Below are 256,881 nucleotides of genomic sequence, written 5' to 3' on the forward strand. Positions count from 1 at the left end.
GCCATGAAGATGATGAAAATGCTGCTGGGTGTCAGGATGGTTTTCTCTTCCAACATTGATCCTGAATAAACAAGACAGGTGTTGAAGCAGGTTTAAGTATTTCTTGTCAAAACATTAAACAAAATCTGAATAACAAAATGCAAAATTTATTATAAGTTAAATCTGATTAAACATAGCATACCAATAATAGAAATTGTCACTGTCAACATAAGGAATGCATAACAGAGACTCAAGATTGCTGCAATGGTAATTTGAGTGTCTGACTTGAGCTTGAAACAAAGACCCAGGTAGATGGCTGGAGGTATCACAGATATGACAAGAGCAGCAGCAGAATTGATGTCCAAAACGAAGGTTAAACTACCTGCAAGATATTTGTCATGTTTTAAAGTTGTATCCATTTTTACCTCAAATAATATTTCAGTGGACACAAATTCACATGTGCACAGGTGATTTTGTAAAACACAAAGGTGATATTTACCTGCAACCATAAGACAGATGGTGGACGGTCCCAGGATGGATGAAATCATACCAAACAGCTGGTAAAACATGAATGGTTTGGAAATGGATTTATTCCTCTTGGCAATAATTTCGGTGGAACCCAGCAGATCCACCACATTGGCCATTGTTGAAGGCCCCCATCGCCGGCGCTGAAAATAGTTATGTTAGGGCTTATTTGCTAATAGCACAAGCAATGTATGGATAGGTGAATAAATTCTATTAAACTTGGAGTAAAAAAGGAGACTGAGGCGTTATCTTTTTTTTATAACAACACAACACCAAATGCAGTATCATTAGAAAGGTTTTCACCTGGTTGTAGAGTTCCTTGAAGTCCATCGGTGCATTGGTGTAGGCATCAGATGCTGCATTGTACTCCACTCTCCATCCCTGCTTTAGTAGCAGAGTACATAACCAGCGGTCTTCACCTGTGGTTACAAAATATATATGAATATATGTGTGTGTGTGTGTGTGTGTGTGTGTGTGTGTGTGTGTGTGTGTGTGTAAATAAAGGGCCACTGGAACAAGAAGGCATCGGTGGGCAATAGACGAAAATAGGGCGCTGTTGGAATGCTACTATGCAAGTAACCCCGGCGGAAGGGGTTACATGAATGGGATGAGGGACCTATGGAATCTTTGAGCTACTAGTTTGTTTGCCGTCAATGTGGATGTTGGCAGTGTTGGGAAGGTTACTTTTAAAATGTATTCCGTTACAGAATACAGAATACATGCCCCAAAATGTATTCTGTAACGTATTCCGTTACGTTACTCAATGAGAGTAACGTATTCTGAATACTTTGGATTACTTAATATATTATCATGCTGTTTACAACTACATGAATGTACTATTGCTGTGATTTATTACTGTTACTGAAGGTCCGCAGCTCCAAACCGTAGTAAAGGGACCTCTGGCTAATACGGTGGGTTCTGTGTCGGCTCGTAGCTGAAAACTAGCTTTACTTTGTTGTCTGGGTCAACTTTGCTAGCGAGAGACAGAGAGAGGCGTTGAAAGGCTGCTCCAACAGAACTTATTGTTTTTGGAGGAAAACACGAACACGGTGTACAGTCGAGTCTTAATAGCTTACTTACAACTGGGCTCGTCAGGCTCTCTTCTTGGCTGCAGTGGTTATTAATATATTTACATGCTTCCAGCTCCCGTTTTTGCTCGATGACAGCTCGTACTTTTCCTTTTTCTCCCTCCCTCGCTCACAGACACATCACGTGTATGGCAGTCCATTCTCCCTGCAGCACGGACTACACTGCCTATGATGCTACATTCTTTAGAGCTATACCTGTAGCATTCTGCCTATTAGCTTAGCACAACAACAACAACAAGGCCTCTCTCACCCAGGAAACACGCAGAGAGAGAGCGTCACCCTGTAACCATGGCAACCGCAACGCTGCCACCTGGAACAACAGAACGTAGCTGTCAAACAAAACCCAAACAGGCCTGACCCGCCACAATATGAAACAGGAAAGTACCACCGTGTAATCCATTTATTTCAACAAAGTAACTGTATTCTAAATACCACCTTTTTAAACGGTAACTGTAATGGAATACAGTTACTCATATTTTGTATTTTAAATACGTAACGGCGGTACATGTATTCCGTTACTCCCCAACACTGGGTGTTGGGTATCAGTGTTCCAACATTCTGAAGAAGAGACTGCTCTCACAGCTATTGACGAGGTACAACACACATACTATGGCAAGGGGGAGCCAGGATGACAGGTCAGGGGGGAGATATCATCACTCTCACCCGAGATGGGTACCAAGACCCAAGTGCGATAGAAGAAGGATCGCGAGATCTGAGGAACTGATCTCAAAGACAGAATCAGAAGTGTTCCTTCTTCCTGATGTTGCCAACATTCGATATCACTACGTCTATCACTACAGGTGTCTTTTCTGCTTATCTACCACCCCTATGTCCAGTTGGTTAACCACCACCATTTTGTCGGTCTGTATCTGGAAGTCCCACAGGATCTTAGCTTGGTCATAGGGCTCTCATCCTATTAATGTACCCTTTCCTCTTACTTGCGTAGTAGCATTCCAACAGTGCCCTGTTTTCGTCTCTTGCACACCGATGCAGTCTTATTCTAATAGCCCACTTCTCATCAAGGTGCCAAACTTGAAGGCCAGACTGCCAGTGGCGACAGTGGAATAAAAAATATATACAAAAATATTAGAGTGGTCTTTAAACTGTTTGATTATTTACCTTGGTCATACTGGATGTAGTGACTGGCCTCTGTGGACTTGGTAGAATATGTCTTCATCACATTGTCATCCATTAGGGCCTCTGCTCTGAATAGACTGAAGCAGCCAGGGCTGCACAGCACACAGCCAATCACGTGCTCAGCTGTCTTCTGCAGCCAGTGACTAACAGCATACTCAAACTTTTGGAACCAAACAACAGGACCTGCAAAGGAAATACAAAGTTACTTTTAACTCTCTACAATGTCTACTGCTTTCAGCTGGGTATTTTTGTTCTTCTAGTTCTGTGTGCCTGCTGATTGAGTCCATTGTTTTGGGATTTTTTGGGCTCTAAAATACTCTGAAAATAAACCTGTAAAGTGGAGTTGAAAGCATGCAGTAAATTAAATTGATGTTTTAAAGGGAAAATGTGGAGGGAAAATCAAAAGTAGTTAAAAATGGCCAATTATACCCTGGACCCCAGAGGGTTAAACGTTTTTTCAAAGCAACGCAATAGTTACTTTTCAAGTAATTAATTACTTCTAGAATATTGTAACTCTGTTACTAACTCAGTTACTTTTTTGAAGAAGTAACTATTAACTATAATTAATTACTTTTTCAAAGTAACTTGTCCAACACTGATCATTAGTAACTGCTGTGAGATTAGTATTCCTCTGCAATAATGAGTGTGACCATTAGGCGGTGTTGTGATCCATCCTTTTAGTTGCGTTGAACATGAGCTGTGGTGTGTGTACAGACATAACTAAACTGATGAGACAAGAATTTTCGTCATTGTCACTACTGAATGTAATTCCATGGAAACATGGTGTTGTATGCTCAGTATTAAGTACTGCAGATTAAAGCATCAATGTGCATTTTGCATCCAAGAATTCTCTATGCTAAGAAACTATCTTGGGGCCCAGACGACAGAAGCTTGTTGTATGCATGATATTGTGCACAATTACATTTTATCTCCACCTCTTTGCTTTTTTATAAAAACAAGATGTACCTCATCTAACTGCTGGCCCAAACGGGTGATTTTGCATTCATGTTCTCAATGAACATGTCACTTAAGATATCGATAATTATTAGTTGTTGGAATGATGGCAGCCATTCAGAAATTATTAACATGTCTTCCAATCCAAATCTTTATAAAGTCCCAATGACATCTTACTCATATGTTTTTTTATTGTATTTTGTTACTATGTGCAAACCTGATCCAGTGGGGTGAATCCTGCCACATGCTGCACCAACGCGAGGGTACATTCTGAGACGGTCGATGAGCAACACCACAGAAGCAGGCTGGAAGTCAGTGTCCCCATCCAAAGCCAGGATGTAGGTGTTGTGCTTCTTTTTCTGGAGAAACATATACAATTTGCTTTGTTTGACCCTGAAGCTTTGGTTGTTTTTTATGCACCATGACAGTTGTTAGCAAGCATGTTTGAGCAAATCAGAAACTTTCTCTTTCATCTTACCTGAGCTTGTTTTTCTAGCTCGTGCTCATCCTCTCCCCCCTTCCAACGAATGTAATATTTTCTCATGAGTTTCCAGCCCAGGAGATAGTACAAATACATGATCTACAAAAAAAAACATAAATAATAATTAAAAATCCAATCTTTTTTACAACTCAAGACTTCAGATGATCTACATTACATGTTGCAGTTAATCATTTTCCCACCTGAGACCATCTCTTTTTGTGACGGATGCGTTCTTTATCCTTGAAGTGAACCACAATGTTGTTCCCTTGAGGCATGATGATAAAAAGACGACCTCCATATGGCGTCTGTATGATTTTCTGATCCGGGACTTGTTGCTGCTTTCTGAAGAACTTTTGATCAACGTTCTTGAAGATGCTGATGATAGTCAGTAAGAAAAAATGTCTCTAAATTAATAGAGATTATAGTCCAGGATGGTAAAATTAATCCTGGACCTAAATGCATTAATAGCAGACTGCATGTAAACATACCCATAAACCTCTTTAATAACTTCTACAAGGTTCTTGGCATATTCATTCAGATGGCGACTCCCCTCAACATGTTCAAATGCGTCATCAAAGTAGATATGAGCTTTAAAAGTGAAATCATTGAACTTCGGGTCCTCCTTTGGTCTGTATTTGTCCAGTCTGTAAGGAAAAGCATGAACAGGAAGTGTGGGGAAATCCACAGCAAGAAAGTAAATTGTTATGATTTTAATACAGTAAACTGGCGCGGCCAAAGATACATATTTTTCACATTATTTTTGAGTGTAACATTGGTACTTTTCACTAATGCTGGTTTTTCTTTAACTAAATTAAACCCTAATTAAATTTCAGATGTTCCTAATGATAAACCTTTAGTTTTTTTCACATTTTATTTGCGGTGCTTTAAGGAATAACTGAATTTTCCATGTGGAGAGGGGAAGTCCAGAACATAGTAGTAACTCATTAAAGATTGAAGTTAGAGGAATAGCAAGATTTTTTTTTTTCACAGAATCAGTGAGACTCACCTGAATATTGATATTATAATGTTCATCATCTCCTCGTAGGTCTCGTGCCACATGGTCGCACACAGATACACCCTCACTGGTTCAAAATACCTACGTCTTCACATAAAATATTTATATATGTATATTTAAAATGCATTGCATATTTGTAGTTTGAAGAATTGACAGTATCATAAAATATTGCCTATACCTAGTCACAACTAATAAAAACACCATGTCCAAACACACCTAAATGAACCACAGAAGCACAATGAAAGAACAATGGTACACACACTTACTTTTTCATCCTTTCTTTGGTCTGGATGTCAAATCGGATGTTGAGGAGGAGCGACTGCTCGATAAAGGCTCCCTCATACAACCTCCTCATGAACAGGTCTTGAGTCCTCTCTATTCGGTGCACATTGAGCTTCCAGAGATGTAGGGTTACCAACACAAAGCCAATCCACCAGCACACTGCTGAACCTGAAGGAAGATAAGGAAAATATTATTCATTGAACACTTTTTTTTATCAATAAATATGCTGATAATTTATAACGGCTCTATTTTATTACCTGTGAGTATGCCAATGTCAGCTATCTTGGACATGTCAAGGAAGCACAGAGTGTATGTAACATCCAGCACCAGATTGTGAAACACACTGTCATTCAGGCTTTGATTCCTTCCATCCACAGCCACCTTACAGTAGTCTGTGAAGTTGATGTTTGTAGTCCCATTCAGGCTTGTTCTGTAGTCCTGATAGTAAACAATAACTGGAATGACCAGCAGAGCCAAAACAGCTAGAGAGGCCAGGTATAGAGGAAGGATGAAGCATTGCCGCAAAGCATGCATCTTGCAGGCTACCAAGGCAAACCAGTGGCAGAGTGCTGAGGAGACCAGCTGGACCCCAATGATGATGGCTATAATTCTTGTCTCATGGCTTGGGATGGAGGTCAGAATGCTCCAGTCCATTTTGGCTAGAGGGACGTAGGCCCCAACTACACACGCAGTCACAACGATCCTCATGAGGCTGGAGAGAATGTGCAGTATGTTCTGGCACTCTTTTATGTCATTGCAAAGGTTCTCGAGGAAGGTGGGGCTGCTGTTCGCTGAAATTGTTTTTTTCAAGTAGTTTTCCCACCAGTTGAAAGACACCAAAATAGACCCTCCAACAGCTAACCCCACCCAGATGATCATGTTGTTATCAGAAGGATTCTTTGTAATATATAACAGAAGAAACAGGACATAACCAATCAAAATAAAGATGAAACCAAAGATGCAAGGCAGCACGAAGTGTTTCGCTTGTTTGGCAGAACACTGAGCAACCAGCTGTAGGACTGCAGAGATGACAGCTACTCCGTTGAATATCGTCACATTGGTCACAATGTCCAAGTGTGGCATCGCCACGATGGTGAGAATTGATGCACCTGTCGAAACCAGAAACTCAAAAAACAGAACCTAAAGAAGAAGCAGAAGATGATTACATTTTAAAGCATGATGAGAAAAAAAGTTAAAATCTGCAGACTTTCTGTTTTTAGCATCAAAGTTTTCTTACTAGGGCTGCAGTTGTTTTTCTGGGCACCTTTGATGTTTTATAACATGATTTCCAGATGCTTTTGAGGAATAGAAATACACTGGAGGCGATGAGAGAGCAGCCGATACACAGCAGTGCAACGGGTTTCTGTTCAGGAGGGAGAGTCTTTGTGCCTTCATTGGACAACGTGATTAGGAGGAGAAAAGACGTCTGTAAGAGAGGAACAGAAATCTCTGAATATGTCAGTTATTAGTGACACTATTTTTTGGCAAGGGAAAATCAACAACTGCTCTGTGTGATTGATTCCTTAGAATAAGTATAAATATTAATATCTCTCTTTTTAGCTGCAGCAGAATAAATATCACATATGTTAAAAAATGTCCAAAAAACAACAAACCTTGCTACATAATGCCGATCCAAACACAATAACAGTTACAGCAAACAGAAAAATGATCTTCAGGAATTTGATCATTTTCCATGGTGTCTGTTCATCTTCAATGATTGGGACTTCTTGACAGGTGTCCCACGGCCTCCTGAATGAAGAGACAAAAAGTCAAAGTCTGACGTAGAAAGGCATGTAAAGAGCACAGTTAAGTGTAAATTATTGAGCCTGATAAAATGTATTAAACTTGTTAAATAATGTCAAATAATAAAATTAAAATGTCCTAAATGGCACACATATTTCTTACTATTTCTGTGTTATGGCTAATGGGTTTTACTAGTTTTTCCAGTAAAACATGGAAATTAAAATATAAAAATTACATTTCTTTACAGATCACACTTACTTTGGTAAATCTCTTTGCTCCCCCATGATTAATACAGCAAATGAATGTCTCTTTTTTGGAAACACTATATAGCGGTTTAGGTATGAGTCATCATGTAGCCACTCCCACATGTAAGGGAAATACCTGATTGCAGCAGGTGAAGAGAAATATGAACAAACAGGATCCAGAAAAACTGAAACTAACTGCATATTTTCATGTTTAGTGCATAATATTTAGTAGGATATTAAGAGTCTTTAACTATCTGTACATAATGTATGGGACATGCAGGAAACACCTGTAGGTTTTTTCTTCTGTTCTTAGGACTTCTGTCCCACAAAAACAAAGGTTCCATCCTCTAAGAAATATATGCTGATTAAATTTTCTGCCAGTCTCCAAATATTTAACTTATGAATTCTTTTTTTAATTCTTTATTTTATTTATGCGTTAGAGCAGGGGTTGGGGGAACTCCAGATCTCAAGGGCCAGTGTCCTGCAGGTTTTAGATATCACCCTGGCTCAACATACAAATGGGTCAAACGTCAAATGATTAGTTCATTACCAGGCCTCTGGAGAACTTCAAGACATGTTGAGGGCTGAGGAGCTAATTTAGCCATTTAAATCAGCTGTGTTGGATCAAGGACATCTAAAACCTGCAGGACACCGGCTCTTGAGGCCTGGAGTTCCCCAGCTTAATCTTTGTAGCTTTAAGTGTTGCTGTGCATTTACTGTACATGCAGAGTTACATTTATGTGGATAGTCGATGTGGATAAGTACATATCTTAGTAAGTTTAACAAGCCATTTCATCTTGGATTAAACTAAATAATAAGTAAAAACAGTAACAGCATCCTGTTGTTGATACTTTGTGCTAAACAACAGCTCAAGAAGAGCACATCATAATGTTTCTTACTTTTTGTTTTGTGAACAATTGCCTCAGTATTTTTGCTCCACTGTATAGCACAAAAAGCACAAGTGTCCATTATTATTATTATTATTATTATTATTTTTTTTTTTTTTTTTTTTTTTTTTTTTAAATGTATCTTCATGGTGTTATACATTTTTTCTCCCTTATCTGTATTTATGAGTCATTGATGTCGGACCGAAACTCCACAGAATAATGCGTCACTGCATTTATGTAGAAATAGTTTTTCATCTGTGTGGAACTCTTGACAAATGTAACTACCTATGGTACATGCTCAAACTATGAGTGCTGAAATGCACACCCATTACAAAGAACAATATCTTTTCAGAATGTAGGTGTGAGCGGTTTTACAAGGAAAGATAAAGATCAACACGGAAATTTGAAAATACACTTGAAAGAACACTAGTTGTCCCGTAAGTATCATTCAAAGTAGGATGTCTATGTGCTATTCAGATAGTGTTAAACTCGCCATAAACTAAGCTCATAAAGTATTGCGGACTGAAAGAGAAAATTAACTATATTATAAATAACTGAGATCATATTTTTGAAAGAGCTTTATTGCTGACAGAGCAAACTGTGATTTGTGTATACGTGTGTTTGCCTACCATAGCAGGAACCACAAAAGGGATTTAAAGGGTTTTGCTGGGTGTAGCTGTGACGTAGGCTAGAATCATGGCGGTGGTCAACGACGGTCCAGGCGTGGGATTTCTCTCGTGGAAATTCCTTCTGTTGGTAGATGGCACACTGCACTTGTGGCAAATAAGCAAACTAGAAGACTGGCAATCTTGCTGGGTATCCAGTTATGGAAGCAACACATTAACAAGAGAATTCTGAGTAAAACCAAAGTTACTTTCCCTAGTAACTAGTTACTTTGAAAGTAATGAGTAACTTGAAGTAACTGAGTTACTTTTGATAGAAGTAACTAGTAATTACTAATTTAAAGTAACACTGCTCATAACACATACATACAGGGCCCTGGGGGTGGGCACGTTATACAGCGTCCAGAGGATGGTCTGTGTATTCAAACCCCCCTCTGGTGCTGGTGCCCTACCCTCAATTTTAAATGCATATAGACACTCCTGGGTCCAGGTATGGTTTGCCCCTCTGGGGGCAGGGGTACCCGAACCTGGGATATAGAGTATGTTTGGGGAGTGTGAATGTGTGTACAGTGTCTATTTGTGTCTGTCTCCACATCGGGTGAGTGCCAAGTATTTGTTTGTGTATATGGGGGTGGGAAAGCACGTTTGTGTCTGCGTGCGCCTGTTCGTCTGTGTCTATATGTCAGCTTCAGGGTCTCAGGAATCACGGTCTTAGACTCCACCTCTCTGGGAACATCTCAGGCTCTCCGGGGTATGGAGGCTTATCTCCCCTCACCACACTCCCTGCCAGTGGCTGATACCCTCAGACGTTGGTGTGTTGGTGGTCCTTGGGGTGTGGGGTTGGGCGCTCATGCATGTACAAACTGAATCCTGGTGGCCGATTGGCGGGGCCTGGCGCCTGTGGCCCGGCTGGGCCCCTTCCGGGGGGTGGGGTTGCATCAGGCCTCTGGCCTCTGGGCCTGAGGCCCATCCTCTCTGGCACAGCTGGCTGCCGGCAGAGCCCGCGGGCACGTCACTGCAACCCCCTCTGGCCTCTGCTCCGTGGCTGTTGGGTGACCTCTCGTCGATCTTGCTTACTGCACAATAACATGTAATATTTAGTATCTACTGTTAGCTAGTTTATTGTGTTGGTGTTGTATTTATTATGTTGCTCTTTTTTTGTTTGTTTTCTCTTCTGTATTTTATCTCCATACAGGTGATCCAGGTGTTTTGTTTGATTTTTTTTCTTCCCCCCTTTCTCACCATCTCTTCTCCCCTCTATTTTTCTTTCTCTCCCTCTCTTTCTTTCAGTCTTTCTCCCTGTCCTATCCCCCAGTCATGTCTGTCCCGTCTGTAATAACCGAAAATCAATAACATAAATACATAATTATAATAAAGGCCAATCAAATGGACCAATATGGCAAGCCCATGATGAGCCAATTGGTAAAGTAAAGCCACTTGGCATTTTTCTTTATGGGTACATTAATGGTATGTCAGTCTTTTGCTTGCATGATGATTAGTGTAAATAACATCTGCAGAATGTAGGTTAGATATTTTCAAGAGAAACACATTTATGCCACTCCTTTGATAAATCAGTCAGTGAACAGTCAGTGAATGTATTTCTAATCTAAAACTGCAATTGGAGATAATGGATTTCGATAGTGGTTATCAGTGTCGACTGTTTAGCCCGGCTATCTGCTTCGGGCTCACATGTCTCTTGACACCAAGGCATATGCACAAACGGATCCCTGTGAGTGCCTCCCACACCAATCTGAGATGTTATTCAATGATAAAATGGTCATAAACATCTTACACATAAAAATCTATAAGAACATAAAATTCAACACACTCTGTGTCTCTGTTTATTTACAGTGTGATGCCAACAGATTAGAATTCTCAAACTGGAATTATTTATACATTAAATTGCTGTCCTGCAGCCTAACAAAGGAATCACTTTATTAGGCTCAAAATCACTTCAGAGCAAAGTGATTTTAATTTTACTGATTGAACAGGTATTCTCTGTGTCTTCTGTGTTCTACTAGCTTGCAATACCAGCATCGTAAAAGAGACTTGGCACCAGATTACATAAAATATATAAAAAATAAATAGACATTTTCTGCATCACCAAATTAATACATACAAATTCTAGCAATGCAGGCACAGTTTGCATTGCTATAAAATTGCAGCTGGGCTTCATTCTTTATGTTAGTAACTTACATCTTAACAAGGTGCACAAATAAAACATATAGCCTCAGCAGATAATCTAAATTTATATCACACTTATTATATGCCGTAAATTAAAAAAACTTCTAGTTGAGCCAAAACTCAGAACATAACCTTATTCTGACCAAGTTATGTGTTCAGCATGAGTTACCATCGTGATTTATCCAGGTAGAAATAAAATAATTTTTGTAACACAGAAAATTCTTGACTTTAAGATCAACACCTTGGTTTGTAGCAGAGCCCTCACACCCAAAGACAGCCTGTGTAGAGCAGGATGACTGAATTAATCAGCACAGAGCTAAATGTCATGTCACATTGTGACAGTGTTACCTTACTGTTGTTTAAAGCTACCAGTTGTATAAAGATCAATAATTTTTTCACAGATTTCGTAGGTTTGCGTGCATCAACAGGCCCAGTTTGTTTTTGTTTCAAGCTTTTCCTCGTTTTAAAACTGCATTTTACGAAATGTTGTTTGAAGGTCGTGGAGCAGGAAACACCAGATTAGATCAGCAAAGTAGGTCAGGTGGGAGTGACCTGTTTGATTGGTAGGGTTTGGCTACACAACAAATTGATCAAATCTAGTGGCAAACCGCAGAGCAGCCATTATTTATTTTATTTTGGCAAAATAATAATTATTAATTATTAATTAATTAATTAATTAATTAAATAATTATTTATTTATAAGTAAATAAATAAAAACATTTATTTTGGCAAAATAAATGTTTATTTTGCCAAACAACTTGCCTTCTGAGTCTATAGTGAATTCTAAAATAACGAAATAAATAATTGCGATTAGCCATTTTGCCTAAACATGGTTAAATCTGGAGATTATGGTCTAAGGAGCTTGGAAAGAAAGTGACTGAACTCTCATCCAGGATTATTATCACTCCTGGTGGCCGATTGGCGGGGCCTGGCGCCTGTGGCCCAGCTGGGCCCCTTCCGGGGGGTGGGGTTCCCTCAGACCTCTGGCCTCTGGGCCTGAGGCCCGTCCTCTCTGGCACAGCTGGCTGCCGGCAGAGCCCGCGGGCACGTCACTGCAACCCCCTCTGGCCTCTGCTCCGTGGCTGCTGAGTGACCTCTCGTTTGGGGCTCTCCTCAGCTATTCCCTGGAGGGTGGCATGGTTACCCCCCGATGGTCCTCCTTGGGTCCTCGAATTTTGGGGCCTCTGGATATCTGGGGCCTGGATCTCCTCCATACCTGCTTCATGCCCTGGGAGACTGAGCTATGACTCCCCACACTCCCTAGCAGATCGTTACATGGAGAAACCGTTTGAATACAGCGTGCTGATCCACACAGGTGTACACACAGGTGTACACATAGGTGTTCACAGAAACAAACTACATCTTTTTTGGCTGCTACCTCAAAGCACATTGTGCGCTGTCGATCTTGCTTACTGCACAATAACATGTAATATTTAGTATCTACTGTTAGCTAGTTTATTGTGTTGGTGTTGTATTTATTATGTTGCTCTTTTTTGTTTGTTTTCTCTTCTGTATTTTAACTCCATACAGGTGATCCAGGTGTTTTGTTTTATTTATTTTTTTCTTCCCCCCTTTCTCACCATCTCTTCTCCCCTCTATTTTTCTTTCTCTCCCTCTCTTTCTTTCATTCTTTCACCCTGTCCTGTCCCCCAGTCATGTCTGTCCCGTCTGTAACAACCGAAAATCAAATAACATAAATACAGAATTATAATAAAGGCCAATCAAATGGACCAATATGGCAAGCCCATGATGATCCAATTGGTAAAGTAAAGCCACTTGGCATTTTTCTTTATGGGTACGTTAATGGTATGTCAGTCTTTTGCTTGCATGATGATTAGTGTAAATAACATCTGCAGAATGTAGGTTAGATATTTTCAAGAGAAACACATTTATGCCACTCCTTTGATAAATCAGTCAGTGAACAGTCAGTGAATGTATTTCTAATCTAAAACTGCAATTGGAGATAATGGATTTCGATAGTGGTTATCAGTGTGGACTGTTTAGCCCGGCTATCTGCTTCGGGCTCACATGTCTCTTGACACCAAGGCATATGCACAAACGGATCCCTGTGAGTGCCTCCCACACCAATCTGAGATGTTATTCAATGATAAAATGGTCATAAACATCTTACACATAAAAATCTATAAGAACATAAAATTCAACACACTCTGTGTCTCTGTTTATTTACAGTGTGATGCCAACAGATTAGAATTCTCAAACTGGAATTATTTATACATTAAATTGCTGTCCTGCAGCCTAACAAAGGAATCACTTTATTAGGCTCAAAATCACTTCAGAGCAAAGTGATTTTAATTTTACTGATTGAACAGGTATTCTCTGTGTCTTCTGTGTTCTACTAGCTTGCAATACCAGCATTGTAAAAGAGACTTGGCACCAGATTACATAAAATATATAAAAAATAAATAGACATTTTCTGCATCACCAAATTAATACATACAAATTCTAGCAATGCAGGCACAGTTTGCATCAGGGGCGATTCTAGGATCAGGGCTTTGGGGGTGCTGAGCACCCAGAGAGCTGCCCAGCCAGGCAAGATAAACCTGTTTCTGTCAGTCCCTGCATCCTTAAATGTTGTCCCGAGTTCTCTCTGACTGTCACTTTGGTGCATTTAAACCCCTGTTCCTCCCTGTCCTCATCGTCTGTTGTCTTCGTCTCCATTATCACTCATCATAATTTTACCATCTCTGTGCAAGTTTGCAAATTTCTTTATTAAATCATAAGATTCTTAAATTCATCAAGTCTCTCTGTGCCTGGGTCCTTGTCACAAAACATGACATCACTGTTTTGTACATTTTAATACAATTTAATCCCCACATTTGTGAAAGAAAAGCAAAACACTTTTTTAAAGTATGTAACAAAACCATCAAATCTGATCAAGGTTATTTAAATGTTGCAAAAGAAGAATGGATTGGAATAGAAAAAATACATATCCTAACCTTAATTACTGGGGAGAATAATGAATGATGCTCACAGTGAGTAAAAAGTAAACTGAGTGCATTTTTTGGACAGAGATTCACTTTTAATGTGTATGTATAATATAATACAGATACATAAAAACACTCCCAAAACAGAATAAATTATTACAAATAAATTATTACAAAATATTTAAAAACAAATATATAAAAATGGAGGCAACTTTGCCTGTGGTAGAATGTATACAATGTATGAAAAAATCTTTACTGCAGATACTAATTTTACTAATTTAATACTAATTTTGTGTTGTAAGATTTATGAGTTTCATGCTTTCATAGTGGTACTTAGGAGAGCTTGAAATTTTTATCAGGTGGTACACACTGTAAAAAGTTTGAGAAACACTGAGAAGTTAAGTGTATGTGTGCTTTTGGAAAACATTTAAAGCTGCTGTACAGAATCTTTGAAACAAGCTTAAAACATTTTTAGAATATAAACAGAGCATCTGCTTCTCTTTACAGCTCCTCACTCCACCAGGGCTGTTTGGCTCTTTCTGATAGTGTGCAAATGTGATGTACGTACTGCAGCAGTCATACAGACAACTGGATAGTCCAAAAGCTGGCCTACCTATTACTGGCTGAGGTTTTAGTAAAGTTGTGGCTGAACCACATAAAAATATATTATTAATTTTAATCTCCCCGATCAATTATAATGTTATGTTGGAATGTTGTTAAAGAGGGTCAAAAATGTTTCAACCCAGTTTGTTTTGCAGATTCTGTATAGCAGCTTTAATATAGGGAGGACACAACTTCCTGATTGTGTGAGTAAAATCAGGTTTTTTCTCTTTGTCAGTTTAACAGTTTGTGTTGTGCCTGTCACTGTTCCCTGTCTGTTTTCTTACCTGGTTTTTCCTGACCTTGTACTTTCTCCTCACATTCCCCTCTTTTCCTCTTTGGAATGACAATCATACACAAATAGATTGCATTCATTTAGATGAAAAATTACATTAATATGAAAACAATTCTATTAAGATCACTAACAAAAAGTCCTCTTTCAGTCTACTTTTAACCAAAAGGCAAATAACCAAACCACATGAACATCTAATAAAAGATATAAATATTGAAACACTGATCCAACATTATTCTTGATTGACGGATTTGATTTTACACTTTTACCTGAATGTGGCTCCTTTTTTTGAAAAAAACTTCCTCATATCCATTATGAACCTGGCTGTCTCTCTGTACGCACACACGCACACACACAACAGGAGTTATAAGGTTGATGGGCATCCAGTCAGTTAGCTAGTTATTATCCAATTCAAACAGGACAGTAGTAACCAAAAGTAGGCTGGGGACGATTTAAAGTTTTAGATTTTAAATAGGCTGTATAAATTTCAATGGGAGCAACAGGACGGTCAAATGTCGCTGATTTTACTACAGAGCAGGAGGGATTGTAGGGTAGCAAACATCATCAAAAACATGTTTTCAACACTGCAGGTTACCTGGGTGTAATGTTTTTCAGCTAAAAAGAAACATGGTCTGACTCCTACCTAATTATATGAAGAGTAACTGAAGGTTAAATGCAGCTAACATGTCCTGTTTTAAGGCAAGCACTTACACCTCTGCTCCGCTGCGTCTCAGCCACCATCGCTTTGGCAGCAAGCGCTAGAGCCAGAGCAGGAGAGAGGCAAGCTGGAACAAACCATTTTGGGAGGGGGGGTTATCTATACTTTTGTTGTTAAAATTTTACGTCTCAAACAAGTACAGTACTGTATGCTTTTTATATTTTTAGTAGTGTGTCACACAAACAGCAAATATTGTCAAAAAAAAAGTAAGAAATCTTTGGGGGTGCTTTGATTCATTTTGGGGGTGCTTAAGCACCCCCAAAAATGGGCTAAAATTGCCCCTGGTTTGCATTGCTATAAAATTGCAGCTGGGCTTCATTCTTTATGTTAGTAACTTACATCTTAACAAGGTGCACAAATAAAACATATAGCCTCAGCAGATAATCCAAATTTATATCACACTTATTATATGCCATAAATTAAAAAAACTTCTAGTTGAGCCAAAACTCAGAACATAACCTTATTCTGACCAAGTTATGTGTTCAGCATGAGTTACCATCGTGATTTATCCAGGTAGAAATAAATGAATTTTTGTAACACAGAAAATTCTTGACTTTAAGATCAACACCTTGGTTTGTAGCAGAGCCCTCACACCCAAAGACAGCCTGTGTAGAGTAGGATGACTGAATTAATCAGCACAGAGCTAAATGTCATGTCACATTGTGACAGTGTTACCTTACTGTTGTTTAAAGCTACCAGTTGTATAAAGATCAATAATTTTTTCACAGATTTCGTAGGTTTGCGTGCATCAACAGGCCCAGTTTGTTTTTGTTTCAAGCTTTTCCTCGTTTTAAAACTGCATTTTACGAAATGTTGTTTGAAGGTCGTAGAGCAGAAACACCAGATTAGATCAGCTAAGTAGGTCAGGTGGGAGTTTGATTGGTAGGGTTTGGTTACACAACAAATTGATCAAATCTAGTGGCAAACCGCAGAGCAGCCATTATTTATTTTATTTTGGCAAAATAATAATTATTAATTAATTGATTAATTAATTATTTATTTATAAATAAATAAATAAAAACATTTATTTTGGCAAAAGAAATGTTTATTTTGCCAAACAACTTGCCTTCTGAGTCTATAGTGAATTCTAAAATAACGAAATAAATAATTGCGATTAGCCATTTTGCCTAAACATGGTTAAATCTGGAGATTATGGTCTAAGGAGCTTGGAAAGAAAGTGACTGAACTCTCATCCAGGATTATTTTCTTATAAAACCAAATGGCCTATTGGCCGTGCACCTCACCACATACACCAAGGTGTGGAAAAAGGTGTGGGTCATTCTCAGCAGAGGTTTTGGTTGAAACCATTGTGAAACCTTGTAGGTTCTCAGTCATCTAGGTCAGATTGTTCTGCCACTATCTACAACTCTTGTGAAATAAAAAAAATAAACCCACAAACACACAAGTGTGTTGCTTCACAAGTCTAGCAAATGTCCTTTAAGGTGCTTTTAACATGATTTGAGGACCTGAGATCTGTCAAGCACAACAAATGCTGCGCGAGACATCTCTTACTCCCTCTTGTGGTCTTTTCTAAAAATAGTCACAAAAAACATCTTGATGCATGCTCAATCATCCAGGTAAGTAAATCTCCAAAAGTTGGTTCTGTTCATCTGAACGTTTTCTCCCACTGAAAACGCTCCGTCCAGATGAACAGAATCAACTTTTGGAGAGTCACAAAAAACATTTCTGTGTTTGGTAACATCACTTCTAACAACTTAAAACCATTTCCTTATAATCTTGTTACGGTCAATTACAGAATATACAGAAAAATCATCAACACTTTGAAAATAATTACCCTTTATTGAGGATTTCACAACAGCTGCAAGTGTTTTATTTATTCTTTGTCATCAGCTGAAAAAAAGAGTTTGGTTAGGAATGTGAAAACTGCTTCTACTTTAACAAACAACCAGGTGAGAGTTTAATAATTTCAGAGTAATTATGTTGCCATTTGTAGCACATGCGTAAAAGCCACATTCACTTTTATTGTGTGGAATGTAAAAATATTGAGATTTGGTACATTCAAACTAAACAGATATTAATCAAGTAGAACAGAGAGAGCCACACCAGCACTGTCTCCACTCTTTCACTCACCAAACCCTGAAATGAACAGAAGACCTGTTACATCTTAAACTGATATGGATTCAGATGGAAAATGTTTCTGACTTAGAGGGAAGTTACTTGTCAGCTCAGCATGTAGTTAGATGGCGGCCGGATGGTCGATGTAGTGAAGATGTTAAGTTGATACTGAGCCGTTGTACAGAAAGAGTCCACATCCACGTCCTTCCCTTTCTCAAAAATCCTTCCAGCCGTCAGTTTCTTTAGTGGAGCAGTGTTAACAATCGAGAAGTTACCACTACTCCTCTCAAAAACCACAAAGTAGTTATACAAATCAGGGATGTGCGCATGAACTGCTAAGAAAAACAGACACTACACAACAAAAACATCAGTTTTTCCACTTTCCATCAAGTAGTGGCGTTTGTGCCAAAATACAACTCAATTTAAAAAAAAGAAAAGAAACAAACAAGGAAACACAGCTTTGACAAAAATAATCCACATGATCTCTACGTGAAAAGGCTTTTTTAACCGTTTGACCTCTTCTCTCTGTCTCTCCATCCCCTGTGCTGTAAGAAGTCTGTGCGCTCTGCAGCGCCTCACTCGTACTCCGCGATCAGCACCATCATGCCAACTCCGAACAGCAGGGCAAGAATTTCCATTAGAGACTGGCCGAAACTGGAGCGGCCCGCCAGCAGCTCTGGGAGCACCGTCACTGTGGCGATGTAAACGAACCCGCCAGCCGTGAAGGGCAGGATCCAGGCGGTGGCAGCGGCACCCACACCTTCAGCCAACAGCGAGCAAGCTGTCCCAGCCAGAGCTCCCAGAGCGGTCAGCAGCTGTAGACACATGGCCTGCAGGCAAGGACGGAGAAGACAATGCTTCATTAATTTTCTATAGTTTTATATATATTTTTAAAAATCTTTTAAAGAGAACCAGAATATTTTGGTCCCCATTCTTAATCCAGTATATAAATGTCTATTTTTTGCACCACATACTAGGTAATCTGCACTAAAAATAAAAATATATATATATTTAATTACTATTGAAAAAATATTTTTTCTATTTTAAAGCTAAAACCAGAGATAGGAGTTTATTCAAATCTTACAATTAGCTTTAAATATGTTGCATATATTCCAAGAGTACAGCTGTCATACTGTGCATATATCAAGGGCTTTTATTGTGAAAGAAAAGTGCAAGAGGAAGCTTGTTTTGCATGTGTGGACCAAAGCAGCTTCCCTGTACATATCAGCAAAGATCACAGCAGCATCACACAGTCAGGGTGAATTTGTACCAAAAATATTTGTTTGGCTTGTTTACTACTTTTTGTCCTTATCTTTACTATAATTTTAATACCTGTACAGTACTCTGCTTTGGTAACTATTGTCCATGATCAAAGGAGCTTGCAAAGAAAAGCGTCTGGACTTCTTTAAGTTACTTGAAGACGTTTCACCTCTCATCCGGGAAGCTTCTTCAGTTCTAAGGTCAAATGGTGAAGAGTCCCAGATATAAACCCAGTGGGAGTTTCCCCCCACAGAGGGACAAAAGGACCCCCTGATGATCTTCTAATCGCCTGAGCCAAGGTGTGAAACTGGGTGTGGGTCCCAATCAGCCAGAGTTTCGGGTGAGTTTATTGTGAAACCTGGCCCCACCTTATCATGCGAATTCCTGAGGTCAGATGGCCCAGGATGTGAGTGGGCGTGAAGGCGTCTGGGGAGGGATCTCAAAACTGGATTATAGATGGCAGAGAGTTGGTGTCGTAAACCACCGCCTCTGTTCATAGATGGTCGCTCACAGTGGACATAGATGCTTCTTTCACTCCTCTTTCAAACCATCTGTCCTCTCTGTCCAAAATGTGAACATTGGCATCCTCGAAAGAGTGACCTTTATCCTTAAGATGCAGATGGACAGCTGAGTCTTGTCCTGTGGAGGTGGCTCTTCTGTGTTGTGCCATGCGCTTGTGAAGTGGCTGTTTGGTCTCTCCAATGTAGAGGTCTGGGCATTCCTCGCTGCACTGTACGGCATACACCATCATCAGGGGGTCCTTTTGTCCCTCTGTGGGGGGAAACTCCCACTAGGTTTAAATCTGGGACTCTCCACCATTTGACCTTAGAACTGAAGAAGCTTCTCGGATGAGAGGTGAAACGTCTTCAAGTAACTTAAAGAAGTCCAGACGCTTTTCTTTGCAAGCTCCTTTGACTACAATGACCTGGATGACTGAGAACCTTCACAGACATATTGTCCATGATGTAAATATGTAAAAATTGTGTGTGTTTCTGTTCCGTGTCTTGTTCTGTTTGTGTATGTGGTTGGGTTTTTTTGCTGCTAATACAACCAAATTTACCCTTGTGTGACAATTGAAGGATTAGTCTATTCTCTCCAATTTCAGCACCACTATGGCCTCTATACCAAAATTCAAGAGTTTCATGGTTCAAAAGCACAGTTGCCAGCCAGACCACAGCAGGTTTTCCACTGTGTTTTATGGGGAAGGTGGAGCAGTGGCTTCACATATTTAATGACTGTGGATGCTGTTTGGGTTGTCATTTAGAGACTAAACTGACCACGAGACAAGATGTGTCAGTATGTGGGTGGATAACCATTTCCTGATGAACACACTTTACAGTGTAAATTAGAAAACTGCATGTAGACAGGCTGTCTTTGTTTGAATAGTTCTTATTAATTCCTCCTTGTATATAGTAGGGCTGGGCGATATATCGAGTTTTTAAAAAATATCGATATATTTTCATACGAGATATAAGATGTGACAATATCCTTTATATCGATATAGTCCATGTTACGTTATAATTATACTTGTGGAGCCACAAGTTTGCCTCTCTTTCGTCCACTTTTGTCTCTGCGCAACGTTACTCGGCCTCGCCTCTCCTTCACTGAACACAACTCCCCCTCCTCCCCCATAGCTTCACCTGCAGGCAGCGACAAGATGGACACGGCAAATCTCCGTTAGCGAGTTGTGGAGCTGGACGGCGTCAACGTGTTAGCGAGCTAACCGCGCTAACGAGCTAACCACGCTAACGACATGCAGCCCACAGGGGCTGCACGGCCTAAAATCCTTTCATTTTCACAAAAGTTGACAGCGCGCCTTATGTATAAATTCTGGTTGTGCTTATTGACCGCGAACCGATTTTAGGTGGCACACGGCGCTTAGCAATCTGTCAAAAAATGTTTTAGTACGACTTTGGTAAGCTACGGAGCTGCAGCGCTTGATGGATTGTCGGAGCATTACGGCTACCGTAGTCTGGAGCCTCGCGGAGTGATACGTACTGTGCTTCAACGTAATATTACCGTATTGTGTGTGTATAAGGGTCATAAAGAGGATTTCAAACTCAAGGCTGTTAGCAGTGTTGCCAACTTAGCGACTTCGTCGCTATATTTAGCGAGTTTTCAGACCCCCTAGCGACTTTTTTTCTAAAAAAAGTCTTTTTTTCTAAAAAAAGTCGCTAAAAAAAGACGTGAAAGCGCATATCGCTTTTACTCTCAACAAGCAGCGGGTGCTGTAACGCAGTCAGTTCTTCTTTTACTCTTATGCTGTTTTGTGGATCACAAGGTTTAAAACTACTTATAAACACACACACACAAAGTAACTCCACCAGAGTGCCTATTTCGGGTCACTTTTGCCGGTCCAAGCCCGGGTAAAGGAGCAGGGTTGGAATTGTGACATTAAAAAAAAACAATAATTGCTAAAATAAATTTAATTTGTAGTTCTAAATAAACTCTAAATGCATTTAGGACGTTTTTTACTCACTTTATGTCTCTTCCACGATGTTATTTCTCTCTCCAACAACATAGATTACAATTACATTAGCATGACCAATTATGCAAATTAGGTGATGACGTCATTTAGCGACTTCTAGCGACTTTTAGGACAGCCAATAGCGATTTTCCTTACTGAGGAGTTGGCAACACTGGCTGTTAGTCACGCAGTAGAAGTTTGGAACAGAGCAGCTGGGAAATCTGTCTTTGTTATTATGCTCAGCGTCTGTTAGTTTACATTTTGACTGCACAATTATGAGCTTTTTGTTATGCACAAAAACAACATTGTTTTCTTTTATTTATGGAGCATGATTATTTAATAAATGCTGATAATTTATTTTTGAGTAATTTCTTCATGTAAATTATGCTGTATGTAAATAAAAATGCCTGTGTGACATCTGGGACACAGTGTGACTAAGAACTCTCTTTTTGTTCTTAACTTACGGCTTTAAAACAATATCGAGATATATATCTTATATCGCCACCCAGCTAAAAAATATCGAGATATGAATTTTAGGTCATATCGCCCAGCCCTAGTATGTAGTTGTTGTTTTCTGCTTCTTTATACTTTGTTAAGTATACTGACAAGTGTGTGCACACTGTGTCAATGACTTTGAGACTTTTTGCAGCTTTTTCATATTTGGTGGTTACCTTCCTCTTGGTGCAGCCAGACTGGACGAGGATGGCAAAGTCTCCGATCTCATGTGGGACCTCATGGAGCAGGATGGTGATGGTGGTGACGGTGCCCACAGCTGGACCAACCAGGAATGAAGCTCCAATTGCCAAACCATCAGTGAAATTATGTGTGAAGTCAGCTGCCAGGTTTAGGTAACCAGACACCTTGATATCTGCATTAGTGGAAGGAACAGTGAAGACCCGAAAAATATGTAAAGTGTTTACTGGCTCATGGATTGATGCAAACAATGAGCTTTTTATGTTTCAAGATTCCCACAAAAAAACATAAACCCAATAAAAATGTGAACATTCTTTCCTCTGACACACACATTAAAAACTTGATTCCAAACAGATTTTGAAAGACCAAGAAAACATGTTTGCAGCTTGGTTCTGTTTTGTGTTACACACAGCTGATCTCTGAAGCTAAGCAGGGTCGGGCCTGGTTAGTACTTGAATGGCAGACTGCCTGGTACCAGTCTGTTCACCATCTCACATGTGAACATGTTCTGTTTTATCCGCAACTTCACATTTTTGCAGATTCCAGACAATCAAGAATCCAACCTCCGTGCCACGTTAATTCTGTCCCAGTTCCATCTAAAGTGGGAATTTGGAAATTCAGAGTTCGCCAAAGGAGATTTTCCCCCTTAAAAAGTCAGAGCAGCCATACCACAACCCAACTTTACAATCCAAGATGGCAGCAATGTGAATAAACAGTAGAAAATGTCATTTTTACTACCACTATTGTGTAGTTATGACTCGTAAAAATAAGCCACACACAGGCTGACGCACACAGTGACCAGGCTCTATCAGTGAACGCCCTGCAGCAGCATTTTTAAGAAGCTCAAAGAAGTGTGGGTGTGTGCAGGTTCAAATTCTGTTTGAAATCAGTTGCTTCAGCACAGAAACTACACTTCAGTGCTTCACCTGTACTCTTTTTCTCCTCTTTCTTTGATGGTTTCTGATCTTTGCTTTCTTTCTTCTCCTTCTTCTTTTCTTTTTCCTCCTCTCCATCACTGTCCTTCTCTTTGGCAGCAACTGAAAAAGCCACACAGAACAAAGTTCAAAACACTTACAGAGAATAAAACTGGGGAATCTAGTGAACATGCAGTTTTACAAAAGACAGACTCCTGAACTGAAAACAGCAACAAAATAACATTTACTACAAGCAGAAATCTGGTTTTGCACGAAACTGATCTTTTAGGGCAATTTAAAAGAGTTTGATCAAAAGAAGAGTTTCCTCCAGCGTACCGTGAGAGTGTCCATGGGAGTGTCCGTGGCCATGTCCTCCCTTCAGCAGACGCACAAATTTTTCCACCACTAGGAAAGCGATGATCCCACCGAGAACCCAAAGACCCACAGACATCATATGACCATGGGCCGCTCCTATACAGGTAGGGAATAGAGAGCACTGCTTCATGAGCTCTGCTTGGCTTTAGAAACTCTGTTTGTTTGTTTTTTAAATCACCCACAAATAACCAGACAACATTAAAAAAAGGAAATCCCATTAATGCATACCGTGAGAATGGCCGTGGTCATGTGACTCTTCAGTTGCATGCGAGTGTCCATGATCCCCATCTCCGTGATGTGAGTGGGGCTCTGTGCAAAACAAATATGACACGAGGAGACGTCAGAAAGACAAAGTGAGGATCGTGCTGCTCTGTTTTTCTCTCTCAGCTGTTTAACAAATCTAAAAGTTAAAACCAACAGAGACACCGAGCTGCTCATTTTACCATCACGGGCAATTATGGCTTTGACAGGAGTGCCAAAGCTGTAAAGGCACCAGTATACCCTCCGCACGGGTCGCGTAGCACGCCGCCGCAACATCATCACGCAGTCACTTCTATTTAGCCGCTGCAGTATTCTCCTGAACGACAGGTGTCGCCACTTGGACAATAACACCACATAAGTGCTGATACAGGAAGAGAAGAAGTCAAAACCAGACGCAAAGACTTTGTCCAACTACAACCTTACTTTTTTCCATAAAGTGTCATATTTTCTAACTGTTGCAACATCTCTCGCTGTATATATGTGTTTACTTTTTCAGTGCCCGACGTGCAAAATCACTGGACTGAATATCACTGTAATCAATTAAAAACTATTGTCTCTGTCATACGATCTTTGTGATTAATGTGAGCATATTTGTGTGCTACATTGTAGCCAGTGCGCCCCAGGGTGGCTGTGGCTACAATGTAGCTGCCATCATCAGTGTGTGAATGTGTGTGAATGGGTGGATGACTGGATATGTAAAGCGCTTTGGGGTCCTTAGGGACTAGTAAAGCGCTATATAAATACAGGCCATTTACCATATTTGAAACACTTTATAAATACTTAAAACCTTCACTTACATAAACCTACAGTAAAGAAAAGAAAAAGGAAATGAGAATGGAGCTCGTACTCACCCAGAGCATGTGGTATGAGGTGGAGGAAGGCGTCACCCAGCAATCCACCAGACGCGAAGCTCAGCAGCACTTTGAGCAGATTCTGGTGCTGGTCGCTGTTGGACTGAACTGGGATCAGAAACAGGATGAGGAAGGGAGCTGCACTAATGAGCAGGGTGGCTCCGACAGCCTGCAGACAAAGATGAAGGAGGGAGTTTAAATTTCAAATGCTTTGTATTCATGTGAAAGATAATCCTTAACTCACTAAAGAAGAAACATGAAGGAAAATATATAAACTAGGAGAGGAAAAAAAAAAGGAAAGGATACAAATATAATATAAAATATAAGGATAAAATATAATATTCTGAGGTTTTTGTATCTGTCAGCACAGAGCTGATGACTGGAAAACAAAACTAAAGAGCTTCTGGCTCAGACAGATTTTGCCATTTGGATGCCGACTGTAACTCCAACTTTGTTCTTCAGTAGTAACAATGCACCACTGCAAGGCTGTGAGTCATTCAGGGAACAGACGGCGCATTCAAGTTCCTCAAAATAAGAAAAAAATGAGAGCCAGGGAAACTCTTTAGAGAAGATACAGATAAAGGCACACAATAAGTTGCATACAGATATCACCCGGTTGTGCAAAACTCCACAATTCAATTCGTTATGAGATCATAACGAGTCTGATTTTGTCTCAAGAATCCTGCTGCTTTGCTGCACAACTATAATTTGAAAAGAATGTAAACCATGATCAGCAGCTCGCAATAACAGACCTCACACTACAAACTAAGGCTTTAAAAAGCAATTTCATTTATGAAGCCTTTGCTGCTTGGTTGGGATCGACACTTGGCTTGAGCATCATACTGTGTATCTCACTACCAGCTTTGTGATAGTATCATAAAAGTCTATAACAAAGGTTAGCATGTTGTTTTGAAGAGCTTCGATGTTGTGCTGGGAGCGGTGGATTGCCATTTGTGGAAAGATTGCAGTTTGCTTTTTATTATCACATTCTTGTCTGTTCATGCAACACATCTGAAGTAATGCCAATAAAGGTGTAGCGCGCTCTGACAGACCTACCTGCAGTCTAGGAACAGTTGCACAGTTTTGTGTAAAATGGCAAACGTTTTTCTTTTCAAGCATCAAGGAGATAATCAGAGAAAATAATTCATGACATATTTTGTTTGATTTGTAAACATATTGTGATGACTGAATTTACAGTGCAGTAAAAGGTTGATGTTTCTTCTTTACACACAAAATGTAATCTGATTAAATACATGTGATTACTGGTGATGATAAATGGTAAAATGAACATTTGTTAATTATCTAAATAATCTGTGTATTTTCATATTGTTTTCTAAACTGTTTTTTTAAAACTAAAAATAAAGTGTATTTAACAAAAGTACTTATAAGAGTATAATAATATAGTTTTTCTTAGGCTGTGGCTATGACCCATTTATTGTTATTATTCACAGAAAATTTTGAATCTGACATTTGAAAGCTGTGGTTTACTGGAGGCTTATGAGACAGACGTTTCTTGTCTTCATGCTTTATAGAGTTTTACTGAGATGTGAACATTGTATCAACATACTGAAATCATCAGCAGGAAAAACAGTTTTATGCCACTATGATTAATTTGTCTTCAAACCCAACTGCTGAACCTAAACAAGCAGTCACTCACCTGTGTCCAGAGCTCCACCATGTTCCTCTTCTCTTTGCCCGCCTCCCTCTTCGTCTTCTCCCCTCCGTGTGAGTGCTCGTGTCCACCTCCCTCCTTGTGCACTCGAACAACATTCTCATGATGAGCATGCTCATGTCCGTGATCGTGAGAGTGCCCATGTCCGTGATCGTGTCCATGATCATGAGAGTGGCCGTGGCCATGATCGTGGCCGTGTCCGTGATCATGAGAGTGGCCGTGGCCGTGTCCGTGATCGTGGCCGTGTCCGTGATCGTGGACGTGTCCGTGATCGTGGCCGTGATCATGAGCGTGGCCGTGGCCGTGATCGTGCCCGTGATCGTGCTCCTCTTCCTGCAAGTTGGCCTCAGCGCTCCACTTGCTTGCTCCATGGAACATCTTCACCTGAGAGCCATGGGAGTGCCCATGGTGGTCATCCTCGCCGTGTGAGTGGCCGTGGTGGTGGCCGTGGGTATGTCCATGGTCACCATGGGAATGGCTGTGAGCAGTGGCTAAATGGGATGCTAACAACAGTACTGCAGATGTTGCCAATGTCAATGCCAGCAGACGTAAACAGCCCATATTAAAACCCTGGGATGTAGAGAAAAGAGAAGAAGACATCTAATAAATAAAAACTCAGCAGCATCAAAACTGAAGCCAAAGTGAGGGTGAAGAAACAGAATCTAAGTTTAAACTGTCCAACCAAATGACATTAAGGAAATCTTTAAAGGTTTGATGCAAAATTAACTATGAAATTCCCCTCTGTGGACAGTTTCCACATCGTTAAAAACAGAAGGTCAATCTGTTTGTAACACTGCAGTTTAATTTTCTTCAGGCTTAAGATTAAGGCTGCTGACAGACAGGGAAATGCAGCTGATCACGGTCGGGTGGACCACACTCTGAGTCACTGAACTGGACCTCATGACTCCGTTTGTGTTGTTATTGCCTTATAAAACTAACATGGCAGAAGTCAAATACAGAACACTGAAACTTTAACAAGAAGAATCCAAGACCAATGAGTGATGCAATAATGGTTATGTTCCTCATTTATATACAGTTATGGCTGTAACTCAGAGGGCATGTTTACATCTACACTCAAAGCTTCTCAGTTAGTCTCAGGCCATCTTTGTAGAGCCTACGACGTAACCTGTGTAAGTTGCTGAACTCGACTGGCATTTATGCTTGTGCCTGGTGCATTATGTGTTAATTTCTTTGTGGTCATGTCCTGATGTTTTATATATGGTGGTTTGTTAGAACCAGATACAATGTTGGGACTTCTTTCCCTCCTGGGTGCCCACCCTTTGTTTTGATCGTTTCTTGCAAACATATTTGTGTTAAGCTTTTTTTCACTTCTTTATACATTCCCTTTTGTTTCACCAGTCTCTCCCCAGGAATTTGCTGACATTTGTGAGTCTTTATATTGATGCTATGATTAATACTATTCCTTATAGTGAGATGATGATTGTTATTCTCTTACTGACAAATTCTAAAACTGAGGCGAAAAATTAGATGAAGGAATTGACTGTACTCAACAGAACAGTTAAAACAGTTGTGCGCTGCGTAGAGCCGATGTGTAGTTAGGTACATGTTTGGTTATGTTGTAGGTTATAGCATAGGGTTCTGAGGGGTTTGTGGTTATGACGTAGGTTTCCTGTTGAAGCACAAATCCCCAGTCACTCTTTGTTGCACTGTCTACGCATGCACAGACAGTGCAACAAGTTATTGAGCATAGTCCTCGATGTTATCTTTATTTAATCAGTAAACATCTAGTCATATTTTAGGATCACGTTCTGTTCATGGTGGGTTTAAAAATCACAAGAAGAACAGAGTATGAGTCAGAATCAATCTTTGGCCCTAACAGTTTATGTGATATCCAAGGTATTTCAAGAGGAAATTAGAAACTACGCATGTACAGACCGTGCAACAAGTTACTGCAGAAACGAGCACTTTCTTTAAATGCAGGATCCGAGCTATTCTCCAAGATCTGAGACGTCAAAAACTAAGCCTAACCTTGCATTAATATATCACTACGCATGTCATTCCGTGCGTCTTAGGACGCAATTCCAGTAAGAAATGGGATCCACACCAAATGTGGCGATTGATTAGTGAACTGATCAAGATAACAGCGAATTATCCTTAATTCGTCAGAGTTTGCATGAAGCCGTTGCAACTGTCCACTGCTGTGACTCCAGACTGAAGCTCTTCAGATCAAAAATCAAACTTTGTAGCTTGTGTTTTTTGTGCTTTTAGCTGGTTTGCTTTGATATAATACTGTAATACATCGCTGCATGTGTATGTATGTGCACCAGCATCTGCTGATGTGTGCTTGCAGCCGTATCATTTTAGCTGTGACGATACAATGAAGTGAAGGTTTGACTTTGATTGAGCTAGCTTTGTCTTCTCTTGTGATTGTTTATTTGCTCGCTGTTTGGTGGGTGAAAGTGGATAATCCCTGTGGAGAGCATCAACTTTAATCTCAAAGTAACCAGCAAAAGCCGCTCAAAGAGGACCACTGACCGCAGGTTTCAATTAGCTGTTAGGAAAGTCTGCTAGCTGGCTAGCTAGCTAGTTACTAAACTTGCTAGCATGTTGCTGCAGCAGAAGCAACATGTCTGAATGCAACATGATAACAGAAAAAAACAAAGATTAAAATCTTACCAGATCGTGCCAGATATGTCGGCCACTTGATAACCGTCTGTCCTGGGCTCAGAACTACCAATATTTCTGCCTACGTTGATGATGCTGGTGGCTGAGAATAAGACGTGGCATTTACTCAACTAAACTAAACGAAACCTCGCGGGAACGCGCGCGTTCCATTCAGAGTCTACCTCCTCCTTTTGTGGTGCTTTTGAGACACCTTTTTACTCACTACTTAGATTCAATTATATTTTTATTGCTTTTTAAACATTATAGTGGCATATTAAAACGTTTAACTCAAAATAAAAAGAGTACCATTTCTTATAATTTAAAGGAGATAACAAATTATCGCGAGATATGTGATACCGACAGCACCAACCCGGAGACAAGGAGGATATAAACATCGTGACTCGACTAATTGAAGGTTTGTTTATTTATGTAAAGGAAGGAGACTTTTTTATGATAGAGAGGGAGTCTATCATGACACAAATAAACAACAACAATAATAATACAGATTATACACATTTATATTTTATTAATTGTTAGATAACTTTTATTTAAAAGCGGAACATAAAAAGAAGTTGCTTTAAATCCATTGACAATAATCGTTTGATGAAGCAGTCACTGCATTATAAATCGCATTTTTAAAAAAGTAATTAATTGAAAATAAATTTTAAAAAATCTACATTTTTAATCAGGAGGACAATGCTTTTGTCTTTTAGGTCCTAAAAGTTACTTACAGTAAGACACATCCCTGACATATGCTGACCTATTTTAATGAGTTTTTGAAATAAAAGGCAGATGTGGTAAAATTGGCAGAAAAGCTCAACTGCTTAATCCTAAAAAAAGAAAAGAAAAGAAAAGAAAAACAGAAAAAAGGCAGCTTATTATGCAGTGCTTCACTTTCGCACTCAGCACGATATGTTATGACAGGTCGGCCGGTGTGTTTTGCCAGCATCTAAATGTGACGTTATTGGTCAGAGACGCTTTCACTTTCTCTCTTCACATTTCTTATCAGCGGCCTATTTTAGCTCTATAGGACCCATCTTATTTATACAAACAGGATGAACAGCCTGTGTCTTTTTCTCCTCTCCTGTCACGTTTCATCTGCAGGTAAAATTATCCCTTTTTATTTCTGTAAAGCACGTCTGTGCTGCAACAGCTGTTATTGTCCTTTCTTCCTGTATAACGGTACTCTGATGCTGCGTTTTTAGTTTTACTTTCGTCTTTAATTTTATCATCTCCTAAATTACAATTATTTACACTAAGTAGGAAGTTAGGAATAGCTCATAAATGCACTCCTGAAACATCTCCTCCTAATTTAGTTAATATTATTGTTATTTAATCCGCAGTTATCACGAGGAAGAACTGCTGACATTGTCAACCCGTTGATATCGTCACACGCAGTTCTCATTAATGTAACTAAATTAGTTGTATATCAGAAACAAATAGTACTACTACTCCTTCTGGTGCTACGGCTGCTACTACTATTGAGTTTAAATGAGAATATTAGTACATAATTTGTTATTATACCATATTTAAACACTGGGGGGCAGTGTAGCCAACAAAGCGACAATCTGCTATTTTAACCTGAGTCCTATATAAAAGGAGATAGACGTATATAATACAGATATGATAGATTTGACTTAAGATGAAATTAGCTTAAAATTCACGAGAAGGAATTTTTTAAGAGCAATAAATACTGAATTATTAGTAAAATTCCATTATAAATAAATTCACTCTTCCATTTGTGCTCTAATGGCTGACATGTTTTCCTCAACAGTGAAACACTCCCTGAAATATTTCATCACTGCTTCCTCTGGGATCTCAGACTTCCCAGAATTTGTTGGTGCGGCTTTAGTTGATGGGGTTTTAGTGGGCTACTGCGACAGCAGCATCGGGAGAGCTGAACCCAAACTGGACTGGATGAAGGAGTTAATAAAAAAAGATCCTCAGCACTTGGAGTGGTACACGCAGAAGTGCTCTGGGAATCAGCAGGTCTTCAGAGCCAATATTAATAGTTTGAAGAAGCGCTTAAACCAAACTGAAGGTACACTAATATCACCCTTTACCTAAAATGTTGCTCTTTTCATTCACACACACAGCGAGACTTACATCCTCCCATCATAATTTATTTCATTTTATTTGGAGGTTTTCATTTACACACCTGAAACACTCAGTCTACCACATAAGTAAAATTACAAGTGAGATATTTACCAGAATAAATTACTGACCTAGTTTAATTTGCTCTGTTAGAGGGATGGCAAGAAAAATCCCTGCTATATACAAGGTCACTGTCACTGTGTACATCAACAGTAGCTGAAGTAAATGGTTACTTCCAAGGACAAGAATAATAAAGATGAGAATTTCTTTTCCTCTTATGATGTTGTTTTGATGGTAAATATTGACGACTTGCAGCAGGATTTACCTTTCTGATCATCTTTAACCATCCACAACTTTACTGGCTCTGCATTCTCTCTCTCTCTCTGTCAGGTGTTCACATTTTTCAGAGGATGAATGGCTGTGAATGGGACGATGAGACTGATAAAATCACAGGCTTTAATCAGTATGGTTATGATGGGGAAGACTTCATAGCGTTGGACCTGCAGACACTAACATGGATCGCTCCTAAGCCGCAGGCTGTCGTCACGAAATTGCAGTGGGATACTGAAAAACCCCGATTAGAGCACAACAAGAACTACTACATCAACAGGTGCCCCGACTGGCTGAAGAAGTATGTGAAATATGGGAGGAGCTTTCTGCAGAGATCAGGTAGAATTACATATGCTATTATATTTCGTTGCAAAAGCTTCCCTTTCTGTTTCTATTCTACAGCACCATTTCAAGGAAAATGAACCAGTGCATAGACAAACACTTCATCAATGATTATCAGCTGTCCCAGATAAAGCCTCTCTCCCTATTTTGTTTTTATCTTTTCCCAGTTCTTCCCTCAGTTTCTCTCCTGCAGAGGACTCCCTCCTCTCTAATCAGCTGCCATGCTACAGGTTTCTACCCAGAGAGAGCCATGATGTTCTGGCGGAGAGGCGAAGAGGAAATTCATGAGGGTGTGGAGCATGGAGAGATCCTCCCCAACCATGACGGGAGCTTCCAGATGAGCGTTGAGCTGAATGTTTTATCAATCAAGCCAGAGGACTGGAGGAGGTACGACTGTGTGTTTCAGCTCTCTGATGTTAAGGAAGACATCATCACCAAACTGGACAAAACAGCGATCCGGACAAACTGGGGTGAGACAGGCTCAGGAATTAAGTTCTGTATATCAAAGTTTACAACACCATCATATTTAAAAAACAAACAAGATAAGATAAGATAAGATAAGATAAGACTTTATTGATCCCACAACGGGGAAATTTTTGCGTCACCTCAGCTCAGGTACAGATATCAGAAGGAAATACAAAAATACAAATAAGTATAATCAATGAAAAAAAGTAAGATAATACACTATATACAATGGTAGCATACACAGTATGTGATTATGGATATAGTTGGAAATATGGAAGACATAAACTATATAGCTTGATATAGCTATTGTACCACTACTATTCCTATTTATAGACACACACACATGTACACACTAAATATACATATGTATACATATACAGACATATATACCTGCACATGTCCGTACACATGGAAGGTCCATTATGCATGAAGTGGTGACCGTGGATGTTCACAGTGTCCAGTGACTTATGACATCATGATTGAGGAGTTATAGAGTCTAACTGCTGTTGGGATGAATGATCTGCGAAAGCGCTCCTTTCTGCAGCGAGGGTGTTTCAGTCTCTGACTAAAGGAGCTGCTCAACCCACTCCCCCAAAAGCCCCAAAAACAAACAAACTCTGAAACAAATGTCTGCATGAAATTCTTGAGTCAACAGAAATTCATTAGTGATGTCATTTTAATGTCAAGAAATTACAACTATATGTAATGTAAAATATTTTGCACAGTGTCAGAGGAAACAATGGAGACATTAATTAGGATGAAAGGGAGTTTAATCTGCTAAAGTCTCTCAAATGTGCCAAATCTGATCGTAGGCATGAACCAATATAATAAACACCAAATATTGTACAACCTCATCCTATAACCATGTATAGAAGAATGGTGCTAACATTTACACTAAGGAGAAGTTTGATAACAAAAAAGCCAAAAATGCATAATTAAATTGTCCATAGTCTTATTACATCCCGTATTGATTACTGTAATTCCCTCCTATTTGGTCTCCCTAAAAAGTCCCTTCATAAACTTCAACTTCTTCAAAATTCTGCATCATAACCCGTACTCCGTTAAGTGCTCATATTACCCCAATTCTTCAGCAGCTTCACTGGTTGCCCATAGAAGCCAGGATAAACTTTAAAATCTTACTTCTCACGTTCAAATGTATCCATAAATCTGCTCCTTCATATTTGTGTGACCTGCTCCATATCACCACTGTTTCCCGCCCTCTCATCATCTGCTATTCATCTTACTGTTCCGTCCTCACACCTCATCACTATGGGGAACAGAGCTTTCAGTCGCTCTGCTCCCCGGCTCTGGACCTCTCTTCCTCCTGCACTAAGAAATATTGACTCCCTTTCCGTATTTAAGTCACAGCTCAAAACACACCTGTTTAGACTGGCTTATTCGCTTTAATGCTGATTTTATCTGTTGTCACGCTCTGTTTTGTAATTTTAACTTATTTTATGTATTTTATGACTATTGTTCCTTTTATTAATTGTGTTTTTTGTAAGGTGACCTTGGGTTTCTGAAAGGCGCCCTCAAATAAAATGTATTATTATTATTATTATTATTAAATCAGGCTGAAGCAGTATTTACAGTGTCTGCTTTTACATTGTAAACCATCCTAAACACAAACACTTTTTCTTCTTTATGATCCAAACAAACTGAGATCTGGCCACTACAGATCTCATGAACCACACCATGTTCTTCTTAACCACATACACTGTTCAGAAGTGATGCATTAACACTGGAAACAGCAGCTTGGTTTGGCAGCAGTGTGAATGATCTTACATTTTGGACCTTTTCAGTTTCTCCCTCAGTGTTTCCTGTTGGTCCTGTTGTTGGAGGTGTTGGAGGACCTTTACTCCTCCTGGCAGTCTTTGGTTTCTTCATCTGGAGAAGAAACAACAATGGTGAGATTACAGCAGATTTTACTCCAATAATGAATTTGGAATTTATGCACGTTGTATTATATGTACTTACATGATATTTTTGGTGATTTTTTTAGTGAGTTATTTGATAATTTGGCTCTGCTAAACTCTGTCATGTTAATCATTTTGTTTTTCATTATTCTGTCTGTATTTCAGGGTTCCAGCTTACAAACAGTGAGTAATATTAATAAAATGCAGCAACTTGTTTTTACTTTGTTAGTAACTGATACTCTGTTTACTGTAACAGGAGACATTTCATTTTCTGTTCTCTGTTTGTCTTAGCAGGGGAGCAGTGACGGTGAGAAGAAGCTGAGTGAACACAGAGTTTCATCACATTTTCCCAGAAAGGGAAATATTTTCATTTGGAGAGTGCTGATGACCCACCAGCTTTCATTAGCTGAACATACAGTGTATGCATAGAAAGATGCAGCTTTCAGGTTTGAAGAACAATGCAAATGCAAAGCGTTAAACCAGTGCAAAGTGGGAGAGTTATCTGACTGTATGGAGGACAGCCAAACAGCTGCTTTACATTTTGATCTCAGTAAACAGTTTCCTGATGAGTTTATAATCTCAGTCATTTCAAGTGTTACAACATGATGCTCGTTCAGAAACTAGGGTATGCTTTAGGATGGGCCTAAATTGTGTAGTTAGCCTCATTTCTCTGTCCACTCCTCAATCAGCAATGGCCAAAATGCTCCATTTGAAGCTGCAAGGATGTGACTTAAATAACATCTGGGTGATGATATTGATAATGATATTTAAAAAAAATTATTTAATAAGCATATTAAGTGTGTGAGAAGAGTTAAAATCCATTTTTGTTTTCTGTGTTTTTTGGTACATGTTCAGAGTTTTTACAAGGTCTGTTTCCTTCTAACCAGCTATTTATTCAATATGATGTAAACATATACGGTACTGTGCCCTGCATAGAGAGTTGCACATGATTGTTTAAATATTTTTCAACCTTTATTTTGATAAGAACTTAATTATTATACACAGAGATAACATGCACAACAAAATAAAAGAAGCAGACTTTTATCCTTTGCTCTGTTGCTGACTGTGTTTGTTTCTGTTCTAAACCTCTGTTGTGTGAGTTTAGGCTCATTTGAAAACAACACACATCAATCCTGAAAATAAATTCTGTCTAAATTGAGGGTAATCCAAGACATTAAATACAAAAATTGAATTATAAAACAAAAATTAAATTATGTGGATGCATAAATATCTGATTAAATCTTCATAATTGCTCTGTCTCGCCCATACACCGTGTATCAGAAAGTATACATTATATGTATATACACTACAATGCTGATAGCTGAAACGGTTTTGACTGAATCGTCTTTTGTTTCAACAGTTTGTGATTAGATATTTCTATTTAAATGCGTGGAAACTTTGGCTGTGATAGTTGATGTAGTGGTAGCTTCCTCATGAGGACAGTGAGACTTCAGTCTGACACGCCCACATTCCACAGGTTGAGGACGAAGCATGTTTCAAATCTGCTGACAAAGGTTTGAGCTCCAGGATTTCCAGAATAAAATGAAGTTGCTTGCACTGCTCCTCTTCTGTAACACTGTGTCTTCAGGCAAGATCACATCCTAACTCTTACTGTTACTTTCTGCAGGGATTGTTGGAAGGGTTGTTTGATTTGATTGCATTGTCTGTATTTGGTTACTATCCTGTGTAGCAACAAGCTGTGGAAGTTTTACTTTCACTTTTAAAGCGAGCGTTTTAAAGTTACTTTGCTTTAAAAATGTTGTATAAATTTAAAAAAAATCTTTCCCCCCTTTTTTTTAGCCTGTCTTGTGTGCTGCTTTTGCAGAATTATCATCTAAATGCACTGTTGTGCCAAACATAGCTTTATAGACTTCTCTTGTTTGTGTGTGTTCATTTGTTTATTTATTTCTATTATTTATTTATGAAATACTATCTTTATATTTATATCTGTTACCTATTATTTTCAATGTACACGTGAAATATGGCAATGACAGAGCTGAAATTCGAAATTAATCTCATAAAACAGAAATTATACAAGATTAACCAAATTACAAGACAAGATTATCAATAAATCAACTGACCAGTCACTCCTTGTTGTTCCCATGTTGAGACTGAAACGCCAGGGGGACCGAGCTTTTGCTGTTGTGCCTTGCAAATGATGGAATAAGTTGCCCCTCCATATTAGGGAGGCCCCAACACTTGAAATTTTTAAATCACTTTTAAAAACAAACTCTTTTGCCAAGGCGTTCTAGGAGTAGTACCAGAGTTAGCTTGTAGTCTTAGTCAGTTTTTGGTTACTTTTAATCTTCTTTACTTTGTTAATTTTATTTATTTTATATTTGAATATCTATTTATTGTATTGTTATTTAATTTTCTTTGTGTGTTTAATGTATGTTTTTTTTTAACTTTTATCACTGTTTTTCACTGGAAAGTACTTCAGTCAGCCATGTTGTTTTTAAAGTGGTCTAAAAATAATGTTGGATTGGAGTAAATAAGAAGAAGAACTGAAAAGAAATAAAGGGTGAAATGAACATACAGGTCCTCACTGAGAGAGTGAAATGGGTAGTTTCAGCACTCGTGGAAAAATACTGTAACTGTGCATAAGTATGGTATGCAACTAATGAACAATTTTTGCTGTCTGATAAAACATAGTCTAAGTGGAAAATGGCGTAAATAACAAATACTATTTTTCCCTTTCATTTGATTCTGTTTGTTAATGTACAATCTTTATTTTACATGAGTAAAAATGACAAAAATATTATGTTTATAACATGTTCTTTAGTAACCCACTGTGATAAAACAGCTTTAAAAACACTTCTAAAATGTGTCTCGAAACGTAAAAATTTCTCTCCTCACAGTGAAATACTCCCTGAAATATTTCCTCACTGCCACGTCTGGACTCCCAGACTTCCCGGAGTTTGTGGCTTCTGCTTCGGTTAATGGAGTTCAGGTGGGTTACTGTGACAGCAACATCAGGACAGCCGAGCCCACACAGGACTGGATGAAAAAACTAGTAAAAGACGACCCTCAGCACCTGGACTGGTATTCTGAGAAGTGTTTCGGAAATCAGCAGGTCTTCAGAGCCAACATTGATAGCTTGAAGCAACGCTTAAACCAGACTAGAGGTAAAAAGATAATGACATATATATTCTATATGTACATCCATGTTTAACTTTATCTTGCTGAGATCATTTTATGACTTAGCAGATATGTTTCTCTCAGGTGTTTTGTCACTTTGGTGTAGTACAATGTAGTAGTCAGTGTAACCACATGCAAACACATGCATGCATTCATTAATGCATTTTTTAAGAAAAATAAAATAAATCACAGGAGACATTTGACTTTTTTTGTTATGTTTTGTTTATCTCAAATCTACGGAGCCCCGCAGGGGACATGGGAGAAAAAAAAATTAAAACGGACTTTTGCGAGATCTCGCAAAAGTTTTGCGAGATCTCGCAAAACAAACTCGGGATCTTGCAAAACAAACTCGGGATCTTGCAAAACAAACTCGGGATCTCGCAAAACAAACTCGGGATCTTGCAAAACTTTTGCGAGATCTCGCAAACGTTTTAGCCGCATTCTTCGGACGCTGGCTCGAAGCCGACCGGGAGGTCGAGGCACGATGTGCCGGGAAAGCGGTGTTCCTCCCGGCTGTAGTAGGTCTTGACCTCCCGTTAGCTTCAAGCTAATGGGAAGAATGCGGCTAAAACTTTTGCGAGATCTCGCAAAAGTTTTGCGAGATCCCGAGTTTGTTTTGCGAGATCTCGCAAAAGTTTTGCGAGATCCCGAGTTAGTTTTGCGAGATCTCGCAAAAGTCCGTCTTAATTTTTTTTTCTCCCATGTCCCCTGCGGGGCTCCGTACAAATCTGTCCAAGTCCAAATAACAAAACGTATTTTTTGTTTAGATATTCATGGAGAAGTTCTGGTAGTTTTATTAGATTATTTACTGCTGTATGGATTTACATTATGCAATGCCATTCTTGCCCAAGAGTGGCTCTGATTATGTTTATGCCCATTAACTAAAATCTCCATCTAAGTGTCCGTGACAACCTCACAGTGTCCCATGTAGTCTAGGACTGCACAGCATTTTCTTTATTGTTCTCCTGCCCGATATATATATATATTGTAATGATTATATTAGTCAAAAACTAATTTAATCCACCTCTGATAATCAACTTATGACATTTGGTTCTGCTTCAATCACTCCTTACAGGTCCTTACATCTTACAGAGGATGAATGGCTGTGAATGGGATGATGAGACTGAAGAAATTAAAGGTTTTAATCAGTACGGTTACAATGGTGAGGACTTCATAGCGTTGGACCTGCAAACGCTAACATGGATCGCTCCCAAACCACAGGCTGTCATTACAAAACTGAAATGGGATGCTGAAAAAGCTCGATTAGAGCACAACAAGAACTACTACATCAACAGGTGCCCCGGCTGGCTGAAGAAGTATGTGAAATATGGGAGAAGCTTTCTGCAGAGATCAGGTAGGATTATATTTCTTAGTCTGTGCAGACATATGTTATGTACCCATTGTATCTCTAATCCACAATAACATTCCAGTGAAAATGAAAAAATGATCCCATGACATCTGTTCGAAACATCTGTCTCAGTTAAGACTCATTTGCTTTACAGTTCTTCCCTCAGTTTCTCTCCTCCAGAGGAGTCCATCTGTAGTCAGCTGCCACGCTACAGGTTTCTATCCTCACAGAGCCAGAATGTTCTGGAGGAAAGATGAAGAGGAGTTTCATGATGGTGTGGACAAAGGACAGATCCTCCCCAACCATGACGGCAGCTTCCAGATGAGTGTTCAGCTGAATGTTTCATCAATCAAGCCAGAGGACTGGAGCAGGCACGACTGTGTGTTCCAGCTCGCCGGTGCAGAGATAGACATCATAACCAAACTGGACAAAAAAGTGATCCAAACCAACAGTGGTAAGACAGGCTCACAAGTCATGTTATTGCTGTTAAAATACTGTAGCTGTGGTGTCTTTGTCTTCTCTATATGTCACGTAGCCAGATATGTCAAAGTTGAGCTCTTGTACTTATTTCCAGATGGATTTTGTTTTATTCTGCAAACCTGCTAGAGTAGCTTTACACGATTCATAGTTCAAGACAACTCCTATTTAATTTATGTATCCTACAAATACTGATGGATTATCACAGATGAATGTTACAACAATAAAATGATGTCTGGGTTAGGCTTTAGGGAGAAAGAGGAACAGGAGTGTGGAGCTGTGTGGCTGTTTACAAAGTATGATTATTTTTCTTTTACCCCCTGAGTTGTCAAAGTATATTTTTAGTCTTGTTCTTTCCTAGATTCACATTACACCATCTCATTTGCACCCTGTGAATAACAAACCAATCAACTAACAGAAGAAAAAAAGTGACAGTATCTTGTCCAGTAGAATAGGGGCGATCGTGGCTCAAGAGTTGGGAGTTCGTCTTGTAATCGGAAGGTTGCCGGTTTGAGCCCCGGCTCCAACAGTCTCGGTCGTTGTGTCCTTGGGCAAGACACTTCACCCGTTGCCTACTGGTGGTGGTCAGAGGGCCCGGTGGCGCCAGTGTCCGGCAGCCTCGCCGCTGTCAGTGCTCCCCAGGGTGGCTGTGGCTACAATGTAGCTGCCATCACCAGAGTGTGACTGTGTGTGTGAATGGGTGGATGATTGTGTATAGTGTAAAGCGCTTTGGGGTCCTTAGGACCAAGTAAAGTGCTATACAAATACAGACCATTTGTCCAATAAGAACTCTCAGAATTGAGGCATTGAGATTGGAAGCTCCTTTGTTAATTGTGTGAATGAAGCCACATTGTGGGACTTTTCAGTTTCTCTCTCAGAGTTTCCTGTGGGTCCTGTTGTTGGAGCTGCTGTTGGAGTTTTACTCCTCCTGGCAGTCTTTGGATTCTTTATCTGGAAAAGAAACAGTCATGGTGAGATACAGCTGATTTTTCCACTTAACCTCATGATGTATGTACGTATGTACTCGTATAACATGAGAGTCCTAGAAAATATTTTTATTTTCATTATTCTGAATCTCTCATCTATATTTCAGGGTTCCAGCTTGCTGACAGTGAGGAAACAACAAATTGATCTTGTTTTTTCATTTTGGGAACCACACAGTGACGACATTTATCTCAACAGGTGAACAGTGACGGGCTCAGTTTAGAACAGCAATGTGCACACATATATGTGTGTGTGTGTGTGTGTGTGTTTACATTTGTGTTGTAATGATGCACTAAGCTTGAATAGATCCTCTTAGTTATCTACAGGTCTTTCTGAAGCATTGGTATTGCTGTATTGCTGTGCAGTCCATATTCTTGCATGTATTTGTACCTTCTGTTGTTATGGATATATTTCTCTTGTTTGTATATATTTCTCCTGTATGTTATTTTGTAAGACAGGAGATTAAAGACCGTATTGTGATAAACTTTAAGCTAAATGTAATCATAAACATACAGTGATATGTTCACTAAGCACTGAATAAACTGAAATTTTGAACTTAAGAAGAGGTTAGTATGGAAAGGTGACGATCAAGATGCCATTTTTTAAGAAATGGAAAGGAGGACAAAAAGCTGAAGTACAACGTCTTGTACAATTTCTTTTTTTTTTTTTTTACATTTTTTCCTTTATATTTTTTATTTTAGGTGCTCTTGTTTGTTTTCTTGTAGTTTTCTTAACTGTTTTGATTTTATTTGATCAATGGTATTTTATGTTTTAGTGTTGTGAAAACTTTTTGTTAAGGTTTTACTTGCGTTTCCCTTCATCTCCTCGTCTTGCATCCGTCCTGTGCTTATATGTTTTTTGTCCTTGTTACAGTGTGGTTGTTATTTATTTCCTGTCATACTTAGTCATGTATAGCTCAGGGCTTTTTTCCCCCTCGCGCTGTTCATGGAGTTTCGTTTGTTCTTTTTATTTTTATATTTATTTCACTGTTATATTGTCAGAGCTACAGTAAATCTTATCACTTTGTTTAAGCAGTCTGTTTACACCATCTGGCTCATCTTTCTCACTCACAGCACTCTGCAAATGTGACACCTGTTACTTACTCAAGTGTAAGTAAAAGGAAACTAGAAATTTAGTCCATACAAAGTAGGCCAGTTAAATTAGTTATTCTGAAAAACTAATTTAACTACAGTTAAATTTTATGGTCAAGGGGGGAAAAGTTATTATAGTTAGCATAGTTATTTTCTGATCTTCTTTCTCTTTAGGATCACTACAGCAGCTCATCTGTTTCCATCTCACCTTATTGCTAGCATCCTCTAATGTTACATTAAGCTTCTTTCACTTTACTTCATCCATGAACCTTCTCTCTGGTCTTCCTTTTTTCCTCCTACATATGCAACATCCTTATTCCTATATATCCACCATATATCCATTCAAAACAATCTCATCCCCGCCTCTCTAACTTTGCCTCCAAACAGCACAACCTGATCTCCAGAGACTGAAGGCAAACTTAGAGGGCAGCTTTATTACTGCAACACACAGGAAAACAAAGAATACAATCACAAGCTAAGCTGAACTGGAGCCAGGAATACAAATACTAAACTAGACGAAGGAAAAACACGACACAAGAGAGAAGATGAGAGTTGAGAGACGGCATAATAACAGGATGCAGTGACAATGTACAGGATAATGAGAGGAGAGGCAAGAGGTGGGACACATGACTGGAAACTACTGATGAGACTGGGAAAATAAACAATGCATGTCACAGTAAGCCCCAGTTATCACAATAAAACAGGAGGACACAACTGAATGTAGGAAACAAGAGTTAACTTTCTTGGAGTCATTTTTGACCAGGATATGTCCTTCAACGCACATATTAAACAAATATGTAAGACTGCGTTCTTCCATTTGCGCAACATCTCTAAAATTAGAAATATCCTGTCTCAGAGTGACGCTGAAAAACTAGTTCATGCATTTATTACTTCCAGGCTGGACTACTGCAATTCATTATTATCAGGATGTCCAAAAAACTCACTGAAAAGCCTTCAGCTAATCCAAAATGCTGCAGCAAGAGTCCTGACAGGGACTAGAAAGAGAGAGCATATTTCTCCTGTTTTGGCTTCCCTTCATTGGCTTCCTGTTAAATCCAGAATTGAATTCAAAATCCTGCTCCTCACATACAAGGTCTTAAATAATCAGGCCCCATCTTATCTTAATGACCTTGTAGTACCATATCACCCTATTAGAGCACTTCGCTCTCGCTCTGCAGGCCTACTTGTTGTTCCTAGAGTATTTAAAAGTAGAATGGGAGGCAGAGCCTTCAGTTTTCAGGCCCCTCTTCTGTGGAACCAGCTTCCAGTTTGGATTCGGGAGACAGACACTATCTCTACTTTTAAGATTAGGCTTCAAACTTTCCTTTTTGCTAAAGCATATAGTTAGGGCTGGACCAGGTGACCCTGAATCCTCCCTTAGTTATGCTGCAATAGATGTAGGCTGCCGGGGGATTCCCATGATGCATTGAGTTTTTCCTTTCCAGTCACCTTTCTCACTCACTATGTATTAACAGACCTCTCTGTATTGAATCATATCTGTTATTAACCTCTGTCTCTCTTCCACAGCATGTCTTTTATCCTGTCTTCCTTCTCTCACCCCAACCGGTCGCAGCAGATGGCCGCCCCTCCCTGAGCCTGGTTCTGCCGGAGGTTTCTTCCTGTTAAAAGGGAGTTTTTCCTTCCCACTGTCGCCAAAGTGCTTGCTCATAGGGGGTCATATGATTGTTGGGTTTTTCTCTGTATCTATGAAGCGCCTTGAGGCGACATTTGTTGTGATTTGGCGCTATATAAATAAAATTGAATTGAATTGAATTGAACTTAACATGGGGAGCATGGGAAGACAAAGGACTAATGTAGGTGAGACTGGGGCTCCAAGAAACACAAAGAGAACAAACCCAGGATGATGAGATGAAGTTTTAAACTAAATATGAAAACACAAAGGACAATTTTTTTTTCACTTTTCTTCCTAAATATTACCCTAGTTTGCACATTAGGGACCAACAGAATGAATGACACATTGCAGTCTCCATAATTTACAGATGTTGTTGCCGCTTCTTGAGAAGTTTGAGAAAATAAATCATCTATAATTGTAAGAATGGCACACTCTTCCCTCTGTTGGACTTTACTTATTTCGATGTTATTTTGACATCAATAATTATAATACGTAAGATAGATCCTTTTTATGTAGCTGAGAAAATCAATTCCAAAAAATCTAAATAAAATAATAGATTCTTTGTTTCTTTTTTTCCATGAAACACAAACAAACATTCAAACAAACAAACAAAATGTCCATAAAGTTAAACAGACTGAAGCTTAAACGGATAACTTTAATATGACAAAACATATTTAATAACAAAACTTAAATCAAATATAATAATAACAGAGGGCAATATATGAAACTACACAAACTTTTTGTGGATTTTTTTCACTGACTGCACTCAAACATAGAGAGCAGCTTTAACAGTTTTGATAAATCAAAATGTTCTAAGAAACATATCACTGATATCACATGACACAATCTCTCAGTGCATAAACGAGCTCACCTTGCTCTTTAGTGCAATAAGATTTAAAACACAACAATCAATAGAAAACGAAGCGGAGGTTCTAAAGCATAGGTGTCACATTCTGGCCCGCGGGCCAAATTTGGCCCGCAGCCTAATTACATTTGGCCTGCGAAGCCATACAAAATTAATATTAGAGCTGGCCTGCCAGTATTATACAGTGCATGTACTGCTAATACTACAATTCCCAGAATGCTCTGTTGGTGTTTTGCCACGTCAGTCATGACAGGACCCATTAGCACCCTCTCCTCTGTTGATCATAGTCATAGCAACCATGCAAATACTGCCATGCTACCTATCCCAAAATGGCAAAAAGAAAGGCAGAAAACAGGAGCTTTCTGGACAGGTGAGAGAATATGATGAAAATTTGATAAATGATAAAATGATAAAAATTTAATTCAGAAGGCTGCAAATGCATTTTTTATTTAAGAAATGAATTCCACTGATGTGTTATTTAATTGGAATTTTGATTTTGCATGTGTGCAATATTAAGTTATATATACGTTTATATAAGTTATATATATTGTTTAGTATTAAGCTTGTTCCATATTCAGTTTTTCAGCTAAACTTGTTTGAGTCCATAAGAAAAGATTCCTTGTTATATTTGGAGGAAGATTTTTTTTTCCAATGAATATTAATGTTAGCCTGCGACTTTGATCCAGTTTTGAATTTTGGCCCACTGTATATTTGAGTTTGACACCCCTGTTCTAAAGAAACAGAAATAGAAAGACAGCACCACTCAACAAATTTGTTATCCCTACAAAAGTTTAGAATAGAACAAAACAGTTTTAACTGTAATGATACAGAGACTCATAGACAAAAATGAAAATGCCTAAATGTATTATAAACATTTGAACATTCTTTTTTTTATAAAACAATTAAAAAGTAAACAAAAAGTCAAGTTCCATCCATCCATTCACTTCCGCTTCTCCTTTTCAGGGTCGCGGGGGGCGCTGGAGCCTATCCCAGCTGTCATAGGGCGAGAGGCGGGGTACACCCTGGACAGGTCGCCAGTCTGTCGCAGGGCCAACACACAGGGACAGACAACCATTCGCACTCACATTGACTCGCACATTCATGCCTAATGGCAATTTGGGTTATTCAGTTAACCTATCCCCGTTCCTCTGTTCATCATTGTTGTCAGGAGCTGTTAAAGCCAAAGAAAAAATATATCGGTTACACAAATAATGTTTTAAATCCAAACTGTCAGACCAAAGCGGGAAATACGAATAAAAAACAATAAAGTTGTACTTACATGATGTAGGTCGCCTCTCTGAAACTTAAAAAAAACAATCCCACTTGAAATGCCTGACAATCCCACTCTTTTACATAAATTCAGGATAACCATGTTTAATATAGACAGTAATACAGAAATAATGTAACTGAGCTTCGCACTGTTGCTTCTGAATATCTCACCTTTCTTCTTTTTGTAAACAGCAAATCCGGCAGCAGCAACGATGATGATGAGAACAAAAACAACTACTGCAGGAATGATGGGAAGTGTCATATCAGAGGGTTTCTCTGCTCATAAAACACAAAAAAAATCAAATAAACAGGATAAAATGAAAAAAGATGTTAGAATAGAAGTGCATCCACCCATCCTGCGGTATTCATCTGGTTAATCTATAATTCACAGGCTTAATTGTTGAAGGGAAGTGAATGAAAACTAATCTCCAGGTGAGACTGAACATTTTTTAATCAGAGCATCAAGTCAGTTGAACTTCTGAGATGTAAATTGGTAAATGGCCTGTATTTGTATAGCACTTTACTCAGTCCCTAAGGACTCCAAAGCGCTTTACACTACATTCAGTCACACACATTCACGCACACATTCACACACTGGTGATGGCAGTTACATTTTAGCCACAGCCACCCTGGGGCGCACTGACAGAAGCGAGGCTGCTGGACACTGGCGCCACCGTGCCCTCTGACCCTCTGATGTGGTCATTTAAGCAGCGGAGGCGGGTGTTATTCAGTTTCAGCTGCTTTGATGGTAATGAAATGAACAACAGGTGCCATAGAGGGGCAAACAGGAGTGTTTCCTCCTTATCCAAGTTTTTGCATTCAGCTAGGGTCAGCCTCACTGCTGGCAGAATGAGGCAACACCTGGATGCTACCAGAGTTATTCGTTTTGTATTTTCTAATTAGTTTCCATTTTTGTTTATTTATTAACTCTGTTCAGTTTCATTAAGTTTGCAGAGTTTATTTTCATATTTCAGTTTACTTTTTATTGTTTGAAAAATGCTGTGTTTCAGTTTTAGTATTTTTAATAATGAATGTAAGGAGGGCAGGTCAGAGGCAGAACTTTCAAGTTAATCCCAAAATGCATCGTTTTTACTGCACTGCAAACTCCTTGATGTGCGTTTAAAAAGAAGAAAACAAAACACAGTATATTACTATTCCCCTCAAAGTACACACTGCCTTTGAGCTTGCTTCAGGAAAGGCATCTGAGTCAAAACTCAAAACATTGGATAAACTAACCCATGACCATGATACCTTAATTCTATCATTAATGATGAAGAGTATATAAAAATAAAAGATCATAACTTCATGAGATTAGATAAAGATATACAGTGGGGCAAAAAAGTATTTAGTCAGCCACCGATTGTGCAAGTTCCCCCACTTAAAATGATGACAGAGGTCAGTAATTTGCACCAGAGGTACACTTCAACTGTGAGAGACAGAATGTGAAAAAAAAATCCATGAATTCACATGGTAGGATTTGTAAAGAATTTATTCGTAAATCAGGGTGGAAAATAAGTATTTGGTCACCTCAAACAAGGAAAATCCCTGGCTCTCACAGACCTGTAACGTCTTCTGTAAGAAGCTTTTCTGTCCCCCACTCGTTACCTGTATGAATGGCACCTGTTTGACCTCATCATCTGTATAAAAGACACCTGTCCACAGCCTCAACCAGTCAGACTCCAAACTCCGCCATGGCCAAGACCAAAGAGCTTTTGAAGGACACCAGGAAAAGAATTGTAGACCTGCACCAGACTGGGAAGAGTGAATCTACAATAGGCAAGCAGCTTGGTGTGAAAAAATCAACTGTGGGAGCAATCATCAGAAAATGGAAGACATACAAGACCACTGATAATCTCCCTCGATCTGGGGCTCCACGCAAGATCTCATCCCGTGGGGTCAAAATGATCATGAGAACGGTGAGCAAAGATCCCAGAACCACACGGGGGGACCTGGTGAATGACCTGCAGAGAGCTGGGACCAAAGTAACAAAGGTCACCATCAGTAACCCACTACAACGGCAGGGAATCAAATCCCGCAGTGCCAGACGTGTTCCGCTGCTGAAGCCAGTGCATGTCCAGGCCCGTCTGAAGTTTGCCAGAGAGCACATGGATGATACAGCAGAGGATTGGGAGAATGTCATGTGGTCAGATGAAACCAAAGTAGAACTTTTTGGTATAAACTCAACTCGTCGTGTTTGGAGGAAGAAGAATACTGAGTTGCATCCCAAGAACACCATACCTACTGTGAAGCATGGGGGTGGAAACATCATGCTATGGGGCTGTTTTTCTGCCAAGGGGACAGGACGACTGATCCGTGTTAAGGACAGAATGAATGGGGCCAAGTATCGTGAGATTTTGAGCCAAAACCTCCTTCCATCAGTGAGAACTTTGAAGATGAAACGAGGCTGGGTCTTCCAACATGACAATGATCCAAAACACACCGCCCGGGCAACAAAGGAGTGGCTCCGTAAGAAGCATTTGAAAGTCCTGGAGTGGCCTAGCCAGTCTCCAGACCTCAACCCCATAGAAAATCTGTGGCGGGAGTTGAAAGTCCGTGTTGCTCGGCGACAGCCCCAAAACATCACTGCTCTTGAGAAGATCTGCATGGAGGGATGGGCCAAAATACCAGCTACTGTGTGTGCAAACCTGGTAAAGACCTATAGTAAACGTTTGACCTCTGTTATTGCCAACAAAGGTTATGTTACAAAGTATTGAGTTGTATTTTTGTTATTGACCAAATACTTATTTTCCACCCTGATTTACGAATAAATTCTTTACAAATCCTACCATGTGAATTCATGGATTTTTTTTTTTTCACATTCTGTCTCTCACAGTTGAAGTGTACCTCTGGTGCAAATTACTGACCTCTGTCATCATTTTAAGTGGGGGAACTTGCACAATCGGTGGCTGACTAAATACTTTTTTGCCCCACTGTATATTCATTATACATGGATTTATGATTTTGAGCACATTAAACCATCAAACTGTGGTGACCAAAACCTTTACAAAACTACAGGAAACTGTCTCAAGATGTTAACAAAACGTGATATAAAACAAGGTATGTTCAGGAAAGTGTTATGCCAAGAACTGAAAATTATTAGTCTTACCAGTGGAAACAAAAACAGCAGCTCTTCAAAAGAAAAGATCCGAGATAATGAGCACAAAGGCTTTTTCTGCTGTTCAGAGATGTAAAGCTGCAGCAGTCAAAGGAGAAATAAATATGGCACTTGAAGGAATGTTTAGCTTATTTTAGAGTTTAGAAATGTGTTAACATAGAATGTAGAATTATTGTAGAGATGCTGACACTGCCCTCAATGTAATAAAGGCCTGACTGTGTCATGAACTTAGTAGTCGATTAGGAGACCCCTCCCCCAGTTGAACTGTGAAAAGTAAGACAAAGAGGAGTGGAAATTCCCCAGAGGATATTTGTGTGGGGGTCTCAACATTTGTAACTGGATAACTGTGGTCTGGAAGGGAGATGGGTTTTTATGACCTCTAGGGAGTCACCTACACCCACAGTGTTTTAACTGTCACGCACACTCACTCACATGCACACACATACACACAGGTATGCGTACACAGTCACTCACGAGCACTCACATAGACACGCGGAAACGCGCACATGTAGGCACTCACGTGCTCATAGACGTGCACATAGACACAGACACAGAGTTTGCAGCACACCGTGGGGGGGTTTTTTATGATGGGGTCGCCTCTATAAAGCTGGCTGTAACTAACAAAGCGGTGAAGATTTTGCAGAGGGACACCGGCCTCGTCTTCCCTTCTAGAAGTGCATGCTTAAATGAAGATGAATAAAGATGAATAAAGGTTTTGTGAAATGACTACTGAGTTCCGGTGCCGTCTCTGGAAGTTTCGACGAATAAAAGAACCGGGGTGAAACGGATTTCGCAACACCCCCTACATCTTGGCCCCAGATTATGTGAATAAAAATGGATGGACATTCACAAACACATTATAGACAATCCACAAACAAACAAAGAAACAAAAGGAATTAAATTATTTGCTCACACCTTGATCATTATTGAGTTTGTTTTTACCTCTGTTGGTTCTGATCACAGCTTTATCCAGTTTGGTGCTAGTGTTGTTCTCAACATCGGAGAACTGAAACACACAGTCGTATCTTCTCCAGTCTTCAGATTTGACTGATGAAACATTCAGATCAACACTTATCTGGAAGGTCCCATCATGGTTGGGGAGGATCTCTCCAGGATCCACACCTTCATGGATCTCCTCTCCATCTTTCCTCCAGAACATCATGGCTGTGTCAGGATAGAAACCTGTAGCGTGGCAGCTGACTGGAGAGGAGGAAGTCTTTTGGAGGAGAGACACTGAAGGAGGAACTGGAGAGAGGGAAAGTGGGAAAGAGAGGGATGGAGACAATGGAGGCAGAGGGAAGGAAGAGGTAATGATTAGAAAAGAAATCAATTGAGGATATAAAGAAGAATACATTCAGTAGGATGAAATGTACAACATACATGTCAGATGAAAAACATCATAGTAGCAGCAGAAAATAATTGTGACTGAATGTTTGTGTAGGTTATCAGTCTTCCAGGTCATGGTAGCCTATGAAGCTTGGAAAGAAAGCAACTGGACTTCTTGTCTTACGTTTCATCTGAAAAGCTTCCTTAGTCCTAAGATCAAATGGTGGAGAGTCCCGGGCATTTCAAACACTAGTGGGGCTTATCCCTTAAGAGAGTCGTTGAGCCACTATTAACCATGGTAATAGTGGGTCAACTCCTACTAGGGTTTAAATACCTAGCACACTCCACCATTTGGTTTTAGAGCTAAAGGGGATTCTCGGATGAGAGGTGAAATGTCTTCAACAAACTTAAAGATGTCGCTTTTCTTTCCAAGCTCCATAGTCAATTGTGACTGAAACTCAAGCAAAGGTGTGAAAATCCAAACGAAAATCAATTTGCATTTTAAAACAGAGCAAGCTATTCAACCCAAAGAGTTACCAGCTTTCTAGCAGTTGAGCGAGGATATATGATTGTACTCTTTAAGTTAAAAGTAACCCTTAAGAAATGTAGATATGGTCACTATTTTTGTTTTTACATCTTGAACTAATGAATACAATAAATCCCCAATAAATCTGGAAATGATAAAATGTGTGTTTCGCCTGTGGCTTTACTTCCCATCTTTGTCTCCATTTGTGTCTGGTTTGCCTGCTCTGAGATTGTCTGTTCCAACCTTTCTGGTTTCTCTTCTGTCCAGTCAGCTGTGTGTGTGCATACAGTTGTTAGTTTGTCTATTTTCCTTTCAGGTTGACCCAATAGTGCTCCACATATGCTTTGTGCTTCGCTAGATTCTGGTTGTTCTAATCAGCTTTCATCAAAGTTTACTGCTGTTTATTTTTTGGCTAGCATGAGAGCCATTGAATTGTGGGTAAACTCATGACCCCCAAAGTGAGTTTTTTGTTATGCATGTATATATGGTATGAAATTTGGTTCTGATAATAAACAGTTAACCTTTAATAGTAATTGTATTCAGTTCTGGTCAGTGACAACTTGAACTTTGCGACTCTCCTGTTTCTCCCTGCCTCACACTCACACATAACCACGCTTTCTCTCCCTGCTGCACGGACTACACTGCCCATGAGGCTACATTCTTTAGGGCTATGCCTGTAACACTTTGCTCAAATTGCGTTCATTTTAAATAATTTTTGAAATAATAATTAAAAATATATATTTCTTGGTAAATGGCCTGTATTTGTATAGCGCTTTACTAGTCCCTAAGTAGCCACAGCCACCCTGGGGCGCACTGACAGAGGCGAGGCTGCCGGACACTGGCGCCACCGGGCCCTCTGACCACCACCAGTAGGCAACGGGTGAAGTGTCTTGCCCAAGGACACAACGACCGAGACTGTCCAAGCCGGGGCTCGAACCGGCAACCTTCCGATTACAAGACGAACTCCCAACTCTTGAGCCACGATTGCCCCGCCTTTGTTTCTTCACGTCATTATGCCGCAAGCAGAGGTGACATGGGCCCCAAGATTGAGACACAGGCATTAGAGGCTCTCAGTGCGTGTTTTGTTTGGGTTTCCACTGGCGTGGAATTACCAAAAATAGAAAGGGGACAGCCTAACATATGAAACAGGAAAATCCAACACTGTCTAGGGAACAGCAGGGTAGACATTCACATTAAGTTAGTTAGTTGCTGGGCAAATCCCCGCCACCATCATCTTAAATTAGGATCTTTGAATGGAAAGCCGGTCCAGGATTTCTGTACAGAGATGACTGGGATATGAAGACACATCACAGTACATTTTTACATTAGCTGTACCTCTTGTTCTTACTAAACTTGGGAAAATACTTTAAATGGCCTATGAATGGAATGAGCAACAAAAAAATACGAAACTGATTTCATTACAATATTTTAAGATGTTATATTATCTACAACTACCCTTGCACATGGTTTTCTTAATTATTGTATAATGTGTCCTTGCATTAGCTATGTGTTTTTTCCAAACAACCCTCTCTTAGTTGAAGACCTCCTCATCTCAATAAATACTTAATATTTTTTTCTACCAGCACTATCACTATTAATTTTGGGTTTTTTTCTTTGTGGCTGAAAATCTTATTGACAAAAAAAATTAAACTGAAATGATCAATAACAGATTGACGTGTGTGGACCTAGCATCTTTCAGAGTTACCTTCTAAAAAATGACTACAATAAATACAAAATAAGCCAACATTTTTTGCCATAAAACTGTTTTTTGGAAGACTATTCAACACAAAATAAACACTACTGCATCCATGAAACCATATGAGGTTGTGTGACTCTACCTGTTCTCTGCATCATGCTTTTCCCATAGGACAAAAACTTCTTTATCCACTCTGGATAAATGTTAGTGAGGAGATTTTCGTTGACCTTTGTTCTAACACTGTCAGCATCCCATTTCTGTTTAGTAATGGCAGCTTCTCGTTTCAGTGCGATCCATGTCAGTGTCTTCAGATCAAAGTCAAGAAAGCCGTCTCCGTTATAATCGTACTGCAAAAATCCAGTCACCTTTCCAGTTTTTTCATTCCATTCACAGCCTTCTCTCATCTGTAAAATGTGAACACCTGAAGAGAGAAACAAAGAAAAAAACCATTCTGCAATTTATTATTTTAATATTGCATGTTGTCATGGATGTATGGATTTTATGGATGGCAGGTAGGATGTGGACCCAAAAGCAGGACTTAGAATATGAACTCAAATGCAGTTCAAATACACTCATAGGATAATGAGGGGAGAGTGCAGGTAGGACACATGGCTGAAAAGTAGAAATTATGAGGCAGAGGATCTAAATATAAGACAAGACATTGAGAACAACAGCTACCAAAATAAAATAGGAATCCAATTGAATGGGAAATAGGTTAAATTGACATAGGGCTCAAGAGTTGGGAGTTCGCCTTTTAACCGGAAGGTTGCCGGTTTGAGCCCCGGCTCCAACAGTCTCGGTCGTTGTGTCCTTGGGCAAGACACTTCACCCATTGCTTACTGGTGGTGGTCAGAGGGCCCAGTGGCGCCAGTGTCCGGCAGCCTCGCCTCTGTCAGTGCGCCCCAGGGCAGCTGTGGTTACAATGTAGCTGCCATCACCAGTGTGTGAATGTGTGTGTGAATGGGTGGATGACTGGTTGTGTAAAGCGCTTTGGGGTCCTTAGGGACTAGTAAAAGCGCTATACAAATACAGGCCATTTACCATTTACATAGAGGACAGAAGGGCTAGAGAGGTGAACATGGAAGGAGAAATGCAGATGAGGCTGAGACACAAAAGTGAACTAAGTAGAAGCAACTTGAACATAACTAACAATAATTGAAACTCAGATTAATATAATAAACCCACAAAGAACCACATGTAAAAGACAAGAGTTCTAAATGTCCACTAAATTAAAGCAACCACTCAACAAACTAAATATTAACTACAACAGTGATGAATAGTGAGACACAAATCGAACTAAATATACACAAAGCCACATTGGAGATAAAACGAATAACTTATACAATCAATTTGTGTCATGTCCCTGTGTCTCTCTGGCAAGCTCACTCAGGGTCATGTGTTATTTATCATTATTTCTCTGTCTATCTTCTCTCTGCCAGGGCAGAACTCATTACGGGTTCCCGCCCTTGACCCACACACTTCTCTGGATTGCTGAGCATAAGTTTAGAACTTTGTATATGTTGTACCAGTATGGCATGGAGAGGAGTGCAGCGTGTCTTTCCCTCCTCCCTAAGGATTCATTTTGTAAATATCACTTGGTGTTTATTGTAAATATTTCTGAAGTCAGAGTCTGCACTTGAATCCGTTCAGTCACTGACAATTTTACAGTCGGGGCGACCGTGGCTCAGGGGGTTGGGAAGCGTATCTGTAACCGGAAGGTCGCCGGTTCGATCCCCGGGCTCTCTGTCCTGGTCGTTGTGTCCTTGGGCAAGACACTTCACCTACCGCCTACTGGTGTTGGCCAGAGGGGCCGATGGCGCGATATGGCAGCCTCGCTTCTGTCAGTCTGCCCCAGGGCAGACTGACAGAACTGTAGCTGCCTCCACCAGTGTGTGAATGTGAGAGTGAATGAATAGTGGTATTGTAAAGCGCTTTGGGTGCCTTGAAAAGCACTATATAAATCCAATCCATTATTACAAAACAAAACTGATAGTTAATGCACCATTAACATTTTAATGGTTTATGATGTGCTCATGATCTGAATCTGACTCTCTGCCAACCTTCTGTTAATATGAGGTGATGGAATTATGCAATGTGTAAATGTAGGCCTGATGTCATTATTCTAGGTTAAAAACAAGAGAAACTGATTCAACCCAGGAATTATCTGAAAGTAATCTAGGCTCAGTTGACAGCCCTATTTGAATACTGTTGGTGACTACCTCATGTAGCTCATTGAGTGAATGCCAAGAGTGTGCAAAGTAGTGGAGAATCAGTTTACTGACTTGTGAATCATGATTCACAGGCCCAACTGACTCACTGACTCATCCCTGTTGCTGTTAGCAAACTAATTTCATTATAAGAAATATATCTAGCTTATAATAAAATTGTGGAAAAAAACACAACATCCAGTATCTTAACAAAAACATTTCTGCTCTGAACTGGAAGAAAAAACCCTGAGTAGAAGCGAAACCCGGTTCTTGTTGAGAACCGGTTCCCACTGTTTTCAATTCCTTGGAATTGTTTGCCATTTTTGCAAACAATTCGATTCCAGTCGCCCGAATGACGTCACCACGTTGCAGCGTCATTTACCTGGGAGGAAACACGGTGCCTAAGCGGCTCAAACACTAAAAAGTTTGATTATACTTTACGAGAATGGATGACAACAGGGCAACTTGCAATACTTGCAAAGTAGATGTCAAAGGAGCTTGCAAAGAAAAGCGTCTGGACTTCTTTAAGTTACTTGAAGACGTTTCACCTCTCATCCGAGAAGCTTCTTCAGTTCTAAGGTCAAATGGTGGAGAGTCCCAGATATAAACCTAGTGGGAGTGTCCCCCCACAGAGGGACAAAAGGACCCCCTGATGATCCTCTAATCGCCTGAGCTAAGGTGTGGAACTGGGTGTGGGTCCCAATCAGCCAGAGTTTCGGGTGAGCTCATTGTGAAACCTGGCCCCACCTTATCATGCGAATTCCTGAGGTCAGATGGCCCAGGATGTGAGTGGGCGTTAAGGCGTCTGGGAAGGGATCTCAAAACTGGATTATAGATGGCAGAGAGTTGGTGTCGTAAACCACCGCCTCTGTTCAAAGATGGTCGCTCACAGTGGACATAGATGCTTCTTTCACTCCTCTTTCGAACCATCTGTCCTCTCTGTCCAAAATGTGAACATTGGCATCCTCAAAAGAGTGACCTTTATCCTTAAGATGCAGATGGACAGCTGAGTCTTGTCCTGTGGAGGTGGCTCTTCTGTGTTGTGCCATGCGCTTGTGAAGTGGCTGTTTGGTCTCTCCAATGTAGAGGTCTGGGCATTCCTCGCTGCACTGTACAGCATACACCACATTGTTAAGTCTGTGTTTTGGCGTTTTGTCTTTTGGGTGAACCAGTTTTTGTCTGAGTGTGTTGCTGGGTCTGAAGTACACCGGGATGTCATGCTTGGAGAAAACCCTCCTGAGTTTCTCTGATACACCGGCTACATAGGGGATGACAATGTTGTTGCGTCTGTCCTTCTTATCCTCCCTCACTGGTGTCTGATCTTCTTTTCTGTAGCCAATAAAGGGAAGCCAGAACAGGAGAAATCTGCTCTCTCTTTCTAGTCCCTGTCAGGACTCTTGCTGCAGCATTTTGGATTAGCTGAAGGCTTTTCAGTGAGTTTTTTGGACATCCTGATAATAATGACATAGGTCCAACTTTTACAAAAAAAGGAATTCAATTCATTTGCCACTTCAATTTTGTCATCAACTACTTAATTATTCTTAATAAAATAAATAGGCAGATCTGAGGGTGTGTTCTTTTGTTACCCAATACTTCTTTAAAAATATTCCAAATGCCCTTAATATTGTTTTTGTTTTTCATTCCTATATAATTAATTTTTCTTTTTACACGCATTTGCAAGACGCTTAGTTATCCAAGGTTTCAAATTCTTATTCTTATACATAAATGGTACCAATGGACAATGTTTATCATACGAGGCCAAATAAGTATTTAAAAATGCTCCATATGCAATGTTGGCCTCGTTCACATAAACCTCCTTCCAGTCCACTTCCATGAGATCTTGTCTAAACTTGTTAATTGCCTCGTTATTTCTTACCCTTCTATGACTCTCAAAACCAACTTCCTCCTTTCTTTCCATATTAAAATCAAAAGTAAAAAAGACTGGTAAGTGATTACTTATATCGTTTATGATGAGGCCACTCATGTTACTCTCCAAGCTATTGGAAAAAAATATGATCAATTAGTGTGTCTGATTTATCCATTATTCTACTCGGCTTTATGATTAAAGAATAAAATCCTTTTCCAAATAATAATTCAAAAAAATCTGACGCGGCCTTATCATTTGCCTCTTTGCGAAGATCAATATTGTAATCACTGCACAAACATAAAGTCTTTTTTCACTTAACCTTACTTAGTAAGTCTTCTACTACCTCTGTAAATAACTCAGTCTGTGACCCCAGTTTCCTATATATACACACGTAACAATTATATTAATTCTTCTTTCTATGTCAAATTCCACTGTCACAGACTCCATTAAGTCAACAATAACCACAGACATATATTCAACTTGTTTATATTTCAAATCACAGTTAACAAAAAGTGCCACCCCTCCTGCCTTCTTCTTAGTTCTATTTACAAAGTATAAATTGTACCCATCGATATAGAAATGACAACCCCTATTCTCATCTAACAATGTTTCAGATAAAGCAATTATTTGGAACTTGCCTCTCAAACTATACAAAAAAATCTTTAATCAAAGCAAAACTTCTATTAAGACTTCTGCAATTAAAATTAATTAGTGAAAATGTAGCAGCTATTTCACCATTATCCCTGAATCGCTCCTCTGTATAATATTCACATTCCTTTCAGGGTCAATACCAGCTTCAATCATATGGTTTATGGTCTGAGTCGTCGAGCATTATGCATAATTATTCTTGGAATATCTATTGGTCTCAAAAAAGAAAGAAAAATGATCCTTAACAGTCGCACATTTATTTATCAACATATTTTAAAGTCCGTTGATCTTATCTTCTTCCATGTCCAATTTACAACTTCCTCTTGTCCTTTTCCACCCGAAGTAGCATCTCTTCTTGAAAAGGATGGACTAATTATTTGTAAACTCATAGCTATAACTGGTCGTAACCATCTGCCTCTTTTGGTAATGTTATCTCGTATAAAATGTCCAATTCCTCCAGATCCTTAATCGTTATAACCTTGGCTTCTTCTGGTGTTCCATTAAGTTTAATCATCATTTTACAGTTCCTGGTCCAGGTTGCTTGAATATTTTTCTCCTTTGGTAATATGAGAGCTTGTCTAGCAATATCTGCATTTCTTTTTTTAAGATGTTCATTCAAATATACACCACTTCCTCTCAATAGGCTGGACCGCCTCAGCAAGTCAACTTTGTGTGTTTGGTTTACAAATTTCACTACATTTGCTGGAGGAGCCTTAGTGTGTCTTCTGGGAAGGGTATAGCATGCAGATATAATATTACTATGCAAGGGAAGTTTTTTATTTGAAAGGAATTCCACAACTTGCCGTTCCAACGACTGTAGCTCCTCCGTTGGGGGCTCGTCTTCACCTCTTTTTGCGCTGGTCCCAGACTTAATGACTTTCGCATAACTCCTGTGCTTGGTTTCCAGACCCATAATAGTCACATCCTCATGTCTGCTGTTCTAGATTGTCCACCCTCCATTCCAAAAACTGGATTGTCTTGTCTTTCTCCTTAATCAGGTTTTTAAATTCTTTGATTTGGTCTATCATCGACATTAGTATTCCTTGTTGCTTATTTACCTTTTCAATTTCAGTTGTCAGTGAGTTAGGTGAATGCTTAATCTCCTTCAAATCTTCTTCCACTTTCTTCATCTTTGCCATTTTTGTCTCTTGTAAAAGTCAATCTTTGTTTATTTGTTTGCCCAAGCAAGATCTAATTATTTAGAGTTTAACACCAAACATCTCAGCACCACCATGATGAAGCCAATCTGGCTGTGATTACGCCATCATATGCTAGAAGTGGCCTTTGCTCAGGTGGTAGAGCAGGTCACCTACCCACTGGAAGGTTGGTGGTTAGATCCCTGTCTGCTCCTGGCTACATTCCAACTATCCTTGAGCAAGATGCTAACCCCATGTTTCTCTCCGATGCATCCATTAGAGTATGAATACATGTGAATGTTAGATGGAAAGCACTTAGAAACAACAAAACAAGAAAAAAGTGCTTGTGTGAATGGGGAAAGTTGTGTAAAGCACTTTGGGTGTTCACATTGAGTAGAAAAGCCCTATATATGAACTAGTCCATTTGTCATCCTTTTTAAAGGGATGCTCACACTAGTAAGGTTTATGACTCATGATCTCAGTTGAAAAACACAAATTCATTTTGAAAATCTTAGTAATTAAACTAATTTTATACCTTTTTTCTGGCTTAATTGATTTGGTATATCCTATAACTTATCATCTGACATTGTGTGTCAAGCTGTGTGTGTATACTGGACCTTCACTCTGGAACTGCTCCTTCAGACTTGAAATACGTTTTCCAAATGTTTTGGGCAGAACCACAAAGCACTGAGTGTGCATCCCCAACAGCCTAGTGTCATTTGCTAACATTTTCTTCACCCAGTCCTGCCTTAGCTCCAGTATCTTGTTGTTGCTCTCACAGTAACCCATTTGGATGCCGTCAAGCATCATAGCACCCGTAAACTCTGGGATGTTTGGGACTCCAGAGGCTGCAGTGACGAGAAGCTCCAGTGAGTGTTTCACTGTGGAATAAACAATAATTAAGTTTTGAACAAAAGTAAAAATAGCTTCAAATACAGTCATGACAATAAAAGAATATGACTTTAAGGACTTAACAACATTACTTCAGTTACAGTACACCAACATCTCTTATACATTAGCACTAAGGGAACATTGAATGACCTGGTGGTTTTTGTCCATAAAACTACTCATCTAAGATTACCACAAAGTAAAAGATCTCTTAGCAAAATTATGCAACATTTTAGGCACTATTGCCCCTATCAAGTCAGTGAGCTGGGATTTTTTTATTCTAAACATGACAGGGCTCGCAAATTCGCTAGCCCGACGTCCCGGGGCTAGCAATTTTGCCAGTCGGGCTACCAAACTCTATCTCTGCCCTGCCCGTTGGGCTATCATAGGAAGGAAAAATATATGTCAATGCTTTTGCATTCTTTCGGAAATGTAGCTGGGTAATTATGTCATTGGCATCAGTGAGCCACTGTCAATATGTGACATATTGAAATCGCGTTTGAATTTGTGCTTGTTTTTTGCTTTCACTTTGCAATCGCGTGAACTGTGTATAGAGAGCGACAGCACTGATTGGTGAGTGACGATAATTTGCGCACCAATTCCTCTGACATCGTCTTATCAATCGTTAGCTTACTATGCAAACATGACAAGTGAAATCTCCCGCAGCAAGCTTAAACATGTGAGAGGTTGATCGCAGAGAATCGCTGAGTGTTATGTGAGTGCGTGTGTAAAAGCAGCAGGATATATATTTTAGTTCTGCTGAGCCAAATAAGACAGGTCAGGGTGAAGACGTGACAGCCAAAGAAAAGCTTACCACAAAACGGAAAAGTTATGACAAATCAGACTATAAGGCAAAAAGAAAGTGCAGCTTTATGGTTTCATGGACAAAAGAATTTCTGTGGCTGCAATATGACGAGCTAAATAACCAGGGCTGCACATAAGTGGTCCGCAGGTGCGCATTCGCTGTCAAAATAAAAGACGCGCACCAGATAAGAAGTTGCAACGCGTGCTTGCGTACATAGGATTTTGTGGAGGAGGACAGACATTTGTTTAGAACTCTTAAAGATGTCGAAGAAGCTCCTTTAAGCAATTACTGTGATGTTCCCCCACCTCCAAAGAAATGTCAGAAGGAGTCCGAACCACAAAAGAAGCCCGTATTCTCGGAAAAGTGGTTGCAGGAGGTGAGCTGGCTTCAAACAAATGATGAACGCACAGAGATGTGGTGCAGAATGTGCCGTGAAAATCCCACTCTAGCGGACAAAAACAGCCTTTTATATGTACGCAAACGCGCGTTGCAACTTCTTATCTGGTGCGCGTCTTTTATTTTGACAGCGAATGCGCACATGCGGACCACTTATGTGCACCCGTGTAAATAACATAATGTTCTGCCGGGTGTGTTGTTGGTTTTCCCTCGATTTCTGAGTCGACAAGCGCCTTTGTTACTGGGACCAGTCATTTTAAGAAAGGCCCCCATTAGAACCCATGAGAAATGCAAGAAATACATTATTGCTCAGTCTGCAATATATTTCCCAGAACAAACACCAATTGCAAATAACATACTAAAAATAAACCTGAAAATCAGTTTAGAACAGCGTACTATGTTGCAAAGAGTGAACTACCACTGGCACAATGTAGCAGTCTTTGCAAACTTCAAAAAGCAAATGGCCTCGATCTTGGTTCCACTTGCCTCTTACCCGTGACTTCAGTGGAAATTTCAAATTCAGGATCTGACACAGACTGATTCATGTCCTACACAGTTCTTACAAGTTCATAGAAATTTCTGTTCAATTAGAACCAAGTATTTGAGTTGATGATTGGATTTTTTATACAATGTTGTAATTTGTGTTTCAACTATTTTTTGATTAATGTTTTGTTTCCGTTACAATATTATACTTTAATGTATAATATTGTAATGGAAACAAAACATCAATCAAAAAATTGCTCTCTTTTTTATTCGGGCTACTTAAATTTATTTTGGGCTACAAAAAACTGAAGAGTGTCTGCCCGAAGGGCTTCCAGGGATTTTGAAATTTTGCGAGCCCTGCATGAACTACTGTTACAGCAACAGACATGGACTACTGGTGTCCCACACAACAACTCAATGTCCACTATGTGAAGGAGCCAAACACATGCCCTCTCCTCTTATTAACTGAGATAAACTGCTGGCATATTTGTTTTACATCTATACTGTCCAGTCTCTCCTGGTGGACATGGTAACACGTTATTCATGGTTACATACAATTTTAGACTGATGTGGGCCAAAGCCTAAAACGATGTGCTGGGAGTTTGCTGTTCTCCCCGGTTCAGATATTGGAAGTTTACACAGCTACATTCTCGCCTAAAAAATTTTTTAAAAGTTTATTTTGCAACCCAGAAAGAGTAATAAGAGGGGCATGTATTGCCTTGCATAGCCTGTAACGTTATTATGATGGACAGGTTTTATGAGTGAACTTGACTTTAAGTAACTTACAGGTTTCTTTGAAAAATACTTTCTTATATCCAGGTTCTTTTTGCTGCCATCCTCCTCCTTGCAGGTCCTCGCAGCGCAGGATTGCTGCTGCTAAAACTAAACAGAGCTCCCTGAAAGGCACAGCCAATCACATTGGCCATATTTGTCACATGATATAGGACTCCAGTAGAGAACGTAATTTAACTCTTTCTGCACCGCTGGGTGAATGAGACGTTGACAGATCGCTTTTTAAAATTTCTATCGGTTTTGTTTTGTTTTTGTTTTGTCTCCACCAAAAATTATTGGTGGGGACAATTCAATAATCGCTGGATATTGGTGGGGACATGTCCCTTCCGTCCATGCCAAATCTACGCCCTTGAAAGAGCTGTAACTTAAAACGAAAGTTAACGCCTTGCTCTTGGCGACGCGAGGCAAGATAAGTCTGTATCATAATGTCGCGAGGCAGCTGTTAGAGCTCAAAGATTCAAAAGGATTTCTTACCTGATGACACAGAATGACACAGAACAAAAAAGAAGCAATAAAAATACAGCCATCTTATCCTCATCCTGTAATTACGTTTAGAATAGTTTTTGATGTTGTTTCTTCTCGCTGACCGCACTCATTTTACTCTATGCGTAAAAACAGCCTCTTCCTGTTCTTTCGGTCTCGGTCACTGGCATATACAGTACGTGACTGCTGTAGATACAATTGTGTAGTACGGAAGTGTGGCAAGTTAAAAATAATATTTTATCATTTTGTAATGGTCCCCCAGTCCTCTTGGGTGTTCTCCCCCTTCTCCCTCTCGCAACACTGCGGTGACCACACCTTTTGTTTAAGAGGCCGGGTGTTGTGCCAAGTGATTGTCTGCCAAAAACTGATTTCCGGTATTTGCCAAAAACCGATTGCTTGTATGCTATAAATAACTTGTTGGTCTATAATATGTGAAACATATGTCAAATGTATCCGCAGTAGCGGTTTTTGATACGGGCGACACGAGCGGTTGCCAGCATCGTGGTGAGGGGCGGCATCACAGGCATCGGCAAAAAACAAACAAACATTTGTTTGTTTGAATTTTGAGAAAACATAGGTGCAAATTATAAGTCTGTATCATAATATCTGGTGTTTTCGTGTTTGTTGGTTTGTTTTTATTTTGCGAGTTGGTTATCAGATGCTGCTCCAGCCAGCCAGAGAATCCCTCGCCGCCCCGCCCTCTCCTCCCTGTGCCTCAAGCAGCAGGCTCACCTCACAAACGGAGGGCGCCCTTACTCCCAGCAAATGGGCGATAGAAAACCGATGCCATTCCCGCTATGCGCTGGCATGACGTCGGGGCAGCATGAGTACGAGCTTGAAAACTTGCTCATCTTGAGCAACAAACAACATTCCTGTAACAAGGTAGAAGCCGCAATTAACTGATTGGCGGCGACTTTTATGTATCCTTTATTTATGCAGTTAAAAAAATTATTGTTAACTTTAGACATTTCTCTTTTAAGAGTAATCTGGCCAAAAGGACAGCTGAAATTGCAACAAATGCAAAAATAGTTCTGTAAACATGGACAAAATGGACAAAAGGAAGCTGATTGATTATAATGTAAGTACAATAACACAGTTACAAAGATACTTGAGAAACAGGTAATTCTTTAATTTTATATACAACTCCTTTGTAATACCTGTTCACCAAAGTCTATTTAGCAACATATGTAACGATATTACAGATAAAAAAAAACACACAGAAACACTGGAAATAGAGGCAGGCTGTCAGGGTTCCTGGGTCGGTGACCCAGTGCTTTCCGTTTTGTTCACGTTCAGTTTATTTCGTCACTTCCTGTTTGTTCCTGTGTTAGCTCGTCTCGTGCCGTTAGCCAGATTATGTTCAGCTGTGTACTCACCGGTCTCTCATTATCATCCTCATCAGTCTGTGTATTTAAGTCTTCTGTTTCTATTCGTTCTTTGTCGTGTCATTGATGATGTTCGTGTGATGTTGTCCTCCCCGTGTTCTCTCAGTCAGTCAGCCATTCAGTGTTCCAGCCAGTCAGTGTCCGAGCCAGTCAGTGTCCGTTCACCCTCTGTTCCTCCACTCCTTATAATAAACATCCACCAGTCTTCACCTACCTGTGAGTCCTGCGTTTGGGTTCCTTCTTCCTCGCCACCACACAACGCCTGACAGAATGACACGACCCGTGCCACGAAGACACGATTGGGACCCAGCGGACTCGGACCTCAACGAGCGGCAGGTGGCAGCGCTTTACCGTTGGGCAGAGTTGGTCAGGGGAAAACAGCGGCTCTTCGCGGAGAGAGAGCACGTCTTCGAGGGGACTCGCCTGGCTCTGGGCGGGCCTCGGAGACGCCGCGTTCCCCCACCTGCTGCCTCACCTGCCCCGGAGCATTTGCCGCGGAGAGCGGACGTTTCAGGCCGCGTTTCGGCCGCTCCCTCTCTCGCCGCTCCGCTCCTCGTTCACACACCCGCCGCCTCATTCGCCGGACCTCCACCTTCGCCACGACACCGCGGCTACGCCTCCCACCTCGGCTCAATGGAGGCTACCGCGCCAGATGCTCAGCTGTTCACCCCGCCCGCTTCCTCTTCCCGGAGAAAGCGGCGCACACGCCGCCATAACACGGACTATTGTCAACAACTCCCGGTGGTGAGTTCCGGTAATTGTTTTCCACCCTCCTCATTTGACACTTCACCCAGATTAACTAAGGGACTCATCTCCGATTCATGGGGAGATTCCCTCCTGGATGATGTAGACTGGGAAGAGTTTTTCTGCTGTGCTCCCGCAAAGACTGTAAATCGTGGTGGCAGAAGAAACAGACCGAACTCTGATAAACCTGCCAGTAGCACACACCCGGTCACCATTTCCACACCCGTCACTCAGCCATTCCCCACCAGCACGGCAGCCCAGATTTGGCCGCCTTCTTCAGCCATTTCACCCCCTCAGATGTCTAGGGCCCGGCCTACACCCACACCGGTGCCAGCTCCCAGGAGGAAGGCAGCTGCGACGCAGTCTACCTCCACATCCACTCTTGTTTCCCGGGTGGGGGTGACTGGTGTCCAGCCACCTCCCGTGCCTGTCCCAGCGCCCAGGCTGAGGGCAGCCTCAACCCAGCCTGACCTCCCTGGAGGCTTGGAAGAGCTCACCGGCCCACCTACTGCTTCACCTCTTCATCCACCTCCTGATCCTACCTTTCACGCCCTCGCACTGTCCCTGGTTAGGCTAGCTGAAGTGTCCCCTGCTCAGGCACCAGCCTTATTAGCCCAGGCCGCAATCTTATCCCCCTCGGTAACTCTGTCATTAGCTCAGCCATTAGCATCGCCAACCTCTGTTCATCCCTTAGCTTCCCCACTCCAGTCAGTTCACTCACCTGCTCTTCAGCCTTCCCTCCAGTCCCCTGTAGTCCAGTCTCCTCCCGTCCTCCAGTCCCCTGTAGTCCAGTCTCCTCCCGTCCTCCAGTCCCCTGTAGTCCAGTCTCCTCCCGTCCTCCAGTCCCCTGTAGTCCAGTCTGTAGTCCAGTCGCCTCCCGTCCTCCAGTCTGTCCAGTCTGTAGTCCAGTCTGTCCAGTCTGTAGTCCAGTCAGTCCCGTCGCCTCCCGTCCAGTCAGTCCCGTCGCCTCCAGTCAGTCCCGTCGCCTCCCGTCGCCTCCCGTCCAGTCAGTCCAGTCGCCTCCCGTCCAGTCAGTCCAGTCGCCTCCCGTCCAGTCAGTCCAGTCGCCTCCCGTCCAGTCAGTTCAGTTCCCGGACCTGCAGCCACAGCACCCAGAGCCAGCTGTGAGCCCTCCTGCTTGCCAGCCAGGGGCCTCCGCGCCCGCTGGCCCGGCCGCTCTCCAGCCAGGGGCCTCCGCGCCCGCTGGCCCGGCCGCTCTCCAGCCAGGGGCCTCCGCGCCCGCTGGCCCTGCCTGTCTCCAGCCAGGGGCCTCCGCGCCCGCTGGCCCTGCCTGTCTCCAGCCAGGGGCCTCCGCGCCCGCTGGCCCTAAAGCTGTGGCTCCGTCACCCCCGGCTCCCGTGCCGTCACCTGGTCCAGACTCAGCTTCAGCGTCTGCTTCGCCTGGGCCAGCCTCCGACTCAGCTTCAGCGTCTGCTTCGCCTGGTCCAGCCTCCGACTCAGCTTCAGCGTCTGCTTCGCCTGGTCCAGCCTCAGACTCAGCTTCAGCTTCTGCTTCTGCTTCGCCTGGTCCAGCCTCAGACTCAGCTTCAGCTTCTGCTTCGCCTGGTCCGGACTCAGCTTCAGCTTCAGCTTCTGCTTCGCCTGGTCCGGACTCAGCCTCAGCGTCAGCTTCTGCTTCGCCTGGTCCGGCCTCAGCCTCAGCGTCAGCTTCTGCTTCGCCTGGTCCGGCCTCAGCCTCGTCGCCAGCTGCAGCTTCGTCTGGTCCTGCGGCTGCCGCGTCGCCAGCCTCTGCTTCGCCTGGTCCTGCGGCTGCCGCACCGTCGCCCCAGCCACGTTCTGGACGTCATCGCTGGCGCGGCCGCCCACCGGACCAGCTCAGCGGCCGTCGCCGCCTTCCTCACGGCCGCCCACCGGTCCTGCTCAGCGGCCGCCGCCGCCGCCTTCCTCGCGGCCCCCGCCGTCTTCCTCGCGGCCGCCCACCGGACCAGCTCAGCGGCCGCCCACCGGACCAGCTCAGCGGCCGCCCACCGGACCAGCTCAGCGGCGGCCGCCGTCTTCCTCGCGGCCGCCCACCGGACCAGCTCAGCGGCCGCCCACCGGACCAGCTCAGCGGCGGCCGCCGTCTTCCTCGCGGCCGCCCACCGGACCAGCTCAGCGGCCGCCGCCGTCTTCCTCGCGGCCGCCCACCTGAACTGTCTCGTCTCGGCCGCCGGCCTCGCGGCCGCCCACCTGAACTGTCTCGTCTCGGCCGCCGGCCTCGCGGCCGCCCACCTGAACTGTTTCGTCTCGGCCGCCGGCCACGCGGCCGCCCACCTGAACTGTCTCGTCTCGGCCGCCGGCCACGCGGCCGCCCACCTGAACTGTTTCTGTTTTGGACTCCGTCCCTCCGTCCTGGGCCCCCTCCGCCCGCCCTGTTCTGGTTTTTCTTTCTTTTGGCCGTCGGGTGCCGGCCTTTGGAGGGGGGGGTACTGTCAGGGTTCCTGGGTCGGTGACCCAGTGCTTTCCGTTTTGTTCACGTTCAGTTTATTTCGTCACTTCCTGTTTGTTCCTGTGTTAGCTCGTCTCGTGCCGTTAGCCAGATTATGTTCAGCTGTGTACTCACCGGTCTCTCATTATCATCCTCATCAGTCTGTGTATTTAAGTCTTCTGTTTCTATTCGTTCTTTGTCGTGTCATTGATGATGTTCGTGTGATGTTGTCCTCCCCGTGTTCTCTCAGTCAGTCAGCCATTCAGTGTTCCAGCCAGTCAGTGTCCGTTCACCCTCTGTTCCTCCACTCCTTATAATAAACATCCACCAGTCTTCACCTACCTGTGAGTCCTGCGTTTGGGTTCCTTCTTCCTCGCCTCCACACAACGCCTGACACAGGCAATCACTTGTTGGCACAACACCGGTCTTCCTCCAAATCAGCCCAGTTGCCGAAAGGTGGGAACCTTTCTCACAGTTTTTTTTGTGTCCTTATGGTTCCAAGCGCTGTCATCAATCTTTGCATTTTGTTATTATCTCATGACACTTGTTTAATCAGCTACCATCTCTCCTTTTTAATGTCTACAGTCTCAGATCAACACAGCCCTGCCCTTCTCATATTAGATTCTTGATGAATGTGTGTTGTTGTTATTCAGCCTGGTTCAATGTGCCCCTTTTTAACTTTGAGCACCTGCCCCTTTAAACCTCTCTGCACGGCCCTGTGATGGATAAAAGCAAGGCTTCGTGAAACACTGAAAATTTTAAAGCATTTGTGAAGGAAACTCATCTTCCCAGTGACACCTGCCTGAGACGCCACTTTGGTTATCGTCTCAGCTTGATGACATGATGACGCAGACAAACCCTACACAATTCCAAACAAAGCTACTTATTATGCCAGACTGTTGATAATTGTGATCAACTCACGTTTTAAGAAATCCCCGTACCACTAGGTAATACGACTACGACTACTACTACTACTAATAATAATAATAATAAAAATAATGAGACTGTCAAAGACAGCAAGATCTGTGTGTAAAGATTGATGTATTCACATTTTGATGATCTAGAAACACAGCCCATTGTTCATTCAGAGGGCATGTTTCAGTTTCTGTGCAAATGTACTGTTTATAACCTGCAGTCAGCTGAGACTGAAGAAATCACTTGGATGAGTGACAAATCATTTCTCCCACTGAAAACGCTACGTCCAGATGAACAGAATCAAGCTTTGGGAATTATTTTAATGGTTTATTTGAAAATAAATTTTAAAAATCATTTTTAAAACAGTCTTAAATACTAAAGGCAATATGTAGTTTTGAATATCGTAATAGCAATTTTAAATAATTACACTGTAAACTGATGAAACTCTAAAATAAACAAATATACATATACCACTGTCCTGGTTCTGTAATTTTTTTTCAATACCTTTAACATTCATATTTTAAAAAGTCACATTTTAAAGAAATGTCTTGTAGTCCAGTAACATCTATCTGTCTCCTTCTGCTTATCCAGGGCTGGGTCATGGAGGCAGCAGCCTAAGAAGAGAAGCCCAGACTTATCTCCTTAGCCACCTCCTCTGGCTTGTCAGGGGGAACTCCATGGTGTTAAGACATATACGTCCCCCATTAGTACCTACTCGGATCAGCACGACTCGACTCGGATCGATCGATTTTCTATTGCAAATTAATATGTCCTGATGTGCATGATTGTTCTCATAGCAATGTGTCCGGGCATCCCGGGAGAATATACTTAGACGCAGCCCGCGGGGAACGCAGCGTTGTTTTTTGTAGCCATTTCCCTCATTGCCAGGTTCAAAAAAATGTTTGATTTTTGTGAACAAGACACTCTCAAGACTCATCGAGCGATGCTAGCGACCACCCAGTGGCATGCAGTCTGATGACGTCACACAAGATCAAATGGCTCGTAGCAATGGGTGAGACACTCCATACTTCTGAATCACTTCCCACAGAATACTTAGGGACATGATTGACATGACCACATTTTTCCTCCTTCATCTGAGGTTCCACTAACAGATGGACTCGCCTTTTCAGCACCCCGGCATAGACTTTCTCAGGGAGGCTGAGGAGTGTGAACCCCTTACAGTTAGATCACATCGTCCTGCCCCCCTTGTTGAAGATGGGAACCATCACCCTGGTCTGCCAATCCACCGCCCCAGGTTGGAACTCTAAGTACACCTTCATTGGAGAAAAGAAAATGAGTGTAGTACAGCAACATCACCTTTTCAATTCAAATTTAATTGACCTATGATAAAGCAACAGCTATGGCTCTTCTCGCTCACCAGGTGCCGACATCCCCTGTTACAAGTAGGAGTTACATATATATGTATGCTGCCTAAACCTAAATCGGCTACACTTTTATTGGCTGGTGTTACTCATGTTTTGTAGAAATCCCCTGCGGATTAATTCCCTGACGCCTTCCATCAATTGCTGGTATGTTTTTATTTTGTGCCGTACAATATTGTTTTACTTGGTAGTAAACCAGTGTGTTTATAGGTTGTAGCTTTAGAAGTCTCCTGTTGGCCCCTTTGTTTGCAAATTGGGCAACACTGTTTGATCGGTATGGAATTTTGATTTGTTATAAATGTCTTTTTGCTGTAAATGTCATCGCAGGAAGTCTGGGCCTGAGTGGGCAGCTGAAAGTTTTATAGCGGGGCTGCTACTGGTTCTCTGGGAAGTGCTGCATGCTTTGCGTTTTTGGATTTGCATTTTGTGTGTGTCCATTGCACCATGGTTTCTTGCATCCTTTTTGTTTTGTTTTGCTGTCTCACTGGAAGTTGGACAATTTAGAAAAGTGGTTGAGCCGTACGTGCAATATATGGAAGCCTGTTAATGTACTGAATTACTCAATTAGAGCAGTCGTATAAGAACTCAGAATAGTACTGTGAAGTTATCTGCTCTAAATTGAAGATTTCTCTAGCTGCAGATCACCAGTGTAGGGCTAACCACAGAGAGTGTATTTGGTTTTAGTGTTGGATAAACAACTTGTATTTCTTTTATTCAGAGGCCTAAGGCCTAAAGTGGAGGCGATTGGGTACCTTGGTGATGGGACCTTCTGTCTGCTATGCTTATTTATGCACCCTTGGTCTGAGCTAAGTGTGAGAGTGAGAAGGTGAGCTGCATGTATGAGTTGGGGATTTTTCTGGGCCTCTCCTCATCTGGCATTCCATTTACCTGCTGGTAAGCCACAGCTCTGAATTTTAAAGTACATGTACAACAAATTCATCGACTCTTTAATGTGGTATTTTAAATAGTTGTTAATACATTGTTTTTGTTGTTTGTTTTTTACATTGAACCAGGTCTCTGGCCTAAGTATAACACATAAGCACCTTCTTTACAATTTGCATAGTCTCAACTTAGTATTCTCTGGCTGAAATCCCCAGGGTGGCGTGGTCGGGTTTTCATTAAATTGTAAAAGCTTTGAGCTTCTGATTGCCACACCGCCATTTTAGTGTGTGTGTGGCATCATTGGTTCTTTGCTGTGCTGCCACAGTATCTTAAGGTAAACATGAAACGATACATAAATATCCAATTCAATTTTATGCGTACAGCGCCAAATCACATCAAAATCAAGGCACTTTACATTGAAAGGTAGACACTACGAAAAACAGTTGAATAATTTATAAATTCATTCTGAAATGTAAAGTATAAAATAGCATATTTTCAATTCTTTGTTTATAATCACTTCTCTTAACTTAGTATAAAAAAACAAATTGCACAAAAAAAAACCCCATACAATATTTGTCATTTTTGAAATGACGAAAAACATTATCAAGGCAGTTGGGAACGATGAACTGAAGAGAGAAATAACTGTGCATCTCCTGTGTATCATTGGTGAGATATAGAGTGGTGTGAAAAAGTGTTTGCCTGTTTCATGATTCCTTATTTTTGTATGTTTGTCACACTTGAATGTTTCAGATCAGACCAATTTTTTTTTAAACTTTTTATTTTGTACTTTTTCCAATTTTATAGTACATGCAAACAAAAATCTGAAAAAGGAACACAAAAGAAACAAACTAAAAGGAATAAAGGACACCTAATCTGTGGAAGAAGAAAAAAAAAAACGAGGAGAGGTCCCTGCCTTATGGGGCTGAGTGAGTCTTATAGGCTATCCATTTTGTCCACTGTTTTCGGTGTTTGTCAGATTTCAGTTTCAAAGTGTAGGTCATTTTCTCCATTATATATATGTCCTCGATTACGTCAGTCCATTCTTCCAATTTTAAAGGGTCACTTTTCAGCCAGTTTTTTGTTATTACCTTTTTGCTTGACAACAACATACTTTTAAACAAGTGATGGTCCTCCTTTGTTTCCCATATTCCAAAATACATTACTCGTGCCTCACACGGCACGTCATACCCCAGCACTTTCTTCATTGTTACTGCAATGCTTTCCCAGTAAGGTTTGATATTTTTACACTTCCAAAACACATGAAAATGATTGGCGTCCCGGTCTCCACATAGTCTCCAGCATCGTTGGGGTGTTTTCAGCTGCTTGCTTTTGATATAAGGAGTAATAAAGAACCTAATCACATTTTTCCAGCCATATTCTCTCCATCGTCTAGAGCTGGTGGAATTATGCTGTGTGAGACATACGGATCGCCAGTCATCCTCTGACAACTCAAGATGTAATTCCGATTCCCACTTTTCTTTGATATATAATGTTTCATTCCTATTCAAATTTTGCAGGCCATTATATAATTTCGATAAAATTCTTGATGGAGGATTTTTATATGCACCTGTTATTATTTCTATTATATGGCTTCCTTCTCTCAAGAGCTTCTTTCTAATTTCTGTATTGTAAAAATGTCTTAATTGAAAATACCTAAATAAATCTGATTTATCCAGTCCAAATTGTCTCTGTAGATTCTCGAAGGATTTGATTGTTTTCCCGTCTATTAATGTGCACATTGCTGTAATTCCTTTATTGACCCATCTTAAAAATGTACTATCCCATTGTCCACTTTGGAATTTTCGAGAATATGCAGGCCAAATCAGCAATTTACAGTCTTCTATAATTCTATATTTCTTCACTATAATCCACCAGAGTTTAATAGTGAATTCAGTAATGAGATTTATGTTCGTAGACTGTATAATTTCTTCTCTCAGTCTTGCTTGTGGATGACATGATGAGAGATAATTTATCTCCATATGCTTCCATTTTGAGGTGTAATCCGGTGAACACCAGTAAACAATATATCTCAGCTGGGCTGCATAGAAATATTCCTTGAAATTCGGGAGGGCAAGTCCTCCTTTTTCTTTTCTTAATTGGAGCATTTTAAATCTTATTCTTGGCTTTGTCCCTTTCCAAATAAATCTACTAACTAATTTATCCCATCTACCAAATTGTGCATCTGGTATATGGACTGGCAATGAAGTGAATAGATAAAATAGTCGAGGAAGCACATTCACTTTTATTACCTCTCTTCTTGAGCTGAGGTCCATGACAAGTGGAGCCCATTTAATCAAATTATTTTGGATTGTATTACTAATCTTTACATAATTTGCCTCGTATAGTGTACTTATTTCGCTAGTTAGATAGACACCTAAATATTTGATCTTATTTGAGTCCCATTTTAATTTATATTCGTTTTGAATTGAATCTTTGGGGAAATAATTCCGACAAAGTACTTGAGTCTTTACGATATTTAGTTGATACCCTGAATTTTTGCCAAAATATTTTAATGCTTTAATCAACCGAGGAAAGGTCATGTCAGGATCCTGTAGGTATATAATTATATCATCAGCAAAGAGACCTATTCGTTGTTCAATTTTAGAAACTAAAACCCCTTTTAAGTCTGCACTTTGCCGTTTGTACTGAGCCAAAGGCCCAAAAAGGGCTGGACTCAGGCAGCAACCCTGCCTGGTTCCTCTGAAGAGCTCAAAACTGTCTGTCAGGTCCCCGTTTATTTTAACTCTAGCTAATGGCTTGTGGTACAAGGATTGTCAACACGTTCTCACTCCCAACTCATCAAATGTGTGACGCATGGTCAGGCTCCTTCTGCTTCACCTATCGACGCGCATTGTACCCCCCTCGCGTCGAGAATTGACGTGCAGGGTCCTCTCATTGAATACTATGCTGCTCCCTAATCGTTGTTTATTGACGACAAGAGATTTCCGCGGAAGAGCCTTTTGTTTGTATATTTATACATTTCCGAAATCACATTGTAGTGACGTGCACTGAACACAATATATTATATAATGTAAACAACAACAATCCACATTTCAATGTAATAAACGAATGCACCTACTTTTGTATATAAATAAAGGCCAGAGCGGCAACAGAGCGCACTTCACAGGGCCCCCACTCTGATGTGAGCGCTCTGTGATCGCCCTTGCAAGTAAAAACTGCAGTGAGTGTGTGTCTCCACTCTCTGACTCTCAGCTGAAGAAGTGTCTTTTAGAATAAATGTCTTGACAACAGTGTTTTAGGAGGGTTTGTGGTTACAGTGTTATATGTTTAACTTATGTGGTTAGCACATCTCAGATCACTTTCACTTGAATATCTTCTGATCTGCCTGCACTTCTCTGCCTGTGGGGGCATGTCAGTAAGAAATAACAGAATAAAAGAATGTTAACAATTTGGGGCATTTCAGAAAATCTAAATACCTGAAATACAATGAAGTGGAAAGGTAAGAGACACCACTTTATTAAGGTCAGAGTGCTTCTCCGCTCACAAGCAAACAAATAAATAAATAAATAAAATCTACAGATGAAGGAGCTTGAATATGTACACAATTCTTCCATTTATCACACTAAGTAAATATTGTCTAATCCACTTATACGCACTGATGCGCATATGAGCAATGGTAATTACAATACTTGAATAATAAAGCATACTTTAGTAAAACAGCTCCAGCTCAGTTATATGGTTTCCTGGACACACAATTTATGCTATTATTAGAAGGTTTTATGCAAAGTAACTATGGATTAATTTAAAAGACTCTGCAACTAATTCATCCACCACAAGTAGGCGCCAAACTCCTATTTACCCTGATAGTGCTGAAGCGTTAGCAAGGAGCTGTGCATCATTAAGGAGGAGTCATTACTGAATTAATGATTTTGATACTACTGCTTCTATTTATTACAAATGGCCAAACCCAAATGTAGGCTGTGAAAGAAAATAATACCTGATCTCTCATTATTATTAACTTAAATGAGATCCAACATTTCAATAAATATTGGCTTTTCTTCTAGATGAGAGAGAGAGAATGAGATAAAGAAAGAGACTGCTCTGTGAGCTCGATTGACTCCAGTGATCTCATTTGACTGCAGTGACTTTCAAAGAGTAAATGAAACAGGCAGAAAATTTTAGCTCCAACTCCCATCGGTTCTCTATCATTTCTACTTTCAACAGAAAATGTATTTGCTCTATCATGTGACTTCATCCTCAGCATCCTTACAAATTCCTGAATTATAGGTGACATATTTATTAACAATTCTGATGACAAAAAAAAAATTTCCTTCTTTTTTATTTTTATAGACACTTCTGGTGTAAATATGTCATAAACAACAGGAGAAAGGCTTGTAGGTTCACATGGCTAAAACTCCAGACTTTGAGTCAAACATCACGCTCATATCACAACATATGACATCCACTGCAGTAGTTTCACATGAAGTTGAGGAAAGTTTTTTTCATTCTCTGAAGCATTATGTGTTTGTTATTGGTCAATGTGAAACAGACTTATGATAACTTTATATCATAACTGTATAACTTTACCTCTCATGTGAAAAGCTTCTTTAGTCCTAAGACCAAATGGTGGAGAGTCCGAGGCTTTTAAAAACACTAGCAGGGCTTGTCCCTTAGGAGGGTCGTGGATGCACTATTAACCATGGTTAATAGTGGGTCAACTCCCACTAGGGTTTAAATACCTCCAGTGCTCCAGGCATTTTCATTCCGGTAGGTTCTATATATGTTCATATCACTCTTTATGGCTTAATAATATTATCGTTGGTGGTCTCGGAGGTTATAGAAATTGCGAACAAACATCGAATGGAGTGACTTTGCAGACATACGTGCTATGTAACAATTCGCTAATTCTTTCACACAACTGTAGGGAAGCCTGTCTATGAAATGGATGTAATATCTTGCCCGATTATCAATGTGAGAGTTTGCATAAACTTTACAATTATGGACACATAATATGGCAACGAGATTTTAGCAGTTCATTGAAAAATGTACAACATTAATTGTGGAAGGGGGTGAACCATGGCTATTACACGCGATGCATTCCAGCTGATTTCATGTATCCGATATTACTAAACAATGACATCAGGCTTGGATTGCATGTCCAGAAAGGCAGGAAAAGCTCTGTAACTTACTTTAAAACTAAATATGTTCTAAATACTTTAAAACTAAATATGTTCCCTAAAACGGTGACAGAGCTACAGACCCATGACAGCCTTACACAGGTAGCCAGCAGCTATGACCAGCACTACTTGTGCGGTTAATAAAAGGACAGGTAATGTTTGTCGCGCTGTTGCACACACAGCACGCTCGTTTGTTTCAGTTCGTCAGTTGCAACAAGACAACTTACCAACGTGTACATAATGAGCTGATGCTCCTGTGTGCTTTAGACTACAGTGTACGCTGTACACCTACTTACTGGTTTTGTCGCATCAGTCTGTGTCTCTGAGTTAACTTGTGTTTCTCCTACAGCTCCGGACGGCAAAAAATGCGCGTGCTCTTTGTGAGCTCGTTCCCGGCTCGTAACCAGCGCGTTCTGCCGTCAAGGGCGATCATTGGTTAAATGTGATCATGTGACTGATGCAAGCCAAATCCTTTTATTTAGCAAAACTGTGATTAATAGTTAAATATTATTGTTGAGGGGCACAGACAGGACTCCGCACGCACACACACATTAAAAAGAATAAATAATTTTTATTTAAAAAGTTGCCTCAACAAAAGGGCACTTTGGGCACCCATCAGGAAAGGGGCGGGTGCTCAAGCCCCTCTAGCCCCCCCCCCCCCCCCCCCCCTCTGCACATGCCTGCTCAAAGGGGTCTTGGATCAGTGTGTACAAAGTGTCATTTTCCGGTTGAGCTTTAATCAATGCCTCCGCTGTTAGAAAGCTCAGCAGTGACGCCTTCTGGGAAAGAGCTTAACTACATGCATATGATCGGCTGCCTCGTTCACCTACAGCAGTCCTGAGGACATTTAACCATGCATGTGACATTTTGTGTGCGTTTATAAAGAAATCATCACATATGCACTTACTGCATAAAAACCCCACACAATGTCCAAATATTTGTTTTGTTCTAAAAGAGAAAAAAGCTCTTTTAAAAAAAAAATCTAAAGTTCACACAACACAAAACACGTTTGTTGATCAGTGTCTGATATGTGGATTTAAGGCCTAACAACAACATTTAACCTGTTCTACAAAATTATTTTTACTTGAGACATTTTTTTTTCTTAAAAATATATTAAGGGCGTTCATTTCTCTACGATGATAAACATCTTTCTGTCTTTTTTTCTTTTTTAGAAAATTGAACAAAAATTAATAAGGTTGTGTATTTGCAGTTTATCCCTTAATGCTTCTACAAACATTTTAATAGAGCTTTAAAAAAAAAAAAGTCAATAAAGAAAACAAATACAGTAGTTAAGAGATTTATCATTTTTATTTATTTGTATTTGAATGAAACATGACTGAACGCCATTTTTATGTGAGCAACAAAACACAGGACAGCATTCCCCCCCAAAAATCCCTGATTTCCATCACATTTTTCTGGCTGATGATTATCACTAAATTTTGAAAACGATTGCAAGGCTGTCATATTTGACATTAAGTTGAATAAAATAATTATCAAGGCAGCCAGAAGGGGCATAATTGCATCTCATCTGCATATCATTATTGAGATACACACTCGTGACACAGATATACACTCATAACATTTTGGTAAATATTGGGGGGAAAAAAATCATAAATTCATTTTATTGGAAAATAAAACAACTTTAAGCAAAGAGTTGCATGACACTGCCAAAAACCTTTGGCCAGCTGATCCAGCTGAAAGCAGTGGGTCAGGCTGTGGTTTGACACTTAAGAACATAATAAATGTAGAGCGACCTTTTAATACCCACAAAGGAGAACAGGCAGTGTTGGAGACACACGGGACAGTTTGATGTTTCTGAGCTCTGAAACTCAAACTGAAAACTACTAAACGTTGTTAATATGGATGAAATAGATTAATTTGACTGCAATGGATATTACAGATTCTGACTTGTCTTTTTCAGTAACAACTGAATGATTATATGATGGTATTAAAAATTACTAGAAATTTAAAAACTGTTATGTAGAAAAATCACTAATAAAATAACCACGAATCTTCGGTTCCCTAAACTTGTCTAACTGGAGGGGTGTATCATCGATTGTAGGGTGCTGTGTTTGTCTACGTGATGTTGATTCAGTCACACAGAGAGTTCAGTGACACTGACAGGAGCTGGAGGGTTAAAAAAATAAAACAATTTCAGTTAGTCCACTGATCGTGGAATGGCTTTTGTATGAAACATTAGTGAAACTTTTTTTAATTTACAGACTAAAAAAATATGTTTTTTTTCTTAATCTTAAGAATATTAACAGCATTAACAGCCTTGAAGAATGTACATATTTTCCAGCCCAGCTTGGATATCCATCAGTTATTCCCAAAATAATAATAATAATGAAAAAAGAAGCCAGGAAGAAAGATTCAAGCCTCACATTTAACAATCCACAGTATCAACAAACTAAATTACTCAAATATGTTTTTCTCACCTTTCCAGTTGGTCCTGATAATGCTTTCATTCAGATTTGTGGTGATGTTCTCACCACCAGAGAGCTGAAAGACACAGTCGTACCTTCCCCAGTCTTCAGGTGTGACTGATAATACGCTCAGGTCAGCACTCATCTGGAAGGTCTCATCATTGTTGGGGAGGATTTCTCCAAGATAAACATCTTCATGAATCTCCTCCCCATCTTTCCTCCAGAACATCACGGCTCTGCCAGGATAGAAACCTGTAGCGTGGCAGCTGATTGGAGAGGAGGGAGTCTTCTGGAGGAGAGACACTGATGGAAGAACTGGAGAGGAGGAAGATAGAAGTTGTGTAGAGTGAGTGAACGTGGATGAAAGTAGTATTGAAAGTTGAGAAAGAAAAACAGTTAAGGAAAGAAAATGCGAACAGTTAAGGGGAAACGCAATTTGCAGTATTTCCACACGTCATATTTAACTGACATTACTTTAACTTGAGGCTATGAAACAGAAATGTGTTATTTTGTTAAACACCTGCTGGCTCCACAGCTCCACTTGGACCTCTGGTGGGAGGTACCAAAACAAAAGAAATGGGTTTAAGGTTGTCCAATGTTGGAAATCGGCCTCTTGCTTCATCGTCTCACATCCTCAGTAGGCAGCACTACCTTCCCCTCCACTGTTCAAGCATTTTGGTTTGACACCAGCCCCACATTTTCCATTCATGATCTCCACATCCTGAAGACCTTCTCTTGCCTCCACGTGCTTTGGCAAGGTGCCGAAACTCAACCACTTTATAGGTCTTGAGACATTTCCTCACATTTATACTTTATAAACACTAAATACAGTTTTTATGTTGCATCTTTAACATTAAGCTCCACCTACATGTTTCTCTGATCCTCTCATCATTCTTTTTGTACTCCACAGTTACGCAAGCTTAGACGATTTCTGCTGTGTTAACACTAAAGGGGACTCCTGTTATCATCTCCTTACTCCCACTCACTCTCTGCACTCCAGCTTTCACACTTCTTTATACTTTGACTTTTCCTACACTCGCAAGCTTTGTCGCCTTTTCCACCTGTTTTTCTCCATTACCCTGGAAGCTCAACACAAGATGAAGGGATTCCAGCTGTGGCTTCTTCACCACATCCTCCCAACTCTTACTGTCTCTACCTTCCAGCCTAGCCTCCTTCTCCTTGTTTCTCTTTCTGTCATTGGCCCTCCAGTATCCACCTCCTCTCACCACTTCCTGCTGCTCATTTACCTCTGTATTACTCCCATATACCTCCTCATCGCTCAACTCCATAACTGCTGTTATAGCTATCCACCTCCTTCCCTATCACGTTAGTCTGCCCAACCCTCCCACACTGACTCCACTTTCCAGCTTCCAAGTCCAAAGTCTGCAATCCAAAATAAGCGTCAATTAATCTGTTCAGATTGATATAAACCAGCGTAACAGTCCTCAGCAAAAAATTCCAAACACTCGGGCAAATTTCTCTCAGTCTGGATGTCGCCCCCACCTGTGCATCACTCCTCTCCAGTATGATCATTTTTCACACTGCCATTTTAACCATGCATGTGACATTTTGTGTGCGTTTATAAAGAAATCATCACATATGCACTTACTGCATAAAAACCCCACACAATGTCCAAATATTTGTTTTGTTCTAAAAGAGAAAAAAGCTCTTTTAAAAAAAAAATCTAAAGTTCACACAACTTTCCAGTGTAAACACTGTGTAAACACTGTGTAAACACTGTTTACACAGTGTTTACACAGTGTTTACACTGTGTAAACACTGTGTAAACACTGTGTAAACAGTGTTTACACAGTGTTTACACATGACCCCTTTACCTCTCCATATCTCTTTGGGAGGCAAAGTGAGCCAGCAAATGTTGTAAATGTTGAATTAAATGTTTGTGTAGGCAGTATGATCAGAATCTAGAAACTAAAGGGAATGAGAAGCTCTTTGTGTTGAAATCCTTTTTCTCCTGCTTTTTGGTTGTTAGTATAGGTTTGAGAACTGTTGTTTAAACTTTGTTCAGGAATCTTGGGATTGGAAAGAATGGAAAATTACAAACCTGTTAAGTCTAGGCTGAGGATGTAATAGTCAACCTACACATTTTTTTTCAGAGATAACTATTTTTTATAAATATATTTCAACATAAACTACTGCATATAATATAAAAATAATGCATCCATGAAAATGCTTTGGGTCATGCAATTCGACCTTTTCTCTGCAGGGAACTTCTTGCAGTGTTCCAAACTGTCTTCAGCCAAGTTGGACAAACCACAGTGAGAAAGCTTTGAGCGCCTCTCAGTTCAGCTCTCTCAGCATCCCATCTTATTTTGGTATTGACAGCCTCTGGTTTCAGTGTGATCCATGTCAGTGTCTTTAGATCAAGCTCGATAAAGTCCTCTCCATCATACCCATAACGCGTCAATCCGGTCACCTTGCCAGTGGTTTCATCCCATTCACAGCCCTCTATCCTCTGTAAAAAGTGGACACCTGGAGAAAGAGAAAGAAAACACTCACTAAAATGAACTTGTTAATATTACTCATTTGGTGAATCACTGCTATTCTTCAAGGTTTGAGCTATGCTCAGATCTGAGCTGATCTGTCAACTTTTTATTAGCATGACTAATAGAAGCTAGCTGAAATGCTGTAACATGTACAAATTAACTTGATGTGATAACTCAAAAATAAAAGATGAAGGACAAGAGACAGAAACTAATTTAGTCCAGGAGTAGACATCTAGATGACAAATTATAAGAATCAGAACAACTGTTAAGATACAATTGTTAAGGGCAGGACAAACAACAGTGATTATAACTGATTGTTTTATCACAGTTTTAAGTATGTTCACATCTACAAGGTTTGATGATTCCTGGATTCAGTGGAGAAGTACGGAGCCCCGCAGGGGACATGGGAGAAAAAAAAATTAAGACGGACTTTTGCGAGATCTCGCAAAACTTTTGCGAGATCTCGCAAAACAAACTCGGGATCTCGCACAAGTTTTGCGAGATCTCGCAAAACAAACTCGGGATCTCGCAAAAGTTTTGCAAGATCTCGCAAAACAAACTCGGGATCTCGCAAAACTTTTGCGAGATCTCGCAAAACAAACTCGGGATCTCGCAAAACTTTTGCGAGATCTCGCAAACGTTTTAGCCGCATTCTTCGGATGCTGGCTCGAAGCCGACTGGGAGGTCGAGGCACGATGTGCCGGGAAAGCGGTGTTCCTCCCGGCTGTAGTAGGTCTCGACCTCCCGATAGCTCGAAGCTAACGGGAGGTCTCGACCTCTCGTTAGCTTCAAGCTAATGGGAAGAATGCGGCTAAAACTTTTGCGAGATCTCGCAAAAGTTTTGCGAGATCCCGAGTTTGTTTTGCGAGATCTCGTAAAACTTTTGCGAGATCTCGCAAAAGTCCGTCTCAATTTTTTTTTCTCCCATGTCCCCTGCGGGGCTCCGTAGAGAAGTAAATATTTAAGACTTTAGATCTTTAATTACAAAATGTAAAAAAAAAATAATAATTTACTTAAATCACTTTTGTGTTGGTGTTTGTATAATTTGTCCTGACTGGTGTAAGGAATAACATAAAATATCACACCTCCAGTTTGGTTGAAATCCTGCTTCACAGTGGACATTGTATCTGTAAAGAAGGGTGGCAGATTCTCAAAGCACACATAAGTGTAATGCTGGAACTGCCGAGGGTCTTTGTCTAGTATTTTCTTCGCCCAGTCCTGTTTTATTTCCAATATCCTGTTTCTGAGGTCACAGTAACCCACCTCAATGCCATCAACCATCCCAACACCCATAAACTCTGAGATGTTTGGGTTTCCAGAAGATGCAGTGATGAAATACTTCAGTGAGTGTCTCTCTGTGGGGCGAACAATGTTTATATTGTTAGTAAATAAGTCAATAAAACATACGAATATAATAAACATGATGCATTCAGTATGATTTGGTGAACACATTCTTGTATGAGAATCAGTAAAAGTGATGTGTGTGTGTGTGTGTGTGTGTGTGAAGAAAATCTTAACCTTATTTATATTTTGACAAAGATGTGGATGAAGTTATTAGTTAACTGGAGTATTAAATTGGCTTTTTTCAAAATAAGACATAAGTGCAAATATACAAACAATTTATTTACATTTCACAATCAAATATCACAGACTACTGGGATCAGAGGGCACGTCAATGTGATTGGCTGCTGAGTGAAACCACCTCTACGGCATATTTGGTTCCAATGGACTCTGACTAACTGATAGGTAAATAATAAACCAGTGTGAGTAAAGAAAATAAAAGTTTTCCCTTTTCTGAACTACAAAAATATTGATAATAATCAGCCTAAATCTTTAAAAACTACTTTAATGAGATAAATCTGATTTGAACCTTTTATATAAGAAAACCTGACTTCTTTCACACTTTTTACATCAAACCTTTTCATCTGTATCATTTATGATAGTAATGAAAAAGAGTTGTGACACCAGTAAAATTCATACACATGATAAAATATATATTTGTCCTGTTTTATATTCTCATAAAATGATTAAATGAGCATTAATACTGAGTCTATGAACTACCTACAAAAGCAAAACATATATGCTGCTGTTTACAGATTTGATTAAATGGGTTTTTTTTACCTGCAAATACAGCCGGGCAGAAGAGAAGCAACATAAATAACTTCATCCTTTCTGTATGGTTAAAGCTCCAGGATTTTCAGACCTTAAAAATATGATGGACTTGACTTGGAACTGTGCTAGATTCAAACCGTCACCCACCAGATCAACTCTCTGATGAAATAAGTCCTCCAAACTAAACAATTATATTTGCTCTTACGCTCAGATACGGCCCACAGTTTCCAAAATGAGCCCGCCTACAGCTGGCAGAAGAAACGCAAAAGGGAGTTCCCACAGACTTTTCACTGTTAAGAGATGGCATGTCATTTTACAACCAGCTTTGTATCAATGCTCTATGCTGAAATAAAAAGCCCCAAGCAGGCATGGGTAAGGACAAATCTCTGAGCAAGTGACAGAAAGATGTCAGAAAGCTTGTTGGGACTAAAAGAACTGAAAGGCTCTGAACAGCAGTGGAGTCAAATGATGGATACTCGGCTCCCCTCAGATGCAGAAAGTAACAGAAGGTATGGAGTTTGCAGGAGTTTAGCTGCTGGTGTTATATGAAGAATATAAGTCCAGGCAGGATTAATAATTTTAAAAAAACGGAATAATTGAAAATTACACATTATTCCTGTGTCCAATCACCTGAATTCAAAGTACATATGGCATAAATTTACTGATACACTTATACAGGTCTTTCTGTAATCTTCTATTATGCAGCTCACACTGAGACCATTCTTTCTTCCTCTTTCAATAAGTGTGATGTGTTTTTAGTGAAGCTTTAGTCCTCATAGGATTATAGTATGGTATGTGTCATGCAGTGTTGGTCAAGTTACTTGAAAAAAGTAATCAGTAACTAATTACCGATTACTTCCCCAAAAAAGTAATCCCGTTACTTTACTAATTACTTATTTTCAAAAGTAATTAATTACTTAGTTACTTAGTTACTTTTTTAAAACACGCTTTTTACACCCTGAATAGGTGATAAAGCGATAGATCTTTCAGCCCAATTCTACTTTTTCTGCATAATCCATCATACAAAATGTAATCAAATGGAAAAGTCTCTTTTTAAAACTTGTTTTATTAGTTTTAATCTTTTAACTTTATGCATCAAGCAAAAATTTAATTATATGCAACATTCTCTGACTGGAAGAAATTTGTTTAACATTTAAACTTATTTTCTGCACATTCCAGCACATAAAATAAAATATTTTTTTTATGCTACACTCAGTCTTTCAAATAGATGCAAGTAAAACACAGCAGAAAATAAGTCAAAGACTAGCGGTCCTGTTGCTCTATTTTCACCTGTAAAGCAGGAGTTGGGCAGGCGGAGGTTTACCCTGGTGCAGGTGTGCCGCAGCGGTCAGTGGAAGGATATGGCAGCTTCTCTGTGAATTTCCCATTACGTCGTAGCTACTCGGTGCTTGCTCGGAAGTTTAGGGTTTTTTTCGCTTTAAAAATAAGTTTTCTTCCCACGCACAACGGACACTAATGTTTTTGTCACTTTTTATGGAATCAAACTCAAAGTAAGGTCAGTACTTCCACGCTTTAAACGCTGCACGCTCATACTCTCTCTGCACTCGATATATGATCCATTGTTGATCTGCACACAGCTGTTGTCACGAACGTCGCACTCGCTTACGTCACTGTCATGAGACATTCTCGCAAAAAATCACGGTTTTAGTAACGCAGTAACGCAGCGTTCCTACAGTAAAGTAACGGTAATCTAATTACCGTTTTTGCAATGGTAATCCCTTACTTTACTCGTTACATGAAAAAAGTAATCAGATTACAGTAACGCGTTACTGCCCATCTCTGGTGTCATGTTTATAGTATACTGTCGTCTTACATTTTTACAGATGTAGTGATTATCGACAGATGTAAAAATTTTAATGCTGTGGCAAAAACCTGCCCATACTGCAGCACAGGGCGAGCATACAAGGCTCATGCAACTGAACTGAAAACCTTAAGGTCCTTGAAGGGCTCACAGACGTAAGCCATTAAATGAAAGATAAACTTTTTCTTTCCATTTGTGAAATGAAAGTCATCTACCAAGATGTATATTTCAATTTTCTCATTTGACCCTGTTTGACCTTTTTTTTTTTTCTTAAAAATAACTAAACAATTCACTTTCAACTCTTTAAGATGGAAAAAAATCATGTGCCACAATAATAGAAATTATTTATCATTGTTTTATCATTTGGTTGTGTCGTGGAACGGCTGTGTGTTGCAGGAAAAGGACCCAAAGATAATAAATAAATAAATCAACAATAATAATAACAAACAAAACACCCCGACAGGTTGTCTTATATTCATTCTGGCTAAACTCTCACTCATGCATGCTTCCTTATATTCATATGACTATGACAGGATAGTGTATTTAAAAAAGACTGTTGTAGTATGATGTGTTGCAGTTGAAAACCCAAACGGGGAGCAACTGTCAATTTGTTTTGATTTATACAAAATGCCCTTCCCGACACAACCCCAAAAGGATTTAAGTCTCTTCTGAGAACTGAACGGGGGACCTTTTGCTTATTAGGTGAAGATGTAAACCACTATACTATGGAGCACTTTAGTACTTTAGTTGTCCCCCCCCCCCTTCTTTCTTAGTCTTCCTTAAACAACAAGCAGTCTGAGGAGTGTCCAGAAAATTGTGTCGGCTTTGTAAATAATTGCACAACTTTCTGTTGAAAACCTGTGATTAGGTGAAATGGTATCCATTCAACATTTGATGGACCAGCTCTCATTTCTAGAAATCTTTTAACACACACACCCCTCCGCCCCCCAAAAAATATGACTGTACAGAGTTGGGACAAGGAAGCCAGACTGCAGTCTTATATGTGTCTCTGCAGCTTACAACAGCCCTGTTCAAGTATTGACCAAAACATTCATACATATGGTGCTTTTATCACAAAAGTACTGCACGGTGATTTTCTTTTCACATTACTGAATTATTCACAGGAGCTGTGTTACTTGCATGTTGTATTTTTTGTGCAATCCCTTCATATTTTTGTAATATAATGTACTCTTTCTGTGTAAAATCAACCACTCAGCTGCCAGCACACGAATCATGCCATGGCTATGCTGTGTGGCAGGCAGCATGTAGGACCAAAATGCAGGACTGAAACACAGGAAGTTAACAGAAAATGGTAGCTTTTTTGCTGGACATAATAATACATCTATACAGGGAATAAAATCAAAAACAAGGAATTCGAAATAAGAAACTTAACCAAAAAGAAAAACAAAACAAAACAAGAAACTCAATTCAGAGATGGTCTTTCCATTTTCATGTAAATGGCCTCCTTGACTCCACGCTCAAACCAGCGTTCCTCCCTGTCCAGGATGTGCACATCCTTATCCTTGAAAGAGTGTCCATTGGCCTGTAGGTGTAAATAGACTGCAGAGTCCTGGCCCTAGTTTCAGGATACATGATACCTGCCGGCATCCAAATCTGCTTACGTGCATCTTTTGCCCGTTTCTCTTCTTTTCTCTTCTTTTCTAAACTGAGGACCTGATGGCTTTGAACTTTTCTTGTCCATCTTCCATCAGTAATTTTGCACACCAGTATCAACACCCAACCCCACAACATGAACTAACAGACTAATAGACCTACACCTTGTATATTGATTTTTTTTTTTCTAGGATTTTACACAACCGAGGAGAAACAATGAATATATCATGGGCTTGGATTAACAACATTATGAATGAAATGTGCACGATTCGGAAACAGCATGCCCCCTCCCCTTTCGACAGGTTGTGTTGTAAGACTTCAGCACAGCAGCGAGCAGGCACAGCAACGGCCCTCACGCTCACTTTTCTCGTATATGTGTGTGAAAGAATTTAGAAAACACATCGGTCCAAAATTATTAGAAGTCTATATCATAATGTCTTCAGTTTTTGTGTTTGTTGTAGGTTGTCAATGTTAACGCGTTAACACCGTCATCATGATTAACGCGGCTAAATATTTCTTAACACAATCAACCTATTTGGAGCACAGAATGGACAAACAACAAATGCGTTGACAGACATCTGCGCTCCAGATGGATTAATTGCATTAAAATTTTTAATTGCGTTAATTGTGATGACTGCGTTAACGTTGACGGCCCTAGTTTGTTGGTTTGTTTTTATTTTGTTTTTGTAAAGGCGCGTTTACTCCCCGCAAATGGGCAATAGAAAACAGATCTGTCATGGGCTGGGTCTGTGACCCGGTGTTTGAGTTTTTATATATTTTGGTATTCATTTGTGCCCTAGTTTAGTTCATCTAGTTAGTTCGAGGTTGCTGTTTAGTCCTTTGTTTCTTAGGTGTTTATGTCATCTCCTCCTGTATTCAGTCTCCCTTGTCCGTGCACCTACCTGTCATGCGTCATGTCTATGTGGTTATGTTCAGTTCAGGTCACGTCTAATCCCCATGTTTCCTGTTTTACTTTGAAAGTCTGTGTCTAATGTAGTTTCACTTTCCCTGTCCTGTCATTAGGTTCCTGTGTATCAGCTGTTCCCCCTCATGTGTTTCCACTTCCCCTGATCATCCCTTATGTGTATTTAGTCTCTGTGTTTCATTCAGTCTGTGTCGCGTCGTCTGTGTTCCACGCCTTATGTCATGTCAGGTTTCAAGTCTCTGTGCAGGTCATGGCTCATGATGCTTATTATATTTCACAGTTCCCTCATGTTCTGGCACAATATTGTTCATAGTCTCACTGTTAGTAGTTTCTTCCCAGTTTAGGTTCCTGTTTAGTCATTGTCCCTGTTCAGTTCTCGTTTAGTTTAGTTCATGTACTCCAGCCTCAAATAAAGGCTCGCCTTTTGTTTAAAGTTAATTTGGTCTGCTTATCTGTGTCCGCACCTGGGTCCTCCAAACACTCTCCACACAGTCAGCCACTGCGGATCGTGACAAGATCGGTGCCCATCCCAAAATGAAACACTCTGGCATTTTTAAACAGGCTACTGTCTGTACTGTGATGGATTTAACTTAAAGAACAGTGTGTGACTGGTGCACAGTGGCCGTGGTTTCATGGTCAGAGTCAGGTTACATCAAGTGTATCATAGAGTCCATATAAATTTCAGGTGATGATGCTGAGATCAACTAACTAAATTCCACCTTCATACCAACTTTATACTAACTAGAAAAAGCATAAACTGTGTACTTCTAGAGGATGGAAATCAGCCAGGACAACTAATGAAACATCTGCTGACATCTGGTTAAATTTGGTTGTGTACATCCATAAAGAGCAGCTTGTACACTAAGAAAATCTACTGGACTTCTCAATAGAAATTATTATGAGTTATGATTCTTTTCCCCACACTGAACCATTACAACCAGTTTTAGGGATCCTCAAACCTGTGAATCCACTTTAATCCCTGATTGTACAAATTTTCCTGTTTAGAGGCAATCGTTTTCATTTTCTTTTTCTTCTGATTCAAGCTGAGTATAATTAGAATTTTAAAAAGTTAGACTGAAGTTTGTATTCTTATCCATTGATATTACTTTATCATTATGTTAATATAACACAAGGTTCAGTTAGCTTTGCACAAAATAGAAATGTCCTCTAAAGAGCTACTTTTTACTTTCTCAGTTTGAACACATTTCAAAGCCTGTACTTTTTTACTTTTACTTGAGTAAAGAGGTTGAATCAGTAATTCATCTTTTACTGGAGTATTTGTAACAGTAGTGTTTGTATTTCTACTTAAGTACAGAGTGTCTGTGCTTTTGTCAACTCTTACTAAGCTTAGGACCTGAGGATGGAATAGCCGAGGAACAACAATTTAATAGACTCATGTGTGCAACCAGAGTTTGAAGTCCAACAGTATGTCAGAACCCCAGCCTCAAAACGTTGGAAAAATGAATGACAAGCTTTCATAATTTTTCTGAGCTTCTATGACCTTCTCTTTGTGGCTTTTTTGTCCTCATAGAAGCTCTATTGAGACAAGCGCACTTTTACAGTCTGGTGTTTTAATGTCATTAAGATTCACCAAGTCTTCCTGTTTACAAGCCTGCACATGTCACAACACACACAAGCAGAAGGATAAAAATGTGAAATCTGTTTTTGTATCATGTGTCTGACTTTAAGTGAAGTGTCCTATCGAATGGGCCAAATTTGGAATGAGCTGTTACTTTAAATCCACTGAGAGGAAAATTTGGTCTGACAGCAGGAAAGACTGTCAGTCCAGAGGAGCCAATCTGGTGATCATAAACAACAAAGAGGAACAGCTGGGTGTGTTTGTTTGATGCAACTGCCAGAGGTTCTGTGTTTTTGACCATCTGTCCATCTACTGTCTATTGATCTATCTATTCTATAAAGGACAAGAGAAGTGAACTGAAATGTTTCATCTCATTTAGTTTTTCTTTCAAACAAATTCACAACATGATATTACTACAACAGAAGTACTGAATTATGATTGGTCGAAATATTTATGTCTGTTTTCAATTAGGAATTTATTGAACTGAATATGAGAGGAGAGTCCTGGATTGGTCTGACAGCCGGTTACAAAAGTAAAACTGGGGAACATGAATGGGAATGGGTGGATGGATCCCCGCTGACAGAGGCGTGAGACATTTTCCTTTAAATTAAAACCAAAAAGTTATTATTTAATACCACCATGTGTTGGAAGACAGAATGGCAATACATTACATCAGCAACCGAATATATGACCCACGTATAACCGATGTCTGTAAACAGCTGAGAAAATATTTTCAAAGAGCAGAGTCAGCTCTGCCTTCTTTTTATTCTAAGATTTAAGAGCATGAAGATTTAATATTCATAAAAAACTTGAAAACTGTTAATGTACATGATGATACTCAGAGAAAAGTCTAAAGCAGGTCAATTGCGACAGAAATCTGGAAAATGCTTATAGAGAGTCATAGTTATATAAATGTGACAATTGACATGATTTTAGTCTAGTTTAATATAATTTTTTTTTTTTTATCCAACAGGTTTTGGGCGCCAGGCTGGCAGGAACCTGATCATGGTTTTTCTGCAGTATGCTGTGAAATTAAGGGAATATGGACACGATCACAATCTTCTGTATCCAAGACCTGGATCTGTGAGAAATGATTTTTGACTGATGACATAAGGAAAATTAAAATTTCTGAATAATCAAAGCCTTGCCCCGGGGCCTCCTCCCAGTGGGACATGCCTGGAACACCTCACCCAGGAGGCGCCCAGGGGGCATCCTTGTCAGATGCCCAAACCACCTCAGCTGGCTCCTTTCGATGTGGAGCAGCAGCGGCTCTACTCTGAGCCCCTCCCGGATAGCCGAACTTCTCACCCTATCTCTAAGGGAGAGGCCAGCCACCCTTCGGAGGAAGCTCATTTCCGCCGCTTGTATCCGCGATCTCGTTCTTTCGGTCACTACCCACAGCTCGTGGCCATAGGTGAGGGTAGGGACGTAGATCGACCGGTAAATTGAGAGCTTCGCTTTTACACTCAGCTCCCTCTTCACCACGACGGACCGGTGCAGCGTCTGCATCACTGCAGCTGCAGCCCCAATCTGTCTGTCGATCTCCGGCTCCCTTCTCCCATCACTCGCGAACAAGACCCCGAGATACTTGAACTCATCCCCGACCCGGAGTGGGCACTCCACCCTTTTCCGGCTGAGAACCATGGCCTCAGATTTGGAGGTGCTGATCCTCATTCCTGCTGCTTCACACTCGGCTGCGAACCGTTCCAGTGCGAGCTGGAGGCCCTCACCCGATGAAGCCAACAGAACCACATCATCCGCAAAGATCAGAGATGAGATTCTGAGGCCACCAAAGCGAAAGCCCTCGGCCACTTGGCTGCGCCTAGAAATCCTGTCCATAAAAATTATGAACAGAACCGGTGACAAAGGGCAGCCCTGGCGGAGCCCATCACCCACCGGGAACGAGTCCGACTTATTGCCGGCAATGCGAACCAAGCTCTTGCAACGGTTGTATAGGGATCGAATGGCCCGTAGCAATGGGCCAGACACCCCATACTCCCGCAACACCTCCCACAGGACACCCCGAGGGACACAGTCGAATGCCTTCTCCAAGTCCACAAAACACATGTAGACTGGTTGGGCAAACTCCCATGCACCCTCAAGTATCCTCGAGAGGATAAAGAGCTGGTCCAGTGTTCCGCGACCAGGACGAAAACCGCATTGTTCCTCCTGTATCCGAGGTTCGACTAGCAGACGAACTCTCCTTTCCAGCACCCTGGCATAGACTTTCCCGGGGAGGCTGAGGAGTGTGATCCCCCTGTAATTGGAACAGACCCTCCGGTCCCCCTTCTTAAAGATGGGGACCACCACCCCGGTCTGCCAGTCCAGGGGTACTGCCCCTGATCTCCACGCAACATTGCAGAGGCGTGTCAACCAAGACAGGGACCCAGGACACGCTGGAAAGATTATATCTCTCGGCTGGCCTGGGAACGCCTTGGTATTCCCCCGGATAAGCTGGAGGAGGTGACTGGGGAGAGGGAGGTCTGGGCCTCTTTGCTTAGGCTGCTGCCCCCGCGACCCGGCCTCGGATAAAGCGGAGGAAGATGGATGGATGGATGAATAATCAAAGTAGTTCTCCAACTTCAATTAGACATTATTAGTGTTAAATCATGTACCACAATGGATCATTTTAATGTTCATATTTTTTGACTTGGTATTCTAATATTTTATTGTTTGCTTAGGTTATTGATCATTGGTTTTGGACAGAAGTTTTTTTTTCTAAGGATGCAGGAAAGATTATCGCGGATTAATATGTATTTTAAGAATTCAAAACATTAAGAGTTACAACTGTTTTGAATTCTTAAAATCTGTTTTCCATTAACTTTTAATGAGAAACAGATTATATGCACATAATAAAATGTTTGCAGAATATGCAACAGAGAAAAATAAAATGGAAAATATAAATTTTAATGTGATTTAATGGAACACACACACACACACACACACACACACACACCCTGATAATGGTGGCCACGGTGAACCGTCCTGCTTCAGCCATTGTTGTGCCATGGACAATGACTATTGCTCGCATCTCATCCGTAATGATTGGGCGAGGTTGTCTTGCTCTCCTTCCTGGATCTTCTCCTCTTCCTCGTTGGCCTGCTCCTCTTCTTCCAGGGCCAGCTCTTCTCCCTCCTCTGCATCGACTTCCTCTTCCCCCGACTCTGCCTTCATCCATTGTGTTTGTTTGGGATCTTCAGCATACTGTGCACGCTGAACTTGCTTTTATACATGTGGTCACAGCATTAGCAACAAGTGTCTTCAATTTTGAGTCGTTGTGTGTAATGAATGACGCCAGGTGTGTTCATTGTGTTCAAATATTGCTGACTGTGGCAAGCATGTTGCATCACATGAGCTTTCATTTGAGAATATGAGCAGAGTTCTTTTGCAACTTGTGTTTTAGCAAGGAAAGATGTGTTTAGATTTATGACAATGGAGGATTGTGTTCTGTGAATTGTGTCTTCATGTGACATGTGTTTATGATATTGGTAAATGATGGCTAGATTTAGTAAATGTGTTTAGACAACTGGTCATTTGGTTTAGAGGATTGGGTTTTGTGTTTTAGCATTTGAGAAAAACTGTAATATGAATTCTGAAGTAGCGGTGTCACGCTGCCGGCATGAAGAGCTGCAAGACCGGACCGAGCATCATCTGGCGCCAGTGTTGGGGAGTAACGGAATACATGTACCGCCGTTACGTATTTAAAATACAAAATATGAGTAACTGTATTCCGTTACAGTTACCGTTTAAAAAGGTGGTATTTAGAATACAGTTACATTGTTGAAATAAATGGATTACACGGCGGTACTTCCCTGTTTCATATTGTGGCGGGTCAGGACTGTTTGGGTTTTGTTTGACAGCTACGTTCTGTTGTTCCAGGCGGCAGCGTTACGGTTGCCATGGTTACAGGGTGACGCTCTCTCTCTGCGTGTTTCCTGGGTGAGAGAGGCCTTTTTGTTGTGTTGTGCTAAGCTAATAAGCAGAATGCTACCGGTATAGCTCTAAAGAATGTAGCATCATAGGCAGTGTAGTCCGTGCTGCAGGGAGAATGGACTGCCATACCCGTTATGTGTCTGTGAGTGAGGAAGGGAGAAAAAGGAAAAGTACGAGCTGTCATCGAGCAAAAACGGGAGCTGGAAGCATGTAAATATAATAATAACCACTGCAGCCAAGAAGAGTGCCTGACGAGCCCAGTTGTAAGTAAGCTATTAAGACTCGACTGTACACCGTGTTCGTGATTTCCTCTGAAACAATAAGTTCCGTTGGAGCAGCCTTTCAACGCCTCTCTCTGTCTCTCGCTAGCAAAGTTGACCCAGACAACAAAGTAAAGCTAGTTTTCGGCTACGAGCCCGACACAGAACCCACCTTATTATTCAGAGGTCCCTTTACTACGGTTCGGAGCCGCGGACCTTCAGTAACAGTAATAAATCACAGCAATAGTACATTCATGTAGTTGTAAACAGCATGATAATATATTAAGTAATCCAAAGTATTCAGAATACGTTACTCTCATTGAGTAACGTAACGGAATACGTTACAGAATACATTTTGGGGCATGTATTCTGTATTCTGTAATGGAATACATTTTAAAAGTAACCTTCCCAACACTGTCTGGCGCTGATTGAGATTCTCCAGAGGCCAGAGCGCACACCGGAGTAGTGTCCGAGTACTGTCATCGCCTTGTCGCTGGACCTAGGGCTGTGTACGCCGACGGTCAGGGCCGATTCCCTCTCCTGCTCACGGAGGGGTGGGGGTGTCATGTTCATGCTATTGGGTCGGCCGTCGTCATTCACAAACATGATTTAATTGTAGCATCAAAACTGTTTTGGGAAGTTCTTCTGCACTCAACCATTTATTCATGCATCTTTAAATATGTAACGGATTAGCCGTGCAATTCGTGAATAATACAAATACAAAGCAAATTTTAATATAGAGGTCCAACTAACTGTGTGCATTGCAAGTAAATACAGAAGAAGATGATTCAGATCTAAAACAAGATAGAATAAGAGAATTATATTCTAGAAGTACACAATACTAATCATTAATACATTTATATCAGTACTGACCATTAAAAAATGTAATCATAAAGAAGTAGTGATTACAATTTACAGTGATTACAACACAAAACCATTTTTTTCAGTAGTATATGTGTAGGCTTATTTAAGGACACAATTAAGCTTTAAGATTCAGTTGATCAAAGTATAAATTTGTGCTTAAAAATCATAATCTCTGTACGGAAGGTGGGAACATCACACCAACACAAACACATGGCTTTTATTTTACTACACGTGTAACTACACCACTAATATAAAGAATATAAAGAGGAGTACAATATGCTTAAAAATGTACACGTGGCATTCCCATACAAACTGCAATACTTATCATAACACGAGTTTTGAATACATTCTTTTTAGAGTTACTCAGAAGCATATTGTGAGGACACTCCAAACAGTACGAAAAATGAGCAGTCAGTGTACATCAGATAATTAATATAAGTCTCCCAAAATAAATTCAGTTTATCTTAACTTTTCAGAAAAACCTTCAAATCAAAAACTGAAATCAGTATTTCATGCTGTCAGTTTGCATTAGTCGGACTGAATTTAACTATGCATAATTGGATATAAATGGCAATAATGCAGCATCTTTATCAGATATTAAGAGACACTTCAATTTTCAGCTTAGTGAAAAATTCACCATCATTAATGTGGTCAAAAGCCATGAGTTGTTTGGAAAGTATGCCAGTACACTATGTCATACTTTCCACAAAACTCTTGGATTATCTGTGCTACTCGCACTAAATGAGCAGCCAGCACAGAATCTGTTTGCCATGGATTAACTATTCCCCCCAGGGTAAAGTCATACAGAGAGTGGAGAGCAGAGCTGCTTGCAGGTGAATCAGGTTTGTGGATTTAGTCTCTCAGACTGCTCGGAGATATTATCAGGAGCTGTAAGATCAAAAACATACAGTCAGGACAAGTTTTCTTGATTTTTCAAAGGATAATAAGTAGTGATTGTAGGATTTACAGGATACTCAAACTTTTGAGTATCCTATAAATCTTGTGACCTTCCCCCCACTGAATACTATGTCCCACTATCCTCAAACATTTCTCTTTGTGTTTAAGTGATCATTTCCTTCTCGTGTCATCATTCTACTGTCATCTCGCTGTGGCCTGTAACGTTGGGTTGTGTTCAGTGGTTGAGAGGAGGCGGTAGAAACCTTAGCAGGATAGTAAGAAGAATACACGATCACACTGGTACTAGGAATTCCACAGTGTATCCTTTAATTAGGGTGACCAACCGTCCTCTTTTCTCCAGACATGTCCTCTTTTCACGTTCTGTCCGGGGCGTCCGGGAGGATTTTCGAGATTGATAAAAGTGTCCGGGTTTTCCTATATTCTGACAGAGGACCCATGTGTGTGACGTCATCCCCAAACTGCTGCTTTGTGAGCGCTTGTTCTGCACTCACAGACAGGACAGATAGCGCACAGCAACACGCTTAACAATGTTTAAAAGATCCCAAAGCGTAAGTGCATCTTTCAGATGAACTGCAAAAGAAATTTCCCTCGTACCAACCATACCTGGACTGGCCATCGGGCATACCGAGCATATGCCCGGTGGGCCAATGGTGATTTTTCATTTTTATGGGGCGATGGGTTTTTTTAGTAACAGTATAAACAATGAAAGGTGGTGGATTGGCCAGATGCTGGCTGATGTGTAAAAATAACTCAGTTGTTTGGTGGTGGTTTCTATGGCGGAGCTTCCACAGAGGCCAGCAGGTGGATGAGGGAAAGGGAAGGCAGGAGGAGGAGAGACGGTCCACGTGTCAGGTGAACTGAACTTCAGGTAACAAGTTGTGACTGCAGTCTGAGTCAGATATAAACCAAGTTTAGGGGGAGTTTATTTTTGTTGTGCTGACTTTTTACAGTCAGTTACAATAACTCGTACTGCGTACTAGCTAGCATGACGGTGTTTCTATACAGCTCGGTGGGTGCTATGTTACTGATGTTGAACTTTATTCATAAGGTTCTAGTAGAGTTGCATAAAAAGCGGAATCATCCCGTATTCAGAGAAAATATTACACATTTCGTAGTGAGCTGAAAAGGAACACAGTTTGTCCCGTAATTCAGCTAGAACGGAAAAAGACAAAGCTGGAGTTATTCTGCATCTTTACGGTGCACAGCTGCCTCTTCTTCTCTCATTCTCTCCCCCTCCCTCTCCCGTTTCTACTTAAATCATGATACTGATCAATGATCAGCTGATCAGCTTTTCTCTCTTGTTTGTTTATCGCCCACTTGGCGCCAGAAAAAGGAAACCAGCAGATGTCGCGCTAAACAACAGCAGCACGTTTAAGCTTGATCAGCTGTTGTTAGAATTTATTTAATATTAATTTCTAGTATCAGCTGATGTTTGCTGGAGCCACAGCTGTAAAGCTGCTGGTCATGATATTGGTTTGGATATGTGGTGAGAGGGAAACATGAAGATGAAACCAGGAGACGTCCTTACTGAATCATCAGAGCTGAACAGGTGATGGAGAAACAGGTTTACCGTTTAGGTGACATGAATGAGTTAAAGTTATGAGCTGTTTCTGAGAGACAAATAACACCAGGATCCTTTTCTAAGTAGCTGACAGCTGGTAACTGTGCAGGGACGGGTCTAGCAAAGTTTTGCCAGGGGGGCAGGTAGGGCATTAACAGGGAAAGGGGGGCACAAAGATATACGTTTCTTTCTTATTCTCATTTAAAATGTCTCGCTTTTAATAAATAATTATCTGAATCTTACAACCAAAGTTTTTATCTGATGTAAAATGTATAGAAATCGTACATATACCAACAAGACTGTACATCACTGTCACAACAGCGTTTGTTTTCATTCAAAGGCTTTCTGGTTTTTCCAATAATACCTGGTGGGCCAGTCTCTAGTCAAAATGCCGGAGCCGATTTTATGTTTCTTTAAGCAAGTTCTTCATGACCAAGCCAAGTATCCTCTTTTTTGGAAATCAAAATATGGTTACCCTACTTTAATGCACATTGTCTTCATCAACCATACAAGGCCCGGTTGAACAGCTGCTGCTTATCAAACATGACAGACAGTGTTCATACAACCTGTGACGTTGCAAAGGTTTCTGGAGAGGTAAAACATATGAAGTCCGTCTCTCTCCATGTACTAGCGTGCAAGCTCATTGCTCACATAAATCATATAGAGGGCAGTGGTGCATACTAATGACATCATAAACCCTCGACATGTGTTATATTAAAGAGACACCACACCACTGTGACTGTTACTGTCACGGCTGGCGGGGTGAGCCGTGTGGTGTGGAGGAAACGGAGGACCCAAAATGCAGACAGCCGATATGATGATAAGAGTGAGGGTTTAATTTACAGTGTACAAATAACAGAACTGAGGGCAGGACAGAACATAAACCTAAACTGGGTGAGCTAAATAACAAACCGGATCATACAAATGGGGTGGGAGGCAGAGAGACACAGACGAGGAACAGACACCATGAAACACAGACGAGCCGACAACGAACACAGACCGACACCCACTATATATACACACACACGGTAATCGGGTAATGGCAGACAGGCGGGGACACAGCTGGAACCAATGGACATAACGAGACACAACCCTACAAAGTAAAACAGGAAACACACAGACTGTTTTACATAACAACACGGGGACATGAACAAAGCACCGAGGACAGACACAGGTAGGGCTGAATATACATTAAACTCCAGAAAACACAAAACGCTGGGTCAAAATGACCCAGGACCATGACAGTACCCCCCCTCCAAGGGCTGGCTCCAGACAGCCCAAAACAAAAACAGACGACCAACCCAGGGCGGGCGGCGGGGGGCCCAGGACGGAGGGACCACAACCAAACAAAAAACAAGCTCCAGTGGGCCAAACGAATTGTCCAAAACACCACACACTGGAGTTCCCGAACAGGGTCCCAAAACATAGTTCAGGAGGCCGGCCCGGAGGCTGACAACTCAGGTCCAAAAGCCGACCGCGCGGGAGGCAGCGGCGGCGAAGTGGAAACAGTTCAGGCGGCCGACCGTGCGGACAGCAACGGCGGCGACGGGGAAACAGTTCAGGCGGCCGACCGTGCGGACAGCAACGGCGGCGAAACAGGTCAGGCGGCCGACCGTGCGGACAGCAACGGCGGCGAAACAGGTCAGGCAGCCGACCGTGCACACGGCAGCGGCGGCGACGGGGAAACAGTTCAGGCGGCCGACCGTGCAGACAGCAACGGCGGCGGCGACACAAGTCCGGAGGCCGGCCGCGCGGAAGGTAGCGGCGGCGTTTGGGAGGACGTCCATATCGACGATGACGCCCAACAAGCGGCCTGGCAGATGATCGCCGATGTCGAGGCGGCAGTTTGGGACCTGAAGGTCGCGTGGCCCCTGCAGCACCAGACGAGGCGGAAGCTGAGGCTGGACCAGACGAGGCGGATGCAGAGGCTGGACCAGGCGAAGCTGATGCAGAGGCTGGACCAGGCGAAGCTGATGCAGAGGCTGGACCAGGCGACGATGAAGCCGGAGCTGGACCAGGCGACGAAGAAGCCGGAGCTGGACCAGGCGACGGCGTGGGTGAAGCTGAGGCTGCAGCTGGCGAGGGTGAAGACACGGAGGCTGCAGCTGGCGAGGATGAAGACACGGAGGCTGCAGCTGGCGAGGATGAAGACACGGAGGCTGCAGCTGGCGAGGATGAAGACACGGAGGCTGCAGCTGGCGAGGATGAAGACACGGAGGCTGCAGCTGGCGAGGATGAAGACACGGAGGCTGCAGCTGGCGAGGATGAAGACACGGAGGCTGCAGCTGGCGAGGATGAAGACACGGAGGCTGCAGCTAGCGAGGATGAAGCCGCTGCTGCTGCCGGCGGCGAGGATGATAAGGCTGCAGCTGGCGGCTGGACGGGCTCCTCGGGCCCTCCAGCTGACGAGGCAGAAGACTGGACGGGCTCCTCGGGCCCTCCAGCTGACGAGGCAGAAGACTGGACGGGCTCCTCGGGCCCTCCAGCTGACGAGGCAGGAAGCTGGCTGGGTTCTCCTGAACCTCCAGCTGACGAGTCTTGGGGCTGGACGGGCTTCTTGGGCCCTCCAGCGGACGAGACAGGCGGCTGGATGGGCTCCTCGGGCCCTCCAGCGGACGAGACAGGCGGCTGGACGGGCTCCTCGGGCCCTCCAGCGGACGAGACAGGCGGCTGGACGCGCTCCTCGGGCCCTCCAGCGAGAAGAGTCTCGGGACCAGCGGGCACAGGGGCCCCTGGCAGGCGCAGAACAGAACAGGCAGGCGCGGAGACCTCTGGCGGGCGCAGAACAGAACCAGCAGGCGCACGGGCCTCTGGCAGGAACGGATCAGAACCTGCAGGCACGGTGGCCTCTGGCAAACACAAAGCCGACTGCGGCTGCACCGAGCATTGACTCAGCTCAGGCAGCGACAGCCGGGTGCAGTCCTCAGCTGGCTTCTTTACCTCCAGGGGTCCAGAGTCTGCTGGGGGCTGAAACCCAGCCTCTGGGGAGGCCCTGGAGTGCGTCTCAGTCTCAGAACTGGCCAGCTCTTGAGGAACGTTTGCAGGATTGTTTGGTGTGTCTCTCTGCAAAAAATACGTAATAGAAAAAGAGTCCAAAACGGGGGGCACAGACGCAGCCTCCCGTACAGAGGGAGTCGGTGAAGATGGCATAGATGACTGGGCTAGTGGGGATACCGGGGGCCGAGCTGAATGCTGCTGTGCAGCTGAACGAGCTTGCGGCTGTGCAGCTAAACGAGCTTGGGACAGCTGAGCAGCTAAACGAGCTTGGGACAGCTGAGCAGGAGAATGAACAGGCAACCAGCAGTTCTCCTTGTCATCTGCTGCACAAAACACAGCCCCTGAATAAACCGTCCCACAGTCCAAAACAGAAAAAGGGTCCTTCTCACTCACCACAGCCTGCAGTGCTATAGTCCTAATATCCAGCTGTGGGGTGACGTGCCGACGGCGCGATCGTCGCCTCCTCCCTGCGGACGACTCCGGCGGGCCGGGCAAAACCTCCGGCGGGCCGGGCAAAACCTCCGGCGGGCCGGGCAAAACCTCCGGCGGGCCGGGCAAAACCTCCGGCGGGAGAAGCTGACGTGGCTGTTCCGGGGCGGCCGTAGTCCGCTGCTGCTGGACAAAGTCTGTGGATTCCCGAGCTTGCACCACCTCCCGGGCTTTACGCAGGTTGCAAATTAAGTCCGAAAGTCCCTCGAACTGGCAGAGGTAGGAATTCCTTTCCAGGATTGCCTCGATGGCTTTTAACCCCACCACTTTCGCACTTGCGTTGGTGGTGTGGGTTACCCAGTCCATCAGGCGTTGGATGCGTGCGAGGTCGCTCTCCCCAGACAAAGCTGCTGGATCCATCTTGTGGTCGGCTCGTACTGTCACGGCTGGCGGGGTGAGCCGTGTGGTGTGGAGGAAACGGAGGACCCAAAATGCAGACAGCCGATATGATGATAAGAGTGAGGGTTTAATTTACAGTGTACAAATAACAGAACTGAGGGCAGGACAGAACATAAACCTAAACTGGGTGAGCTAAATAACAAACCGGATCATACAAATGGGGTGGGAGGCAGAGAGACACAGACGAGGAACAGACACCATGAAACACAGACGAGCCGACAACGAACACAGACCGACACCCACTATATATACACACACACGGTAATCGGGTAATGGCAGACAGGCGGGGACACAGCTGGAACCAATGGACATAACGAGACACAACCCTACAAAGTAAAACAGGAAACACACAGACTGTTTTACATAACAACACGGGGACATGAACAAAGCACCGAGGACAGACACAGGTAGGGCTGAATATACATTAAACTCCAGAAAACACAAAACGCTGGGTCAAAATGACCCAGGACCATGACAGTTACAGGCTCTATGCATTATTCTGTCACTATAGATTTTGGGTGTCTTCAAACAAACAATTGAAAATATGGATTAAAATAATGTAAAAACTAAACTCAGTATTTTCTCAATTGAGATTTCTCACCTTTTTTCTTTTTACAAAACACAAAAGCCACGACTGCCATGATGATGATTAGAACAACCACTGCAGCACTGATGAAGATCAAGCTGTCAGTGGGATTCTCTGTTAAAGAAAATATGGCAAAATTTTATAATCCGGAGCACAATTGCTAAAGAATGAGTGAGGGATAGATCAGAAAGGAACTAAGAGTGGATGAGTCTGAGTGACACAATAAGCTGCACGAAAGCATTACTAGTTAGTCTTTACAGATTACTTCAATATTCGTTACTGCATATGGTACTTCATTGCTTTTGGATTCCTTAATGCCGTCATTTATTTTAAGATTTCTATGACATATTTACATTTATTAATGGTCACAGTAGTAGAAAGAGTATTGATTAAGGATTTAAATTCCAGGATCCAGTCTTACCCATGTTGGTCCAGATCACTGCTTTGTCTAGTTTGGTGATAATGTCCTCGTTCACACCAGCAAGCTGAAACACACAGTCGTACCTCTGCCAGTCTTCAGGTGTGATTGATGAAAGTTTCAGATCAACACTCATCTGAAAGGTCCCATTATTGTTGGGGAGAATCTCTCCATGATCCACGCCATCATGAATCTCTTCTCCATCTTTCCTCCAGAACATCATGGCTCTGTCAGGATAGAAACCTGTAGCGTGGCAGCTGACTGGAGAGGAGGGAGTCTTCTGGAGGAGAAACACTGAGGGAAGAACTGGAGAGGGGAGTTATTTAATTCGTTTGATTTTTATTTTACTTTAGAAATGGTAAAGTCTGTGGAATTTCTATTTTACTACATAAAATTATGTAATTTTACCTGCTGACTGCAAAAAGCTTCTTCCATTACGCAAAAACTCCTTTAAAAGCTCAGGGCAATAATGAGTAAAATAGTATTTATTTAAGTCTAATCGAGCTTTTTCAGTATCCCATCTCATTTTGGTGATGAAAGCCTGTGGTTTTGGAGCAATCCATGTCACTGTCTGCAGGTCGAAAGCTAGAAAGTCTTCTCCATTATAACCATACTGATTAAAACCATTAATCTCTCCGGTCTCATCATCCCATTCACAGCCATTCATCCTTTGCAGTATATGAACTCCTTAAAAGAGACACAGTAAGTGCAGGTAACCAGTGAGATGTCAGAACTTATAGCTGATAACACATCTTTACCACAAAGAAACAATGCAAACACAAAAATAGAGGCCCTACACTTACTGTTGTTTTCAAAAAAACCAGACCATCTGGGTTCACTTCTTTTTCCTCTGGATTCAATCACTTTTTCTTCTTTTCTTTTCTCATTTTAGCAGTGTGGGGAAAAAATGTAAGATTTCCATGTCCTTTCTAACCTATTCTAAATGCTGATGTGTTTGCTATTTTAGGGCAAACCGGGATAATAAACATTTCAACAATAGCAAGTGAAACAAAGTCCTACCTTCAGTTTGGTTAAAACGTTGCCTCAAAGTCTCAATGTTAGACTTGAAGAAGGAAATATCATCCAGGCATTCTGAAATATGATATTGCAGGCGAGGATGATGATCCTTGAAAAACGGAATCCAGTCTTCCTTTACTTTTATTCCTCTTATGCTATTGCAGTCACCTAATTGAATTTCATTAACAAATGCAACAGCTACAAACTCAGGGACATCCGGGACTCCAGTGGTTCCAGTAGATAAATATTTCAAGGAATGTTTTACTGTAAAATTGATGGGGCACTGAATTAGTTACATGATTTTACAAATTTAAAGAAGGCTAAATATTAACTAAAACTTATTTCAGGTTCAGCATTACCTTGTAAAAAAATAACTGAAAACAAAGTAGTAATTGGAAAAAAAAACCCTCACACTTACTGCCCTTAAAAATTACATTTCCATTATTAAAAATTTGACTGTAGTTACTCCCACTCCTTCAAACATGCATGGCCAGTATCGCCAAACGATTACAGCACACTCTCAAATCCACATCTACAGCTAGGAATCACTAATCAGCTGGCTCCTGCAGACACTCTGACCATGACATTTCAGAGCTGCACACATTTCCTCCAACTATCACTGACAATATTAACAACAGAATGGAATGGCTTTATTTTCATTGTACAAACATACAACAACCGTCACGGTGCAGAACATTGAAAATGCAAGATAAAAAGGTAAAGAAACTGACAAACTCACAGCCAAGTGTGAAACGGATCAGGAATGAGATGGGAATGGATACGAATTTTGCGCTTCTGATTCCGTTATCGATCTTACTTATCCATTCGATTCCTTATCAGTTTTCTTATTCTCACTAGCACACACCAACGCAAACCCCTATCGTGATGGGAACATACTTATGACACTTTCTTAATTTAGGTATGAACACAAAGCCAAGTGCACAAAACAAAGTTGTAAAGCAGAAAAAATACATTTCAAAGCGATAGCCACGGTCAGTAGCGGTTTTTGATACAGGCGACACAGGCGGTTGCCCGGGGCGGCATCGTGGTGGGGGGCGGCGTAACGGGCATCGGCAAAAAATAAATAAATAAATAAAAAATTGCTCGTACTCATGCTGCCCCGACATCAGCCAGCGCATATTGGGAATGTCATAGGCGAGCCTGTTGCATAGGCACCGATCAGTTTTCTATCGCTCATTTGCTGGGAGTAAGGACGCCCTCCATTTGCGAGGTGCGCCTGCTGCTTGCGGCACAGGGAGGAGAGGGCGGGGCGACGGGGGATTCTCTGGCTGGCTGGAGCAGCATCTAATAACCAACTTGCAAAATAAAACATAATAAAAACAAAACAACAAACACGAAAACACCAGACATCATGATACAGACTTATAATTTGCACCAATGTTTTTTCGAAATTCTATACACGAAAAGTGAGCGCGAGAGCCCTCGGTGCGCCTGCTCGCTGCTGAAGTCAAAGTAAACTTTATTGTCATCTCCGCCACATACAGTCCAGTATATAGAGAGACGAGACGACGAGGCTCCAGTTACAGCAGTGCAAGTAAACAAACAATAAATATAAGAAGAGTAAGAAAATAAATATACACTTTAGGACTCGGGGTAAAGGGATCAATAACAATTGAAAATTTATAATTTACAGTTTGATGATTTAAAGTCTCACACACAACCCGTCACAAGGGGAGGGGGCCCGGCTGCTTCCAAATAGAGCACATTTCATTCATAATGTTGTAAATCCAAGCCCATTATGTATTCATGATTTGAGTCCTGGGTTGTGTGAAATCCCAGAAATAAACCTTAGACAAAGTGAATCTGTGAACTAAGGTGTAGGTCTGTTAGGTTATGTTGTGGTGATCCTCGAGTTGGGGGATTTGTGTTCATACTGGAGTGCAAAATTAAAACCAATGTAAGATGGACAAGAAAAGTTCAAAGCCATCAGGTAGAAAAGAAGAGGAGGAGAAACGAGCAAAAGATACAGGTAAGCAGATGTGTCATTGGATAATGGCAGGTCATCCTGAAACAATCAGGATCAGAATCAGAATACTTTAATAATAATAATAATAATAATAATAATAATAATAATAATAATAATAATAATAATAATAATAATGGATTGGATTTATATAGCGCTTTTCAAGGCACTCAAAGTGCTTTACAATGCCACTATTCATTCACTCTCGCATTCACACACTGGTGGAGGCAAGCTACGGTTGTAGCCACAGCTGCCCTGGGGCAGACTGACAGAAGCGAGGCTGCCATATCGCGCCATCGGCCCTTAAGGAATTAATGTGGGTTACAGTTGCTCCAAAAAGAAATGGTAAAAATAGCAACAGTAACAGACTAAACTCCAAACAATACATTATGTTACAGATTTTAATATTAATTAGTCATTGTCAATTGTTGATTGTTCCTGTTCTCATTGTATGACGAATTGTGATGGCTGTTTGGTAGCCGTTTGCATACAATGCATACTCTCTCTCTCTTCATATGCAGGGCTGGACTGGGACAAAAAACCGGCCCGGGCATTTTGACTAGAGACCGGCCCACCAAAAATGTGACGTCATTCAGGGGTAAAACCGCAAAGGATTCTGGGAACTTGTGGCAAGCGGTACTAGCGCATGCAGGCTTTCAATTGAACTCAGTTACACAGCGATAAAAAGAAACACAAAAAATGGCAAGAAACTGTTGTATTATTAACTGCAATAGCCGGTGTTGTGCCAAAAAGTGATTGTCTGCCAAAAACTGATTCAATCAGTATCAATCAGTATTTGCCAAAAACTGATTGCTCGTATTTAAATTGCTATAAGTAACTTGTTGGGCTATAATATGTGAAACATATGTCAAATGCATCCCTCATGGATGACATAAAGTCATATTGAGCTACAAACAACATTAGTGTCTTCGCTCTCGCTCTGCAGGCCTACTTGTTGTTCCTAGAGTATTTAAAAGTAGAATGGGAGGGAGAGCCTTCAGTTTTCAGGCCCCTCTTCTGTGGAACCAGCTTCCAGTTTGGATTCGGGAGACAGACACTATCTCTACTTTTAAGATTAGGCTTAAAACTTTCCTTTTTGCTAAAGCATATAGTTAGGGCTGGACCAGGTGACCCTGAATCCTCCCTTAGTTATGCTGCAATAGATGTAGGCTGCCGGGGGATTCCCATGATGCATTGAGTTTTTCCTTTCCAGTCACCTTTCTCACTCACTATGTATTAACAGACCTCTCTGTATTGAATCGTATCTGTTATTAATCTCTGTCTCTCTTCCACAGCATGTCTTTATCCTGTCTTCCTTCTCTCACCCCAACCGGTCGCAGCAGATGGCCGCCCCTCCCTGAGCCTGGTTCTGCCGGAGGTTTCTTCCTGTTAAAAGGGAGTTTTTCCTTCCCACTGTCGCCAAAGTGCTTGCTCATAGGGGGTCATATGATTGTTGGGCTTTTCTCTGTATCTATGAAGCGCCTTGAGGCGACATTTGTTGTGATTTGGCGCTATATAAATAAAATTGAATTGAATTGAATTGAATAGTGTAACAAGGCAGAAGCCGCAATCAGTCTTTGGCAGTGACTTTTATATAACCTTTATTTATGCCGTTAAAAAAATCGAATTAACATTAAAAATGTCTTCTGTAAGAAGTAGTAGGACAGCAGAAATGGCTCAAATATTACAATAGTTCTGTAAAAATATTTAAAGTGGGGATAAAGGATCGGATTGGTTATAATGTAAGTACAATAACACAGAGTTGTAAAGATACTTGAAAAAACAGATAATTTTTTAATTCCATATATAGCCCCTTTGTAAACGCTGTTCACCGAAGTCTATTTACCAACATAGATATTACACATAAAAATACACGCAAACATTGGAAATCAGTTTTTGGCAGGCAATCACTTTTTGGCACAACACCTGTTGCATGACAGCCACGGGAAGCCGACGGGTAAAGAGATCGGTTGTTATCGGATTACGTCGTGGAAATTGTTTAAGCCATGTTTCCGAAGTAACAAAGAGCCGATAGATGGCCTATAAGATTGCTAAACAAGGGGGAGGGTGCATCCGACCTCCTCGGCTGTAATTGGTCCAGCCCAGAGTCGATCATGACCAATTGGCCAATCCAACACCTTTCATTATTTATACCCTTCCAAAAAAAAAAAAAAAAAAAAAAAAAATTCTATCGGCCCATAAAAACAAAAAATCGCCAGCGGCCCACCGGGCAAATGCCCGGTATGCACGATGCCAGTCCAGCTATGTTCATATATGTGTGTGTGTTTCTCTGGCGAAATTCAGTGTGGTTCCGACAACAGTTTTATGTTAATGTATAATCCTTAATATGTTTTATGTGTGTATGTGTGTGTGGGAGGGGGGCGCCAGAGGGAGTGTTCGCCCGGGGGGCCAACTGGCTACGGTGATTCTACTGTAGAAAAATGAGCCGGAAGAAACGAAGGCTGCAGCTTTACTGCTCATCCGTTTGTTACCTGATGATGTTCCGCGGTAGCTGGCTTCGCCGCAGCTCGGAAATGACGGCTCTTTGTATTACGGGCTGGGGTCGGCATTCGTTCAGCTTTTATATCACTTTGGGTTCTTGGCTAGCTTAGTGTCAACATGCTGTCTGTGCAGGGGCTTGCAAATGGGCGAAATTGTTTTAGCAGCATAATAAAGCTGTTTCTGTACTGAATGCAGTTTACACTTTACCGTTACCCTCTTGTCCTTTTGTGCAATAAAACAGTTTCCGTCTCGTCCTATGCCATTTGTATGGAAAGAGAGCACCGCTGCTCCCTCAGCTGCAAGCTGAAGCAGTTCGAATTGACTTACTGGCGAGTTTACTGCTTGAGAACTGGTCAATGATCCTAATTCTAAATGGAGCTGTTGCTGTGTACTTTTCACAAAGGAGGTGAAAGGGACCTCCATGTGAGGTCTTATGAGATGTATGTACCCAGGAATTTCAAGTTGCTGACCTCCACCAAAAAATAAATAACGGCAGCGACAGCTCAAAGTGAAACTAAACCAGTAAAGGCCAATACAGAATGAACGCGTTGCCTAAAAACGTCACGAAATTCCGAATTTTACGGAACTTGAGATGAAGCGAGAACGAGCCGGTCCTAATCCTTCTAAACGAGATTAGAAAGAAACACAGATTTGGGGTTCATGTAGTTCTCACGAGAATGCAGCAGCAGGGAGAATTTCCACATATGAGTTGGTAGAGAAAACATTTTAGGGAGCCAAGTGAGACGGTGTAGTGTTGAGCTGTGTGTTTGAGGTAAAACAGTATTTGTTTTATTATTTCCGTGTCATTTCACATTCAGTGCGGGAAGTGAGCTATGCGCGTACTTGTTGCCAAATTCAGTGATCCCATCGGTCAAATCCGTTCTTTCGGAGAAGTAGGAAAAATCGAGCTTGGTTCAGAAAAAATATTCCCACAAATTCGTCCGGCTTAATGACGCGTCAGGGAAAAATTAAGGGAATTTTATAGAAGAAATACTTGTAATATGATCCTACCTGAAGATGCAACACGACAGCAGAGTAGTAATATGAATACCTTCTTCATGTTTTTTTCCATTTCCATGTTTACTAACACAAGAAAAACAGCTGAGAGTGTTAATGTGATTTGTCAGAGTTCAATTTCCTTATGGCCTGTGACAACGTCATAAATAAGTAAGCATTAACCCTTTCAAGCCCAGCATAGAACAAGTCCGCCAGAGCTTATCTTTACATTTTTACATGCTATTACAATTTTTGGGAAAATTTCACATATCCCAGTCCACATATCCAAAATTTTTAGTCCGTGGTAACTGCATAAATTTGGGGGGGGGGGTGTTTTTTGGGTTTTTTTACATGTTTTTCTAGTTACAAAAATTTCAGAGGTCTATCCCTCAAAACTGTAAATCCAAAAAGTAGCACAAAATAGTTTCCAGCAACAGGAAATTTATTTTGAGTATCTTCAGTTTAATTTTTGAGATACACTAATTTTTATTAAAACTGCAGCAAAAATGAAAATCGATATTATTGTGCACAATTTGCACACAAAAAAAGGGAAACGAGATTCATTAACTGTAGATATTAACTAGATAATTAACTGCATTAACAGACATTAACTAGATAAACTGACAGCTGTACTAAGACTCTGTGGTCACCAATTGGCTGTAATTACACGTTACAGAAGATCAAGTCTAAATGTCTGAAATTACATCAAACCTATTACGGGAAAGAAGGGAGCAAGAGGAAATAAAGAGAAAAACAAAGACTTATAGCTCCACCCCTTAACATCCAACCGCCTCTACCTGCTTAGCTACTTTTTTCCCCCATCTGTTTAAATGTGTATGCGTGTGTGTATGGATGTGTGTCATACATGCATGCGTACATGGGTATATATGTGTATATGGATGTGTGTTCATTTGTGTATGTGCAAAAGAAAGAAAGAAAAAAATCTAAAAATATATTTGGATGTGAGCATGTGAACGTGTGTGGTGAAGCGGTGGGTTTGGAGATCCCCCAAAGATTTCTTACTTTTTTTGACAATATTTGCTGTTTGTGTGACACACTACTAAAAATATAAAAAGCATACAGTACTGTACTTGTTTGAGACGTAACATTTTAACAACAAAAGTATAGATAACTCCCCCTCCCAAAATGGTTTGTTCCAACTCTCCCCTGCTCTGACTCTAGAGCTGTTGCTGCCAGAGCAATGGTGGCTGAGACGCAACGGAGAGGAGGTGTGAGTGCCTGGCTTAAAACAGGACATGTTAGCTGCATTTAACCTTCAGTTACTCTTTATATAGTTGGTAGGATTCAGACCATGTTTCTTTTTAGCTGAAAAACATTACACCAGGTAACCTGCAGTGTTGAAAACGTGTTTTCTGATGATGTTTGCTACCCTACAATCCGTCCTGCTCTGTAGTAAATTTCACATTCTGTCTGGTGTGACATTTCACCGTCCTGTTGCTAACATTGAAATGTATACAGCCTATTTAAAATCTGAAACTTTAAATTCTCTGTAGCCTACTGTTGGTTACCACTGTGCTGTTTGTAATGAATACTAACTAGCTAACTGACTGGATGCCCATTAACCTTATAACTCCTGTTGTGTGTGTGTGTGTGTGTGTGTGTGTTTGTGTTTGTGTGTTTGTGTACAGAGAGACAGCCAAGTTCATAATGGATATGAGGAAGTTTTTTCAAAAAAAGGAGCCACGTTCAGGTAAAAGTGTAAGATCAAATGATCCATCAATCAAGAATAATGTTGGATCAGTGTTTCAATATTTATATCTTTTATTAGATGTTCATGTGGTTTGGTTATTTGTCTTATGGTTGAAAGTAAATTGAGAGAGGACTTTTTTATTAGTGATCTTAATAGTATTTTTTCATATTAATTAAATTTTTCATCTAATCTAATCTATTTGTGTATGATTGTCAGTCCAAAGAGGGAGAGAGGAAAGAGGGAACGTGAGGAGAAAGTACAAGGTCAGGAAGAACCAGGTAAGAAAACAGACAGGGAACAGTGACAGGCACAACAGAAACTGTTAAACTGACAAAGAGAAAAAACCTGATTTTACTCACACAATCAGGGAGTTGTGTCCTCCCTATATTAAAGCTGCTGTACAGAATCTGCAAAACAAACTGGGTTGAAACATTTTAACCCTCTTTAACAACATTCCAACATAACATTATAATGGATCGGGGAGATTAAAATTAATGATATATTTTTATGTGGTTCAGCCACAACTCTACTAAAACCTCAGCCAGTAATAGGTAGGCCAACCTTTGGACCGTCCAGTTGTCTGTATGACTGCTGCAGTACATACATCACATTTGCACACTATCAGAAAGTGCCAAACAGCCCTGGTGGAGTGAGGAGCTGTAAAGAGAAGCAGATGCTCTGTTTCTAAACATGTTTTAAGCTTGTTTCAAAGATTCTGTACAGCAGCTTTAAATGTTTTCCAAAAGCACACATACACTTACCTTATCAGTGTTTCTCAAACTTTTTACAGTGTGTACCACCTGATAAAAATTTCAAGCTCTCCTAAGTACCACTATGAAAGCATGAAAGTCATAAATCTTACAACACAAAATTAGTATAATTAAATTAGTAAAATTAGCATTTGCAGTAAAGATGTTTTCATACATTGTATACATTCTACCACATGCAAGGTTGCGTCCATTTTTATAGTTTTTATTAATATTATGTAATAATTTATTTGTAATAATTTATTCTGTTGTGGGAGTGTTTTTGATGTATCTGTATTATATTATACATACACATTAAAAGTGAATCTCTGTCCAAAAAATGCACTCAGTTTACTTTTTACTCACTATGAGCATCATTCATTATTCTCACCCAGTAATTAAGGTTAGGATATGTATTTTTTTTATTCCAATCCATTCTTCTTTTGCAGCATTTAAATCACCTTGATCAGATTTGATGGTTTTGTTACAGACTTTTCAAAAAAGTGTTTTGCTTTTCTTTCACAAATGTGGGGATTAAATTGTGTTAAAATGTACAAAACAGTGATGTTATGTTTTGTGACAAGGACCCAGGCACAGAGAGACGTGATGAATTTAAGAATCTTGTGATTTAATAAAGAAATTTGCAGACTTGCACAGAGAGGGTAAAATTATGATGACTGATAATGGAGATGAAGACAACAGACGATGAGGACAGGGAGGAACAGGGTTTAAATGCACCAAAGTGACAGAGAGAACTCGGGACAACATTTAAGGATGCAGGGACTGACAGAGACAGGTTTATCTTGCCTGGCTGGGCAGCTCTCTGGGTGCTCAGCACCCCCAAAGCTCTGATTCTAGAATCGCCCCTGAGTGAGCCTTTCAGTTGTGCAATATTTTCTGCAGTGTATGCATTAGGAAAATATTGCACTCCTAAAACAACGGTGTTTAATGTGCTGGACTCATCAACAAAATGGCAGGTGACTGCAAGATAGGCCTCTGTGTTGATGGAGGTCCACATATCTGATGTCAGACTCGCAGCTGCTGCCTTCTCAGTGCTGGCCTTAGCTTTCTCCTTCATCTCCTGGTACCTGGCCTCCACCATGACTTTCAGGGCCTAAAGGAAAGAAAAAACATTTTGTTTAAAAGTACGACGTGGCTGTGAAGCAGAGTGTAGTGTAGCTACACACTGAGGCTTTGAGCCTCAATCCTGCCTGTTCACATTTTATTCTGTAAAAACTAAATTTTCACTGCTTTTATGACCTTTTTAGTGGGGAGAACATAGCTAGGATTTAATGATTTAACAAATCTTTTAAATCCTTTGTCCTCCACAATGCTAAATGGCTGGGAGTCCTCGATCACCATGCTAACCAGGTCTTCATCTATTTGAGATTGTTCTCCTGAGGAAAGACAACAAAAACAAAGCACAGATATAAATATCACACACGTAACTTATAACAGTTGTATAATATTGTTATATCATTTAGTAACATTACAGCATGCTATATTATCATGGCATTTGATGGCTCACCTGGTCTTGCTCCACAATCGGTGTTCCCCTTATTCTCATGTAAAGCTCTGTAGTGCCTAAGCATGGATGAGGTGTTGTTGTTATATCCCAGCTCCCTGGCACACAGCAAAAACATCACCTTGTACAAAAGTAAAGACAGCTTAACATGAATTGTATTGCACCATCAGTATTATGAAACTACATCTTCTGTAGAAATGTACATACCTTGTTGGGCAGGGCCGTGCAGAGAGGTTTAAAGGGGCGGGTGCTCAAAGTTAAAAAGGGGCACATTGAACCAGGCTGAATAACAACAACACACATTCATCAAGAATCTAATATGGGAAGCACAGGGCTGTGTTGATCTGAGACTGTAAACATTAAAAAGTCCATAGGAGAGATGGTAGCTGATTAAACAAGTATCATGAGATAACAACAAAATGCAAAGATTGGTGACAGCGCTTGGAACCATAAGGACACAAAAAACTGTGAGAAATAAATTAGGCTCTGCCTGTGAATCACTCTTTGCTTCTCTTCTTCCTTCCATCCCATCATTTCATATATCACTCTCCACTTGCTGTCTATCTGAGAACAAGGCACAACTTGCTATTGCAATAAACTATAATCTAATTATCCACACCTAACAACTCTTGCACTTAATCTATAATAAAATGATGACAGAAAAATGTTATAGCACTGCCTTTAGTAGCCTCACACAGCTCCTACTGTTTCCTCCTCATGTCCTTACCAGCCATGTCTGAACAATGTTATATCATGAGTAATATTTTTTTTTAAAAATCCATCTAAATAAAACACACACATGCACGCACGCACAGTGACATTTTAGACCTTCTTCAGAATACTGTATATACTATGGGCATCATGGTGCTGATTCAGAATCCTTACATTATTATTTATTACTAGAGCTACAATAATAAAGCAATGAGGAGGGGGAAGTAATAAATATGAAATAATGTATTTATGATGATTCCATTTGTTTCACTATCCACTCTGTGCAGGGGCAAAGCTTATTACATTTTTAAACTGTAGAGATACAATAATTTTACTGCTGTAAAATCCAAATTTTGTCTTATTTAAAATATAACTCTAATATAATCTGCTTCTTAATGTATGTTCTTTAAAATAAATGTGTTTTTTAATATATTATAATTATAATAATGCATAATTATGTGGACATGCATATTAGATCGTTTTTAGTGAAATATAATCCTTCCAGAAAGGCAGGAAAAGCTCTGTAACTTACTTTAAAACTAAATATGTTCTAAAAACTTTAAAACTAAATATGTTCCCTAAAACGGTGACAGAGCTACAGACCCATGACAGCCTTACACAGGTAGCCAGCAGCTATGACCAGCACTACTTGTGCGGTTAATAAAAGGACAGGTAATGTTTGTTGCGCTGTTGCACACATAGCACGCTCGTTTGTTTCAGTTCGTCAGTTGCAACAAGACAACTTACCAACGTGTCCGTAATAAGCTAATACTCCTGTGTGCTTTAGACTACAGTGTACGCTGTACACCTGCTTACTGGTTTTGTCGCATCAGTCTGTGTCTCTGAGTTAACTTGTGTTTCTCCTACAGCTCCGGACCGCAAAAAATTGCACATGCTCTTTGTGAGCTCGTTCCCGGCTCGTAACCAGCGCGTTCTGCCGTCAAGGGCGATCATTGGTTAAATGTGATCGTGTGACTGATGCAAGCCAGATCCTTTTATTTAGCAAAACTGTGATTAATAGTTAAATATTATTGTTGAGGGGCACAGACAGGACTCCGCACGCACACACACATTAAAAAGAATAAATAATTTTTTTTAAAAAGTTGCCGCAACAAAAGGGCACTTTGGGCACCCATCAGGAAAGGGGCGGGTGCTCAAGCCCCTCTAGCCCCCCCCCTCTGCACGTGCCTGCTCAAAGGGGTCTTGGATCAGTGTGTACAAAGTGTCATTTTCCGGCTGAGCTTTAATCAATGCCTCCGCTGTTAGAAAGCTCAGCAGTGACGCCTTCTGGGAAAGAGCTTAACTACATGCATATGATCGGCTGCCTCGTTCACCTACAGCAGTGCTGAGGACATTTAACCATGCATGTGACATTTTGTGTGCATTTATAAAGAAATCATCACATAGGCACTTACTGCATAAAAAACCCACACAATGTCCAAATATTTGTTTTGTTCTAAAAGAGAAAAAAGCTCTTTAAAAAAAAGTCTAAAGTTCACACAACACAAAACACGTTTGTTGATCAGTGTCTGATATGTGGATTTAAGGCCTAACAACAACATTTAACCTGTTCTACAAAATTATTTTTACATTTTTTTTTCTTAAAAATATATCAAGGGCGTTCATTTCTTTACGATGATAAACATCTTTCTGTCTTTTTTTCTTTTTTAGAAAATTGAACAAAAATTGATAAGGTTGTGTATTTGCAGTTTATCCCTTAATGCTTCTACAAACATTTTAATAGAGCTTTAAAAAAAAGTCAATAAAGAAAACAAATAAAGTAGTTAAAAGATTTATCATTTTTATTTATTTGTATTTGAATGAAACATGACTGAACGCCATTTTTATGTGAGCAACAAAACACAGGACAGCATCCCCCCCAAAATCCCTGATTTCCATCACATTTTTCTGGCTGATGATTTTCACTAAATTTTGAAAACGATTGCAAGTTTGTCATATTTGACATTAAGTTGAATAAAATAATTATCAAGGCAGCCAGAAGGGGCATAATTGCATCTCATCTGCATATCATTATTGAGATACACACTCGTGACACAGATATACACTCATAACATTCTGGTAAATATTGGGGGGGGGGAATCATAAATTCATTTTATTGGAAAATAAAACAACTTTAAGCAAAGAGTTGCATGACACTGCCAAAAACCTTTGGCCAGCTGATCCAGCTGAAAGCAGTGGGTCAGGCTGTGGTTTGACACTTAAGAACATAATAAATGTAGAGCGACCTTTTAATACCCACACAGGAGAACAGGCAGTGTTGGAGACAGACGGGACAGTTTGATGTTTCTGAGTTCTGAAACTCAAACTGAAAACTACTAAAAGTTGTTAATATGGATGAAATAGATTAATTTGACTGCAATGGATATTACAGATTCTGACTTGTCTCTTTCAGTAACAACTGAATGATTATATGATGGTATTAAAAATTACTAGAAATTTAAAAACTGTTATGTAGAAAAATCACTAATAAAATAACCATGAATCTTCGGTTCCCTAAACTTGTCTAACTGGAGGGGTGTATCATCGATTGTAGGGTGCTGTGTTTGTCTACGTGATGTTGATTCAGTCACACAGAGAGTTCAGTGACACTGACAGGAGCTGGAGGGTTAAAAAAATAAAACAATTTCAGTTAGTCCACTGATCGTGGAATGGCTTTTGTATGAAACATTAGTGAAACTTTTTTTAATTCACAGACTAAAAAAATACGTTTTTTTCTTAATCTTAAGAATATTAACAGCATTAACAGCCTCGAAGAATGTACATATTTTCCAGCCCAGCTTGGATCTCCATCAGTTATTCCCAAAGTAATAATAATAATAAAAAAAGAAGAACGATTCAAGCCTCACATTTAACAATCCACAGTATCAACAAACTAATTTACTCAAATATGTTTTTCTCACCTTTCCAGTTGGTCCTGATAATGCTTTCATTCAGATTTGTGGTGATGTTCTCACCACCAGAGAGCTGAAAGACACAGTCGTACCTTCCCCAGTCTTCAGGTGTGACTGATAATATGCTCAGGTCAGCATTCATCTGGAAGGTCTCATCATTGTTGGGAAGGATTTCTCCAAGATAAACATCTTCATGAATCTCCTCCCCATCTTTCCTCCAGAACATCACAGCTCTGCCAGGATAGAAACCTGTAGCGTGGCAGCTGATTGGAGAGGAGGGAGTCTTCTGGAGGAGAGACACTGATGGAAGAACTGGAGAGGAGGAAGATAGAAGTTGTGTAGAGTGAGTGAACGTGGATGAAAGTAGTATTGAAAGTTGAGAAAGAAAAACAAGTAAGGAAAGGAAATGCGAACAGTTAAGGAAAAACGCAATTTGCAGTATTTCCACACGTCATATTTAACTGACATTACTTTAACTTGAGGCTATGAAACAGAAATGTGTTATTTTGTTAAACACCTGCTGGCTCCACAGCTCCAGTTGGACCTCTGGTGGGAGGTACCAAAACAAAAGAAATGGGTTTAAGGTTGTCCAATGTTGGAAATCGGCCTCTTGCTTCATCGTCTCACATCCTCAGTAGGCAGCACTACCTTCCCCTCCACTGTTCAAGCATTTTGGTTTGAGGCCAGCCCCACATTTTCCATTCATGATCTCCACATCCTGAAGACCTTCTCTTGCCTCCACGTGCTTCGGCAAGGTGCCGAAACTCAACCACTTTATAGGTCTTGAGACATTTCCTCACATTTATACTTTATAAACACTAAATACAGTTTTTATGTTGCATCCTTAACATTAAGCTCCACCTACATGTTTCTCTGATCCTCTTATCATTCTTTTTGTACTCCACAGTTACGCAAGCTTAGACTATTTCTGCTGTGTTAACACTAAAGGGGACTCCTGTTATCATCTCCTTACTCCCACTCACTCTCTGCACTCCAACTTTCACACTTCTTTATACTTTGACTTTTCCTACACTCGCAAGCTTTGTCGCCTTTTCCACCTGTTTTTCTCCATTACCCTGGAAGCTCTGGCTGTGGCTTCTTCACCACATCCTCCCAACTCTTACTGTCTCTACCTTCCAGCCTAGCCTCCTTCTCCTTGTTTCTCTTTCTGTCATTGGCCCTCCAGTATCCACCTCCTCTCACCACCTCCTGCTGCTCATTTACCTCTGTATTACTCCCATATACCTCCTCATCGCTCAACTCCATAACTGCTGTTATAGCTATCCACCTCCTTCCCTATCACGTTAGTCTGCCCAACCCTCCCACACTGACTCCACTTTCCAGCTTCCAAATCCAAAGTCTGCAATCCAAAATAAGCGTCAATTAATCTGTTCAGATTGATATAAACCAGCGTAACAGTCCTCAGCAAAAAATTCCAAACACTCGGGCAAATTTCTCGCCCCCACCTGTGCATCACTCCTCTCCAGTATGATCATTTTTCACACTGCCAAGTTGTGAAAATGGCCTAAGCTCTGTTACACATGAGATGATGAAATAGAGCTGAGGTTGTGCTATAATAAAACTGTTTATGATACAGTTGTTCCACATGTTACATTCAACTGTTATCAAATTAAAATGAGGCTTTGGGTGAAGGATTTTTTATATTGATAAATGCCTGCTGCTTCTGCTCCCCTGAGATCTTTATTGGGAGTAAGACACAACGGGACGAGTCGGTCGAGTCAATCAGTTTCAGTCTGGAAACGTGAAAAGTAGGGTTGCCTGTCTCCTGTGGCTTTACTTCCCACCTCTGATTTGCTGATTGTCTGCACCTGTGTCTAGTTTCCCTCCTGTGTGATTGTCTGCCACACCCTCACTGGTTTCACCTGAGTTCACTCCACACTGTGTGGATATATGCTGTGTCCTAATTCAGGGTCTGCACGCTTGAAGTACGCGCACTACGTACGGTGCGTACTATAAGTACGAGAAGTGAGGAAGTGAGAGGCTTGTGAAATGGGACGGTCTAGCCTTCGTCGCGCTGTTCAGGTTGCCTAGCAACCATGATACTAACCGCGAGAAACACGAGATTGTGTGACATAAATGAAGGAGAAAAAATGTTTTGTTGGTCAATCATTTTTGTCATGACATCACTTTGATTAGTTGAGTATCTGAGGCTGAGACCACAGGACTGTAAAACATGATTGTTGGGCTTCATTTCTGTACTGAACAGTCATTTAAGATTAGCTAGTAAATAATAATTAGCTAATGTTGTTCATGAGACTAAAATCATCTCACTGTGGTAATGTAAATATAATATGGCCAATATTATAGTATTGTCAGATTATTATGATATATATATATATGTCACATAACTTTGCCGATATGTGGCCAACAGCAATGTTTTAATGTTCTTCGTTATTAAACATTTGCACATAATTAAGTGACGTCATGTTCAGTACTTACTTTTGACAGTTCACTCTTGGCCGCTCCCTTCTGCCATATTTTGCGGCAAAATTATACACACCCACCGCCGCGCTATGAATTGTGGGATATATGGGACCACGAAGCGTGCACCGGACCACGCTTGATATTTGGGGTAATTGACGGCGCATTTGGAGTATGCATTTGAAGTATGCATTTGAAGTACACTTCGAATTGGGACAGCCGTCGTCGCGTGGCGGTGACGTAATCGCACTTAAAATGCGTACTTCAAGCGTGCAGACCCTGAAATGGGACACAGCAATAGTCTTCTCTCTGAGCCTCACAGGTTTCACACTGTTTCACCTTCTGTGTGACCTTCTGGTGCTCTCCATGTCCTTTGTGCTTTACTCGTTACTGCTACTTTTATTTTTTACCTGTCTGTAGCATCTGTATGACATCCCCCTTTACCTCTCCATATCTCTTTGGGAGGCAAAGTGAGCCAGCAAATGTTGTAAATGTTGAATTAAATGTTTGTGTAGGCAGTATGATCAGAATCTAGAAACTAAAGGGAATGAGAAGCTCTTTGTGTTGAAATCCTTTTTCTCCTGCTTTTTGGTTGTTAGTATAGGTTTGAGAACTGTTGTTTAAACTTTGTTCAGGAATCTTGGGATTGGAAAGAATGGAAAATTACAAACCTGTTAAGTCTAGGCTGAGGATGTAATAGTCAACCTACACATTTTTTTTCAGAGATAACTATTTTTTATAAATATATTTCAACATAAACTACTGCATATAATATAAAAATAATGCATCCATGAAAATGCTTTGGGTCATGCAATTCGACCTTTTCTCTGCAGGGAACTTCTTGCAGTCTTCCAAACTGTCTTCAGCCAAGTTGGACAAACCACAGTGAGAAAGTTTTGAGTGTCTCTCAGTTCAGCTCTCTCAGCATCCCATCTTATTTTGGTATTGACAGCCTCTGGTTTCAGTGTGATCCATGTCAGTGTCTTTAGATCAAGCTCGATAAAGTCCTCTCCATCATACCCATAACGCGTCAATCCGGTCACCTTGCCAGTGGTTTCATCCCATTCACAGCCATCTATCCTCTGTAAAAAGTGGACACCTGGAGAAAGAGAAAGAAAACACTCACTAAAATGAACTTGTTAATATTACTCATTTGGTGAATCACTGCTATTCTTCAAGGTTTGAGCTATGCTCAGATCTGAGCTGATCTGTCAACTTTTTATTAGCATGACTAATAGAAGCTAGCTGAAATGCTGTAACATGTACAAATTAACTTGATGTGATAACTCAAAAATAAAAGATGAAGGACAAGAGACAGAAAGTAATTTAGCCCAGGAGTAGACATCTAGATGACAAATTATAAGAATCAGAACAACTGTTAAGATACAATTGTTAAGGGCAGGACAAACAACAGTGATTATAACTGATTGTTTTATCACAGTTTTAAGTATGTTCACATCTACAAGGTTTGATGATTCCTGGATTCAGTGGAGAAGTATGGAGCCCCGCAGGGGACATGGGAGAAAAAAAAATTAAGACGGACTTTTGCGAGATCTCGCAAAACTTTTGCGAGATCTCGCAAAACAAACTCGGGATCTCGCAAAACAAACTCGGGATCTCGCAAAACTTTTGCGAGATCTCGCAAAACAAACTCGGGATCTCGCAAAACAAACTCGGGATCTCGCAAAACTTTTGCGAGATCTCGCAAAACAAACTCGCGATCTCGCAAAACTTTTGCGAGATCTCGCAAAACAAACTCGGGATCTCGCAAAACAAACTCGGGATCTCGCAAAACTTTTGCGAGATCTCGCAAAACAAACTCGGGATCTCGCAAAACAAACTCGGGATCTCGCAAAACTTTTGCGAGATCTCGCAAAACAAACTCGCGATCTCGCAAAACTTTTGCGAGATCTCGCAAAACAAACTCGGGATCTCGCAAAACTTTTGCGAGATCTCGCAAACGTTTTAGCCGTATTCTTCGGATGCTGGCTCGAAGCCGACCGGAAGGTCGAGGCACGATGTGCCGGGAAAGCGGTGTTCCTCCCGGCTGTAGTAGGTCTCGACCTCCCGTTAGCTTCAAGCTAATGGGAAGAATGCGGCTAAAACTTTTGCGAGCTCTCGCAAAACTTTTGCGAGATCTCGCAAAACAAACTCGGGATCTCGCAAAACTTTTGCGAGATCTCGCAAAACAAACTCGGGATCTCGCAAAACTTTTGCGAGATCTCGCAAACGTTTTAGCCGCATTCTTCGGATGCTGGCTCGAAGCCGACCGGGAGGTCGAGGCACGATGTGCCGGGAAAGCGGTGTTCCTCCCGGCTGTAGTAGGTCTCGACCTCCCGTTAGCTTCAAGCTAATGGGAAGAATGCGGCTAAAACTTTTGCGAGCTCTCGCAAAAGTTTTGCGAGATCTCGCAAAACAAACTTGGGATCTCGCAAAACAAACTCGGGATCTCGCAAAACTTTTGCGAGATCTCGCAAAACAAACTCGGGATCTCGCAAAACTTTTGCGAGATCTCGCAAAACAAACTCGGGATCTCGCAAAACAAACTCGGGATCTCGCAAAACTTTTGCGAGATCTCGCAAAACAAACTCGGGATCTCGCAAAACTTTTGCGAGATCTCGCAAAACAAACTCGGGATCTCGCAAAACAAACTCGGGATCTCGCAAAACTTTTGCGAGATCTCGCAAAACAAACTCGGGATCTCGCAAAACTTTTGCGAGATCTCGCAAACGTTTTAGCCGCATTCTTCGGATGCTGGCTCGAAGCCGACCGGGAGGTCGAGGCACGATGTGCCGGGAAAGCGGTGTTCCTCCCGGCTGTAGTAGGTCTTGACCTCCCGTTAGCTTCAAGCTAATGGGAAGAATGCGGCTAAAACTTTTGCGAGCTCTAGCAAAAACAGACTCGGGATCTCGCAAAACTTTTGCGAGATCTCGCAAAACAAACTCGGGATCTCGCAAAACTTTTGCGAGATCTCGCAAACGTTTTAGCCGTATTCTTCGGATGCTGGCTCGAAGCCGACCGGAAGGTCGAGGCACGATGTGCCGGGAAAGCGGTGTTCCTCCCGGCTGTAGTAGGTCTCGACCTCCCGTTAGCTTCAAGCTAATGGGAAGAATGCGGCTAAAACTTTTGCGAGATCTCGCAAAACAAACTCGGGATCTCGCAAAACTTTTGCGAGATCTCGCAAAACAAACTCGGGATCTCGCAAAACTTTTGCGAGATCTCGCAAAACAAACTCGGGATCTCGCAAAACAAACTTGGGATCTCGCAAAACTTTTGCGAGATCTCGCAAAACAAACTTGCGATCTCGCAAAACTTTTGCGAGATCTCGCAAAACAAACTCGCGATCTCGCAAAACTTTTGCGAGATCTCGCAAAACAAACTCGGGATCTCGCAAAACTTTTGCGAGATCTCGCAAAACAAACTCGGGATCTCGCAAAACTTTTGCGAGATCTCGCAAACGTTTTAGCCGCATTCTTCGGATGCTGGCTCGAAGCCGACCGGGAGGTCGAGGCACGATGTGCCGGGAAAGCGGTGTTCCTCCCGGCTGTAGTAGGTCTCGACCTCCCGTTAGCTTCAAGCTAATGGGAAGAATGCGGCTAAAACTTTTGCGAGCTCTCGCAAAAGTTTTGCGAGAACTCGCAAAACAAACTCGGGATCTCGCAAAACTTTTGCGAGATCTCGCAAAACAAACTCGGGATCTCGCAAAACAAACTCGGGATCTCGCAAAACTTTTGCGAGATCTCGCAAAACAAACTCGCGATCTCGCAAAACTTTTGCGAGATCTCGCAAAACAAACTCGGGATCTCGCAAAACAAACTCGGGATCTCGCAAAACTTTTGCGAGATCTCGCAAAACAAACTCGGGATCTCGCAAAACTTTTGCGAGATCTCGCAAACGTTTTAGCCGTATTCTTCGGATGCTGGCTCGAAGCCGACCGGAAGGTCGAGGCACGATGTGCCGGGAAAGCGGTGTTCCTCCCGGCTGTAGTAGGTCTCGACCTCCCGTTAGCTTCAAGCTAATGGGAAGAATGCGGCTAAAACTTTTGCGAGCTCTCGCAAAACAAACTCGGGATCTCGCAAAACTTTTGCGAGATCTCGTAAAACAAACTCGGGATCTCGCAAAACTTTTGCGAGATCTCGCAAACGTTTTAGCCGTATTCTTCGGATGCTGGCTCGAAGCCGACCGGAAGGTCGAGGCACGATGTGCCGGGAAAGCGGTGTTCCTCCCGGCTGTAGTAGGTCTCGACCTCCCGTTAGCTTCAAGCTAATGGGAAGAATGCGGCTAAAACTTTTGCGAGCTCTCGCAAAACTTTTGCGAGATCTCGCAAAACAAACTCGGGATCTCGCAAAACTTTTGCGAGATCTCGCAAAACAAACTCGGGATCTCGCAAAACAAACTCGGGATCTCGCAAAACTTTTGCGAGATCTCGCAAAACAAACTCGCGATCTCGCAAAACTTTTGCGAGATCTCGCAAAACAAACTCGGGATCTCGCAAAACTTTTGCGAGATCTCGCAAAACAAACTCGGGATCTCGCAAAACTTTTGCGAGATCTCGCAAACGTTTTAGCCGCATTCTTCGGATGCTGGCTCGAAGCCGACCGGGAGGTCGAGGCACGATGTGCCGGGAAAGCGGTGTTCCTCCCGGCTGTAGTAGGTCTCGACCTCCCGTTAGCTTCAAGGTAAAGGGAAGAATGCGGCTAAAACTTTTGCGAGCTCTCGCAAAAGTTTTGCGAGATCTCGCAAAACAAACTCGGGATCTCGCAAAACAAACTCGGGATCTCGCAAAACTTTTGCGAGATCTCGCAAAACAAACTCGGGATCTCACAAAACTTTTGTGAGATCTCGCAAAACAAACTCGGGATCTCGCAAAACAAACTCGGGATCTCGCAAAACTTTTGCGAGATCTCGCAAAACAAACTCGGGATCTCGCAAAACAAACTCGGGATCTCGCAAAACAAACTCGGGATCTCGCAAAACTTTTGCGAGATCTCGCAAAACAAACTCGGGATCTCGCAAAACAAACTCGGGATCTCGCAAAACTTTTGCGAGATCTCGCAAACGTTTTAGCCGCATTCTTCGGATGCTGGCTCGAAGCCGACCGGGAGGTCGAGGCACGATGTGCCGGGAAAGCGGTGTTCCTCCCGGCTGTAGTAGGTCTTGACCTCCCGTTAGCTTCAAGCTAATGGGAAGAATGCGGCTAAAACTTTTGCGAGCTCTCGCAAAAGTTTTGCGAGATCCCGAGTTTGTTTTGCGAGATCTCGTAAAACTTTTGCGAGATCTCGCAAAAGTCCGTCTTAATTTTTTTTTCTCCCATGTCCCCTGCGGGGCTCCGTAGAGAAGTAAATATTTAAGACTTTAGATCTTTAATTACAAAATGTAAAAAAAAAATAATAATTTACTTAAATCACTTTTGTGTAGGTATTTGTATAATTTGTCCTGACTGGTGTAAGGAATAACATAAAATATCACACCTCCAGTTTGGTTGAAATCCTGCTTCACAGTGGACATTGTATCTGTGAAGAAGGGTGGCAGATTCTCAAAGCACACATGAGTGTAATACTGTAACTGCCGAGGGTCTTTGTCTAGTATTTTCTTCGCCCAGTCCTGTTTTATTTCCAATATCCTGTTTCTGAGGTCACAGTAACCCATCTCAATGCCATCAACCATCCCAACACCCATAAACTCTGAGATGTTTGGGTTTCCAGAAGATGCAGTGATGAAATACTTCAGTGAGTGTCTCTCTGTGGGGCGAAAAATGTTTATATTGTTAGTAAATAAGTCAATGAAACATACGAATATAATGTGAAACATGATGCATTCAGTATGATTTGGTGAACACATTCTTGTATGAGAATCAGTAAAAGTGATGTGTGTGTGTGTGTGTGTGTGTGTGTGTGTGTGTGTGTGTGTGTGTGTGTGTGAAGAAAATCTTAACCTTATTTATATTTTGACAAAGATGTGGATGAAGTTATTAGTTAACTGGAGTATTAAATTGGCTTTTTTCAAAATAAGACATAAGTGCAAATATACAAACAATTTATTTACATTTCACAATCAAATATCACAGACTACTGGGATCAGAGGGCATGTCAATGTGATTGGCTGCTGAGTGAAACCACCTCTACGGCATATTTGGTTCCAATGGACTCTGACTAACTGATAGGTAAATAATAAACCAGTGTGAGTAAAGAAAATAAAAGTTTTCCCTTTTCTGAACTACAAAAATATTGATAATAATCAGCCTAAATCTTTGAAAAACTACTTTAATGAGATAAATCTGATTTGAACCTTTTATATAAGAAAACCTGACTTCTTTCACACTTTTTACATCAAACCTTTTCATCTGTATCATTTATGATAGTAATGAAAAAGAGTTGTGACACCAGTAAAATTCATACACATGATAAAATATATATTTGTCCTGTTTTATATTCTCATAAAATGATTAAATGAGCATTGATACTGAGTCTATGAACTACCTACAAAAGCAAAACATATATGCTGCTGTTTACAGATTTGATTAAATGGGTTTTTTTTACCTGCAAATACAGCAGGGCAGAAGAGAAGCAACATAAATAACTTCATCCTTTCTGTATGGTTAAAGCTCCAGGATTTTCAGACCTTGAAAACAGGGGCGATTCTAGGATCAGAGCTTTGGGGGTGCTGAGCACCCAGAGAGCTGCCCATCCAGGCAAGGTAAACTTTACTCATCACAATGAGACTTCTTCCCCATCTCTCTCAGTCCCTGCATCCCTAAATGCCTCCAGTTGTCCCGAGTTCTGTCTGACTGCCTCCTTGGTGCATTTAAACCCCTGTTCCTCCCTGTCCTCATCGTCTGTTGTCTTCATCTCCATTATCAGTCATCATAATTTTACCCTCTCTGTGTAAGTCTGCAAATTTCTTTATTAAATCATAAGTTTCTTAAATTCATCAAGTCTCTCTGTGCCTGGGTCCTCGTCACAAAACATGACATCACTGTTTTGTACATTTTAACACAATTTAATCCCCACATTTTTGAAAGAATAGCAAAACACTTTTTTGAAAAGTCTGTAACAAAACCATCAAATCTGATCAAGGTTATTAAAATGCTGCCAAAGAAGAATGGATTGGAATTTTTAAAAAAAATACATATCCTAACCTTAATTACTGGGGAAAATGATAAATGATGCTCATAGTGAGTAAAAAGTAAACTGTGTGCATTTTTTGGACAGAGATTCACTTCTAAAGTGTATGTATAATACAACACAGATACATAAAAAATACACTCCAAAAATAGAAGAGTCCTTGAAATATACAAAATATTATTAGAAAATGGAGACACTTGGCCTTTGGTACAATGTATACAATGTATGAAAATATCTTTACTGCAGATACTACTATGGCTCTGCAGATTTTTTCTTTTCTTTTAACCTATGTCGCCTCACCTTGAGGTTGGTAAATCTGTCTATCGCATTTTGGTGGTCAAGTCTCTCAAGCATCTCTTTCTCAACTGACATCACAGCCAGGTGCTGGAGTCTGCTTTGACCCATGGTCCTTCTCAGCCAGGTATGGAGCTGACTCAAGACACTAAAAGACCTTTCACAGCTACAGCTGCTAACTGGGTTTGTTAGGGCAACCTGAATAACAGTTTTCAGTTTGGGGAAGATCTGATTATCCAGAAGATTGTACAATGTTAACATATCTGGAATGGCACCAGCCTCACTCTTGAGCTTTATAAAGTCTTTGGCAACCGTGACTTCCTCTGACTGAAGCTCAATATGGTAATGCAGTGCCAGGGCTGACAAACCAGTTTGTTTTGCAGATTCTGTATAGCAGCTTTAATAAAGGGGGAACACAACTTCCAGATTGTATGAGTTGTTTGTATTAGTTGTTTGTCTTTCTTTTTCTTTGCCAGTTAAACAGTTACTGTTTTGCCTGTTAGTACTCCCTGTCTGTTTTCTTACCTGGTACTTCCTGATCTTGTACTTTGTCCTCATGTTCCCCTTTTTTCTTCTCTCCCTCTTTGGACTGACAATCTGTACACACACACACACACACACAACAGGAGTTATAAGGTTAATGGGCATCCAGTCAGTTAGCTAGTTAGTACCTTGGGTTCAATATCGGCACATGCACATATGGCAAAATAACCAGTTTCTCTCATTACATTTCAAACAGGACAGTGGTAACAACAGCAGGCTACGGACAATGTTAAGTTTTAGATTTTAAATAGGCTGTATACATTTCAATGAGATCAACAGGGCAGTCAAATATCGCTAATTTTACCACAGAGCAAACATTGTCGGAAAACACGTTTTCAACTAGGGCTGCCACAAATGATTATTTTGATAGTCGACTAGTCACCGATTATTTTTGCAATTAGTCGACTAATCAGATCATGCATCCATTGGATGTACAGCGTACAGCTTATTGCACCAGCATGCATCTGCTCTCATATAACTATCATTAGCTTACAGCTCTAAGTGTTTAAGGTATGTGCTAACTAAAAATAAAGACAAGATGATAGTTTATTAAATTTGAATGAAATTTGCAGATTGTTTCGGTGAAGTTTAATAAACTCATTGTTATCTAAAATATAACGGGACACCGGAGTATATTCTCGAGCATCTCACACTTCTGATAATCAGTTGTCTGCTTGACGTTTATTCAGCTGTGTAAAAACTATAACTTTATTCTCAGCCTAACCGATTTACTCAGGAACAAATAAAATACTAAAAAAAAGCCAAACAATAACATTTTTAAGTTATCTAAGTGACTTATATATGTTTAACCTGAGTAGCGAAAGACCGCAGTGGGTTTGAAAACGATTTGCCTGAGTCCGGTGTTCTCACGGGCTCTAGTGAGCCTTGCCCCCGGCTAGCTATGAAGCTAGTGGGTAACAGACGTCTCCGAAAACGTCGGAGCGCTTTTGAAAATATGTGGTGTCTTGATAAACTGAGCAGATATTTGAGGTTTACACAGCTACATTCTCGCCTGAAAATATGCTAAACGTTTATTTTGTGACCCAGAAAGAATAATAGGAGTAATATTAAAACTAACTAGCTGCCGCCATTGTTGAAAACTGAGATGGGCTGCGCTATGAATTCTGGCACACAGCTCCTTCTTCTTCTTCGGGGTTTAACGGCAGCTGGCATCCTTGTACATGCAGTGCTGCCATCTTCTGTTTCAGTCCGTTATTACACTCTTAAATTCTACTACTTGTTCCTGCGTCTTTTGTGATCTTACAAAGCTTCAAACGACACATCGACTATTAAATCAGTGGTCGATGATTTTGATCATCGACGTAATTGTGACTAGGACTAATCGTGGCAGCCCTATTTTCAACACAGCAGGTTACCTGGTGTAATGTTTTTCAGTTAAAAAGAAACATGGTCTGACTCCTACCAAACTATATAAAGAGTAACTGAAAGTTAAATGCAGCTAATATGTCCTGTTTTAAGCCAGGCACTTCCCCCTCTGCTCCGCTGCGTCTCAGCCACCATCGCTCTGGTAGCAACGCAACGGTGCTAAAGCAAGTAGGAGAGAGCCGAGCTGGAACAAACCATTTTTGGGAGGGGGGAGGGGTTATCTATACTTTTGTTGTTAAAATGTTCCATCTCAATTAAGTACTGTATGCTTTTTATACTTTTAGTAGTGTGTCCCACAAACAGCAAATATTTTCAAAAAAAGTAAGACATCTTTGGGGGTGCTTTGATTCATTTTGGGGGTGCTGAAGCACCTCCAAAACTGTGCTAAAATCGCCCCTGCTTGAAAATATGATGGACTTGACTTGGAACTGTGCTAGATTCAAACCGTCACCCACCAGATCAACTCTCTGATGAAATAAGTCCTCCAAACTAAACAATTATATTTGCTCTTACGCTCAGATACGGCCCACAGTTTCCAAAATGAGCCCACCTACAGCTGGCAGAAGAAACGCAAAAGGGAGTTCCCACAGACTTTTCACTGTTAAGAGATGGCATGTCATTTTACAACCAGCTTTGTATCAATGCTCTATGCTGAAATAAAAAGCCCCAAGCAGGCATGGGTAAGGACAAATCTCTGAGCAAGTGACAGAAAGATGTCAGAAAGCTTGTTGGGACTAAAAGAACTGAAAGGCTCTGAACAGCAGTGGAGTCAAATGATGGATACTTGGCTCCCCTCAGATGCAGAAAGTAACAGAAGGTATTGAGTTTGCAGGAGTTTAGCTGCTGGTGTTATATGAAGAATATAAGTCCAGGCAGGATTAATAATTTTAAAAAAACGGAATAATTGAAAATTACACATTATTCCTGTGTCCAATCACCTGAATTCAAAGTACATATGGCATAAATTTACTGATACACTTATACAGGTCTTTCTGTAATCTTCTATTATGCAGCTCACACTGAGACCATTCTTTCTTCCTCTTTCAATAAGTGTGATGCGTTTTTAGTGAAGCTTTAGTCCTCATAGGATTATAGTATGGTATGTGTCATGCAGTGTTGGTCAAGTTACTTGAAAAAAGTAATCAGTAACTAATTACCGATTACTTCCCCAAAAAAGTAATCCCGTTACTTTACTAATTACTTCTTTTCAAAAGTAATTAATTACTTAGTTACTTAGTTACTTTTTTAAAACACGCTTTACACCCTGAATAGGTGATAAAGCGATAGATCTTTCAGCCCAATTCTACTTTTTCTGCATAATCATCATACAAAATGTAATCAGATGGAAAAGTCTATTTTTAAAACTTGTTTTATTCGTTTTAATCTTTTAACTTTATGCATCAAGTAAAAATTTAATTATATGCAACATTCTCTGACTGGAAGAAATTTGTTTAATATTTAAACCTATTTTCTGCACATTCCAGCACATAAATAACAATGAAACATGACTGAACGCCATTTTTATGTGAGCAACAAAACACAGGACAGCATCCCCCCAAAATCCCTGATTTCTGTCATATTTTTATGCTTTTCTGGCTGATGATTTTCACTAAATTTTGAAAACGATTGCAAGGCTGTCATATTTGACATTAAGTTGAATAAAATAATTATCAAGGCAGCCAGAAGGGGCATAATTGCATCTTATCTGCATATCATTATTGAGATACACACTCGTGACACAGATATACACTTTGGGGGGGGGGGGATCATAAATTCATTTTATTGGAAAATAAAACAACTTTAAGCAAAGAGTTGCATGACACTGCCAAAAACCTTTGGCCAGCTGATCCAGCTGAAAGCAGTGGGTCAGGCTGTGGTTTGACACTTAAGAACATAATAAATGTAGAGCGACCTTTTAATACCCACACAGGAGAACAGGCAGTGTTGGAGACAGACGGGACAGTTTGATGTTTCTGAGCTCTGAAACTCAAACTGAAAACTACTAAAAGTTGTTAATATGGATGAAATAGATTAATTTGACTGAAATGGATATTACAGATTCTGACTTGTCTCTTTCAGTAACAACTGAATGATTATATGATGGTATTAAAAATTACTAGAAATTTAAAAACTGTTATGTAGAAAAATCACTAATAAAATAACCATGAATCTTCGGTTCCCTAAACTTGTCTAACTGGAGGGGTGTATCATCGATTGTAGGGTGCTGTGTTTGTCTACGTGATGTTGATTCAGTCACACAGAGAGTTCAGTGACACTGACAGGAGCTGGAGGGTTAAAAAAAATAAAACAATTTCAGTTAGTCCACTGATCGTGGAATGGCTTTTGTATGAAACATTAGTGAAACTTTTTTTAATTCACAGACTAAAAAAATATGTTTTTTTTCTTAATCTTAAGAATATTAACAGCATTAACAACCTTGAAGAATGTACATATTTTCCAGCCCAGCTTGGATCTCCATCAGTTATTCCCAAAATAATAATAATAATGAAAAAAGAAGCCAGGAAGAAAGATTCAAGCCTCACATTTAACAATCCACAGTATCAATAAACTAAATTACTCAAATATGTTTTTCTCACCTTTCCAGTTGGTCCTGATTTCATTCAGATTTGTGGTGATGTTCTCACCACCAGAGAGCTGAAAGACACAGTCGTACCTTCCCCAGTCTTCAGGTGTGACTGATAATACGCTCAGGTCAGCATTCATCTGGAAGGTCTCATCATTGTTGGGGAGGATTTCTCCAAGATAAACATCTTCATGAATCTCCTCCCCATCTTTCCTCCAGAACATCACGGCTCTGCCAGGATAGAAACCTGTAGCGTGGCAGCTGATTGGAGAGGAGGGAGTCTTCTGGAGGAGAGACACTGATGGAAGAACTGGAGAGGAGAAAGATAGAAGTTGTGTAGAGTGAGTGAACGTGGATGAAAGTAGTATTGAAAGTTGAGAAAGAAAAACAAGTAAGGAAAGGAAATGCGAACAGTTAAGGAAAAAAGCAATTTGCAGTATTTCCACACGTCATATTTAACTGACATTACTTTAACTTGAGGCTATGAAACAGAAATGTGTTATTTTGTTAAACACCTGCTGGCTCCACAGCTCCACTTGGACCTCTGGTGGGAGGTACCAAAACAAAAGAAATGGGTTTAAGGTTGTCCAATGTTGGAAATCGGCCTCTTGCTTCATCGTCTCACATCCTCAGTAGGCAGCACTACCTTCCCCTCCACTGTTCAAGCATTTTGGTTTGACACCAGCCCCACATTTTCCATTCATGATCTCCACATCCTGAAGACCTTCTCTTGCCTCCACGTGCTTCGGCAAGGTGCCGAAACTCAACCACTTTATAGGTCTTGAGACATTTCCTCACATTTATACTTTATAAACACTAAATACAGTTTTTATGTTGCATCTTTAACATTAAGCTCCACCTACATGTTTCTCTGATCCTCTTATCATTCTTTTTGTACTCCACAGTTACGCAAGCTTAGACGATTTCTGCTGTGTTAACACTAAAGGGGACTCCTGTTATCATCTCCTTACTCCCACTCACTCTCTGCACTCCAACTTTCACACTTCTTTATACTTTGACTTTTCCTACACTCGCAAGCTTTGTCGCCTTTTCCACCTGTTTTTCTCCATTACCCTGGAAGCTCAACACAAGATGAAGGGATTCCAGCTGTGGCTTCTTCACCACATCCTCCCAACTCTTACTGTCTCTACCTTCCAGCCTAGCCTCCTTCTCCTTGTTTCTCTTTCTGTCATTGGCCCTCCAGTATCCACCTCCTCTCACCACCTCCTGCTGCTCATTTACCTCTGTATTACTCCCATATACCTCCTCATCGCTCAACTCCATAACTGCTGTTATAGCTATCCACCTCCTTCCCTATCACGTTAGTCTGCCCAACCCTCCCACACTGACTCCACTTTCCAGCTTCCAAGTCCAAAGTCTGCAATCCAAAATAAGCGTCAATTAATCTGTTCAGATTGATATAAACCAGCGTAACAGTCCTCAGCAAAAAATTCCAAACACTCGGGCAAATTTCTCGCCCCCACCTGTGCATCACTCCTCTCCAGTATGATCATTTTTCACACTGCCAAGTTGTGAAAATGGCCTAAGCTCTGTTACACATGAGATGATGAAATAGAGCTGAGGTTGTGCTATAATAAAACTGTTTATGATACAGTTGTTCCACATGTTACATTCAACTGTTATCAAATTAAAATGAGGCTTTGAGTGAAGGATTTTTTATATTGATAAATGCCTGCTGCTTCTGCTCCCCTGAGATCTTTATTGGGAGTAAGACACAACGGGAAGAGTCGGTCGAGTCAATCAGTTTCAGTCTGGAAACGTGAGAAGTAGGGTTGCCTGTCTCCTGTGGCTTTACTTCCCACCTCTGATTTGCTGATTGTCTGCACCTGTGTCTAGTTTCCCTCCTGTGTGATTGTCTGCCACACCCTCACTGGTTTCACCTGAGTTCACTCCACACTGTGTGGATATATGCTGTGTCCCAATTCAGGGTCTGCACGCTTGAAGTACGCGCACTACGTACGGTGCGTACTATAAGTACGAGAAGTGAGGAAGTGAGAGGCTTGTGAAATGGGACGGTCTAGCCTTCGTCGCGCTGTTCAGGTTGCCTAGCAACCATGATACTAACCGCGAGAAACACGAGATTGTGTGACATAAATGAAGGAGAAAAAATGTTTTGTTGGTCATTCATTTTTGTCATGACATCACTTTGATTAGTTGAGTATCTGAGGCTGAGACCACAGGACTGTAAAACATGATTGTTGGGCTTCATTTCTGTACTGAACAGTCATTTCAAGATTAGTTAGTAAATAATAATTAGCTCTTGTTGTTCATGAGACTAAAATCATCTCACTGTGGTAATGTAAATATAATATGGCCAATATTATAGTATTGTCAGATTATTATGATATATATATATATATATATATATATATATGTCACATAACTTTGCCGATATGTGGCCAACAGCAATGTTTTATTGTTCTTCGTTATTAAACATTCGCACATAAATAAGTGACGTCATGTTCAGTACTTACTTTTGACAGTTCACTCTTGGCCACTCCCTTCTGCCATATTTTGCGGCAAAATTATCCACACCCACCGCCGCGCTATGAATTGTGGGATATATGGGACCACGAAGCGTGCACCGGACCACGCTTGATATTTGGGGTAATTGACGGCGCATTTGGAGTATGCATTTGAAGTATGCATTTGAAGTACACTTCGAATTGGGACAGCCGTCGTCGCGTGGCGGTGACGTAATCGCACTTAAAATGCGTACTTCAAGCGTGCAGACCCTGAATTGGGACACAGCAATAGTCTTCTCTCTGAGCCTCACAGGTTTCCAGTGTTGGGACTAACGCGTTATTAAGTAACGCGTTACAGTAACTACGTTATTATTGTGGTAACGAGCACGGTAACTAGTTATTATGCCAAAATCAGGAACGCGTTAGTCGTTACTGGGATTTAGATAGGGTCGTTACTCGTTACTTCATGTGGTGGCTATCGCGGAGCTTCCACAGATTCAGTAACATTAGCAAGTGGTGGAGGCCAGCAGGTGGATGAGGGAAAGGGGACGCAGAAGGAAAAGAGACCCGAGGCAGCCGCCGGTCCAAGTGTGAACTGAACTTCAGGTAAGAAGTTGTGACCTGCAGTCTATCTGGGTCAGATATAAACCAAGTTTAGGTGGAGTTTATTTTCGTTATTCTGACTTTTTCCGTACTGCGTACTAGCTAGCATGACGGAGTTTCTATACAGCTGGGTGGGTGCTATGAAGTTAATGATGTTGAACTTTATTTTGTTCATAAGTTATTAGAGTTGCCAACCATCCCGTCTGGTATTCAGATAAAATATTACGCGTTTCTTATTGAGGTGAAAAGGAACAGTTTGTCCCGTACTTCAGCTACAATGAAAAAGGCACAAAGCTGGAGTTATTCTGTGTCTTTGCTGCACAGCTGCCTCTTCTTTCATTCTCCCCCCTCCCTCTCCCGTTTCTACTTCAATCATGAAAACTGATCAATGATCAGCTGATCGGCTCTCTTGTTTGTTTATCGCCCACTTTGCGCCAGAAAGAGGAAACCAGCCGATGTTGCCTTAAACAACAGCAGCACGTTTAAGCTTGATCAGCTGTTGTTTGAATTTAATATTAATTTCTAGTATCAGCTGATGTTTGCTGGAGCCACAGATGCAAAAAAGCTGCTGGTCATGATATTGGTTTGGTTATCTGCTGAGAGGGATGTCCTTTGTGCTTTACTCGTTACTGCTACTTTTATTTTTTACCTGTCTGTAGCATCTGTATGACATCCCCCTTTGCCTCTCCATATCTCTTTGGGAGGCAAAGTGAGCCAGCAAATGTTGTAAATGTTGAATTAAATGTTTGTGTAGGCAGTATGATCAGAATCTAGAAACTAAAGGGAATGAGAAGCTCTTTGTGTTGAAATCCTTTTTCTCCTGCTTTTTGGTTGTTAGTATAGGTTTGAGAACTGTTGTTTAAACTTTGTTCAGGAATCTTGGGATTGGAAAGAATGGAAAATTACAAACCTGTTAAGTCTAGGCTGAGGATGTAATAGTCAACCTACACATTTTTTTCAGAGATAACTATTTTTTATAAATATATTTCAACATAAACTACTGCATATAATATAAAAATAATGCATCCATGAAAATGCTTTGGGTCATGCAATTCGACCTTTTCTCTGCAGGGAACTTCTTGCAGTCTTCCAAACTGTCTTCAGCCAAGTTGGACAAACCACAGTGAGAAAGTTTTGAGTGTCTCTCAGTTCAGCTCTCTCAGCATCCCATCTTATTTTGGTATTGACAGCCTCTGGTTTCAGTGTGATCCATGTCAGTGTCTTTAGATCAAGCTCGATAAAGTCCTCTCCATCATACCCAAAACGCGTCAATCCGGTCACCTTGCCAGTGGTTTCATCCCATTCACAGCCATCTATCCTCTGTAAAAAGTGGACACCTGGAGAAAGAGAAAGAAAACACTCACTAAAATGAACTTGTTAATATTACTCATTTGGTGAATCACTGCTATTCTTCAAGGTTTGAGCTATGCTCAGATCTGAGCTGATCTGTCAACTTTTTATTAGCATGACTAATAGAAGCTAGCTGAAATGCTGTAACATGTACAAATTAACTTGATGTGATAACTCAAAAATAAAAGATGAAGGACAAGAGACAGAAACTAATTTAGCCCAGGAGTAGACATCTAGATGACAAATTATAAGAATCAGAACAACTGTTAAGATACAATTGTTAAGGGCAGGACAAACAACAGTGATTATAACTGATTGTTTTATCACAGTTTTAAGTATGTTCACATCTACAAGGTTTGATGATTCCTGGATTCAGTGGAGAAGTATGGAGCCCCGCAGGGGACATGGGAGAAAAAAAAATTAAGACGGACTTTTGCAAGATCTCGCAAAACTTTTGCGAGATCTCGCAAAACAAACTCGGGATCTCGCAAAACAAACTCGGGATCTCGCAAAACTTTTGCGAGATCTCGCAAAACAAACTCGGGATCTTGCAAAACTTTTGCGAGATCTCGCAAAACAAACTTGGGATCTCGCAAAACAAACTCGGGATCTCGCAAAACTTTTGCGAGATCTCGCAAAACAAACTCGCGATCTCGCAAAACTTTTGCGAGATCTCGCAAAACAAACTCGGGATCTCGCAAAACTTTTGCGAGATCTCGCAAAACAAACTCGGGATCTCGCAAAACTTGCGAGATCTCGCAAACGTTTTAGCCGCATTCTTCGGATGCTGGCTCGAAGCCGACCGGGAGGTCGAGGCACGATGTGCCGGGAAAGCGGTGTTCCTCCCGGCTGTAGTAGGTCTCGACCTCCCGTTAGCTTCAAGCTAATGGGAAGAATGCGGCTAAAACTTTTGCGAGCTCTCGCAAAAGTTTTGCGAGATCCCGAGTTTGTTTTGCGAGATCTCGTAAAACTTTTGCGAGATCTCGCAAAAGTCCGTCTTAATTTTTTTTTCTCCCATGTCCCCTGCGGGGCTCCGTAGAGAAGTAAATATTTAAGACTTTAGATCTTTAATTACAAAATGTAAAAAAATAATAATAATTTACTTAAATCACTTTTGTGTAGGTATTTGTATAATTTGTCCTGACTGGTGTAAGGAATAACATAAAATATCACACCTCCAGTTTGGTTGAAATCCTGCTTCACAGTGGACATTGTATCTGTGAAGAAGGGTGGCAGATTCTCAAAGCACACATGAGTGTAATACTGTAACTGCCGAGGGTCTTTGTCTAGTATTTTCTTCGCCCAGTCCTGTTTTATTTCCAATATCCTGTTTCTGAGGTCACAGTAACCCATCTCAATGCCATCAACCATCCCAACACCCATAAACTCTGAGATGTTTGGGTTTCCAGAAGATGCAGTGATGAAATACTTCAGTGAGTGTCTCTCTGTGGGGCGAAAAATGTTTATATTGTTAGTAAATAAGTCAATGAAACATACGAATATAATGTGAAACATGATGCATTCAGTATGATTTGGTGAACACATTCTTGTATGAGAATCAGTAAAAGTGATGTGTGTGTGTGTGTGTGTGTGTGAAGAAAATCTTAACCTTATTTATATTTTGACAAAAATGTGGATGAAGTTATTAGTTAACTGGAGTATTAAATTGGCTTTTTTCAAAATAAGACATAAGTGCAAATATACAAACAATTTATTTACATTTCACAATCAAATATCACAGACTACTGGGATCAGAGGGCACGTCAATGTGATTGGCTGCTGAGTGAAACCACCTCTACGGCATATTTGGTTCCAGTGGACTCTGACTAACTGATAGGTAAATAATAAACCAGTGTGAGTAAAGAAAATAAAAGTTTTCCCTTTTCTGAACTACAAAAATATTGATAATAATCAGCCTAAATCTTTAAAAACTACTTTAATGAGATAAATCTGATTTGAACCTTTTATATAAGAAAACCTGACTTCTTTCACACTTTTTACATCAAACCTTTTCATCTGTATCATTTATGATAGTAATGAAAAAGAGTTGTGACACCAGTAAAATTCATACACATGATAAAATATATATTTGTCCTGTTTTATATTCTCATAAAATGATTAAATGAGCATTGATACTGAGTCTATGAACTACCTACAAAAGCAAAACAAATATGCTGCTGTTTACAGATTTGATTAAATGGGTTTTTTTTACCTGCAAATACAGCCGGGCAGAAGAGAAGCAACATAAATAACTTCATCCTTTCTGTATGGTTAAAGCTCCAGGATTTTCAGACCTTGAAAATATGATGGACTTGACGTGGAACTGTGCTAGATTCAAACCGTCACCCACCAGATCAACTCTCTGATGAAATAAGTCCTCAAAACTAAACAGTTATATTTGCTCTTACGCTCAGATACGGCCCACAGTTTCCAAAATGAGCCCACCTACAGCTGGCAGAAGAAACGCAAAAGGGAGATTATTTTCACTTATATCATGTCGTCTTTAAGTTGTCTTTGTTTTTAGTTCCCACAGACTTTTCACTGTTAAGAGATGGCATGTCATTTTACAACCAACTTTTTATTAATGCTCTATGCTGAAATAAAAAGCCCCAAGCAGGCATGGGTAAGGACAAATCTCTGAGCAAGTGACAGAAAGATGTCAGAAAGCTTGTTGGGACTAAAAGAACTGAAAGGCTCTGAACAGCAGTGGAGTCAAATGATGGATACTCGGCTCCCCTCAGATGCAGAAAGTAACAGAAGGTATGGAGTTTGCAGGAGTTTAGCTGCTGGTGTTATATGAAGAATCTGTAACTAGCAACACTACAAGAGAGTCCAGGCAGGATTAATAATTTAAAAAAAAAAACTGAATAATTGAAAATTACACATTATTCCTGTGTCCAATCACCTGAATTCAAAGTACATATGGCATAAATTTACTGATACACTTATACAGGTCTTTCTGTAATCTTCTATTATCCAGCTCACACTGAGACCATTCTTTCTTCCTCTTTCAATAAGTGTGATGTGTTTTTAGTGAAGCTTTAGTCCTCATAGGATTATAGTATGGTATGTGTCATGCAGTGTTGGTCAAGTTACTTGAAAAAAGTAATCAGTAACTAATTACCGATTACTTCCCCCAAAAAGTAATCCCGTTACTTTACTGATTACTTATTTTCAAAAGTAATTTATTACTTAGTTACTTAGTTACTTTTTTAAAAAACGCTTTTTACACCCTGAATAGGTGATAAAGCGATAGATCTTTCAGCCCAATTCTACTTTTGGCATGACACCAGAGATGGGCAGTAACGCGTTACTGCCCATCTCTGGTGTCATGTTTATAGTATACTGTTGTCTTACATTTTTACAGATGTAGTGATTATCGACAGATGTAAAAATTTTAATGCTGTGGCAAAAACCTGCCCATACTGCAGCACAGGGCGAGCATACAAGGCTCATGCAACTGAACTGAAAACCTTAAGGTCCTTGAAGGGCTCACAGACGTAAGCCATTAAATGAAAGATAAACTTTTTCTTTCCATTTGTGAAATGAAAGTCATCTACCAAGATGTATATTTCAATTTTCTCATTTGACCCTGTTTGACCTTTTTTTTTTTTCTTAAAAATAACTAAACAATTCACTTTCAACTCTTTAAGATGGAAAAAACTCATGTGCCACAATAATAGAAATTATTTATCATTGTTTTATCATTTGGTTGTGTCGTGGAACGGCTGTGTGTTGCAGGAAAAGAACCCAAAGATAATAAATAAATAAATCAACAATAATAATAACAAACAAAACACTGGGTCATCATTCATTCTGGCTAAACTCTCACTCATGCATGCTTCCTTATATTCATATGACTATGACAGGATTGACCCCCACACTGAAAAAAATATGTTGTTGGATTTACTTAATTCAATGGTGGACATTTGTTGCACACAGCAACTTAAACAATTGAGTTAAATTAACACTATTTATTCATGTTCAATAAACCTGTGCAATTTGTGTTGATAAAATGTGACTTAAACATGTTTTGATGAAGTAATTTGAGCTCTTGGAATATTTTAATCCTCCACAATTTTCTCACTTTATCCCAACACGATTCAGTAACTTTTACCCAATACTACTTGGTCACTTAAATACTAAATGTTATCTTCAAATTACATTTTGCTATTATATTCTAGTATCAAATACACAATTTTCAAATGGAGGCCTTATAACAGATTGTATTGTTCTCTTCCAAGATGGTTGCTGGCATCCACCAGTAACCTTTCAAAACAAAATGTCTAATTTCACTGCATTGACAGTAGGTAAAGAATTAAACTGACATTACTCCTCTACTGAATCTATATAAATCAACAGTTAAATAATGTCAGTTCTTCCATGTTCTCTGGAATCAATCACAGCAAAGAAATTAGACTGTTTCTTTTGAAAAATGTTACAGGTAACCATCTTGGGAAAGAACAATACAAACATTCTATTTAAGGCCTCTGATGTCAAGATTCAGTTAAACAACAATTATAACTAAACAATTTGAGGTAATGTTAGTTTCCATTAACATTAAATTAGGTTACTGAATTGGCAAACACCTTCCTATTAACATTACCCATTTTACCCCAATTACTAAAGAAATTAGCACTTGCAGGTCAAAACCTTTATTCAAGAGACGCAAAAATAACATTGATACAGTGACTGTCAAAAATTACAGCACTGATCATACTGACATCTTGGTTCAAAACAGCACACTTAGAAATATTCAACGTTCTTTACTTCAACTGAATGAAACTGAAAATACCATTTCACACGACCCATATGGGATATTTAGACTGTATAACTGTTCACGCTACATCTCTTCACTAGTAAAAGAAAGAAAAAATACAAAGAGAAATTGAAAAATGCTGCCAAACAGACAAACAGAGAACTTGTACAGAGCAAAAGGAAAAACAAACAAGGAATAAAAAGGAATAAAAAAGGTCCAAACAGCATGGCTACTGCAAAGGTCACGTTATCCAGATCTTGAAGAACTACTATACCCTCGATGATGATGCCAACATCAGAAAAGTCATTGCCTGGCGCATCCTCTGGAGACAGATGTTCATTGTGGTTTTCTCAATCTGTGCAGTGGCCTCAGTCAAGTCCTGGTTAAACACAAAACATTTCTTTAAGATTCCTTTTTAAACTCTTTTGACTCTACCAGTTCTAATGTTAGAGTAATTTAAACCATTGCAAGCAACATAGTAAATAGCTATAGCCAAAGAGTGGCCTGCCATACTGCCATTCATGGTCTAACAGAGTTTCTAAGAGGGTGAAAAACATAATAATTTCAAATGCTTTACATTAGTTTTTGTTAGAAAGACACCGGCCCATCAGAAATCCAGGTTATGTCACTCAGAAGATGTTAGAATTTAGACTTTCAGCCCCACAATTTGGTTAGCTGTTGGTCAGTTGGTCATTTTTTTTTTTCAAACAAAAGCTAATGTAAATATTGGTGGGATTTTCCTTTGTTCACTAGAATGACAAATTTAAAGTTTTTTCACACTGATGTGACCCCTAATACAGGGGTGGGGGTGGGGCCTCAAGGGCCGGCGGCTGAGTTCACTACCAGGCCTCATGTGAACTTCAAATTATTAAAGAGGACTAACCAGTCCAATGAGGATCAAGTGGATAACTAAATGCATTTTTAAATGTTGCAAAGCCACAATCTACTCATAAAACACTCACCATGAACTCCTGCACCAAGATGTTGCAATTGTCTTTCACACAGATGCTGAGCACTTTGACGAGGGAGTCCCTTCGAGCATTAATGTCATCCTTAAGTATTATAACAAAGAAAACAGAGATTTGTGAACTTTTCAGTAGCACAGAAGAAAATGATCCCAGACAAAAACTCTTGACTTTTTAAACCAGTCATCATGCAACACCAGCATCTACAAAGCAATATCAAAAGTTCCTGTTTGACATCAACTTTATGGATATATAGTTTCCAGAACATATATTTTTAAAGAAAGATAACTTTTTCTCAGTGGGCCAGTAAATGCATGACAAAAATTATGGCATCCTTTCAGTGGAATCAGTACTCACAAATAATAGTTGACTGTTTCAAAGGATGCAGCATAAAAATCTTTTACTGACCTAATGAAATACATATACACTTTGTAGTTAAAGAATTTTAAAGTTCTTACTGTCATCATGGCAGCTACATCCTTTAGCTTTGTGCCCTGTTCCCCCGATCACTTTGCAAACACTTTCAGCAAACTGTCAGAGAGAAACTCAGCTCCGTCAGAAACCTTGACTGTAAAGGCATGGTTGGGATGTACAGGTTTAGGAGCAGAAGTCCAATTGTGAACATACCATAAACATGCAGACCTGACAATGTTTGCATGAACATGCTTTTCAGCATCTCTTTATTCACCACTTTTCACACACGGTTGCTGTACATACACAGCTGGCTGTAGCTTTCCAGGTCACAGCCCAACACATACCAACAACAACACAACAGCAGAGAGAGCACAGACTTAAGGTGGCAGAGCGTTATTGCGGATGCTTCCACCTCCCGTGCCACAGAACTGCAGACCACGCCCCGCCACACACATTAAGCGGGGAAAATAAATATTTAGCAGATATTTTACAAATATTTTTCATTTTTTAGGAGCATGGTGCTTAAAAAAAGAAGAAGTAAATTCAGATCAAGGCTCCGCTACGCTCTGAAAGCCCAAAGGCCATATAAGGATGACGACTCACAACAGTTTTTGTTTGTGACCCAGTGTTGTGTGCATTTTAGTTTTATTTTGTTGATTATTTTATTTTATCGCCGTTTCCTGTTTTATTTTGAAGGAGTCTTATGTTCTTTGTTCATTGTATTTAGTTCCGCTTCCCTTGTCCTGTTATTAGGTTTATGTCAGTCAGCTGTTTCCCCATATGTTCCCACTTCCCCTGATCACCTCCTGTGCATATTTAAGTCCTCTGTTTTCTGTCTTTGTCAGATTGTCTGTTAACGCTATCATAGTCACAATTATAGTGTTTCATAGGGGGTTTTTTTTCCCCAGTTTTCATGTTTTTCTCATGCCATCATCCAAATAAAGGATTGCTTTTTGTTAAAAACTACAACTCCTCTTCAGTGTTTGCTTCTAGGTCCATTCAACAAGACACACTGGCGTACCCCACGGTGACAGGATAATTTAGTGATGGTCAAATGAACCTTTCTGAAGCATTGTATTGAAAAACGGTTCATTACTTGAAGCTTTTCAACACAGTCCTCTCTGGTGACATCTGGTGGCCAAAAATATGAAGAGCAGCTTGAATCCACAAAATAAAACCAACTGCTTCTCTGTAGCGTTGGCTACAGAGTGGAATTCTCTCTGATATTGGGCCACCGTTGTGTTGCTTTAAACGTGTATTTTTTGGGGTGACAAAAATGTGGTTTATTTCTTTAATAAATAATTTTGACCAGTAAACTTTCCTTGTTTAAATATGCACCATGCCGTGGTCTTTCTTTGCTTGTGATTTCTTGATGTTGGTAAATACAATTGAAAAATACCACGTTACATATAATATATATATAATAATGTACAACACATTATGGAGTATACTTCTGCTGTTAGGTCCTGCCTCCATGTATTTTTGCAGTTAATCGCTAGACGGGTGTATTTATAAATAATATTACATTAGGGAAATTTTCCTATACATATTTTTGACCTGGGGGTAGAATTGATTGTGAACTGGAAAGGGAAAATGCTTATGAACTTGCAAATTAAAAACATGATGTATTTAAGGTAACCCTTTTCCATTTGTATTTAAGAAGAGAATTTGTTCTAGTGTGCGATGGTCCGAACCTGTTCCTTTTCATGGAGATAATTTCTCCTGCCTTAAGAAAAATCCCTTCACATGGCACAGAGGAGGCTGGAGTGCACAGAAACTGGTAGAGATGCAGTTATAAAGTCTAACTGGGCCCCACAAACTATCAGCTAAAGAGAATAAATAAATTAAATTGCTGCACATTTTGCAGACTAACAGTTTAAGATTATTTAAAACATAAAATATACATTTTTATAACATTAAATGTAAAGAGTGAAATAGAAGTTTTTCTAAAGTTATTTAATGATATTTATATTATGAAAAGCAGATTTTTGATATTTTAAGTTTTTCCCCTTGTCAGATAAAATAAACACGCACAAAACAAAAGCAAACAACAAGAACACAAAGCTGGAAAACCCACCCGATTGACCAAAATCAACTCAAAATACTCCCACACAACAGAAACTCCTCTATTGCTCGCTGGCTCCAAATCTCTCAGTGGAAGGATCAGTGGTTCGCTATCTGTCACCATCAAAACGCTCCACAAATCCCGCGAATGATTCACTTACTTATAAACCATTGAATCAGACACCGAAGCAGTTAGGTTGTAAATGAAGCTTCGGACGTCACTGATCACGTGACTCTGGCCAAACGAATCAAGCTTCGACACGGTGCTTCTGAAGCAGTGTGTTGATTTTTTTGACACACGCACCGGAGCGTCGGCTTCCAGCGGGCCATCACAAGGATAATTCAAGTTTAGCTTTTTAATTCGTTAGAGACCTTCAACTGGAGTCTCTTTTTTGATATAATTTTTAAAGAATTCAAATTGCATTTATAACATAAATAAAATTTAACTTTCTCTGTAGCAAATCATGGATTTCATAAGCAACATACTATAGTTGTTTATAAAAGCATAATGGCAAATATATATATATATATATATATATATATATATATATATATATGTTATCTTCATTTTAGATGTCAAAAAAGTATTTGCGGCTCCCAGTGTTTTCTTTTCTGTGGAAACCAGGTCCAAATGGCTCTTCGGGTGTTCAAGGTTGCTGACCCCTGGCTTAGGCCCATGTGTGGATGGCAGTGGTACTTACGATACCTATAGCAGAAATACTGGCAAACAGTAAGGGCAATGGTTGTTGATGCAATAGATGTGCTTAGGATGTCGTGATATTACACAGCAATACTAATCTGTAGGTGTTATAGAATGAATAAATCCACAGACAGGTTTTCTTTGTGAGCTGTATTTACAAAGCCTTTTATTCAACCAGGTCAGGATAACAAAGACAAGAGGCAGTCAAATTTTTAGATTACATTTCTCCTCAACTAAGTATTTACAAATATGGCACAAAATATCAGACCAATTAAATCTAGGTCATCACCGTGTGTCATACAGAAAGCATGTTGCTGTTTTTGTGGAGCGTAGACAGTCCTTGGTGTGTAGCAAGCAGTGAGGAGACAGCAAAGCATGGACAAAGAAGCTGTATCAAAGCACTTATCATCATACTTCGTTTTTGCATTGCACACAGGTCCGTCACACCTTATTGCTCGGTCACCCTAGAGTTGGCCAATGGCTGGAGGTGGAAGTGCGAGCAATGCTCAATCAGCACTTCTCCCTCACCACTGAAGCAACAAAGCAAAGGTGAGACTTTCCTCTACAAGTTGGTCTTTGTTACAGAGCGCTTTACTTCTTTGTCAGTAAACAGGTGTATGCAAAATGTTTTCCATCATCTGACTAGCTGGACACAGGAAAACATAATTGGATGGGTAATAGATGTAAAACCCTGGGTAAACAGACTCTGAGAATTTGGTTTCAAAGGTGTACAGATGAACAAGTTTGTCACTATTAGAGGAAGCATCGTAGAAGGACAAAGTGCCTGCAGGCCAATCCAGATACACACCAACTCTGCCCAATCTAGTCAGAGAAAAAACCATCCTCACCTTATTATCATGGTATGCTACAAGCCTTTTATAAAACATGTCTACAAAAGGCATGAAGGGTTTTATTTTAGACACAATTTTGTAAAGTGCGTCTCTCAAAGGAACAAAGGATTCACTTTTATCCACACCAAAATACCAGGATATCTTGTTACATCCGAGCTCTAAATCATTCATTCTTCCCTTCCTTCCAATTTCTTTGTATGCAACAGCTATGCGAACATCACTCTGCATATGACCAGCACTCCATTCTACTTCCCAATAGTGGCGACCAGTCAGCGGCTGTTTGCACAGAACCTGTGTATGTCCATCAAATCTCTGTGGGTGATCTGGATAGGTTTGCCACTTCCCACATGTTGCCTTCTTGTTGTCTTCAGATAGAGTGAGGTAGTTATTTGCAGTGTCTGGGTCCAGAGTGAGATGACAGTAATCTGAATGAAAGGCAAAAACACAATCTTTTAGGAGTCATCTACATAATCTTCCACTTCAGTCAAGTAACTTCTAAAATAAAAAAAAAAACTATATTTGGTTTTTGTTGATAATTACAACAATGCCTTTAAATATTTGATGATTTTAAAAACTAGCAATCTAGAAAGTAAATACTTACTCCAAAGAAAATGACTTCGCTTTTTTATAGTTCTGGGATCCCGTATCTTGGGCTTTGAAAAATTATCAGTAATCATTCTGCCCTCCTTGTACTGATAAATGGTGGCTCCTTTGTAATTCTGGTGTTGTATAGCTGCTACAAGGAAACAGAGCTGGGTGCTGTTCTTGTATGCTCTGTAAAGATCCATGAAAAAATCTGTTACTTTTTTCATATGAGCCAAGGTATCGTCTAAATAATACCATGGGTCTTCATTGGCCATTGCATCAAGGTTGAGGTCAGCATTTTTCAAACCGGTGAAAACAAAGCAAAATGCATGATTTACACCTGTGGCAAGTACTGCTCTATCTAATTCTGACTTATTTTGAACAATCTTTATTCCCTCCATCCTCCCTAAAAATGACCTGATGATGTTGATTTCTCTCTCTACATAGTCAAGGCACTTGCTAAGATTTCCCAGATTGTATGGTGACTTGTCTAAGTCATCAAAAACGTCGTTCAGTGAGCTCTCATCCGCTCTACCTTCACGAATGGAGGGAAGCACTCTTTTCAGAGTTCGTTGGAAGTCAGATATTTTATCACTACACAACTTCTGAAAGTTTTGTAGGTAATGTTTGATTTGTGGGAAATGCTTCACCACCACCTCATCCAGAGAGTCATTGCATCTCTCTTTCATCTCCTTTAGAGCTTCCAGAGTATCTTCAATCCTCCTTAGTGAGTCAACGCTGATGTCTTTTACCAGCTCTGCACCTCCATACCCTAATGTCTTCAGTGGCGTCAGCCAAACTTTTATAGGAACAGCATTTTCACCCTTTTCCTTCAGGATCCTTGGCAGTTCTGCAATGGTCTTCATTGCTTCTTCAAATGTTGTAGGGTTGCTGTCCAGAATGAAGTCTCCAAAGAATGTACAGGAGAATTTCTTGCTCAGGTCTTTTTCCTCTTTAGTCAGCTTTCCCGTCCCGGCAAGTTTCCCGTCAACGTGGATCTTCTTTATTAAAGCATCCATGCTTCCCTGGATGTCCTTCACTTGGCTACTGTCTAACTTCTCACTATCAAATGCAAACAAGGCATTGGCCCCATAAAGGATACCAGTGACTATATGTGTAGCTGAGATACTTTCTATAATTTGTCTCTGCGGTTCATTTATGGTGCCAAATATAGATGCTGATAATTTTCTGAGGCTGGTGGTAGCTTGGTACTGAATAGTCACTCTGCTTTGGTTCTTGGATGTCTTTTTATCAGTCAGATATTTGCCAGATCCTCCAACTTCTACACATCCACTAAGAAAACTGGCCTTCAAAGAAGGTTCTAAACCCAACAAGGAACATCTGGATTCAATGGAGTCGCAAGCAGAAGTTTCAAACGTGCTGCTTCTTTGAGGTCTCTCAACTGTGTGCTCTTGTAGAGTGCGATCATCCCACAAGGTTAAACCTAAAGAAATGGCAAAATGTTAGTTATCTTATGAAGCTTTTGGTAAAGTCAGGAAATAATGTGCAGCTCATGATTTTATGAGCCATTATTATCATCATTATGTTGCAAGATCATAACTGTACTTTATGTGTGACTATTGTTTTATTTCCTCCCTGCTTAAGAGTAGTATTGCTTATTCTAATTTGTATTTTCCCAAGCTGACTTGAACTTCCCATTGAGTTCTTTGGGGAAGACATCTGCTTATAATACTTTCCTCATGTGTTTTAGGGAGGCAGGTAAGAAGCCTCTAGTCTTTCATTGATTTTAGCATCTTTAGCTTATAAAGATAAGTGTCTTAAGACAAATATTGTAATTTGGCACTTAACCTAACATCGTTTCTATAAATAAACATCAGTGACACCTGATTTTGTTTTGCTAAGATTTAGTGATAATTTATTACTTTCCATCCAGTTTTTAAATTCTTAATTCATGATTTACATCATCATTATTAATATTACTATTATTATCATTATTATTCATCCATTCGCCTCCGCTTATCCTTTGTAGGGTCGCGGCGGGGGGTCGGGGGTGGGTGGGTGGGTGGGGGGGCTGGAGCCTATCCCAGCTGTTATAGGGCGAGAGGCGGGGTACACCCCTGTACAGGTCGCCAGTCTGTCTCAGGGCCAACACTCACATTCACCCCTGCATTCACACCTATGGGCAATTTAGATTGTTCAATTAACCTATCCCCACATGGATAGGAAGCTGGAGTACCCGGGGAGAGAACATGCAAACTCCACACTGAAAGACCCCGGCCTCATGGTGGAAATGAACTCAGGCCCTTCTTGCTGTGAGGCAACAGTGCTAACCACCGTACAGTGCTGCACAACAGTGCTGCACAACAGTGCTGCCCCCATAATAATAATAATAATAATAATAATAATAATAATTATTATTATTATTATTATTATCAGAAAAAAATATTAGTTTCATCAGCAAATACCATTAATTTTGATCTTTAAGACACCTTGAACATGTCCAAGCATTTATATTACTGACGAGTATATTTAAACAATCTTTTTTTTTTTTTTTAAAAGCAAACCATTTATGTTTATAATAAAGACTAAACTTACCACATATTGGCTCATCCGTTAAAGCATTGTAGAGCATTCCGAGATCAAAAGGTCGACCCAGACCAGCCACTGTCATCGTATCTGAAGCCATGTCTCCGACCTGATGAAAAAAACATTTATCATACACCTTTAAATTCTGCATTCCAAAGAGAGAACCAAGCAGCAGTGGACTGTTGCTCACTGACAAAACATACCAAGAGATACCCTGAACAATCCAAACATGAAGGCAGCTGCTGATAACAAACATAAGGTAGCTCAAATCTGAAATTTGAAAATTAAAATGAGTAATGATTTTTATGACTATATTGCTTTCATGACCATTGCAGGACAAAATCATAACAGATACAAATAGTATTCAACTCCTAGCACTGTGTTGGCATCGGGCTTAGGTTATTAGTTATTATATTATTCGTTTTATTTTGTAACAGATGTAATGACTCATATTGGTGTTTGTTAAACTGAAAAGTAGTGGAGTATGTGATGATTGTTCGTGAAGCAGAGCAACCTTTGCAGGAACCAGAGTGGTAAGGGATACAGCAGCACATGGCAAGATTTGTACACATACAGGTTTGTACAAGCCACTTTTGGCTGCTCACTTGTCACAAAGATTCACAACAGTGGATGCTAATCCCAGGGTCAAACATCTGATATGTGATATCCACCTCTGTTCTATATAGAATAATTAATGTCAATGAAACGAAACACATACGGTTGCACATACAGACCATGTGCAGCTGGTCACATACACACATGCACGTGTGGCAGTACAGTCAAGGAAACTTCATGATTTTATAGTGATGCTGCCTGTGGAAATTTTACCACCAGGATATCTAAGGGTTTAATATTATTAAAAGAAGGACACACAGGTTTGAACAGAATGAATGACTGCAGCACACCCACTATTGGCCTAAATGCTGCCCTATAAAAACAGTATTACATATGCTTAAAACAACAAAACAAAAGAAAGAAAAGAGAAAGAGTGGACTAGGATACGACTTACCAGTAATGCAGGGCCAATAAAAGGGATACCACACAGTCTCACATTCAAGGTGCCGTATTATAGATCACACTGCTACTGGTCCACCCTCAGTTCTATCAAGAAACAGAAGAGAAATCAAATTAATAATCAATAAAAGTCACTATTAGCCTGATTCAGTGGATTAGTGGCAGCTTGGTGTCAAATTTCAGGGGATTAACAGTAACAGCTAAACGTTATAGATAAAATTCAAATTTAATTAACGTTACAATAACAACATTAGCACTGAATAGGGGAAAATAGATATAACAGCATGTATGTAAAAATAAATAAAACAGAAACCCATCCAAAAAGTAGCTGCCAGAAAAGACATGTTAAAATCTGTGCATCCACCCAAGGCGGAGCCAAAGAAGACATCAGCTAAAGAAACACTTAACTTTTAAAACCAGTTAGAACCAGTGTTCGGTCGGTAAGAGAACAAAAATCCAGCTTCAGCCCTCAGATACTCGGCAATCACCAAATCACAGTATGGGGCCTCGGGAAACAGTAACAGAGAAACGGTGTTAGGTTAGATAGCGGATCTTCAAAGAGAAAAGGCCCCGATGGGAGGCCACAGTCATGCAAATGTAACCAAAGCTGGCAGGCGTCAATAAACACATGCTGCCGAATGAGGTGGACTGGCAAGCAGACACCCAGAGATAAAATCTGTTTGTTTGTTTGTTTGTTTGCATAAATATAACAAGTGGCAATAGTCAAACTACGCAATTAGCCACAGTCTATTTTCCACGTAACATATGAAAATATGAAAATATAGGGTGAAGTCATATACATACGGTGCATTAATCCAGCAGAAAACGGAGTACAGCTCCCCGTGAGATGAACACCCGGTGCCTTAATTGCTCCATGTTTCGTAACAGACAACGCAGCGAACACACTGCGTTGCACACCCAAGTTTACAGCAATGTAAGCCGGCACTTTCGCGAAAATCTCCCGCCCCGGTAATACAACTCCCACGTCCATACAATCTCAACAAATCACAAGCATTCTTCGTCTTCTTCCTCCATTTTAACGGCAGGTTGCATCCATAGATTTTGCATTACTGCCATCTCCTGGATTTTACTTAGATCACCTCTAACTCTTTAAATCCTCTTAAAAAGTCCTGTATTTCTCAGAAATCGAAGAACCAATTCCTTTCCCTTCGTGAAATCATAACCCCGCAACCACCTTTTCAAACCTGAATCCCCCAGTATTTCCCATTTCTACCCTCATCATTCTCCTATAGTTACCATACCTCCTGCAGTTAATGAATGCTCAACTATTTCCATAACACCACACCAATTACATAACCCCGTCAGCAGGCACGTGCAGAGGGGGGGGCGGGGGGGGGCTAGAGGGGCTTGAGCACCCGCCCCTTTCCTGATGGGTGCCCAAAGTGCCCTTTTGTTGAGGCAACTTTTTAAAAACATTTTTTTTTTTTTTTTTTATGTGTGTGTGCGTGCGGAGTCCTGTCTGTGCCCCTCAACAATAATATTTAACTATTAATCACAGTTTTGCTAAATAAAAGGATCTGGCGTGCATCAGTCACATGATCACATTTAACCAATGATCGCCCTTGACGGCAGAACGCGCTGGTTACGAGCCGGGAACGAGCTCACAAAGAGCACGCGCATTTTTTGCGGTCCGGAGCTGTAGGAGAAACACAAGTTAACTCAGAGACACAGACTGATGCGACAAAACCAGTAAGTAGGTGTACAGCGTACACTGTAGTGTATAGCACACAGGAGTATTAGCTTATTATGTACACGTTGGTAAGCTGTCTTGTTGCAACTGACGAACTGAAACAAACGAGCGTGCTGTGTTTGCGACAGCGCGACAAACATTACCTGTCCTTTTATTAACCGCACAAGTAGTGCTGGTCATAGCTGCTGGCTACCTGTGTAAGGCTGTCATGGGTCTGTAGCTCTGTCACCGTTTTAGGGAACATATTTAGTTTTAAAGTATTTAGAACATATTTAGTTTTAAAGTAAGTTTCTGGGCTTTTTCTGCCTTTCTGGGGGGATTATATTTCACTAAAAAAACTAAAAAACTAATAATCTAATATGCATGTCCACATAATTATGCATTATTATAATATTTTAAAAAACACATGCTGTATTTTAAAGAACATAGTTTAAGAAGCAGATTATATTAGATTTATATTTTAAATAAGACAAAATTTGGATTTTACAGCAGTAAAATTATTGTATCTCTACAGTTTAAAATGTAATAAGCTTTGCTCCTGCACAGAGTGGATAGTGAAACAAATGGAATCATCATAAATACATTATTTCATATTTATTACTTCTCCCTCCTCATTGCTTTATTATTGTAGCTCTAGTAATAAATAATAATGTAAGGATTCTGAATCAGCACCATGATGCCCATAGTATATACAGTATTCTGAAGAAGGTCTAAAATGTCACTGTGTGTGCGTGCATGTGTGTGTTTTATTTAGATGGATTTTTTTAAATTATTACTTATGATATAACATTGTCCAGACATGGCTGGTAAGGACATGAGGAGGAAACAGTAGGAGCTGTGTGCGGCTACTAAAGGCAGTGCTATAACATTTTTCTCTCATCATTTTATTATAGATTAAGTGCAAGAGTTGTTAGGTGTGGATAATTAAATTATAGTTTATTGCAATAGCAAGTTGTGCCTTGTTCTCAGATAGACAGCAAGTGGAGAGTGATATATGAAATGATGGGATGGAAGGAAGAGGCAAAGAGTGATTCACAGGAAGAGCCTAAATTATTTCTCACAGTTTTTTGTTGCCTTATGGTTCCAAGCGCTGTCACCAATCTTTGCATTTTGTTATTATCTCATGATACTTGTTTAATCAGCTACCATCTCTCCTATGGACTTTTTAATGTTTACAGTCTCAGATCAGCACAGCCCTGCCCTCCAGCACTATCCACAGCAACCCCTCAACAGCAACATTGTACCCATCAGGTAAAACATCGGCTACGTTTGCTTTGCCTTGTTGCCCATATTAGATTCTTGATGAATGTGTGTTGTTGTTATTCAGCCTGGTTCAATGTGCCCCTTTTTAACTTTGAGCACCCGCCCCTTTAAATGTCTCTGCACGGCCCTGTATTTGTCCATTTGTGCTACTTAATTGTATATGACGTTTATTAAAAAAAAAGAATACATATTACATATACATATGCATAATACATATTACGGAAGCGTAGAGCTGCCATCCAGGCAAAAGAAAAATACAAGTGTATCACGTTATAACGTGAAAAGTTTATTGTTCTAACAAGATACTTTTCCTGTTTGTACAATATACTTTTCATGTTTGAACAACATAATATCACGTTATTACAATATACATAATTATCACGTTCGTACAATATAATTATTATATTGTACGAACAGGAAAAGTATCTTGTTAGAACAATAAACATTTCACGTTATAACGTGATACACTTGTATTTTTCTTTTGCCTGGATGGCAGCTCTACGCTTCCGTAAACATATACATACACTTCATATCTCTGTAACGGAAAAGATAGGATCGTGAAAGACCCCGATTCCCTCCCATTTTCGTGCCATTTTGCTGTGCTAAAATAAGTTCATATTTGCCTGATGGTATTATTATTTTATATAATATTTTAGACTTAACCCAGTTCCTTATATTAGACTAAAATGTCTAAGCTACACAAAAGCGACACATTTGATTCTAAGTGTCAGTTAATGCCTTCCTTTTTATTATGACTTTATTCTGCACTACGTGCTTTCAATTTTTATGTTCGTCCACCAGATGATGCTACTTGTTTTTATTATTCATAGCAGCTTGTGGTTGGGTGTCAAGTTTATAATTAGGTTATGATTAGGTTTAGGCTGAGGGTTAGGATTAGGCATTCATATTTTAATGGTTAGGGTTAAGGAAAGCATTATGTGAATGAGATGTCCTCACTAAGATATGAAAACGAGTGTGTGTGTGTGTGTGTCTAACTTATTTTCTCTTAGAAGACCATTCTTGGAATTATAAACTAGTTTAATAATAAAAATATGCTAACCTTTTGGAGCTGCAAAAGTTATCCCGGGAGCAAGAACTAAAGTAAAACTAGACTGTACAGCATACAGCAGACTCTGGAAATGATCGTGCACTCTGAGAGAGAAAACTGCTCTCCAGCCTCCTCTGAGGACTCGTCCATGTCAGTCACAGAGGCAGAAAGAGACCAGCTGGACTCCAGCTCTGGCACATCTGAACATGGATAAAGGAGCAACAGGATGGACTTGTCCATCTCCACATTTTGGTGTCCCCACACAAGACTATGTCCTTGCACCCAGAGGTTTAGTCCGAGGACACTACACAGTATGCCACTATGCCATGAGTGACCCAAAGTCCAGCTTTGCAGATCCCTCTCATCAGTAAATGTAAGGGCAGTGTGATGTTTTTTTGTCATAAGGGTCAAATGCATTAGCATTTTAAGGCTTAAAGAAAAACAGGCAATGACACAAACTTATGGGACAGAGTGCTCTTTGAGATTCTATGAACGGGATCACTTTATTTTGAGTTTAGCTGTTGTTTATTTAGTCAACAGACGGATCATCTTCCTTTAAGGCCAAAGACTTGTATGACCCGAGTAGCAGGAAAATAACACCAACATATAGAAGGTTGTTGGTTATGACTTGTACACAGTAGCTAGCAGTGGAATGGATACTGTCCATAAAGACCTGGAACAATAATAAGGGCAATTTTTCCTTCTTTTTTTAACATGAGCATTGTTTATATAGTAAATATTTAGGGTTTGGAGCAGGATTGACCTGTTCTTTGTTTAACCATCCACAACTGTGCTGGTTCTGCATATCTGGTCTCTCTCAGGTGTCCACGGGATGAACAGTTGTTAATGAAAGAGTGACTATGGATAAATTGAAGATTTTACAGAACTACAACAACAAAAAAAATTCCAACACACCGAAAGCACACACACACACACACACACACACAAAACAGATTAAAAACAAAAAAATAAATAAGAAGAGATTTATGAAACACCATTGATGGAGTCTGATCTGAATTAGTTTCATCAGTTTTGAAGTGCTGTTGGTAAATGGTCCATCTCCTCTGGTCATCAGAGTCGTCAACAAGACCATGAAATACCCACAGGATGCTTTAATAATAATAAAAATAAAAATAAAAATCAATACACACATTAACTTGTAGCCAGAGTAGTTCAACAGCTATTGCAATGTTATATTCAAGTCTCTCACTGCTTTGCAATTTTCAGGTAGAAGCTGCAGTCTGTAAGTGAGTGAAGCCAGCATAAAGTGATTTACAGCAGTCAAGGTGAGACAGAAATTATAAAGATGTCCTTTATTAATGAAACATGAAAGCCAAATTAATTTTGACAACAAACCAAGCTGATTTTCAATTTTGAGACCAATGATTAAAACAGCTGGGACTGATGAAGTGTGTCATCTCCATATCATTGGTGAAATATACTGTATTTTGAATAATCTTGCTGATGGCAGTGCACCAGGTTCTAGTTTGACAGGTAAGAACATAATACATGTAGAGCAGATTCTGTAATATCAGACATAATTTATTTTGATGCAGGAGAAAGTGTTTAGAATTATTTAGTAAAAGCAGATTCAGGTTTAACTTTTTCGAAAACAACTGAATGAAACATTCAGATCAACACTCATCTGGAAGGTCTCATCATTGTTGGGGAGAATCTCTCCAGGATCCACACCATCATGAAGCTCCTCTCCATCTTTCCTCCAGAACATCACGGCAGTGTCAGGATAGAAACCTGTAGCGTGGCAGCTGACTGGAGAGGAGGGAGTCTTCTGGAGGAGAGACACTGAGGGAAGAACTGGGGGTGGGGTTGGGGGAGAGCGGCACGGAGAGTGCATGGAATAACATGGGAAAGTAAAAACAGAAAAGGAAAGAGGAATCAAGGTGGAGGAATTGAATCAGGACATATGAAAAAAATATCTGCCCGAAATCAGTCTCATAAAAATAAAATTTAAAGTGTATCAGGTCATGTGATTCTACCTGATTTCTGTAGGGGGCTTTTTGCACTTACACAGAAAACAGCGATCGTAAAGAGCTGTTATATATTGCACCTTGTGTTAAGCACTGCTATTTTCAAAGGTTTGAGTTGTGCTCATAATTCAAGTCCAATAATTAGACGGTCGTCATCATTTTTATTAGCATGAACTAACTGGAACACTGCAGCTTTTAAAGGCAGGCCTGATGTGAAGATCACAGGACCACAAGAAAACAATAAAAGAAGGAAAAAAACACAGAAAACAATTGATCGCATCAGTCATGTGACAGATGTCTTGATTATAGCAACAGCTGTAAAAAGCTGAAAAAGTGTTAAAGTACAATTTTTCAAGGCAAAATCTAAATTGAAAATTTGTCCTTTTAGGACCACAGAATGTAAAATGTAGCTTTTCACATCAGTGTGTTTTGTTTAGATATATCCCATGATTTAAAATGATCTGAGGTTCACCTTCACTTTTGGTGAATTGCTTCAAATTAGAAATCATGTTTTTGAAGAAGTTTGGCTGTTTCTTGAAACACATGTGATTGTACCACTCCTTCTGCTCAGGATTGGTTTGTATTATTTTCTTCACCCAGTCCTGTTTTGGTTTTAATGTCATGCTGTTGCTGTCACAGTAACCCGCCTGGATGCCGTTAAACACCAGTACACCCATGAACTCTGGGATGTTTGGGACTCCAGAGGATCCAGTGACAAAATACTTCAGTGAATGTTTCACTGTGGAGCAAACAATATTTATAATGTTAGTGAATTAAGAAAATGAACATTAGCATAATACACTCAGTATGATTAAGGTAACATATTCTCATTAACGTTGCAGTAACAGTGACATGAGTCTAACATACTTTTATTTTCATTAAAAATAAAAGTCACTGATCTGGTTTGAGGGTGTTCCTTACAGCAAACCTAAAAGTTATCAAGAAAAACTGTCATCTATCTACTGTGTGTGTGTGTGTGTGTGTGTGTGTGTGTGTGTGTCTGTGTGTGTGTGTGTGTGCCTTAAATCATCCTAAATCTCCAGTAAGCAGTAAACAGGGTGCATGTGACAGGAGACGCCTAACTTTGCAGTTCTTATACACCAAGCTGTTTTTTCAGTACTAATAAGAAAATTCTGTCCTGTTTCATATTCTTATTATTCCAGAAACTGTGTTCTAAACTTCAATTAAAAATGTCAAAAGCGCAATGAAAGTACAATGAAAAGTAAAAGCTGCTCATGCCATGGTCCGCGGCCCGGTGTCCGAGGAGCTGATGGGATGCCCACGCCCACGGGTGTGGCTGTTCACTCCACACCTGCATCCCATCTCAGGCGATTATCAGGTGGACTATTTGATTCAGCCCAGCCAGCTGCTCCACGCCAGTCCGTTAGTCGTCTCACAGCAGTAACGTACACCAACGGGAAGGCGGTTGTGAAAACCCTCATTTACCTGAACAAACGCTAATCTTTTCCTTTGGGCTCAGGTAACAGCTCGGCGTGTTTTTGAGCCACCTGCATGTCCACCTGCCCGTCTGGAGTTTGGATCGCCTCCAGTACCAATCACCTCTACTTTCCTGGAGCTCCCCCGCGGACCCTCACCCCTCCCTCCGGCTCCCACGGCCCCGCTTTGACTGTAAGACTCATACTCTCCCCCACGTATGCTGCTATTTCCCCGCTCCCCAGTAACTCTCTTCCTCTTTCTGTTACAGCCTCCCACAGTCCCGATTACGGCGTTCCTGCGTAACTCATCCCCCGGTCCCATGTTTCTCGCGTGTTTTCCTTTGACCCTTTCGGGACACCTTTAGTTGAAATAAAGTTTATTTTTCATACTCCTGTGCGTGTTGTCTCTGCTTCTGGGTCCAGCTTGTGTACTGAACTTCGGTTCATGACAGCTCAAGGTCAGGTTACTGCTGTTAGAGATAAAAAAAATTTCATACCTGCAAATAAACTACGACAGAAGATAAGCAGCAAACACAACTTCATCGTTTCTCTATCTTTAAGGTCATAACACTTATTCCTTTTCTTTACAGAAATGTGAATCAACAAGTCGTCGTCCACCGACAGTAAGTGACCAACCCGTGTCCCTCCCCCTGTTCCTCCAGTTCCTCCAGTTAGCACGCTTGTAACCATGGAAACGCTTAACTCTGCAGTTCTTACATACAAACCCTTTTTTTTTAATTTGCAGTAAAAATATGAAAACATAGAAAGTCTTATGAAACTATGCAAACTACTGAATGATTTAACATTGTGTTGTTTCAAAGTTTTCATCAGTGTTGCCTAAAGGCAGAAATTGGCGCCGTTTATGTCTGCAGGGGTCTGCAGAGATGTTTTCTATCTGTTTCCTTATCCTGGACCTGTACAGGGCTCATTTCTATATACAACTCCAATTTTAATTGCTTGGACATTGTGTAAAATATATATAACATCATAATGCAATGATTTACAAATCTCACAAGGCTATATTTTATTCAAAATAGAACCTACACAACATATCAAATGTTCAAACTGAGATATTTTACTGTTTCATTAAAACGTATGTAAATATTAATTTGGAATTTGCTGGCAGCAACACATCTCAATAAAATTGTCTTGAAAAAAGACATGCAAACTCCACACAGAAAGACTGATGGTGGAATTGGACTCAGGATCTTCTTGCTGTGAGGAAACCGTGCTAACCATCATGCCACTGTGCTGCACCACACCTGTGCATCCACCAGGCGGTGCAGTGCTAATGGAAGTTTTATTTTTCATGATCAATCTTCCACCTGGGCCTTACTCAGAGTTTCTATCTGAATTCTAAGACTTTTTTTAATCTGATTTAATGCTCAGCATACCACGCACATGGTATTTTTACACCAATATTAAATAAAACTTGAAACACATTCACTAATATAAGTCAATTTACACTTGCATGTGATCTGTTAAATCAATTCCCTTATGTTATAATTGCTAATAGCTGCTGATATTTGTAATATTAATAATTTTAAGTAGTGAAGACGGAAGAAGAGATGTTAATTAAATATTTAATTAACTGAATTAATTGAAAGTTCCAGAGGACCAGCAACAGCAACTATTGCCTGAATGGTGGGATTGAGGTTTTGGAGAACATCGATGAGATGTCATCTGAACTTCAGATTATTTCTGTAACCCTGGTTTTCAGAGTAGCATGAGTGAAATGTCTCATCATGGGATGCGCCTCCCTGCATATTCCTCAGAAGCATGCATTGCATTTGGCCAATCTTGACTGGTGATTGCAATGTCGCTGACACATTTAGCGGAGGCAGCAATGCTGAATTCACAGACACATGCTTTAAATCAGCCTCCTATAGAGGTTCAAATGGTCCAGCATCACTCCATACAATTTCAATTCAATTTCAATTTATTTATATAGCACCAAATCACAACAACAGTCGCCTCAAGGCACTTTATATTTCACAGTAGATCGTACAATAATAGATACAGAGAAAAACCCAACAATCATTTGACCCCCTATGAGCAAGCACTTTGGCGACAGTGGGAAGGAAAAACTCCTTTGCTTTAGCAGAAAGGAAAGTTTTTAGCCTAATCTTAAAAGCAGAGATAGTGTCTGTCTCCCGAATCCAAACTGGAAGCTGGTTCCACAGAAGAGGGGCCTGAAAACTGAAGGCTCTGCCTCCCATTCTACTTTTACATACTCTAGGAACAACAAGTAGGCCTGCAGAGCGAGAGCGAAGTGCTCTAATAGGGTGATATGGTACTACAAGGTCATTAAGATAAGATGGGGCCTGATTATTTAAGACCTTGTATGTGAGGAGCAGGATTTTGAATTCAATTCTGGATTTAACAGGAAGCCAATGAAGGGAAGCCAAAACAGGAGAAATATGCTTTCTCTTTCTAGTCCCTTTTATATTTAGAGAAAATGTTTTAGCAATGTATCCCAAACGGCAAAGAATCTCTCCTTCGACCCCTTGAGAGCGTACTTTATTTTTTCCAACTGAATAATTAATCCAAGGGATTAATTTTTGCCCAAGTAGAGGAGGTTAGGTATCTTGGGACAGGGGAGCGGGAGATCAACAAACAGACTGGTGCCATGGCTGTAGCGATGTGGACAGTGTACCAGTCAGTTGTGATGAAGAGAGAGCTGAGCATAAAAGCAAAGCTCTCAATTTACCAGTTGATCTATGTCCCTACCCTCACCTACCCTCATAAAAGAATGAGATCCCGAAAACAATCGGCGAAAGGTGGCCGTCCTCACCCTTAGAGACAGGGTGATGTGTTCGGCCATCGGGAAGGGGCTCAGAGTAGAGCTGCTACTCATCCACATCCAAAGGAGCCAGACTATTGTCTTATAGTCTCATACTGTTGCTTCAGATTTTCGGTGTCTGCAACCACATTATGCAGTTTAGATTACAAAATTAGCTAGAAAACCAAAGTCATTTCCTGTGCTGAGAATGATCTCTTCAATTATATGATTAGATTTGCCTCGGTAAATTTGACAATGGTCACCATATCACACATCACCTCAAGAGATTTTTTTTTTTCATGTAAAATTCTTACACCATTAAAGAAACCCTATAATCCATTGATCCTTGGGTGAGAACACTTCAAAGGAAAAGGAAGAGCTAGCACAATGCACAAACTGCAGGTCAGATCCTGAAATGGACTGGAAGCCAGTGTAAGGAGGCCAGTATAGGTTTAACACTCTTTCTTGCCCAACAAAAGGCGAGTTGCTGCATTTTGAACAGCAACAGCAACCCGACCGATCAAGTCCACACAGTTGAGCTTGACAGTTGGGCAGAAGTCTTTTGGCTCTCAGCGAAGGCGGTCGCACTTTTCTCCTCTCCTGCCCTTATCTTCCCTGCTTAGCTTCTTATGTCCTTGTCTTGTCTTGTGTTTTTACTTACTTTTCCCTGGAACACTCTCTCACAGTCTGTTCTCTAAAACCTAAAAGAGGAATTATGGATTTGATCAACTGGTCTCTGAATGCAATTGACAGCCCTTCTCAACGAGAAGTCTGGGCTCGGGTGAGCCTGACTGCTGAAGATATCTACCTATTCGGAACCATGATAACAGGGTTCTTGCTGATCGGAGCTGGCTTGGCCCTGGCTTATCGAAGAATTAAGGAAGCGGAACCGGATGTTCAAACCCCCACAAGGCTGCCCGCTGGGATTGAAACGATGGGACGAGGCGTGAGTTTCTCAAAATGGGCTCATTGAGTGCAGCACGGAGAAGATCTTGGAGAACGCACGGCTGCCGTGAATACTCAGAACAAGACCTCTGAGTGAAAAACTGGATTACATCTGGTGGGGCTAGCTCGAATAACACCTTTGAGCACAAATTCGATCACATCTTGGGGAAGTGCACTGCGGTCGTGAGTTCTCAGAATCTGCTCTTTGAGCAAAAAGAATAACAACATCACGGAACGTAAGTTTGGATAACATCATAGAAAGCTCACGGCTCTCCAACGGGAGATTGAGAGACCAGTGTTGGACTGTTAGAACAGCTTTGAAATTCATATGAGCTGTTCGCACTAAAGTAAAAACCATCATCACTTCATGCGGATACCCCTTTGGCGCCAGCTGCGGCCTCAAGGCTGGAGCTGAACAAAACACCCTGATAACGACTGTGTTTAGACTGTTCCCCCCATTCCATGCAAGGCCACCTGGGTTGGCTGGAAGACTGTTTACTTAGCCTGGCGGGGCGAAGGACACTGTCTCAGATGAACTCTGGACACACACACACACACACATACACTGATATGCACACACTGATCCCCCCTCCCTTTCCAAACGCCTTCGATGCTTGTGCCCTACCGGGGAAGATGGCAGTCGACTGGACCAGCGCAGACATGCTGCAGGACCGGATGCGCTGTCTACACCGGCTCTCTCTTACCCTTTACCCGCCCGTTGCTTGTCTTGTGTTTCTATGGTGTATTGATAGTCATGTGCTTTTTGTGCTGAGGTGTTTTTTCTGTTATCAAACTGTTCTGTTATCAAACACTAGGAGCTCAGTCTGAGTGGAGTTTTTTTTTCTCCTCCTCTTACCTCATGTTATGTATTTTCGTTGTTTTTTCCCTGTCAGCCTACCTTTCTGACATGTCTCCCCAATGTGATGTTTGTGTAAAGTTGGTCAGAAGGTTCCTTTGTAAGTGCGCATGCGCCATTAGCGTGCTGCCTGCTGTAACCCTAATTTCCTTTGGGATTAATAAAGTTTTCTGATTCTGAATAACAATAAATAAAACAGCAAAACGGTGTGAAATAGGAGTATCACAAATCTCAGTGAGACAAAGTTTAAACCAATTGACAACACAAGGTCCAGTATGTGTCCCCTGCAAATTCAAAAAAGACTTCTTTGCTGAATTTAGCAAGTAGTATTCCAGTTTATGACAAATGACTGCACTTCAAAGGTGGAGGAGGGGTCAGATGTTGACTGTCGACATCGGAAACTGGATTTTAATACAGCTGTTAGGCCCAGACCTCTGCCTGTAGTTCGAGGGGAACTGGAAAACATACAGTCAAGAGGAAAAGTTCTGAGAATGGGGTGAACTCTCCAGCATGAAGCCAAGTCTCTGTCAGAAACATAAAATCCAATTCACTAGATGAGAAGGATTCATTTAACTGAAAAGTATTGTTTATTAGAGATCTAGCATTTATAAGAGTCAAACGAACATTTTTTTTTCCTCACAAACTGTTGTAGAGGTGCAGCTCAATGGGCAAATGTTCCCATAATTCACATCGCAACACCTGGTCTGTTTTATTTACTTTTTTTTATTTATCCATTTGATAAGCATTCAAATCTCTTAATGAATACAGAATATAGATCTAGCACAAAGCAAGAAAGCACGAGATAAAGCTAATCAAAAAGGTATTGGCTGAAGCAAATGCGTGTTATGCCAACCCTTTTAACAAAAGATAATTTAGGAAACAGCTCATTTACATAGGGCTTGAAGCAAAAGAGTAAAACAAAACAAACAAACAAACAGAAAAACAAAACAAAAAAAGTCCATCTTAGATAAGTAAGTACTTTAAATTAAATTTCATAACGATAATCCAAGCAAAACAACCAAGAGTTTTAGTATTATTATTATTATTATTGCTCTTCTTCATTCTTGATTAATACATTTTTCTAATCTCTGGTTTTAAACATGTTTTTAAACAAGGAAAAGGAGAAGCTTCCACCAGCAAGTCAGGTAAACCCAGATGAGCAGGAAAGGCAAGCTGGATCCACTGAAGCCCCAGTGATCGTTGAGTTGGAAAAAAAAATCCACCTGAATAGCAGAAAGAATTAAACCAACAGCCACATCTCAGGTAAGATTTAGCTCTCAACAGAAGACCTACACATCTCCCCCTTCATCTGAAACGTTTCCTCTATTAGATGACAGCAGGCAAGTGAACAAGTGTGCCAGTTAAAACACCAGTGATCGTAGAGGGGTTGAGGTTTGATCGCCCATATTATGCTTTATTCAAGTTTTGTGGGATGACTTGATATCAAAAAGTGCTTGGTCGTCATATACCACAAGAGCAGACACACATTGGCAACAAACACAGAATAAAACAATAGCAACTGCTGAGTAAGTTTCAGTAATTACAACAATGAGAAACTAATTCTTAAGTATGTATGGTGTGCCATACTTGAGGGTGCAAGAACACATAATGCTTAAGTAATCAGTATTGAGAGAGGGTTTACTCTTTTGTGCTAATATTTTGGGTTGAAAGAAGTGCTCATAGCTTGCACAATCACTTAATCCCAGTTTTAACCCAGGCTAATATAACACAGTTACTGTACATTGAGCAATACATTAATTAAAAAGCAAAGTGACAGGATTAGCTCTAAAAGCTAGAGTGCAAAGTTATTGTCTTCAAAACACTCAACTGCAGTGTTACAACCACTGCAGTTTAGTGTTTTGTCCAATTTGATGATGATGTTCTCATTTTCACTGGAAAAGTGAAACACACAGACATATTCAAACTGAGCTTTTTCAGCTTCCCATCGCAGTTTGGTGGTGACAGCCTGTGATGATGTGGCGATCCATGTCACTGTTTGCAGGTCAAATGATAGAAAGTCTTCTCCATCATACCCATACTGATTGAAGCCATTTATCTCTCCAGTCTCAACACCCCATTCACAGCTATTCATTCTTTGCAAAATATGAACACCTGAAAAAGAGAGACAGATCTCAGCACATCTTACAATTGATATCTACTCCAGGTGCCAAGGATCGTTCTTCATAAGGTTTTTAATCCACTCTGTTTTGAGTTCTGGTCCCCTTCCATTGCAGTCACAGTTACCTCCATTATTGTTTTTTATTAATGTTTTATAAAACGTTACTAATCTTTGTCACATTATTGAAATAAATATGTGGCTTAATTTAGATTAAACAAAAGCAGAAAATATCACTAAGGTTAAATATTTGTAATTCTGTTAGAGCTCTGAAAAAATCTACTTCTTGCAACTTACATATATGTTATCGTTAATTGATACATTCATCACTCGGTAACTTAAAGAATCTTCTTGATACCCAAACTACTTTGAGCTAACAGGAAGGCAACAGTAACAAACAATCACCCATTACAACCAAGCAGAAGAACATCTTTGAATGAACAACATACTGATCTGAGAAATACAGAGCCAGTATCATTAAGTGCTGACACAGATACACAGGTATATAAATTACACGGGCAAATCTATGTACTGAATGCATAATGTACTGAATATATGATATATATTGATAATAGCCACTGGGGGGGTAGCAGCTCTGCTTGCCTTTCTGTAAAGCCCCACAGGTCACTGCAAAATCCCACGGCATGCTCCGCTTTTTCTCTCCCATCACATTCAGTCTTTTGAGCCTCCCCTGTGTTTGTGCAGCATGGCTGAGTCACGTGATGACACAACAACAAAACACAGCAAAGCAGTTATGGTTAAGCTGCTTTCACAGACATATCAGACACATCTTTGATGAAACTGAAACAGTCTTCTGAACGTAGAAGAGAAAATTGATTGCGAATTTATTTAACCACGCTATTACTGACCAATACCAATGTTGGTATTAATACTATTGATACTATTGATTTAATAATTGGAGGTTATCATTGTGCAGCCAGCACATTTAGATCAGAGACTGCTGGTGGTACCGCGCACTCGTTTTAAAACTCGTGGTGATCGGGCCTTTCAGACTGTGGCACCACGGTTGTGGAATTCTTTCCCACTGTCTCTTCGCTGCACGGACTCCATTGATTCTTTTAAGAAACAGCTGAAGACATTTTTATTTAGAAAAGCATTTGATTAATTTCTTCTTATGCTGTTTTTATAGTTTTATTGTTTTACATTGTTTTATTTACTGTTATATTGTTTTTATATTCCCATTTCCTGTGTTGTAAAGCACTTTGTGATTTTTATCTGTGAAAAGCGCTATATAAATAAATTTTACTTACTTACTTACATATCAATACTTAACTAAATTTATTTATTTATTAAGAAAAAAATATTTATGTATATGTAAATGAGCTGCTTGCTAAATTATCTTTTGTTAAAAGGGTTGGCATAATAAGCACATGCTTCACCCAATACCTTTTTGATTAGCCTTATCTCATGCTTTCTTGCTTTGTGGTCATTTTTTCTTCTGTATTCACAGAGACATTTGAATGCTAATAAAACCCTCCACTTCTACAGTTTCTCTCAGCAGAGGAATAGCAGAAAGAAAGAAGAAAAAAAATGGACTGAAAGATTCATAACCAAATTTAAGGCCTATACTCTCTGGCCAGTTTAATAGGTACACCTGTTCAACTGCTTATTAACACAAATATGTAATCAGCCAATCAGACGGCAGCAAATGTAATTTAGTGTATTTAGGGATCTAGACTTCTTGGAAATATAAACATAGCATATTACAAAAATAAAAACATAATTAAAAAAATAATAAATCTCTGTGGGTCTCTCTGTGACCGAAAAACAGTCATTGTGTAATACTTTAATTTAACCAGGAGAGGGCAGTGTTGCTTTCCTTTTGGTGATTTACGCGTGTTTTTGTTGTTGTACAATATCAACCACCTGGAATCCCAAATACTTAAATCCACTACAAATGTAATAACCTTCCAAGTAAAGCTGAGCTCTGTGTATTGCTGAATTCTAAATTTCAGTGCTAGACTAAAAATAAATCAAATAAATGTATTGTTTTGCAGATACAAAATATCATTTGAACTCTTTTAAATTCCACTGACTGCAATCTGTCTGAGTGTATAACTGAAATCTAACAAAATTGTAAAAATCTATTTGAGTTAATCTGAAATCATACAGTTCATTGTGGTTAAAAAAATAAACATAACTTAATTCATGGACACATTTTGATTTCTTTGCATGTAGCTATATTAACATTTATACATTTAATAAATCATGAAATTAATACACGCATGTTCTCGTAACAATGTGACAAACTGTTTGCTCTTCATTCAGTGAAGTGAGCGTCACACGGTGCTCATATAAAACATATTCTGACAAATAGCCGCACAGCTGACGAGCCTTTTTTTTTCAGAAACTTGAAGGATAATTTCCTAAAGTCTGACCTGCATCGGACCATCCACTCAGTGTCCGTGGTTACCATGGTTACTGCAGAAGCTGCTAATTAAATAGTTGTCCCTGAGATAACTTACTGGAGACATGAATGTTTGTTTTTCCATTACAAAAAAATTGGATGACTTGGATAACTTATAGGAGTATCAGACTCCATGTGCCATGTCCTCGGAAATCTGGACTCGTGTGGTTTTTCAAGGACAAACTGGTAAGAGGTGCACACCACTATACTGAAATAAAGAAGCTATTACTGAAATACACAAGCTATATTATAAACTATGATATAAAACTTAAGGTTTAGTTAAAAAGGACACTTTCCTGCCTTTAGTCTTATTCATGAGCAGTATCAGTTGTCTTCTAACATCCAAGAGTCTGCACAATGTTTTTCATAGGTCCTAACACCAGGATCCCAGAACCAAAAAATAACCCAAAGGGTTAAAAGGTTCCACATTGATGCAGATGATGTATATGATTGTGGAACTTGTATAAAAAAATTGTATATGCCATATACGGGGCAATCGTGGCTCAAAAGTTGGGAGGTCGCCTTGTAATCGAAAGGTTGCCGGTTCAAGCCCCGGCTTGGACAGTCTCGGTCATTGTGTCCTTAGGCAAGACACTTCACCCGGAGTCAATGAATAAAAGCCAAAACAGGAGAAATATGCTCTCTCTTTCTAGTCCCTGTCAGTACTCTTGCTGCAGCATTTCGGATTAACTGAAGGCTTTTCAGGGAGTTTTTAGGACATCCTGATAATAATGAATTACAGTAGCCCAGCCTAGAAGTAATAAGTGCATGAACTAGTTTTTCAGCGTCACTCTGAGACAGGGTGTTTCTAATTTTAGAGATGCTGCGCAAATGGAAGAAAGCAGTAATAAATGCATGAACTAGTTTTTCAGCGTCACTCTGAGACAGGGTGTTTCTAATTTTAGAGATGCTGCGCAAATGGAAGAAAGCAGTCTTACATATTTGTTTAATATGTGCGTTGAAGGACATGTCTTGGTCAAAAATCACTCCAAGGTTCCTCACAGTGTTACTGGAGGCTGAGGCAATGCCATCCAGAATAAGAATCTGGTTAGATACCATATTTCTCCTGTGAGCACTAAGTGACCAGCACAGCTTTATCCAGTAAACTACATATTATAGTTCAGATTTTGGTGTTCCTGACATTAAAACTCACTTACATACAAATACAGAGTGCACATTACAAGAAAAGGTCTAAAATGTGACTTTATCTGAACGTAAAAAAAACAAAACAACTTAAGTTACAGAAATATCTATATTTTGACTGGAGACTGGAGTTGAAGAGAAGAGCATCAAATGTTGGAGTGCTTCTTGGTTATATGAAAAATGGTATGTAATGTTATTGGTGGTAGAAACGAATGCACCTTTTTATGTGTACATTTATAAATACCAGGAACTTATTGCTTTAGGTTTCTCCAGAATGTCACCTGCTGCTTTGGGCTTGCATGGTATCACATAACCAACTCCCATGAGCTCCACCTCATCTGCAAGTTTTGGAAATATGCCACTCTTGCGTACGAACAGGATAACTGGTAAAGTCCCTTTGTGCTTATTTAAGGCAGGTATTTATTTGTCTTTGTTTTTCTTAGCAGTAGATGTGTGTTTTATTTTTGTTTCCTGTTCGTGAGGCTTTCGTGTGAAATTAAACAAGAAGATTGGTAGTCACTTGTCTGACTGCATTCCTGGGCATTTGGGTTTATTGTAGGTTCTTCCTTCTACTTCTCCATGCTATGAAACTCTGTCATCGTTACTGTAATCCAATTATTTTCTCGCTAGTGAGCTAATCAGCGTCTGTGTGATTCAAATCTCAGTTTTCTCCTCTCGTCATTTCGTCTTTCAGACTCTCACCCATGTGGGTAAGAGTCTGGTCACTCAGAGAGCTTTATGCAATCCTCGACCTGCTCCATCTTCACCTCCATCAGTGTGTCTCCAGGGGATCCTGTCCTGTTTCATTAGAGTTGAATTAACAGATTGGTCATTCCTCAGATTCTGTTTCTCTTTAAATCATGTTTTGTTTTGTTTTATTGTTGTTGTTTTTTTGCCTGTCCCATTTGGTTCTTTAGCCATCAGAATTTTTGTCTGAAGACCAACAAGGATACCCAATGGATTTACTTTACCAAATGGATCATCACGGCCTTGCCATATTGGTCCATTTGATATTATTTATTTTATTTTATTTTCAGTTGTTACAGATGGGACAGACATGACTGAGGGATAGGAAAGGGAGAAAGAAAGAGGAAGGAAAAGAAAAACAGAAGGGAAGAGGGACAGTGAGAAAGGGCACTTAAAAAGAGAAAGAAGAGAAAAAAAATCTCCTGGATCACCTGTTGAGAGAAAAAAAGAGAAAACAAGGAAAAAAAACAGAGCAACATACTAAACACAACACCATCACGTTAATCTAGCTAAGTGTAAACAGCAGTAAATACTAAATATTGAATGTTGTTGTGTAGCAGGCAGGACCGACAGCACATAATGTGCTTGGAAATAGCAGCCAATAAAGGTGTAGTTTATGTCTATGAACAGTGAACACCTGTGTGCACACCTGTGTGCAGCAGCGCGCTTGTATTCAAAAGGTTTCCCCATGTAATGGTCTGCTAGAGGGTGTAGAGAGCCATAGCCCTGTCCCCCAGGGCATGAAGCAGGCACGGAGGAGATCCAGGCTCCAGACATCCAGAGGCCCCAGAGTGCGAGAGCCCAAGGAGGACCACCGGAGGGGCATCTGTGCCACCCTCCTGGGAAGAGCTGAGGAGAGCCCCAGATGAGGGGTCACCCAGTAGCCATGGAGCAGAAGCCAGAGGGGGCTGCAGTAGCGTGCCCGCCGGCTCTGCCAGCAGCCAGCTGTGCCAGAGTGAACCGAGCCGCAGGCCCAGAGGCCGGAGGCCCAAGGGCCCCCTTTGCCCCGGAAGAGGCCTGACCGAGCAACAGGCACCAGGCCCCGCCAAGTAGTCACCGGGAGTGAGCTGGTACATACCTGAGCGCCCAGCCCCGGACACCAAGAACCACCAACGCACCAACCCCTGAGGGCATCAGTTATGGGCAGGGAGTGTGGTGAGGGGAGATAGGCCTCCACACTTTGGAGGGCCTGGGAGTTCCCAGAGAGGTGGAGTCTAAGACCCGACCTGACATATAGACACAGACAAACAGGCACACACAGACACAAACATGCATTCCCACCCTCATGCACACATATACAAATAGTCAGCACTCACCCAACAAAGGGATAGACATACATGGACACTGTACACACAATCACACTCCCCAAACAAACTCTATACCCCAGGTCCAGGTACCCTCACCCCTGGAGGGGGAAACGGCACCTAGACCCAGGAGATGTTACCCTTTCCCCCGGGGTACAGGCAAGCAGACCGCCCCAGGCTCCACAGCAGCAGGGAGGCCCCGCATCCCAGATCCCAATCGGACGGCCAACACCTCCTCCCAGCCCCCCCCTGCCCCAATGGCCAGCAGAGAACAGGGGTGTGTGAAGACCCCAAACCTCCCGCTTCTCGCTCATGTGTAGTGTTGCTGCGTGTTGTTCTAAGGTGCATTTAAAACACGGGAGAGCATGGTGCTGCTGCTAGAGAGCAGCAGGTGTTAACACAGCCCCTCCTGAGAACCCTCAATGTCTACATGGATTTAAAATTGAGAGGTGGGCACTGTCACCAGAGGTGGGGTTGAATACACAGACCGTCCACTGGACGCCGTTAATGAGCCCACCCTCAAGGCCCTATATGTATGTGTTATGAGAGCGTGAGTAATGTGGATGTCTAAGTTGTGGAATAAAATTGAGGCACAGGTGGCCAGAAGGGGACAGGGGGGGGGGAGGGGGCGATGCCTCCCCTGCACCCTGTGACACACCCGCACCCCAAGGCCCTACTTGTGTGGGTGGGTGTGTTGGAGCGGGAAGAGGGAGGCAGCCGGGGATGGGGAGGAAAAGTAGCTTACGTCTATTGCAGCATAACTAAGGGAGGATTCAGGGTCACCTGGTCCAGCCCTAACTATATGCTTTAGCAAAAAGGAAAGTTTTAAGCCTAATCTTAAAAGTAAAGATAGTGTCTGTCTCCTGAATCCAAACTGGAAGCTGGTTCCACAGAAGAGGGGCCTGAAAACTGAAGGCTCTCCCTCCCATTCTACTTTTAAATACTCTAGGAACAACAAGTAAGCCTGCAGTGTAAGAGTGGAGTGCTCTTATAGGGTGATATGGTACTACAAGGTCATTAAGATAAGATGGGGCCTGATTATTTAAGACCTTGTATGTGAGGAGCAGGATTTTGAATTCAATTCTCTATTTACCAGGGAGTCAATGAAGGAAAACCAATAGAGGAGAAATATGCTAACTCTTTCTAGTCCCTGTCAGGACTCTTGCTGCAGCATTTTGGATTAACTGAAGGCTTTTCAGGGAGTTTTTAGGACATCCTGATAATAATGAATTGCAGTAGTCCAGCCTGGAAGTAATAAATGCATGAACTAGTTTGTCAGCGTCACTCTGAGACAGGGTATTTCTAATTTTAGAGATGTTGCGCAAATGCTACTTACCAAACAGGATAACTGGTAAAGTCCCTTTGTGCATATTTAAGGCAGGTATTTATTTGTCTTTTTTTTTCTTAGCAGTAGATATGTTCAGTTTTATTTTTGTTTCCTGTTCGTGAGGCTTTCGTGTGAAATTAAAAAATAAGATTGGTAGTCACTTGTCTGACTGCATTCCTGGGCATTTGGGTTTATTGTAGGTTCTTCCTTCTACTTCCCCATGCTATGAAACTCTGTCATTGTTACTGTAATCCAATTATTTTCTCGCTAGTGAGCTAATCAGCGTCTGTGTGATTCAAATCTCAGTTTTCTCCTCTCGTCATTTCTAGGGATGGGTATTGTTTAGGTTTTATCCGATACCAGTACCAAACCGGTACTTTTGAAACGGTGCCGGTGCTTAAACGGTGCTCGAACCGGTGCTTAAAGAATGGAGAACACAAAATTGGTCCAAAAACCTCTCATGTTCAGCTGTTTTTTTGTAAAAAGATAACAATGTTAGCCTTTATCGGCGGCTATAGGGGATTTATGGCATCACTCTTGGTTGGAAGCAGTGCCTAAACAATGGAAAAAAAAAACCCTCTCATGTTTAGCTGTTTTCCACTTTTTCTTTGGTCATTTTAGCCTTTTTTGCCAGGGTGAAGGGAGTATCTGCCATCAAACAAGAAGACAGCCGCATGTAGCTATGATGGTGTTTGCTAGTTCACTTTACATGCATTAATTTAATAACGTGGTTAGCCCACTCAACGTAAATTACACATGAACAACATTAAGCTACTCAAGCAGAGAAGAACGGCTGCTGCTGCCATCATCATCCATCATCATTTCTGCTACACTGGCAGGGCTACGGGCCAGGACTCTACTCTTCGGGTTCTTGGGGTATGTTGCTTACTCCAGGTCCAATAACAGGCACCACACCCGCACTCGGTGCTCGGTCTTGCAGAAAGCTATCAAATACCATGCATTTCTTGGCTTTAAAATGCTATGCCTCGCCAGGTGTTTCATCAGATTCGAGGCGTTACCTCCTTTGCACAGCATCACCTTAAATCACTTCTTGCAGGCTGCTGAGTTTGCATCTTTTGCTGTGAAGTACAGGCAGGCTTTTGACCGCTCCGCCTTGAGCATTTTTAATCTGTAGCTCTGCTCTAAAACAACGTACGTACCTGAGCCCACCCACTATCCTCAGAAACATAAAATGACTGGCTAGAATCCAAAGTGTTTGACATCTCAGAAAAAAAAGCACCGAAATAAAGCACCAAAATGTGCGCTGCTTTTCTGTTTACTGCTTTTCTGGTTACTACCGTTTATGTCAGAACCGGTGCCGTAATGGCACCGGATACCGGTACCTATCCCTAAGAACGAGTCTGACTTATTACCGGCTATAGGAACCAAGCTCTTGCAACAGTTGTATAGGGATCGAATGGCCCGTAGCAATGGGCCAGACACCCCATACTCCCGTAGCACCTCCCACAGGACACCCCGAGGGACACGGTCGAATACCTTCTCCAAGTCAACAAAACACATGTAGACTGGTTGGGCAAACTCCCATGCACCCTCAAGTATCTTGAGAGGATAAAGAGCTGCTCCAGTGTTCCGTGACCAGTACGAAAACCGCATTGTTCCTCCTGTATCTAAGGTTTGACTAACGGACAAACTCTCCTTTCCAGCACCCTGGCATAGACTTTCCCAGGGAGGCTGAGGAGTGTGATCCCCCTATAGTTGGCACACACTCTCCGTTCCCCTTTCTTGAAAATGGGGACCACCACCCCGGTCTGCCAGTCAAGGGGTTCCGCCCCTGATCTCCACGCAACATTGCAGAGGCATGTCAGCCAGGACAGCCCTACAACATCCAGAGCCTTTAGGAACTCGGGGCAGACCTCATCCACACTAGGGGCTCTGCCATCAAGGAGTTGTTTAACTGCCTCAGTGACCTCACCCCCAGAAATTGGCAGATCATCCCCTTCATCCCCGAACTCTACTTCCTCCTCGGAAGACATGTCAGTGGGATTAAGGAGGTCCTCGAAGTATTCCTTCCACTGCCCAACAATTCTGTCAGTCGACGTAAGCAGCGCTCCGCCAGCACTATATACAGTACAGGAAGAGCACCGCTTTCCCCTCCTGAGTTTGCCAGAATCTCTTCAAGGAAACTCCACCCACACTCGAGTTTTTGCTTCAGCCACTGTCCGAGCCGCATCCTGCTTGGTCTGTTGGTACCTGTCAGCTGCCTCCGAAGTCCCACAGGCTAACCAAGCCCGATAGGACTCCTTCTTCAGCCTGGTCGCTCCCTTCACCTCTGGTGTCCAGCGTTTGGTTTGGGGGTTACCACCACGACAGGCACCAATCAGCTTGCAGCCGCAGCTCATTGCAGCAGCTTCGGCAATGGAGATGCTGAACATGGTCCATTCGGACTCAATGTCCTCAGTCTCCCTCGGAATGCTGTTGAAGCTCTGCCGGGGGTATGCGTTGAAGATCTCTTGGACTGGGGCCTCTGCTAGGCATTCCCAGCACACCCTCACTATACATTTAGGTGCATCGAGTCTGTCCAGCGTCCTCCCCTGCCACCTGATCCAACTCACCACTAGGTGATGATCAGTTAACAGCTCAGCCCCTCTCTTTACCCAAGTGTCGAGAACATATGGTAGCAGGTCTGGTGATACAATTACAAAATCGATCATCAACCTGCGGCCTAGAGCATCCTGCTGCCACGTGCACTTATGGACACTCTTCTGTTCGAACAAGGTGTTCGTTATGGCCAAACTGTGATTTGCACAGAAGTCCAATAACAAAAAACCACTCGGGTGCAGATTAGGGAGGCCGTTCCTCCCGATTACGCCCCTCCAGGTCTCACTGTCATTACCCACGTGAGCATTGAAGTCTCCCAGTAGGACAACAGAGTCTCCAGGCGGAGCACCTCCCAGCACCCCACCCAGGGACTGTAAAAAGGCTGGGTACTCTGAACTGCCAATCGACGTATAAGCGCAGATGACAGTCAGGAGCCATTCCCCAACCCAAAGGCGAAGGGAACAAACCCTCTCATCCACTGGGAAGAACCCCAACGTACAGGTAGCAAGCTGAGGGGATATTAAAATACCCACCCCAGCCCACGCCCCCTCTCACCAGGGGCAACTCCAGACTGAGACAAAGTCCAGCCCCTCTCCAGTCCAACCCCTCTTTTTTATTTTTATTTATTTATATTTATTTACATTTTTTTTTAATTTATTTATATTTTGTTTTTATTTCTTTCAATGAATAAAAAATAAAATGTCATTTCCTATTAAAACTACAAACACATCAAAATATGAGCATAGTCTTTATAGCTCAATATTTGCTTGAGTGATGTTAAAATGCTCAATTTATTTAATTTGATTTAACAATTTTGGGTGTAACCCACCTAAAATTGCCTCGTGAAAATTAACTGCTGTTCCCAAAGAATGTCAGTAGGTGGCACTATGAGATTGTTTAGTACTTGTGAACTAGAGGTGATATATAGAGAAGGAGAACAATGCTAAGGCTACGTATGGTGGTCGAAGCAAATCACTTAGAGTTCTATTTCAAACATTTGTTTCGGTGTCTCACTATGGGGAACGCTCTCTCAGCATTGTCCTCAGAAGCCTCTATATCATTACTCCAGCCAGCATTGGCTGGTAGTCGTGACGCTTGCGTCAGGGAGGGGCCACCCTCCTCCCTATAAAAGGGTGTGACGCAGCGTCACCCGTCATTCAATTTCAATTTCCTCTTCTCGCTTCTTAGAAACCTCATCTCTCCCGACTGTGAACATGAGTGGTAGCTTAACTGTCCACGCGAGCAAGCTAACACCTTGGTCACCGGGCGCTAGCACGGTTCACGTTTTGAGTCGCCTGCTCTTCACCACAGAGCCAGGTGGGAGAGTGTGTTAGCTGCCACCTAGCACAACAGCTAGCTGACCAAACTAACTGTCTTTGCTACACACAGTCACCAAGCCAAGTAGCACAAGCGCTAGCTGCCACACTAGCTAGGTCATACTAGCTCACCATAGCTACCCAACCGAGAGAAAAAAAAAAGATCAGCGTTAGCTGTCCAGCCATTCCAAGCTAGCTACACCAAGCTTCCTTAATATGGCAGACTGCAAACCGCTGCCAAGAATTTGCCCCTGTGGTTGCAAAATCTCAGGTTCAGATACACATGACGCGTGTGTGATGTGCCTCGGGCTGCAACCCGCCCAAGCGGGTATTTCCACACCAGGTTCATGCGAACACTGCGCTCGCTTCAACCTAAAAAGCCTTCGTGGCAGGCAGGCTAGCCTTCAGCGATTGTGATAACCCCGGCACACAGTCCCGCGGCATGGAGCTATTTGACGTTGTAAAACAGGCAGCTGAAAAGCTGGCAATCCCATGGCCCGCGGTGACAACGGAGACCTCCACCCCACGATACAAGGGTAAAAGGCTCCACAAAGCAAAGCGCACTACTAAGCAGGTACTGCCGCTTTTCCCCGAATGCGTGGACGAGGTCACACACTGCTGGGCAAAGCCATTTTCGTCACCCAACCCCGTGCAGGGAGCGGCGGCGTTTGACTGCGCTGGAATGACAGAGAAGGGCATCTACCAAATTCCCAAAGTGGGGAATCTGGTGGCTTCTCATCTCCACCCAAACCAGAAACTTTCCATGTCATCTAGTCCATCCCTGCCCTCCAAGGCCGAATGCCTGCAGTCCTCCCTGGCTGACAAGGCGTATAAAGCAGTTGCCACCACCATGAGGGGATTGAACGCCTCATCGCTCCTGCTAGCCTACTTGGCGGAGCTCCAGGACTAGACTGCTGCTACCCGGATGGTAGCGGCGTTGTTACGGACAAGTGTCTCCGCCTCACTGGAGCAGTAGTACAAGCAGCAGGCAGAGCTCTCAGCATCATCATCCTACAGGAGGGGCTTGTCGGGGCTTTCGGACAAATAAAAACGTGACATTCTGGATGAAAGCAATGACCCTGCTGGCCTTTTCGGGACCGCCGTTGCCACCATGCAAAGACGGTGCAAGGAGAAAAAGAAAGAGGGAAAGGCCCTGCAGCTGTGTCTCCCTAGGAAGACCCAGGCTGCACCCCAACCTCCACCCAGTCGCCGTACGTTCGCTCAGGTCACCAGCCGTCTAGCCGGTGTGCGAACGTTTAAAATCCCTCGCTGCCCAGCCTAACATCCCCCATGGGGAGATCAGAGCCGGACCAGCCTGGGCTCCAAGTTCACTCCAGGGCTCAGTTCTGGAGCCTGTTCGGAGAAGTGTGTTCTGCCTCCACCTTTCAGCGCCTGGGAGTTGGATCCCAAAGAATGCATTTCAACAAAGAGATGACAAGACACACACTGTTTATTAAAAACTCACCCATTGCATCCAGGCATGTTGCCAAGGGCACGGGAAAAATGTGTGAAAAACACAGAAAGTATGTTGAAAAACACAAGTTTCCGCCACAAGAGGGAGCCAAAGCTCCGTCTACTATGGAGTGACTGACTTTGGGGCCGCTGTCAGCAAGAATAGAGAGCTGGCGAGCTCTCGCTGTGCCAGAATGGGTTGTGAGGACATTAGAGCAAGGCTATCGTTTGCAATTCACAACCAACCCTACCAGATTTCACAGAGTGATTTTCTCTCTGGCGAATCAACCAGGATTCTGCAAGAAGAAATAACTACCTTGCTATCAAAGGGAGTAGTACGAGAAATACCCCAGGAGCAGAGCCAATGCGGCTTTTACTCATATTTTCTCGTGCTCAAGAAGGGAGGGGGACTGTGTCCGATACTGGACCTACGGGATCTGAATCAGCATCCGAGGTCATACAAATTCAGGATCTTGACGACCACCGCTCTGCTGCATGTAGTGCGCCCAGGTGATTGGTTTACATCAATAGACCTGAAAGACGCATATTTTCACATCCCTATTTACCCGCCTCACAGAAAATTCCTGTGCTTTGCGTTTCAGGGCAGAATGTATGAGTACCAGGTCCTGTCGTTTGGTCTCTCACTGAGCCCTCGGGTATTTGTGAAATGCACGGCAACTGGGACTCACGACTGAGGGGTGCTCACAGTAACTGGCTAGAATTGCTAGCAGTGTGTCTAGCACTGAGACACTTCCTTCCCCTGTTAAGAAACCACCATGTTCTGATCAGAACAGACAACACCACTGTTGTGGCGTACATCAACAGACAGGGCGGGTTACGGTCCCATCCTTTGCACATGCTGGCTCGCAGATTGATTATGTGGAGCAGCATCAATCTGTTGTCACTGAGAGCTACTCACATTCCAGGAGCTCTGAACTTGGGAGCAGACTTAATGTCCAGGGGAAACCTGCAGTACGGGGACTGGACCCTGCACCCACATGTGTAGACCCAAATCTGGACCCGCTTTGGCCAGCCACAGGTCGATCTGTTTGCCTCGAGGGAGAATGCTCAGTGTCCACTGTATTTCTCCCTGAGGGACCAGGAGGCTCCGCTAGGGTAGACACATTAGCTCACAATTGGCCACATGCTCTGCTTTATGCGTTCACAGGTCTTAATTTCTCCCACTCTAACCAGAGTGAGAGGGCTACAATGATATTAATTGCCCCAAGGTGGACAAGGTCCCATTGGTTAGCAGAGATTATGCCCCTCTTGTGGAGCGAACCTTGGCCTCTCCTCTCCCTCTCCGACAAGAACTAGTCTTCCAGGCCAGGGGGGAGATTTTTCACCCTCAACCTGAGCGCCTCGCCCTGTGGGCTTGGCCCGTGAGAGGTTGAATCTGAGTACAGCAGGACTCCCCCAGGGTGTTATAGCCACTATTCAGAGTGCTAGAGCCCCCTCCACAAGATCATTGTATGAGAACAAGTGGAGGGTATTTGAGGAATGGTGTGGAAAGTCTCACACTCTCTCCTTTCAGTGCTCTGTGACAACAATTCTCTCCTTTCTCCAGGAACTGTTAGATAAAGGAAAGGCCTTTTCCACAATTAAAGTATATCTAGCAGCCATTTCAGCCTGCCATGTGGGCTTTGTGGATGGTCCAGTGAGCCATCACCCGGTAGTCTGCCGTTTCATGAAAGGGGCACGACGGCTTCACCTGGTGTCTAAACCTCTCGTTCCCACGTGGGATTTATCCCTGGTGCTGATGGCAGTTTCAAAGCCACCATTTGAACCACTAAACCAGGTGGAAATAAAAATAGTGTCTTTGAAGAATGCATTGCTCCTGGCTCTCGCATCTGCAAAGCGTATCAGTGATATTCATGCGCTGTCAATACACAAAGAGTGCACCCGATTCACGCGTGATAACTTTAGAGTCACACTCAGGCCAAATCCAGCCTTTGTGCCCACAAATCCTTATCTCCAATGCACACCATTGGAGCTTGAAGCTTTTTGCTCTCCTCCTTTCTCCTACCCTGAACAGGAGCGCCTACATGCTCTCTGTCCAGTTAGGGCTTTATGTACCTATATACAGGGTGGGCCATTTATATGGATACACCGCAATAACATGGGAATGGCTGGTGATATTAAAGTTCTGTTTGTGGCAAATTAGTATATGTGAGGGGGCAAACTCCTCAAGATGGGTGGTGACCATGGTGGCCAATTAGAAGTCGGCCATCTTAGAGATACAACTTTTGTTTTTTCAATTGGAAGAGGGCCATGTGACACATCAAACTTATTGGTAATGTCACAAGAAAAACAATGGTATACTTGGTTTCAACGTAACTTTATTCTTACATGCAAAGCTATATGTTGAAGGAAACCGTGACCTAGAACAAGCTGATGGCATAAGATGTAAGTACAACTCCTCCAGTTTCATATGCAAAAAAAATATTGTGCTAGTTTACGGGGTTGCAGTTCTACAGGGGTTTAAAAATAGTTACGCATGCCCGCTCTGACCGGTTTTAAACGGTTAAATTTGTATGATGTGGAAATTGTTTTAAGGTTCTTTGATTAATTTTATTATTGATTGCATTAAGCCATTATATACAAAGAGTGAGAGGTATTTGATCATTAGTGGTGATTAATTTGTTTTATACTATTCATGTGAAATGTGTTTACTGCCCCGTGCAGGTTGTTTTTTGTTTTTTGTTTGAAACTAAAATCTAGGATTCAGGATCCCCAGTTGCAATGCAGGAAGGTTTCCAGTCTACTTAGAAGTGACAACTGCGTTACTTCTTGACAGATAAGCTTATGAGCTCTCAAAACAATACACTACCCGGGTAGTACATTAACCCTTTAGGACCTACCATAGAACCAAGTCCGCCAGAGCTTATATTATATTTTTACATGCTGTAGTGCCGTTTTTGGGAGCATTTCAAGTTGATATACATCAATACAACCATTATAGCCCAAATCTTAATAATATGTATGCATTAAGTGTATAGTAATTACATAAATTGCAAAAAAGTGCAATAAAATACCAAAAAATTTAAAATCATTTTTGTTTTTTTAACATATATTTCTAATTAGAGAAATTTAAGAGGCTTATCCCTCAAAACTGTAAATACAAAAAAGTTGCACAAAATAGTTTCCTACCACAGGAAATTTATTTTGAGTGTCTTCATGTTTTTATTTTTGAAATACACCAATTTTTATATACTGCAGGAAAAACAAAAATAAATATTATAATGCAAATTTGCAAAAAAAACCAGCATCAAAATAAACTATTTCCAGCAGTGCAATTTGAGTTCTAAGCATCCCAGAAACTATTCAGAAAAGCATAAAGTCAACCATGACTTTTAAAAACACCAGTGTAGGCTTATAAGGTTGCAAAGATAAAAAAACTGTTCTGCGAAAATGAGGAAGGTTTCCAGCCTACTTAGAAGTGACAACTGCGTTACTTCTTGACAGATAAGCTTATGAGCTCTCAAAACAATACACTACCTGGGTAGTACATTAACACACTACACACATACTTCACACACTTGAACTGAAAAGACTGAAAAGAACTTTGAACTCTGAACTTCGGACTATGAAACTGAATACACGGACTGACAAATATGGACTATTGGAACTGTTGTGAACTGTTGAATGACCGTTTATGGTTTTGTTTAAATAAATGTTAAATGTTCTTTAGCTGTGTGTTATTCGCTCCTTAGTCAATTCCTAGAGAACATAAGCTCAAGATCCTAACTTTCTCTACATTCTGTAGTGGTAAAGTATTGTCTGTTACATAGATAAGGAGTCCGAATTTCCCCTTGAGATTGAAAATGTGACTAACAAGAATGTAAAATGGCAGACTAGTTGCATTGAAAGGCCAGCACTGCATCATACTCCAGAGCCAGACCCTGTTTTGACTGACTTGAGCGATGGAAATGACGTTGACAGTTATTCTGACCACAGTACTACACCCTTGAAAGACAGCAAAGCTAAATTACGACCACAGATGACCCCTTACATCCCAGCCAGTCACCCATTCAGCTAAATCTCAGCCTTGTAGGGTTGTAAAACCAAAGACTACTCCAACCAGACTTCCAGTGGTGACAGACGAAGTAACTAACCCACCAGAGATACAGTGTATAGTAGTGAAACATGTAATCAGAAAAGACTCTGTCGCAACACATAGCCAATCCAAATGGTTACGCTCATTCTCAGGCCCTCTGTCAAAACCCCCAGGAGAAGTGGATTTTGAAGCGTGGTGTTTACATGTTCGGGGATGAGGTCCTGCCCCAAGTGGAGGAGTTCAAGTATCTCGGGGTCTTGTTCGCGAGTGATGGGAGAAGGGAGCCGGAGATCGACAGACGGATTGGGGCTGCGGCTGCAGTAATGCAGACGCTGCACCGGTCCGTCGTGGTGAAGAGGGAGCTGAGTGTAAAAGCGAAGCTCTCAATTTACCGGTCGATCTACGTCCCTACCCTCACCTATGGCCACGAGCTGTGGGTAGTGACCGAAAGGACGAGATCGCGGATACAAGCGGCGGAAATGAGCTTCCTCCGAAGGGTGGCTGGCATCTCCCTTAGAGATAGGGTGAGAAGTTCGGCCATCCGGGAGGGGCTCAGAGTAGAGCCGCTGCTGCTCCACATCGAAAGGAGCCAGCTGAGGTGGTTTGGGCATCTGGTAAGGATGCCCCCTGGGCGCCTCCTGGGTGAGGTGTTCCAGGCATGTCCCACCGGGAGGAGGCCCCGGGGCAGACCCAGGACACGCTGGAGAGATTATATCTCTCGGCTGGCCTGGGAACGCCTTGGTGTTCCCCCGGATGAGCTGGAGCAGGTGGCTGGGGAGAGGGAGGTCTGGGCCTCTTTGCTTAGGCTGCTGCCCCCGCGACCCGGCCCCGGATAAAGCGGATGAAGATGGATGGAATGGATGGATGGTGTTTACATGTTGAACTAATGTTCAGTGGTGGCACTCCGGTTGACATTAAGTGGAGGAAAATACTAGAGAGTCTAACCCAAATCCCACTGAGGAGTCCTTACCCTTAAATCTAACCTCTCTTCTTCCTATCCTTTCCTGCCTCTCATGTGTTACTTTTTAGGATCAAATAAGTTTGATGTGGAGGCACACAGTGATGCAATAATAACTCGGCACAAATGTGTTAAAGCAAAAGTAGCCTGTTTTGAAAAGGTAAAAAGTTGAAACTACAGATAATTGTTTAAAAAGTTAGGGAGTAAAAGTAAAAATTTAGTCAGAAAAATAAATACTAAAGTAAAGAAGAGATACCTGAAAATTGTACTTAAGTGCAGTAAAAATGTAAATAGAACTGTATTAGCTTTTGTGTGCATTTTATTTTTTTATTTTATATGTTTTATACACATTAAGTAACCTGTCAGTACACCATGTGGTTACATTGTCATGATTATGGTTAAATAAGCAGGAAAATCACTTAAAAATACAGTTTTTGCTGGTCTTGGTCACTATGTACATGGCAAAAGAATGTTTCAATAAAAAACACAAAGCACTGTGGTTAAACCACAAAATAGCATAATCAAAGGCAAACTAGTAAGATCTTTTTGATTATATTAAATGTGGTAGCCTCTGGTAAGCCATCCTGATATCTATTTATTTTTACAAAGAGAAAGTAAACACAAGTAAATTAAGGAAAATAAAGGAAAATCCTCAAAAAAATATATCAGATTTTATTCTTAACTGTAAGGTGCCAGGGAGGTTCCTCTAATTCACAGAATAGGGGTTAAAATTTAATGATCTGTGTCTTGCTGTTTTAAAAACAAATGAAAATGAAAAAAATAAATAAACTGATGACCAGAGCACTCCCCCTGCTTGCACTGGTGCAGAAATTGTGATAATACAGCAAGATTATTGTCTGTTCCTTGGGGATGCAGACAGTGAATGTACCTTGGTGTCTTATACTGCAAGAAACCCTAGAAACCTATGGCATTTTATCTCCCTTACAACAGCCAATGCACAACAATAGTGGCCAATTTCTAAAGAAACAGGAATGCAGTGTCACTTAATATATTTGTTACATCTAAGAATGCGCTATTATTGAGAATATTAATTAATAAAAAAAAATACTTTAAATTTTGCAAATTTGGAAAATCCCCAAATAGCAGAAGTAAGTCTTTTTTTCCTTTTTGAAAAAAAAAAGTGTTTAGTTTTACTTGCTTACTTTGATTTTAAAGTTACCTAGCCAATAGTCAAGCAAACTACTTTGGTTGGGGAGATAGTGATGTTTTTGATCTTCTCTAGAATTAATTGATAATAATAATTAAGCAAATGTAAATGAAATTATTTATTAATGGAAAAATAAATGAAGATTTAGAAATAAGTTTACTTTTTATTTGCCAGTCATTTTAATGGACATGAAAGCCTAAATGAATAATAAATGGCTAATTTACACCATGGAGCCCTGTTTTCAAACACTGACATAGATTTAACACTGTCTGTAAAGCTGGAATTAAGAATACGTTGTTCAAAGTTTTTAGAGCATGTTTGTCTTGTGTCAGTAAAGAATGTGACGTCACTGGGTCGGGTAGTTACTGCTAATAGACTTACATTACTTTTTTTCATGGAAAACAAGGGAAATGAAACTAAAAAATTGTCTAAGGGGTAACTTTTCTTTTGCCCCTTGCTGCAGCAATATATGTTATTTTTTAAAAAGCCAGCTTGTTGGTCCAGTGAACCACCTCTCTGCGACATGGGCTGTGTCCCAATTCAGGGTCTGCACGCTTGAAGTACGCATTTTAAGTGTGATTATGTCACCCCCACGCGACGACGGCTGTCCCAATTCGAAGTGTACTTCAAATGCATACTCCAAATGCGCCGTCGATTTCCCCAAATATCAAGCGTGGTCCGGTGCACGCTTCGTGGTCCCATATATCCCACAATTCATAGCGCGGCGGTGGGTGTGGATAATTTTGCCGCAAAATATGGCAGAAGGGAGCGGCCGAAGAGTGAACTGTCAAAAGTAAGTACTGAATATAATGTCACTCATTTATGTGCGAATGTTTAATAACGAAGAACATTAAAACATTGCTGTTGGCCACATGTCGGCAAAGTTGTGTGACATTAGTGATGTTTGTACTCAGCATTAACTTGGTTGTAAAGCCTTTACACACACACACACACACACACACATATATATATATCATAATAATCTGACAATACTATAATATTGGCCATATTATATTTACACTACCACAGTGAGATGATTTTAGTCTCATGACCAACATTAGCTAATTATTATTTACTAACTAATATTGAAATGACTGTTCAGTACAGAAATGAAGCCCAACAATCGTGTTTTACAGTCCTGTGGTCTCAGCCTCAGATACTTAACTAATCAAAGTGATGTCATGACAAAAATGAATGACCAACAAAACATTTTTTCTCCTTCATTTCTTAGTGCGTGTACTTCAAGCGTGCAGATCCTGAATTGGGACACAGCCATGGTCTTCATTATTAACTCAGATCAGCTGGCTTACAAGGAAAAACACCTTGCTTACTGGTTATAGTTCATGAGGTGGATTGGGTCATCTACTAATCATAAGGTTGGTAGCTTGATGGATGCACCACAAAGCAAATTTGGTTTAGTATCTTACCCAAGGATATTTGGCTGGAGGAGACTGGAGGAGCCAAGGATCAGAGTGTGAATGTGTGTGAATGTTAGATGTAAAGCACTTATGTTGAAAAAGCATATGAATGAATGAGTGAATAGGGCAACTTGTATAAAGTGCTAGTCTATTAGCAGCAACCAGCCAACCTAGTGATATCACATTCTGGCATTAAATATAATCTAAAATCTTGAAATTAATGCTTATATCAACACTTATTTCTTAAATATAGCTTCAGACAATGTTGTATCTATATCTAGACTTTTTTAAGATTAGGGCTCAACGGTGGAAGTTAGCTTTTATAAATGTGGTATTTTATGTTCACTTTAATTGTAAAACAATAAAGGTATGTAATATTTTTTAAAGTATAACAAATCTTAAAGTAAATATGAAAATCATCTTGTTCTTGTGTAACTGGAGATGTTAAGACTGTGCAGAGTCTGGTGATTCTGTAGCCAATCTCTGTGCAGAGTCCGGTGATTCTGTACCAGATCTCTGTGCAGAGTCTGGTGATTCTGTACCAGATCTCTGTGCAGAGTCCGGTGATTCTGTACCAGATCTCTGTGCAGAGTCCGGTGATTCTGTAGCCAATTTCTGTGCAGAGTCCGGTGATTCTGTACCAGATCTCCCATCCAATTCTATGATGATGCTAGGAGCTGTTCAGTTTAAATATTTAATAATAAAAGGAACAGTATTAGTAAAATAATTTATTTAAACCCCAGAATGCATGGCAGATCAGAGAAAAATAACATTGTACTTACAAGGTGCTGGATGGCTTTCTGAATTAAAAAGGAAAAACATCATTTCAGTTTTTGCCACTTTTTAAAAAATCTGACAATTAAACTTTATTTGTGTATTTCTCAGTTTTATCACACATGTCTGATACTACTGCAAAAATAATGTAACTGAGTATTGCACTGCTGCTATCATTTGACTGGGAAAGTCTGCTCATTTCAATTTCTTACCTTTCTTTTTTTTGTAAGCAACAATTCCAATGGCAACAATGATGATCAAAACAAGAACAAAGGCTGCAATAATGATGGGCAACTCTGCACAATTTAAAAAAAAAAAAAAACCCGATAAAAGTGGCAGATGAAGCAAGTTAGAATAGAAATACATTCATTCCATATTAATAATTACATATTGATTGTGAACATATTGTGCGTGTATGTGTATATGTATATATACATATATGCATAGATAGATAGTAGGGGTGCAACAATACACAAAATTCACGGTTCGGTTCGATACTTTGGTGTCCCGGTTCGATATTTTTTCGATACAAAAAAATGTTCATGCCTTTTTAATTTGTCATTTATTAAAATTATAAATATATATTTTAACTCAAAAGCACAGTTTTTAAATTTAATGTTGCTGAAACAACAAAATAATAAAATAATAAATAAATCTATCTGAATCACTCATCTTTGGAAAAGAGAGTTTATTACAGAGAAATGTCTCTTTCCAAAATAAAAGCTATACTATACGCTTCTTCTGGGCTATATTCTCAGCAGCATATTAAACATATCAGGTCTCCATAAGGAGAATCATGTGCTAACGGCTGTCTAAAAGACTCGGGTAAAGTTTGTAGCATGCGTGCTTGTTGTTTTTGTCTGCTTCCACTTGTCTTTGCACTAGGATGATGTCGGCGTAAATCTCGTTAAAATGACATTAACGCCATAATGCGGCAAATCTCCGTTTACAAGTTACCGCGGATCGCCCCATGCGTGGGGCTGGACGGCGTCAACACGTTAACGAGCTAACTGCGCTAACGCACTAGTTCCCACCAGTTGAGCATTGCGTGGCACATCCGACATACTGTTTTACTTTTGTCCATGACGCGCTTACCATCAGGGTCATACGTCACATGAAGACCAAAATAGTTCCAAACGCCTGATCTGAATGAGGGTGGGGGAGGTTCAATTTGCCATGTTGCAACGAGCTTAGTGTCTGTCTTGCTAGCTTGCGCTGCGCTCAGTGGATCTGCACTCGACAGTGCAGCCTAGGCGGAGTAGTCGAACGCAGATCCACTGAGCTCTCAACACAGACAGCATCGTCAGAAGGAAAGTTGATAAAATAAATAAAAAAAATTGTATTGTTCGATACATATGCGTACCGAACCAAAAGCACTGTATCGAACGGTTCAATATTGATACGAGTATTGTTGCACCCCTAATAGATAGATAGACAAATTTGTATAATTGAACAAGACTAATCAAATTTTTTATCTCTCACCTGCATCAATATGTGTTTTGTTGTTCACCAAGTTCGTTTTGATAATTGCTTTATTCAGTTTGGTGATGATGTCGCTCACACCAGAGAGCTGAAACACACAGTCATATCTCCTCCAGTCTTCAGGTGTGACTGATAAAATATTGAGATCAACACTCATCTGGAAGGTCTCATCATTGTTGGGGAGGATCTCTCCATGATCCACACCTTCATGAATCTCCACTCCATCTTTCCTCCAGAAAATCGCAGCCCTGTCAGGGTAGAAACCTGTAGCGTGGCAGCTGACTGGAGAGGAGGGAGTCTTCTGGAGGAGAGACACTGAGGGAAGAACTGGAGAGAGGGAAGGTGGAGCAAAAGGGGTGAGAGTGGGTGTAAGAAGTAAAGAAAGCAAAAGCAGAGAACAAAAGGAAACAAAATGTAGAAATTAAATAGGGACTTACTAAGAAAGACATATATCACAAGGGAAATAGTGCCAATGAAGAATAAAAATAAAAACTACAATAATACTGAGCACACACAACCTGTCAAAAGGTGTTTGGGGGGGGTGACTACTTCCAAATACATTTCCTTCATAATGTTGTAAGTCCAAGCCCATCATGTATTAATTGTTTTTTCCTGGGTTGTGTGAAATCCCAGAAAAAAAAAACCTTACACAAACCGAATTTGTGCACTAAGGTGTGGGTGTATGTTGTGGTGAATCTTGGGTTGGGGGACGGGTGTTGATAGTGCAAAATTAATACCATAATATATCTTTGTGCAGAGTTGGCAAAAGTACAGACATTCTGTACTTAAGTAGAAGTGCAAATACTACTGTTAGGGTGATTTGGTTAAAAGTTGCCATTGCCAGTGCTTAAATTTGTAAACCTTGTCTTAAACTGCATGTTTAGATGTTTTTCTGTTCCTCCCCTACGTCTAAGATGTGGTGATGCTATAGCTATAGAGTTTAACTGCAGGCACATTCTATATAAAGAGTCAGTTGTCCGTATTTGGTAAGGAATGTTTACTTCCTGCCCTTTATAGGCTCACCTGTGCTTGTATATAGTGGACCGTTAAAGGGGTTAAACCGTATACAGGGGTGGGGTGAGATGACCGTTTTTTAAACCAGAGATGTTGTTAAAATGGTTGTAAACAGGAAAACACGTATACAGAGATGCACACACACACACACACACAGTGCCCTTAACTTTTATGATAATATGGGTTTTACAATAGGTGGTGCTTGTGCTCACTGAATAAAGGCTGCAAGGGGACGCTGGTTATTTGAAGTTGACTGGGATCAGGTGAGGAGCTTTTAGCTCCAAGAACCGACCAGGCTTGCCTTGCAAGTTAAAACCGATCGATCTCTGTTTGTCTTGCTTTGTTCATGGGAATAAGTCTCTGAGTCAGCGAGGCCTTCAAGCGCAGGCCTAACAATTACTGTTAAAAAATACTCATAATACTAGTAAAGTTTTAGTGCTGATTCAACTTCTTTACTCAAGTAAAAGTGAAAAGTAAGAAAGTAAAAAATAGCTCATCAAGGGATGTTTCTATTTTTGTGTAAAGCCAACTGAACCTTGTTCTATGTTAACATAATGATAAAATAATATCAGTAGATGGGAATAGAACCTTTAGTCTAACTTTTTAAAATTCTAATTATACTCAGCCTGAATCTGAAGAAAAAGAAGGGAAATAAAAAAGATATATCTGTTTTCTGTTGTCTACATTGCAGAGGGTGACTTTGCCTCTAAACAGGAAAATAAGCATAGTCAGAGACCCTATCAGCAAACCCTAATATTGGTTGTAATGGCTTATTGTGGGGAAAACAATCACAACTCATAATAATTTCTATTGAGAGCAGTAGATTGTCTTAGTGTACGGGCTGTGATCAGCGTAACTGATGCTTTTTGTGAATTTACAGCACTTATTTCAACCAGATGTCAGCAGATGTTTTATGAGTTGTCCTGGCTGATTTCCATCTTCTACACTGACAGTACACTGTTTATGCTGTCTGATTTCTAGACAGTATAAAGTTGATATGAAGGTGGAATTCAGTCAGTGGATCTCAGCATCATCAACTAAAAATCATATGAATCTCTGCTACACTTGATGTGACCCAACTCTGATTATGAAGCCACAGCCGCTGTGCAGCAGTCAGACACTGTTGTTTAGTCAAAGGAGCTTGCAAAGAAAAGCGTCTGGACTTCTTTTAGTTGCTTGAAGACGTTTCACCTCTCATCCGAGAAGCTTCTTCAGTTCTAAGGTCAAATGGCGGGGAGTCCCAAATTTAAACCCAGTGGGAGTTTCCCCCCAAAGAGTCCAGACGCTTTTCTTTGCAAGCTCCTTTGACTACGATGACCTGGATGACTGAGAACCTTCACAGACACACTGTTCTTTACTTTAAATCCATGAAAGTACAGCAAACTAAATTGTTTATCCTGCACTAACCTGCAAATGATTTTATGCAGTCTGTATCAGTTTGATGTGCAGTATGTTTCACAATATGAAAAAACATAATCTACAGACCTAATATTTGATTTAAAAACATGATGACTTACATATAATCAAATCCCACTGAGGAGTCCTTACCCTTAAATCTAAACTCTCTTCTTCCTATCCTGTCCTGCCTTTCTTATCTTTCTCCATCACTGAGTGAAGTTAGCTCACTTTCTTTTATCTTTCTGAGAATACAGCAGCTGGACCTATAGCTTGTAACACACTGTGACACAAACCACACACAAACAGTTTGTGTGTTTGTTGAGGTCATAGAAATGCTGCATTTGAAATTACCTTCCACTTAAAAAAAAGGAATTCCCTTTATGTGTGCTCCTCTTCAGTAGGGCTAGCTAGATGATGAAATACCACAACTTATGGTTACCTGCAATCATTCCGGTGTTGTGAAAAAAAAACAAAACACCACCTCACTTTTAATCCCTGACTTTGGCATCTATAGGTGATTAAAACACGAGCAGGACTGCCTCTCATGTGCTACTTTTTAGGATCAAATAAGTTTGATGTTTGGAGGCTCGCAGTGATGAAATAATAACTCGGCACAAATGCGTTAAAGCAAAAGTAGCCTGTTTTGAAAATGTAAGAAGTAGAAACTACAGATAATTGTTTAAAAATTTAGGGAGTAAAAGTAAAAATAAATAAATACTAAAGTAAAGTACAGATACCTGAAAATTGTACTTAAGTGCAATAACAAAGTACTTCCCACCCTCCCACCAGGGCTCCTTCCCTGTCTGACCATATCAGTTCACCAGCTCCAGGTGGGACGAACACCATTGGCGCACATTCGCCCAAATGGCCAGCCAATAAAATTGTGCCATTATATGCTCTAGAGTTTTGTCATATCCCATATTCCCTACCATGGGCTTATATTGAACCACTTGAAAAATAATTTCCCAATGGCTTTCAGGCACCAGCAACTGACTGTGTATCTCTTCTTTGCATGGGACTGCTCCAGTGGGAAATCTCCCGTGGAGTGAATCACTGGAAATGGCGGGGCCTCACAAGATGGCCCTACTGTTTCCTTCTCCCCAGAGTCAGCATTGGATGACCTCGTGTCATCACTGAGCGCCATGAAGATACAGGTCGTTAATGCATCCCCACACACTTCCCCAACAGATTATAAAGCAGTACTTCATCAGTTCACCTTTACCTTTTCTCTGCAGGGAGCTTTTTCCATGGGACAGAAATAACTTCAGCTGTTGTGGACAAAGCCTTCTTAGGGTTTCTTCAGTTAATTTAATCAATTCCGTATTGCTATTCAATTGGTGTTGTACTATGATAGCCTCTGATTTTAGTGCCCTGTATGTCAGTGTTTTTATATCAAATTCTAGGAAGCCTTCTCCGTCATAGGCAAACTGGGCCGTACCAGTCACCTCTCCCGTGTTTTCATCCCACTGACAGCCACCGTTCCTTTGCAAAAAGTGAGCTGATGAGAGAAAGAAAACAGACTGAAAATGTACAAATACACTGAGCTAATATTAGTATCAGTTTGTTTATCTATACCCATGAATTATAATGATCTCATCTGAGGTAAATAAAAAAAAATACTGCACCTCCACTGCGGTTGAAGTACCGCATGAAGTCCTGAATCAAATTTCTAAAGATGACTGGCTCTTGCACAAAACACAGATTAGTGTATTGCTCAGTGTTGTTTCCAAATATTAATTTCATCCAGTCCTGCCTTGGTTCTATTATCTTGTTGCTGTTATCACAGTAAATTATGCTAACCCCATCAACTTCTAGAACACCAAAAAAATCTGAGACGTTTTGGAGACGAGAAGATCCAGTAACAAAATCCATCAGTGAGTGTGTCACTGTAGAAGAAAAGAATGATGTTAGTGTATAATCAAATATAAAAACATTATCAAAAATATGAAGAGTAAAATGAGTTAAAAAAAAAGGGTAAATAAACTGTTTAGTTTAGCTTGCTGTGTTGTATAAAATATATCTTCCTAATTCAGCTGCAGTGATGCCTGAGATGACAGTTTTAGTTTTTTTTTAAATTTTGAGTGTGTGTGTGTGTGTGTGTGCGCGCGTGTGCATGTGTGCGTGCGAAGCTTCACACTTTTAAAATGCTAAAAATTGTCATTTCCATGAGGTGAAAATCTCACTGTTATCAACAAAATAGGCTTTTATAGTCTGTAAGGCTAGTTGTGCAGACTTTGTTTATCTCTTCAGTTTGGTTTTGCTTCTGAGTTTTCTGTACAACTGTAGTTAGGAATCTTTTCATAGTAGTGGTTCTATGCCTCAACCTGTGGTATTTTCCTGGTTTCTGATTAATTTCAGATTGATGCCAGTTTGGTTTTAGGACCATCTTAAGATTTTGTGTTCCATTTCTGTCCTTATTTGTATTTCATTTCATACAATGCTCACAAAGTTAAAGGAACACTTTGCAAAGAAATCATACTGGACCTCTTCAAGGTCCAGATATCACAGCAAACCTTCTTGTAATGGCAATGCATTTTTACTTTGATATTAAAGATTTAGGTTACGTGGCACAGATGGTCAAGTAGCACTAAATTATTGGGGTAAATCCTAAACAGCAAAAAAATGGAATTGAATCATTCACCAGTCACTGGTTTTTCATGGTTGCATGAAGGTCTATGGTCTCAACTCGGGTGACTGAAGCCTAATATTTACAATGGAATGCAAATAATATGTCTAATTACCCAAGTTCTTAATATAAATATATTTAAAAAATAAAAAGTGTGTGTGTGTGTGATCATGATCTGGCCGTTGATCCGACTGTGAAAAATATTATGTTCTTATACATATTACACACACAGATTTCAGCTTTATTTGGTCAAATACTATAATATTAGTCTCAGTCTTCAGGACCACACAACAATTTGTATCCAAAATGCTATCCTAGTAAGCTATCAAAAACATTCTTCTTCAGCTGCCTCCAAGTCATCTGAATTATCTCACTGTTTTTAGAGACCTTCATTTGGAGGGCTTATAAAAATCTGTTCTTTATGCAACAAGTTGACAAGAAACATATTTTATTAATGTTCTGTCACGATCCTGTGTCTTATGACCCAGTGTTTTGAGTTTAGTTTATTTGGATGTTTATATGATTAAGCTCATGAGTTTTTCCTATGTTCATTTGCTTATTAGCTCCCCCTTGTGTTTTCAACCCCTGTGAAGTCTCCCTTGCCCTTCGTGTGTTTCATGTCTGTGTGTCTTATGTTGTCCACGAGATCATATGTCTTATGATCTCGTGTTTTTATATTATGGATTATGTTTTGAGTCCTTTGTTGTACTGTTTCTTGTTTCCCTAGATTTCAGTTATGGTTATCATAGGTTTAGTTCTTTGGCTTTGTAATATGGCTTCCCTGTGTTCAATGTTGTGTCTACTGTGACCTTTTTGTACCATGTTTCTGGTCCCTATGTTCTGTCTTCTCAGTTGCTGTTAAGTTTGCATGTTTAGAGTTCAGTCAGTGTGTTTCCTGTTTTCCTGTTTTACTTCCCTTGTCTCGTCCAGCCTGATTACTCCCAGCTGTACTCTCCTTCTGTGTCTCATTCCCTCGTTATCCCTCTGTGTATTTAAGCCCTGTGTTTCTCTTTGTCAGTGTCGTAGTCTCCGTCATGGCTGTGTTTCCCTGTGTGTCAGTTTATCCATGCCCCAGTTTAGTTTTGTTATATTTTTGTGCCATTCTGCAATAAAGCAGCTTTTTGAGTTTTATTCCTGCGTGGTGAGTTTTGCGTTTGGGTCCTTCTCTTGCCTGCACACAGCCGAAACATGACATGTTCAGAGTTCACATGTGGGTGTAACAGGCTGCTGTTAAAATTCAAACTATATTAAGCTATGGCAGTGGTTCCCAAACTTTTTTTGCTGGGCCCCCCTTTGTTTTACAAAGTTGTTCGCGCCCCCCATGTGCACGCGCACGCACACATCCTCCAACCACACACACACCCATATTTTGCTCCACTGCGGTTTATTTCACACCTCAAACATTTAGTAAACAATTAAGCAAATACAAGTAATCTGCAATAAATTACATGTAGTAAGAAAATAAACTACTAACTCTTCTTTGTCCACACGTAAACGGCGTTTGGAATCAACGAAAACTGAGATTTTTTAAACTCATTTTTTGCGTTTACGTGTGGACGAGGAATACAGAGTTCGTCACGCAATGTCAAAGGTATGTGCCTTTTTTCACGTCACGCTGTGCGCACGTTATTGTTTAAATGAGATGAATTGCAGAATGGCAGGTAGAGACAAAATACTGTTAATCTGACTATCTGCAGGTTTTACACGCTTATACACACGCAGTTACTGTCCCTCTATTTAGAAAGGCAGAGGCGTCACGGTGTGATTATTTTACATGTAGTTGTTTTTTTTTCCTGTGTAATAATATTCAACATTACTATCAATATTTTTCAAAAAAATGCCTCTCTGTGCAAAATGGGTTTAAAAACATAAACAACTGTGGGATCCTGTTTGTCCGTGATTTGAACCGGGGGAACAAATCGTGGCAGGATCAGCCTGATATTATTTGTATCCTGCTGTAACTTTACTGTATAAAGTATAGTATGTATATCTCCAAAATGTCAGGAGTAGTTAGTCATTACAAGAAGTGTTTGTGAACTAAAAATCATGAAGCCAGCGCTGCTCCCAACGAAGGGAAAAGCAATTCTGCTGAGGAGACCTACCTCGGCACTTGTGTAGGTGAAGCCAAAGGGAAGATTTGCTTCACCATATTTTCTAGTCTTTGGCTTAGAATGAAGTTGGTTTGGAAACATTTTCAGCGATGCTTCAACTCCTGCTTTGCGTTTGTGGAGGCGCCCGTGCTAGCAGTGTCCAAGCGTTTTGGTTTTTCCCCCCTTTTTCATCCCGCGTCCCCCCCTGCCATTGCTCTGCGACTCAGATAGTACAACACTATGAATTGTGGGATGGCATATTTTCAGCTCTTTTCATAAAGGATGATCCAGTGTCTGCTGGTAATAACAGAAGCAATGAAGCTCTTTTCCTTCATTTTAGGAGGAAATTAATAGCTCTTATTATGGCTGCCAGGCAGCACTTGCTTATTACTTCTCCAGCCTAGGACTATTTTAACATACTCTTTGATTGAGTTAATATTCTCATTTACAGTCAGTGTACAGCAGTAGTTTGTTTGAAATCAGTGTAATTAAACTTGACTAAAGACAATTTTAATCTTATTTTAGTAAAGACATGTAGCAAAAGAACCAGTAAAGTCAGAAATGCCTTTTGGAAAAGGTTTAAGTCTTTGATAAATATTAAAGATATGACCAATAGTAGCTCATTTTGTTTTTTAAATGCATCGTATATACTCTAAAATATTGTTTATGCCTTTGAATAGGAAACAATGCAATTAGGTTTTTCAAAAATACTGTAAATGTTTTGGAGGCACACTATTTGGAATTGTGAATGTACCCATGTAGAAAAATGTCAATAACTGACTTTAATTATTAATACTTTTGTCATTCATCTCTGAATGAAAATAGGTTTATATTTTTATAATTCCAGATAAGGTTCAGATTAAAATGACATACAAATCAATGCATCAATGCTATTCAAGGTCAGATCAGAGTGTTGTTAAAGCTTAACGCAAATAAAATCCCAAAACAAGACAAAAAACTTCAGCTTCTCTTTATCATTTTATTATATTTAAAGGGATTGATCCAGCATAACGTTTAAAGGTTTTTTGTGTTTAATTTAAATGCTTACTTGCCTGTTGCTCCTGCTTTCTCCCTGAATACTTTCTGATCTGCCTGTACTTGCCTGTTTGCTGCTTGCTGCTCTAGTCCAATATGCGCTGAATTTTTGACACAGGATTTGAAAGCCTAGTCATATTTTCAGAAGAGGTTTGGTTATACTTTTTATACTCCAGAAAACCTAATTCAGTGTTTCAGCGTTAATTCAACTGACTGTCAAGTCACAAGTACAAGTAAGTTTTGCTAAATCCCTATATACACACCAAAGTTAGGGTATTGCCTAAGAGTAGTTCATGTAATATTAGAATAGAATAACCATTTCAAGAAAATTTAAAGTTTTTACTTGTTAACTTGTTATCTTACCTGCAGTTGCAGTGTGACAGAGGAGGAGTATCATTAGCGTCTTCATGTTTAGACAGTTAGAGCAGAATGGGAAAAGCCCTTCCGTGACGGCAGAGTTAAATTCTTTTTCAGTCTGAACTTGTTTTGTGGTTTAGTTTACATTCTTGGTATTTGAGATGTCTTTAACCTCAGCTGACACTACAGCAGGTATACAAGGGTTTGGCTCAAATACAGTTTGTGTGATAATTATTCTTTTATTTAAATATGCATTTCAGTTGCATGTCTAAAGATTTCTGTTGCATGTGCAAAGCATTTTTCTGTGTAGTACATTTACTGTGCATCACCTGTTTTTGTCTGCTTCCACTAAAGCCAAAATGTATGTGTGTATGTGTATATATATATATATATATATATTAGTGATGCAACGATACCAATTTTTTCAAACCGATACGATACCGATACTTGGATCTGAGTACTTGCTGATACCGAGTACAAAAACCGATACTTCTACCACACACACACACACACACACACACACACACACACACACACACACAAATACAATGAATTGGAAGACAGGTTTAATTTTATTCTCTGCCGATAAAAAATAAAATCTTAATAAAAATGACCACAAAAAAATTTCAAGTGAAAAATAAGCACTTCAGTTAAATTATTGCAGAGTCTCCACATTGTAATTTAACAAAATATCACTGAACTATTGGCACTGTCTCGAGCTTTCAGAATAATAAATAAACACTTCTGTTTAGAATAAAATAAATACAAATTAGGTTTGAGAATAAAATTAACTTTTAAATTATTGCAGAGTGTCCATATTGTAAACAAACAAACAAAATAACTTAAGTATTCGGCATTGATGAACAAACTCCTCATCTGCCCGTGGATCATCAGTCCACTGTGCCGTTAAACCGGTCCACACTGCTGACATTTTGTTTAGCCTAGCTACAGCAGCCTCCAGTTTCTCTTTTTTATCTGGAGCCGCCAGTCTCACTCGCCTAACCCTGTGCCCGTTTAGCGCGGGATGTCCCCCTAGTGGCCAATCTAAAAAACTACAACAGAAATGACAAGCCACCCTCTGACTAATGAAATAAGTTAGTATCGGTTCATGGTATCGGTTAACTTTTACGAGTATGAGTACACACACATTTTACAGTATCGGCCCCGATACCCGATATCGGTATCGGTGCATCCCTAATATATATATATATATATATATATATATATATATATATATATATATTCCATCTTCATCTCCATCTTCATCCACTTTATCCGAGGGGCAGCAGCCTAAGCAGAGAGGCCCAGACTTCCCTCTCCCCAGCCACCTCCTCCAGCTTATCCGGGGGAACACCAAGGCGTTCCCAGGCCAGCCGAGAGATATAATCTCTCCAGCGTGTCCTGGGTCTGCCCCGGGGCCTCCTCCCGGTGGGACATGCCCGGAACACCTCACCCAGGAGGCACCCAGGAGGCATCCTTGTCAGATGCCCGAACCACCTCAGCTGGCTCCTTTCGATGTGGAGCAGCAGCGGCTCTACTCTGAGCCCCTCCCGGATGGCCGAACTTCTCACCCTATCTCTAAGGGAGAGGCCAGCCACCCAGCGTCCGCATTACTGCAGCTGCAGCCCCAATCCGTCTGTTGATCACTGGCTCCCTTCTCCCATCACTCGCGAACAAGTGAACTCCTCCACTTGGGGCAGGAACTCATCCCCGACCCGGAGTGAGCACTCCACCCTTTTCCGTGGACGATAAAGCAAGCGAGATATATATATATATATATATATATATATATATATACTTACTAATAATATTAGTTCATCAATTTTCTTAACTTCCTGTTCCAGTTATTGTTTCCAATATATTGTAAGGCTGACATGGAAAGAGAACCTTTCACACTTTTTGGCATGTATTGAGTACATTTTTGATTTCCCTGTGTTACATACCAGGATGGGTGACACTGTTGTTTTTCTGCAGTTTCTCTTCTGGCCTCCACCTATTAGTCCATTCAAACATATTTGCTACAAACATACTGGCCGATATTGGCACAGAAGACCAAGCACTCACAAATGATCAATACAAAAGGGGCAGCTTTCTGACCAGCTCAGTCTGGGAGTCTCCCTCTCTGTGAGCCTGTGCTCTATATTTTCTGTGTGTAGTAGTAGTAGTAGTAGTAGTAGTAGTAGTAGTAGTAGTAGTAGTAGTTGTTGTAGCAGTTGTCGTCGACTTAGTTGTGTGTTTATGGTGGGAGGCTGGACAGGTAAATTTGGGAAACCCTATACACATGCAACACATAGACTGACAATTATTAGAAACACTAGGTTATGGGGTTGACACCACTTTTGCATTATTTTGACTGACATTTTTTTGTAGAGCTGTAGAGTAAAGTTTTGGTTCAGTAAGCCTTTAGGGAAGCTGTAGGCCACTTTTGTTCTCCTGACTTCTTTGGCTCAACCATCTTGTTCCCTTTCCCCCCATATTTCTTTTGTTAAGTTGATAATTATTGAAACAAGTGGTAAATAAACACAGCATTCCCCTATACCTACCCTTGTCCTTCTTACATTAATTTTGGTTTTCACTCCTCCCTGTGTGAATTGTTCCTACATGCTTTCACTAAACCTTTTTCCCTTTACCTGTTCACTAAAGCTCAAAACACACCAGATCATTTCATACAGAATTTTAGTGGGACTTCCCTCTACTTTTTAATTCACCCTTTTACACATAGTGGTCACTACACTGGACAGCTATTCAAAGGCAGTTTTTAAAAAAAAATATTTGTGTCAGTGTTGATGGTATACCTGCACATAAACCGCTACATTGGACACTGATGTGTCACTCCATAGCCTGCCACCAAGTCAAAACATACGTTTTCCACCTAAGTGGACATGTAAAAAAACCTCTTTGAAAAGTGTTTTTTCACAAAAAATGACTTCTGACAAGAAAGCCTCATTTCTGCAGTGAAGAAATTAATTTTTTTTTTAAATTATGCCAAATTGCAAAACACTTATCTGTGTCTCTAATCAAAATTAATTCAAATCAAATCGGGACCTTGTGAATCAAAATCGAATGGATTATAGAAATCAGTGACGATACCCAGCCCTAGTGAGTAGCCTAGGCCCGACAGAAGTGGATGTAGCTGTGGGTAATGAGAAAAGATGAAAAGAACAATAGGCAACTTGGTAAAACACATTAAATGCACTGCCCAAGTGTCCTCTCTCCCCACTGTCTTTCAACAGCAGGCAGCAGCAAACAGGTCGTCAGAGGTGCAGTGCAACCATGGCAAAAAGTTAGTCTAGAGCCCTGTTCATCTTTTTATGCCTAAAGATGAATAAAAATACTTAAGAAAAAAAATCCTGATTGAGGTTGTCATAATTCATGCATGAAAGTGTTAAGTTTTTGTTTGCAACATTTAGACATTTTTGCACCATCCCAGAATTTAAATTCTGAAAACCTACATGTTCAATGGAGACATGGCTCCAACACTGGCTCCATATAATGTCAGTTTGATGTACTACATTATAAAAACAATGCTCATGTTGACATGAAAGGGATGGCACAGGGATCAGACAGCGTGGACACCCAACTCCAATAACTCGAGAACAACGTAGCAAATGTTTTTCAAATTGATATCATAGGTGCATCCACTAAAACTCTGAGAGAGGTTTAATGAAAATCTTGTGAACGCAAAAAGGCCATGTTGGATGTTTGAATTACAGTAAAATATTACACAGCTAATATATTAGTAATTTGTTTTATGTAATAGCATCAAAACAGCATTTCACTTACAACCAACAAGGCCTTTTGGGATGGATAAAATAAGAATTTGCTGGATGTATATACAATAGCTAATCTGATTAGTCCCTCTAGTGCAGGCCCATGCTGATGGGTTTCCTTTTCTTGACGTTGGTAAGTTGTCGTCCCAATGGAAGGGGTTACATGAAGAGGATGAGGGACCTATGGAATCTTCGATACCCAACATCCACATTGACAAATGGCAAATGGCCTGTATTTATATAGCGCCTTACTAGTCCCTAAGGACCCCAAAGTGCTTTACATATTCAGTCATCCACACATTCACACACTGGTGATGGCAAGCTACATTGTAGCCACAGCCACCCTGGGGCGCACTGACAGAGGCGAGGCTGCCGGACACTGGCGCCACCGGGCCCTCTGACCACCACCAGTAGGCAACGGGTGAAGTGTCTTGCCCAAGGACACAACGACCGAGACTGTCCAAGCCGGGGCTCGAACCGGCAACCTTCCGATTACAAGGCGAACTCCCAACTCTTGAGCCACGATCGCCCCAGCAAAACAACTAGCAGCTCAGAGTTCCAACCTCTCTCTCTCGCTTGCTTTATCGTCCTCTCTATCTCTCTTTTGCATTTGCTCTTCACAGTCACATAACTAGGTTAACTGGGAACCCACCTGCATATTGATTGCAAGGTGGCGTCGGTCTGTATAAAGGGAAGCCAGTTCTTTTTCTGGTTTATTCCTCCCGTGCTTTTGGCAAAACACAGCAGTAAATGCTGGCACACCACTACAGATCAATCAGCAAGTTGAGCAGATCGCATGAAAGCTACAGGTAGGTTTTCGCTAGACCTCCAATTCCCTCAAAGTATTGGAATTTATAGTAATATATTTTTGCAGCCCCTTTGTAGCGCGCCCGTTTCTCTTTTACTGCAGTGTTGGAGATAGAGGTGCTCGAATTATTTCCAGCAGCGCAGTATTATTTTTTTAAGTAGGCTTACCTCTCTTGGTTTGCCTGGTTTTATTTAACCCATTATGGACTATTGTCTGCACTTCCGCTTCCGTGGCTGGCTACAGTGATCATGCTAGTGCTAGGAATCCAATATTTCCTCCGCTGGCTTCTCCCAGTTTGCAGAAAGCTGCACACAAGCTGACTGTGATTGAGGCTTGGAAAATTATAACCAGCAAAAGCTATGGTTTGACTTGTGGGGTGCAAGTTTTCCAGTTTGCGCTGTGTGTGTGTGTGTGATTTGTTTTATTAAAGATTAAAGTTTATTTTATTTTATTTATTTATTTTAACTAGTGAACGGAGGACGTGGGGCATCATGGTGACAAGAGAGCTGAATGTAAAAGCAATGTAAAAGCAAAGCTCTGGATTTACTGGTCGATTTATATCCCTTACTCTTGCCCATCATCACAAGCTCTGGATGGTGACCAAAAGAAATGAGCTTTCTCCAAAGGGTAGCTGACCTCTCCCTTAGCGATAGGGATGAATGGATCAATTGATGGATGGATCTTTTAAGATTTGTTTATTTAATTTTGATTCATAGCTCTAGAACAAAAATATGCAGTTTTGTAACACACCCACTATGACTTTGGGTGAAAAAAACTGTTGTTATTGTTCTACAATTAATGTAATAAGTAGATGGTCATTTAGGCATTGTCTTGGGAAAGGAAAATGTAGTTCCTCTCATTAATGTAAGGGGGTGCCAGAAGGTTGTCTTTCTAAATGAGGTTTGGCTCCCCTTGGTGGTTAAAGATTTATTAGTTAAACTGTGCATTTAAATAAATGTGTATTTCAACTCTAAATGTCACCAGACGTTAAACACAGTGACAAAGATCATTAATTCACAAGTTTACAGTGATTATAACAAGTGAAGGCTTAATTAAAGACATAGTAAAATGTTTAGATTCCAAAAAAACACCACCACAAAAATAATATGTACAAATAGGAATACAGTAGTAGAATTTTAATCTTGTAGTTCAGTGAAAATTTCACCATCATTAATGTGATCAACGCTTGTTATCTTTAAGCCCATCCAAGAGTTTTGTGGAAACTCAGTGTTTGTGTAAGGTATGCCGACACAGCAGTAGTTTTCTGTGCTGTATACTTACTGATTTTATCTTTGACTACTTATACCAAAAAAGCAGCCAGCACTGAACCAGTCTGACATACATTACCAAATACAAAACACACACAGTAACTAACACTGAGATTCTGTCACTGTTTTGGTTATTTTATGTGTTTTGTTTACTGCCAATTTCTCAATGGCAAACCACACTTCAATGGGTGATAAAAGAGGTAATAGGTAATTAAAAGTAATTATAAATTGCATTGGGAGCCACTGAAGTGATTTTAATACTGGAGTAATGTGGTTTAATTACCTTTAATTAAATTTCTTAAGTGAAAGCAGCTCTGGTAAATGAAATGGTATATGAAAGATTAGGAAGTCTGAGTCTTAATTATTAATTACAATGGATCTAAGTTTGTTTTTTGAGTAGTGGTGTGATTACATCAGATTTAAGAGAAACAGGAAAAATGCCATGAATGTAGAGAACTGTTGATAATATTTACTAAATGTTTTCTAAAGCAATGACTTATAATTTGAATAGTTTGGTGGGGATCAAAGTCGAGCAAAAAGGTCCAAGACTTTAACTGGTGAATATCTTCTTCCAGATCTTTAAAAATTAGAAATGATAATGTGGACATTGTGTTTGTAGTAGTAATTTGATCAGAATGTCAGTGATGGATAAATATGAGAAGCTAAGATATTTCCTCATCACATTCACTTATTAGCTGAATAAAATTCAGTTGGTATGATTTTGGAGGGATTAATTAGTTTATCAGTGGATGAAAATAGAAAAGCAGAATTAGACTCTTTATTGCTAATCATTTGGAACATGTAGTGTTGTCTGGCTAATTTTAGCTTGTTTTTGTAGCAGTGAAGTCCTTACTGTAGATTTCAAAATTAATTTGTAGTTTATCTTTTCAATATTTTCTTTCACCTGTCCAGCAGATTCTTTTTGCCTGCTTTACCCTTTCACTGTTTCTCCAGGGTGCTTTAGGTGAACCCTGTATATTAATAGTTTTAACAGAGGCAACATGGTCAATAATCTAAGACACTGCATCATCATAGGAGGACATTATTGGTCATTTGCACTTTGAATAATAATCTCACAATCTCGTTGTACATGTACAATGACAATAAAGGGCTTTTCTTTTCTATTCTGTTTTTAATAACTGTTTCAGCTGTACTGGCTTTGACATGATACTTATTGAAATCAAGGCCTCTGAAAAAAAACCCTGATCAAGCGTGTGACTTTTTGCTTGGGTAGGGCCGATCGTATACTGTTTAAACCAAAGCATTCTAAGAAACTGATAAACTGTTTGGTGTCAGAATTGTTAGTGTTGTCAGTGGAAATAATAAAATAAACTTAAATAAAAATAAAATCAAATTTACGGAGAAATACAGAAAATAAAATAATTAATTATAAAACTTAAATGTTAAACGGCAGGAGATACTATAGCAGCCAGATGAAAGAATGGAGAGCAGAACTGCTTGCAGCACAATTAGGTTTGTGGATTTAGTTTCTCAGACTGCTCGGAGCCATCGTCAGGAGCTGTAATATCAAAAACAGACAGTCGGGAAGTATTCTGGTCTATTCAAAGTATAATAAGCAGGTGATTGTTTGTTTCTGTTTGCAAACACAACCCTCTCTCTGCAGAAATATTAGTGGTTATCAAGCAAATGAGAGCATAAATAAGAAACGGAATGTGTTTTGGCAAAATACAATCAGGGTTTTGCATTTATTCTTTTAATATCGTCATTCAAGACTAATTTCATTGGTTAAATTAGAAAGAAAATTGCACGGAGAATGTAATTTTCCATGTAATTACATTACAGTCCGATGTAATTACGTAAGTACAATGGAAAACTATACATCGATGGAATCTGATCAAATGAAATTTACTTGATTGGTAGACAATCAGTTTATACCAATGTATATCTTTTTAAATTTCCTCCCACTGAGTAGCATGCCCCATCTAACTGTGGATAAAACATGAGTTCAAAAACTAATCTCAAATGAGATTTCTTACCTTTCTCACCTTTCCTCCTTTTGTAAGCCAGAAATATCACAGCTGCAATGATGGTGAAAACTAGAACAAACCATAGAGCATGGTGCTTTCTGGTGGTCCCGTCAGAGAGCTTCTCTGCTGAAGAAAAGAAACACTTTATAATACAGAGCAAAAATGTGTGCAGTTACTAAAGAATTTGTAATGACCACATCACATCTGATAATTGATGAGAATAACATCTCTGATTGAAACAAAGAGCTGCACAAAACAAGAAGCACATTTGAGAGTTCAGACTGTGATGTTTGGCGAGTCGGCCTGGTTCACACAAAAGTGTTCATTGCAAAGGATTCTGTGCATGCAAGTCAAATTCTTCCACACCAAACTTACTCGTCCTTGTCTTTATGGACCTTGCTTTTTGTGGTGGATATGAAGGGGCCATCCCCAAACTCTTTCCACAAAGTTAGGAGCATGAAATAGAGTGAAATGTCTCAGTATGCTGAAGCAGCATGCTTTACACCACTGCATCCATTGCAGTGATGTAAGGCTTGGACGCAGCTACTCAGGCATGGAAACCCATTCCATGAAACTCTCTACAGCTGTGTTGCTGTCATTCCCTGTCACTTCCACTTTGATATATAATAGCACTAACAGCTGAATGTGGAATATTTAGTAGCAAGGAAATTTCATGACTGGACATCTATCACAGTACCACGCTGGAGTTCACGGAGCGCCTTAGAAAGACCCACTCTTTCACAAATGTTTGTAGATGCAGTCTGCATGCTTAGGTGCTTGATTGTATACACCTTTGGCCCTGGAAGCAACTGGAACACCTGAATTCAATGATTTGGATGGGTTGGTGAATACTTTTAGTAGTATAGTTTATATTTATATTTATACTTGTAGTTATTAATAAGTAAGACCAGGATTAAGGATTAAGGACTTGAATTTGAAAGCTAGAGGATGACAAAAATATTTACAAAACCCCGCAGGATAAAGTCTCACCCCAGTTGGTCCTGATCACAGCTTGGTCCAGTTTGATGACAATGTCTTCGTTCACACCATAGAGCTGAAACACGCAGTCGTACCTCTCCCATTTTTCAGGAGTGACTGATGGTTTCAGCTCAACACTCATCTGGAAGGACCCATCATTGTTAGGGAGGATCTCTCCTATGTCCAAGCCTTCATGAATCTCTTCTCCATCTTTCCTCCAGAACATCGTGGCTTTGTGAGGATAGAAACCTGTAGCGTGGCAGCTGACTGGAGAGGAGGGAGTCTTCTGGAGGACAGACACTGAAGGAAGAACTGGAGAGAGACAGGAAGTTGTGTCATTATCTTTTGAATTTTACTGTACTTAAGAAATGGTGAAGCCTATGAATTAGGCCTGCTGCCATTTTACCTGCTGACTGCAAAAAGCTACTTCCATAGTGCACATATTTCTTTAAAAACTCGGGGCATTCGTGACTTAAAAGGTTTTGATTGATTTCTAATCGAGCTTTTTCAGTATCCCATCTCAGTTTGGTGATGACAGCCTGTGGTTTTGGAGCGATCCATGTCAGTGTCTGCAGGTCCAATGCTAAAAAGTCTTCTCCATCATAACCATATTGATTGAACCCATTAATCTGTCCAGTCTCATCATCCCATTCACAGCCACTCATCCTCTGCATTATATGAACACCTGAAAAGAGAGACAGCAACAATAACTGCAATCACCAGTGAGATGTGAGCAGAGTTAAAAGGTGATATCGCACCTACTGAGAAAGAATATACCACAAAGAATTAACACGGGGTTGTTTCTTTGTAGCGTTCTTTCTTTCTGATGAACAGTTTATCAGGATTCACATTTTGTGTTCTTTGGATTCATTCACTGCTTCTTCTTTGCTATTTTTCATGTTAGCAGTGTGGTGGGAAAAATACCATCAAAAAAGACCTTCAAATTGTCATGTGCTTTGAATTATTTTCTTAGAGGGATTTTATAATAATCGGGATAATATTTCAGCAGTAACAAGTGAAATAACCTTCACATACCTTCACTTTGGTTGAAACGTTGTCTCAAGCTGTCAATGTTAGCCTTGAAGAAGTGTTGAGAACCCAGACATTCTGAATTATACCGTTCCACCTGCTGAGGATGATCCTCAAAGAATTTAACCCAGTCTTTTGTAACCTCCACCCCTCTTTTGTTATTGCAGTCACCTATCTGAACTTCATCAACAAATGCAACAACCACAAACTCTGGGATGCTCTGGGCTCCAGGGCTTTCCGTGGAGAAGAACTTCAAAGAATGTTTAACTGTGAAATTGATGGGACATTCAATTATTACATATTTTTGTGTATCATTTAAGTAGGTTAAATATGACCTTAATTCTGTAACACTGTAAAAACATAAATCTATCAGTGATACATCAGTGAACATAAAAAGAGATGGAAAACAATGATGTGTAATAGGAAAGGAAGAGAGCAGAAGAGACAGGATAATAGCCACACTGTGGAAGAGAACCAGAGTTTAGTAATAACTAATGATCAAATGCATAGTGGTTTATAAACACAGAGAGTGAAAAGAGGTGAAGAAGAAATGTTCAGTGCATCATGGGAAGCCCCCTGAAACCTAGACCGATTGCAGCCTAACCAAGGGATGATTCAGGGTCACCTAATCCACCTCTAACTAAATGCTTTACTAAAAAAGAAAGTGTTTCTGTCTATCTAGTCCGAACTATAAATCATAGTAGGTCTCACTGCCATCTTATAAATCTTCCTTTTCACTCTTGCTGATGTCTTTCTTTCCTAAATGACCCCTGACTCTCATCTTCATCCTGCCTGCACTCTCTTCTTCACCTCCCTTGTCTACTGTCTGCTGCTTTGGATGGTTAATCCCAGGTATTTAAAGTCATTCACCTTCACTACTTCTGCTCCTTGAATCTTCACCATTCCACCTCTCCCTCTCATTCAAACACATGTATTCTGTTTTTGCTTCTACTAACTTTCATTCCCCTTCTCTCCAGAGCATATCTCCATTTCTGGAGTTTCTCTTTCACCTGCTCCCCACTCTCACTCCTCTACCTCATATGTAAACCTGCTCATCACCACTGCAAACAAAGGATCAGAGCCAAAGGGATGATCCCTGATGCAATTCCACCCCCACCATAAAACCCATCAGTCACTTCTACCTCAACACTGTTTGACTGCCCTCGTACATGTCCTGCACCACCCTTCTCTCCCACTCCTCCACATTTGATCCACATAGAGACAGCATAGCTCCTTCTTAACTTCTCTAAACTTCTCCATCAGCATGCTTGTAGCAAACGTCACATCTGTATTGCTCTTCCTCAGCATGAAGTCATACTGTGTGCATAATGTTCTGTACTAATTTAATAACACTCTATTACTTTCCTGTCAGCTACAGTGCAGCTTGTGAGCCACACAAGATGACATGGGAGAGGATACGTTCAAAGAAAAATGTTTAACAGAACAACAGCAGCTGTTAGCAAGTTTACTCTCCTTTGTGCCCTTAAGAAATGTGCCTTTTTCAAAAAGGAGGTGGTGTAAATACTCCATGTGAGGTCCTGTGAAATGGAAAATGTATGTGCCCAAGAATTTGAAGTTGCTCACTCTCTCGATCAAAAAGTAAATAATATGTCGACAGCTCATAGTGAAACTAAAAAAGACGACATCTCTTGCAATTCAAGTTGTTGTAGGTTAAGGAGAACACTTAAGACTTAACTTGAACTATGATCTTACCTGAAGATGAAACATGACAGCAGAGGAGTAATATGAAGACATTCTTCATGTTTTTTCTTAATTTTTCTTCTTTATCAGTGCAAGAAAAACAACTGAATGTTATGCTTCATCCCGTTTCATTTCCTGATGGGCTGTGCCTTTTTACCACGCATGCACACTGTTTGTTCTACCCACAGTATTTGGTAAATACTCAAAACTTCGAAACAGGGAAATATGTCTCATATAGCCAATGCCAAAATACATTGGCTATGCATTTTTTTTAAAGTTTCTACGACATTAAATTGCTTAGCTCAAAGACAAATGATCAACTTAGTTAATTGGGCTAGACAATTTATAATTTTTCATGACAAAATATTTCAGGGAATCTAAAGTATGCTGTACCAACTTCCATGATCCTTGGTTTTGTACCAAGCATTTTCTGTTTTGGACTCTTAGTTTCGGTTTAATATTTTCTGTTCGACTTTGTTTTAGTTTTCAGTTTGAATAGGTTGTTTTCATTCCGTATTCATAGTTTTATTTGTCAGTTATTCTCAAGTTTTTTCCTGTCCCCTCATGTTGCCCATGCCTAGTTTGTGTTTCTGTTAGGTCTCCCGTGTTTATTCAGTTTTGTCGTTGTTTACGTGTTTTAGTCTCAGAGTTTGGGCTTGCTTTGTTATTTTGATAGTCTCTCGTATCGTGTGCATTACGTTCAGTTTCGCAGTCCCAGCTTGTTGATTGATTTCATTCACCTGCACCTGTTAGGAGTTGGTGGGGTTTCTCTGGTGTGGTGTTACGGGGTCTGCTTCTGTTTTCAGCTCAGGTAGGCGGGGTGGTGTGTCACGGGATGCTGACACACCGGCGGTGCATCAGACGTCATTTGATGGAGCGTTACTTAGGAGCAGCGCGACTGACGTCTGGTGTCGGAGTATTGCCACCTCCTCGAGTGGTAACGTGTTTAATTCTCCGCGGTGTGCATTACGGCCAACCTATGTCTGGGATTTTGTTTGCTTACCTGTTGTCTTGTATCCTCAGCCGGATCCGTCACCCGCTTACCTGTCAGCTGTTTGTGAAGCCGCATTTCCGGGATCACTACGGAGATCAATTACAGCGTTTCTCCCACATCCCGAGAATCCTCGCCCGAGCCCGAACAGCCAGTGTGACAAGTGAGCTCTCCAACTCTCCCCATGTTTGTTGCTGTTTCTTACCGGTGGTTTGGCATCTCCCTCTAAAGTTTCGTTTTTCTTTTTCTTATACATCCACCCTGCGTGCGCGGGTAACCCTTTTCCCTCCGAATACGTGTCAGGCTCCTCCCCTGGTTTCCCTCTGTTTGTCCCTCTGTATAATTTCATATAACTTTGACACCACAAATAAAGAGCACTCCTTGCATTTTCTGCGCTTCTGTGTGTTCTGCCATAGAGTCCGTTCACTCAGCATAACAGCACCTTGTTTTCCGCAGCTGTGTTGCTTTCCCTTATTTGGTACAACTAGTACTACTAATAGTACTAAAATAAAACTAAAATAAAACATACTTGCACTCAATAAAAAACAAAACAAATATGATTATATTGTAAGGAGAATCCAATGCACGCATTACAGAAAAATACATTATTTTTAATACAGGGGGGAAATTAACTGTCGGCCCTACAAGGTAAATACATAAATATTTGAGAAAAGGTCACAGAACTAAATAGTTGTTATCCTAGAAACACACAGTACCAGTCAACTTCAAGCTTTACTTCACAGACACATATTTATTTCACTTTAAACCATTAAAACAAATGGCACAGCGATCAAAACACATTGTCATTTGTTCCTGTTTTGTCCGGAAATAAGTGTAGTCTTATTTAATCCCATAGTTTTTTAAAATTCAGTTAAGTGAGAAACAAAATCAGACAGTCTTTATTAATCCCAGAGGGAAATTGAGTAGACTGCAAACATGTATTTGTGCTTAAAATACCATACGACTCTCTAAAAGGTGGGACACCACAATATCACAAACACATGACGTACACTATCCAAAGTCATGTCTCCTTGCTATAATATAACTACAGCAGAAATATAAAATGTATATAAACATATACATAACATATACATAAATATAAAAGAAACTTAGAGGAGCCTCTAAAAGTGTTATTTTTGCAATATGAATAAACTTGAAATTTCCATGGAAATTGCATCACTGATGCTGCAACATCATCACCTCATAACAGCAATTATACATATATGCTTTATACAGTTATTGCACAGCATATGTTGAGGAGCCTGAGCAGTTTAAGACAAAAGAACTAAGTCAACTGTGTATATCAGATGGTTTATATTCCTCAGCTCAACATACTTTCATTTTTACATTTTAGTAAGCAATACCAGATACAGGCTGACACTGATAAAAGTATTTCACTTTGTCAAATCACATTGGTCATTAAGGTTTATATATATTTGGTATAAATGATCATAACACAACATCTTTATCAGATAGACATTTTTCACTAATCCAAGAGTATAAATTTAATGTTTCTGGAAAAAAGATGTTAGCAAGGACTTTTCTATGCTGTATACTTGCAACTTGCAACAATAAAGCAGCTTCAGATGTTTTGCTGTTGTGTAGCACACTTCATTGCCAGATGTATAAACCAACATACATTTAATACTTTGTTTACAGAGGACTATACAGGTGTGTGTGTGTGCAGTGATTACTCAATGAAGCAGGTTAAAATCCCAATTCTAAAAAGACAGAACTCATTTTATCTCAGCTTTTTATTCTCTCCTATATACTCTCAGTAGCAACACATTGAGCGCTATTCATAAATGGGAGAGAGATCTTAATAATCAATATACCGAAGAGGAGTGGAAAGGAGCCATTAACATGGGTAGTTCCACTTTTACTTGCAACCGCTTGCGAGAAACCCAATACAAAATTTTACATCGACTTTATATAGCTCCTAATGTCTTGCATAAGATTGCACCTCATATTTCCCATTTTTGTAGTAAATGTCAAAAAGAAACTGGCACTTTTTTCATTACTTTTGGGAATGTAAATTAATCAAAAGATTTTGGAGCTACATATCTCAAGAACTAAGTAATATTTTTAACAATCTGATTCAAAGGGACCCCAGGTATTTTCCTCTTGGCCTACCCTCAAAAGAAGTAACATTGAATCACTTGCAGCGCAAATTATGTGACAAACTATTGCTGGTAGCTAGGAAATGTATTCTCATTAATTGGGTTAAGGATAAACCTCCCTCTGTGACTTTGTGGTACAGAGAAGTTATTCCTCACGAAAGAACTGCTGCTATTTTCGGAGGAAATGAGGGTCTCTTTCTCAATGTTTGGTCCCCTTTGCTTTCTTATTTGCCAAATGATTTGTCCCAACTGTTGAGGGGGGGTGGTTGCGATTAAGATGTTCTCAGTTAAATAAGAAGTAAGCGTAAAGGACAACAATTCATTCTTGGAGTTTATCTTTTTCTCTTTCTAAATCTGTGGGTAATTGAGTGAAAATATTTTTTTTTGTGTGTGTGTTTTTTGTTTTTTGTTTTTTTTTTTTTTCTCTCTCCTCTTTACCCCATATGTGTATTTGTACAGGTATATAATGACTTTAATATATTCCCTTTGGGCTTTTTTTTTCTTTTCTTTTCTTTTCTTTTTTTTCTTTCTTTCTTTTTTGTTTGCTTGTTATGTTTTATGCTTTTCTTGATAATGAATAAAAACTTTTTAAGGAAAAAAAAATCCCAATTCCAAATATCACAAAGAAAAAAATGGGTTGTGCTCCACATGCAAATACTTGCTATCATTAGCTGTGGGTAATTCAAACAACTGTGTTTTGAACGTATGTCTTTGAACTGTGGATGATACTGCAGCAGCTACAGAGCAAACTCATACAGACAGTGGAGAACAGAACTGCTTACAAGACAGTCATCTTTGTAGATTTAGCTTCTCAGACTGCTCAGACCCATCGTCAGAAGCTATAAGATAAAAGCATAGCGTATGAATACTTTTCTAAACTTCTCAAAGGTATAATATGCAGTGATCGCTGGTTTCTGTTTGCAAACATGGTTTAGGTTTACTCATTTAATACTTTAATGATGCACTTTATTTGACAAAAAACAAATACAATAAAAGCAAGTTTTACTTACAGGGTGGTGAACATTTATCTAAAAAAACAAAACAAGAAATTTTATCAGTTGTCATATTTTCTTTTCACTGCACATACATATCTTTTGTGCCTTCCACCTACTGAATACTGTATCCCACATTATCATTTCCCTTTGTATTTACATGACTGTGGCTCTAAGCCTTATACTGTTGCTTTAGATTTCTGTGTTTTGGGTATTTGCAGTCAAACTCATTGGGCCGAATGGATTAAGACATGACTAAAAAACAAAATGTAATATTCTCACCTTTCTTCTTTTTGCAAGCTGCAAATGCCACAGCTGTGATGAGGATGAAAGCTAGGAAAACCACTGCAGCACTGATGAAGATCACCGTGTCAGTGGGCTTTACTGTTGAACAAGAAATGGCAACACTTTGTCATACAGAGCAGAAAAGTCAAATCAAAGCAACAGTCACGCAGACAAAATAATACTTTCAAAACCATTACAGGATGCAGTCTTACCCATGTTTGTCCTGATCACTGCTTTGTCCAGTTTTGTGATGATATCTTCGTTCACACCAGAGAGATGAAACACACAGTCATACCTCTGCCAGTCTTCATGTGGGACTGATGAAAGTTCCAGATCAACACTCATCTGGAAGGTCCCATCATTATTGGGAAAGATCTCTCCAGGATCCACACCTTGACAAAGCTCCTCTCCATCTTTCCTCCAAAACATCTTGGCTCTCTCAGGATAGAAACCTGTAGCGTGGCAGCTGACTGGAGAGGAGGAAGTCCTCTGGAGGACAGACACTGAAGGAAGAACTGGAGAGAGACAGACAGTTGTATAATTTTCTTTTAAATCATACTCTGCTTTAGAAACAAGAAAGTCATTTAAGTTAATGTAACTGTACCAGTTGTCTGCAAAAAGCTTCTGCCATACTGCACATACTTCTTCACCAACTCATGGCATTCATAGATTAAAAAGTTTTTGTTCTATTCTAATCGGGGTTCTTCAGTATCCCATCTCAGTTTGGTGACGACAGCCTGTGGTTTTGGAGCGATCCATGTCAGTGTCTCCAGGTCCAATGCTAAAAAGTCTTCTCCATCATAACCATACTGATTGAACCCATTAATCTGTCCAGTCTCATCATCCCATTCACAGCCACTCATCCTCTGCATTATATGAACACCTGAAAAAGGAGACAGAATGCCACAAAGTAATACTGCAGACAGAAAAACAGAGGATGAATGGGTAGTGCCACTGGTACAAAATATACTATATAAACTTGAGAGCAATGTGGAAAGGTCTTTTAATTTCAGCAGTAACAACTAGAACAAATCCATACCTTCACTTTGGTTGAAACGTTGTCTTAAACTATCAATGCGACCCTTGAATGAATGATGACTATCCAAACATTGAAATGTGTACCACTCCAGCCGCCGCGGATCATCCTTAAAGAGTTTTTTAATCCAGTCAGTTTTAAGATCTGGTCCCCTTCTGTTGCTATTGCAGCTTCCTATCTGAACTTCATCAAGAAGAGCAACAGCCACAAACTCGGGGATGCTCTGGGCTCCAGAGGTTTCAGTGGAGAAATACTTCAAGGAGTGTTTTAATGTGAAATTATAAAATAATTGTGACTTAGAATTAGGTATATACTTTCTTGTATGACTGTTTGTAATATATTTAAGGAATGTCTTGACATTAATTACTAAAATTAATTTTGATATTATTTATTGAAGTTTTCATCATTCAGTAACCCACATAATCCTTTTGATGAGGTGCACATGTCTACAGGAGGATGGGGTAAATAAACTTGAATTTCAATCAGTCATAAATTAAAAATAATTAAACAGGGCTCTATGTATCCAGGCCCCCCCAAGAAAGATTTCTGGGGGTGCTTACATTCCTCCGGCCTTGAGAAGAGGTAAATAAAATTCCAACAGCTCATAGTGAAACTAAAAGTCTGTCACTTGAAATTCAAGGTGATATAAGTAAAGGGAAACATTATGATATTTGAAATATAATCTTACCTAGAGACGCAGCGTGACAGCAGAGGAGTAATATGAACAGATTCTTCATCTTATTTTGCATTTTAAAATTTGCTAAATCCAGAAAAACAACTGAGACTTCATGAGCGACTTGTCCAAGTTCATTTTTTGATGGGCTGGTCCAAAGTTTTCTGAGTCATAAAGAATTAAATATTAACCAGCATACACTTTGAATACAGTAAATTACTGTGTTTGGGCCATGGGTCATGTTCTGATATCAGCTGTTCACATCTCTTGTTTAACAGCAACTGGAACAAAAGGTCCTAATTTCCTGAATCAATCTGAACAGCAGCCTCTGAAGAACCTCTACTAAAAAGACTTCCTACAAATTCTTTAATATTATGAATTAGAAAAAGGTGCTTGGAGTGATTATGGGCAAAAAAAACCTCCTCACCTCATTATGAGAAATAAAAAAACAATCTTTTCAATTAAAGGGATTGTGTGTTGGCACTTCAACAGCTTAAAAATATTAAAGAGAAAATATAGAATGAAAATTAACCTCTTAAGCCCCAAGCCTACCCGATCTCCTGCCTTTTGCCCCATATATCAGGGGGTGTTAGGGCTTAAGAGGTTAAGAACTGTACAAAAAAATAAATAAAATTAAGTCCATAATTTTCTAATATTACTGTACTCATTTGAAAACTAATGTTTATAGATGCCGCTTGCTCAGGTTCATTTATCTGTGATGGAAATGAAAAAGCAGAGACGAAAAAGTTTTACAACACAATTATTAATTGAAGTTCAATAAGGAGAAACTACAGAAAGAACTTAAAGAGAAAAGGAATTTGAGGAACAAGCAATTAGTCAATTAGACTCCAATGAAACAACATAGAAGAACAGAGTCCCTACAATGATAGAAAGCAGGACATGATCCTTTGGAGTCTACGCACTGGTGATGGGGAAGATGAAGCAGGTGGAGGCCTGGATAAGGTGCTCTGAGTGACCATGTTGAAGTAGAGGGGAGAAGGTGAATCGCATGAGATGAGAATCTGGCAGGTGAAATGCTGATAGAAGAAAACTGAGATTTAGAGGCTGATTGGCTCACCTAAGGCAGCAAGAAAATGATTGGACTACAGTAGTGATGACAGAGTTTGACACCATGGAAAAGCATGAAGAAGAACAGACAGGAAACCCAAATGAAAGAAAGCAGTCAGACAAGTAGCTAGAGATCTTCTTTATTAAATTTATTTGAAATTTAAACAGTAAAGTTATAAACACATAATTCTGAGGAAAACAGTGGCAATTAATTACCTGCCTCAAATGAACACAAAGGGAGTCCAAGTTATACTGGTTGAAAATGAGCTGCTTTGTAGGCAAGACTGGTATTTTTCCAGAACCTGCAGAGGAGGTGAACATCACTGGAGTAGGTTATGTGACACCGTGGAAGCAACTGGTGACATTCTGGAGAAATGTAAGGCAATAAGGTCCTGGTAAAGCAGACGTACATTTTACAATAAAAATATGCTTTTTGTTTCTTACACTCAATAAAATATAATGAAATAAAAACATTGAGGATAAAGATAATGGATTAAAAACACATGCAGAGTCACCAACAATATATAGGATAGTAAAGATTAGGATAATTCTGTGTTATTATTATTGATATCATTGTTTGCTGGGTCTGTTTTTGTTTCACCTCGTTCAGGTCCTAATTAACAGCTCATGTCTCACATACCATATTTCATAGAACCAGGAAACAGTCCTGCATTCAACACGCTTCTCTTCAGCTCCACGCCTTTCCCCAACAAAATGAAGATATTTTTTCTTACTTTGTGTTATTTTGTTTTGTTCTGTTTTGTGTTATTTTATGTTACTCCAGTCTTGTTATGTTGCATTTTTCATGTCATGTGCACTTTATTTTTGTGTGTGCGTTTAAATGTTAGGGACACTTAAATGTAGCATAACATAACCACACAGTACTCACAGGAAAGGCACAATAAATAATTACAAAGTTACAAAATGAATATTAAACTAATGGGGGAAAAAAACTGACCCTACAGCAGGTCACATAGTAAAACCAATCTAAGGTACACATGGTGTTATTTCTTTGCCTTAAACAGAAAAACACTCTCTGAAGTTCTTCCTCACATCATCAAGTGGAGTAACAGAATTCCCAGATTTTGTAGCTGTTGGTTTGCTTAATGAAGTAGAGATGGCTTACTATGACAGCAGCATCGAGAAAATTGAGCTGTTATGTTAAAAATGCCATAATGTGTTGTTTTTGTTCAGCAGAGAACCAAACTGACATTATTATTGTCATCATGGCTGCTCTGGGTTTTTTTGTTGTCGTCATCGTCACTTGCAACGTCGCATTAATGAAAATGAAGAAAATTAAGTGACAATCTTGTTTAATTTGAGTCTAAAACTGTCAAAAAAAGTAAACAAACAGGGAAAATATTTCCTTTTGTTTTTCATACATATCTGTCATACACATGTTGTCACTCTCACGTAGTGAAATTTTTATATTTATACATTTCCCATACATGTGTTTTTTGTCATGATAGGCTGTGTGGCAGGCAGGCAGGAAAAAGGGCCCAAAGAGCAGGAGTCTCAAAGACAGGACTGGAACTCAAAACGCAGCTTTTATTGCTGGCAAAACCTCATAAAATAAAACTCACAGAAACCAAACTCAGGCGCTGGAAAACTGGAACATGACAAACACACAGCATGTAGAGGGCACAACACAACAGACAGCAAAGGAAAACACAGGGCTTATATACACAGGGAGTAATCAGAAGATGGGAAACAGGAGGGAGACACAGCTGGATTAGGGCTAAGGAGGGGGGGGGGAAGTAAAACTGAATATAATGTCATAGGACTTGGAAACTATCAAAATAAAACAGGAAACAAGAAACAAATCACAAAGACGCAAATTTGACGCCGAACTAAACCTAACATAATAATCAAAATAACACAACTTAAAGAACCAGAGCATAAATCCTAATATAGAAAAAACACCAGAATATAAGAAAAATGAACCAGAACCATGACATTTTCACTTACGCGTTTCTACAGTTTGCTCTTATGCATTCAATATGCAATTAATCTTACAAATGATGTATGTATGTAAGAGAAGAATGTATGTGTGTGAAAGAATATAGTGGAAACAGAAGGAAGGCTGTACCACTGTGATTGGTCTAGAAACACGTGCGGGATCACGTTCTGTGATGTGGTGTCTATCAGCATAGAAGGGGGAGAAGAAATCTGAGTACTTGGGGTTTTATAAGAATGTTTTATTGTCTCCTGAAACTGTCATATCCTTGTCTTCATCACTTGATTGAGAAAGGACCAGCTTATCTGCACCTGGTGTTACCCACAGCACAAAGATGAGGGAGCTTTTTAGGCAGACAAGTGACAGCGAGGTAGCTTCAACGAACCAAGTAGCTACGTGAAGTCAGACTGGAGTGGAGAAGGCTTTGTGATATCAGACCCAGAAACACTCTACCGTTCAAGGAAAAGGTAAGAACAAACAAGCTGCTGATTAACTGTACATTTGGGAAATACTAAATATCAAATGTGCAAAGACCATCATAATTTTAAAAATATGTTTAGCACTGTAGTTGAATTGGGGCATTTTGGTTTTATATTATTGTATTTTATTATATTACATTTTTATATTACTTATTTTTATTCAAGACTCACTGAAGTTAAATTGTCAAAGCTCTTAACATTTTATGTTTATGCACATGCTTTTGCCATACACTCAACTCATATATAGAATAGCAACTTTCAGAGGGCCCACTGTGCAACTTTTACACAACATGAACTGTGACCTCAGTAACATTTTATTTTATTTTTAAAAACTATGACAGTTAAGTGTAATTCTAAGTTGGACGAGAGTACTCAATAATAATAATAGTATAGGTAAATGCAGTAAATGATAAATAAATATGAAATATAGTTTCTGTGTTGTTGTTGTTGTTGTAGGGCCAAGACACATTATCATGATCAAAGATGTCATCCTTCTTCCACGGCCATCAAGCAGTGTTGTTGTCAAGGATCGCACAAAGGAGCATTAATATGAACAAAGAGAAATATTGTACTGTAATGTATCCACTGAATCTCTATTTCGTGAGATGGGCAAGATTTCAGATAAGTTTTGAACTCTCCATAGCCTCTGAACCTCTGAGCTTCTAAAGAACAAAATAATCTGTAGCTTCTCTTTGAATTTGTTCAAGACATTTAATACAATATCTTTTAAAAGTTCTGTCATGACACTTAAATGTTTTGTAAGGTTAGTTGTGTGGACTTTTTTTCAGTTTATTGTAGTGACGTCCAATTGTAGTTTCCTGAAGCACAGAAGCTCGTATTTCATTACTCGGAGCTTTTCAATACAGTCATCTTTGGTGGCATCTGGTGGACAAACATATGAAGGACAGTTTGAAACTACAACTTCTTCATTATGATCATTCATTCAACAGAGCTGAATTGACAGCTTCTGTTTGCATATGTCTGACATCAGGCTGATCTGGTGCTTTGAGCATATATTTTTTTGAGGGGGGTGAAAAAATTACGTTACGTCTATTTTATTGATAAATCATTCCTGGTTTAAAGATGAGCCATGGTGTGTTCTCCTTTTGCTTGTGACATCTTGATGGCTTTTCATTATTTGTGAAAAATAAACTATATATGATAATGTACAACACAAGCTTATAATAGGTTGGAGAGTGCTTGTGCTTTGATGTCCCTGCCCCCACTTAATTATGTATTTAACTAGTGGAGTAGTACGTTTATATATAATATACTATAATTATAAGATATGTATTGTGCATTTTTTATGCACATTTTAGGTGGATGAGTTAAAAAAAAAAAAAAGACGGCGGATGACTCAAATGAGGTAGCCGAAGAGTAAACACTACTTTTGGTTACATGTTGGCAAAGTCACGTGACATTAGTGATGTTAAGACTTAATACGGTTCTGTTTTTAAAGCCTTTAAACTTTACACCGTTCAAAGGTTGACTTTAATCTTACAGAGATTTTATGAATAATTAATGTCAGTAACATATCCACATATACCAATGTGTGCTCACAGTCCACTACACTAGTGTGTGAGTTCACTCTACCAGTTCTGCTCCTAAAAAAAGCCTCTCCTGCTCTATCTTGATCTTAACTTTGCTGTGGTGGCCCAGGTTAGAGATTTATTAACCATGTGACTGACTCTTTTAGTTCTGCTTTAAGTGTAAATACAACTGGTCTTACTGTGCTTTTAAAAAATAATGTAAATGTAATCTTACCTAGTGATGCAGAGGTAATATGAACACTAATATGAACACTATTTTCATCTCAGTTTGAATTAGGGTGGTTATATGTATTTGTATTTGTTCCCTTTCAGATGAGGTCTGGGCAAGAGCTACTACAGCTGTGGCAAAACAAGTGTAATATAAAATATGTGTGATGTGTGCAATATATCACAGGAAGACTTATAGACATTTGAAAAAAAAAAGTCATTTAGGTGCATACGCTGCCATTTTTGAAATAAAAAGGTGAATCATTTCTGAAAGATAAAAGACAGGTGGTCTACACAGCTTATTATAATACAGCTCAACATCACAAATCACAAATATTTGAAATAGTATTTCAAATAAAGATATTTCTTTTCCATTTGGCATATTAAGAGCTATCAGTTTATAACGTATTAAATTAAATGCTCTTTAAATGCTCAACAGTATCCTGAACTGTAGGAGCTTGTGAGCTGATATGGCAGTTAATGTAAAATGCTGTTTTACCTGGGGATGAAATATAAGAATACAATGTACCAGGGGCGATTTTAGCCCATTTTGGGCTTGATCAAATAAATCAAAGCACCTCCAAAGATTTCTTACTTTTTTTGTCAATATTTGCTGTTTGTGTGACACACTACTACAAATATAAAAAGCATACAGTACTTGGTTGAGACGTAACATTTTCAACAACCATTCCCATGTTATTACGGTGTATCCATATAAATGGCCCACCCTGTACATTTTGTTTCAAAAACTTACTCAAGTAAATGTAACTTGTTACTACCCACCTCTGGCCGTGATGCTTCAACGATCCATCAAGCGGTGCAGCTTTGTAGCTTACCGAAGTTGTACTAAAACATTTGGACAGATTTTTGAGCCTCATGTACCAAATGAAATCAGTTCGAGGTCAGAATGCAAAAACAGAATTCATACATAAGGCAAACTTTTGAGGAAATGAAAGGATTTTAAATGTGCCTTATAGTTTGAAAAATACGTTACTGAAAAAGTTCTTGTGCTTAAAGTGCTTCACTGAGATGAAATTTAAACTTAAAATATCTCAATATCTCAAGATATATAAAATAAAAAGAAATTCAAAATTAAAAGAACATCTGAATATCTGAACATCTTACCTTGGGCATGGGCATCTGAGACTATCTTTGATTGGTTTAGACCACGATAGGGGCATAATCTGCATCTGTTGTTGACCACACAGAGACTTTCAGAGTTGCTGAGACTTTTGTTTTTTACTCGAACGGCTGGTCGCATGGGTGTGACCTAGGATTTTTTTTTTGTGGCACATTAGTGGAACATGCTATTGGATTATTGTAGGAATTCCCTACGTCATTTCCCGTTTCTGCATGTCTGTGCAGAGCGTGCACGTGACACACAAATCAATTGAACAGTAGCAGCACGGAGTCGGTGGCGCTTCAACGGCGCTTTCAGCTACTCTATGCAGCACCTTCATGATTGGTTTAGGTCATGATATGGGCATAATGTTGTCTGCTGTTGGCCACACAGAGACTCTCAGAGTTGCAGAGACTCTTTTTCATTTTACTGAAAGTTTATTTAGTCGCTCAATTGAGACATTTGGTCACGTTTGCGACCAAATTGGTCGCATTCTAGAGCCCAGATAGATAGATAGATATTAGTTTTACTTTAGTTACCAATAGAATAGCTGTTCTGTAATAAATGAGTGCATAGCACACTGATGATTAGTAAAAATCAGCTGATGATCCAATGAAGACACTCTGAGCAAACTGACTGAATGATAGAAAAGTACATCAAGCAAGAGATGATTTCACTTGGAAGAACAGAATATAGAGAATTTCAACAAATCAAGTCCAACATGAAAGGATCCAAATGTTTCCAATCAGCCTCAGTCATCAGAAAAATTTGAAGCAGTCATTCAGAGCATGAACATACGTGAAGAATCCAAGGTGTCAATCAGATGAAAGAAGATCAGATTTCAGGACTGGAATCTTCACAAACACTGAAGATTCAAAGACTGAAGATTTTTACACTGTGTCTGAGGTCAGTGTCTCTAACAACCTCTGTGTATCCAACCTCTGTTGGAGTATTTCTGGATCATGTCAGTAACATGTTATTTTCCCACATCCACTTTAGGGACACTGAGTCACCATGAAAAGAGCAGCAGAATAAAGCTCACACTGACAACATTAGAACAACATTAGAACAACGTGACAGAAACACGTGTATTTTTGGAGAACACAGAGTGACTTTGTGTTTAGTTTGTGATATCAGGGAGGAAGGGGAGCTGTTGTCACACACTGCTGTAAAATCACGGGGCATCCACAATGCATTTAAATCACAGCAGCTCCAGCTCTGCTCTGCATGATGACCAACTGAGGACACTGATCAATTGTAACTGTTGTCCTGATTCGGAATTTGAGGTGGAGACATACGACTGGAGGTCCATAGTGGGTCAAACAATGATTTTATTAAAACACACATATATATATATATATGGGAAGCCGAGCACGATCTCTCACAGCATCGATCTTCCTCGAACAATACATTGGGTGTCGTATATATAGTAAAATAGTGCGTCACAAGCAGATAATCAACAAGCATAAGTTCCAGTAAGTTTCCAGAGATCCTAGGACATATTCTAAAAAAGAGCATTTCCTTCCTTTGTTCCTTCACTATCGCCAGATGCGTCCTGTTATTTCATTTCACTTATCTGTGGAACCAAACTGTCACATATGCAGGTACACCTTGCAGTTGCGAGCAAACCAGTATCTATCTAAATACTATATGTGTGTGTGCAGGCACCCTGTGTGTGTCCTGACCTCAGTGCATGACCTTACTCAACAAACAAAGACATTTCAGAAGCATACTGCCTGACTCTGTTTGAGTCATGTGTTGCCAGGCAGACTTCAATGCAACATGAGGGCACACAGGCCTTTATTATACCCTTGCATAATATGTGGTGAATTGTAAGCATGTAGGCAATCCTTCATTAGCCCAGTAGGTATTCCAATTGATCGATCAAACTCACGCTGACCGAAGCTTCCGACCATTATCAACTCAGCTTCAACTCTTTAATTAGCACAAAAATGCAATATGTGTATAACATGATTACAGCTGCACCTGCAATGAAAGATTATTATGTAATTCAGCTCATACCTGAAATACAGACTTTAATGTAACATCAACAGTTTCAATAAATGCTCTAATCAAATGATGATAAATGATAAGTAATGCAACAATAATAATAATGGTCATGAATAGTAACAGTAAAATAATTTTCTCATCCCGACACTGTCATGAAAGTAGAAATTAAATCAAATGAAAATATTTGTGTACAGAGGTACTCAGCATATAAAAGTAAATGTGATATTTCTTTTTTCCTTTTTTTTGTTTGTTTAAAAGTTCAATAAATTCACAATATCACCAAGCAACTCAAAAACGTTATCTTCACACAATAACAAATTCCATGAATACAGCAGATTATTAGCTTCATATAGTGGAACCCCGACTTATGAATACCCCATTTAACAAAAAATTCAAGTTAAGAAGGCAACAGCAATATTTCTGCCCGTGTTACGGCAAAATGCCCGCTTAACGAAATCCGCTGGCTCTGATTGGCTGAGCCAAGAATGCCTACAATGCCCACAATGCCTTCCGAATCATGCGACAACCCCCTTGGCTTTCGTACTTGTGCTCCGCTGTTCCACTTGAACGACGTACTGTTGTTGCAGTTAACAATTAGCCTATAGCCTATCGTTCACTCAAAAGGCGCGATGGGTGCTTCGACTTACGAAAGACCCTCGAAAACGAATTAATTTCATAAGTCGGGGTTTCACTGCACTTTAAATTCTGAATAATATGCTGGCTTTTACTAATTTTTAATCTACAAATAAAAGAATAAAACTTGTTTCTAGAACTGCTTAAAAAGTATAGCCATGCATTAAACACAGTAACAAAATAAAATTCTTATTTTTGTCCCAAGATTCAAGAGATTATATGCAAACCTTGTTGATTTCTTTATAACTGTTGGTTGATTTGGTCTGCAGTAAGTCATCTATTCTCAATGAACATTCTTTAAGATAACATAAAATAAGCCAGACAAGCATAATGAAGGTAAAAAGTAAGTATTAACAGAGAAGCCACAGAGCATCATGTGGGACGTATTTGCGCCCAGGCTGATTCTGTTGCAAAAGAGCTGTTTTCTGCACTTAGATACCCCACACCAACATCTACAAGGAAGAAACTAAAAGTTACTATATAAAGGCTTAAATCATCAACTGCTCTAACTACCTGGTGTACAGGAATAATGGTTCAAGGTGTGACTTACCAATCAGCCTGCTGGGCCATTTAATGGTTTGATTGAGCAAGCTTCTGTTCTTTATATATAAATACCCAAATCATGACACCATGGTAAAAAGCACAGTAAAATAAAATCATCATGAATTTGTCAGTATGGAAATGAGAATGTTTCCTTAAACATGAAAAATATTGGTGCCCTTTTTTTAAATTTAAAATCACAGTTTGCTTCATTGTTCAGTTTTCAGTCAATCATTGTTCCAAGATCTTTATACAATGGAACACAGTCCACTGTCTGACCCTTAATGAACATGACTATGTGTATGTTTTCTAAATTCTGTGACCAAGAATTTTGTCTTGGGATATGTTTAAGTGAACACAGGACCCATCACATCATTTAGTAAAATTGTCAAATTGTCATCCATGGTTGGTCTCATCATCTTGCAGCCAATTAACAATAAAAGAGTCACTGATACGTTTAAATGATAATTGACTAAATAAGTAAGTGAAAAACTGCTTCAGGCATTTCTTTTTTCAGAAATACAGTCATGTCATGACAATGTTTGTGATTTGAGTTGATTTCTACTTCACTGTCTGATTGTTTGTCATCTTGTTCCATAATTCTTTTCCAAATTTTTTCATACCTGTAAATAGATACTGCTGAGCTGCTGTGGTTCCTTCATCCACTCTGCTTCTCATCTCCTCCAGTTTTTGGACCTTCCCTGTGTCTCCTTTCTCCCTCATCTTCTCAATCAGCAAGTCCAAGTGTATAACAGTGGACAGAGAAAAAACATTCAAGGCGATTTGTTGCAAATTGACTACATGTTGGTAGGATTCATCCAGCCACTGTGACTTCTCTGCTGTCAGTTGGTTCATTTCCTTTTCTAGATTTTCCAGAAGGCTTGACTTTTTCTCACTTTCTGTTTTATTCTCTTCATATTTATTTTTCATTTTGTCCTCAGTCATCTCAGCAGGTCTAGTCTTGGTCACATATTTCTTCCTTTCTTTCACGTGATCTGATGCAGGACACTTGTTGGCACAAGCAGTGCAATGTTCCATTTTTTTTCTTCATCACCTCACAGTGTTCATTTAACACTTCAACAGTTGTCATCAGTTTCTGTGGTGTAATATTTACTAAAAAATTTGAAAATTCACTCATTCCTTCCTCTGATACACTCCATGCCATTTTCAAGCCCTTCTTATTTTTCTTTGTTCTTTGATTTTTTTGTTGGTTATTGAACATGAAGTAAACAGGTTCATTCTCATCTTTGGCACATTTAATTTTTGCAGCTTCAAGAGCTTCAAGAGCATTTTCAGGTGTTACACCATCTGAGTGTGTGATGAGAGCTACGATGTTTTTCTCCAAGTTTTTTCCAAACAGAGACGTCACTGAATTAAAGATGTATCCCAGTCTGTCACTCAGCCAATTATCACTCGCCTTCATTACCAGACCCACTGCATGAACTTCTTGAACACCATCATCTGATCGAAATAAATCCAATAATCTTTCACTAACAATGACATCATGTTCAATCCCTCTTGTGTCTCCATATCCAGGAGTATCGATGATGGTCAGAGAGTAGGGCACAGTCTCATCTTCAAAACCAAAGATCTCGTACACGATCACATCTTCTGTCTGACTTTCTGCCTGACTTTTCTCGTTCTCCTCTACAATCTGAAACCAGACTTCATCCTCCCACTTCACTTGCATGCTGTAGTTGATCAGAGCGTTGATCAGAGTAGATTTTCCTGTTCCTGTTTCACCCACAAGTAAGATGGTTTTACTTATCGTGTCTGGATTTTTTTCCCCAACAGTGATTCTTGTCAGAGTTCCAAACTTCTCTTTCTTTGGTCTCAGCTGGTAGACAGCAGGAGTTCCTGGATGGATCAGAACTCTATTGGTAATGATATCCTTGTGTTTTAAGGAGCTACCACTTGTCCTGAGAACAAAAAAATACAAATCAGTTAACTTTTGTTTATTTTGTGACACAAGCCACACATTGAAGACAATTATGCACATTCCAACATACAGACACATAATCAACCTACTTTTGTAATCTGCTGATTATCTGCTGTAATATGATCCCCTCTATGGTATCAAAGGCTTCATGTTAGTCTAGTACAGTTCCCAAACAATTTTTTGTTTTACAAGAAAAATCCCCCCTCCAAACACATCCTCTCACCACACACACCCATATTTTGTTTTCAAACTCTCCATTGCAGTTTATTCCACACCTCAAACCTTTTGTAAACAATTGAAAAAATATAAGTACGCTGCAATAAATTCCCAGTTGCAATAAAATAAACCACTAAACAAAACATCTTTATGGTGTAATTATTTTTTGTATAGTTGTTTTTTTGTTTGTTTGTTTTTTAACTAAGAACAACAATATTCAACAATGCTATCAATACATTTTTCAGAAAATGTCTCTCTGTGCAAAATTGGTTTAAAAACATAAACAACTGTGGAATACTGTTTGTCCGTGATTTGAACTGGAGGAACAAATTGTGGTGAGATCAGCCTGATAATATTTGTATTCCACTGAAGTCTGTTGACTCAGTGGTTTTGTTTTTTATTACTATTATTTTATGTTTAAGGTTAATTCTTAAGATTTTCTTGTTTTTAGGGTTTGGTTTCTGTTTTGTATTTTGAGCACCTGTTCTGTGCCTCTGTGCCTGCCCTGGTCCCATGTCTATGTTCCCTCCCTGTTGCCATGTCTGATGTCTCTGTGTTAAGCTTACGTGTCTTGAGTTTAGTCTGCGTTGCTTCCTGTGTCTCGTTAGCTCTGATTTGTACCTGCTGTGTTATCATCTGTTCCCCATCCTCTCGTTGTCTCTGTATCAAAGGCTGCGATTTCTGTTCTTCAGTTTGTGAGTTTGCAGACTATTACGGTTGCTCCTGAACCTGTGTCAAATTTAGACTGTTTTTGTTCTGCTCCGTCTGGACTAGGACTTATAAACTCCAAGTCTGTAAACAGACGGTCTGTTAATTCCAAGTTAAAATGTCCTGTCCTTGCTGGAGGCTCAGGTGAGCCCATCCAGCCATTCTCCTCATCTTCTGGAGGCTAAGGAGAACCACGACAACCACTACTGCAACCAGTACTTCAGTTGCTAGCTCAGTCACTTGCTCTTTTTGTGCACGGAGCTATTTCTACTGAGAATGATAAACTTCAGTGTGTTAAGGCTATTTTTCCCAGATTACTGTTTCCACCTTTCCAGCAGACGTGGTAAATATTCCCACAAAGGCTCAGCCCAAGACTGTTTTATTTACTGAGCTTTCGCATGAAGAGATTGTTCAGTGTGCATCTGAGTGTTTTGTTTCTGGGACATCTTCTTTTAAACATCATCTTAAGACTCATTTATTTAGACTAGCTTTTAACTAGATTTGTGCTGTATGTTCAATTGTGTTTAATTGTGCTGTTTTTTGTTTATCTGTTTTATATTATTGTGAAGCACTTTGTGGTTTTTATCCTGTGAAGAGTCCTATATAAATCAATAAAGTAAAGTCCATCTGACACTAACTCAAAGAGCTTAAAGTCTAGTTCTGAAATTGCATATACAGAAATTGTTTCTGCTTCAAGAGGCCTGCCCAGAGACTGAGCTGCTGATCTCAGCTGAATCTGGAACTCTGGAGGCTATGGAGCCAGTGCAGCCTGCTCCACCATCTGCAGACAGTTCAGCCGAGTCGTCTCAGCCTCCGCTGAGAGCTCAGGCGAGCTCAGCCAGCCTGCAAAGGACTGTTTTTCTTTTGCTCACTCAGAGCAGCAAGTTAACCTCACACAGAGTGTTCTCTTTGATTCTCCTCCTCTGACTCGTTGTGCTCCAATCCTCACGATGGCTGTGGTCCAGTATTCTCCTGCACCTGTCTCAGTTTCCGAGGTGAGGGGGGCTGGGGCCCAGTTGGTCCCTGCTCTGGTTTCCAGGCCGGCTAAGACTCTGCTGATCCTTGCACCCATATCAGCTTCTCGGGTGGTTACAGCAGCTGTCCAGTCACTGGTTCCGACTCCTCTATCATCCTGCTCCGTCTGGTTCTGCTCTGTTGGATCCTGGGCCCCGGCTGCCTGCACATCCAGGCTGTCCTCACCCACATTTGACACAGCCTACTTGACCGTTTCCAACACCTCAGCATCATAGGCCACCTTCCAGGCCGCGGGCTGGATATCTTTGCTGTAATGGGCGGTCTCCTGAAATGTATTGCCACCACTGCCTTCCACACTGTCGGCCTCCGGACCCGCTTTTTCTCCGCTGCCTATTGAATCTGATTCTGGAAAACCATCACGTGACTCAGGAAAGGAAAGCGGTGGTCTCCCTGCACTGTCTATAGTACAGGTGAAGTGCTGCTGACTTTGACTGAGAAAATTGTTGGGCAGTGGAAGGAATACTTTGGGGACCTCCTTAATCCTACTGGCATGTCTTCCGTGGAAGAAGCAGAGTCTGGGGACGATGGGGACAACTCGCCTATCTCTGGGGGAGAGGTCACTGAGGCAGTTAAATAACTCCTTGGTGGCAAAGCCCCTGGAGTGGAGTTTGACTTGTAGCCCTGTGGCCATAATTTTAGAGTACCTGTGAGGAAGACCAAAAGACTCCAGGTTTCCTTTATCCCAAACTACAACCCCTCTCCTTAATGGCAAATAACTGTCTTGTGGGTTTTTATTATTGTTTTGTTCACTCTTATTGTTGCCTTGCTGCTAAACTAATTTCTCCTTTTTGGACAATAAAGTAACTGAGTTGAGTTGAATTGAGGGCTGCTTACAGATATATTCACCAAGTCAGGTCATTGTCTTTGCTCTTTATTTCATCTACATTCCAACCTCTATTCGAAACTTATAACTACTGTTAGGATTTAAATATATATATTTGTAATGCTTATTTGCTGATTATATTGTTTTATGTATTTTAATAAGAGAGGGCCAACTTTGAGTGTAAACTAGGTCGCAGGCTGACAGGAAACTGCATGCTTTTGCAGAGCACAGGAGGTGCAGACAGAAAGTGAAACTAAGTAGAGTGTTTTGATCAAAACTTAGTGTGGGTGTGACGTGCGGCGGAAAAATATATATATATATGTATATATATATATACATATATATATGTATGTATATATATATATATATATATATATATATGTATATATATATATATATATATATATATATATATATATATATATATATATATATATATATATATATATATATATATATATGTATGTATGTATATATATATATATATATTAGGGGTGCAACGATACTCGTATCGATATCGAACCGTTCGATACAGTGCTTTCGGTTCGGTATGGCATATGTATCGAACAATACAACATTTTTAATTTATTTTATCAACTTTCCTTCTGACGATGCTGTCTGTGTTGAGCGCTCAGTGGATCTGCGCTCGACAGTGCAGCCTAGGCGGAGTAGTCGAACACAGATTCACTGAGCGCAGGGCAAGCTAGCGAGACAGAAGCTAAGCTAGTTGCAACATGGCAAATTGAACCTCCCCCACCCTCATTCAGATCTGGCGTTTGGAACTATTTTGGTTTTCATGTGACGTATGACCCTGAAGGTAAGCGTGTCATGGACAAAAGTAAAACAGTATGTTGGATGTGCCAGCAATGCTCAATTGGTGGGAACTAGTGTGTTAGCACTGCGGTCAAGTGAGCCCTCACTTACGAAGTCACAGTCAAGCTAGCCGCACCGCCAGCCGCACCGAAAATGTTGTTGCACTACTTTTACGCATATTACGGTATCGGTGAAGCCCGGTTTAGAAACGCAGTCTTTTGTGTCCTGGCACTATTTTACTTCACAATCCACTCCCAGTTTTATTGTATCTCCACTTTTCCCCCTGTGATCCACAGTCCAAATTACTGTATGCTCCAGAGAAAATTAACAATAAAATTTACACAATTTACTCTACTGTACTTTTAATGTTCTCATCTTTGAGCTCAGATTACAGGAAAACTGTAAGAGGTGACACAGATATTTCACTGGATTCTGACTCTGGGTGACCCCCACTCTTCAACCTGTCATCCACAGCCAAAATTACTGTACGGTTTTCCTGAAAATTGATAGTAAACTTTGCACAATTTACTGTACTGTACTCTACATATTGACATCTTTGACCTCAGATTACAGGAAAACTGTAAGAGGTGACGCAGATATCTCACTGGATTCTGAATCTTGGCCATCTCCACTCTTCACCCTGTCATCCACAGCAAAAATTACTGTACGGTTTTCCAGAAAATTGATCGTAAACTTCACGCAATTTACTCTACTGTAATTTTAATATCCTCATCTTTGACCTCAGATTACAGGAAAACTGTAAGAGGTGACGCAGATATTTCACTGGATTCTGACTCTGGGTGACCCCCACTCTTCACCCTGTCATCCACAGCAAAAATTACTGTACGGTTTTCCAGAAAATTGATAGTAAACTTTGCACAATTTACTGTACTGTACTCTATATATTCTCATCGTTGACCTCAGATTACAGGAAAACTGTAAGAGGTGACACAGATATTTCACTGGATTCTGACTCTGGGTGACCCCCACTCTGCACCCTGTGATCCACAGCCAAAATTACTGTACGGTATTTGAGAAAATTGATAGTAAACTTTGCACAATTTACTGTACTGTACTCTATATATTGACATCTTTGACCTCAGATTACAGGAAAACTGTAAGAGGTGACGCAGATATCTCACTGGATTCTGAATCTAGGCCATCTCCACTCTTCACCCTGTCATCCACAGCAAAAATTACTGTACGGTTTTCCAGAAAATTGATAGTAAACTTCATACAATTTACTCTACTGTAATTTTAATATCCTCATCTTTGACCTCAGATTACAGGAAAACTGTAAGAGGTGACACAGATATTTCACTGGATTCTGAATGTGGGTGACTCCCACTCTTCACCCTGTCATCCACAGCAAAAATTACTGTACGGTTTTCCAGAAAATTGATAGTAAACTTTGCACAATTTACTGTACTGTACTCTACATATTGACATCTTTCACCTCAGATTACAGAAAAACTGTAGGAGGTGACGCAGATATTTCACTGGATTCTGAATCTAGGCCATCTCCACTCTTCACCCTGTGATCCACAGCCAAAATTACTGTACGGTTTTCCAGAAAATTGATAGTAAAATCTTCCCATTTTGCTTTACTGTACTCTACATATTGACATCTTTGACCTAAGTTTACAGGAAAACTGTAAGAGGTGACGCAGATATTTCACTGGATTCTGACTCTGGGTGACCCCCATTCTGCACCCTGTGATCCACAGCAAAAATTACTGTACGGTTTTTGAGAAAATTGATAGTAAACTTTGCACAATTTACTCTACTGTACTCTACATATTCTCATCTTTGACCTCAGATTACAGGAAAACTGTGAGAGGATATTTTCACTGGATTCTGAATCTAGGCCATCTCCACTGGCCTAGAGACCTGTGATACTTCTTGCAGGCCTTTCAGACTGATCTGGTAAGAGCATTTGGTAATCGGGCCTACAACAGGCCTGTCATGTTCATGTGTGATGGATCCCTGGTACTCCTCCGATCCATTTCCATGACATTCTGCAGAACAAGTCTAGAGGATCTGCTGCATAAGTACTATGTCTTACTGAGTGGCCAGCAATTCAACATTCCCATTCTTCATCGATGTTTGAGCCATGTCATGAAAAATGCCAAGGACCTTTGTAAAAAAACATTTATATCAATAATTAAAAAAGAATACAAGATTTGCAATGTAAAGGTCCTACTAACAGTGATTTCATTCATTCATTTTCCCAGCATTCCAGAGAACTACAGGCTTGGAATGCATGTGTTTGGGCTCCTTGCATGCTGTGATAACTTAAAAGACATGGATGATGTTGTCCATAGTGCAGCAATAGTGTTTTGCAGTCCTTGTAGTGGAAGGAACGTAACAAAACACTACAACAACTTGAAAATCCTTATGCAAAAACGGGGGACCCTGGATTTGGATGAAAAGACTGTGATTGCTGAAGATTACAAGGTTAGCTAAGATTTATTTTTTAAGTAACCATATTAATAACTTTTTTACTTGTGTCTGTTGCAAATGAATTAATGAATTCACATTATTTTAAAAATATATATTTTAAACCACAATAACATTTTACATAATTAATTTTTCTTTGGTTTGATAACTTGCTGAATACAGATATATATCTGTTTTACAGACTGATGTTCAGAATGCCCCCTTGAAGACCCATTTCCAGGCAATTGTTGACAATGCAACACTGGACTGTGAGGGCGAAAGAAACATCTTTCATGCACCCAAATTTATTGCCGGTCTGGTAAATCACCTTCTACCACATGCAACTTTGTGGTCATCAATGATGCTCGGTACATTTTTTTATTTGTTGTATTACTATCTTAAATTGTCAGTTATTCATTAATGTAAATGTGCTAAATGTTGAATTATCTATTTTAATTATGTTTTTGAATTGCTTGTATTCTCCTTAGGGGATCTTGGACGTCTTGGTACTGGTCCTGCTTACCAGCAGCTCAGTAAACTCTATGGTGACATTCAGCAATCCAAGAACCAGGTATCATAGCGAGAAGAATAAGTGAAAAAGAAACATAAATTGTACATAAATGTACAATACATAGATACTGACTTAATCAATGTACTATTGCATTTAAGAATTTTACACAAGACAACAGAACCCAAGGAATCATGGAGAAAAGCCAGTGGGATTTGAAAAAAATCCGTATCCAGAGAAGGAGACTGACAAGGCTTGATGACTTTGTGGAAATTTATCAAAAAATGCACGATGCCCTCCTGCTTGAATATGCAGACATGACAAAATCAAGACAAAAGGTATGAATAACTTCCTAATAATGAAAATTGTGTTTTATACAACAAGAACAAGAAACTAAGAAAAAGTGAAAACATTTGGCTATGACTATAGAATTAAGAGATGATCTTAAAAGTCTTTTTGTGTGGAAATGGAGAAATGGAAAGACAAACGCAATAAATGAAAAGGTGTGTACGTGTCACCGTTAGTGACAGAACTGCCACTGAAGAAAAAGAAAACTGAGGTAAGTCATCATGTTCCCATTATTTTCAATAATTAAACCTTGTGATGTCCTCCTGATTGCCATACTCCTTTTGTCCTCTGGGGTAAACTATAAAAAAATTATCATCCGTCTCCATGTTTCAATGTTTTATCAAACTGTATTCCAACTGATTACTTGAAATCTTTATGTGTTTTGACATTGTATTACACCTAGCCATGGGCCTTAGTGAACCCCCACTTTAATGCCAAAAAATGCATGTCCATAGGTGACATAAGTAGTGGAGGAAGCTCAGGTTTTTTGCTTTTTGCTGGTCACACCATGTACAGCTTTGTTTTCAGCAGTTGTAGGCCAAGGGCATATGAATTAAACAAGCTTTCAAGGCTGATTATTGTCTTTTGGAGACCTACTGTATTAAGCACAGCTCGCGTGCACTGACTGCAGGCAAGCAAGTTTGCAATCATACACTAGCATGTTCTCTGTACAACTGGACCGGGCATCACATACTGACGATGTTTTTATCTCATAGTTCCTCTGTTTACTTGGGACGTAATGTTGGACAGAGTCCTTTAAGGGGACTAGGCACTCATACACAGTCATATCAGTTCCTGTATGGTACACCAACAGCAGGACAGATGCTCACTCGTTACATACATCTCAAATCAGAACAAGTTTGTCTCATTCATGACCATATTCTTTTGTATATTATATTCTATTATATAAAGTCATTCAAAAATGTTATCTGTTAACAGATAAAAGGGAAGACCACTGTTCAAACCTTTAAACAGGAACAGCACAAACAATATGATGCTCGTCAAAACCAGGTATTTTTAGAAATGTTTTTAATGTCTACATTTATGTTTTTTGTGTTATTGTCATAAATGACACTGAAAATTGACAAGTGTCTATCTTTGTAGGATGAGAGCCAGGAACAAATAGCCCTTTGCCCAAAAATAGCAACATACATGGCTAATAAGGCATCGGTCACAGTATGGAAAAGTGATTTATGTGCCTTCAAAGTGGATGCAATTGTTAATGCAGCTAATGAAAGTCTCTCTCACATGGGTGGACTTGCAAAGGCACTGTCTGCTACTGGAGGACATACTATCCAAGCAGAGAGTGATCTCTTCATTGCCAAAAATGGCAAATTAAAGGCTGGACAAGTTGCAGCTACCACAGCAGGCAAACTACCTTGCATGAAGCTGATTCATTTGGTAGGCTCGTGTCTGCAGAATAACCCCATATGCACATGATATCCCATGCAAAGTAAATTTTAACTAAAAGTATTTTGTCTGTGAAGGTTCTCAGTCATCCAGGTCATCGTAGTCAAAGGAGCTTGCAAAGAAAAGCGTCTGGACTTCTTTAAGTTGCTTGAAGACGTTTCACCTCTCATCTGAGAAGCTTCTTGAGTTCTAAGGTCAAATGGTGGAGAGTCCCAGATTTAAACATAGTGGGAGTTTCCCCCCACAGAGGGACAAAAGGACCCCCTGATGATCCTCTAATCGCCTGAGCCAAGGTGTGAAACTGGGTGTGGGTCCCAATCAGAAAACTGAAACCCTGGCTGATTGGGACCCACACGTACATACTTTTAATGCTTACTTATTTTAATGTAAGGTCTTCAAGGGGGCATTCTGAACATCAGTCTGTAAAACAGATATATATCTGTATTCAGCAAGTTATCAAACCAAAGAAAAATTAATTATGTAAAATGTTATTGTGGTTTAAAATATATATTTTTAAAATAATGTGAATTCATTAATTCATTTGCAACAGACACAAGTAAAAAAGTTATTAATATGGTTACTTAAAAAATAAATCTTAGCTAACCTTGTAATCTTCAGCAATCACAGTCTTTTCATCCAAATCCAGGGTCCCCCGTTTTTGCATAAGGATTTTCAAGTTGTTGTAGTGTTTTGTTACGTTCCTTCCACTACAAGGACTGCAAAACACTATTGCTGCACTATGGACAACATCATCCATGTCTTTTAAGTTATCACAGCATGCAAGGAGCCCAAACACATGCATTCCAAGCCTGTAGTTCTCTGGAATGCTGGGAAAATGAATGAATGAAATCACTGTTAGTAGGACCTTTACATTGCAAATCTTGTATTCTTTTTTAATTATTGATATAAATGTTTTTTTACAAAGGTCCTTGGCATTTTTCATGACATGGCTCAAACATCGATGAAGAATGGGAATGTTGAATTGCTGGCCACTCAGTAAGACATAGTACTTATGCAGCAGATCCTCTAGACTTGTTCTGCAGAATGTCATGGAAATGGATCGGAGGAGTACCAGGGATCCATCACACATGAACATGACAGGCCTGTTGTAGGCCCGATTACCAAATGCTCTTACCAGATCAGTCTGAAAGGCCTGCAAGAAGTATCACAGGTCTCTAGGCCAGTGGAGATGGCCTAGATTCAGAATCCAGTGAAAATATCCTCTCACAGTTTTCCTGTAATCTGAGGTCAAAGATGAGAATATGTAGAGTACAGTAGAGTAAATTGTGCAAAGTTTACTATCAATTTTCTCAAAAACCGTACAGTAATTTTTGCTGTGGATCACAGGGTGCAGAATGGGGGTCACCCAGAGTCAGAATCCAGTGAAATATCTGCGTCACCTCTTACAGTTTTCCTGTAAACTTAGGTCAAAGATGTCAATATGTAGAGTACAGTAAAGCAAAATGGGAAGATTTTACTATCAATTTTCTGGAAAACCGTACAGTAATTTTGGCTGTGGATCACAGGGTGAAGAGTGGAGATGGCCTAGATTCAGAATCCAGTGAAATATCTGCGTCACCTCCTACAGTTTTTCTGTAATCTGAGGTGAAAGATGTCAATATGTAGAGTACAGTACAGTAAATTGTGCAAAGTTTACTATCAATTTTCTGGAAAACCGTACAGTAATTTTTGCTGTGGATGACAGGGTGAAGAGTGGGAGTCACCCACATTCAGAATCCAGTGAAATATCTGTGTCACCTCTTACAGTTTTCCTGTAATCTGAGGTCAAAGATGAGGATATTAAAATTACAGTAGAGTAAATTGCATGAAGTTTACTATCAATTTTCTGGAAAACCGTACAGTAATTTTTGCTGTGGATGACAGGGTGAAGAGTGGAGATGGCCTAGATTCAGAATCCAGTGAGATATCTGCGTCACCTCTTACAGTTTTTCTGTAATCTGAGGTGAAAGATGTCAATATGTAGAGTACAGTACAGTAAATTGTGTTAAGTTTACTATCAATTTTCTGGAAAACCATACAGTAATTTTTGCTGTGGATCACAGGGTGCAGAGTGGAGATCGCCAAGATTCAGAATCCAGTGAAATATCTGTGTCACCTCTTACAGTTTTCCTGTAATCTGAGGTCAAAGATGAGGACATTAAAAGTACAGTAGAGTAAATTGTGCAAAGTTTACTATCAATTTTCTCAAAAACCGTACAGTAATTTTGGCTGTGGATCACAGGGGGAAAAGTGGAGATGAACCAAAACTGGCAGTGGGTTGTGAAGCAAAATAGTGTCAGGACACAAAAGACTGCGTTTCTAAGCCAGTCGGCACCGATACCGTAATATGCGTAAAAGTAGCGCAACAACATTTTTGGTGCGGCTGGCGGTGCGGCTAGCTTGACTATGACTTCGTAAGTGAGGGCTCACTTGACCGCAGTTGTGTTAGCGCAGTTAGCTCGTTAATGTGTTGACGTCTTCCAGCCCCACTCACTAGGCGATCCGCGGTAGCTCGTTAACGGAGATTTGCCGTGTTGTGACCTTAACGTCATTTCAGATTAACGCTGACAGCACTAGTGGGAACACAACCAATATGACTGCACATTTACTCCGACATCATCCTAGTGCAAAGACAAGTGGAAGCAGACAAAAACAAGCACGCATGCTACAAACTTTACCCGAGTCATTTAGACAGCCGTTAGCACATTATTCTCCTTATGGGGACCTCATATGTTTAATATGCTGCTGAGAATATAGCCCAGAAGAAGCGTATAGTATAGCTTTTATTTTGGAAAGAGCCATTCCTCTGTAATAAACTCTCTTTTCCAAAGATGAGGGATTCCTCAATCAGATACAGGGCTCGCAAAATCGCTAGCCCGACGTCCTGGGGCTTTTTTCCAGTCGGGCTACCAAAATCTATCTCTGCCCTGCCCGTCGGCCTATCGTAGGAAGGAAAAATATATGTCAATGCTTTTGCATTCTTTCGGAAATGTAGCTGGGTAATTATGTCACTGGCATCGGCCACTGTCAAAATGTGACATACTGAAATCGCGTTTGAATTTGCGCTTGTTTTTTGCTTTCACTTTGCAATCGCGTGAACTGTGTATAGAGAGCGACAGTACTGATTGGTGAGTGATGATAATTTGCACACCAATTCCTCTGACATCGTCTTATTAATCGTTAGCTTACTATGCAAACATGACAAGTGAAATCTCCCGCAGCTTAAACATGTGAGAGGTTGATCGCGCAGAGAATCGCTGAGCGTCATGTGAGTGCGTGTGTAAAAGCAGCAGGATATATATTTTAGTTCTGCTGAGCCAAATAAGACAGGTCAGGGTGAAGAAGTGACAAAACGGAAAGGTTATGACAAATCAGACTATAAGGCAAAAAGAAAGTGCAGCTTTATGGTTTCATGGACAAAAGAATTTCTGTGGCTGCAATATGACGAGCTAAATAACCAGGGCTGCACATAAGTGGTCCGCAGGTGCGCATTCGCTGTCAAAATAAAAACCCGCACAAGATAAGAAGTTGCAACGCGCGTTTGCGTACATAAGATTTTCAGGAGGAGGACAGACATTTGTTTAGAACTCTTAAAGATGTCGAAGAAGCTCCTTTAAGCAATTACTGTGATGTTCCTCCACCTCCAAAGAAATGTCAGAAGGAGTCCAAACCACAAAAGAAGCCCGTATTCTCAGAAAAGTGTTTGCAGGAGGTGAGCTGGCTTCAAACAAATGATGAACGCACAGAGATGTGGTGCAGAATGTGCCGTGAAAATTTAATAAATGACAAATTAATAAAAAGGCATGAATATTTTTTTTGTATCGAAAAAATATCGAACCGTGACACCAAAGTATCGAACCGAACCGAACCGTGAATTTTGTTGTATCGTTGCACCCCTAAAATATATATATATATATATATATATATATATATATATATATATATATACATGGACAAAAGAATTTTGTGGCTGCACATATATATACATACATATATATGTATATATATATATATATATATATATATATGTATATATGTATATATATATGTATATGTATATGTATGTATATATGTATGTATGTATGTATATATATGTATATATATATATATATATATATATATATATATATATATGTGTATATATGTATATATATATGTATATGTATATGTATGTATGTATGTATGTATATATATATATATATATATATATATATATATATATATATATATATATATATATATATATATATATATGTAAAACCATGCAGGCTGCTACTGATTTCAGACCTGAGCTTATGTCTTTGTGTGTTCAGGTCTCCTTTTCCGGAAATGTAAAATAAAGATCATTTTTTGAGTTTTGACCACTCTGAGCACAGTCTTTTTCGGCCGCCAAAAAATGCAAAGAACTGAATTTAATACTACCTATTTTATGAATTTCTGTTCGTTACACAACTCAAGTTTAAAAATGCAAAACCAAATTCATAAATACGTAGTTAAATAAATACATAAAAATAAGGAAGTAAATTAATCCAAAACTAATGTAATGCTGTCAATAGCATTTATTTTATTATTATTTTACTAGTTTTTGCTTTGTATCTGGGTATATTTTTGACATTCATTTAATAAAAATGAACAGAGCATTATGAACCGCAGTCCGTTAACTGTCAGAAACATGACAGGATGGCTTTTAATAAAAAGTCACAGTCAAATCATTTGACAAAAAAGAGAAAAAAATGAAAAGGTTTGATGATCCTTTCTAAACTTTGAAAATATATTTGGATGCAGTAGGAGGTTAGTGTGAATGACTGATTCTTGTAAGCCATTAAGTGCTTTGTTTGTTCAGTGTTTTGAGTGGACCAAATAAATAAATAAATATGGATTTTCGATATGGATTACCGTGTATGTTTGCAGATTGTATTTTTTTGTTTCATCTCTTTTTTCAGATTATAATGAAATAATAATAATAAAAAAAAATTTTAATAAATAATCACATGCTGTGTGTTTCTTTACAAATTATGTGTATGTGAGCTCATATTGTACATTAAAAGATGAAGTTTCATTCATTTCTTTTTAAATCTCAGCTGCACTTGTACTTACGTTGCCATGGTGACTGCTGAGATCCAGGTATGAGATGTCAGTGCAGTCTGTTCTCTGGATTAAAAATGACAAAAATATGACCTGAAGGATGAAAAAAGTGCAGATTAAAAAAAAAATACACATTCTTGCAAGAATCTTTCAACAACCTAAACTGGACCACTGATGCAATCGATAAGTCCCAATGGTTCCTCAAAGCACCAACTCTGTACCTTTTCTGTGAGATTCGGGTCATTACGGTAATCCCAGACAGGGCGCCACCTCCAAATTTTGTCAAATCACAGCAAAAAAAAGTGTCTGCTTTCAGAAAGTGTCATACTTCTTTTAGAATAAATGGTTCAAGAGTTACGGGAGTTACAGATGTTAAAAAAAAAAAAACGTTCCAAAAAACCTGTCTGTCGCTAGCGACAGGTGAGGTTTGAAGGGTTACTAAATGATTACAAGAATAAATATAATCAGTTTCTTCAATTTCAGTGGGAATTTTTTTCCTTTTTAATTTCCTGAGCTCAACATCTGAAATCATCTTACCTGTGTTGCTAGCCTCAGGAAGCTCTGTGATGAAGGCAGAATGCGCAAAGAGGATTCAGCAGTTTTATATATTCCCCAGTGAAGGAGGGGCTGCAAGACCATGTGATTTCTAAGAAATCGCGGATTTAGGAGAAACACAGACACCAAAAGCCCCCCACCCCCTGGTATTTTGCAGAGGGACCTTTTTCTTTCAGTTTCATTTTGACTTTGCAGGGTTTTATTTATTTTTATTATACTTTATATCTGTGTGCCTATAAGTGTTGTTTTTATGGTTTGTGAAGCAGTAACATGAAAGTAAGTTATGGATTTTATTGTGTAGAGTGGTACCAACTTAACAATTCTTTCTGTGAACATTTTGTAAATAGCCAGTCATGATCAACAGAATATGGATGCATAGATGCTCTGAATTTTGGCAGTCAGACTGTCACGGACCCGGTTCCGGGGACTCGGGGTCCGTGAACGGTGTGAACCTTTATTATTATTATTGTTATTATTATTATTATTGGGTGTATGTTTGCTGCACTGTGCTCTTGTGTTCCATGCTGGGGTGTGTGTGTGTGTGTGTGTGTCTGCGGGTGTGGCTGGAGGATGAAGGACAGCCACCTGCAGGCCTGATGGGTGTGGCCCTGCCAGCTGCTGGTCACGCCTAGGTTCCCACACACCTGCTTCTGATCAGGCTTGTCGGGGGAGCTACTTAACAGAGCGATGGAGCTTCCTCCGGCGCAGGATCGTTGAGTTAGACTCCATGTCAGTGTCGCAAGTACTGTTAAGTGTATGCCTGCTGGAGTGGTGCCATAACGGCTGCGTCTGTTGGTTTTTCCTCAGGAGAGCGGAACACGGGACTGCAGGACGCACGGGGTGTGCGTGGGCACAGGAGCAGAGAGCACGGAATACCAGCACTTGGGAGAAGGCACGACACAGGAGTTGAGGGAGCACTCTGGAGACTTATTGTGTGGTGTACATTTACCCCCACTGTAAATAAATGCACTGTTCATTGCACTAAGTCCAGCGTTTGGGTCCTTTCTCCAACATTCCCCACGGCTTGCCCTGGCAAACCGTGACACAGACACCTGTAAAAGTGTCTCTCCCATGCTGTAACACTAGCACATGAGGAGCAGGGTTTGACACTGTAGCGTACAGGGAGGCTCACCGATCAGACGACTGGACCATCTCACTAAATCAATCACCATATCTTTTGTTTTAGATATGTTCAACTGGAGATAAGACTCCTCACACCACTGAACAAAGTCATCAATGACTGGACCGTGGTGAGTTTCACCCTCTTTCAGTAAGCTGACAATAACAGAGTCATCTGCATATTTAATGATGGCCCTATTTTCATATCTGCTCTGACACATGTTTGTATAGATAATGAATAATAAGGGCGATGAGACGCACCCTTGAGGAGAACCTGTGAAGGAGAACACTGGGTCAGATAGAACCCCATTTATTCTCACTCTTTGTGACCTGTCAGTTCAAAAAATCTAAAATCCAGCCCACCAGGTTTTTCCTGATTTCAAACTGTTCTAAAAGTCTTTTAATTAAAATATGGGGCTGTATTGTATTAAAAGCCAAAGAAAAATCAATGAAAAGAAGTCTTGCAAAAGTCCCTTTACTCTCTACATGTTTTACTCTCTCTATTGGGCCTATATGTAAACTGCATTGGATCCAGCTGATGTTCAATCTCTTTCATAATCACATTTCTGATGATTTTTTCAAAGACTTTAATTACAACTGAAGTGAGGGCAACAGGTCTGAAGTCGTTTAGAATTCTTGGACAACTAGATTTAGGGACAGGAACCACAACTGCTTCTTTCCAAAGAGAGGGCACATGTTGTGTTTGCAAGGATTTATTAAAAATAACCTGAAATATAGGACTGAGTTCTTCAGCACAAGATTTAATTAGGCGGTGTGAAAAGATTTTACCTTAATGTTTAGTTTATTTAAATTGCACAGTAATGCCTCTACATAGCGTGTCAGCAAATTCTTTAGCTGCAACAAAGTGATCACATGAGGAAGTTGCTCGAGTTTAGACACCACCCACATGTATTGTTCTAACCCACTACAAGATCGCTAATCAACTTGTCCATCTTCGTCTTGCAAGCTTGCATCCTGTGCAGCCTCGTATGCAAGCTGCAAATAAGAAGTTGTTTTTTCCTAACTTGTACTCCACCCATGAGTGTTACGTGAGTAAGGCAGTATATAATAAACTCTGAGTGAACGCCTGGCGCGCTTTCCTGCATAGGATTCGCCCATGTACATGAATTAACTCTGGGCCCGTGGTTCTTTGCTTTCCTGAGGTTTTTCTCTTCACAGGCGGCCACTAATATTATCAGGACCCTGGCTCTTGTTCACATTAACTGTATGAAAGGCCTTTTTGACATCGCTGAGTTCAATGATAAAGTGCTGAGTATCTCTCAGTTTCTGTTTCAGTTCCAAAATATCCTCGCTAAAATCAGAAGAACTAAAACGAGCATAAAACATATTTAAAGTGTTTGCAAAATCTCTGTCTGAATTAAAACCATCTAAAATGATCTGACTACTGCTCTGGGGATCTTGAAACCTTGCTATGGTTTTCATACAAGTCCAGGCAGACCCAAATTTTTTTGCAGCAAATTTGCTTTCAAGAAGGTTTTTGTAGCTCTGTTTTGCTTTCAAGATCTCGATTTTCAGGTGATGGTGGCTGTCTTTTTTTTTTTTTCGCCTGTCCCGTTTGGTTCTTTTGCCATCAGAATTATTGTCTAAAGGCAAAGAGAGATGCCCAACGGATTTACTTTGCCAAATGGACCGTTGCAGACTTGCCGTATTGGTCTATTTGATTCAATTTTTAGAAAGAAAAGGAAGAAAGAAAGAGGGAAAGAAAATAGCGGGGAAGAGGAACGGTGATAAGGGGCAAAAAACAAAAACCAACAAAACAAACAGACAAAAAATACATATATTAATCACCTGGATCACCTGTTGAGAAAGAAAAAAGAGAAAACTAGCATAAAAAAAGGAAACAACATCATCGCAATGATCTATGTGAATATACTAAATATTAAATATTATTGTGCAGCACGTAAGATCAACAGCGCACAGTGTGCTTTGAGGTAGGAGCCAAAAAGGGTGTAGTTTGTGTGTGTGAGCACCATCATTGGATTTTGTGTCTTCAAAAAGAAGAGAGGTGAGATATTCAGATGAGCTGAGCTTATACTCTGATACAAACTGCAAAACAGAATTTCTCTGACATTCTGAAATATTTCTTCCCTTTCTATTTCCAGAAAGAAAAAGTGAACAAAGTAAGTAAACTATTTTTTCTTATTTACTCTGTATTAATGGTGTTGCATATAAAAGCAAGTCCAACAGCAGTGTGAGTAACAGTGTGTTTTGGACTTTACACCTTCGGGCAACATCTATGGACTCTCAGAGAGACTGAATCCAGAGGCCCCGTGAACAAACACAGCACCCTATAGTCCAATATACACACCAACACATACACAAGTAACAAGCAGAGAAGATTGTTGATCATTTCATCATTTTTTATTGATAACAGTTCTTCAATTTCTGGTATTTCTGTCCAGCGTGAGTATTCAGTTGTTTTCGAAAAAGTTAAACCTCAATCTGCTTTTACTAAATAATTCTAAACACTTTCTCCTGCATCAAAATAAATTATGTCTGATATTATAGAATCTGCTCTACATGTATTATGTTCTTACCTGTCAAACTAGAACCTGGTGCACTGCCATCAGCAAGATTATTCAAAATACAGTATATCTCACCAATGATATGGAGATGACACACTTCATCAGTCCCAGCTGTTTTAATCATTGGTCTCAAAATTGAAAATAAGCTTGGTTTGTTGTCAAAATAAATTTGGCTTTCATGTTTCATTAGAAAAGGACATCTTTATAATTTCTGTCTCACCTTGACTGCTGTAAATCACTTTATGCTGGCTTCACTCAGACACTTACAGACTGCAGCTTCTACCTGAAAATTGCAAAGCAGTGAGAGACTTGAATATAACATTGCAATAGCTGTTGAACTACTCTGGCTACAAGTTAATGTGTGTATTGATTTTTATTTTTTTATTATTATTATTATTAAAGCATCCTGTGGGTATTTCATGGTCTTGTTGACGACTCTGATGACCAGAGGAGATGGACCATTTACCAACAGCACTTCAAAACTGATGAAACTAATTCAGATCAGACTCCATCAATAGTGTTTCATAAATCTCTTCTTATTTATTTTTTTGTTTTTAATCTGTTTTGTGTGTGTGTGTGTGTGTGTGTGCTTTCGGTGTGTTGTATTTTTTTGTTGTTGTTGTTCTGTAAAATCTTCAATTTATCCATAGTCACTCTTTCATTAACAACTGTTCATCCCGTGGACACCTGAGAGAGACCAGATATGCAGAACCAGCACAGTTGTGGATGGTTAAACAAAGAACAGGTCAATCCTGCTCCAAACCCTAAATATTTACTATATAAACAATGCTCATGTTAAAAAAAGAAGGAAAAATTGTCCTTAATATTGTTCCAGGTCTTTATGGACAGTATCCATTCCACTGCCAGCTACTGTGTACAAGTCATAACCAACAACCTTCTATATGTTGGTGTTATTTTCCTGCTACTCGGGTCATACAAGTCTTTGGCCTTAAAGGAAGATGATCCGTCTGTTGACTAAATAAACAACAGCTAAACTCAAAATAAAGTGATCCCGTTCATAGAATCTCAAAGAGCACTCTGTCCCATAAGTTTGTGTCATTGCCTGTTTTTCTTTAAGCCTTAAAATGCTAATGCATTTGACCCTTATGACAAAAAAACATCACACTGCCCTTACATTTAGTGATGAGAGGGATCTGCTAAGCTGGGTCACTCATGGCATAGTGGCATACTGTGTAGTGTCCCAGGACTAAACCTCTGGGTGCAAGGACATAGTCTTTGTGGGGACACCAAAATGTGGAGATGGACAAGTCCATCCTGTTGCTCCTTTATCCATGTTCAGATGTGCCAGAGCTGGAGTCCAGCTGGTCTCTTTCTGCCTCTGTGACTGACATGGACGAGTCCTCAGAGGAGGCTGGAGAGCAGTTTTCTCTCTGAGTGCACGATCATTTCCAGACTCTGCTGTATGCTGTACAGTCTAGTTTTACTTTAGTTCTTGCTCCCGGGATAACTTTTGCAGCTCCAAAAGGTTAGCATATTTTTATTATTAAACTAGTTTATAAATCAAAGAATGGTCTTCTAAGAGAAAATAAGTTAGACACACACACACACACACTTGTTTTCATATCTTAGTGAGGACATCTGTTAGGGTGAATTGTTAAATGTTTGTCATTTTTATGTTTACCATTTGTACATTGTTTAATTCTGTGAAAGGAATTCTTTCTGTCCTCCCCTCCCCAGAGTCTCGAGGTTCTAGGTGGGGGGCTGTAGTCTTTTATCATCCTTGTGCTTTTGATGTAAGCTTCCTGCGTTTACGACCCTTTGGTCAGCAGGAGGTCTACCACACACACACACATTCTCACATAACAAACACACAGTGCCTTGTCTTTGTAACCAAGGGGGGTTACGTGGGGAAGGTACGTGTTGTAAACTATTGTTTATTGCCAATAAAAGGGAGCGAGAGGGGGCAGTCGGAGAGGTCATTTTGTGATGAGCTAAGATACCGACAAGGCCTCCCTTGCAAGTAAAAAAGATCGATCGCTGTTGCCTTGTTTTTCTTTCACGGGAATAAGTTCTGGGATCAGCGGGGTCTGACTTTAGACCCAACAACATCTCATTCACATAATGCTTTCCTTAGCCGCTTACCCTAACCTTAACCATTAAAATATGAACGCCTAATCCTAACCCTCAGCCTAAACCTAATCATAACCTAATTATAAACTTGACACCCAACCACAAGCTGCTATGAATAATAAAAACAAGTAGCGTCATCTGGTGGACGAACATAAAAATTGAAAGCACGTAGTGCAGAATAAAGTCATAATAAAAAGGAATGCATTAACTGACACTTAGAATCAAATGTGTCGCTTTTGTGTAGCTTAGACATTTTAGTCTAATTTAAGGAACTGGGGAAAGTCTAAAATATTATATATATATATATATATATATATATATATAATACTTTCCTGTCTCATATTGTGGCGGGTCAGGACTGTTTGGGTTTTGTTTGACAGCTACGTTCTGTTGTTCTACATACATATACAGTGGGGCAAAAAAGTATTTAGTCAGCCACCGATTGTGCAAGTTCCCCCACTTAAAATGATGACAGAGGTCAGTAATTTGCACCAGAGGTACACTTCAACTGTGAGAGACAGAATGTGAAAAAAAAATCCATGAATTCACATGGTAGGATTTGTAAAGAATTTATTCGTAAATCAGGGTGGAAAATAAGTATTTGGTCAATAACAAAAATACAACTCAATACTTTGTAACATAACCTTTGTTGGCAATAACAGAGGTCAAACGTTTACTATAGGTCTTTACCAGGTTTGCACACACAGTAGCTGGTATTTTGGCCCATTCCTCCATGCAGATCTTCTCAAGAGCAGTGATGTTTTGGGGCTGTCGCCGAGCAACACGGACTTTCAACTCCCGCCACAGATTTTCTATGGGGTTGAGGTCTGGAGACTGGCTAGGCCACTCCAGGACTTTCAAATGCTTCTTACGGAGCCACTCCTTTGTTGCCCGGGCGGTGTGTTTTGGATCATTGTCATGTTGGAAGACCCAGCCTCGTTTCATCTTCAAAGTTCTCACTGATGGAAGGAGGTTTTGGCTCAAAATCTCACGATACTTGGCCCCATTCATTCTGTCCTTAACACGGATCAGTCGTCCTGTCCCCTTGGCAGAAAAACAGCCCCATAGCATGATGTTTCCACCCCCATGCTTCACAGTAGGTATGGTGTTCTTGGGATGCAACTCAGTATTCTTCTTCCTCCAAACACAACGAGTTGAGTTTATACCAAAAAGTTCTACTTTGGTTTCATCTGACCACATGACATTCTCCCAATCCTCTGCTGTATCATCCATGTGCTCTCTGGCAAACTTCAGACGGGCCTGGACATGCACTGGCTTCAGCAGCGGAACACGTCTGGCACTGCGGGATTTGATTCCCTGCCGTTGTAGTGTGTTACTGATGGTGACCTTTGTTACTTTGGTCCCAGCTCTCTGCAGGTCATTCACCAGGTCCCCCCGTGTGGTTCTGGGATCTTTGCTCACCGTTCTCATGATCATTTTGACCCCACGGGATGAGATCTTGCGTGGAGCCCCAGATCGAGGGAGATTATCAGTGGTCTTGTATGTCTTCCATTTTCTGATGATTGCTCCCACAGTTGATTTTTTCACACCAAGCTGCTTGCCTATTGTAGATTCACTCTTCCCAGTCTGGTGCAGGTCTACAATTCTTTTCCTGGTGTCCTTCGAAAGCTCTTTGGTCTTGGCCATGGCGGAGTTTGGAGTCTGACTGGTTGAGGCTGTGGACAGGTGTCTTTTATACAGATGATGAGGTCAAACAGGTGCCATTCATACAGGTAACGAGTGGGGGAGAGAAAAGCTTCTTACAGAAGACGTTACAGGTCTGTGAGAGCCAGGGATTGTCCTTGTTTGAGGTGACCAAATACTTATTTTCCACCCTGATTTACGAATAAATTCTTTACAAATCCTACCATGTGAATTCATGGATTTTTTTTTCACATTCTGTCTCTCACAGTTGAAGTGTACCTCTGGTGCAAATTACTGACCTCTGTCATCATTTTAAGTGGGGGAACTTGCACAATCGGTGGCTGACTAAATACTTTTTTGCCCCACTGTATATATATACATACATACATACATACATACATATATATGTATATATATATATATATATATATATATATATATATATATATATATATATATCATGGAAGGACAGGCCCCTGCACGGTATGTACCACCGGCAGATAGAGGAGGTGGCTGATATCCAGAAATCCTACCAGTGGCTGGACAAAGCTGGACTGAAAGATAGCACAGAGGCACTAATCATGGCAGCACAAGAACAAGCTCTGAGTACAAGATCCATAGAGGCTGGGGTCTATCACACCAGGCAAGACCCCAGGTGCAGGCTGTGTAAAGATGCCCCAGAGACAATCCAGCACATAACAGCAGGGTGCAAGATGCTAGCAGGCAGGGCATACATGGAACGCCATAACCAAGTGGCCGGCATAGTGTACAGGAACATCTGTGCCGAGTATAACCTGGAAGTCCCGAGGTCAAAATGGGAAATGCCCCCAAGGGTGGTGGAGAATGACCGAGCTAAGATCCTGTGGGACTTCCAGATACAGACGGACAAAATGGTGGTGGCTAACCAACCGGACATAGTGGTGCTAGACAAACAGAAGAAGACGGCCGTAGTGATCGATGTAGCGGTTCCGAATGACAGCAATATCAGGAAGAAGGAACACGAGAAGCTGGAGAAATACCAAGGGCTCAGAGAAGAGCTCGAGAGGATGTGGAGGGTGAAGGTATCGGTGGTCCCCGTGGTAATCGGAGCACTAGGTGTGGTGACTCCCAAGCTAGGCGAGTGGCTCCAGCAGATCCCGGGAATAACATCGGAGATCTCTGTCCAGAAGAGCGCAGTCCTGGGAACAGCTAAGATACTGCGCAGGACCCTCAAGCTCCCAGGCCTCTGGTAGAGGACCCGAGCTTGAAGGATAAACCGCCCGCAGGGGCGTGCTGGGTGTTTTTTTTTTTTATATATATTATATATATATATATATATATATATACATATATATATATATATATATGTATATGAGTCATTCCACGAGAATAGCTAAAATTGGACTTGGATATTTTCACATTTTTTACCAAAATGTATTATTTATATGTATATCCCACATCATTAAGGATATATTTCACTATCAGAAAAATGTATTTTCCCATCTCAGGCATTAGTTTTCTTTTATTATTGATCATATTTTTAAGATGTAGTGACTGTAATTCTTCAACCCTGTTATGGACATTTTGGAGGCTCTCTGAATATTATCATAAAATGTATTTCTAAAGAAATCAGTATGTTTACATTAGTTAGATGTCCCCCATACTAATTCAATAATTTTACATAGAAAAATGACATAAAATCACACATTTTTACCCTTTTAAATCCTGAAATGTAACTAATGAGTGAAAGCAATCTTTTCATTTTTCATCAAAAATTTAGTTTAACTAAGAATTGTAATCTAAATCAATGATCAGATGATAGCACTCAATATTTTAGACAGAAATCAGCAAACATTAAATTATTTTTTCAACATTTTAAGAAAATTATATATGAAAATGTAGGTGTGACGGGGTTGAGACTAGCATAACAGGGTTGAAGATGGTAACAGGGTTGAAGAGACAAATACAGCTTTACATATAAACAGTTGTTTACTCTTAAATTCAATGTACAGGGCTTTCCATTAGCATTATATCTCACTTTGTAACCATAGGAAGGACACCAGATACAAATTGCCGTAGAATCAAGTTTTATTAATCTCAAGTAAAAACAACCACAACAGCACATTAACAACTAACAAACATTGTAAAGTGAATTGCTCAAATGTAACATAATGCGTGTGTGTGTGTGTGTGTGTGTGTGTGTGTGTGTGTGTGTGTGTGTCTAGGCATAAGAGAGCCTCATGAGGTGTGCTAAAAGTCACCTCATCCTTGCTCCGATAACATACAATTAAACTTGATGAACTGGTTGAACTAATAACAGTAATAGTCAGTTAACGATTTCAATGTGTCTGTGTCTGTGTCAGAGTGTTTTTGCATGTGTGTGCCTGCATCAGTGTGTCTGTATATAATCATGAATGTGCCGGTTGTTTTATGAATTCATCTTGTGAGTCGGTTCCACACCTCTTTCAAGACTTCCACATGGCGCTTTGTCACAGCCCGTGGGGGTGGAATGAGTTCAAGGACATCATCAAACAGGTACCAGAGGATATCATCCTTATGCGGCCAGAAGAATCGGTTTAACCCAACACGATGCATGCATTTGACCTGGACTTGTGTTGTTTGTATGTTTAGAATGATGCCTGGATATAAATCATCATCATATCTGAGAATACACCATTTACCAATCAGCTCTGGACTTTCCCACTGGATTTCTTTTTCTGGATTTCCCCCACTGCCTGTCTGTGATACAGCCGTTTCTATCTTCTGGCCAAAAGTGAAACACTTGGTGTTGAAGCACTTGCAGTTAAACTGCTTCCGTGTTGTGCACATGCAGCTTACATCACGAACCATCAGTTCTCCTGGAGCTACAGTAACGACCTGGTGAATTCTCATGGTTCCAGGAACAGCTGGTATCTGCTTCGGCATTTTCTCCATAGCTTCTTCAACATCTTCACTTTTCACAAAGAACAGTTTCACACTTGTGTTTGTTTCAGACAAGGCCCTGAATAACTCTTCTGCATCTGGGATGTCATGCCCCTTTGCTACCATCATGTCAGCTGCTCTTTTTAAGGCTCCCCCGACACCATCTGGTGCTCCTTTTCCATGACTAGCCTCAAAAAAATTCCAAGAACCAGCCTTGAATCCTCTTCTGTCCAGTTCTGTAGTGAAAAGGTAGAAGTTTCCTCGTTGTTTGTATTGCATACAGGGTCCGTCGCTTAAAAAGTGCAGCACAGACACTTGTGGATGTTGGCCTTGAAGGTAATCTAGCACAGGATTTAGGTGCTGCCATATTGCTGGAGGGCCTTTATGTCTACTGGGGGAGATGGTGCACACAGGCTCTGAGAGTCCACCAACATACAACACACCAGTATGAAGGGTGGCCTGCTGATGTGAAGCCCCAAAGTGGACCGCCTGAACTTGAGAACTGTATTTACAGCTGTAGTTTTCTGAGAAGTCAACATGTATCAAAGCCTCGTCCCCTGACATGTTGTTCTTCAGCTCACGGCAGAAGGCATACTGCTGCTTGATATTAAAGTGATGCATTTTAAATTTCTTTACAAAGTTCTGGAAGAGCTCAATGAGGTCCTCTTGTGTGCCCTCCACAGATTTCTTGACTGTCACCTTGACAGTTGCCTTTTCTCCCTTTTTGTCTATCTCCTTTTCCTCTATCACCCACTGGATAAATGATGTGGTTGCGGTGCTGTTGTATGCACTTGTGATGTGGACAGTTTTGTCCTTGCAATGGGCACACTCTCCATACATACAACTCTTGCTGGATGAGTTGCAGCAAACCTTCTCTATCAACTCTTCAATGTTGGCAGTCTCAATGAGTTTCAACTGACGGAGCTTCACTGCCAGAAAGCTGAGATTTTCATGCAACTTACACATGCATGTGTCACGTTCAGAGAGTGTTGGATTCACAACCCAAAAGGGGCGAAGATGACAGAAAAGGGAATAGGATATCATCTGGTCTGGGTTTTCTGCCAAAAACCTTCTGTGGATATTTTCTATCGTGTCCATCAGGAACCTCTTCTGCATTTTTAATTTGTCCTTTGTGAGTGTTTGTTTGGTTCCTGTGGTCATTCTACTCACGTCATCCCTGAGATAGAACGCCTTGATTCTTTTTTTGAAGTCTTCAGTGAACCTGCTGGTCATCTTTCTTTCAAAATTAAGACTGTCATGATGTCTAAAATTCTTGTTTGAAAATCCGAGGGAGTCACTTGCAAACTTTTGCAACCTGTATTTTTTTATAATTCTCCCTGTCGCAACTTTGGCAATCAGTTGCCTTTCTCTGTCCTTGGTGGCTTTTTTGTATTTATTCCTAATATCTTCAATGAGTGATTCATGGAAAAGTAAGGTTTTTTTTTATTTGGGGGTTAACGAAGCAATTTGAAGTGAGTCGTGTTATTTTCGACTGTGGGGAATCCGAAAATTTCTTTGAACGTTGACACCTTTTTTTGTATTTTTCTTTGCTTTTTCTTTCTTTTTCAAGTTTTTCCTGGAGTTCCGCTATTTGCCTCTTGAGTTTATTTTTTTCTGTTCTGTACTTTTTCCGGGCCACCAGACGTTGCCTATAAAATAAAGCAATAAAAGTTGATTTGGGTGTGGAAAATTATGCCGTTTCCTCCTGCCCTCCCTGTTTCTAAAATGACATTGTGAAAGTGACATAAAATGACATTTTCACTATAACACTGTTAACTACCCATTGCCCTAACCTTGAAGATCTTGGCTGTGAAGGCTGCTCTGGGTGATCTCCCTGATCAGGACTCTGTGGAGGAGTGCTAATGTTCTTGAGCACTTCTTTCCTCTCCTTGCTCCTATGGTAAGCTGCTCTCCACATTTTTCTTTTCTTACGCTGTTCTCTTTTACTCAGTTCATTAATTGCTTTCTTCTTCCCTGCCTCTACATTCTTTCTCCATCTCTCACGCTCACTCTGCAGGTATCTCTCCCTTCTTTCAGGATCAGCTTTAAGGCGTTCCCGATACTTCCTTTGCCTTTCTGCTGCTGTTGTTGGTGCCATCTTACTTGCATCCTTAACATGGAACATAAATCACATTCAGCATGCATTCAGTATAAGAATGGTGATTGAATATAATAATAATTAATTTAAATAATTGGATAACTTAACAACCAAAGTATTAAAATCTCAACCCCATCACAATCTCACAACCCCGTTACAATCAAAAACATAACAGGGTTGAGTGTGACGGGGTTGAGATTTTTGCACAAACTGGCCGCTGCTAAATATAGTGAATACCAGACAGAGAGCACATGGCATGCATGAAATTCAAAATCACCATATATTCATGAACTAACAAAAAACGTTTTCATAAGTAATAGTTTTCTATCTTTTTTTCATGTTACGGTGTTGAGTCATTGAGGTTGACGACCACAATATCACAAGATAAATGACTAAAATAAAGGAAAAGATGGGAGCAACTTGCCTGTCTCTGTGGTCCTGTTGTCCAAAAGACTTCAGTGATGTCACTTCCTGATGTATATGGAATTCTGGATCACACCATTGTATTTATGGGGGTGGGATCATTTGTGTAACGGGGTTGAGGGGTTACTCAGGTACAGAAATAATTGTGATTTTAATGAATAATTAACAATTAAATTTGAAAAAAACAAATATTAACAACAAAAGAGCACAAATAGATGTTTAGGTTGATATAAAAATTTATTGACTTTTTAAAAAGTTTTATTTGGTATTTTCAAAGTAAACTTTCATCAAGGCCATGAGGGACATGACAAAATAGGTGGTGTCAAATGAAAAAACTATATTATTTCCCATAAAAAGATAAAAAATTAGTTCATTTTTTTACACTGTGTTAAAGGGTACATTTTAATATATATGTAAAGCTGTTTAAATTGAAAGTTTGGCGACCAAATAGATGAAATACACCATAAGAGGTGAGAGGGACTCAAATTGTGCCATTTTCATGGAATGACTCATATATATATATATATAAAGAATAATATCAGGCAAATATGAACTTATTTTAGCACAGCAAAATGGCATGAAAATGGGAGGGAATCGGGGTCTTTCACGATCCTATCTTTTCCGAGATATGAAGTGTATGTATATGTATTATGCATATGTATATATAATATGTATTATTTTTGTTTAATTAACGTCATATACAATTAAGTAGCACAAATGGACAAATAGCTGTGTCAGTGAAGGGAATTTAATTCTGGCCGTAATAGTATTAACGGTTTGTATTGTGACTTTTCACTGGATCACTCGTGTCTGCAGGCTGACAATACTGCACCAAATGTTACATTGACAGGAATAATACATAATAGATATCCTAACAGTCTCCCGAACTCTGGTTTCCTAATGTTCATATAGAGACAATAAAATTTCTCGCATACTACAAGACTTATTTTTTATAACAGGAATTAGACTTATTTAAATCATCAAAGCTTCTTCTTCCAGTTTCAGTTTATGGCAGGTTATTAATCCCATATCAGTGGACAGGCAACATAGAAGGAGAGGGGAGGAATCTGAACCTTGTACTCTGTCAGGCTTTCAAAAGCAACGTCCACCAAATTCACGGTTACCAATGCTGCTTTCAGGATAAGGAGGAAATGAAGTTATTTTTGCTGTTTTTCTTCTGCCGTGATTTATTTGCAGGTAAGAAAAACTTAAATCTTGAAGCTGTGACAGCAGGCTCACCTGACCTTGACCAGCGTGTTTACTTTCGTTTTAATTTAATAAGTAAGCGTTAATAATTACCGTGATCACCATGTAAATTTTAATATTCACTTTGTGGAATAATAATGATACAGAACAGTATCAAAACCAATTTATCAGACGTGGATTAGCAATGGAATTTTATTGGCACTGTAGCTTTTTTATTTTTTTTTCCTCCCCCCTTCTCCTTCACGCTCTGGTCCTACCAGAGGCCTGTGAGTTGATAACAAGCTGATAACGTGACTGTGTTAGTGTTTCATTTTAATGTCTGAATCTTAAAATATGTAAAATAGACTAATAAGTTCCATAGCCTAACCCCCCCCCCCCCCCCCCACCCTCACCCCCGCATTTTTACATATTAGACATTATCTTCATTACCACAATTATCTGATGTCTTGTGTTCTTCTATAGTACAGCTGTTACACATATACTATTTATGGAAAAGTAATAACAATGTAATAATACAGCTCTGCTCTGGATAAGTCCTCACACATTTCTAACAAATGAGTTTACCTGTATAGAAAACCATACTGATTTTTCCTTACATCATTCTTCTTCTCTCATTCATCTTAACTGCCACTACGTTTTCAGTGAGAACAACATGTAAAACTGTCGCTTACACTGTATTAATTTCGTTTGGCCACGTGGCCTCATCTGGTCAATATTTAAGCCACTAATATGAGCTGTTCTTTTATGTAATCACTGAAATAAACTAACTGCATCTGTATGTACACATTAGCGCACTTCTGGTAGACGACTCAAAGACTCGCAAGTGCATCATCATGCTAATTTGGCCTGTCAGTCACAAAACTGACACTGCATCTCTTTAATGAGATGAAACAGCAGTTTTTGTTTTGACTAGATTTTGAGCTAGATCATATTACTAGACATGATGACAGCTTTGACCACTGATTTAGTCTTTATTTAATCCATGAAATACTCTTAAAGTAACAACTGAATTTCAAATGATCAACCTAAATATAATAAATTTCTTTGTCCTCACTTAGAAAAAACAAAGAGGACTACACCTCTGTTAGGCTGCTGACATTGTTTGCATATTTTTAACTATAAAACAATATTGTTTGTCTCACAGCAAAACACTCACTGAAGCATGTGGCCACTGGATCGTCAGGAGTCGCAAACATATCAGAGTTTTTGAGTGAAATGGTGTTTGATGGCATTCAGGCGGGTTACTGTGACAGCAGGAACAAAATACTAGAACCAAGACAGGACTGGGCAAAGAAAATATTAGACGACAACCCTCAGCAGCTGAAGTCTTTGACTGTACAGTGTTTTGTGACTCTGCCAAACTTATTCCGAGCCTGGATTTTTGGTTTACAGCAGCAGTTCAACCAACCTGGAGGTAAAGTATTTCCTGTTATGCCTCATGTCAGATCATTATAAAACATTAGATATACCAAAGCAAAACAAAACTTTATAACAAAAAGTTTTTTGTTAATCATGAAAGATTTGTTTTAATTTTGTTGGCCTTTTTCTTATTTGAGACCTTAAAACCATCATAAAAATACAAAAGTTTGTGTTAAGATTTCAATTTTACTTATTTTAACAATAATAATATAATATAATACAATATTAACAATGTCTCCTCTGCTGAATCATTTTCTTTCTCTTGTCCTTCTAAACCTTTTTGTTTTAAACACAAATAACCAGTCTTCAATTTGAATCTGCAATGTTTTTCAATTAAATTATTCAACTATTAATACTTAAATCTTGGAGAATAGTAGTGCCTCATACAATGAACAACATTAATGCAGTTCACTGCAGTCTTTGTTTTCTTTCTGTCTCTTCAGGCATCCACATTTTACAGAGTGTAAGTGGCTGTGAATGGGATGAAAGCACTGGAGTGATGATCAACTTTTTACGGTATGCTTACAACGGAGAAGACTTTCTTGAATTTGATATGAAGACATTAAGGTGGATCGCACTGAAACCAGAGGCTTTCATTACCAAACAGAGATGGGACACTGACGAAAATAGAATAAAATACACCGTCAAGTTCCTCAGTTCGACTTGTCCAAAGTGGCTGAAGATGTCTTTGGAAAGTGGGAAACGTTCCCTGCAGAGAACAGGTACAATCACATAACCTGATGTAGCTTCATGGATGCTGTGGTGTTTATTTTATGTTGCATCGTTTTCTAATAATACAAGTCTCTTTTAAAAGAAAATGACAGAAAAGTTTAAGCTGATTTCATATTTAATGATTTAGAAAGTAACTGAAACTGGGCTGGATCTCCTGTACATCTGTAAGATTTTATCAACACTTCCAATTTAACGTTTGATCAGAAACATTTTCAGGCACAAGTAGAATTTTCAAACGACATGCATCAGCAACCACTCTGGTATTTATTTTCTATTTATTGTTTAATTTTCCCAGATACATTTTTGTCTTGTATGTATGACAATGTTTTGACTGATGATGCTCTAATGTGTCATTTTTTTTGTCAAATAAATGTCTGCAATTATTTATTAGATGTTATCAAGATGCTCTAACATTGTCAGATTTGGAAAAATGAAACCCTTCTTTTTATCCTTTTGATATTTTCTTCTCTTTCTTTCTCTCCAGTTCTTCCTTCAGTGTCTCTCCTCCAGAAGTCGTCCTCCTCTCCAGTCAGCTGCCACGCTACAGGTTTCTACCCTCAAAGAGCCGTGATGTTCTGGAGGAAAGATGGAGAGGAGATTCATGATGGTGTGGATCCTGGAGAGATCCTCCCCAACAATGATGAGACCTTCCAGATGTGTGTTGATCTGAATGTTTCATCAGTCACAACAGAAGACTGGAGCAGATATGACTGTGTGTTTCAGCTCTCTGACGGCGATGACATCATCACCAAACTGGATAAAAAAGTGATCAGAACCAACTGTGGAAAAATAATACCTGTCATAGGTGAGAGAAACATTTTGTTTGCTGTCTCCAATATAATGCTTGACTTTTTTGTCCTTATTTAATCCCAGCAGGAAAAGCTGTCACTGTGGGGTAAATGAATGTCTTAATTTTTTTAATTATTATGTATTACAATCATTTTCTCTCTTTCATTGTAAATATAAACTGTTACTATTATTATTATTATTATTATTATTATTATTATTATTATTATTATTATTAAGAAACCCATTTTTGCAAAAGTTTCAAATCAGTTTAATTTACACAGCGCCAAATCAGAATAAAAGAAGAAAACCCCAGCAATCAAACTACTGTCTATAAGCAACACTTGATGACAGTAGGAAGGAAAAACTACATTTAAACAGGCTTAGAGAGGGGCAGCTATCTGCATCGACTGGTTTAGGGTGAGGGAGAGAGAAAAGAGAAAAAAGAGAGCATGAAGCAGATAAATCACAGACTAACGTAGAAAGAAGAGAACAATGTGATGACATGTTACAGTGATATATGGGGAGTTAAGAGTAAAGAGGAAATGTTCAGTACATCACAGTGTATCACATGACTTCCTAGAACAATCTGAACCTATAGCAGCATAACTAAAGGAGGTACCTGATCTAGCCTTAACTATAAGCTTTATCAAAAGCAGAGATAGTGTCTGTCTCCTGAATCCAAACTGGGAGCTGGTTCCACAGAAGAGGGGCCTGAAAGCTGAAGGCTCTGCCTCCCATTCTACTTATTATATTAATATTTAATTAATATTTTAGCAATATTGCACACACTACATATTAATTTAATATGAACACTGAAGGATATATCCTGATAAAAAATGACTCAGAGATTTTTCAGCAAAGCCATCCAGACTAAATATCTGGTTAGAAGATTTTTACAGCCAAATGCAAGCTTCTATGTTTGTAAGATATGCTGTCAGTTTAAGTAATAGATTTGTATCAAATATGTGACAAATTGCTCTTCATTTAACTAAACAAACTGAAAACTATCAGATAGATTCAAAACAGAACAAATGATCAGTTAGCTGTTTTACAACTACTCTTCCAGGATATTTTAAATATTACTTTATTTTAATATTACTCGTAAATATGTTTATTCTAACCTGCTTCATCTGCAGATTTGATCTTGTTTGTCTGTTTTTACTGAGCAGAGAATCCCTCTGACAGGATGATCTCCATCACTGCTGCAGTGGTTGTTCCAGTTCTTCTCATCCTTTTTGCTGTTGTTGGATTTGCTGTTTACAAAAAGAGGAAAGGTCAGAGAATCAAAGGAGCTGAGTTTATCAATGAACCAGGACCAGCAGTGCATGGTTCAGTTATATTATTTCTTTGGTATTGTTTATATTAGACACTTTTATTTTTGAATATATATGACAGAAACTTTGATTGTAATGTAGAACAAATGCCTGAAATGATTTCTTTTCTTTTTATTTCAGGCAGAAACTCAAGTTCACCTTGTAAGTACAACTTGTTTTACTCTGATATACAGTTTATGTATTTTATAAAGAATACCAGTGATTTTTCTTCTTTGGAAATAACAGTGCCTGGCAACACAGCTGAACTGTTGGAGAAACTGAAACAAGATCCACACATACAAACACTGGACCCAGAAAACAGTGTTCAAATCTCCACTTAAACGAACACATAGAAGATGTTTTTTTAAATAGTTTGTTTATGTAAACTGTACTTTTTGTGAAAAACCGTTTTTCTCTTTTTGTTTTTTAATCCAAAGGATTGTTCAGTCATTCAAGTCAAACAGTTTTCATGTTTCACTATATTTTAACTGTTCTGTCTATAAATAATTTACTTGCACCATTTTGGTTATTCATTTATTTAAGGTCAATAACGTAACCTCCTCCTTCATCATAATGGTTTCTTTCATTATATTTTTTATAACTGGAGACATGGCTTATATTAACACGCAACAACAAAAAGTAATAAAATAAAATGAGGTAAAATACTTTTTTAATTTTAATAAATTTTATTTAGTTTTTTCTTTCAACTCTGCTATTTATTAGAAATTTTAAAGTTGAAACTGTTTTCTTCATGGAGTTATATTCTCAGTTAAATAATTCGTTTTTAATGGTATTACAAATGTAGCAAGAGGTGCTATGTGTCTAATTCTTTATGAATCACACACACACTGCTGTTTTCTGTTGACCATTGTTTAGTTTAAAAAATGTTGAGAATTGTTGGATTTTCTTACATAAAGAGCCACTGAGGTCCATCCATCAGAGAAGCATGCTTTTGAAAATAAAACCCACTGACATGGAATAGCTTTGTTTGACAGTGTGAAGATCAAACTGGATGACATCTACTCCCAGATAATGAGTGTAATACAGTTACATAGTGAGTGAAGTAAAGTTAAAATATTATAAATTCTATTTATAATCTTTAATTCTATTTAAAGTAAAATTCATGTTACATGGAACATCATCAAGATATGACAATGATAACAGAGGCCAGTAGGTGTCACTGTAGAGTCAGGTGTCAGATTGCATCAAAACCTCAAAACAATTCTGGCAGTTGTTGAAAGTTTTCTTAAAAACTGATGAATATGTGAAAATACATTTCAATGTAACTGAGAAACATGTATGCTCAGGCAAAATCTGTGACATGTCAGTGGCAAATAAAACGTTAACAACACAATTAACTGAACAGCAGTTAGATATTTTGGAGAGAAGTAACTTATTAATGAATTCCTGAAACTGGCACAGTCTGTCACAAGAAACTCATTGAGCCTGCATAACAGACCTTCATAATTCAGTTATGGAACTATTTATTTAAAAAAATAAGTACACATTTTTGCATTTACTTGTTCATTTCTTTTTTATTTTCCTTTTGTAAATGGATTTGTATTTCCTAAAAAAGAGACTGTGGGAGAGAGAAATTTGACAGGTTTCTGTTAAAAAAAAAAAAACATGTAAAAAGATTTAACACTTGATTTGGTGCATAAAGTTTGCTACTTTGTCAACTGTCTTGATGAGTTGTTTGTTATCTCATTTGTGTCTTTTTGGTCTAAAACTAGGGCCTAAATCCATGCAGTCAGGGATGGGGCTTTATTTTGTTGGACACACCATGCAACCAATCACATGCAAAGACAGAGTTCCAAATTTTCCACATTTTCCAAACATTCCAAAGCCAGCAAGTATCGTGGTAAGGCCAGATACACTGAGAGATGGTGGAGCCAGATTTAAATGCACGTGTTTTGGGGAAAAGTGAAGAAACATGCAAAAGCATAAAATGAGAAACATCTGGCTTCATTTTAATGATACTGCGTGTCCGAGTGTCTAAATGAGTCTCACAGGCATGAATGAATATTTCGGGGCTTTAAATAGGCTGCTTTTTGCTAAATGAGTTGAACTGGGCAGAACATTTTTTTTAAAATAAATGTTTATTCATCTGCATTCATCACCAAAAAGTGCAAAATATGCAAATAATACATCCTAAAGCATTTCTCAATTGCATTTCTTGGTTACAAACAGCCATTAAACCTTCTTTTAATGTAAATTTATATATAAATTACTGACTCTCTTCATTTTTCATTTTGTATAATTAATACCTTTTTTTCCCCATGAATACCATCACCAGGGAAGTAGAGAAAAGGAAAAAAATGGGGGGGGAAAGAACAATTATCTGGTGTCTAATACATAAAGTAACGGCTCTAACATAGCATCACATCATTTCCTAAAAAACACATCAAATCCTTAAAAATGTGATTTAATGCTGTAAATTAACTTACCACAAAATATATAAAGCATATAAATATCTAGAGCAATAGTGCAACAAACACAGCAGTGCTAATAATCCAAAATACTCCATGTTTCATATAAGTGAAGAAAAAAAAATACTGACATTAATTTTAATGTACATTCTGGTGCTGACACTTTTCAAACTAATATCTTTTCACTGCTTTTTATACTTTTTACTCTCAGCAGTAGTAAAACTCAATAAAACTGTCTGTAAGTTGTGCTAGATTTGTATAGTGGCAGCTTCTTTTTTTACTGCAAAACTAAGGAAAAAAGTTAGACACCAAATATTATTTAATCTTTTCCACCACTACCTGCATTCCAAATATTGTACAGATGTGTGGTTTAGGTACAACCCTTTTAATCCCACCATAGAACAAACCTGCCAGAGCTTATCTTTATGTTTTACATGCTGTAGTGACATTTTTGGAGCATTTGAAGTTGCAATACACCAATACAACTGTTATATCCTAAAGTTTAATAATATGTATGCATTAGGTCCATAGTAACTACATAAATTGCTTTTGCAAAAAAAAAAAATACAAAGACATTAAAAATATTTTCTGTTGCTAGTGTTGTTTTTGTTTTTTTTACACAGTTTTCTCATTACAGAAATTTCAGAGGTATATCCCCCAAAACTGTAAATGCAAAAAAGTTGCACAAAATAGTTTCCAGGAAATTTATTTTCAGTGTCTTCATGGTGGTCTGGTGGTGGTCAGAGGCAGTAGCGGTTTTAGATACGGGCGACACGGCGGCTGCCCAGGGCGGCATCGTGGTGGGGGGCGGCATCACCGGCATCGGTAAAAAAAAAAAATATAGCTTGTACTCATGCTGCCCCGACGTCATGCGAGCCCATATTGGGAATGGCATAGGCACCGATCGATTTTCTATCGCCCATGGGAGTAAGGGCGCCCTCCGTTTGCGAGGTGCGCCTGCTGCTTGCGGCACAGGGAGGAGAGGGCGGGGCGGCGGGGGATTCTCTGGCTGGCTGGAGCAGCAAAAATTACCAACTCTCAAAATAAAACAAAAATAAAAACAAACAACAAACACGAAAACACCAAACATCATGATACAGACTTATAATTTGCACCGATGTTTTTTCAAAATTCTATACACGAAAAGTGAGCGCAAGAGCCCTCGGTGCGCCTGCTCGCTGCTGAAGTCAAAGTAAACTTTATTGTCATCTCCGCTACATACAATCCAGTATATAGAGAGACGAGACGACGAGGCTCCAGTTACAGCAGTGCAAGAAAACAAACAATAAATATTTAAGAGTAAAAAAATATATATATACACTTTAGGACTCGGGGTAAAGGGATCAATAGCAATTTAAAATGTATATTTTATATTTTGTTTATATAAAGTCTCTCACACAACCCGTTTTTAAAGTTTAAAAAAAGAGAAAAGAAGAGGAGTGTAGCGACTTCCACAGTCGCTAGAGGCCGGGGACTGAGCCCGCCTATTTGCCTGACGTGCTGTCAACTTTACGCAGTAATGCGAGAGGTGGAATTGCTTGCTTGTTTATTAAAGTGCTTGAAAAGTTTACAGAGCAATGTGATCGGCTCGCGATTCAAACTCTTAAAACATCACAGGCTCTAATGCAACAAGGGGAAACTCGTTGTGCTGCGGTCAACAAAAACTACGGCTACCCAGATAGCAAGGAAACATTGAAACAACGTTGAGTCAATATCAGGCGACGTCATTGAATCAACGTTGAAGTGTGACGTTGACCTAACGTCACTCTTGCACCCTTTTTTAATGTTGAAACAACGTCAGGTTTTGATGTTGAATCAATGTTGAAACCTGACATTGAAACAATGTCAGATTCTGATATTGAAACACTGTTGAGCTATGGTGTTGATTTTCCACCTCTTTCGCACAGTTGCTTTTTATTAAAACAACAGTTAAATCATGACTGGAAATCTACCTTTCTTTATAGGTATTTTAACCAATACTAA

General features: G+C 40.1%; 17 protein-coding genes, 1 long non-coding RNA gene and 4 pseudogenes across 27 annotated transcripts; 5 read left to right on the plus strand and 17 right to left on the minus strand.

Moving 5' to 3' along the window:
- LOC148096629 (chitin synthase chs-2-like) overlaps nt 1–7,488 on the minus strand; it is a 12,821-nt pseudogene extending 5,333 nt beyond the window's left edge.
- A 9,922-nt stretch (nt 7,489–17,410) lies between these two features.
- slc39a7 (solute carrier family 39 member 7) lies at nt 17,411–29,061 on the minus strand. 2 transcript variants are annotated; one of them, XM_087835182.1, is made up of 9 exons: nt 28,905–29,061; nt 26,486–26,837; nt 26,253–26,455; nt 24,596–24,764; nt 23,712–23,792; nt 23,445–23,579; nt 23,121–23,231; nt 22,173–22,369; nt 17,411–18,604 (listed from the first exon to the last, which is right to left on the minus strand). In XM_087835182.1, the coding sequence occupies exons 2-9, from the start codon at nt 26,826–26,828 to the stop codon at nt 18,350–18,352; spliced, it is 1,494 nt and encodes a 497-aa protein (XP_087691308.1). In that variant the 5' UTR covers nt 26,829–26,837; nt 28,905–29,061; the 3' UTR covers nt 17,411–18,349. The 2 variants fall into 2 exon arrangements, with proteins under 2 accessions (XP_087691308.1, XP_087691307.1); XM_087835181.1 differs by having other exon boundaries at nt 26,253–26,837.
- Nucleotides 29,062–29,873: 812 nt separating this feature from the next.
- On the plus strand, nt 29,874–35,343 carry LOC102780867 (major histocompatibility complex class I-related protein 1-like). Of its 2 annotated transcripts, XM_006809836.2 has the most exons (7): nt 29,874–29,996; nt 30,667–30,933; nt 31,377–31,655; nt 31,826–32,128; nt 33,926–34,030; nt 34,205–34,222; nt 34,331–35,343. In XM_006809836.2, exons 1-7 carry the CDS (start codon nt 29,948–29,950, stop codon nt 34,342–34,344), a joined length of 1,035 nt encoding a protein of 344 aa, XP_006809899.2. In that variant the 5' UTR covers nt 29,874–29,947; the 3' UTR covers nt 34,345–35,343. The 2 variants fall into 2 exon arrangements, with proteins under 2 accessions (XP_006809899.2, XP_087690841.1); XM_087834715.1 differs by lacking the exons at nt 34,205–34,222; nt 34,331–35,343 and having other exon boundaries at nt 33,926–34,104.
- A 64-nt stretch (nt 35,344–35,407) lies between these two features.
- Nucleotides 35,408–40,242, plus strand: LOC102781341 (major histocompatibility complex class I-related protein 1-like). Its single transcript, XM_087834736.1, has 6 exons — nt 35,408–35,627; nt 36,898–37,164; nt 38,253–38,531; nt 38,680–38,979; nt 39,869–39,973; nt 40,096–40,242. The coding sequence occupies exons 1-6, from the start codon at nt 35,582–35,584 to the stop codon at nt 40,131–40,133; spliced, it is 1,035 nt and encodes a 344-aa protein (XP_087690862.1). The 5' UTR covers nt 35,408–35,581; the 3' UTR covers nt 40,134–40,242.
- A 3,105-nt stretch (nt 40,243–43,347) lies between these two features.
- LOC102782383 (major histocompatibility complex class I-related protein 1-like) lies at nt 43,348–61,493 on the minus strand. 2 transcript variants are annotated; one of them, XM_087834712.1, is made up of 7 exons: nt 61,204–61,493; nt 57,983–58,246; nt 51,650–51,928; nt 48,902–49,204; nt 45,016–45,120; nt 44,855–44,878; nt 43,348–44,746 (listed from the first exon to the last, which is right to left on the minus strand). In XM_087834712.1, exons 1-7 carry the CDS (start codon nt 61,265–61,267, stop codon nt 44,697–44,699), a joined length of 1,089 nt encoding a protein of 362 aa, XP_087690838.1. In that variant the 5' UTR covers nt 61,268–61,493; the 3' UTR covers nt 43,348–44,696. The 2 variants fall into 2 exon arrangements, with proteins under 2 accessions (XP_087690838.1, XP_087690839.1); XM_087834713.1 differs by lacking the exon at nt 51,650–51,928.
- A 13,882-nt stretch (nt 61,494–75,375) lies between these two features.
- LOC148096630 (major histocompatibility complex class I-related protein 1-like) lies at nt 75,376–81,301 on the minus strand. 2 transcript variants are annotated; one of them, XM_087834733.1, is made up of 5 exons: nt 81,138–81,301; nt 80,102–80,371; nt 78,724–79,002; nt 76,525–76,827; nt 75,376–76,213 (listed from the first exon to the last, which is right to left on the minus strand). In XM_087834733.1, the coding sequence occupies exons 1-5, from the start codon at nt 81,181–81,183 to the stop codon at nt 76,182–76,184; spliced, it is 930 nt and encodes a 309-aa protein (XP_087690859.1). In that variant the 5' UTR covers nt 81,184–81,301; the 3' UTR covers nt 75,376–76,181. The 2 variants fall into 2 exon arrangements, with proteins under 2 accessions (XP_087690859.1, XP_087690858.1); XM_087834732.1 differs by lacking the exon at nt 81,138–81,301 and having other exon boundaries at nt 80,102–80,483.
- Nucleotides 81,302–81,496: 195 nt separating this feature from the next.
- LOC148096631 (CD209 antigen-like protein A) lies at nt 81,497–88,162 on the plus strand. Its single transcript, XM_087835471.1, has 4 exons — nt 81,497–81,500; nt 87,179–87,324; nt 87,540–87,655; nt 88,042–88,162. Exons 1-4 carry the CDS (start codon nt 81,497–81,499, stop codon nt 88,160–88,162), a joined length of 387 nt encoding a protein of 128 aa, XP_087691597.1.
- A 4,552-nt stretch (nt 88,163–92,714) lies between these two features.
- LOC102781637 (major histocompatibility complex class I-related protein 1-like) lies at nt 92,715–106,068 on the minus strand. The gene is made up of 6 exons (XM_035916526.2): nt 106,008–106,068; nt 100,514–100,774; nt 99,902–100,180; nt 99,497–99,799; nt 99,091–99,189; nt 92,715–93,013 (listed from the first exon to the last, which is right to left on the minus strand). The coding sequence occupies exons 1-6, from the start codon at nt 106,066–106,068 to the stop codon at nt 92,964–92,966; spliced, it is 1,053 nt and encodes a 350-aa protein (XP_035772419.2). The 3' UTR covers nt 92,715–92,963.
- On the minus strand, nt 93,224–98,957 carry LOC148096632 (uncharacterized). Its single transcript, XM_087835445.1, has 5 exons — nt 98,163–98,957; nt 97,239–98,120; nt 96,355–97,031; nt 96,002–96,219; nt 93,224–93,285 (listed from the first exon to the last, which is right to left on the minus strand). The coding sequence occupies exons 1-5, from the start codon at nt 98,448–98,450 to the stop codon at nt 93,224–93,226; spliced, it is 2,127 nt and encodes a 708-aa protein (XP_087691571.1). The 5' UTR covers nt 98,451–98,957.
- A 3,009-nt stretch (nt 106,069–109,077) lies between the features above and the next one.
- On the minus strand, nt 109,078–110,749 carry LOC148096633 (uncharacterized). Its single transcript, XM_087835472.1, has 3 exons — nt 109,978–110,749; nt 109,710–109,846; nt 109,078–109,563 (listed from the first exon to the last, which is right to left on the minus strand). The coding sequence occupies exons 1-3, from the start codon at nt 110,090–110,092 to the stop codon at nt 109,078–109,080; spliced, it is 738 nt and encodes a 245-aa protein (XP_087691598.1). The 5' UTR covers nt 110,093–110,749.
- A 1,716-nt stretch (nt 110,750–112,465) lies between these two features.
- On the minus strand, nt 112,466–124,050 carry LOC148096634 (major histocompatibility complex class I-related protein 1-like). Of its 3 annotated transcripts, none has more exons than XM_087834729.1 (5): nt 123,983–124,050; nt 121,511–121,780; nt 116,860–117,138; nt 113,607–113,909; nt 112,466–113,304 (listed from the first exon to the last, which is right to left on the minus strand). In XM_087834729.1, exons 2-5 carry the CDS (start codon nt 121,716–121,718, stop codon nt 113,273–113,275), a joined length of 822 nt encoding a protein of 273 aa, XP_087690855.1. In that variant the 5' UTR covers nt 121,719–121,780; nt 123,983–124,050; the 3' UTR covers nt 112,466–113,272. The 3 variants fall into 3 exon arrangements, with proteins under 3 accessions (XP_087690855.1, XP_087690854.1, XP_087690853.1); XM_087834728.1 differs by lacking the exon at nt 123,983–124,050 and adding an exon at nt 122,579–122,718; XM_087834727.1 differs by lacking the exon at nt 123,983–124,050 and having other exon boundaries at nt 121,511–121,895.
- Nucleotides 124,051–126,655: 2,605 nt separating this feature from the next.
- On the minus strand, nt 126,656–134,774 carry LOC148096635 (major histocompatibility complex class I-related protein 1-like). 2 transcript variants are annotated; one of them, XM_087834735.1, is made up of 5 exons: nt 134,622–134,774; nt 133,585–133,854; nt 132,118–132,396; nt 127,984–128,280; nt 126,659–127,671 (listed from the first exon to the last, which is right to left on the minus strand). In XM_087834735.1, exons 1-5 carry the CDS (start codon nt 134,665–134,667, stop codon nt 127,640–127,642), a joined length of 924 nt encoding a protein of 307 aa, XP_087690861.1. In that variant the 5' UTR covers nt 134,668–134,774; the 3' UTR covers nt 126,659–127,639. The 2 variants fall into 2 exon arrangements, with proteins under 2 accessions (XP_087690860.1, XP_087690861.1); XM_087834734.1 differs by lacking the exon at nt 134,622–134,774 and having other exon boundaries at nt 126,656–127,671; nt 133,585–133,992.
- Nucleotides 134,775–137,317: 2,543 nt separating this feature from the next.
- On the minus strand, nt 137,318–140,735 carry LOC148096636 (uncharacterized). The gene is made up of 4 exons (XR_015717076.1): nt 140,625–140,735; nt 138,592–138,701; nt 138,131–138,220; nt 137,318–137,547 (listed from the first exon to the last, which is right to left on the minus strand). It is a non-coding gene; the product is annotated as an uncharacterized LOC148096636 (long non-coding RNA).
- A 743-nt stretch (nt 140,736–141,478) lies between these two features.
- On the minus strand, nt 141,479–147,246 carry LOC118456111 (stonustoxin subunit beta-like). 2 transcript variants are annotated; one of them, XM_087834701.1, is made up of 6 exons: nt 147,113–147,246; nt 146,717–146,814; nt 146,304–146,395; nt 145,304–145,403; nt 142,764–144,191; nt 141,479–142,587 (listed from the first exon to the last, which is right to left on the minus strand). In XM_087834701.1, exons 4-6 carry the CDS (start codon nt 145,392–145,394, stop codon nt 141,914–141,916), a joined length of 2,193 nt encoding a protein of 730 aa, XP_087690827.1. In that variant the 5' UTR covers nt 145,395–145,403; nt 146,304–146,395; nt 146,717–146,814; nt 147,113–147,246; the 3' UTR covers nt 141,479–141,913. The 2 variants fall into 2 exon arrangements, with proteins under 2 accessions (XP_087690827.1, XP_087690826.1); XM_087834700.1 differs by having other exon boundaries at nt 146,304–146,814.
- A 4,681-nt stretch (nt 147,247–151,927) lies between these two features.
- Nucleotides 151,928–169,396, minus strand: LOC102787334 (major histocompatibility complex class I-related protein 1-like). Its single transcript, XM_087835473.1, has 7 exons — nt 169,244–169,396; nt 160,903–160,906; nt 160,247–160,449; nt 159,191–159,235; nt 155,979–155,987; nt 153,971–153,989; nt 151,928–152,145 (listed from the first exon to the last, which is right to left on the minus strand). The coding sequence occupies exons 1-7, from the start codon at nt 169,394–169,396 to the stop codon at nt 151,928–151,930; spliced, it is 651 nt and encodes a 216-aa protein (XP_087691599.1).
- An 11,378-nt stretch (nt 169,397–180,774) lies between these two features.
- On the minus strand, nt 180,775–191,158 carry LOC102792954 (major histocompatibility complex class I-related protein 1-like). The gene is made up of 7 exons (XM_087835474.1): nt 191,113–191,158; nt 186,624–186,884; nt 186,221–186,496; nt 182,587–182,913; nt 181,317–181,400; nt 181,113–181,130; nt 180,775–181,007 (listed from the first exon to the last, which is right to left on the minus strand). The coding sequence occupies exons 1-7, from the start codon at nt 191,156–191,158 to the stop codon at nt 180,775–180,777; spliced, it is 1,245 nt and encodes a 414-aa protein (XP_087691600.1).
- Nucleotides 191,159–198,421: 7,263 nt separating this feature from the next.
- Nucleotides 198,422–202,715, minus strand: LOC148096637 (major histocompatibility complex class I-related protein 1-like). 2 transcript variants are annotated; one of them, XM_087834739.1, is made up of 6 exons: nt 202,661–202,715; nt 200,954–201,214; nt 200,325–200,603; nt 199,931–200,230; nt 198,950–199,066; nt 198,422–198,471 (listed from the first exon to the last, which is right to left on the minus strand). In XM_087834739.1, exons 1-6 carry the CDS (start codon nt 202,707–202,709, stop codon nt 198,422–198,424), a joined length of 1,056 nt encoding a protein of 351 aa, XP_087690865.1. In that variant the 5' UTR covers nt 202,710–202,715. The 2 variants fall into 2 exon arrangements, with proteins under 2 accessions (XP_087690865.1, XP_087690864.1); XM_087834738.1 differs by having other exon boundaries at nt 198,959–199,066; nt 202,661–202,709.
- Nucleotides 202,716–206,548: 3,833 nt separating this feature from the next.
- LOC148096638 (major histocompatibility complex class I-related protein 1-like) lies at nt 206,549–208,809 on the minus strand (annotated as a pseudogene).
- Nucleotides 208,810–216,370: 7,561 nt separating this feature from the next.
- On the minus strand, nt 216,371–220,222 carry LOC148096639 (uncharacterized; annotated as a pseudogene).
- Nucleotides 220,223–226,488: 6,266 nt separating this feature from the next.
- On the plus strand, nt 226,489–228,691 carry LOC148096640 (uncharacterized). Its single transcript, XM_087834742.1, has 6 exons — nt 226,489–226,650; nt 226,771–226,853; nt 226,952–227,128; nt 228,078–228,149; nt 228,243–228,539; nt 228,626–228,691. Exons 1-6 carry the CDS (start codon nt 226,641–226,643, stop codon nt 228,689–228,691), a joined length of 705 nt encoding a protein of 234 aa, XP_087690868.1. The 5' UTR covers nt 226,489–226,640.
- Nucleotides 228,692–244,003: 15,312 nt separating this feature from the next.
- LOC148096641 (uncharacterized) lies at nt 244,004–245,110 on the minus strand (annotated as a pseudogene).
- A 3,051-nt stretch (nt 245,111–248,161) lies between these two features.
- On the plus strand, nt 248,162–252,810 carry LOC148096642 (major histocompatibility complex class I-related protein 1-like). Its single transcript, XM_087834719.1, has 7 exons — nt 248,162–248,207; nt 249,361–249,630; nt 250,079–250,357; nt 250,852–251,172; nt 252,326–252,430; nt 252,611–252,631; nt 252,716–252,810. Exons 1-7 carry the CDS (start codon nt 248,162–248,164, stop codon nt 252,808–252,810), a joined length of 1,137 nt encoding a protein of 378 aa, XP_087690845.1.
- Nucleotides 252,811–256,881: the final 4,071 nt, after the last annotated feature.

Source organism: Neolamprologus brichardi, chromosome 22 (genome assembly GCF_056152115.1).
Source record: "Neolamprologus brichardi isolate AB-2024 chromosome 22, ASM5615211v1, whole genome shotgun sequence".
NCBI lineage: Eukaryota > Metazoa > Chordata > Actinopteri > Cichliformes > Cichlidae > Neolamprologus > Neolamprologus brichardi.

What these genes read in the sequence shown, in the direction of transcription:
- slc39a7 (XM_087835181.1), bottom strand. Translation starts at nt 26,828, where the DNA reads ATGGGCTGTTTACGTCTGCTGGCATTGACATTGGCAACATCTGCAGTA. An exon ending in CCTCATACCACATGCTCTGG is followed by an intron (nt 23,793 to 24,595) that starts GTGAGTACGAGC and finishes TGTTTTGCACAG; the next exon opens with AGCCCCACTCACATCACGGA. An exon ending in AGAGGAGAAAAAGAGTACAG is followed by an intron (nt 22,370 to 23,120) that starts GTGAAGCACTGA and finishes CCACTAATGCAG; the next exon opens with ATATCAAGGTGTCTGGTTAC.
- LOC148096633 (XM_087835472.1), bottom strand. Translation starts at nt 110,092, where the DNA reads ATGTTTTTGCTGTGTGCCAGGGAGCTGGGATATAACAACAACACCTCA. An exon ending in CGATTGTGGAGCAAGACCAG is followed by an intron (nt 109,847 to 109,977) that starts GTGAGCCATCAA and finishes GTCTTTCCTCAG; the next exon opens with GAGAACAATCTCAAATAGAT. An exon ending in ATGTTCTCCCCACTAAAAAG is followed by an intron (nt 109,564 to 109,709) that starts GTCATAAAAGCA and finishes TCTTTCCTTTAG; the next exon opens with GCCCTGAAAGTCATGGTGGA.
- LOC148096630 (XM_087834732.1), bottom strand. Translation starts at nt 80,468, where the DNA reads ATGTGTTCACCAAATCATACTGAATGCATCATGTTTATTATATTCGTA. An exon ending in GGATTTCAACCAAACTGGAG is followed by an intron (nt 79,003 to 80,101) that starts GTGTGATATTTT and finishes CTCTTTCTCCAG; the next exon opens with GTGTCCACTTTTTACAGAGG. An exon ending in AAGTTCCCTGCAGAGAAAAG is followed by an intron (nt 76,828 to 78,723) that starts GTCGAATTGCAT and finishes CCTCCTCTCCAG; the next exon opens with TTCTTCCATCAGTGTCTCTC.
- LOC148096640 (XM_087834742.1), top strand. An exon ending in TTCAGCAATCCAAGAACCAG is followed by an intron (nt 226,854 to 226,951) that starts GTATCATAGCGA and finishes ATTGCATTTAAG; the next exon opens with AATTTTACACAAGACAACAG. An exon ending in GCATGAAGCTGATTCATTTG is followed by an intron (nt 228,540 to 228,625) that starts GTAGGCTCGTGT and finishes TTGTCTGTGAAG; the next exon opens with GTTCTCAGTCATCCAGGTCA.
- LOC102780867 (XM_087834715.1), top strand. Translation starts at nt 29,948, where the DNA reads ATGAACAGCCTGTGTCTTTTTCTCCTCTCCTGTCACGTTTCATCTGCA. An exon ending in CTGTCACGTTTCATCTGCAG is followed by an intron (nt 29,997 to 30,666) that starts GTAAAATTATCC and finishes TTTCCTCAACAG; the next exon opens with TGAAACACTCCCTGAAATAT. An exon ending in GAGCTTTCTGCAGAGATCAG is followed by an intron (nt 31,656 to 31,825) that starts GTAGAATTACAT and finishes ATCTTTTCCCAG; the next exon opens with TTCTTCCCTCAGTTTCTCTC.
- LOC102781341 (XM_087834736.1), top strand. Translation starts at nt 35,582, where the DNA reads ATGAAGTTGCTTGCACTGCTCCTCTTCTGTAACACTGTGTCTTCAG. An exon ending in AGTGATCCAAACCAACAGTG is followed by an intron (nt 38,980 to 39,868) that starts GTAAGACAGGCT and finishes GGGACTTTTCAG; the next exon opens with TTTCTCTCTCAGAGTTTCCT. An exon ending in CTGGAAAAGAAACAGTCATG is followed by an intron (nt 39,974 to 40,095) that starts GTGAGATACAGC and finishes TCTATATTTCAG; the next exon opens with GGTTCCAGCTTGCTGACAGT.
- LOC148096631 (XM_087835471.1), top strand. An exon ending in ACAAAGAGGAACAGCTGGGT is followed by an intron (nt 87,325 to 87,539) that starts GTGTTTGTTTGA and finishes GTTTTCAATTAG; the next exon opens with GAATTTATTGAACTGAATAT. An exon ending in GGATCCCCGCTGACAGAGGC is followed by an intron (nt 87,656 to 88,041) that starts GTGAGACATTTT and finishes TTTATCCAACAG; the next exon opens with GTTTTGGGCGCCAGGCTGGC.
- LOC148096635 (XM_087834734.1), bottom strand. Translation starts at nt 133,954, where the DNA reads ATGTGTTCACCAAATCATACTGAATGCATCATGTTTCACATTATATTC. An exon ending in GGATTTCAACCAAACTGGAG is followed by an intron (nt 132,397 to 133,584) that starts GTGTGATATTTT and finishes CTCTTTCTCCAG; the next exon opens with GTGTCCACTTTTTACAGAGG. An exon ending in AAGTTCCCTGCAGAGAAAAG is followed by an intron (nt 128,281 to 132,117) that starts GTCGAATTGCAT and finishes TCTCCTCTCCAG; the next exon opens with TTCTTCCATCAGTGTCTCTC.
- LOC148096642 (XM_087834719.1), top strand. Translation starts at nt 248,162, where the DNA reads ATGAAGTTATTTTTGCTGTTTTTCTTCTGCCGTGATTTATTTGCAG. An exon ending in TGTTTACAAAAAGAGGAAAG is followed by an intron (nt 252,431 to 252,610) that starts GTCAGAGAATCA and finishes TTTTTATTTCAG; the next exon opens with GCAGAAACTCAAGTTCACCT. An exon ending in CAGAAACTCAAGTTCACCTT is followed by an intron (nt 252,632 to 252,715) that starts GTAAGTACAACT and finishes TGGAAATAACAG; the next exon opens with TGCCTGGCAACACAGCTGAA.
- LOC148096637 (XM_087834739.1), bottom strand. Translation starts at nt 202,709, where the DNA reads ATGAAGAATGTCTTCATATTACTCCTCTGCTGTCATGTTTCATCTTCA. An exon ending in ACGTTTCAACCAAAGTGAAG is followed by an intron (nt 200,604 to 200,953) that starts GTATGTGAAGGT and finishes CTCTCTTTTCAG; the next exon opens with GTGTTCATATAATGCAGAGG. An exon ending in TAGCTTTTTGCAGTCAGCAG is followed by an intron (nt 200,231 to 200,324) that starts GTAAAATGGCAG and finishes GTCTCTCTCCAG; the next exon opens with TTCTTCCTTCAGTGTCTGTC.
- LOC102787334 (XM_087835473.1), bottom strand. Translation starts at nt 169,396, where the DNA reads ATGTCTTCCGAGGAGGAAGTAGAGTTCGGGGATGAAGGGGATGATCTG. An exon ending in CTCAGTTTGAATATGTCTGT is followed by an intron (nt 159,236 to 160,246) that starts GTGTTTCACTTT and finishes TTTTGCTTCAAG; the next exon opens with CCCTATGTAAATGAGCTGTT.
- LOC148096634 (XM_087834727.1), bottom strand. Translation starts at nt 121,880, where the DNA reads ATGTGTTCACCAAATCATACTGAATGCATCATGTTTCACATTATATTC. An exon ending in GGATTTCAACCAAACTGGAG is followed by an intron (nt 117,139 to 121,510) that starts GTGTGATATTTT and finishes CTCTTTCTCCAG; the next exon opens with GTGTCCACTTTTTACAGAGG. An exon ending in AAGTTCCCTGCAGAGAAAAG is followed by an intron (nt 113,910 to 116,859) that starts GTCGAATTGCAT and finishes CCTCCTCTCCAG; the next exon opens with TTCTTCCATCAGTGTCTCTC.
- LOC102781637 (XM_035916526.2), bottom strand. Translation starts at nt 106,068, where the DNA reads ATGGAAAAAAACATGAAGAAGGTATTCATATTACTACTCTGCTGTCGT. An exon ending in CTGTCGTGTTGCATCTTCAG is followed by an intron (nt 100,775 to 106,007) that starts GTAGGATCATAT and finishes TCAATTTTACAG; the next exon opens with TAAAACATTCCTTGAAATAT. An exon ending in ACGTTTTAACCAAACTGAAG is followed by an intron (nt 100,181 to 100,513) that starts GTAGGACTTTGT and finishes GTCTCTTTTAAG; the next exon opens with GAGTTCATATACTGCAAAGG.
- LOC118456111 (XM_087834701.1), bottom strand. Translation starts at nt 145,394, where the DNA reads ATGGCTTCAGATACGATGACAGTGGCTGGTCTGGGTCGACCTTTTGAT. An exon ending in AACGGATGAGCCAATATGTG is followed by an intron (nt 144,192 to 145,303) that starts GTAAGTTTAGTC and finishes CCATTTCTTTAG; the next exon opens with GTTTAACCTTGTGGGATGAT. An exon ending in GCGAAGTCATTTTCTTTGGA is followed by an intron (nt 142,588 to 142,763) that starts GTAAGTATTTAC and finishes CCTTTCATTCAG; the next exon opens with ATTACTGTCATCTCACTCTG.
- LOC102792954 (XM_087835474.1), bottom strand. Translation starts at nt 191,158, where the DNA reads ATGAAGACGCTAATGATACTCCTCCTCTGTCACACTGCAACTGCAG. An exon ending in AAGCTCCCTGCAGAGAAAAG is followed by an intron (nt 182,914 to 186,220) that starts GTAAAGGTGAAC and finishes CCCTCTCTCCAG; the next exon opens with TTCTTCCCTCAGTGTCTCTC. An exon ending in CAAAACACATATTGATGCAG is followed by an intron (nt 181,401 to 182,586) that starts GTGAGAGATAAA and finishes TAAATTGTGCAG; the next exon opens with AGTTGCCCATCATTATTGCA.
- LOC102782383 (XM_087834712.1), bottom strand. Translation starts at nt 61,267, where the DNA reads ATGAGGATAAGATGGCTGTATTTTTATTGCTTCTTTTTTGTTCTGTGT. An exon ending in TGTGATCAGAACCAACAGAG is followed by an intron (nt 45,121 to 48,901) that starts GTAAAAACAAAC and finishes TTTTATGAGCAG; the next exon opens with AGAAACCCTCTGATATGACA. An exon ending in AGAGAGGCGACCTACATCAT is followed by an intron (nt 44,747 to 44,854) that starts GTAAGTACAACT and finishes TGGCTTTAACAG; the next exon opens with CTCCTGACAACAATGATGAA.
- LOC148096632 (XM_087835445.1), bottom strand. Translation starts at nt 98,450, where the DNA reads ATGGATCCAGCAGCTTTGTCTGGGGAGAGCGACCTCGCACGCATCCAA. An exon ending in GTCAGCTTCTCCCGCCGGAG is followed by an intron (nt 98,121 to 98,162) that starts GTTTTGCCCGGC and finishes GGCCCGCCGGAG; the next exon opens with GTTTTGCCCGGCCCGCCGGA. An exon ending in CGCCGCCGCTACCTTCCGCG is followed by an intron (nt 96,220 to 96,354) that starts CGGCCGGCCTCC and finishes TTGCTGTCCGCA; the next exon opens with CGGTCGGCCGCCTGACCTGT.